This window comes from Zeugodacus cucurbitae, chromosome 6, assembly GCF_028554725.1.
Source record: "Zeugodacus cucurbitae isolate PBARC_wt_2022May chromosome 6, idZeuCucr1.2, whole genome shotgun sequence".
Lineage (NCBI taxonomy): Eukaryota > Metazoa > Arthropoda > Insecta > Diptera > Tephritidae > Zeugodacus > Zeugodacus cucurbitae.
The window spans coordinates 34298569-34571367 of NC_071671.1; the positions used below are offsets into that span (position 1 = coordinate 34298569).

Sequence of the window (272799 nt, forward strand, 5' to 3'; positions counted from 1 at the left end):
TAAAAAAACCGGATAGATAAACTGATAACAGGTCAATCAAAAGAAATAAAAAATGAAAAATAAGACCAGATTCGGAGCATGGAATATTTGCGCATTTATGCACATTTCACCCTTTATTGCATATGTGTGTATGTAGTGGTGTTATTGAATGTGTTGGAGTTTCAGTACCCCTGACTTGCTAGACACTTGCATTAGGAATGTGCATATGTAATAACAGTTTTAACATATAACAAAACTATAAAGCCAAATAATTTTATATGTTTATTTAGCACTAGCAGATCCGGCCACACGTTTTTGTGGCTAAGGTATACATTAAATTAAGTTGGTCCAATCTTGGCTTCGGCGACGATATTGATTACTCGAGGTTGGTTCATTTATGGTTATCATATCAGGAAAACTTCTCTTTCGAGTCAATGAAGTGACAGAAATCTGTTGGAAATGTTATTAATCCATCGAGGTGTCAACTGCCAACTATTTCTACAATCGCAATTTGGTATTGTTGCAAAAACACTCATATGTTAGTTGTTAATTGGCGATTCTTTATGTGTCGTCACAAATTAAATGATTTTAGGCATGCGATTAGCCCGTCAGTAACTGTTGATCCAGGAATAATTGGAAGAGTCTGGCGTAAATCACCTACTAACAGAATCCTGGCTCCACCAAAAACGTTCATCGACAATCAAGATCTTTTAAAGTCCTGTGCGGTACCTCCAACAACTTCTTGAATATTTGGAAAATTTTCGTTCATTTGCAATTTAGGAGTAATTTCAAGGCCGAATGTGCCGTATGTTTGCCTACTAACGGGTGCCAAGTCGCCCCTATTCCCGTTAACATTGGTGGTGAAAATGAGTGAAATTGGTTCTGGAATTACATCAGCCCTCATATACTATACATGATGATTTTCTATTGGACTTTATGTCGAATATATAGGTAAAATTGTGTGTTATCTTAATAAAATTACATCAAAAAATTGTGAGAGTATAAAATGTTCGGTTGGACCCGAACTTGGCCTTTCCTTACTTGTTACAAATTGTTTTGGGCTATCGACACAACCTTATACAATTGAACAATAACAAAAATATTTTAACAAAGCAACAATGACAACCTTCAAATTATAATTTTTTGTTTTCTCTTTTATATTTTTCTTGTCAACTCGAATAAAATTCTCTTATTATTATCTTCCTCGAAATTTTTTCATATTTACTCACTTTCTAATCTTTTTCTGGCCTTCCACGAATATTTAAAGACTAAAATTATCGGTTTGGCCGTTCTCGTTTTTTTTGCGGCACAAACGAACAGCAATCCATTTTTATATCATATTATTATCAAGCGACAATTATTTTTAATTCCGCACAGGACCATTCAAAAATTTCAAAATTTTTAACTCGTGATATCTTTTGAATGGTATGTCAGAATCTAATAATTCAAAAAGTTATATAAAGGTTTTGAAGCGATCTTAAATAATAAATCATTTATTTCGATAAGGATTAATATATATATATATATATATATTTGGCGTAGGAACCGCTTTAAGCGATTATAGCCGAATCCACCAGAGCGCGCCACTCATTCCTCCTTTTTGCTTTTTGGCGCCAACTGGAAACACCAAGTGAAGCCAGGTCACTTTGCACTTGGTCTTTCCACCGGAGTGGAGGTCGACAGTGACGTGGGAGCCAAGACGCGAGTGCGCTGACTGTTTGTTTGATGACAGGAGATATTTCGTCTTGCCCTCGTTCACCACCAGACCCATACCCTTCGCTTCCTTATCTAGTTTGGAAAACGCAGAACAAACGGCGCGGTTGTTGCTTCCGATGATATCAATATCATCGACATACGCCAGGAGCTGTACACTCTTGTAAAAGATTGTACCCTCTCTATTTAGCTCTGCTGCTCGTATTATTTTTTCCAGTAATAGATTGAAGAAGTCGCACGATAGTGAGTCACCCTGTCTGAAGCCTCGTTTGGTATCGAACGGCTCGGAGAGGTCCTTCCCGATCCTGACGGAGCTTTTGGTGTTGCTCAACGTCAACTTACATAGCCGTATTAGTTTTGCAGGGATACCAAATTCAGACATCGCGGCATAAAGGCAGCTCCTTTTCGTGCTATCGAAGGCAGCTTTAAAAACGATAAAAATATGGTGAGTATCGATTCTTCTCTCTCGGGTCTTTTCTAAGATTTGGCGCATGGTGAATATCTGGTCCATTGTAGATTTTCCAGGTCTAAAGCGACACTGATAAGGTCCAATCAGTTCGTTGACGGTGGGCTTTAGTCTTTCACACAATACGCTCGACAAAACCTTATATGCGATATTGAGGAGACTTATACCACGGTAGTTGGCGCAGATTGTGGGGTCTCCCTTCTTATGGATTGGGCAGAGCACACTAAGATTCCAATCGTCAGAGATATCGAGATGCTGATGAGTGCTCTCAGAGAGCAGGAGTGCAAGTCGAGTAGAAAATCGTTCGGCTGTCGGTTGTGATTGCAGCCTTTCGACGTCGAACCTTCCTTGTGTTTGTTGACGGGAGTTCTTTGCTGCACAGAGGCGAGTGCGTATCTTTGCTGCTACTAGATAATAGTCCGAGTCAATGTTTGGTCCTCGGAGCGTACGCACGTCTAAAACACTGGAGACATGTCTTCCGCCTATCACAACGTGATCGATTTGATTGCGCGTGTTTCGATCAGGGGACAGCCACGTTGCTTGATGAATTTTTTTATGCTGGAATCTGGTACTACAGACAACCATATTTCGGGCCCCAGCGAAGTTGATCAGCCTCAGGCCGTTTGGCGATGTTTCGTCATGGAGGCTGAATTTTCCGACTGTTATGCCAAAGACACCTTCTTTACCCACCCTGGCGTTAAAATCGCCAAGCACGATTTTGACATCGTGGCGGGGGCAGCGCTCATAGGTGCGTTCTAGGCGCTCATAGAAGGTATCTTTGATCACTTCGTCCTTCTCTTCCGTCGGGGCGTGGGCGCAAATCAGCGATATGTTGAAGAACCTCGCTTTGATGCGGATTGTGGCAAGAAGTTCATCCACCGGAGTGAATGCCAGGACTCGGCGACGTAGTCTCTCTCCCACCACAAATCCAACACCAAATTTGCGCTCCTTTATATGGCCGCTGTAGTAGATGTCACAAGGACCCACCTTCTTCCGTCCATGTCCCGTCCATCGCACTTCTTGGATGGCGGTGATGTCAGCCTTGAGTCGTATGAGGACATCAACCAGCTGGGCAGAGGCACCTTCCCAATTAAGGGTCCGGACATTCCAGGTGCATGCCCTTATATCATTATCCATAAATCGTTTTCAGAGGTCGTCATCAAAAGGGGGGTTTCTCATCCGAGACTCGGTGTTTGTTTTCATTAGGGAGATTTTTTATGTGGTGGGTCCCAAGCCCTACGCACAACCGCAGAAGCGGGCTTCGCCTTCTCACTTTAGCTCGCCTCCAAACGGATGTCTGTTAGCTACCCAGGGGATACTTGGTCTAAAACCGGAAGTCGTGCGCTGCTTGAGTCATATGCAAAAGAATCGTTCCTGGCCACTCCCAAGTGAATGGCAATCAGAAACTTTCCTCACTTGCGTGAACTTCTACATATGACCCCATCCCCCAGTTATAAGTATTAATAATAAGGATTAATACTAAGGTATAAATATAGAGCCTTTTCAAGTAGTAGTATTTTAATTAATTTTTTATATAAAATCGCTTATTGTGACAAAACTATAATAGTTAGAGATATGATGTCGCGACATTTTCTGTAGATAATGATGAGTTCTACAAAATTGTAGTACATCACTTTGTTATATCTTCAATCGTTTTCGCAGCATTCGCGATTAAAGAAAGTTTTTTGGTATTTTTTTTGGTATTATTTTTTTTTACATTATCGGAGTTTTGGTAAGGAACCCTATTTTTTTTTTAAACTCAATATAGCCTATGTCACTCAGGGATAGTATAGCTTTCCAACGGTGAAAGAATTTTTCAAATCGGTTCAGTAGTTTCGGAGCCTATTCGACACAAACAAACAAAAAAATAAACATTTCCTCTTTATAATATTAGTATAGATGAAAATACTTAATCTGAAATAAAATGAATTGTTTTTAATGTTATACTGTGCATTTTTCGTTCTATGTTTTATACGAAATATTTAATTTTCAAATTTTATATTCTGCATGAATTTACTTATTGGGTCGAAAAATTGCCACAATTCACTACTTTTTTATTAGAAGCCTTCTACGCAATTTTATATAATAATAATATATACATATATATATTTGGCGTAGAAACCGCTTTAAGCGATTATATCCGAATATACCAGAGCGTGCCACTCCTTTTTGCTTTTTGGCGCCAATTGGAAACACCAAGTGATGCCAGGTCACTTTCCACTTGGTATTTCAATCGGAGTCATCCTCTCCCGCGGCTTCCTAAAGCGGGCACTGCATCGAACACTTTCAGAGCTGAAGTCTTTTCATCCATTCGTACAACATGACCTACCCAGCGTAGACTCTGTCTTTTTATTCGCTGAACTATGTCAATGTCATAAATCGTACAGATCATCGTTCCATCGTCTACGGTATTCGCCGTTGCCAATGTTCAGAGCACCATAAATCTCTCGAAACCCCCAAGAGTCGTCTCATCGGATGCAGCTTTAAAAATGATTAATAGTTGGTGAGTATCGATTCTTTTCTCTCTGGTCTTTTCCAAGATTTGGCACATGGTGAATAACTAGTCAGATGTAGATTTTCCAGTTCTAAAGCCACACGTCCAATCAGTTTGTTGAAGTTGGGCTTTAGTCTTTCACACAGCACATTCGACAGCACCTTATATGCGATATTGAGGAGACTTATAGCACAGTAATTTGCGCAGGTTATGGAGTCGGGTAATGAAACATCTATTACATCGTCATTGATCCGAGTCAATATTTAGGTCTTCGGAGCGTACGCACGTCTACAACACAGGAGACATGTCTCCCGTCTATCACAACATGATCGATTTGATTGCGCGTGTTTCGATCACGAGACAGCCAAGTAACTTGATGAATTTCCTTGTGCTGGAATCTGATACTACAGACAACCATATTTCGGGCCCCTATGATGTTTCTTCATTGAGGCTGAATTTTCCGACAGTTGTGCCAAAGACACTTTCTTTACCCACTCTAGCGTTAAAATCGCCAAGTACGATTTTGGCTGCGAGGGCAGCGCTCATAGAAAGCATCTTTGGTCACATCGTCCGTTGGGGCGTAGGCGCAAATAAGCGATATAGAAGAACCTCGCTTTGATGCGGATTGTGGCTAGACGTTCATCCGTTGGGGTGTATGCCAGGACTCGGCGACCCATAATTCAACACCACATATGCGCTCCGTTATGGCCGCTGTAGTAGATGTCAGAAGGACCCACATTCTTCCGTCCTTGTCCCGTGCATCTCACTTCTTGGACGGTGGTGATATCAGCCTTTAGATGTATGAGGACATCGACCAGCTGGGCAGAGGCACCTTCCCAATTAAGGGTCCGGACATTCCAGGTGGATGCCCTCAAATCCTGATGATGGTGGGTCCCAAATCCTACGCACAACCGCAAAAGCCTTCTCACTTTATCTCGCCTCCAATCCTCCAGGGGATACTGGGTCTAAAACAGGAACAGGCAGCAGCAAAGTATTGAGATGCAGAAAGGGCTATCAGTGATTGCTTCAAATCAATCATTTAAAGAAGGAATAAAGGTCGATCCACATGAAACAATAAGATTGATTTCAATTCAATTCTAATAACTTAAAAATAATAATTAAAAGCTAAATGTTAGAGAAATTCATTTGCTGCTACAGTTGCCTTGCTAAGTTTTAAGGCTTCTTACGTTTCAGTCGGTTTTCTCGTTCAGCAGTACCGATGAGTCTGGATGCCTCTTCATTTACATGCTGTATAAGCCTCATTTCGTGAGTCTTTGCAAATTTGGTTATTATGTTTACTACTGAATTCACACCAAGATCACGGTGAAGGTAAGCAGATCTAACATACCAAGGAGCATTAACTTTACTTCTTAGTACCTTATTTTGGAAGCGAGGAATACAGGCAATACAGTTTTGAGTTGAGCAACCCCATAGTTGAGCTCCATAGGCCCAAATTGGCTTTAGTACTTGATTATATATAAACAGCTTGTTTGCGATTGAAAGCGTGGATCTCCTATCGACCAGATGGTAAAACTTAGCAAATTTTAAATGATAAAGATTGATTATAAACGACCCAAATGACATCGACCTAGAGTTATTTAAAGCACTCCCACGGTTCGATGGATGCAAAAATGAATATAGATCCTGCAGATGACAAGTATGGACCTTTATGGGTGGAATAAAACAATGCACCAATACGTGTTACTGGACGAAATGAAAAAAAATCAGACAAGGAAGAAAAACACTAGCCGATTTTCACAGTGAAGTGAGCAAAGCACTTAATTTGGCTTTATCAAAGATTGAGATGTCCGAAAATCAAAACAATGCTTCAATAAAGGACTATGCGAATCAGGAAACAGTAAGACCTTCATCCTTGGATGGAATAGCCAATATACAAGTGGGACATTGTGTAGTCCTAACGCTAAGGATTTGGAAACAGCTTACACAGTAGCTTGTACTAATTACCACGACAATATTAATTCGACGTACATTATATATATATTATTATTATTAGTATAAGAATGAGATCCTATTTTCAATAAAATAAATATTTATTAATTAATTGATGTTTAATTAAAAAGAGATATAGAAACTGGTTTAGTATTCTAGAGTAAGTGATTTCAATTAAATTAACTGATATAACAAGATTTCAATCAATTAATAATATATTGGATATGTACACATATACATTATTGAAATAATATTTTTTATTAAATAAATAGCGTTTTCAAGTTATTTCGTCTGGTAATTCCTACATTAGTCATTAGTCATTTACATTTTCACGTAGTTCAATCATAGCGTGATCATTTGAATTTTCTAAATTTTCCGGCAAACTCGTATGATGGTCTTCAGAATGAACCGGATTGCTTCGCAGTATAAAATTATGTAAAACTGCGCAAGCTAATATCACAGCAGCCTTCTATATTTCGCACATCAATATCATTTAATATTTTGAACTTTGCGCTGAAAATTCCAAATGTTTGCTCGATAAATACTCTGGTTGAATTCATATAATAGTATAATTGTTTTTCCTCTCTGGAAAGGTGTCCGTTATCTCTGAAAGGAGTAATTAAGTATCTTGAAACAGGATATATTGAATCGACCAGAATAATTGCATCTTTCGCAAGTTTTATTTGTCCATATGTGATCCCTTTGTAAAGTGGACTACTTTTCCATACATTGGCATCATGCCTACCTGGGTTTATTTGTCCATATGTGATCCCTTTGTAAAGTGGACTACTTTTCCATACATTGGCATCATGCCTACCTGGGTAGCCGATGATTACATCTAAAAACAAGTAAGGAAAGGCTAAGTTCCGCAACCGAACATTTGATACTCTCGCAATTTATTGATGTAATTTTATAAACATAACACAATTCGACCCATAAATTCGGCATAAAATTCAATAGAACAAGTAATGAAGAGCTAAGTTCGGGTGTGCCGAACATTTTATATTCTCGTAATTTATTTATTTAACTTAATTGATATTATATAATACACAATTTGACCCACATAATCGTCACATATATTGTATAAAGGGGGATGGGGTCATATGTAGAAGTTCACGCAAGTGAGGAAAGTTTCTGATTGCCATTCACTTGGGAGTGGCCAGGAACGATTCTTTTGCATATGACTCAAGCAGCTCACGACTTCCGGTTTTAGACCAAGTATCCCCAGGGTAGCTAACAGACATCCGTTTGGAGGCGAGCTAAAGTGAGAAGGCGAAGCCCGCTTGTGCGGTTGTGCGTAGGGCTTGGGACCCACCACATAAAAAAATCTCCCCAATGAAAACAAACACCGAGCCTCGGATGAGAAACCCCCCTTTTGATGACGACCCCTGCAAACGTACTAAGGATCATGATTTGAGGGCATGCACCTGGAATGTCCGGACTCTTAATTGGGAAGGTGCCTCTGCCCAGCTGGTTGATGTCCTTATACAACTAAAGGCTGACATCACCGCCGTCCAAGAAGTGCGATGGACGGGACAAGGACGGAAGAATGTGGGTCCTTCTGACATCTACTACAGCGGCCATAACGGAGCGCATATGTGGTGTTGAATTATGGGTCGCCGAGTCCTGGCATACACCCCAACGGATGAACGTCTAGCCACAATCCGCATCAAAGCGAGGTTCTTCTATATCGCTTATTTGCGCCCACGCCCCAACGGAAGAGAAGGACAATGTGACCAAAGATGCTTTCTATGAGCGCCTAGAACGCACCTATGAGCGCTGCCCCCGCCACGATGTCAAAATCGTGCTTGGCGATTTTAACGCCAGGGTGGGTAAAGAAGGTGTCTTTGGCACAACAGTCGGAAAATTCAGCCTCCATGACGAAACATCGCCAAACGGCCTGAGGCTGATCGACTTCGCTGGGGCCCGAAATATGGTTGTCTGTAGTACCAGATTCCAGCATAAAAAAATTCATCAAGCAACGTGGCTGTCCCCTGATCGAAACACGCGCAATTAAATCAATCACGTTGTGATAGACGGAAGACATGTCTCCAGTGTTTTAGACGTGCGTACGCCCCGAGGACCAAACATTGACTCGGACCATTATCTAGTAGCAGCAAAGATACGCACTCGCCTCTGTACAGCAAAGAACGCCCGTCAACAAACACAAGGAAGGTTCGACGTCGAAAAGCTGCAATCACAACCGACAGCCGAACGATTTACTACTCGACTTGCATTCCTGCTCTCTGAGAGCACTCATCAGCATCTCGATATAAGGGAGCTGTGGAACGGCATCTCAAACTCATTGCATACCGCTGCAGCCGAAACAATTGGTCTCCGGCAACGCCAAAAAACCAGTTGGTACGATGAGAATTGTCGTTCCGCAGTGGAGAGAAAACAGACTGCCTACCTCGCATCGTTGCGATCGACCACAACACGTTCGGGGTGGGATAGATATCGAGAACTGAAGAGGGAAGCGAGACGCATTTGCAGACGTAAAAAGAAAGAGGCCGAAATGCGTGAGTATAAAAAGCTTGAAAAGCTGGCCGACATGGGTAATGCTCGAAAATTTTATGAAAAGATGAGGCGATTAACAGAAGGTTTCAAGACCGGAGCATTATCATGTAGGGACCGAGAAGGTAATCTGGTAACGGATGTCCAGAGCACACTGGGATTGTGGAGGGAACACTTTTCCGACCTGCTCAATGGCAGTGAAAGTACAACACCAGGAGATGGCGAACTCGATTCCCCAATCGATGACGATGGAATAGATGTTCCATTACCCGACCATGAAGAAATTCGAATAGCAATTACCCGCTTGAAGAACAACAAAGCGGCGGGGGCCGATGGATTACCGGCCGAGCTATTCAAATACGGCGGCGAAGAACTGATAAGGTGCATGCATCAGCTTCTCTGTAGAATATGGTCGGAAGAAAGCATGCCTGACGATTGGAATCTTAGTGTGCTCTTCCCAATCCATAAGAAGGGAGACCCCACAATCTGCGCCAACTACCGTGGTATAAGTCTCCTCAATATCGCATATAAGTTTTTGTCGAGCGTATTGTGTGAAAGACTAAAGCCCACCGTCAACGAACTGATTGGACCTTATCAGTGTGGCTTTAGACCTGGAAAATCCACAATGGACCAGATATTCACCATGCGCCAAATCTTGGAAAAGACCCGAGAGAGAAGAATCGATACTCACCATCTTTTTATCGATTTTAAAGCTGCCTTCGATAGCACGAAAAGGAGCTGCCTTTATGCCGCGATGTCTGAATTTGGTATCCCTGCAAAACTAATACGGCTATGTAAGCTGACGTTGAGCAACACCAAAAGCTCCGTCAGGATCGGGAAGGACCTTTCCGAGCCGTTCGATACCAAACGAGGCTTCAGACAGGGTGACTCACTATCGTGCGACTTCTTCAATCTATTGCTGGCAAAAATAATACGAGCTGCAGAACTAAATAGAGAGGGTACAATCTTCTACAAGAGTGTACAGCTCCTGGCGTATGCCGATGATATTGATATCATCGGAAGCAACAACCGCGCCGTTTGTTCTGCGTTTTCCAGACTAGATAAAGAAGCGAAGCGTATGGGTCTGGTGGTGAATGAGGACAAGACGAAATATCTCCTGTCATCAAACAAACAGTCAGCGCACTCGCGTCTTGGCTCCCACGTCACTGTTGACAGTCATAACTTTGAAGTTGTAGATAATTTCGTTTATCTGGGAACCAGCATTAACAACACCAACAATGTCAGCCTTGAAATCCAACGCAGAATCACTCTTGCCAACAGGTGCTACTTTGGACTGAGTAGGCAATTGAAAAGTAAAGTCCTCTCTCGACGAACCAAAATCAAACTCTATAAGTCGCTCATTATTCCCGTCCTGATGTATGGCGCTGAAGCGTGGACGATGACAACATCCGATGAGACGACTCTTGGGGTTTTCGAGAGAAAGGTTTTGCGCAAGATTTATGGTCCTCTAAACATTGGCAACGGCGAATACCGCAGACGATGGAACGATGAGCTGTACGATTTATACGACGACATTGACATAGTTCAGCGAATAAAAAGACAGCGGCTACGCTGGCTAGGTCATGTTGTACGGATGGAAGAAAACACTCCAGCTCTGAAAGTATTCGATGCAGTACCCGCTGGAGGAAGCCGCGGAAGAGGAGTGACCTGGCTTCACTTGGTGTTTCCAGTTGGCGCCAAAAAGCAAAAAGGAGGAATGAGTGGCGCGCTCTGGTGGATTCGGCTATAATCGCTTAAAGCGGTTCCTACGCCAAATATATATATATATATATATATATATTGTATAAAGTCCATTAAAAGTTGGAAACCCTAATATTAGGTTAGAAGCACCGAGGTCCTCATGTTCGATATATGGGGCCTTGAAAACCAATGGTCCGATTTTGGCGATTTTTAGAATGGGACTGCCACACTATAAACATAGTATTTGTGCAATGTTCTGCACCGATATCTTCACTAGTGCTTACTTTATATATTGTAAAGTAAACGATTCAGATCGTCTTCAAAGTTCTGGTATATAAGCGATTTGGCCAATTTTCACAGCATATTATTGAGGGGTAAGGAAACTATTACAAACCAAGTTTCATTGAAATCGGTCAAGTAGTTCCTGAGATATGGTTCTGAGTACAGCTTCCATCTGCCTTTTCTTATGTGATATTTAGTGTTTCTGACGTTTTTCGTTAGTAATTTTCCACCTAACCTTTGTATGGGAGGTGGGCGTGGTTATTATCCGATTTCTTTCGTTTTTGGACTGTACAAGGAATTGGCTAAAAGAAACGACTGAAGAAAGTTTGGTTTGCAAGATATATACAAAAAACATATTTGAGGGCGGGGTCACGCCCACTTAAAAAAAATTACAGCAAAATGTGCCCCCCCCTAATGCGATATTCTGTAACAAATTTTATTTTCTTTACTTTATTTGTGGCTTAGTTATGACACTGTATAGGTTTTCGGTTTTCGCCATTTTGTGGGCGTGGCAGTTTGACGATTTTGTCCATTTTCGAAAGCAACCTTCTCACGGTCCCAAGGAACATGTGTTCCAAATTCCATAAAGATATCTCAATTTTTACTCCAGTTATCGCTTGCACGGACATCCGGATTTCAACTCCACTCGTCATCCTGATTATTTATATACATACATATATATAACCCCATATCTAACTCTTAGATTAGTGTTTGAGAGTTTAAACTGTGGGATAATTCCTTATGTTGTGTAGTGTTTGAATCCTCGGTGTGGATGATGTGGGATGTGTTCCTCCTTCTTTATTTACACTTTAGATTACGTGTTATGGTTTGTGTTTTATTACATTGGGTTTGTGTTGTTTAGTTTGTGTTTATTTTGACTGTATTTCAGCGCGGGGTTTTTGTTCGGGTTCGTGTGCTTTCACTTAGAAGCGCGGGTATTTGTTTTCGTGTTGTTCACTTCACTTCTTTTTCTATTTCTTTCTCTATGTTGTTATCTAAAAGGTGAGTGGTGATAAGTGAAATTGGGGTGGTTGTTCTCCTCTGCATTACCTCTATTACTTTTTGGAGTGTTATTCCCTTTTTTGAGTCATTGGTTGAATAACACAAAAAATAGTATTAGTGCATATAAGTTTTTGAGTCATTGGTTGAGTAACACAAAAAATAGTATTAGTGCATATAAGTCAAAAATCATCAAACACTAATATCCACTAAAACACATTTACGCACAGCACACAAAGCGAGAGTATGAATAATGAGTAAGTTTCTCTTGATACGTATCGTTGAAGTGCTCAATTGTCTCACGAGCCAATAATTCAGTCAAGTTAAACCAAAATGAGCCATACCATCAAAAAACACCAAGAGTATAGCTGAATGAATAAAGTGATACAAATATGATCAAAGTAAAACTTACGAAGTCTGTGTCGCCTCTAGGCAAATGTGACCTGCGGGAAATGACTATCGATGTGTTTTGTTCTTTGATGTCGTGTATTACATTTAATGTTTCAAGTTAATTAAGGACAGTAAAGTTAATTCTTTTAGGTTCTAATATATTTCTTTTAATAGTAATATATTGAAAATAAATCAGCCCTATCACGCAATCCATCATAGCAAAGCTAAGAATACGAATGTTCGCTACGAATACGAATAATTTGCCATCACTGAATCCATGTGAACTCGAAACTTTGTTACCATACTTAAATTTTGGATTTTGACATTTCGAAATCAGCTGGGTTGAGAAAATTATGTATATTTTGATAAAGAAAACTGAAAACTTTTATGATATAGTTGAATTTTTGACCAAAAAATTTATTCGCTGACGTATGTATTTTTGCTGATGGAGGAAGAACGAGAGAGAACCCGCCGCGATCTAAAACTTCAAAGAAAATCACTTAGGGACTTCAGCAACCCTCTGGAGTTAGGCGAAACAACGTACATACTCAGGTTCTATAAAAATAGTTATACTTTATTAAAAGGAGTTTCTCAAAACAGGTTTGTTAAAAATTTTCGCTTAAATAAGGCGGCCTTTACATATGTCCTCGGCGTTCTTGAGAGGAATGCAAGTTCTTCAAGGACTTCATCTATATCTTTACTTCATCGTTTGTCTTTAGTTTTACGTTTTTTTGCTGAGGGAGGCTACCAGCATGGAGTAGGCAAGGACTTCGATATTCCAATGGCTCAGTCTACATTTTATTGCGTCTTAAAAGATGTATTAGCATCGCTTCAGTCCCATCTGTGCCCTCAGTGGATAAATCTTAATTTAAGTAGCGATGAAAAAAGACAAGCCAAGAGGGATTTCTATCAGAAATACGGATTTCCAGGTGCGATTTTGTGTGTAGACGGTACACACATTAAAATCGTTGCTCCAACAAAAGATAAGTTTCTCTATTATAACCGCAAAGGATACTTTAGTATCAATGCCATGATTGTAAGTAAGGTAGCAAATTCACATTTCAAACTTCTTATTCAATGTTTTGCAGATATGCGACAATAATATGAAAATACGTTATGTAAACGCTCAGTATCCTGGGAGCAATCATGACTCCCATATATGGAATGTTAGCAGTGCGCGTTATTTTTTTGAGAAAAAGTACCTGGATGGGGAACGAAACACTTGGCTTTTGGGTATTATACCTACATACATACATATATACATATGTATAAAAATTGTCATAACTCTTTACAAACTTTCAAAATTACAATTTTTAGGAGATGCTGGATATGCCCTAGAACCATGGTTAATGACACCTTTTCGAACACCTTCCTCAGGAAGCCCGGAAGAGAAGTATAATAAAATACATGCAAAGGCGAGAAATATTGTAGAAAGAACAATCGGTGTTTTTAAAAATCGATTTAGATGTCTTATGAGTGCTCGTGAACTTCGCTACGAGCCATGGAAGGCATCTCAAATCGTTAATGTTGCGGCAGCGTTGCACAATGTTTGCATCCAGTTTCGTGTACCTGATGAAGCTTTAGAAAATGTTTCAGAACCAAATAATTTTTCTGAAAATGATGATATCATCTCATCAACTTATAATGATGAAGCTTCACAGATAAGACAGGCTATATGTAGAACACTTACACGAATATAATATACTAAATAAATTTAACACGATATATTTTTGGAGGTTTAATTAAATTTTTATTTATTTAAATATTTTTGATAATGCAAACTTTGTTGCTCTACTTGCAACATTTGCTGCTTAATAGAATTTTTTGCAGCAATTAAATTTTCCATTGCTCTATTATGCCTACCGATTTCTTCCACTTCTGCTTTCTTTAGTTCGCATAATCGGCGCATATCTGAAGAAAGATCGTCTAACTTTTCAAAAACCTTTTTTTGAAAATCTTTTTGAAGTAAAAGTTGTTCTTTTACTAAATCAATTGTATTTGTTTCTGGTGGCTTAGTACTGTGTCTTGGCAGTGCAGGGCTACAACTCATCGAAGGCAGCGATATATCGGCCTCGGCCTCATCAGTGTCAACTGCCATTGATAAACCCACACTCACTGTGTTTTGTATGCCGTTAGTACTCGTCTCTAACGCCGTTAATTTGATTACAGCTTCTTCCAATTCGCTGAAATGGTGCTGTCTATTTCGACCGCCACCAGTAGCTGACTGTTCTTTTTTGTTTTCGGCCAATTTCCTTTTAATATATGCCTTCCAATCTAGCCATACCTTTTAAAAAATAAATTATAGAATATATAAATTATTCTTTTAGTTTCAATAATTAAAAGAACTATAATACGTTACCTTCTTCCAGCTTGAAATGTCTTTAGTGGGGGGGCCTACACTGTTGAGTTCATCGGCTACTTTACTCCAAAATTCCGCTGCTACTTCCTTAGGACACTTTGAAAAACCCTGCGCCATTTCGGGCTTTTGCTGCAAAAGTTCAAGCAGAAGCGCATATTGTTGTTTCGTGGTTATTACTTTAGACCTGTGGAAATCAAATTGAAATATATTTTATCCTTAACAAATGCAATTAACTTAAATAAAGTAAAAACTTACATTTGAACCTTTTTTTTTTTGCTTTATTTCTTCTTTTTTAGTATATTCTTAAATTTTTCCGTTAGCAAAAACGCGTCGTAGAATAATTTAAAAAAACTTCCGAATTTGACGATTCGAATGTATTCTGTGAATGTCACTTTACGAATTTCGAACTTACTTTTTAAGATAATCGAATTGCATGAAAGCAATTACGTAACTTTTCCGAAAAAACAGTGTACGATGAATTGCGTGATAGGGCTGAATAATGTTCATGAACTATTGAAAAATGTAATGTGACAAAGTTCTCACTGGGTATCTTTATTTTCGCGCTCAGCTACGAAGTCACAACAGAGGACGTGTAATATAGAGAAGGTTCATGGTGTGTCGATTGTCACACTGGTCCGCTTTTCGAAGGGGTACTCGTTCCTATAAGCGTGTTTCACCACATGTACTCTTATAGATTCGCTTATATACAATTAGGGATGCAAACGATGTATCGATGTTTTTGAAACATCGATGTTTTCGCCAAAAAGCATCGGTGTAAGCCATCATGTCACTTTCAACGATGTTTTATATAAAAATTTGACTTCACAGTTTTTCGGGTATTAACTCGAAACCCTCTATTTGGATACGCTTTATTACATTGGAATTCGATTTTTGTAAAATACGGAAAATTCGATAAGGGAATGTTCGCTTGGACAATACTGCGGTTACTTTTATGATTTATTTATACAATTTAATTCTGGCGTAGGCTACCGCGTTAGATCAGAGATTCAAATTACTGCATTTTGAAGATGCTATGGCTAAAAGAAATACTTTTTTTCATAAAAAATTCAAAGAATCGCGCTGATACAACGGAATCTTCGGATGAGTGTGAAACAGAATACTCGTTTAATATTTGGAACCAGAATAAACATTTGGTCCACCAAAAGGTGAAATATAAGCTGTCAAATTTAACTACAATTACAGGGACGGAAGGTTGAAGAGAAAGTGTATCTAGACTGTTACCCCTACCAATCAGAAGCCAATAGAGTTTGGATTGACATGAATACTGTGTTTCCGGAGTTTTATAAATAGGCTTATTAATATTTACACATTGTGGCCCCTTCAGTGCCGACAGTGACAGTGAAAAAACTTTCCATATCGTTGTTTTGAAATTCTGTTATTTATTGAGAAAAAACTTTAACAGATATATAATGCTAAGTGAAATAAAAGGTACCAACTTAAGGCGTACTACATTTCATTAATTTATGCTTCTGCTTCTGTATTCCTTAGCTTTTCACACTAAATTTAAAATAAGTTAAAAAAGTTCAAAAATACATCGATGTATCGATGTTTTAATGACCGACGATTTTGATTTCGATGGGTTTTGAAGAAACATCGATACATCGAACCATCGATGTTTCATTTCACGATGTTTGCATCCCTAGTGTTAGTCATTTAACTCCTCCTAAACGGCTGGACCGATTTCACTAATTCTTTTTTGTTTGTATTCCAGGGGGATTGAGGATGGTTCTTACGGAGAGAAAAATTTACAAAAATTACCTGAAAAAGTCTAAAATTCACATTTTTCTAATCTCCCATACAAACAATTTGTATTCTATAGATATAAAAACGAATTGCTGTTCGTTAGTCTTGCAAAATGTCGAGAACTGCCATACCGATCTGGCTAATTTTAATTTTGAAATATTCGAGCGTGGCTAAGAAAGGTTTAGCAAGGTTATTGCAGAAGATTGCAATAACAGAACTTTATATGAGTTGACAACAAAATTAAAAAATAGAAAACAAAAAATAATAATATTTTGAAGGTAGTCATTGTTGCTTTGTTAAAATATTTTTGTCATTGTTACATTGTATAAGGTTGTGTCGATAGCCCAAAACAATTTGTAACAAGTAAGGTAAGGCTAAGTTTGGGTGCAACCGAACATTTTATACTCTCGGAATTAAGTGATGTAATTTTATTAAGATAACACACAATACTGACCCATATATTCATAAAGAATATGTATTGTATATGAGGACCGTGGTAATTCCTGAACCGATTTCACTAATTTTCACCATCAAAGCATAACGGGAATGGGGCAAATTGGCAACCTGTTAGTAAGCACACAAACTGTACATTCGGCATTGAAATTACTCCTAAATTACAAGTCAACGAAACATAGAAGTGCTTTTGCAGCAAGATCAAACTGCGATTGTAGGTAAGTCACAGTTGACACCTCGATGGATTAATAACATTTCAAACAGATTTCTGTCTCTTTCCGGATATAAAACAACAATATAATACCCATAATTGCCTGAGTGAACGACAAATATTGGCCGCAAAAAACAAAGATGTCGTCGATGTCAATGCGACTATTTAGAATTCGTTACAGGAGAGGATACAAATTAGGATGACGTAGCCAACTATCCCAAAGAATTTTTATAATCGTTGGAATTGCCTGGATTATCACCACTTAATTTTACATTTAAAGTATCATCAGTTGTCATCATGATGTATGTATAACATAAATCAACCTCGACTTTCTAATGAATTTTGTATCGTCATCGAAGCCAAGATTGATTGTGTATCTTAGCCACAAAACGTGTGGCCGGGTCTGCTAGTATGTTTATACATATGTAATTTATAGATATTATGTTTATATTTGATATTAAAGGACATGCACACATATGTAATAAATGTCTACCACATTATTTATTCCATTAAAACCTTTGAAATATAAAATAAACTAAAAATATTATATACGTAAAATAATATATATATAATATATATGTATATATTTAATTACTTTGGTCAAGAATAATTTCTATAATATCTCAAAATCATTAACGTCCGCGCATTTGTAATTATGCGTGCATGTAAACAAATATCAAAGAATCATTCCAATTGTGTACATACCCAGCAGATTTAAAAGCGAGATCTCCTGAAAGGAGGAATGAAGGAGACCTCCTATTGACCTCTTTTAGGAGCAGTAAGGGAGTTTTTTTAATTTTGTTCTTATATTGTGTTTTTTTTTTTATATTTCATTTTAGTGTTGACCTCCTTTTGTCATCTTTTAGGAGCAAAAAAGGAGATTTTATACTTCTGATTTCCTTTAGGAGCAATAAAGGAGATTTTTTAATTTTTCGTAGCTTAAAAATCGTACTTTTGATTAAAAAATTACAATTTAACGGGAAATAATAACTGTTAATTTTTGTCTTCAAGCAATTGTTCATTTCAACTATGTTTTTTAAAGCGTGCAGACGTAAGTGTTTTATATCTATTGAGTATTAAATATTTTAAATTGATAATTAAATTTACTCTAAAAGGCATTTAAAACGCCTAGTGAATAAAAAATTAAATAATTTATATAAAAAACAAAATAATAATACACAAAATGAAAATGATGTGGAAAGTGAAAGTGAAAATGAAAATGATGTGGAAAGAAAGAAACATGGAACAAAAAATACGGAAGCTAGAGGAAATATCTGCGCAGAACACTATACTCCTGGAGCGGATTATTGACATATTTCCACCGATGAAGATTGAATTAATGATATTTCCTATTAAAAACATGAATGATTTAGCATCTACAGAATCCTTGCTTTTGAATAAGCCTGATGCAGAAATTGTGATTATGATAAAATACATTTGATAAGATGTTACTCAACAGTTTGAGTTTATTATAGGTGGCGTATCTGAAGCAAAAGATTTCAAAGAGACCCCTATCAAAAATTTTGGATTAAGAGATTCCCTGCTCTTAAAAGTGAATTGGGATGGAGCCAAAAAAAAGTTGCATTGAAGAATTATGCACTTTTCAATAAATTTCTTTACGGTAATACATAATTTCAATTCATGTCATCTATTTTTTTAACAAGTTTAATTTTTAGAGGCCTTAAAAGATGATTACTCATACCCTGATTTTGAGGCAAAGATCAAAAAGGCGTTTCTCAAATGTAAGGCTCAGTTCTACAGGAACACTTATAATATAAAAAATAATAGATTCCATGTACATTCATTTAATTAAAAAACTTTAATAAAAAATAAAATTATAAAAATTTGATTTTGTTAAAATAATTGCAGGCTGAAAATAATATAGGATTTATCATAGAGATCTCCTATAGTAGTAATCATAGAGATCTCCTTTGGGATTAATCTTAGAGATATCCTATAGTAGTAATCATAGAGATCTCCTATATCAGTAGTCATAGAGATCTCCTTTGGGATTAATCATAGAGATCTCCAATAGCAGTAATCATAGAGATCTCCATTAGGAGGTTAAGAGTACTCGCGTTCCAATGACATGCAATGTTAAAAACGAGTATACAATTTTACGTGTATTTACACAAGAGTATTAGGAGTAATAGAGAGTATAGGATATCTCCTAAAGGATTAATCCACGAGGTCTCAAACGATCATCCTAAAATCTGCTGGGTATGTCAATTTGTCATCATTCAATATACATATGTATGTAAAAATGTGAACTCATGGCTTCATGTAAAGCCATTCGTTGCCACGGTCAACCAATGGCCGGAGCCTATGATTTTTTGTTTTATCGGCTTGCCGTAAATATATATGAATATGTATAAGCATGCAAACATATCGACTTAAAAAATATTTGAAAAATATTTTAAATCGACTCAAGGGCTATGTTGCCACTTTTCTCCCTAGGTTTTTGCAGCATTGCAACTTTTCCTTCTGGAGGGAATATTAGAAAAATCTTCAATCTATGATTTTTGTAATCGTCGCGAAAAGGCGTTTGTTGGCAATTCGAATTATTGAAGTCATATCTACATATGTACACAAGTAAGTGCATATGTATATATATATGTATTTTGTTTAAAAGTTCTTACACTCACCATCTTTCAAATATCGATAGAAATAAAATAAGTGGTGTTGTATTTCGCTTCCTTGCTTTCCGTTTTATTTCATTTTATAATTTTACGCAATCCCTTCGAAAGGGATTCACCAACAGGTATTTTGGATTTAAATGTACAATGTTGAATAGATATAATGGGTCTTAAGTTTATGTATTTAAAAAAAGAAAAAAGGATTGGGCCGCCGGGATGCTCGTTGATCGGAAATTATCACGAATAAAAAGAACTTGCGTGTGGATGATCGCTGATGATATCAAAGAAGAAAAAAGTGTCCGTCTGTCGAACCCTTTTGTTTAGATGTTGGCATACACGAGAGTGCTGTTATCGGTTTAGCTTATACGTGTGTGTCGGTATGCAGTGTATATGTGTAACTCTCTCGTGAGTGATGCATGGTGTGGATTGTAGGTGGTGGTGAGTGTGGTGAATGTAGCGTGTTAGTGATGAGTATGTTGAATGCGGGGAATGGTGTGTGTCCAGGGTTTTACAAGTTTTAGCTGGTGGGCATATGAGATTGGGGCTCATTTAGCCATCCCGGCCCCCCTAGGCAAATTTTTAGCCTAGTAAGCGCTGGAGTTGTTGTAGGGTGGCTACCACGTTGCTGAGGCCGGTTGGACGACGGGATTGTGGCCTAGTCTGGTGCCGCCGTACACTCCTGTGTGGTGTGGGTAGGCGCCAGGCAAATCAGGCAATGGTGATGGGCCTGGGCTATCTGCAATCGTTGTTGAGGTTGCATCCTTTTAAATATGCGGCAGTGTGGCAACCTGTGAGTGCGACAACAAAGTGGACATCGGAGACGGGGTGGCTCATTCGGTGGCGACGTCGGAGTTGCTTGGGTTGCACGGCGTTGTTGCTGTGGTTTTTCGGGGCGCTGCTGTTGGGACAGCCTCAGGGCGTGGCACATGGACAGCCGAACGCATGGTTGGTATTGGTGCAGTTGACCCATCGACATCCATTTTGTTTCTATAGAAGAGGTCATGTTAATTATATATTTGTGGAATATATTGATATAAGCATTGTTGCCACTTAGTGTGGCATGAGTGAGTCGTCATGTGGATCGACTCTTTATGTTATTTTGTTGCCTGTATTAATATATTATTTGTGGTTTATTTTGCGGTTTTTTATCGGTTTATTATTTACGGTTTATGTCACGGTGTTATCGGCTGTTGGCAAAAAGCATAGTTTAACGAGCGGCCTAGTTAATGTTCCAGTTTGCGTGCGGAGATCGACCACGCGAATATGACCGTCGGAGCTGTAGTAAAGCTTCTCTATGCGACCAAGGCGCAATTCAGTAGGGGGGTGACAATCATCATTGATTAAGACACAATCTCCAAGCTGAGGCGCCTTCTCTGGTGTTTTCCATCGGTACCTTCTGTGGAGGTCCTTTAAGTAATCTTCCTTCCATCGGCGACTAAATTCATGCTGGAGAATTTTAATTCTTTCCCATCTGTTTAATAAGGAGAGCGTCTCCACGCCTGGCTCAGATGTGAACAGAATGGGCGCTCCTTTCAGAAAATGTCCTGGAGTGAGGGTAGTCAAGTCTGATGGGTCTTGCGAGAGTGCAGCGAGAGACCGTGAGTTGAGAACGGCTTCAATTCTAGTTAACAATGTCGTAAATTCTTCATAATTAAATTTGTATGTACCAGCTAGCGATGTTCGGCATGAAGCATGATTATGTGGATGTAATTAATTAATAATGTGGCAAATGGTGATTTCTCGGGTATTATTATGGGATGGCGTTCGTTATATGTGAGGCTTGAATTCGTAAGCCGGCCATTTGCACGAAGCAGACCTTTCGTGTCTATAAATGGACTAAGTACTAAGAGTGAGCTCCTTTTATCAATCGGCTTCGATTCTCTTAGTAGTGATATGTCGCGGCAGAAGTAGCGCGTTTGGGTTGATGCGATACGAGCGACCTTTGCCTTTTGTAAGTCTTGGTGCGTCAGTGTATCGCAGGGGGGACAATTTGCTCCCTTTACTTTAAGTTTCAGTAGCTCGATGAATTTGAACATATAGGCAACTACTCTGAGTGCTCGAGGGAACGATGGAAATCGTTCAAGGATTTCGGTATCGTCCAGTGTAGTGTGATAAGTGGCGATTTTTCGACTTTCAGGGGCAATTATGTTGTGCATTGGCGATTGTGGCCAAAAATCGTGGGATTCTGTTAACCATCGGGGGCCATTCCACCATAGGGTGGCGGTGGCGAGATGCAGAGGTTTGCATCCTCTTGTACCTAGATCAGCAGGGTTGTCAGCACTGGCTACGTGTCGCCATGTGGCTGCTCCCACTAGGTCAAGTATTTAAGAAGTGCGGTTAGAAATATATGTTTTCCACGCATGTGGTGGTTTTTCCAACCAGGCAAGAACAATTTCGGAATCAGACCATAAATATACCTTACTTGTCGCCAAGTTTAAATGAGCCTGTACCATGGATATTAGTTTCGCTAGTAGCAGCCGCCGCAGAGCTCAAGTCGTGGTAGACTTAACGTCTTTAAAGGAACCACCTTTGCTTTGGCTACTAGTAAGTGGCTTGTGGTTGCGGTAACGTTTTGTGTGCGCACATAGATGGTGGCACAATACGCCTTTTCAGAGGCGTCGCAGAAGCCGTGTAGTTCAACTTTATATTCGGGTGAGTAGTTTACCCACCGTGGAATTTGAATTTGCGAGATGTCATTGAGATTGTTAGCGAACTGGAACCATTTTTCTAAGCGAATAGGTTTCACTTGTTCGTCCCAGTCGGTTCCGTCTAGCCATAATTCTTACATCAGGATTTTAGCTTGTATCATAATTGGCGAAAGCCATCCTGCGGGGTCAAACAGTTTTGCCACAGAGGATAAAATTTTTCTCTTTGTTTTGGCGGATAATGCAGATATTGAATCTCTAGTGTATGAAAACTGATCAGATATCGCATTGTCTAAAATCTTACCAAGGGTGTTTGAAATTTTTTCAACACCTTCTAGTATGATTTGCGGTATAAGGTCGCTGCCTAATAGAATATATATTTGTGATGGAGTATTTCAGTTGGGATCTGCTAGTTTTAGGTGTAAAACTTTATCCCAATGCTTGCTCTGTATTTTGTATCTAGGAAGCATGTTTGTAAGTTGCGGTAAGCTTCTGCTTGAATGCGCTTATCCGCTAGGGGTGAAATTAGGGTAATGGGGCAGATTTTATTAGAGCTTTGGACTACTCTTCCGCCCATTCCTGAAATTTGGAAGTTGGAATGTTTGGTTGGCAATTTTATCCGATTTTGAGCTTTTGCTGATATGAAGGATCTTTGAGAGCCTTGGTCTATTAGTGCTCTTAGTTTGAATATATCACCTTTATGTTCAATGGTGATGACCGCAGTGGGTAAAAGAGTTTTGCTTTCATTTTCCGAATGAAGCGCTTGAATTTTTGCTGCTTTAGAGCAACTTGGTTGTTCCTCCCTTATTTCGGGATTACCTGATGTGGTTGTAGCAACTAACCCCGTGGTTTTATCTAACTGATTTTGCTTCGTATTTTGATAATTGGTAATGTGAAGCAATGAGTGATGTCTTCGTTGGCAATACACACAATTAAATTTGCTTTCACAGTCTTTAGTCGTATGAGCATTCGACAGACAGTTAATACAAAGTTTATGCTGTCTGACGAGATTGTTCCTATCAGAGACGGATAGTTTTTTAAATCTCTCGCAATATCTTATTTTATGATCCCCTTTTCAAATTTCACATACTGATTGCCATTTATTAGTTTGGTTTGACACGAAGGAATGACTTTTATTAACGTGTCTGTTGTATTGAATATTATTGCTGACTTGTTATATTCATATTTTGGCTGCCCATTCGCTCAGCTATCTCGTACTGAGCAGCGAGGAATTTCTTCATTTGCTCCCATGTGGGCATTGCTCTTTTACCGTCTAGTGATTGTTCCCATCGAAGTAACGCAGCCTGAGGGAGTTTTTCTGCACAGATTGTTACTATCATATGGTCCCAATATTCTACGGGGGAATTTTGTGTTTTAACACTGACAGGCAATTAGTCACTGTCGAGTAAAATTTTTGAAATTCCTGGCTGGTTTCTTGTTTAATTTTTGGGTAATGTAATATAGTTTTTATGAGGTTTTCTATCATTACCCTTTTATTTTCATATCTTTGAACTAGTGCTTCCCAAGCCAGCTTAAAACTTTCGCCATTTAAGCCGAATTGCTTGACGATCATGCCTGCTTCCCCTTGTGTTTTATATCTTAGGTGGTATAGCTTTCGTGCATCTGCGAGTTTAGGATGATTTATAAAAAGAGCTGTGAACATGTCCCGGAAGGACGGCCATTGATCATAACATCCGTGAAATATTTCCGTATCGCATGCTGGCACTTGGAGATAAATGTCTGAATTATTTTCTTGGGGTTTTATTTGTGCCAGCTCTACTCCCGATTGGGGAGTAGGCGCGATTGACTTCAAAAGTTTTAATTGATCTGAGATCATAACTTTTGTGTCTACATACTGGTCTAAACAGTTTTCATATTTGGCGTAAGCCGAAGATTTAAAATTTTCTGGTAGATCTGAATCATCAGTTTCTGCTATTAAGTCATACACCGCTTGGAGACGTGTCCAAAAATTTTCAATTGTTTGACCTTTTATTTCAAGTGCCGATTCAGAGTTGTTTTGCATCGGCGAAGATGTAAATCGAGTGCAGTATCTTATTAGACAGTCACTCTCAGAAATGAATTTAGAGTACAACATCTCTTTCCCCCTTTTCGGTTTTGTAGCACCTTGCTTTGAACGTGTAGCTTCTGCCGGTGTACATGGACTCTTATCGTCTGTAATCATTTTAGGAATTTTTAAACTCTGAGTTGATTTAGAGTCTTTTGAATCTATGTTCATTTAGAAAATGTTATTTAATAATATATATATATTTTCTTTCAGTGTAAACTGAGATTTGTCGTGACCGAAAACTCTTTTAAATATAAATAAGAGTTATTTTTCCGTAAGTTATTAAATGCCGCGTTTATCGTATTTGTTTATCGCGTTTTTTTTTGTTACGGAATTATCCGTATGCCCTTGTATATGAGCGCGCTCGTGATTATAAGGGTCAATGCCCTTTGTACATATGTGTGCACGATATGTGCTTATGTATGTGTATATAATAATGCTCTTATATGTTCTTCGTTGTCCTGCTTGTTTTTGTTTGACAAAGAACAAGGGGAACTACGTGAAATTCGCCAATAAGGACTTTGAATTTTTATGTATATAAATGTGTACAAGTGCGCATATATATATATATATATATTTATTTATTTATTTTATTTTATTTTTTTATTATTTTTTTCGAAGTACGTGTATATATTGTTTTTCTGTTGATTTAACCGACAGCTTTGTTTGTTATATGTTTGATATATTCGCTGTTTATTGAATTTTATAATTTGTTAGTAATAATTTCGAAATAATAAATTATTTTTCCAAATTAATATTTTCTTTAATAAATAATTCTTCCCAGTGTACGTGGGGTATAATAACACAGGTGGTTTTACGCCTTATGTATGTATAAAGGATTGGTAAGAGAGAAATGATGAAATATGTAAAAATCTAATTCGTTATATGCAGGTAAATTTCGTCTGCAGTTATGTGCGAATATGTATGTATGTATAAGTGGTTGGTAAGAGAGAAATTAAGGTAAATTTCGTCTGCAGTTATGCGCGAATAAGTTGGTATATTAATCGACTTGTATATTATATCAAATATGTATGCATATATATGTGTATGTAGGAATGAAGTGAGTATGTATATATGTATGTTTTTACGCTTGTATGTTTCGATTTATTTTCCTTTTGTGTGAATTTTATTATTTGCCTTTGCTCACTTTTGGTGCAATCCTGCTTGTGTTTTAAGAAACAAAGGGGTATTGCGTGAGAAATTTGCAAGTAAATACTTGCATTTTTTTATTTATTATTTTTTTTTTTTGTGTGAGTGTGAGTGTTTTTACACGAAGTTGAGCATCTGTAGGCTATTAATACTTGTCAATTTATGTATATGGAAATCTATATATTTAGAAATTGAGTGTAAAAAACTGCTTAATTTTGCTTAATATCGGTACTTGAATTTAACCGTATATTAAGCCTTGTTTTGGTACTGTTTAAACGGATTAAAATTACTGGTTTTATGTAATATAACCGTATAAGCATACATATATACATGAAAATTTAAGTCCAAAAATGAAATGGATACACTCACTTTGAATTTCCTCAGGGGTATTGGGTATTGGCTAGATAGATATGTAAGTCCGTGTGGGTGTTAATTTGGGATGTGGCGAAGATGTTTCTAATTTCCTCTTTTCCTGATGCTCCAATTAGTTGAGTTGATATTGCGTTTTTTGTGGTGTAATCACCACAACAGAATAATTCTGTTTGTATTAGATTTCGCGCCCGTTTTGTTTTCTTTTTTTTTTGTTTGGGTATATGTATTTATATTATATTTTATACTTTTACCTTTTCGCACAGAACTTCACCTTACACTCTCCTCATATGTATGTATTTTATGGGTCACTGACCTTCCCTATTAATTTGCACTCCACTTTATTCTTCTCTTCTTGTACTTAACACTGTACTTATCAAGGTATATTTTGTAATTTCACCACACTGTGTATATACGCACAAAAATTTTGTATTTGGCCTCTTTTTATGTTTCCTCAGAATATGCACATTTGTTTTACTGGAGCTTCACTAAACTTTTTTTTTTAGTTTTGTATTGTGTATTTTGTATATTGCACTTCACTTCATGTGTTGTTTTTATTTATTGGTCACTGAGTTAATGTTTTATTTTTAGTTTTCATTGGTGCCTGTCTTTTAGGCTCGAAGGACCATGTCTAAAATCTTACACTCACCTTTTTACAAATACCGAAGAAATAAAATAAGTTGTGTTGTCTTTTGCTTCTTTGCTTTTCGTTTATTTGAATTTACACTTTAACGCATTCCCTTCGAAAGGGTTTCACCAAAGGATTTTTGGATTTAAAGGTATAACGTTTTGAATAGATAATTATTTTGAATTATAATTTATTAAATTTATGTATAAAAATAGAAAAAAGATTGGGCCGCCGAGATGCTCGTTTATCGGAAATTACGAAAAAAACTTGCGTGTTGATGATCGCTGATGATATCAAAAAAGTGCCAGATGTCCGTCGGTCGATCCCTTTTGTATACTCGTAGATGTTGGCGCACACGAGAGTGCTGTTATCGGTTGAGCTTATGTGTGTGTGTCGGTGTGCAGTGTGTATGTGTAATTCTCTCGTGAGTGATGTATGGTGTGGATTGTAGGTGGTGGTGAATGTGGTGAATGTAGCGTGTTAGTGATGCGTATGTTGAATGTGGGGAATGGTGTGTGTCCATGGTGTTTTTCGTTTTCCGGGATTGATGTTGGTGGAGCATCGGGGATTGAGGCTCATTTAGCCACCATTGTATGCCTAGAGTTTTTGTTGTACTTTCCTTTTCGAATATAAAGAAATTAGTATCCAACAAATTATCTATTGGTATATTTTTTATGATATTTGGGTGATTTGCCGCGATTTTCCTTAAGGGGAACCCTGCAGTTTTGAGAGCTTTTATAACCTGTGATAGTGATTCGTATGCTTGTGGAAGGCTGTGGCTTCCAGACAGAATATCGTCAACATACGTATGATTTTTACTCGGTTGCCAGAGGAAATTCTGACTTTGAGTCTTCTGCCAATTCGTGGAGGGTACGAATGGCCAGATATGGAGCACAGTTGGCGCCGAAGGTAACTGTTTTTAGTTTAAATTCGCGTAGTCGCCCAATAGTCCACGGGAGATTTTCGGAAAATAATTCGTTGAAAATCTTGATCTTTTTCATGTACGACTATTTGTTGATACATTTTTTCAACGTCCCCGTTAAATACGTATCTGAATAAACGCCAATTTAGAACGAGGAGCATTAGATCCGGCTGCAGTGTCGGTCCCGTAAATAAAATGTCATTTAGGGAATTCCCCGAACTAGTGGATCTCGATGCATTGAAGACAACTCCTACCGCATGATGTGGCAAGTAAAATGAATAGTATTTGCCGTTAATTATTTTTTCACATGGGCTTACTTCCTCCATATGATCTAAATGAAGGTATTCTTCTAAAACCTCATCATATTTTGGTTTGATTTCGCCCTTTTTAAGGAGGTTTTTTCCCATACTTAGAAGTAGAGAGTGACCTAAGGCGAGTATGTTGGGGAATTGTTGTTTGAATGGTAGTCGTATGACGTACCGACCATTTCTTGATCTAGTAGTTGTGGCTTTATAGAAGTCTTCACAATACTGATCTTCTGGGGTTTTAAGTGGTATAGGGGGGAGTTCTTTTAACTCCCAAAATTTTCCTAATTGTGAATTAAGGCATTCATTTGAAATTTCTTCAACTTGAGTTGTCATGGTGGAAACTGTTTCCGTAATTAGCCCACTCAGTATCCAACCGAATATTGTGTTTTGAGCTAGGAGGGTGTTTGAAATTTTTTCAACACCTTCTAGTATGATGCGGTATAAGGTCGCTGCCTAATAGAATATCTATTTGTGATGGAGTATTGCAGTTGGGATCTGCTAGTTTTAGGTGCAAAACTTTATCCCAATGCTTGCTCTGTATTTTGTATCTAGGAATCATGTTTGTAAGTTGCGGTAAGACTATAGCTTCTGCTTGAATGCGCTTATCCGCTAGGGGTGAAATTAGGGTAATGGGGCAGATTTAATTAGAGCTTTGGACTACTCTTCCGCCCATTCCTGAAATTTGGTAGTTGGAATGTTTGGTTGGCAATTTTATCCGATTTTGAGCTTTTGCTGATATGAAGGATCTTTGAGAGCCTTGGTCTATTAGTGCTCTTAGTTTGAATATATCACCTTTATGTTCAATGGTGATGACCGCAGTGGGTAAAAGAGTTTTGCTTTCATTTTCCGAATGAAGCGCTTTAATTTTTGCTGCTTTAGAGCAACTTGGTTGTTCCTCCCTTATTTCGGGATTACCTGATGTGGTTGTAGCAACTAACCCCGTGGTTTTATCTAACTGATTTTGCTTCGTATTTTGATAATTGGTAATGTGAAGCAATGAGTGATGTCTTCGTTGGCAATACACACAATTAAATTTGCTTTCACAGTCTTTAGTCGTATGAGCATTCGACAGACAGTTAATACAAAGTTTATGCTGTCTGACGAGATTGTTCCTATCAGAGACGGATAGTTTTTTAAATCTCTCGCAATATCTTATTTTATGACCCCCTTTTCAAATTTCACATACTGATTGCCATTTATTAGTTTGGTTTGACACGAAGGAATGACTTTTATTAACGTGTCTGTTGTATTGAATATTATTGCTGACTTGTTATATTTATATTTTGGCTGCCCATTCGCTCAGCTATCTCGTATTGAGCAGCGAGGAATTTCTTCATTTGCTCCCATGTGGGCATTGCTCTTTTACCGTCTAGTGATTGTTCCCATCGAAGTAACGCAGCCTGAGGGAGTTTTTCTGCACAGATTGTTACTATCATATGGTCCCAATATTCTACGGGGGAATTTTGTGTTTTAACACTGACAGGCAATTAGTCACTGTCGAGTAAAATTTTTGAAATTCCTGGCTGGTTTCTTGTTTAATTTTTGGGTAATGTAATATAGTTTTTATGAGGTTTTCTATCATTACCCTTTTATTTTCATATCTTTGAACTAGTGCTTCCCAAGCCAGCTTATAATTATCGCCATTGCTTGACGATAATGCCTGCTTCCCCTCGTGTTTTGTACCTTAGTTGGAATAGCTTTTGTGCTTCTGCAAGTCTAGGATGGTTTATGTAAAGGGCTGTGAACTTGTCCCGGAAGGACGGCCATTGTTCATAACATCCAGTAAAAACTTCAGTATTACAAGTTGGTACATTTAGATACATGCCTTTATCTAGGTCTTCTTTTGTTGTTGTGACTACTCTGGGAGGGGGAGTAGTGGCGCTATTTGGCCTTAATACATTTAACTGTTCGCTTATCATTCCCTTTATTATTTCTTTCTGATCACGGCAATTATTTAATTTGGCTGGCGCCGAAGCTTTTATGTTTTCTGGTAGTTCAGCGTCGTCAGTATCAATTACTGTATCGTACGCTGGCAGAAGGCGTGTCCATATTTCGTGGACACTTTCGAGTTTTACTTTTAAAACCGATTCCGTGGTGTCAGCAATAGGGGAAGCTTTGAATTGGGTGCAATAGTTTATAAAAGTATCACTTTCAGTGATGAATCTTGATAGTAAAGGATCTTTTGATCTTTTTTGTTTTACACTCTGTTTTGAGCGTGTAGCTTCTGCAGGTGTGGCTTGCTTATCGTCATCAGCCATTTTTGGGATTTTTAAGAATTGAGTAGCTTTGAATTCTTTGGAATCTGTGCTCATTTAGAATATGAAACTTTGATATCTTTTTTCAGTGTTAACTGATAAATGCCGATACCGATACTCTTTTGAGTAAATAAGAGTTATTATTCCCGAAAATTTACTAAAAGACACGTTTATTATTTTTATTTATTGCGTTTGTATTTACTTGCTTTGTTCGTTTCCTAAAGATTATTTTTATTACGGAATTATTCGTCTGCCCTCGTATATGAGCGCGTTCGTAAGTAAAAGTGGGTCAATACCCTTTGTATATAAGTGTGCTTATTTAAGTGCATATAATTATGCTTTGATCTTTTGTACGCAATTCTGCTTATTACTATTGAAAATTAGCTATAGTTGATGTTACTAAGCCAATGGAATACTGGAATGGCGTTATTTTTTGTGACTAGACGAAGACAATGACGTAGCATCATGATGGACCCAGAAAAGTTTGGCGGAAACAGACTTCAGTCCTCCGTTGGCCTATTATAATCATCTATAGCGAATTTGATATATTTTTTAATTTTAATGACAGAAAGCAGTGGCTTTTTCCACGCTACTTGGGACGAGTACTGACTCTTTTCTCACTTCCTCATGGTTACTGTTGTTGCTGTAATACTATTTTTTATTTTTCCCCATCTCTTTCAGTCAAATTTTTGGGGTTTTTATCTACTTATTGTATTATTTTAGAAAAATCCCAAAATGAAAGCTCTGAAAGTTTGAGTCCAGAGTTCTTCCAATGCAGTATATTTTATTGTTTGCACCTGAATAATGTTGTATATAGTCCTTAGCTTAATATTAAAAATTTTGGACACCTATTTTTTATTTTTTTCTTTGAAATAACGAAAATATACCAATTGGTTAAATTTCTCATGAACTCATTTACTTGACGATTCTTATTTTCAAGTAGATCGGTAGTTCCAATTAGATCTGTGCAATTCGAAACATGAATATATGCCAGAATATTCCGAGAAGAACACGTGTTGGCTTTTTTTTTTTTTTTGAAAATGTCCCGTTCATTTCTCATGAATTCGTTCTTCGACATGTGCTTGCATTTTGCAAAGAATTGATTGACAATTGGTTTTTTGTTGTTTTTGCTTATTTGAGTCCTATCTTATGTTTTTGTTTTTACTTTTGTTATTTTTTTAACATATTCTATGACTAGATATATCCTATAATAATACTGTAAAAGAAAAATCATAAAAAACTAAACCTTTGTTAAAGAAATTTAATGTCAAAGTTGATTTTTTGAGTCAATTTTCATTTTGCAAAGAATTTGTTGACAAACTGTATGTGTATCTTGTATATGTGTATGTATTTATGGGGTCACTGATCTTCTCTATTAATTTGCACTCCACTTTATTTTTCTCTTCTTATACATATATATTTTTTCTTTTTGTACTTAACACCGTACTTCTCAAGGTATATTTTGTAATTTCACCACACTTTGTATATACGCACAAAAATTTTGTATTTGGCCTCTTTTTATGTGTTAAGACTAGCTTTATCAAATATTTCTTACCGCTGGTGGGGGAAAATAAGTGATAGTCTAGCCTTATTGAGAAATTATTTCATTCTAGTTTTATTTTCATTTTGTCAACGCTTAAATACAATTTTTAAATATATCTTAAGTAGCTAATTATATATGTATGTGTGTATGTCTATATGTATATTTTATATGTTGCACGATAAGGGGTTATTTCAAATGCACACAAGCAATTGCCCCAATGTATTTTTATAACTAATAGGTTATCTTGTGCATACATATAAATATGTTTATTTATTAGTAGTTGAGTGCATGCGTGTTGCATATAGATGCATGCGTGCCTCATATAAATGTATGTGTGTTGCATGTATGCGTGCAACATATAATGTATGTTTGTTGCATATTAATGCATATATGTTTATGTGTTTATTTATGTATACAGATTTATGTTTTATATGTAGCTCCTCGGATTTGCTAAGGCATAAAAGAATGCATGTTCAATGATATTTGAACATTATGTTTTGTCAGAATATGCACATTGGTTTTACTGGAGCTTCACTAAACTTTTAGTTTTGTATTTCATATTTTGTATATTGCACTTCACTTCATGTGTTGTTTTTGTTTATTGGTCACTGACCTTATGTTTTATCTTTAATTTTCATTGGTGCCTGTCTTTTAGGCTCGAAGGACCATGTTTAAAAGTTCTTACACTCACCTTCTTTCAAATATCGATAGAAATAAAATAAGTGGTGTTGTATTTCGCTTCCTTGCTTTCCGTTTTATTTCACTTTATAATTTTACGCAATCCCTTCGAAAGGGTTTCACCAACAGGTATTTTGGATTTAAATATACAATGTTGAATAGATATAATGGGTCTTAAGTTTATGTATTTAAAAAAAGAAAGAAAGAATGGGCCGCCGGGATGCTCGTTGATCGGAAATTATCACGAATAAAAAGAACTTGCGTGTGGATGATCGCTGATGATATCAAAGAAGAAAGAAGTGTCCGTCTGTCGATCCCTTTTGTATAGATGTTGGCATGCACGAGAGTGCTGTTATCGGTTTAGCTTATACGTGTGTGTCGGTGTGCAGTGTATATGTGTAATTCTCTCGTGAGTGATGTATGGTGTGGATTGTAGGTGGTGGTGAGTGTGGTGAATGTAGCGTGTTAGTGATGAGTATGTTGAATGCGGGGAATGGTGTGTGTCCAGGGTTTTACAAGTTTTAGCTGGTGGGCATATGAGATTGAGGCTCATTTAGCCATATTTAATATAAAAATATAAACATAATTGTTATGAAAGTATGTACATACATGTATGTATGTATGTATGTGATTGGCGTTCAACCGTTTAGCCGGTTATAGACGAATCGATGAGAGCGTGCCACTCCTCTCTTTCCTTCGCAGTTCGGCGCCAGTTGGAGATCCCAAGTGTAACCAGGTCGCTCTCCTCCTGGTCCCTCCAACGGAGTGGAGGCCTTCCCCTTCCTCGGCTTCCTCCGGCGGGTACTGCATCGAACACTTTCAGGGCTGGAGCGTTTTCGTCCATTCGGACAACATGACCTAGCCAGCGTAGCCGCTATCTTTTTATTCGCCGAACTATGTCAATGTCGTCGTATAACTCGTACAGCTCATCGTTCAATCGTCTGCGGTATTCGCCGTTACCAATGTTCTGAGGACCATAAATCTTGCGCAAAATTTTCCTCTCGAAAACTCCTAGTGTCGTCTCATCTGATGTTGACATCGTCCAAGCTTCTGAACCATAAAGCAGGACGGGAATGATAAGCGACTTGTAGAGGTTGATGTTGGTTCGTCGAGAGAGGACTTTACTGTTCAATTGCCTACTCAGTTGTAAGTAGCATCAAAAGGGGGCTGTCTCATCCGAGGCTTTCTTTTTCGATTTTTCATTGGTACTTCGTTTTTATGTGGTGGGTCCCAAGCCCTACGCACAACCGCAGAAGCGGGTTCGCCTTCTCACTTTAGCTCGCTTTAAAACGGATGTTTGTTAGCTACCCAGAGGATACTTGGTCTAAAACCGGAAGTCGTGAGCTGCTTGAATCATGTGGAGAAGAATCGTTTTTGGCCACTCCCAAGTGAATGACATACATACATATGTATATTATTACATACATACATATGTATATTATTATAAAACATATATTTTTTCAACAAATATGACTCTGAAATCGCATAATTCAGTTGAAATGTTTTCAATTGTGGATGCATTCATAAATATCTGCAAAACGAATTTCATATCATTTGTATATAGTAAGCATATAAATGCCTAAACATATAATTATAAAGCCTAACATGCTTCTAGAATAGAAATGTAAACATCTGAGCATATTTTTCAATTAATTCTCAGCTCTGTTAAGAGGCACTGTTAATATTTCTCCTTCCGAACCGACAGTGGTGAAACACGATTATAGGATTTTGTTAGATTTTGACAATTCACACGCTGGTCCCCAATTGAACCTTCTCTATATTATACGTTCTCTGGTCACAATTCCACTCGTGCTGATCAGTGTACCGAACTCATTCAAGTTTAATTTCATCGAGACCAATGAACAAGTGAGTAAAATCAAACTGTTACTATACACTCGTTTGAGTAATAAATTGATGGCAAATATAAGTGTAGAAATACTATGAGTTTTTGTTTTTTTGTTTGGTGGAAATGAGTATTAGTCATTTTTGATTTTAGTATTAGTACACATTTGCACTAATTTGTTTGGCTCATGAATTAGTGCACTAATTTCATTAGTACTCAATGTAGATCTCTGGTGGTGAACATATCACGAAATGGGGCCAAGCAGTGTAATCCCCGTAAAAGATGTCGGTGTCACATGGCGGTAGATTAAATGTGGGACCTAAATCAATTGTAGAGGCTTCTGGGGCTCTTTCCTTAATGGGTTGGGTTGACACCTGCGTTTTACGTCTGTCTACGTATTCATTAATTGAGGATAAAGAGGATAGGTACATATTATAGGATTTCTTGTATCTATCCTTGACTTTATTGAAGTCGATGGTTTCGCGGGTATCACTAGAAATTCTCCGAATTTCATCATATGCTCTTTCTACTTACTAGAAAAGCGAATTTAGTTTAACTCTTTTAATTTCGAGGGTGTAAACTGTTTCTTCTTCAGCTTGGGTATTCTTCCACGAATTCTATTAAATCGCTGGTTGTGAATTTGAAATCCTCCATTTCAGCAATTGGGTGAATGTTTTTAATAAATAATAGCTGTCATCGATTGGCTAACTGCTATAGACAAGCCAATCGAACAAATTTTCCAAATTTCCATACAAACTGGCAGCACTGAAATATACTTGGTCGCACTGAACTCTTCAACCACCGTTTATGTCTAACGTTTTCTGCAACAAATTCAATTTTTATTAAAGTTTTTTATTCAATAAATTCAATACCTTTTCAATTTCAAATTTGTGTATAACAATTTTTATTATTTTGACAGTAATTGTCCTTTGAGCCGTTCACAATAGTAAATTGGTTCTAAAATGAGTAAACCAAAACTTGGTAGCACTCAGCAAGCGACTATTGAAATTTTAAGGAGGTATTCGCATACTCTCCAGCACGAGTTCAACTAGATATCTTTGTTGTTGCTTTCACATGTAAAAATTTTGACAGGCGAGCAGCGCCCAAAGATAGCGAGCAGAGAAGTGACCAATCGATGGCAGCTAATATTATTTGAGTGAGTAAAATTGAAATAATTGGGGTGGAGAATCGCTAGACCGCTAGTTCGTATGTATGTAAATGGGTGCGGGTGTTTGTATATATTTGTTTAAGTATTTATTGTTTTTTGACGAGAAAAGTGCAATAGCCAACGGCAATCAATTATGCGTTTTATTATAACACTTTTTCTCTTGGTTACATATGTATGTAATTAATTAGTGCAAAGCGAAATTGTTTAAACTAGATAGGGTCAAATAAAATGAATTTAAGTACACTTAAACTCACAATTTGAAAACTGATTTTTCACCAATTTGGTTTTGCACTTTAAAAATTTATTCTAAATAAATAATGGGTTTCACATACAGTCGCACACTGTTCGATAATTTTGGGGTATTTTAATAATTTCACTGTCAAACAAATGAAGACTTTTTGAATGGAACAGAATAATTCCCCATAATTCTGAAAGGGTATGTTGAGTAGATAATCGACGTCTGAGTTTTTTTTTTACAGTGGGTTAAAGTATATATATATGAAAAAAATGTTGTAAGTTAATGTCTGAGAGAATTCTTATGGTCAGAGTTGTATTGTGGAATTGTATGAGGATTATTTTTGTGGAAGATCTTAACCCTCTAACTGGTTTCTTTATGGGTCAATTTGACCCTTTTTGCGAGAAAATCAAAAAATATCCGAAAAAATAACCGAACATTTTATACTCCCACAATTTATTTATTTAACTTTATTTATATTATATAATATACAATTTGACTCACATATTCATCATATATATTGTATAAAGTCCATTGAAAGTTGGAAACCATAATATTAGGTTAGAAGCACCGAGGTCCTCATGTTCGATTAATGGGGCCTTGAAAACCTATGGTCCGATTTCGGCGATTTTTAGAATGGGGCTGCCACACTATAAAGGTAGTATTTGTGCAAAGTTCTGCATCGATATCTTCACTAGTGCTTACTTTATATATTGTAAAGTAAACGATTCAGATCGTCTTCAAAGTTCTGGTATATAGGAAGTAGGCGTGGTTGTGAAACGATTTGGCCTATTTTCACAACATACCATTGGGATGTAAGTAAAATACTACAAACCAAGTTTCATTGAAATCGGTCGAGTAGTTCCTGAGATATGGTTTTTGACCCATAAGATGCCACGCCCATTTTCCATTTTATAAAAAAATCTGAGTGCAGCTTTCATCTGCCATTTCTTATGTGTAATTTAGTATTTCTGGCGTTTTTCGTTACTTAACTCAGTAAAATTCACTCACTTTTAGTAATTTTCAACCTAACCTTTGTATGGTAGGTGGGCGTGGTTATTATCCGATTTCAACTTTTTTATGGCGTGTGGTGGCGTACGTAAGAGCATCGACTGCAGAAAGTTTGGTTTATATAGCTTTTTTGGTTTGTGAGATATATACAAAAAACTTAGTAGGGGGCGGTTCCACGCCCACTTTCCCAAAAAAATTACATCCAAATATGCCCCTTCCTAGTGCGATCCTCTGTTCCAAATTTTACTTTTATAACTTTATTTATGGCTTAGTTATGACACTTTTTGTGTTTTCGGTTTTCGCCATTTTGTGGGCGTGGCAGTGGTCCGATTTTGCCCATTTGCAACCCTCTCACGGTCCCAAGGAACGTGTGTTCCAAGTTTCATCAAGATATCTCAATTTTTATTCAAGTTATCCGTTGCACGGACGGACGGACAGACAGACATTCGGATTTTGACTCGTCTCGTCACCCTGATCATTTTGATATATATAACCCTATATCTAACTCGTTTAGTTTTATGACTTACAAACAACCGTTATGTGAACAAAACTATAATACTATCTTAGCAACTTTTGTTGCGAGAGTATAAAAAGAACAATTAAAGCTTAAATAAGCATGGCGGATTCTGTTTGCAAATTAAGAGATTGGTTTTGTTTTATTGGTGGACATTTTACGCACCTTCAAAGCAGAAGAAAGATATTCCCTACAATTGAAGAACCATATTTTCTTTTCATTGGAATACGATTTTTATGTGAAGCTTGGATACCAAAAACTGTATGTACTACTTGCGAAAGTGGTCTTTTGACCTGGTACAAAGGCGATACTAAGGCGCTGCCATTTTCTGCGCCAAAGGCACTACGCGATGATGACATACGAAGCAACAAATAATGTCATTTTACCAGAAGGTGAAGGTGTTGCGGTGCCTCAACCGCCTACACAAAGATTTTCGGCCAATATGACATGCGCCAATACAGAACTAACAGCGGCGATTGAAAACATATCAGATATAAGTTACTTGCCTCCTGGTGGTTTAAAAATATGTCCTAATTTGATAGACCAAGCTTATTTTGAAGATCTTGTAAGAGATTTAGGACTAACAAAAGAGAAAGCTGAAATATTATGTTCCAGATTGAAAAACAGGAATTTGATAAAAGCCGATGTAAAAGTTACATCGCCAAGAAAAAGACACGCCGATTTGGAAAGTTATTTTAAAAATCAGAAGAACTTGTGTACTGTTGCAGTATTGAAGAGGTTCTAAAATATCTAAAGCTTCCACTGGACTCTTCCGCTTGGCGACAATTTATAGATAGTTCAAAACACAGCTTAAAAGTTTTACTGCACAATGGAAATCAGCATCCATCAATACCGGTTGCGTATTCCACAAAAAAAGGATGAAACATACGCAAATATTTTAAATCTCTTAAATAAAATTGAATACAATAAATATAAATGGGGAGTATGCCCAGACTTCAAAATGATTGCAATATTGACTGGAATGCAAACAGGATACACAAAATATATGTGCTTTCTTTGTAAATGGGATTCACGTGCTACCAGCAGCCATTATCAAATTAAATATTTCGAAGAACGTAAAGAAAATATTATTGGGGACTTAAATGTAATCCATGAATCTCTTGTCCCAAAAGATAATGTCATACTTCCACCGCTGCATATTAAGTTGGGCGTGGTGAAAAATTTTATTAAAAGCTTAAATACACAAGGATATGCTTTCAAACGCATTCAAACAATTTTCCATGGTCATCTGTCGGATATGCAAAAGACAGCATTTGACTTTATGCAGCTGGTTATCTCAGAATTCCTTGGAAACTCAAAAGCACAAAACTATGCAGAAAATATTGAAAGCATGCTAATCGGTTGTAACAATATTTGCGTTGAGATGTCACTAAAGCTGCATTTCTGCACTCTCATCTCAATTTTTTTAAAGAAAACCTTGGAGCGGTTTCAGATGAACACGGTGAAAGGTTTCATCAGGTTATAAAGGTATTGGAACATTCACGTCAAGCTAAATACAGGAAAGCATATTAAGTTTAATCTTTAATCCATTGTCCTACTACTGCTGAAGCAAAAAAATAAATATGTACATACTATAATAAACCACTATTAAAGCAAAATTATAATTATCAATCGTAAAGAGCTTTATTTACAACAATGGTGTTTTTGGTGACCCCCACTGAAATTTTCCGCCAAACATTTTCGTAGAATATTTTAATCCTTAAATGTCCTTTTTTAAAGGATATTTTTTGATTTTCTCGAAAAAAGGGTCAAATTGACCCATAAAGAAACCAGTTAGAGGGTTAAGATCTTCGACAAAAATATCCTCATACAATTCCACTATACAACTCTGACCAAATTTCTCAGACATTAACTTACAACATCTTTTTCATATAGTATAATGCTCCCTTCGACCAAGAAACGAAAACTTTGACCCACTGTAAAAAAAAAACTCAGACGTATCTATCCTTGACTTTATTGAAGTCGATGGTTTCGCGGGTATCACTAGAAATTCTCCGAATTTCATCATATGCTCTTTCTACTTACTAGTAAAGCGAATTTAGTTTAACTCTTTTAATTTCTAGGGTGTAAACTGTTTCTTCTTCAGCTTGGGTATTCTTCCACGAATTCTATTAAATCGCTGGTTGTGAATTTGAAATCCTCCATTTCAGCAATTGGGTGAGTGTTTTTAATAAATAATAGCTGTCATCGATTGGCTAACTGCTATAGACAAGCCAATCGAACAAACTTTCCAAATTTCCATACAAACTGGCACTGAAATATACTTGGTCGCACTGAACTCTTCAACCACCGTTTATGTCTAACGTTTTCTGCAACAAATTCAATTTTTATTAAAGTTTTTTTATTCAATAAATTCAATACCTTTTCAATTTCAAATTTGTGTATAACAATTTTTATTATTTTGACAGTAATTGTCCTTTGAGCCGTTCACAATAGTAAATTGGTTCTAAAATGAGTAAACCAAAACTTGGTAGCACTCAGCAAGCGACTATTGAAATTTTAAGGAGGTATTCGCATACTCTCCAGCACGAGTTCAACTAGATATCTTTGTTGTTGCTTTCACATGTAAAAATTTTGACAGGCGAGCAGCGCCCAAAGATAGCGAGCAGAGAAGTGACCAATCGATGGCAGCTAATATTATTTGAGTGAGTAAAATTGAAATAATTGGGGTGGAGAATCGCTAGACCGCTAGTTCGTATGTATGTAAATGGGTGCGGGTGTTTGTATATATTTGTTTAAGTATTTATTGTTTTTTGACGAGAAAAGTGCAATAGCCAACGGCAATCAATTATGCGTTTTATTATAACACTTTTTCTCTTGGTTACATATGTATGTAATTAATTAGTGCAAAGCGAAATTGTTTAAACTAGATAGGGTCAAATAAAATGAATTTAAGTACACTTAAACTCACAATTTGAAAACTGATTTTTCACCAATTTGGTTTTGCACTTTAAAAATTTATTCTAAATAAATAATGGGTTTCACATACAGTCGCACACTGTTCGATAATTTTGGGGTATTTTAAGAATTTCACTGTCCAACAAATGAAGACTTTTTGAATGGAACAGAATAGCGACCCCATAATTCTGAAAGGGTATGTTGAGTAGATAATTTTTGTAGAACAAACTTATGGTCCAGCACGTCTGAGTTTTGTTTTTACAGTGGGTTAAAGTTTTCATTTTTTGGTCGAAGGGAGCATTATACTATATGAAAAAAATGTTGTAAGTTAATGTCTGAGAGAATTCTTATGGTCAGAGTTGTATTGTGGAATTGTATGAGGATTATTTTTGTGGAAGATCTTAACCCTCTAACTGGTTTCTTTATGGGTCAATTTGACCCTTTTTGCGAGAAAATCAAAAAATATCCGAAAAAATAACCGAACATTTTATACTCCCACAATTTATTTATTTAACTTTATTTATATTATATAATATACAATTTGACTCACATATTCATCATATATATTGTATAAAGTCCATTGAAAGTTGGAAACCATAATATTAGGTTAGAAGCACCGAGGTCATCATGTTCGATTAATGGGGCCTTGAAAACCTATGGTCCGATTTCGGCGATTTTTAGAATGGGGCTGCCACACTATAAAGGTAGTATTTGTGCAAAGTTCTGCATCGATATCTTCACTAGTGCTTACTTTATATATTGTAAAGTAAACGATTCAGATCGTCTTCAAAGTTCTGGTATATAGGAGGTAGGCGTGGTTGTGAAACGATTTGGCCTATTTTCACAACATACCATTGGGATGTAAGTAAAATACTACAAACCAAGTTTCATTGAAATCGGTCGAGTAGTTCCTGAGATATGGTTTTTGACCCATAAGATGCCACGCCCATTTTCCATTTTATAAAAAAATCTGAGTGCAGCTTTCATCTGCCATTTCTTATGTGTAATTTAGTATTTCTGGCGTTTTTCGTTACTGAGTTAACTCACTTTTAGTAATTTTCAACCTAACCTTTGTATGGTAGGTGGGCGTGGTTATTATCCGATTTCAACTTTTTTTATGGCGTGTGGTGAGGTACGTAAGAGAATCGACTGCAGAAAGTTTGGTTTATATAGCTTTTTTGGTTTGTGAGATATATACAAAAAACTTAGTAGGGGGCGGTTCCACGCCCACTTTCCCAAAAAAATTACATTCAAATATGCCCCTTCCTAGTGCGATCCTCTGTTCCAAATTTTACTTTTATAACTTTATTTATGGCTTAGTTATGACACTTTTTGTGTTTTCGGTTTTCGCCATTTTGTGGGCATGGCAGTGGTCTGATTTTGCCCATTTGCAACCCTCTCACGGTCCCAAGGAACGTGTGTTCCAAGTTTCATCAAGATATCTCAATTTTTATTCAAGTTATCCGTTGCACGGACGGACGGACAGACAGACATTCGGATTTTGACTCGTCTCGTCACCCTGATCATTTTGATATATATAACCCTATATCTAACTCGTTTAGTTTTATGACTTACAAACAACCGTTATGTGAACAAAACTATAATACTATCTTAGCAACTTTTGTTGCGAGAGTATAAAAAGAACAATTAAAGCTTAAATAAGCATGGCGGATTCTGTTTGCAAATTAAGAGATTGGTTTTGTTTAATTTGTGGACATTTTACGCACCTTCAAAGCAGAAGAAAGATATTCCCTACAATTGAAGAACCATATTTTCTTTTCATTGGAATACGATTTTTATGTGAAGCTTGGATACCAAAAACTGTATGTACTACTTGCGAAAGTGGTCTTTTGACCTGGTACAAAGGCGATACTAAGGCGCTGCCATTTTCTGCGCCAAAGGCACTATGCGATGATGACATACGAAGCAACAAATAATGTCATTTTACCAGAAGTGCTCTGTGAAGGTGTTGCGGTGCCTCAACCGCCTACACATACATTTTCGGCCAATATGACATGCGCCAATACAGAAATTACAGCGGCGATTGAAAACATATGAGATATAAGTTACTTGCCTCCTGGTGGTTTAAACATATGTCCTAATTTGATAGACCAAGCTTATTTTGAAGATCTTGTAAGAGATTTAGGATTAACAAAAGAGAAAGCTGAAATATTATGTTCCAGATTTTAAAAATTAGAAGAACTTGTGTACTGTTGCAGTATTGAAGAGGTTCTAAAATATCTAAAGCTTCCACTGGACTCTTCCGCTTGGCGACAATTTATAGATAGTTCAAAACACAGCTTAAAAGTTTTACTGCACAATGGAAATCAGCATCCATCAATACCGGTTGCGTATTCCACAAAAAAAGGATGAAACATACGCAAATATTTTAAATCTCTTAAATAAAATTGAATACAATAAATATAAATGGGGAGTATGCGCAGACTTCAAAATGATTGCAATATTGACTGGAATGCAAACAGGATACACAAAATATATGTGCTTTCTTTGTAAATGGGATTCACGTGCTACCAGCAGCCATTATCAAATTAAATATTTCGAAGAACGTAAAGAAAATATTATTGGGGACTTAAATGTAATCCATGAATCTCTTGTCCCAAAAGATAAGGTCAGACTTCCACCGCTGCATATTAAGTTGGGCGTGGTGAAAAATTTTATTAAAAGCTTAAATACACAAGGATATGCTTTCAAACGCATTCAAACAATTTTTCATGGTCATCTGTCGGATATGCAAAAACAGCATTTGACTTTATGCAGCTGGTTATCTCAGAATTCCTTGGAAACTCAAAAGCACAAAACTATGCAGAAAATATTGAAAGCATGCTAATCGGTTTTAACAATATTTGCTTTAAGATGTCACTAAAGCTGCATTTCTGCACTCTCATCTCAATTTTTTTAAAGAAAACCTTGGAGCGGTTTCAGATGAACACGGTGAAAGGTTTCATCAGGATATAAAGGTATTGGAAGAAAGATTCAAAGGGAAATCCCAAACTGTAATGCTTGCTGAATACGTATGGAGCTTGTACAGAAACCTTGACACATCGGACAATCACGTCAAGCTAAATACAGGAAAGCATATTAAGTTTAATCTTTAATCCATTGTCCTACTACTGCTGAAGCAAAAAAATAAATATGTACATACTATAATAAACCACTATTAAAACAAAATTATAATTATCAATCGTAAAGAGCTTTATTTACAACAATGGTGTTTTTGGTGACCCCCACTGAAATTTTCCGCCAAACATTTTCGTAGAATATTTTAATCCTTAAATGTCCTTTTTTAAAGGATATTTTTTGATTTTCTCGAAAAAATGGTCAAATTGACCCATAAAGAAACCAGTTAGAGGGTTAAGATCTTCGACAAAAATAATCCTCATACAATTCCACAATACAACTCTGACCTTAAGAATTCTCTCAGACATTAACTTACAACATCTTTTTCATATAGTATAATGCTCCCTTCGACCAAAAAATGAAAACTTTGACCCACTGTAAAAAAAAACTCAGACGTGCTGGACCATAAGTTTGTTCTACAAAAATTATCTACTCAACATACCCTTTCAGAATTATAGGGTCGCTATTCTGTTCCAAAAATGCTGTTGGACAGTGTTTTTAGTGTTCTTGTTGGTGCAGAGAACTCTCCTCCCAGAAATTGAATGAATCTAGTACTAGTGAAATTAATGAAAAAAACAGATCCTACATAAGCTCCTAAAGAAACCAAAAACGTCCTCACATCAAATGCGCCGCCTACACTTCCTGGCCTGAAGACTTAAGAGTCTCCTCTTAGGTGCCTTTTTATTTTAAAAATAAATATAATTTTTATTAAAATAAATAAATAGTATTTTTGTTATTAATAAGAAATAAATGTGACCTTAATTCTAAAAGAAACAAGTAAGGAAAGGCTAAGTTCGGGTGCAACCGAACATTGTATACTCTCGCAATTGAAGATATTTTATTAAGATAACACACAAATTTACCCACATATTCGGCATAAAAATTAATAGAATAACTAAAATCGTCACACAGTATAGTCCGCATATAAGAAACTTTGAAAATGCCACTAACATTTTTCTTATATCCGGTTTTTTCTTTTAGGGTGAGTCCGTATATAAGAAATAGTTTCTTATATGTGGATATCTTACAAATTTCATGCACAAACTTCTTATAACCGTACATCGCGTTATGTTGCACGAAAACAAATTTTTTATTTGAGTTCATTTCTTTCATTCAATATTTTTAATAAAAAAAAAACAATAACCATTAACGAAAATTAACAAAACTTTAAATTCATAGAATATATATAGGAACTTAAAAAGTCGGCACTTTGCGACAGTTGCTTTTTATAATAAATATTGCATATTTTGTTTATGTACATATAAATTTATCATTTTTTTGACGTTGAAAAGAATTCATTTATTTTTTTTTTTGAACAAGAGATTTGTCACGTTCATTAAAGATAATTTTCTCAATATTTACTAAGTTATCATCATCATTTAAATATTGCTTCAATACAAACAAGGCTTGTAGCGTTTCTTCTCTGCTAGGTGGCATTGCACTACAGTTCTCCTTTTCACAATCAGCTATTTTCGAAAAAAGAGTTATTGCCTTCAATCTCGCAAAAATCATCATTTGAGTCACGGCTTTCGGTTTCACAATAAATAATCTCTGAGGTAGTATCATCATTTGAGTCCATTACAGGGATTCCTTCGTAAATTCCGGCTTTTTTAAAACAATTTCGAATTGTTTGAGGAGTCACGAGCCACCAAGTGCGCTTGACAATGTACAAGACTCTCAAAATATTAACGCTTTTTAAGAAATTAGCCATAAATCCACCTTCTGCTGCTAGTATCTGTTCGCGAATTAGACACTTTCTATAATGTGATTTGAAAGACTGAATAATACCTATAACAAATAAAAAGACATGAAACTTAAAAGTGGCAAATGCTGGTATAGCAAACCTTGGTCCAAAGGTTGAATTAGACTTGTAGTACACGGTGGTAAAAATACAATTTCAATGCTTTTTGGTGTGAAATCCAATTTTTCGAAATCGTGCTGCTTGCAATATTATATTTTTTGGAGATTTCGCTTCGGCCTTTGCCGCTTTTTGCTTCTTCCACAATTTTGATTTTTGTTTTAATTGGCAAAGCGTTTCTTTTAAGTTTTTCCATTTTTATTTCTTGCTTTTTTCGATTATTTTCTATTTTTAAAAACAGCTGTGAAGCAAATTTTAGCGTTGCCAGATACAAATTTTAATACATTTATGATATAACATTGCCAGCACAAAGTTTTGAAAATTATTTCGTTTAAGAGGTTTATTTTGTATGGGCAGATAAATTTCGTGAAGAAAAAAAATTTATTTTATCCGGTTTTTTCTGGTAAGCGGTTTTTCTTTTAAGCGGTCTTATTTAGATGAAAATTCTTAAGTGGTCCAAGGTGTTTCAAATTTGTTTCTTATAAACGGACTTTTCTTATAAGCGGGTTTCTTATACGCGGAGCGTACTGTATATAGATATGAGGGCTGAGGTAATTTCTGAACCGATTTCATTCATTTTCACCAGCAAGGTACACTATATCCAAGACTATACGCTCACTTCATATTGCTAAGATATCTCATATATTAACCAATACATAAATGTGGAATAAAGCCCAACGTATTTTTGAAAAACCTATAATTATTATAGGTATATGGGAACTAGGAGATGTTATGGCCAGATTTTAATAATTATCACATTATTAGAAAAAAAACAATTTCTTCTGAATTACATTAAATTATCTGAGAGATTTACCCATATTTTCGGTTAAAATTTACCCTTAGGCGCTGAATTCAATATGTTCGATATGTGGGGCTTTGAAAAGTTATAGTCCGTTTTCGACAGATGGCAGACTTGTGCATTTTGACAGTTGATTGTGACATTTGTTTATTTATTACAAACGAGAAATAAAAATTGATAAGAAAGAGTTATTACTGGCAATTTTGGTATTTTTGGAAAACAAAAAGAAATTTAACGAAAGAATTCAATTGTTATTAAATACATTAAAAGATAATGAAGTGCAATTAAAAGCAATAGTAGATTTTAACGAAATCATACAAGCTGGACTTGTAATCGCTCAGGCGCACCATCGACATATTTGGAAATTCGTAAGCAAATAGTTATTTCAATTTGGGATTGAAATCAATAATTGTGTATTTTAAGGATCGAGGAGGTATATTTTGGGAGCACGATGTCCCAACCATGGATGACTCAAGGTTCAAAGAAAATTTTCGGCTAGATAGAAGGGCATTCAAGAAAGTGTGCGAAAAGGTAAAGGGTATTGAAAAAATGGATAGCAACATGAGGCGCTGTATCCCACTTGAAAAAAGAGTAGTTATAGCACTATTTTCCTTGGGTTCGTCAGCGGAATATTGGACTGTTGCTAGTTTGTTTGGCATTGGGCGTAGCACAGTTGGTGAAATTGTGATCGATTTTTGTCATGAAGTATGTGATACTCTTGCGGATTGCGTTAATGCATACCCGACGCATCCGCAAGAATTAAGAAGAATTGTAGAAGGTTTCAAATTGATGGGGTTCCCACAATGCTTTGGTGCTGTAGATGGCTGCCACATCGAAATCCAGCCCAAAAAAGACTATTACAATTATAAAGGCTGGTATTCAGTCATTTGGTTGGCAAGCTGTGATCACAGGTAAATTTATGACTGTATTGATTATCATACACATGTGTTTACATTTCTTATCAAAGTTCACGTACATAAACATAGGATCCACTGGGAGAAATAATGACTCGTACATATTTGAGAGGAGTTCACTTAAGAAATTACATGAACACGCTCGTATTTTTAAGGAAAATAACGAAATAATTGAAGGCATCAATGTACCTGTGCTTCTTACTGGCGACTCAGCTTTTCGTTTATCACATCACATGATGAAACCATATCCATATGGGGTTAATCAATCGCCTGTTGAAAAGCACTTTAATTATCGACTGTCGCCGAGTGATCAAAATACCTTTGGTCAACTTAAAGCGCGCTTCCGTAAAGTTGGAAGAGGCTTGCAAGTTGCTCCTAAAAATGTTAATATTACTATAATTAGAGCATGTTGCATTTTGCATAATTTTCTAAAGAATGAGAACGATGAAGTTATTCCCGCATGGATACAAGAAGCAGCAGAAGATGAAAGAAGACATCAACCCAATCACACAACAAGATTAGGAGAAAATGACCAAACAGCGACAGCGGTTAGGAATGCCATAGCAATCAGATTTCAAAACGGTGCAAATTACGTTACTTACCACTGTAGCTGTTTTATTTTTCATTTCAAATTTCCTTTTTTAAATTCATTTTTATTATTAATAAATTCAATTATTTACATTACACTTTAATTCATTTCATTTTATTTTAAATATTTAATATTTCCTTTTTAAATTAACATTTACTTCAAATACATTTTTATTATTATGTAAATAACTACTAATATGTATACAAAATAAATATCATATTTACATTTTTTCCAACAAAGTTTTAAAAATACTAATAAACTCTTTTGTAGAACTATTTTGTTCTTCAATACAATTAATAACTCTTTCTTTTACGTCTCTTCCATCTTCCACCACTACCTTAAGCAATTCATGTTGTTGTTTTGCCACCAATTCACCCATATAATTCCTCTTTTTAGAAATACTCATGGATGTGGATGAGGTATCCAATGACGACAACAATGGCGAGCTCCTCGATGGGCCAGTTTTCTTCTTTTCTTCTCTGCAATTTCACAAAGGTTAATAATGTTAAAAATGTTTTATATTAGCATAGTATGCCTGTATATTTGTGTAAGGTTTCTAATTTTAACATGAACTTCCATCGGAGTAAATTTATAACGGCACAGATATATACGCATATATATGTAAATTGCGCTTGGCACGTCTTAAATTTACGGCCCGCTCACGCCACAAGTCAATTAAAACGCTTTCATCATTCGTCGTCCAAAACACTCGCTGCTTATTTTCTGCCATCTTCTGAAATATTAAAATTTGATTTTGTCAGTAAACTTGCACATAATTTAAATAGAAATTTAAAAACTTCTTACCTCTAACGCTTTTCTTTCTATCATTTGTTGACGTTTTCTTCTTCTTTTTTTTCAATTAACATTCACAATAGCAAAAATCGACCATTTTGGTGCAGCTTTGCCAGCTCAAATGTGGTAAATTCAGCTAAATACACGGAATTTTTGTGCATTACTAATTTGCTTTAAAATGAATTAATGCGCGAGTTAAAGCAAATCAACGCCGCTAATGCAAATTAGCGCTGCCATCTGTCTAGGCTATAAGGACTATATGGGTGATTATACGATAAGAGGTTTCAATTGCATAAAGAAAACGGCCAAAGAAAAACTTTGGATCTTTTTGAAGAAACTCTATACATATTATGATTTTTGTCCCTTTTATTTATCTTCTCATGTAAGGACAAGTCACTTAATACATATTTTATTTCTTTTTCGACGACCAGGGTAAATATATCGGGCAGGGGAGAGACGTAAAGTTTATGGTAGATAATTATTTTACCAAAAGCAAAAAATTAATTTTAAATAGTATTACAAATTAAAGGTACTCTCTTTCCTAGATGAATAAACCGTAAAATTGAAATAACAAATCAATAAATTCACTCTTTATCCTAAATAAACGAAACAAATATTAAATACATATAATTTCTTAAGATCTTTCAAAAACATTTCTGACTTTTTAAAGACGTAATATATCTTCTGTCCTTTCAAAAGAAGATTTGGCATGGGTAGAGTCTGGTCAACCTGATCTTATTTATATATACATATATACATATTTGGCGTATGCACTGCTTATGCGATTATAGGCGAATCTAGTTGTGCGCTAGTTTTCTCTCCTTTTTGCTGTCTGGCGCCAATTAGAAATACCAATAGAAACCAGGTCACTTTTTACCTGGTTTTTCCAACGGAGTGGAGGGCTTACCATAAATCTTTCACAAAACCTTTTTTTAGAAAAATCCTAGTGCTGTCTCATCGGATGTTGACATCATCCATGCTTCTGCACCATAAAGCAGAACGGGATGATGAGGGACTTGTAGAGTTTGGTTTTGGTTCATCGAGAAATGACTTTTACATTTAAATGTCCACTCAGCACCTGTTGGTAAGAGCGATTCTGCGTTGGATTTTTGGTTTTGTTGATGCTGGTGATGGCTGGAGGTGGGGAGGGGGTCATGTTCAGATGCTTACGCAAGAAAGTATCAACAATCAAGCAGGTCACGATTTCCGGGCCGTGTGTCATGATGAATAGTAACTCCACTGCTCTCTAACTCTCTGTTTTAATTGACTGAAGTATTTTTTGGGTTAATTATTTATTTCACTTTAATTATCACAGTATTAGTAATTTAGGACAATGAAGGCAAATAAATTAAATTAATAGTATACATTACTAATTAATTACAAAATTAGTTTTCGAATCCAGTACACCGCACGATCGGGCCGCAATAACTGAAAAACTACAGCGCTCAAACGGATTTCGCGATTAGTATTGTTAACTTCAGGCTGAAATGAGCCAATGAGCTCTTTTTTCAATGCGATTGTCCTTGAATTTATGTCGTACGAGCGGAACAAAATTTGGCAGGGTAGATACATAAAAAAATCGGGACAAAAGTTAATTTTAACAAGTACAAGCAATTTATTTATTTAATTTCATTAATATAACACACAATTTGACCCACATATACGTCATTTATATGGTATAAAGTCAATTGAAAGTTGGAAGCCCTAATATTAGGTTAGAACCACCGAGGTCCTCATGTACGATATATGGGGCCTTAAAAACCTATGGTCCGATTTCGGCGATTTTTAGAATGGGGCTGCCACACTATTAACATAGTATTTGTGCAAAGTTCTGCACCGATATCTTCACTAGTGCTTAATTTATATATTGTAAAGTAAACGATTTAATCGACTTCAAAGTTCTGGTATATAGGAAGGAGGATAGGTTGTGAACCGATTTGGACTATTTTCACAACATATCATTGGGATGTAAGGAAAATATTATAAACCAAATTTAATTGATATTGGTCGAGCAGTTTCGGAAGTATGGTTTTTGACCCATAAGTGGGCAGAACCACGCCCATTAAAAATTGTGTTTACCATTTTGAGTGAAGGTCTTCTGGACCTTCTTTATAATGAAATTTAAGGTTTCTGTTGGTTTTCCTTACTGAATTAAAGCATTTTTAGTAGTTTTAAAAGTAACCTTTCGAGATGGTCGTGGTTATAATCCGATTTCATCCATTTTTGGACTATATAAGGAAATTCCTGAAAAAAAACGACTCCTGCGAGTTTCGTTGATATAGCTTTAGTAGTTTTCTCAGAACAATCCTTTGTACCAAATTCACTTTCATAGCTTAATTAATGGCTTAGTTATACCTCATTATGTGTTTTCGGTTATCGCCATTTTGTGGGCGTGGCAGTGGTCCGTTTCCGCCCAACTTCGAACTTAACCTTCTTGTGGTCCGAAGGAAAACGTGTTCCAAGTTACATTTAATTTCGTCAATTTTTACTCAAGTTACAGCTTGCACGGACGGACAGACAGACATCCGGATTTGATCGTCACCCTGATCACTTTTGTATATATAACCTTATATCTAACTCTTTTAGTTTTAGGACTTACAAATAACCGTTATGTAGACAAGCAACTTTAGTTGCGAGAGTATAAAAATTATATGAAATAAACAAAATAATTTTGTTTTTTATTTAACAATACTTAATTTTAATTATTTTACTTCCGATTGAACTTAGATTAGGTTTAGCATATCATACAAAATATATATGTATTGTCCGAAATAAAAAGTAGCAAGGGGACAAATCAGGGGAGAGACTTTTTCAGACTTTGTAAGGAATATCAGAAAAAATTTCGTTAATTATGCAGTAAGTTGTAATGTTATTTAATACACTACATTAATATGATGTGATTTATTTAAAAAATAGCAACATAAAGGATAAAAGTAATACTTTAAGCTGATTGCCCCACAAGTTACCTCTTATCGTAGATTCACCCATATACAATATTATTCAAGGGCAAAAATATGAAATATACTGCATTTGAAGAACTCTTTTTCTTGGCTCCATGGGACAAGTACTGGGGAAAATTCAAACCTATTCTTATTGCCTCATGGTGACTGTTGTTGTTGTAATATTTTTTTATATTTTTTCCCAATTCTTTCAGGCAAATTTTTGGGGCTTTTATCTACTTATTTTTATATTTAAGAAAAATCCCAAAGTGAAAGCTCTGAAAGTTTGCCTTCAAGTGCTGAACACATAGACGACGACAAGCGACAAGCAATATCTGTCAATATTAAAATACACGCGTTCTTATGGGCACAGATTTTTAGACAACATCACGACTTTGCGACGAAAGGGTTGAGGTCTTCGCTGTCGCCAAATTAGAAATGTTTCTAATTTGTCCGACGACAATGGCCGCTGTAGAGCTGCCACTAATATGTGAAATGTAAAATTATTCAAAGTTCTCACAAGTATGACGTTATTTTGCCGGCAGAAACATAAAAAAGCTTTGATACATCAATTGCAATAACAATCGATTATTTAAAACAAATAAATCGACCTTTTTTACATTTTTTGCACAAATAATTTCACTTTAAACTAAATATGTAAATTTTATTGAAGTGAAAGATTTTAGTATGGCAACAATGAAATTGCTGTTTGATATGTCGCTGCCGTCTTTAAAATGTTCAAGACGCTAGCTTCAAAGCGACATTTGTGATCAGCCGTCGCTACGTCGTTTCGTGTCGTCGTTGGGTTTTTTTCGAAGCAAAATGAAATGAAACTGCCGGCATTTTTTTTAAACTGCTTAAAACTTGCGTGTTACGTTACTTTCTTTTAACCCATCGGTAGAGTGATAGTAACTTTTAGAGTTTTCGAGCGCTTACATCAGTTCTCTTGTTGTAGTATATATTCATGTATATATGATGCTTGTAGCTTAGTTTATAACTGTAATTAGTACTTATTACTTGTCTTAATAGCAGAAATATCTCTCAAGCCGAAACATGACAAACGACGAGCCGTCCTGTCTTTGGGTTGCCGGAAATGGTATCTGTTCATAAAACACGAATTAAAGCCCGATAAAACAATAAATGAGCCGACAGTTCTTGAAATATCTGAAAGAAAAGGGTGTTGTGTTCCCAAAGAGGAAGAAAGTTTCTCACTCGACAAAATCTCAACCAGAAAAATTTTAAAAGGCTGTAAGATAAAAAAACCAAATCGCTGCCATTGGTATTATTTCTTCGAACGATCCAAGTTGTGTCATTGACCCACAGCTAGCTTAGGACATTTGTAAACTTTTTTGTTCAGTGACATTTTTGTAGTGAATAAAGTTGTTACAACCAAATTAATCCTTTCCAACTTATTGGGAAATAACTGGCCCGAGCAGGGAACCGATGAAGACCCAGAAAAGGACATTTTTCCACAACATCGTTGGGCATAAGAACCAATGCTGTTAAAAGACAACTGACATCGGTGGTCTGCACGTCCTGTAAGGTAAGCCCGCAGGACACCTTCTATTCAAGAGTAAGCTGCAGGATCCCTAGTAGGGACGGACCAAACGGGAGAGATCCCGGTTACCAAGAAGAGCAGCCACATTAAAAAAATAGCAATGTAAGTTAGACTTAAGTGAAAACATAAGTGTGAAAATTTAAACTTAAAAAAAATCTTGATTAAATCATAAATACAAATTATAAAGAATATACTATTAAACAAGTAAGGAAGGGCTAAGTTCGGGTGTAACCGAACATTTTATACTCTCGCAATTTATTTACTTAACTTTATTTATATTATATAATACACAATTTGACCCACATATTCGTCATATATATTGTATAAAGTCCATTGAAAGTTGGAAACCATAATATTAGGTTAGAGGCACCGAGGTCCTCGTGTTCGATATATGGGGCCTTAAAAACCTATGGTCCGATTTCGGCGATTTTTAGAATGGGGCTGCCACACTATTAACATACTATTTGTGCAAAGTTCTGCACCGATATCTTCACTAGTATTTACTTTATATATTGTAAAGTAAACGATTCAGATTGACTTCAGTTCTGGTATATGGGAAGTAGGCGTGGCTGTGAAGCGATTTGGTCAATTTTCACAACATATTATTGGGAGGTAAGGACACTATTACAAACCAAGCTTCATTGAAATCGGTCGAGTAGTTCCTGAGATATGGTTTTTGACCCATAAGTGGGCGACGCCACGCCCATTTTCCATTTTGTAAAAAAATCTGAAAAAGCCACTTCCTAATACAGTCCAAAAATTAAAGAAATCGGATCATAACCACGCCCACCTCCCATAAAAAAGTTAGGTTGAAAATTACTAAAAGTGGGTTAACTCACTAACGAAAAACGTCAGAAACACTAAATTTTACATAAGAAATGGCAGATGAAAGCTGCACTCAGATTTTTTTACAAAATGGAAAATGGGCGTGGCGTCGCCTACTTAAGGGTCAAAAACCATATCTCAGGAACTACTCAACCGATTTCAATGAAACTTGGTTTGTAATAGTTTCCTTACATCCCAATGATATGTTGTAAAAAGTGGCCAAATCGCTTCACAATCACGCCTACTTCCTATATACCAGAACTTTGAAGTCGATCTGAATCGTTTACTTTACAATATATAAATTAAGCACTAGTGAAGATATCGGTGCAGAACTTTGCACAAATACTATGTTAATAGTGTGGCAGCCCCATTCTAAAAATCGCCAAAATCGGACCATAGCTTTTTAAGGCCCCATATTTCAAACACGAGGACCTCGGTGCTTCTAACCTAATATTATGGTTTCCAACTTTCAATGGACTTTATACAATATATATAACTTTATACAATATATATGACGAATATGTGGGTCAAATTGTGTATTATATAATATAAATGAAGTTAAATAAATAAATTGCGAGAGTATAAAAAGTTCGGTTACATCCGAACTTAGCCCTTCCTTACTTGTTTTTTGATAAATTGAAAAGAAAATTAAATTTAGAAAACGAATGGCCAATCAAAATAGTTTAATTAGGCCACCTATACTTAACATAGAAGAAAACTCACATCCACCAATTGAAGAAAATCAAAGGCATTTACGAAGACAGGTGACGCACCAGAACAACAGAAACATGACACAACCCAACGATTTAAGAAATGCCATTCGGCAAGTTTTAAATGAACAACTTCCAATTTTAGTACAACAATCCCAAAGTCATTCATTTGACTTTACGAATATAGAGTGTCAAGGAATTAACCCAGAGCATCAGGGAAATTTAGGAGAATTAGATAAGGAACCCGATATCGTGAAAAGTCTACGAGAATTTTCCGGTAACCCAGACGAGTTTGGTTTATGGAAGAAAAGTATCGATAGAATATTGAAAACATACGCACACACAATTGGTACTGCAAAGTACTTTGGTATTTTGCATACTATTGATAATAAAATAACTGGCAACGCAGATACGGCGTTAGAATCCTACAATGTTCCTTTAAATTTAAATGTCTTATGCTACACTACGCAGACAAAAGGGATTTAGATTCCTTAGAATACGAAATGACCACAATAGCACAAAGTCCTAACCAATCTGTAGAAGAATTCCATCAGGTTGTTTATAAGCATCTTTCTTTGATACTTAACAAAATAGGTTGTATGGAATTGGCCAGTGAAGTGGTACAGTTAATGACTAAATTATACAGAGATAAAGCTCTCGATACTTTTATTCGCGGAATACGTGGAGATCTTTCACGTATCCTCGGCATGAAGGAACCTACAGACTTACCAACTGCATTACATTTATGCTTGAAGTTAGAGGGTCAATCATTCCATACCAATCATGCTTCAAATAGAGGACAACAAAATACTTTCAGAAAGCAATCCAATAGACCAATGACGGTACCACACCATGTTCTGATCCCTAACAATGTATATCTTCAGACTAAACCTCCTCTTCCACCTAGAATTAGCACAATGCAAAACCCAAATATGTATCACAGACAATCAAATAATTTTTTGGACAGCCACAACAAAGGCAATACTTTACTAATATAGGTAATCAATTACAACAGAATCCTATCATACAAAAACCAACATATCAACCACCTCGCCTTATGGCAGCCAAACTACGACCAGAACCGATGGACATTGACAGAAGTATTCAAACTAAACAGATTAATGATATGAACAGACCAAAATTTGATCTACGTAAAAGGCCCCCCATGCTATCAAATGAAATAGCCAAACGACAAAGAAACTTAAATATTCAGGCAGACATCTACCAACAACCAGATACAGAGGAGCTACCACCAACAATGGGTGATTATCAGCAAACTATTTCAGAACAAGAAGAACAGATGGAATACAACGAAACACTTAACGAATATACCGAAGCCATTGAAAATAGTGACCAAGAACAACACGATTCTATTGGTGTTAATTTTTTAGAATAACTGACACCTCACTTCTATACATCGAATGTAAGTTGGGGAGCGGACAAAAATTTAAAATACTGATTGACAGTGGTTCTAACAGAAATTATATTCAACCAAAACTTGTACGAAATCCACTACCAAATGAAAACCCATTTGATGCAGTATCAGTAGGAGGAAAAATAAAAATAACTCATTACAAAATGGCTACTTTGTTTAATGATCCTAAATCTTTAGTTAATTTTTTTTTATCACCTACACTCACAACATTTGATGGAATACTGGGAAATGACAGCTTGAAGAACTAGGTGCCATAATTGACACCGAAAAAGCAAAATTGTTCTTTAAAAATGGAAAAAATATCCCCATAAAAGAATTGGTATTTGATTCAGTAAATGTTATAATACCTCGAATAGATCATCTAACAAATTTTCAGCGAATAGAGTTAAATCGATTGCTAAAAAAATACCCAAATCTTTTTGCAGAACCCCATGACAAACTAACTTATACCACTAACGTTAAAGCCGAAATACGCACATGACACACCAGTATACTCTTAATTCTATCAGTACCCCATGACTTTGAAAGACGAAGTCAACAAGCAAGTTAAAGAACTTTTAGATAATAATATTATACGTCCATATCGATCACCATACAATTCACCTGTGTGGATTGTATCAAAAAAATTAGACGCCTCAAACATAAAAATATATAGAATGGAAATCGATTACAGGAAACTAAATAGTGTTACAATAGCGGATAGGTACCCAATACCAGATATTAATGGAGTACTTACTCAGTTAGGCAATAACAAATTATTTTCCGTATTAGACCTTAAGAGTGGGTTTTATCAAATTCTTCTGAAAGAAAGTGATATTGAGAAAACAGTCATTTCAATTAATAACGGAAAATATGAATTCACCAGACCTTCATTTAGACTTAAAAACGCTCCTTCTAAATGTCATCAAGGACACGATGACATTCTTAGAGACCACATAGGGAAAATTTGCTACATTTATATCGATGACATCATCGTATTTAGTCAAGACGTTGAATCATACTGTAAAAACCTTGATCTAATTTTCCAAACTTTGAACTTAGCAAATATAAAATGCCAACTAGATAAATGAGAGTTCTTCAAAACCAAAGTAGAATTTGATTTGGTCAGACAAGGGTATCGAAACAAACCCAGCAAAGGTAGAAGCCATAACTAATTATCCATGCCCAAAAACCCTCAAAGAACTCAGATCATTTCTTGGACTGTCCGGTTATTATAGAAGGTTTATAATGGGTTACGCTGCAATAGCCAAACCGCTCACGGCACTACTCAGGGGAGAAGATGGAAGAATATCGGAATGGGCATCGGCTAGGAAAACAATACATCTAGATAATGAGGCCAAGAAAGCATTTGAACAGCTAAAAAATGCGTTAATATCTGATGACATAATACTACAATATTCTGATTTCAATAAAGAATTTACATTAACTGCAGACGCCTCTGACCATGCAAAGGAGCTGTACTCTCTCGAAACTGCAAAAAAAGAAATGTTAGCTATATGTTGGGCAGTAAAGTCTTTCAAAGGTTATCTTTATGGAGGTTCTAAAGTTAAAATTTATACAGATCACGAACCACTATTGTAATTGGAAAGATGGAATAGCGATTAAAAGATGGAAGTCTTACCTTGATGAGTGCAATAAGGAGTTACTCTATAAACCGGGAAAAGAAAATATTGTTGCCGACGCACTGTCTCGAGTACCAAAACAAAATGAAATGCCAATAAATGCTTTTAAAAATCAAATTTTTATTTACAAAGAACAACATCCTGACTATAAGTTTACCATTCCATTCCCTACATTCCATAGACATACCATTTTTTAATTCACATATTCTGATGATAATCTAAAGGAAATATTGAAAAAGTATTTAAATCCTTCAGTAATAAACGGTATCTACACGTCAGAAGACGTAATGGGACAGATTCAAAGATTATATCCAGAAAATATTAGATCCTTCAAAATAAGATTTGCTGAAATGAAAGTAGAAGATATAACAAATGAAACGGACCAGGACGAAATTATTTTACGGACTCACAACAGGGCACATAGGTACGCTTAGGAAAATAAAATGCAATTATCGGAGAAATATTATTTCCCGAAAATGACACAAAGAATAGCTACACTGATAAAACAATGTCAAGTATGCAAAGAAAAATATGACATTTACTACAGCGGCCATATAAATGAGCGCAAATTTGGTGTTGGATTTGGGGTGGGAGAGAGACTCCGTCGCCGAGTCCTGGCATTCACCCCGATTGATGAACATCTAGCCACAATCCGCATAAAATCGAGGTTCTTCAAGGTGTCTTTGGCACAACAGTCGGGGAAATTCAGCCTCCATGACGAAACATCGCCAAACGGGCTGGGGCTAATTGTCTTCGCTGGGGCCCGAAATATGGTCGTCTGTAGTACCAGATTCCAGAATAAGAAGATACATCAAGCTACTTGGCTGTCTCCTGATCGAAATACGCGTAACCAAATCGATCACGTTGTGATAGACGGAAGACATGTCTCCTGTGTTTTAGACGTGCGTACGCTCCGAGGACCAAATATAGACTCGGACCATCATCTAGTAGCAGCGAAGGTACGCACTCGCCTCTGTGCAGCAAAAAACGCCCGTCAACAAACACAAGGAAGGTTCGACGTCGAAAAGCTGCAATCACAAGAGACAGCCACGAAATACTCTACTCGACTTGCACTCCTGCTCTCTGAGATCACTCATTAGCATCTCGGTATAAGGGAACTGTGGAACGGCATCTCAAACTCACTGCGTACAGCTGCAGCCGAAACAATTGGATTTCGGCAACGACAAAAAACAAGCTGGTACGATGAGGATTGCCGTCTCGCAACGGAGAGAAAACAGACTGCCTACCGAGAGCTGAAGAGGGAAGCGAGATGCATCTGCAGACAAAAAAAGAAAGAGGCCGAAATGCGTGAGTACGAAGAGCTTGAGAAGCTGGCAGACAGAGGTAATGCTCGGAAATTTTATGAAGAAATGAAGCGAAATTACGAAGGTTTCAAGACCGGAGCATCCTCATGTAGAGACCAAGGTGGTAATCTGGTAACCGATGTCCAGGGCATACTGGGATTATGAAGGGAACACTTCTCCGACCTGCTGAATGGCAGTGAAAGTACAACACCAGGAGATGGTGAACTCGATTCCCCAAACGATGACGGTGGCACCGCTTTCCATTACCCGAACATGAAGAAATTCGAATAGCTATTACCCGACTGAAGAACAACAAAGCGAAGGGGGCGATAGATTACCGACCGAGCTATTCAAAAACGGCGGCGAAGAACTGATAAGGTGCATGCATCAGCTTCTTTGCAAAATATGGTCGAAGAAAGCATGCCTGACGATTGGAATCTCAGTGTTCTCTGCCCAATCCATAAAAAGGGACATCCCACAATCTGTGCCAATTACCGTGGGATAAGCCTCCTAAATATCGCCCATAAGGTTCTATGGAGCGTACTGTGTGAAAGACCACCGTCAACAAACTGATTGATTCTTAGCAGTGTGGCTTTAGACCTGGAAAATCAACAACAGACCAGATATTCACCATGCGCCAAATTTTGGAGAAGACCAGTGAAAATAGAATCGACACACACCACATTTTTGTCGAGTTTAAAGCTGCTTTCGACAGCACAAAAAGGAGCTGCCTTTACGCCGCGATGTCTGAATTTGGTATCCCGCAAAACTAATACGGCTGTGTAAGTTGACGCTGAGCAACACCAAAAGCTCCGTCATGATTGGGAAGGACCTCTCCGAGCCGTTCGATACCAAACGAGGTTTCAGACAAGGTGACTTACTATCGTGTGACTTCTTTAACTTGATGTTGGAAAAAATAATACGAGCTGCAGAGCTAAATAGAGAAGGTACAATCTTCTACAAGAGTGTACAGCTTCTGGCGTACGCCGATGATATTGATATCATCGGAAGCAACAACCGCGCCGTTTGTTCTGCTTTTTCCCGCATGGATAAGGAGGCGAAGCGAATGAGTCTGGAGGTGAATGAGAACAAGACGAAATATCTCCTGTCATCAAGCAAACAGTCGGCGCATTCGTGTCTTGGCTCCCACGTCACTGTTGACAGTCATAACTTCGAAGTCGTAGATAATTTCGTATACCTGGGAACCAACGTCAACAACACGAACAATGTCAGCCTCGAAATCCATCGCAGAATCACTCTTGCCAGCAGATGCTACTGACTGGACTGAGTAGGCAATTGAAAAGTAAAGTCCTCTCTCGACGAACCAAAATCAAACTCTACAAGTCGCTTATCATTTCCGTCCCGCTTTATGGTGCAGAAGCTTGGACGAGACACTAGGAGTTTTCGAGAGGAAAATTTTGCGCAAGATTTATGGTCCTCAGAACATTAGCAACGTCGAATACCGCAGCCGATGGAACGATGAGCTGTACGAGTTATACGACGACATTGACATAGTTCATCGAATAAAAAGACAGAGTCTACGCTGGGTAGGTCATGTTGTCCGAATGGACGAAAACATTCCAGCTCTGAAAGTGTTCGATGCAGTACCTGACGGAGGAAGCCGAGGAAGAGGAAGGCCTCCACTCCGTTGGAGGGAATAGGTGGAGAGCGACCTGGTTACACTTGGAGGAGTAGCGCGCTCTCATCGATTCGGCTGTAACCGGTTAACGGTTTAACGCCAATTATATACAAACATACACTTCATATAGACATTGTTACGAACGATATGGCAGCATCAGTAACGTAATCCTAATTAGTTACGTTTTTCCTCATAACTTACGTATGTCCTAATTACATACGCGCTTATTGCTATCGTGGCGAATTCTGATTGGTCGATTTGGAGAAACGGGAGCAATCAGAAGATCAGTTAGCAAAGAAGGAATAAATAGGTAAAAGCGGGAGCCAACAGATCGGCATAATCGCATTAGAGGGTAGAGTGTAAAGTAAATTTTTTAATTCTCGGAACTAAGTGTTAATTAATATAAATTAAAATAATAAATTAATATAAATTAATTCAAAACTAGCGTTTTAGTTCGAATTGCAAGAAATTCGTTATATTTTTTTACATCGTAAAAAATTTACTCTACCCTCATCGCGCATTCCATAGAAGTGGAAATTATAATGTTGCGTGCTAACAATCCTGAGTTGTCCGCTGTTCCAGCTAACTTCGCTGGAGCTATCAATCTCACCGCTTCTACAAGCTTTCCAATGGTGAGTAATTTGGAAGAAGGCAGTCCTACTGAAAGACCTGCTGATCAAGGAGTCTCTGTGATGCACGCTGAGAATTTGAATGTGGGGACGACGTATGGAGCTCCACCTCGTGTCGATAGGGTGCATACGGTATCACCCCAACAAATGCATTTTCATGGAAGCCAAACCGCAACACCTGTTCACTCCGCAAATTCTATTGGTCCCCAAGGGCTACTTCGCCGGGCTGAGTTGCTACGTGAGCAGAGTGAAATTCTACGTCAGCGGGAAGCTTTACTGAATGAACAACACAGCTTCCTAGATCGCATAGACGCAATGGGTTTCGAAGATGACATGTATGAATACTCAATGCCTAGAGTCTCAATCGGGATGAGGGATCAGGCGCCTCTCCCATCACAAATATTGCAGTTACCTCCAGAATTTATACCGCCTTTTAATAGCGCCGCTCCAATCCAAACTCTGTAAGTAATAGTGGGCCTACGCAGCACAACAATATCCCAAATGTAACGTCATCTGATCAACGAGGTGAAAGTAACCTACAAGCACCTATCCTTCAATCGTTATTGGACAGGATTCAGTCATTAGAGCAACAGTTGCGGCGGAACTCGACACTATTTCCGGAATGTCCTCCGCCGCAACCAACGCATACAACTTTGACAACAGTTGGACACGCTAACAGCCTGTCCTTTGGAGCCTCATCTTATCGCCGGCTAACCAGGGATCAGGTTGCGTCTCGTAACAGCCTTGCTAAAGAGTTGCCCAAATACGATGGCAAACCCAGTGAGTGGCCGTTGTTTTATAATGCTTATAATCAATCGATAGATGTTTGTGGATTCTCTGACGAAGAGAATCTGTTACGACTGCGGCAGGCATTGGAAGGTCCAGCGCGGAAGGCAGTTAAAAATCTGGCTACGCTTCAAATGAGATTTGGACGACCAGAATTATCCTCAGTGTTTTGCAACGACAAATTTACGAATTGCCTCCTCCATCAGAGAGTCATCTGGAATCTATAGTCGACTTTGCTGTAGAAGTGCAAAACATCTGTGCAACAATGTCAGTACCTGGTCTGATTAGTCATTTGAATAATCCCGAATTTGAACAGCGGTTGGCCTCGAAATTACCTGGACTTCTACCGGCATACTGGGGCATGCATAAGCGAACCCTGACAGTACGCAATTTACAAAACTTCAGTGATTGGCTATTTCAGTTAGCTCAAGGGGCCAACTGCGTTATCGTCCCGAAGGAATCGGTAAGAGAGCGTAAACACGGGTCAGTAAATCATCATTTTAATTCGGTATGATGTATCGTTTGCGATGAAAACTGTGTTGAAGTCTTTAATTGTACATCTTTCAAGGAAATGCCACGACGTCAAAGGTGGCAAGTAGTTCGAAAATCGGAACTATGTCATCGCTGTTTGAGAAAACATGCAATGAATAAATGTATTGCTGTTAAACCTTGCAGCGTTAATGGATGCTCTCACAATCATCATCCGCTACTCCACAACTTAAACCTTAATTAAGCAGTAGCTGAAAAATCATCAAAAAACGTCATCGTGTTATCCAGGGCGCAGTCTGCCAATATAAATGCGCATATTTCAACGGGGAGTAGCACTCTGTTTCGAATACTTCCAGTAGTTTTACACTCGGGCCATTGTAGAGTGTCAACATACGCTTTCATAGATGATGGTTCGTCTCTTACCCTCATTGATGAGGAGCTTTTAAAAAAACTTAAACTTAAAACGCAACCACTTTGCCTACGTTGGACTGGTGACACACATCATTATGAGAACGAGTCGGTCGTAGCCGACCTAAGCATATCAGCTCCAAATGGGCATAAGAAATTCGCTCTTAAGGGTGTTCGCTCCGTCAAGAAGCTTCATTTGCCTATGCAATCGCTTAACGCTTTCAATTTGCAGTCCGATTGCAATCACTTGGAAGGGTTGCTATTGCAATCCTATTCGAACGCCATCCCGCAACTGCTTATTGGCTTAAATAACGCGCCATTAGGATCTCCTATAAAATCATTATATGGAGCAGAAAATGTACCAATTGCTGAAAAATCTAAACTTGGATGGACATGGAAAGGTCTTACGCCTGACCCATACGTCTACCATATTTGTGATTGCTCGGCACAAGCCGAACTGCTTGAAATTACCAAATCGTACATTTGCCTCGACAACTTGGGTGTGTCAACCAAACCTGTTGTCTTAATATATAAGGAGGACGAGGCTGCTATGGAGCAATCACAAAACCATACTATTCGTATCGGAAGTCATTTTGAGACCAGTTTATTGTGGAAGCATCCGGACATCCAGATACCCGATAGCCTTCCAATGGCCTTATTTCGGGCCCGATGTCTACGGAAAAAAATGCAACCCGACCACAAACTGGCTGAAACTCTTAACCAAAAAATTCACGATTATATGCAGAAGGGACGATTATATATCAGACGTTTAGGGCCATCGGACGCTGTCGTCAAAAAATACTGGTATTTGCCGATTTTTGCAGTAACCAACCCCAACAAACCAGGAAAGATTCGATTAGTCTGGGACGTAGCTGCTAAGGTAAATGGCATATCTCTAAACAGCATGCTGCTGAACCTAACAACCCCTTTGCACAAGGTGCTCTTTAAGTTTCGACAAAAGCGAATTGCAATCACCGCCGATATTGCTGAAATGTTTCATCAAGTTCGTGTCCGAAAAGAAGATCAGAACTTCCAACGCTTTCTTTGGTATGAACCAAACGCTAGTGAGCCAACTACGTTTGTCATGACAGTGATGACCTTTGGGGTTACATGTTCACCAAGCTGCGCACAATATGTCAAAAATAAGAATGGTGAAGAATTCCAACAGGAGTACCCTAATGCTTCAAAGTGTATAATCGAAAATCACTACGTCGATGATATGTTGGTGAGTGTGGATACTGAAGAAGAAGCTATAAGATGAGCACAAGATGTTCGGCATGTTCATTCGCTAGGGGGCTTTCATATAAGAAATTTTTTGTCCAATTCTAGTCGGGTATTGACTACCCTAAATGAGCATCCATTAGATGCGCTATCTCTCGATCTTAATAATGAGCTGCCTACTGAGAAGGTTTTAGGCATGTGGTGGATTACATCCAGCGACCATTTCGCCTTTCGTGTATCCGCTAAGTATAAAAATTCTGACATATTTATATGCCAACGGCGACCTACTAAACGTGAGGTCTTGAGCCTGGTCATGACTATATACGACCCTCTTGGGCTAATTGGATTCTACGTAACATATGCCAAAGTCATCTTATAAGGGATATGGAGAGCTGGATGCGACTGGGATGTTCCAATCCCTGATGACCAATTCACCAAGTGGCTAAAATGGATTAAATTTATTCCTAAAATAGAGAGTGTGAGAATCTCACGATGCTACATGGGAACCACGATTGACGGAGTTGCTCAAATAGAATGCTATTTACATTACATTTGTCGATGCAAGCGAAGGCAGCAATGCGGCAGTATGCTATCTTCGATACTCATACGGCGATAAGATTAACTGTACAATGATCGCTAGTAAAACAAGAGCCCCACTTAAGTGAATATCTATACCTCGTTTAGAACTGAAAGCTGCTCTCTTAGGAGTTCGCCTCGCCTAACATATAATTGAATCGCACTCTTTCCACATTGATAAACGCGTTTTTTGGTCAGATTCACGTACGGTATTATCTTAGCTACAATCCGATCATCGCCGTTATAAACAGTTCGTAGCCTTCCGAGTTAGTGAAATTCTAGAGTTGACTGACGTCAAGGAATGGCACTGGGTTCCAACTGGAGAAAATGTTGCTGATGGAGCTACCAAATGGAATGGTGATCCTGACTTTTCGAACGACAGTCGGTGGTTTAAGGGACCACCGTTTTGATACCTCTCGCATGAAAAAAGGTTTATGTCTGATGAAGTACAATGTGTTTCAACTGAAGAGCTGCGTCCGCAGTTTACCGGCATTCATAACTCAAATTTAGAACAGCTTGAAGTAGTACCAGAACCTTCAAGATTTTCAACTTGGAACCGTTTACTTCGTGGAACCGCTATGACTATGTATTGCGTTCGGATTTGGTTAAGTGTTATTCGAGACAATCAATTCATTGGTGATGCACCAAATAGTGAAGATTTTCGAAAAGCGGAACGCTGCCTTTGGAGAAAAGTCCAGCATGACAGCTTCAAAGACTCTATAAAGTCTTTAGAATCCGGAATAGTTATTGACCAATCTAGTAATATTTTCAAATTATCACCTTATCTGGATGACTACGGAGTTTTACGAATAAACGGTAGAGTTTAGATACATGGACGGTCAGACCAAGTATTGCTGCCTTCAGATCATCACGTTACGCATTTAATTATAAATTATTTTCACATAAAGTATCATCATGGCAGCTTGGAAACTGATCAACGAAATAAGGCAATTCTACTGGATTATAAAATTTCGCACACTGCCCAATAAAATTCGACGCAATTGTCAATATTGTAAAAATAAATCATCTCAACCTCGACCATCTATGATGGCCTGTCTACCTTCAGCCCGGATTTCAGCATTTAGTCGACCGTTTTCCTACGTAGTCGTTGACTACTTCGGCCCATTCCTGGTTACGGTTAAAAGGAGTACAGAGAAAAGATACGGAGTGTTGTTTACCTGTTTAACAACTAGAGCAGTTCACATCGAAATTGCATACTCGCTATCAACTGACTCCTGTATACTATATACTCCTGTTAGCTATACGTAACTTCATGGCCCGCCGAGGGAGTCCTTTAGAATTATGGAGTGACTATGGTACAAACTTTAAATGTGCAGAGAGGGAATTGAAATCAGCATTTGAACTATTAGATAAAAATCGTCTAACGAAGACGTTTACCTCTGCTGCAACTAATTGGCGTTTTATACCACCCGCTTCGCCTCACATGGGTGGAGCCTGGGAGCGGCTGGTTCGGTCAGTAAAGCAGATACTAAAACAAATTCTGACAACTAGCCGTCCAAATGACGAACTACTTCGTGCAGTCTTAATGGAGGTCGAAATGACTATTAATTCTCTTCCATTAACTTACATCCCCATCGACCACGAAGAGCAGGAAGCACTCACGCCTAACCATTTCCTGCTAGGTAGCTCAAGTGGTGTTAAGCCAATCGCAGAACCAGTTACTGAGACCACTTTAATGCGTCGTAACTGGCGAACATCACATCACCATAACCAGGCGAACCAAATGGTTTTCGGATGTAAAGCCTATCCAAAGGATGCTTTCGAAAATGAGCAATATCGGACCACTGCCACGCCCACAAAATGGCGAAAACCGAAAACACATAAAGTGCCATAACTAAGCCATAAATAAAGTTATGGAAATAAAATTTGGTATGAAGGATCGCATTATGAAGGGGCATATTTGGATGTAATTTTTTTGGGGAAGTGGGCGTGGCCCCGCCCCCTACTAAGTTTTTTGTACATATCTCGCAAGCCAATAGAACTATATAAACCAAACTTTCTGCAGTAATTTTTTTTAGCCACTTCCTAATACAGTCCAAAAATTAAAGAAATCGGATCATAACCACGCCCACCTCCCATACAAAAGTTAGGTTGAAAATTACTAAAAGTGGGTTAACTCATTAACGAAAATCGTCAGAAACACTAAATTTCACATAAGAAATGGCAGATGGAAGCTGCACACAGATTTTTTTTACAAAATGGAAAATGGGCGTGGCGTCGCCCACTTATGGGTCAAAAACCATACCTCAGGAACTACTCGACCGATTTCGATGAAACTTGGTTTGTAATAGTTTCCTTACATCCCAATGATATGTTGTAAAAAGAGGCCAAATCGCTTCACAACCACGCCTACTTCCTATATACCAGAACTTTGAAAACGATCTGAATCGTTTACTTTACAATATATAAAGTAAGTACTAGTGAAGATATCGGTGCAAAACTTTACACAAATACTACGTTAATAGTGTGGCAGCTCCATTCTAAAAATCGCCGAAATCGGTTTTTAAGGTCCCATATATCGAACACGAGGACCTCAGTGCTTCTAATCTAATATTATGGTTTCCAACTTTCAATGGACTTTATACAATATATATGACGAATATGTGGGTCAAAGTGTTTATTATATAATATAAATAAAGTTAAATAAATAAATTGCGAGAGTATAAAATGTTCGGTTACACCCGAACTTAGCCCTTCCTTACTTGTTTTATCTAACTTTATTCACTGTTACAGGGATTATCTTACTTTTATTATGGCTGCCAATGGCAATGGCAAATCTAGACGTTACTAACTATATGGACGCGCATACCATTATAATTTATAAGGCATAGGGAAATTACAGACATCATCCATAAAATTAATTCACTTAATAGATCTTCAGCCAGAATAAAACAAATAATGCTTCTAGATCCATACAACCACAATTTAATAACATACCATATTTTTAATGCCAGCTTGAGGACAAGCAGGAATTTGCAGAGGGAGAGTTATCTCAAACAATATTTAACATACCAAAATGTATCGAAATGCATTACAGTAATTAATAGCAACAATGTAGCAATCTTCATTTCAACATTATTAAAGTTCAACAACTTGAAGAAATACTAGTTAAACAAACATCCGCTCCAATTCTCGGAATCGATTGACAAAAAGTATTAAATATTAATTCTGCTGACCCTATAATAAATAAAGTTCCACTTGAACTCCAACAATCGATCGATGTTAACAAAATAAACTACAGGTGCTGACCAAGCAATATCAGCAAAACTCTGCCGCCAATAATTACTGCATCGCTGCTATCGACCCATAGCTAGCATAGGGTATTTAAACTTTCCAAAGCGATGGAACGTATCTTAAGTATAATACACTGTTTCCAATTTTTTTCAATTCTTTGGTAGAATGCGTAATATTTCTCCGGTTATTTTTTTTTGAGCCTTGGGTTCCTGATAAGACTTTTAATTTCTTTACTAGTAACTGGAGAAATGCTGACGAGTGGATCCAACCAACTATTTTCACAGTTTAGTTCATGTCCGTCGTTAGGTGTAAATGTGTTTCTCAAATGATTTGCAAATACTGCAGGTTTTGTGCATTCGTGTTGGCCAAATCAGTTTCGTTTAATTTTATTGGTGCTACATGTTTTATTTGTTTATGAATATTCCTTGCAGCTTTCCAGAGGGAATAATCGGTAGTTTTATCAACAGTGAGTTTGGACAAATTCGTTTTGAAGGAATTGTTTTTAAACTGTCTAATTTTTGTTCTTAGTTCCGCTGTACATCAATTAAGCTCTGTTTTGAGAGCAGCCGACCTAGTTTGCTGCCATCTTCCTCGAAGTTTACGTTTTTTATGGATACCATCTAAGATATATTTTGGAAATTTGTTTCCACTTAGGTTCACTCGAATATTCGATATGCGCTTTAGCTTAAAATCGACTTTATTCAGTATAGTCTTAAATTTATACCAATCAGTATGTTTATTTGATAAAGAACACGTGCCGGTCGAAATTACTGGGTTTTCACATAAAGTTAGTAACACTGGTGAATGATCAGAGCTTAAATCTGAGCTATCTTCAATACGTAAATTGATTTTCGATACTTTGTTGATAACAAAAAATTCAAGAAGATCAGGTAATTTCCTACTATCTGCAGGCCAATAAGTGGGTCGCCCTATCGAAATGAATTTGCATCCAATAATTTGTATAGCTTTCACTAGATTTCGACGTGATCCCCAATGAGTGTGTTTTTCATTGAAGTCACATCCCATGATGTACCTTGCGTTATATTTTTTTAATAAACTCAAGATATCTTAATTTTTACTCAACTTATCGAAGTCATCTAGCGGAATGTCCGGGAAACGAGCTTTTTCAACAGTGTCGGACAAAAGGGAAATGGGTGTTTGATGAGTAAGGTTTAGTAGGCATTTACTGAGATGGTTAGTGTCATGCGGTGAATCTTTGGATGCAGGACATCTATTAGGTACATCCGAGGTCGATGAAGATGTTTATAGCTCCTTTGTGAATGACGTTCAGTGCTTGGGGAAAGCCTGTCGCACCCGGAGCCATCAAGATACAACTTGTGGCTATCCAGAGAGCAGTATTTTGTTAAGTCGGAAGCTTCCTTAGCTGTGTCCTACTGCATCAAGGCGATCAGTTTAGACATGCCGGCCGATAGCCTGGTAAGTTGCGAACAACCAGTTAACGACTTGAGGATCTTGTTGCGGCTCTGTACCTTCAAACGGCTTAAGATCTAAAATTTTATGGTTATTCACGGTCGGAATTTTAATGCCATCGACAATTGGTGAATATGAACACTGTAGAGAATGGAGAGTGTTAGGCTCAGAGCAGCAAAGAAGAAAGAAAGGTCGAGGAGGTAGGCGTGCACTTGTCATTGATTTCATTGTCTGACATAATTATCTCACAATAATTTGCGTAATAGGGCACAACCCTGTGAAAGCCCTTGTTGATTCAGCTATATTTTAATGTTTGACCTCGAAACATTAAGGCTGATTGACGACCGCTCAGATAATTCATGGTTCACATCCTCAACCCTGGAGGAACGAAGATTGTTCAATATCCTCTAGTAGCGTTGTATGATTGGTTGTGTCAAAAGATTTTGACAAGTCCAGCCTTTCTGTGATCGTCTTTTTACAGGGAGGTTTTTGATTTAGGTCCGTCCGTTTATTACGCTAAGTCCTGTGGTGGTACCAAGCACTTTACGGAATCCTTATTGGTGCTGAGCTAAGCTCAGATGGGGAGCAAAAAGGCTTCAAGTGCTTTCAATACTGAGGAATGGAGACTTATGGGACGATAAGACTGGCTTAACTGGTTTAAATATTGGGACCGCTCTTCCGGTTTTCCATGTGTCGGTATGTCAAGAGTGGTCATCGACAAATTGGGGACCTGTAATATCGGGCGAGCTATTACAGGAGCCCATTATTCATTCAATGTGCATTCTTGTCGATTCGTTAATCTGTTCTGCCAGTTCAATCCCCCTACGATCGGCTGGTAGGCAAGAATAGATCGTGGTGCGCGTTAAAGTCGCTAAGTGCCAATGGTTTTCGCTACGAAGTAGGGCACTATATTCGAGCGACTCCTGTTGGGCAACAAGTAGCTGAGGGGATATATATGTATATAAAATATGTCGAGTTCAACATCGCCTGACCGGATAGCTACACCCTGACATTCTAGGGTAGTTCGATCAATGGATTGTCAAATAAAAGTCGCAGTTTAATGGCTATACACTAATCTTTATTTCTAATTCCATATAACTTAACACTTTATTACTCAATACTATACTTTACAACTCTAACTTATAACATGTTTACACTTTGCTCGACAACTCTCTCTTTAGAATTGTCCTCACTCGACAACTCTCTTATCAGAACTGTGTCTTGCTGCCGGTCCGGCAGCTCTTATATAGTCGATTATAAGCCATACATCGCCACTCGAACATTCTGACAACTATGAATATCGATGTCTAGATACATCTGACAAGTTATCGATTTCGATTGTCAATTGTAGTTGTTCTGGTGCCATTTTCGTTACACTGCCCTCCACATAAGTCTGATCATCCTGATTAGACATACTTCCAGAACCAAACGCTTAGCATTTCTTCACCTAATCTCGTCTTCTAGGACAATGTTGTCCTCCTTAACATTCCTTTCTCCATTGGCATTAATCCTAAACGTTAAATCATTCAGTAACCAAAAATTATACTCGCAATCGTCTACGACCGTTGATTCGTGCATAGCAGGCCAATAAGCTAGTAACATCGATATATCCTCTGTACCTGTGATGGTACCTATCCACCAGCTTTCAAAATGCTCTTTCAAATTTGGGATGAATCGTTTCACCATGATATCGGATTGTGGATGTGATGCAATTTCAAATGTTTTCCGGACACATAGCTTCTGGCGCATTTCCAAATTTTTCATGCACACATCCGCCATCTCGTTAGTCTCTTTACCACGAATTGGCACACCTCTGTCCTCACCAACAACACACTCCTGTTTCCTGATTTACTGGTCTCTCAATGAGTGACGACAACCAACCGAATAAAATTGATTCTTCAATTTTTCCAAGGCTTTCATAATTCTCAAGAATCCTCGGTTGGGACTTTGTGTATCTCATTGCGAACCTTATGTAATCTTTCATTCTGACCTACCATGAAAGATCGGGAGATTTGTCCTTCTTTACTTTTCCAAACCCGATATAAACACCAACATAAAACTGTTCCACTGTGCCTTTACGACTAGAGCTTATGCAAACATATCGATGTCTAGATACTTCTGGCAAGTTATCGATTTCGATTGTAATTTCTAGTTTGTTCTGGTGCCATATTATTATATTATTATAAACATGGGCGAAATTATAACTTCGATTTTTGAAAATAACTTATTATATTACTTTTCTAACTTCACTAGCCGACGATCGTTCTCAGACTAAGTGGCGTTCTTCTTCTCCAGAATAGATTGGTTATTCGTTTTATTGTTTTGTCAACACTCATATGTCCTGCTACATCGTGGTATTCGTGAAGTATCTGGGATCTCAACTGCTTCGGAACAACCCAGAAACGTCTCAGTTTGATGACGTAGTCAGTGTATTCTGGCCTCGGAGTATTTTGCATTTCGTGAACGATCTTCTTAATTTTCTCATATTTTTGTTGGACACTAAACAGCCAATCAGCCTTGTCGGTAGTCCGTTTTGGAATTTTGAGATCAGCGGTATCTACTTCGTGTGCATTTTCATATGGTTCGTGACTCAGCGCGTTCGCAAGAACCGTATGTGAACCCTCTCGATGTTAAATCTTAACGTTGAATTCTTGAATTCTCAACCACCATTGAGCATTGTTGTTCGTAAAACAAAGATTATCGGTGATAATCTTCATTTTCTTTCCGTAGACGTAGTATTTGAATATTTCCAACGATACCACCACCGCTAACGCTTCAAGCTCATAGCTGTGAAAACGTTTTTCGTTGTTTGTAGTGGAGTGGCTGAAATATGCTATTGGGTGCAGTTGTCCATTCTCGGGTTGCAACAAAACGCTTGCAAGACAAGGGATGCAGACATCGTGAAATGAAACATCGATGGTAACTTATTTTAAGAAGCAGAAGCATAAATAAATTAACACTTAGCATTATATGTCTGTTAAAGTTTTTTAATAATAAATAACAGAATTTCAAAACAACGACATGGAAAGTTTTTTCACTGTCGTTTCTTTTCGATTTTACTTCTGCGTGATAGTTGCCGGTCGTTTACTCGGCAAGTGGCCACAATGTGTAAATATTAATAAGCCTATCTATACAACACAGTATTCATGTCAACCCAACTCTATTGGCTTCTGATTGGTAGGGGTAACAGCCGAGATACACTTTCTCTTCAACCTTCCGTCCCTGTAAGTGTAGATAAATTTGACAGCTTACATTTCACCTTTTGGTGGACCAAATGTTTATTCTGGTTCCAAATATCAAACGAGTATTCTGTTTCACACTCATCCGAAGATTTCGTTGTATCAGTGCGATTCTTTGATTTTTTTATGAAAAAAAAGTATTTCTTTTAGCCATAGCATCTTTAAAATGCAGTAATTTGAATCTCTGATCTAGCGCAGTAGCCTACGCCAGAATTAAATTGTATAAATAAATCATAAAAGTTACCGCAGTATTGTCCAAGCGCACATTCCCGTATTTTACAAAAATCGAATTCCAATGTAATAAAGCGTATCCAATAGAGGGTTACGAGTTAATACCCGAAAAAGTGTGAAGTAAAATTTTTATATAAAACATCGACATAAAACATCGTTGAAAGTGACATCGATGCATCGATGTTTTTAGATTCGAGACATCGATGGCTAACATCGATGCTTTTTGAGGAAAACATCGATGGCTAACATCGATGCTTTTTGAGGAAAACATCGATGTGTTAAAAACAAACTTTCGGAAGTAGCCACTGAAACCTAAAAACTTACGTACGTCAGTGGTATTTCTAGGTTGATAGCGTTGGTTTTGACCATGTCGGGAATAATGCCTTCGGGATTTAACTGATGTTCCAGAAATGTTATCGTTTGCTTAAACATCTCACATTTGCTGTCCTTTAATGTGTGTCCACACGATCATAGTATTTGAAGTATTCGGGAAAGCTTAACATACATTTCGTCGAAGGAGTTGCTGCCAACGTTGATGTCGTCCATATAGTGGAGCATATCGCCTGTTTCTACGCGTCTTTGGATTTCTACCATGAGTCTATTAAATACAACCGATGCGTTCTTCAGCCCAAGCGGCATGCGTTTGAACTCGTATAGGCCGTCCGTTGTGATAAAAGCAGTGTATTTTCGACTATCGGGAGCCATGTCGATTTGGTGGTATCCACTATTCAAATCGAGCGATGAAAAGTATCGAAAACGCTTAGCTTCATGTAATCGGTCTTCGATATTCGGGAGTGGAAATTTTCCCTTATCCATTATCTTATTGATGCACCTGTATTCAATGCATAATCGATCACTTCCGATTTGGTTTTTGACTACAACGACGGGAATTGCGTATTTCGATGTCGATTTAGTATTCCAGTAGTTCCTCAATTATGTGGTTAACGATGTCACGCTTCGGTTCAGGGATGCGATAGGGTGCTTGCGATACTATATGATTACTCTCAAGTTCGATACTAGCTTGGACCACGTCAGTTTTATCAAATCTTCTTGGCACAGAAAACATCGGCGTATATTTCCAGAAGACTGCATTTTATTTCGCTCTACCATGTGATTAAAATTACACAAAAATTTGGAAAAACTGTTCACAGTTGTGACTGTCGTCTGTACTGTGCGTCTGCTTCCGTAGATCGTGTGACCATTTTCAATTTTCAGCGTAATGTTTTTATTGGTTATAACATCTTGGCCTAATAAGAGGTCTGCTTCTAATAATTCGTCATCAGCAATGTAGACTTTCGTATTGATGATGATTCCGTCGATATTGATGCTTACGATAATAGCCTCACTGAACATTCATACTAGGGCTCTTAAAATTATTCGATTAACCTGAAAACCGATTATTCGAATATCCGGTTTGTAACCGTTCATACGAATATTGATCGGTTAGTACTATTCGATTAGTCGCAATGTTACGACTATTCGAATAATCGTTCTTCTACGGTTATTCGAATAGTTGCTCCGCTGGGAGCATTTGAATAAATTAAAAATTAAAATTATTTGAAATCCATCCAGCCTTTTATTTGTGTTTGTTTTTATATGTGAAAATGTCAATTGTTCGCATTTTTTATGAGTTTCATATTTTTCAATAAACATAGAAATTTAATGAACTTTCACTATTCGAATAGTCGACAATGAACGGTTAACCGAATAGTCGAAAATTAGCGGTTAATCGAATAGTCGATGACTGACGATTATCCGAATAGTGCAAACCGAATATTAATATTCGAATAATGCCCTATTCGGTTAATTCGGTTAGTCGAATACCAAGAGCTCTAATTCATACCCCTCCGCAAATGCCCTTTATCGGTAAGCAACATGTTTGTGGTACGGCGTCGATGCGTTTGGCTACTGATGATACTGCATTAACTGCCGGTGTCAATAAATGCGATTTAATGCACTTCTATGTAAAATCGTTTCTTGAAATGTTCGTCTAGATTTGTTACGCCAAGTCGCCGTAACTCTCCTGTCGCCTTTTCGCAATTTCCTCCGTTTGGATGAACGTTACTGTACTTTGTACACCGCCCTGCAAGACGACTAGATTTACTTATCTTATGGAATATTGGCTACCGGTAAAGAAGGCTTGTATTATTTTTTTGGTCTCTTTTGTTCTAGCAGCAGGAAAAAAGTTATCATTTCTCCTCTTTTACGGCATGTCGGTGTGATTATCTTGCTCTCTCTCTCTCTCATTGATTTTGGTGCCAATGCTGCATATGTCTTTCTTTTCTGCAGCTGTTCTTTCTGTGGTTAGCAGAGCCCCCTGTAGTAGTTTTTTTTTTAATCATCCATCTATCAGTGGAGACTGTTCGATTTATCATTTTCAGGGTAACCCTTTAATCACATGTATTGGTCATTTGTTGGGTCACCGTTTCGTTGCTTAAATTTGGTTCATTGGTCTTCATTCTATAGGTCACCTACTTTTCCGTTTAAAAATTAAAAATTGAAATTGTTTTATTTTTATTTATTTATTATAATTGTATGATGTATTTACATTTATAAATTAGTATTGTATAATATTTTAAATTTTTAATAATCAATATAGATTAATTTTAAAATATTAGCATTTCAGTACAAAGTGAACTTTCATTTTTACAAACGTTTTTGCAGCTATCATTTATACATATTTCCTATATGTATAAATTTAGTATTAATTATTAAATTTTTATTTTTTGTAGTTGTTGTTGTACAATACAAATAAAATTAAACTACTATTACGACTGTTATTGGTATTCGAACATTCATTTGTATAATTTAACAATATTTTACATTTAAATTATGAATTAGCAAATGAATACATGTGTACTAAGCGCGAACGATTTCCTTATAACTATCCTGTAAGGAATCCAACGAAATTAATCAACCAATATTGTTTGATGTCAATTCCACACAATTCTATCCCATATGTACATCATAAAAGGGTTCAGCTCGTCGGAAAGAGGTTGTACAACTGCTAATCTAAATGTCCGAGGGGATTTGTTGTTGTCTTGTTCATCATGCCTGAAAATATTTAGAAATAGAAATTGTTATTAACGATTAGAAAATATTAATATATTTGTATTCGTAGTACAAACCTAAGAAAAGTTGTAACTATTGTAATCCTCCATTTGTGCAAAGTATTTGTTTCCAATATCTGAAATGGATAATGAAAATAACGGGTGATTTTTTTGAGGTTAGGATTTTCATGCATTAGTATTTGACAGATCACGTGGGATTTCAGACATGGTGTCAAAGAGAAAGATGCTCAGTATGCTTTGACATTTCATCATGAATAGACTTACTAACGAGCAACGCTTGCAAATCATTGAATTTTATTACCAAAATCAGTGTTCGGTTCGAAATGTGTTTCGCGCTTTACGTCCGATTTATGGTCTACATAATCGACCAAGTGAGCAAACAATTAATGCGATTGTGACCAAGTTTCGCACTCAGTTTACTTTATTGGACATTAAACCAACCACACGAATGCGTACAGTGCGTACAGAAGAGAATATTGCGTCTGTTTCTGAGAGTGTGGCTGAAGACCGTGAAATGTCGATTCGTCGCCGTTCGCAGCAATTGGGTTTGTGTTATTCGACCACATGGAAGATTTTACGCAAAGATCTTGGTGTAAAACCGTATAAAATACAGCTCGTGCAAGAACTGAAGCCGAACGATCTGCCACAACGTCGAATTTTCAGTGAATGGGCCCTAGAAAAGTTGGCAGAAAATCCGCTTTCTTATCGACAAATTTTGTTCAGCGATGAGGCTCATTTCTGGTTGAATGGCTACGTAAATAAGCAAAATTGCCGCATTTGGGGTGAAGAGCAACCAGAAGCCGTTCAAGAACTGCCCATGCATCCCGAAAAATGCACTGTTTGGTGTGGTTTGTACGCTGGTGGAATCATTGGACCGTATTTTTTCAAAGATGCTGTTGGACGCAACGTTACGGTGAATGGCGATCGCTATCGTTCGATGCTAACAAACTTTTTGTTGCCAAAAATGGAAGAACTGAACTTGGTTGACATGTGGTTTCAACAAGATGGCGCTACATGCCACACAGCTCGCGATTCTATGGCCATTTTGAGGGAAAACTTCGGAGAACAATTCATCTCAAGAAATGGACCCGTAAGTTGGCCACCAAGATCATGCGATTTAACGCCTTTAGACTATTTTTTGTGGGGCTACGTCAAGTCTAAAGTCTACAGAAATAAGCCAGCAACTATTCCAGCTTTGGAAGACAACATTTCCGAAGAAATTCGGGCTATTCCGGCCGAAATGCTCGAAAAAGTTGCCCAAAATTGGACTTTCCGAATGGACCACCTAAGACGCAGCCGCGGTCAACATTTAAATGAAATTATCTTCAAAAAGTAAATGTAAAAAAATAAAATTTTATGCGTTTTTTTTTTAAAAGAAGTTATCAAGCTCTTAAAAAATCACCCTTTATAAGTAATGTTAAAATACAAATGTCAAAATACAAATATATATCTACAGAGCTTAATGCTTGTAATAACTAAACAAAAAATAAACAACGTTTTGACATCGAAATAAAAATTATTATTCTATTATAAATAAATAAATTAAAAAATGCAATTCTGGTATTTACAACTAAGGACTAATATGTACATCTTAAAACTAAAATATAAAAAGAGGTTGTGCAACTGCTAATCTAAACGTCCGAGGGGATTTGTTGTTGTCTTGTTCATCATGCCTGAAAAATATTTAGAAATAGAAATTGTTATTAACGATTAGAAAATATTAATATATTTGTATTCGTAGTACAACCCTAAAAAAAGTTGTAACTATTGTAATCCTCCATTTGTGCAAAGTATTTGTTTCCAATATCTGAAATGGATAATGAAAATATGAGTAATGTTAAAAAACAAATGTATATATATATATTTACAGAGCTTAATGCTTGTAATAACTAAACAAAAAATAAACAACGTTTTGACATCAAAATAAAAATTATTATTCTATTATAAATAAATAAATTAAAAAATGCAATTCTGGTATTTACAACTAAGGACTAATACGTACATCTTAAAACTAAAATATTTTCTATTGCTATTTTTATAGAATGTTTCACTGCAAGGTGTCTTGGAGAAATATACCACAAGAAAGAAAAAATTTCTTTACATATCATTAGCAGTACGCAGTAAACAGATTTTGGGAACAATGCACCAGATGCGTACTTATCAGAGAGCTGCAACGGATATATCATTTTCGTGCACACTCGAATGTCCACTCTGATTTTGTTTGATCAAACTTTTCGGTATGAATACACGTATTGATCGCTTGGAGACATGTTCAAAACGAACGAGCCTTTCGCGACACTCGAAACACAAGCATATATGCTTGTTTTAACAGAGTGCCGAGTTGACACTCGTTTGTGAACGAGCTGGCACTCTAACCCGATCGTATTGAATGTGATCGAGTCACACACGAGTGTGCACAAAATTTCAGAATATGTATGTATGTAATTGGCAGTCATGCTATTATTGCGTAGTGATTGTCAACGATTATTGGTTTTGTTTGTTTTGTTTACTTTTTATAATTCATAATGACAACGATAGAAAATTCGGGTTGTGAGAACATTTCCAATGGCACAAACACCTTATCTGGTCTACACCTGAAGACCTGCTGCTTGCACTCGAAGATAGGACCGTCTTGATTGTTCGTTTGCGTTATTTTCGCTTCGGGTTCTAAACTCGATCGAACACGTGTTTGAAGAGTGTTACGACACACTCGTACCAAATTTAAGCTAGTGTGATTGAACACACTCGAACATACCCGAAGGTGCTCTCTGGTACTTATACATACATATGTACATACGCCTTAAGTTTCACTAATCACATACCTAGCAAGGTTGTTTACAAAATAATAACAATCCATTATTTTGGACACAATGCATCTTAAGTTTCACTAATAACGACCTACTGAGGTTATTTACATAAATACTATTATCCATTATTTTGGGTACAATGCAACAGATGCATTCTTGTACATACATATACGAGTATACATACATATTATGTACATCTTAATATATTAAGATACGCACTAACTCAACATGCACATATACGCATTTATATTTTCCATGTTATTTTCCATTAATTTTGAGTTGTTTTTACATATTGCAGCAATGCTAAATCCAAAAACCTGAAATTATTTAAAATTACTAATTTGAATTATGTATTAAAAATATATGAAATATACCTCCACCAATTCCACCGTCACCTCCTTGCTCTTCCTTTGCTGTGCACACGCGTATAACTAGAACGAAATTATTTTAATTATAAAAACAAATAACACAAATAAATGTATTTATAAATTCGGAAAATATCCAAAAACACTTAACAAAATAAAAGAAATATTTAAAACACACTTACATCCATTCACTTAAAATTTTATTTTGAAATGAACAGCGGCCATGGCGGCGATTTTTGAACGGTTCATTGTATCTCTCTCTTACACATACAAAAATTAGGGTTAATGCATTTTGCTACTCTAACTACCGAGATTGCCACTTAACTACAAAATGTTAGCAATGTGTATGTATTGGTAAAAGCTGAAAAAATTTGCATGTGTAGTGGTGTATGAGTTAGCTCCGTCTTGTAGGGCGATGTCGTTTCTGCGGCAATGGACACTTACTGAAAAAATTTCCAGGCGCGTTCCAGTTATAGCATTTCAATTGTGATTTAAATTCATCCTGCTTTATTGATTTGGCAAACTTTACGTTACTTTCGCCTCGTTTGCTTGGTTGAATTGCTTGTGACTCACATAGCCTCCGCGATTTATGAAATAATCTTCGATATCGTCTCGCATTTGTTTCATTTTGTGAACCTCGTTTCAGCAATGCTCTACTGCACCTCCCGGTGCTTAACCCAGCTTTTGCGTATCGTATGATCGCTGATTCGCTCAATTTATGTCGTGCACCCAGCGCTGATACTCGAAAATACTATTCATTTATAGTCTTTGGTCTCCTTGTTGAAGTGGAAATGGATTTCCGCCTCGTCTTGTGTCGTAATTCATTGGGTCTCATGCATAAAACGTGAGCTTGAGTTCGAACTCAATTTTTTGAGTAAAAGGTGCTTGTCGTAGCATAAACGAATTTGACTTATTTGCGTTTACTCACTGTTCACGTTTGATCTCGTCTTGCTCAGTTTGAACTAAGTTAGATAACTTGTGTTCATTTTCATATGCATAAAAACAAGCGTTTGCTTTCTTTCAGCCAAGTGGAGGGAGGTAAGAACACAAATTAGTGTCCGACCAATACCCAATTTTTGGCCGATGCCGATGCCGATTCTTTCATGAACAAGTTTATTTTGTAAACTAGTACAGTAACAAAAGAAAAACAAATAACATAAACACAAATAACAAATATAAGTAAAAATCAGTTCATATGTAAATATAAAGGTGTTTTTTAATTCAATTGATATTCACAACTAAATAACTTATTTTTATAAAATATATATAGAAAAACTAAGTTTTTTTTTCTCAAAACAAGTTGCTTTATTCCTTTAAGAACTGAAAGAAAGCTTTTTTGGGAGGTTCTTTGAAGCAGCTCTCGTCATCGCTGTTTGTTTTCTTCACTCCGAAGGCGACGATGAAATAGTCGGAGAACATTTAAAACTAATTGGCTCCAATAGCTCCTCCGAAAATACATCTTCTAAAATGTTTGAGGTGCAGCGATTTCTGTAAAATGGAAATAAATATTTAATATGTATAAAATATTAAAAAAAGGATTAACTTACGTTCTGGGCTGTATATATAGTTTTAAAAAGTTCATATTATCGAACAATGGTCATGTTTCGGTGTTACTCGCCCCACTTCCAGAAGGTGCCTCCGTCTTCCTTACTTCCCTGCTGAATCTCTCGCTCAGAGTCAGCCACCTCTTTGAACATTGCTCTTCTGTAAAGTAAACACAACATAAACTATATAGAATCAAATAAATAATAATAACAATTACTTACCTGAAGCAACTAGCTCTTTTGCCACGCTTACCCACACAGTCTTCTTTCTGCTCGACACCCGGTAACCTACCCAGGCCTTATTATACAAGATTTCACGCGTCCGCACTTCCTCTATTAATTTTTCATCATTCATTGTGATTATTGCAAATTATTTTATTTCTGGCAAATTAAATTTTGAAAATTAAATGAAATGAAGTGACGCTATGTAAAAAAGCGGGGGAAAGAACCGAGCTGTAACTCTCTGAAATGTCAAAATAAAGGGAGAGAGCAAAGGTGCCACTCTCTGAAATGTAAACGTAACTTGGAATTCTAAATTCAACAGACTTTCAAGTCAAGTCAAGCGTTCGGTAATCAAATACATGCAAGACCCATTAAACAGATCTTTTATGTGACAGTTCTCAAGTCTGACTAGGTCAAGTCAAGCATGGATAACTGGAGCTTTACGTTCGCATCGCATGGCTATGACACTCTTCTAAAGTGCCCTGCGCGAAATGCCTTACTGTTATGAATGTCGTCTGATGTTATGTATTATATTTATGGATTAAGGCTGTTTAAAGACATTAAAGTTAGGGCTTTTATGTTTTAATAAAATAATAACTAAAGTGAATAATTGAGTACGATAACTCATGTTTTATGAAAAAATGGAAACCATTCTTAAAATGGTTACTGGGTATCCTTTCTTTCGTGCTCTCCTACACAGTCACAATTCCTTTCGTGCTACTGTACTAAAGCTACAACAACGAAACTCTCTAGAGTCGTTTTTTTTAGATACTACCTTATACAGTAAAATATGGAGGAAATCGGATTATAACCACGCCTATCTCCCTTGCAAAGAGAATACAGAAAGGCTGCACTCAAATTGGTACACGAAATTTTAAATGGGTGTGGCTCCGCCCACTTATAAGTTAAAACCATATCTCCGAAACTATTCCGACCATATGATTCCTTCACTTACCACTTGGTCCTCTTTTTGCTACACTAAGGAATGTCTTTATTTTCGTTTTAAATATATGTCCGTAGACGCGTGTATTTGCCGATATTATTTACAAGAGTTTTTATTTTACAATAATTTCGAGTTTTACAATAATTGCGATACAGATTTTTGCAATAATTTCGATACAAATTACGTACGGATTATTTAGCACATTATGCTATATGTAAAAAGGTAATAAAAAAACGATGAAGTCTGCGATGATACTGCCTGATTCCGACTCGATAGCAAAAAGCTGTTTTTCTAATTGGTAATCCCTTTTGTTCAAGTGTGTTGATGTGTGAAGTTCTCGTGAAAGATTTATGCGTGTGTGTTAATGTGGATGGTAAGTGATGCTATGGTGATGGTGAAGGGTCAGTGATGCGTATTGGAGCGTGTTAAATGATGTGTGTGGTATGTATTGTTGAATGGTATGTGTCCGGGGTAATTAGTAGTGTGGTGCGTAGGGGACGGGACCGATGCTCATTTATACATCCTGCCCCCCCTAGGCGAATATTTAGCCTAGTAGTCGTTGAAGTTGTTGCAACGTGGCAACTGCATTGCAGAGGCCGGTTGAACGGCGGGAATTAGATCAAGCCTGGCGGCGTCGTAGTAATGATGGCCGCGATTCTGGGGTTGTTGATCGATGTGATCGTGGTGTTTTGTTTGTCCGCGGTTGTTGGCGTGCACTGCGACTGCGTTGGGCAGGTCGTCGCCGATATCGGGATATCATATCCATGTCCATATTGCTGTGTATGGAAAACAATTACATTAGATACAATTTATTGATTATAAATCTATCTGAACATTGCGCCACGTGGGGTGGCAGGAGTGTGTCGTCATTTAGTCGTCCTTAGATAGACAGGTTTTGGGTTTTTTTTTTAGTTTTCTTATTTACGGTTCTTTATCAGTTCTTTGGTAGGTATATATATACGATCGGTTGGTTTATGTTTCGGTATTAACAGAGGTTGGTAAAAAATTTGAATGCCAATTGATGCCTTGGGGACTTCTACTTCGGTACAATTTCAGGTGAGACTTGTTGTATAAATTCCACAAATTGTCTTTCAGTGGGTCTTTGAGCTCCGATAAACATTTTGCCATTATCGGTCATGATTTTTGAGGACAAAGCGAGTAAATGCCGCGAGAAAAGCCTCTGTCGTCAGATTGGTGCATAGCTCAAGGTGTACTGCTTTTGTCGTAAAACAGACAAAAACAGCCACATAGCCTTTCATGAGGGTGAGAGATCTAAACATGGACGGCATTACCTGAAAAGGCCCTGCAAAATCGACACCTGTGATAGTGAAGGGCAGAGCGAAATTGCAGCGTTCCGATGGAAGTGCTGCCATAATCTGTGTTCGCATTTTCTGCTTATGAATGGTGCAGATCTTGCACATGATAATGCATTTCATTATTTTTGACTTTAGTCGGGGAATATAATACTCTTGACGGACAATATGTTGCATGAGACGATGTTCGGCATGTACCATTAGTATGTGGATATAATGAAGGAATAGTGCGGTAAATGGAGACTTCTCTGGTATGATTATCGGGTGGCGTTCATTGTATATTAGGCTTGGGTTTGCAAGCCGACCATTCGCTCTAAGAAGACCTTTCGTATCTAGAAAAGGATTTAGAATTAAGAGTGAACTTTTTCTATCAATGGGATTTAATTCTCTCAGTAGAGTTATTTCGCGGCTGAAGTAGCGCATTTGAGTCGATGCGATAAGAGCGACCTTTGCTTTTTGTAAGTCAAGGTGCGTCAATGTTCCGCATTGAGGGTATGTTGCTCCTTTAATTCTATGTTTGAGCTGTTCTACGAATTTGAACATATAGGCGACTACTGTGAGTGCCCTTGGGAACGATAAGAACCGTTCAAGGATGTCATTATCATACAGTGTGGTATGATAAGTGGCGATTTTTCGACCTTCTGGGGCAATTATGTTGCGCATAGGTGATTGAGGCCAAGAATCGGGAGATTCTGTAAACCATCGGGGGCCATTCCACCAGAGGGTAGTGGTGGTGAGATGCAGAGGTTTGCTTCCTCTTGTACCTAGATCAGCAGGATTGTCAGCACTGGCTACGTGTCGCCAAGTGGCTGATCCTACTAGGCAAAGCATTTGAGACGTTCTGTTAGAAATATACGTTTTCCACGCATGTGGTGGTTTTTCTAACCAAGCTAGAACTATTTTGGAATCTGACCAGAGATATAATTTATTTATCGCCATGTTTAAATGGGTCTGCACCACGGATACTAGTTTGGCCAGAAGCAGTGCGCCACAGAGTTCAAGTCGTGGTAGACTTAGCGTTTTTAGAGGATCAACTTTCGCTTTTGCTACTAGTAGGTGACTTGTAGTTGCTATATCGCTTTGTGTGCGTATATACATAGTGGCACAATATGCCTTTTCAGAGGCGTCGCAAAAGCCGTGTAGTTCGACTTTGTATTCGGGGGAATAGTGTACCCACCGTGGTATTTGTATCACTTGTTCATCCCAATCGGTTCCGTCTAGCCATAATTCTTGAATCAGGATTTTCGCTTGTATCTAGGGATGGCAACGATTAATAATTTGATTAAATTAATCGATTATTTTCATTCAATTTACGATTTAATTGCATCGAAACACCTTTTCTAATTACTCGACTATTACTCGAGTAATTGCAAAATAATCGCAAACAGCATTTTGAAATTTAATACATTTTATGCTCATCTAAGTTAGCGTACAAGGGTGGAAATTGGTCGCATCAGTCATTAATGACTGGAAACGGTGTAAATATAGTTAAATTCTAATATGTCAACGTAGTTTAATATCAACAAATGAATGTCTGGTAACACTGCATTTACAGTTAAGTCAAACGCATTTTACGTTCAGTTGTTTGAAGAGCAGTGACGCCAGTAAAAGCGAAGTGTGGAAATTTTTTGAATAAAATAAGCAATAACTACGTTAAATGTCAACTTTGCTGCAAAAATTTAAAATTTTCTAATAACACATCAAATATGTTGCAGTATTTAAAATTAAAACATGCAACAGTAGCCTGCAAATAGTTGGTAAGTTGGAGCAATCGGTATTACATTTTAAATTTCTTCTAGTTATATATAAATATATGTGTACAAATTATACTCTGAAATCTAGGAGTAAAGACAATGTTTCCCTAAGTGATGATGACACTGACACCATGATTGAAATGCCGAGTTGCAGCAGCAAACCAATTAATGAAAGCCCTTCAGCTTCGAAACACTATTGATGCTTGGGAAGAAATGAAAACCGTACGGACTTTCAAAAAAGTATTGTCATCTACTTGGTACATCAGTACCAGCTGAGCGGCTTTTCTCAAAAGCGGGTACAACTGCGACCGAAAAACGCAATCGTTTGACAACAAAACGTTTATCGAAATTGCTTTTTCTTCAAACTTGGTTGAACAGAGAATAAAATTTCTTGACTTCAATGAATATAATTTCATTTATGCTAAGACAAATGAATTTTTAATACGATATTTTAATTTTATTTCCGTTTTTGTTTTTGTGTATATACCAACATAATTTGAATGTCCGAAATAAGAATATAGTCTCCTATATTTTATTGGTTTTATTTTTACGCAAAGTTGCAAGCATAAGGTCCAGACCCAATGCTGGCTGGCTTTACTTGCTTTGCTGTGAGAACTGTCAACACTGAATAGAACTATACTAGAGCATATGAAAAGAGACCAAATGAAGCTTTGCTTCAAGCGCTTGAAGTTACGATTAGATCTATGCTCTATTTGCCAGCGCTTCCTGGGCTTTTGACATTTGATATTGTAACTAGAGTTACCAGTTTGGGCGAAATGTACCAATTTCAATAATTTTTTTGATGCTACATTGACACGCAAATATTTATCACATATGCGTTTGCCAGTACAAATAGTTAAAATGTAGAATATTTAAAATATTTGATATATGTATGTAGATATTTACAAAGAGTTTATAATAATATAACATTTAACATGAAACTATTACCAAGTTTTGATTGACTTTTTGATTTACATAAAATTAAGTGTGTGGCAACAGTGATTGTGACATTATTTTGAAAGCGTTCAAAGCGCTCATTTGGTCATACAAGCATTCAAAGTACGCAAAGTCAACGAAAGCCAGCATTGGGTCTGAACCTATAGTCTTTCAAGTAAGAGGCAATTCTTTTACTTTAAGATTGCTGTACATATTTTGAAAAATTTAATACCATTGTGCTACTTAACTTCAAATATGGGCCATTTTCTCTTTTAGGATATGGCTGGGACTCTGTGATAGAGCATTATAATACAAAATTCGGCGCTGAAACCTGGTGGTGGTCTTTATGCAATTTAGTATTATTTGAAAACATTGGAATTAATCGATTAATCGATTTTTTTACATTAATAGCAATTAATTGCAATTATTTTTTTATATCTTGCAATTAATCATTTGATTATTTAATCGATTAAAAAAAAATTTTTGCCATCCCTACTTGTATCATAATTGGTGAAAGCCATCATGCGGGGTCGAAAAGTTTTCCCACAGAGGATAAAATTTATCTTTTTGTTATGGCGGAAAATCGGAAATTGACTCTGTAGTGTATGAAGATTTTTTTCCATGCATAGAAGCTGCTGTATGGCAGAGGTGCGGGAGTGACCTAAGGCGAGTGTGTCAGGAAATTGTTGTTTTCGTGGTAGTCGTACGACGTACCGGCCATTTTCTGAACTAGTGGTTGTGGCTTTGTAAATGTATTCACAATACTGATCTTCTGGTGTTGTAATCGATATGGGAGGGAGTTCTTCTAACTCCCAAAATTTCCTTAATTGTGTATTAAGGTATTCATTGGATATTTCCTCAACTTCAGTTGTCAAGGTGTTAACTGTTTCAGTAACTGGTCCACTTAGTATCCAACCGAATATAGTATTTTGAGCTAGAAGGGTGTTTCATATTTTTTCAACACCTTCTAGTATTATTTGTGGTATAAAGTCGCTGTCTAATAGAATATCTATTGGAGCTAGGGTGTTGCAGTTGGGATCTCCTAGATTCAGTTGTGAAACCTTATCCAAATGCTTGCTCTTTATTTGGTAGCTAGGAAGCATGTTTGTCAGTTGTGGTAAGACTATAGCTTCTGCTAGAATGCGCTTATTCGCTTGGGGGGAAATTAGGGTAATGGGGCAGATTTTATTAGAGTTCTGTATAACTCTTCCACCCATTCCCGTAATTTAAAATTTTGCTTGTTTCGTTGGCAGTTTTAGTTTATTTTGTGCCTTAGACGCTATGAAGGATCGTTGCGATCCTTGGTCTATTAAGGCCCTAAGTTTGAACAGTTCTCTTCGGTGTACGATGGAGACGACTATTGTGGGTAGTAATACCATACTTTGAATTTCGCTATGTAGCGCTTGGGTCTTTGGTGCCTTTGAGCAACATGGTGTCTCTTGGTCAATTTCGGGGTTTTGTGTTTCAGGAGTTGCTGTTGCAACTAAACCCGTGGTTCTTTTTGTGCTAATGTAAGCATAGTTTTGGGGTGGCATAAGAGGTTTGTTAAAATGCAGCATTGAGTGGTGTCTTTTTTGACAATAAACGCAGTTGAATTTGCTTTCGCAATTATTTATATTATGTGTGTGGGACAAGCAATTCACATACTGATTGCCATTTATTGGCTTGGTTTGACAAGAATGAGTGACTTTTATTAACTTGTCTATTGTATTGGATATTATTGCTGGCTTGAGGTTTAAACAAGTTTTTACTTGACTAATTTTGATAACTAGTTAGATTTACATTTTTTCTGTCCATTCGCTCAGCTATCTCGTATTGAGCAGCGAGGTATGTTTTCGTTTGCTGCCATAAATTCCTGACTGGTTTCGTGTTTAATTTTCGGGTAATGTTTTTTTATAATCTCGCAACAAAGTTGCTAGTAACAAAGTTGCTAGAGATTATTATAGTTTTGTTCTCATAACGGTTGTTTGTAACACACAAAACTAAACGAGTTTGATATAGGGTTATATAAACCAAAGTGATCAGAATGAAGAGCGGAGTTCAAATCCAAATGCCTGTCTGTCCGTCCGTCCGTCCGTCTGTGCAAGCTGTAACTTGAGCAAAAATTAAGATATCTTGATGAAACTTGGCACCATAGGAAGGTTGCTTTCGAAAATGAGCAAAATCGGACCACTGCCACGCCCACAAAATGCCAATAACCGAAAACATATAAAAAGCTATAACTCAGCCATAAATTAAGCTATTTAAGTAAAATTGATTGACTGAATTAATACAGTCCAAAAATGAAAGAAATCGGATAATAACCACGTCCACCTCCCATACAAAAGTTAGGTTGAAAATTACTAAAAGTGGGTTAACTCGCTAACGAAAAACATCAGAAACACTAAATTTCACATAAGATATGGCAGATCGAAGCAGCACTCAGATTTGGCGTGGCGTCGCCCACGTATGGGTCAAAAACCATATCTTAGGAGCTACTCGACCGATTTCAATGAAACTTGGTTTTTAATAGTTTCCTTACATCCCAATGATATGTTGTGAAAATATGCCAAATCGCTTCACAACCACGCCTACTTCCTATATACCAGAACTTTGAAGACGACCTGAATCGTTTACTTTACAATATATAAAGTAAGCACTAGTGAAGATTTCGGTGCAGAACTTTGCACAAATATCGTACTATGTTTATATTGTGGCAGCCCCATTCTAAAAATCGCCGAAATCGGACAATAGGTTTTTAAGGCTCCATATTTCGAACACGAGAACCTCGGTGCTTCTAACCTAATATTATGGTTTCCAACTTTCAATGGACTTTATACAATATATATAACGAATATGTGGGTCAAATTGTGTATGGTATAATATTATTAAAGTTAAATAAATAAATTTCGAGAGTATAAAATGTTCGATTACAGCCGAACTTAGCCTTTCCTTACTTGTTTTTTTTTTCAATATTTCTTTATTTATTGAATCTGCTTTTTTTAAGCCTAACAATAAGTTATAAAATTTGATATCTATTTAAAAACTAGAAAGCTCAAACAAGTGATTGAGCTTCTTTTTAGGCGTGTTTGATCGCAGGAATGTACTAAAGCATTAGCCAATGGGTTTGGGAGATCACGGAGTTTAGATATATATTTCTATCTGCTGTCCTCTACTGCTTTCTTTACCTTAGGGATACCAAGATCTTTATGGATATTTTCATTGCGAATGTACCGTGGTGAGCACGTGATTAATCTAAGCTTTTTCGATTGGAACCTTTGTATTATATCAATATTAGTTGCACAGGTCGTACCCCACAGTTGAATGCCATACATCCAAATCGGCTTTATGACCGCATTGTCTAAAAGCACTTTGTTGTCTAGGCTAAGTTTAGAGTTTTTATTTAAAAGCCAATTTAAATTTGCAGCTCTTATCTTCATGCACGTTATTTTACTAGATATATGTTTTCTCCACGTAAGCTTTCTATCTAGGTGAATACCAAGATAGGTAACTTCATTCGCTTGAGGCACTAGAATATTGTTCATTTTTACTGCTGGGCACATTTTTGGTATTAGCGAAAAAGTTACGTGCTTACACTTTAGCTCATTCACATTTATACGCCAGTTGCTTAGCCATTATTCGAGAGATCTTAAGTGCTCCGCTAATATTCTTGATGCTATAATGTGACATTTGTTACGGCTCACTAAAGCTGTGTCATCTGCGAAAGTTGATGTCAAAACATAATTAGCTGTTGGAAGATCAGCAGTATATATAATGTACAGAGTTGGGCCTAAAACACTGCCTTGTGGTACACCAGCCCTTATTTGTCGTTCATCAGATATGAAGTCTCCTACTTTAACCATAAATTGTCTATTTTTTAAATAAGACTCCAATATTTTATACAATTCTAAAGAAAGAATCTTTTTAATCTTATATAAAAGGCCTTCATGCCACACTTTATCAAACGCCTGAGCCACGTCTAGAAATATAGCTGAACAGTACTCCTTGTGCTCGAATGCTTTTCTTATTTCGTTAGTTATTCTATTTACTTGCTCTATCATTCTATGTTTTGCACGAAACCCGAATTGGTGCGCTGGTATTAGATTATTTTCGTGGAGGAAAGGAGACATCTTTGAGAGTAGCATATTTTCAAATATTTTAGAAAGGCAGGGTAGAAGACTGATTGGTTTGTATGATGACGGCTGTGTCAAGTCTTTCCCAGGTTTATCCATCAGGATAATCTGCGACTTTTCCCACGAAATTGGATAGTATCCGAAACTTAGAATTGCATTGAAGAGCAAAGAGAGCACCTCTACAGCAATATTTGGTAACTCAATAAGCAATTTTCGTGTGATATTATCATGTCCTGGCGACTTTTTTGGATTAAGTTATTTTATGATGCTAATAATTTCAGAAGGTGAACTCTTAAAGGGCTCGGGCGACTCATTTGCTGTTAGGTAAGATTAACAACTTAAAGTTATTCTTTGGGAAATTTGGTTGAAATACCTTTTCTAGGTGATTTGCAAAACAAGTAGCCTTTTCCTCGTCACTTCGAGCCCAATTTCCACCCAAGTCTCGTATAGGCATGTTGGAGTCGACTGGTGGCTTCATGGACTTATGGGCTTTCTATAGTGAATTTTGCTTGCTTGAGTTTGGACACAGCTTCTTTATATACATATATTTTATTGTTGAATTCTTCCTCGCGTTTAAGCGCTTTTTTTAATTTGCGTACAGCAGCTTTCAATTGAAGCTGAGTGGAAGCGAGCGATTTATCTGCCGTTCTCGTCTAGCACGTCTTTTTTTATTTACAAGCTGTTCTTTTTCTCTATTACTGATTTTTCTGAGACCAAGTGGCTTATAGTTTTTCTTTGGTGTTGCTAAGACAGCAGCGTTAATAATTATATCATTGAGTTCTCTTATACTTTCGTCAATATCTCCTTCTGTATTTATTTTGTATTCAATATTAATGTGGCTACTCACTTATTTTTTTTTTATTTTAGCAAGTTCGTTTTGTGAGATGTTAGACCCACTTTCTTTTCAATAAATATGGGTTGTTCACATAACTTTATTAGTATATGAGAGTGATCAGAAGATAGGTCAGTACATGTATCTACTGTTATGTGCGATTTATCAATATTTTTGATTACAGCAAAATCAATTAAATCTGGTATTTTTTTACGATCACTAGGCCAATATGTCGGCTTACCCGGGGATATTATATCAAGGTTATTCCGCCTATTTATAATAGTATGATACAGCTGTCGTCCTTTCGGATTAATAAGTCGTGAGCCCCAATACATATGTTTTGCATTGTAATCTCCACCTGCTAGAAATCTATGACCTAGCGTTTCAAAAAAGTCTTTAAATTCGCTCTCTGTAATTTTAAAACGAGGTGAACAGTATATAGCCGTCAGGTTTAAGTCCCCGCAACGATTTTTATAGATATTGTTGTAGCTTGTAACTGCGCTGTAGCATGATATTCTAATGCGTGGTGGCTTAGTCGTTTTCTAACTAACACTGCTGTTCCACCATGTGCCTTTCCATCTGAGTGATTTTTAACATAGAGTCTATACTCCGGTATAAAGAAATTGTTTTTATTCGTAAGATGGGTTTCTGACAATAGCATTACATCTACATGATTTTCATTCAGAAATCTAATAAGCTCCAATTTATGTTTGTTAACACCATGCTCATTTTTTACTTAAAAAAGTTTGCAACATTTGGTTTTGTGCTTTGATTACCTCTATACCATATTTTGCATTGTTGACATAAATTGTGTCATACATTGGGTAAGGTTTAAAATTATTGTTTCAATGCTTCCATTTGTTTGGTTTTGTGGCAATTCCATTTGTGTTGCGTTGTCTTTTACTACGTTTGCATAGCTCCCTTGTGTAGCATTATTTTTAAGAATACATTGTTTTGAAATATGGACAGGGTTTTCAATAATTTCGTTGGGAGGAATATTTATCATTTGATTACGGCGTGTTTGGATTCCAACAGTCAATTTCGTTTTTAAGTCTTTGTATACCGGGCAACCCCTATAGTTTGCAGTGTGATTTCCACTACAATTACTACATTTTTTATTTAAATCCTCTTTTTTAAGAGTACATTTTGATGTAGGATGCAGATCACCACACACCACACAGACACTGCGTAGAGTGCAATATGCTTTCGTGTGCCCATACTCTTGGCAGTTGGTGCATTGTACCGGACCATTTCTTTTATGTGGCTCCTTGACGGTAATTCTGCGATGGGGCAAATATTTTAACTTGTAAATTGGATGTGTTTCATTTTTCTTTAGTTGTTCATTATTTGGCATCAATTATATTTTGAACATTGGCTGAGGTACTTTATTTCTCTTAAATATATTTACAACTGATTTAATACTAAAGCCACCTTCTTCCATAGCTTCTTTAACGTCTACCGAAGACTCTATACCTTTTATAACTACCACTAGGCCTTTAGAGCTCTTCAATTGGTACGAGTAGTAATTCTTGTTATTAATTGTTAAGAATTTCACTACATACATGCATTTTTTTCAGTGTACGTTTGAATTTTCCTTGACGATAATGCCTGCTTCCCCTTGTGTTTTGTACCTTAGTTGGTATAGCTTTTGTTCTTCTGCGAGTTTAGGATGGTTTATATAAAGGGCTGTGAACATGTCCGCCGGAAGGACGGCCATAGGTCATAACATCCGGGAAATATTTCTGTATCGCATGCTGGCACTTTGAGATAAATGTCTGAATTATCTTCTTGGGCTTGTATTTGTGCCAGCTCTACTTTCGCTTGGGGAGTAGGAGCGATTGACTTCATAAGTTTTAATTCATAATTTTTAATTCTGATATCATAATTTTTGTGTTTAAATGGTCTAAGCAGTTTTCGTATTTGGCGTAAGCCGAAGATTTAAAGTGGTAGATCTGAATCGTCAGTATCTACTATTGCGTCATATGCAGCTTGAAGACGAGTCCAAAAATGTTCCATAGTTTGGCATTATATTTCTAGTGCCGATTCAGAATTGTCTTTAATCGGCGATGATGCAAATCGAGTGCAGTATCTTATTAGACAGTCACTCTCGGAAATGAATTTAGAGTACAATATGTCCTTCCCCCTTTTCGGTTTTGTAGCACCTTCCTTTGAGAGTGTAGCTTCGGCAGGTGTGCACTCTTATCGTCTGTAATCACCTTAGGAATTTTTAAAATCTGAGTTGATTTATAGTCTTTTGAATCTATGTTCATTTAGACTATTAAAATTGATTAATAGTTTAATATTAATAATTTTGGAGGATGGAGTCATATGTAGAAGTTCACATAAGTGAGGAAAGTTTCTGACTGCCATTTACTTGGGAGTGGCCAGGGATGATTCTTTTGCATGTGGCTCAAGCAGCTCACGACTTCCGGTCTTAGACCAAGTATCCTCTGGGTAGCCAACAGACATCCTTTTGGAGGCGAGATAAAGTCAGTAGGCGAATCCCGCTTATGAGGTTGTGCGTATGGTTTGGGACCCACTACATAAAAATGAATAACCAATGAATAGGAACAACAGCCTCGGACAAGAAACCCGAATTTTGATGACGACCACAGCAAACGTATAAAGGACTATGATTTAAGGGCATACACCTGGAATGTCCGAACCCTTAATTGGGAAGGTGCCTCTGCCCAGCTGGTTGATGTCCTCATACGACTCAAGGCTGACATCACCGCCATCCAAGAAGTGCGATGGACGGGACAAAGACGGAAGAAGGTGGGTCCTTGTGACATCTACTACAGCGGCCATATAAAGGAGCGCAAAGGATTCGTGGTGGGAGAGAGACTCCGTCGTCGAGTCCTGGCATTCACTCCGGTGGATGAACGTCTAGCCACAATCCGAATCAAAGCGAGGTTCTTCAGCATATCGCTGATTTTCGCCCACGCCCCGACGGAAGAGAAGGACGAAGTGATCAAAGATACCTTCTATGAGCGCCTAGAACGCACCTATGAGCGCTGCCCCCGCCACGATGTAAAAGTCGTGCTTGGCGACTTTAACGCAAAGGTGGGTAAAGAAGGTGTCTTTGGCACAACAGTCGGAAAATTCAGCCTCCATGACGAAACATCTCCAAACGGCCTGAGGCTGATCAACTTCGCTGGGGCCCGAAATATGGTCGTCTGTAGTACCAGATTCCAGCATAAGAAAATACATCAAGCTACTTGGCTGTTTCCTGATCGAAACACGCGGAACCAAATCGATCACGTTGTGATAGACGGAAGACATGTCTCCTGTATTTTGACGTGCGTACGCTCCGAGGACCAAATATAGACTCGAACCATTATCTGGTCGCAGCGAAGATACGCACCCGCCTCTGTGCAGCAAAGAACGCCCGTCAATAAACACAAGGAAGGTTCGACGTCGAAAAGCTGCAATCGCAACAGACAGCCACGAAATACTCTACTCGACTTGTACTCCTGCTCTCTGATAGCACTCATCAGCATCTCGGTATAAGGGAACTGTGGAACGGCATCTCAAACTCACTGCGTACCGCTGCAGCCGAAACAATTGGTTTTCAGCAACGACAAAAAACAAGCTGGTACGATGAGGAGTGCCGTTTCGCAGCGGAGAGAAAACAGACTGCCTACCTCGCAACGTTGCAAACGACCACAACACGTGCGGGATGGGATAGATACCGAGAGCTGAAGAGGGAAGCGAGACGCATTTGCAGACAAAAAAAGAAAGAGGCCGAAATGCGTGAGTATGAAGAGCTTGAGAAGCTGGCAGACAGAGGTAATGCTCGAAAATTTTATGAAAAAATGAAGCGACTTAACGAAGGTTTCAAGACCGGAGCATCCTCATGTAGAGACCAAGGTGGTAATCTGGTAACCGATGTCCAGGGCATACTGGGATTATGGAGGGAACACTTCTCCGACCTGCTGAATGGCAGTGAGAGTACAACACCAGGAGATGGCGAACCCGATCCCACAATCGATGACGATGGAACAGATGTTCCATTACCCGACCATGAAGAAATCCGAATAGCAATTACCCGCTTGAAGAACAACAAAGCAGCGGGGGCCGATAGATTACCGGCAGAGCTATTCAAATACGGCGGCGAAGAACTGATAAGGTGCATGCATCAGCTTCTTTGCAGAATATGGTCGGAAGAAGCATGCCTGACGATTGGAATCTCAGTGTGCTCTGCCCAATCCATAAAAAGGGAGATCCCACAATCTGCGCCAATTACCGTGGGATCAGCCTCCTAAATATCGCATACAAGGTTCTATCGAGCGTACTGTGTGAAACACTAAAGCCCACCGTCAACAAACTGATTGGACCCTATCAGTGTGTCTTTATACCTGGAAAATCGACAACTGACCAGATATTCACCATGCGCCAAATCTTGGAGAAGACCCGTGAAAATAGGATCGACACCCACCACCTTTTTGTCGATTTTAAAGCTGCTTTCGGCAGCACGAAAAGGAGCTGCCTTTATGCCGCGATGTCTGAATTTGGTATCCCCGCAAAACTAATACGGCTGTGTAAGTTGACGTTGAGCAACACCAAAAGCTCCGTCATGATTGGGAAGGACCTCTCCGAGCCGTTCGATACCAAACGTGGTTTCAGACAAGGTGACTCACTATCGTGCGACTTCTTTAACCTGATGCTGGAAAAAATTATAAGAGCTGCAGAGCTAAATAGAGGAGGTACAATCTTCTACAAGAGTGTACAGCTCCTGGCGTACGCCGATGATATTGATATCATCGGAAGCAACAACCGCGCCGTTTGTTCTGCTTTTTCCCGCATGGATAAGGAGGCGAAGCGAATGGGTCTGGAGGTGAATGAGGACAAGACGAAATATCTCCTGTCATCAAGCAAACAGTCGGCGCATTCGCGTCTTGGCTCCCACGTCACTGTTGACAGTCATAACTTCGAGGTCGTAGATAATTTCGTATACGTGGGAACCAGGATCAACAACACGAACAATGTCAGCCTCGAAATTCAGCGCAGAATAACTCTTGCCAACAGGTGCTACTTTGGACTGAGTAAGCAATTGAACAGTAAAGTCCTCTCTCGACGAACCAAAATCAAGCTCTACAAGTCGCTTATCATTCCCGTCCTGCTTTACGGTGCAGAAGCTTGGACGATGTCAACATCAGATGAGACGACACTAGAGTTTTCGAGAGGAAAATTTTGCGCAAGATTTATGGTCCTCAGAACATTGGCAACGGCGAATACCGCAGACGATGGAACGATGAGCTGTACGAGTTATACGACGACATTGACATAGTTCAGCGAATAAAAAGACAGCGGCTACGCTGGCTAGGTCATGTTGTCCGAATGGACGAAAACGCTCCAGCCCTGAAAGTGTTCGATGCAGTACCCGCCGGAGGAAGCCGAGGAAGGGGAAGGCCTCCACTCCGTTGGAGGGACCAGGTGGAGAGCGACCTGGTTACACTTGGGATCTCCAACTGGCGCCGAACTGCGAAGGAGAGAGACAGGTGGCGCACTATCGTCGATTCGGCTATAACCGGCTAAACGGTTGCAACGCCAATCACATACATACATATATCTATATATATAGTAATATTAGAAATGGATACACTCACTCTAGTCCGCCTCAAGGGTATTAGGGTAGTACTTAAAAAGTGTGTGTATGTGCCCTTTGTAGTTCCCGATTTAACTTCCAGAAGAGTGTGGGTAGATTCCTGTTGCTATGTTCGTGTCCTCTTATGTATGTTGGTGTAGATTTGTTTTTTTGGTTTCTTTTTTTAACGGTTATAAATTACCGATGTGGTTTTAGTATCGCGCCCGTTTCTGTTTTTTTTTTTAATGCATTTTATATATGGGGCATTCTCTGGAAAAAAAGCCACTTGAAAAAAAGTTCTTTATTTTCTTTGGCAATTATATATCTTATAGTACATGTAAAACCTAAAATAAAACATATGGTTTTAGGTCTGTGTAACGCGGGGTTGCCATATTATAAGGGGCCAAAGTTTTTTGTAAAAAAATTTTCGAACCGCCATAACTTTAAAACTAATGAACAGATTTTAAAACACCATGCGACTTTTTTGTACAGAATTTCTCAAACTTTGAAACTGTATATCGTAGAAATTTTTAAAATTAATATTTCATAGCAAAAAATGGAAAAAAAATTTTTTTTTGGAATTTTTAACAACCTTTGCCCCCTTCGATTTTTTTCGAAAATATCTTAAAATGTTCCTTATTTAATCACCTTTTTACCCCCCAAAAGGAATTTTGGGACAGCAATATTTGTATGAGCTACAAATAAAAAACCAACTTAGAACATGATGAAAAATTATTGATTTATGCACTATTATTATCAGAATTTAGCGTAACCCAGGATTAACGACGTGGAAGTAGCAGACATTTAATCCCTTTTTGTTTTTTTTTATTTTTTAATATTTTTTTAGTTTTTTTGTATTTTTCAAATTTTTAATTTTTTTTTTGTTTTTGTTTTTTTATTTAAAATTATCACGTACTTGAATCTTGAATCTACGTAATAATTAAAAAAAAAGCAAAAAACAAACAAAAAAAATATTAAAAATTTGAAAAATACAAAAAAACTAAAAATATATTAAAAAATAACAAAAAAAAAAAACAAAAAGGGATTAAATGTCTGCTACTTCCACGTCGTTAATCCTGGGTTACGCTAAATTCTGATAATAATAGTGCATAAATCAATGATTTTTCATCATGTTCTGAGTTGGTTTTTTATTTATAGCTCATACAAATATTGCTGTCCCAAAATTCCCTTTGGGGGTTAAAAAGGTGATTAAATAAGGAACATTTTAAGATATTTTCAAAAAAAATCGAAGGGGGCATAAGTTGTTAAAAATTCCAAAAAAAATTTTTTTTTAATTTTTTGCTATGAAATATTAATTTTAAAAATTTTTACGATGTACAGTTTCAAAGTTTGAGAAATTCTGTACAAAATAGTCACATGGTGTTTTAAAATCTGTTCATTAGTTTTAAAGTTATGGCGGTTCGAAATTTTATTAACAAAAAACTTTGGCCCCTTATAATATGGCAACCCCGCGTTACACAGACCTAAAGCCATATGTTTTATTTTAGGTTTTACATGTACTATAAGATATATAATTGCCAAGGAAAGTAAAGAACTTTTTTTTTCAAGTGGCTTTTTTTCCCCATATGCTTACACTGCACATGCACTGTACGCTTTTGCATGTAATTAGAGATATATATATATGTATTACTATAATGGCTAATGGCTCGAAGGACCATATTCACTTACCACTTGGTTCTCTTTTTGGCAACACTAAGGAATGTCTTTATTTTCGTTTTAAATTTTAAATATATGTCCGTAGACGCGTGTAATTGCCGATATTATTTAAAACAGTTTTTATTTTACTATAATTGCGATTTTTGCAATAACTTCGATACAAATTACGTACGGATTATTTAGCAAATTATTCGATATGAAAAAAAGGTAATAAAAAACATATAGCAAAAAGCAAAAAGCTGTTTTTTTCTAATTGTTGATTCCTTTTGTTCAAGTTATTGTGTAAAAAGTCTCCACTGTGATGTCTTCAAGTTGGTGTGCGTTTGTGTGTGTTGATGTGTGAAGGTCTCGTGAGAGATTTATGCGTTTGTGTTAACGCGGATGGTAGGTGATGCTATGGTGATGGTGAAGTGTCAGTGATGCGTATTGGAGCGTGTTAAATGATGTGTGTGGTATGTATTGTTGAATGGTATGTGTCCGGGGTAATTAGTAGTGTGGTGCGTAGTGGACGGGGCCGATGCTCATTTATACAGAACGGGACATTTAAAAAACCAGCCAACACGTGTTCTTCTGGGAATATTCTGACATATATTCATGTTTCGAATTGCGCAGATAATTAGAAATACAGATCTAATTGGAAATAAGAATTGACATGCAAATGAGTTAACGAGAAATTTAACGAATCACCATACTCCACAAAAAGACTTCGAGTTAGAGAGACTTCGAGTTATAGAATTTTCATTAAAACATGTACATTTTTAAAAAGCTCTAAAATAAGATTTCTTCTTCTTCTTGACTGGCGTAGACACCGCTTACGCGGTTATTGCCGAGTCCACAACAGCGCGCCACGTATTCCTCCTTCTGGCAGTTTGGCGCCAATTGGTTATTCCAAGCGAAGCCAGGTCCCTCTCCACCTGGTCTTTCCATCGGAGGGGAGGTCTCCCTCTTCCTCGGCTTCCACCAGCGGGTACTGCATCGAATACTTTCAGAGCTGGAGCATTTTCATCCATTCGAACAACATGACCTAGCCAGCGTAGCCGCTGTCCTTTTATTCGCTGGACTATGTCTATGTCGCCGAATAACACATACAGCTCATTGTTCCATCGTCTGCGGTATTGGCCGTTGCCAATGTTTAAGGGACCATAAATCTTCCGCAAAACCTTTCTCTCGAAAACTCCTAGTGCCGTCTCATCGGATGTTGACATCGTCCAGGCTTCTGCACCGTAAAGTAGGACGGGAATGATGACAGATTTGTAGAGTTTGGTTTTTGTTCGTCGAGAGAGGACTTTACTTTTAAATTTCCTACTTAATTCATAGTAGCACCTGTTGGCAAGATTGAATCTATCCAGTCTGGAAAAAGCAGAACTAAAGGCGCGGGTGTTGTTTCCAATGATATCGATATCATCGGCGTACGCCAGTAGCTGTACACTCTCATAGAAGATTGTACCTTCTCTATTTGGCTCCGCAGTTCGTATTATTTTCTTCGGCATCAGGATCAAAAAAATCACTCGAGAGTGGGTCACCTTGTCTGAAACCTCGTCTGGTATCGAACGGCTCGGGGAGGTCCTTCCCAATCATGACGGAGCTTTTGGTGTTGCTCAACGTCAGCTTACACAACCGTATTAGTTTTGCGGGGATACCAAATTCAGACATCGCGGCATAAAGGCAGCTCCTTTTCGTGCTGTCGAAAGCAGCTTTAAAATCGACAAAAAGGTGGTGGGTGTCGATCCTATTTTCAAGGGTCTTCTCCAAAATTTTTAATGAAAAAAATTATGGACATACGTTAAAAGATGTGATTTTTGCCTTTGTAAAATGATTTATGCAATCTATAACTGCAATATTATATTTTTTGTTCTCCTTCTTAGGATATAGAGGAACTCTTTTAAAATTCTGTCTCGATAGTAAAATTTTAAATTTTGTATTATGCCCTGACCAAAAAGTTCGATTTATGGAATGAAATTTTGTATGAAAGTTGCCTTCTATTGCCACTTCAACAGTTCGAGTTATGGAGAACTTCGAGTAATAGAAATTCGAGTGAGGGAAGGAAATTTGTATGAAATTTGGTTTCTAATATAAATAATAAATATATATATATATATATATATAAGGATTTTCTCTACCAATAACTTCTTCTTTAAAAAGATCTGTAGAGATATCAACTCAGTTTTGTATTTTATTAGGTACTTTTCGCTATGTGTGTTCACGCCCCTCTGAATGCTAAATAATATGAGAACTTAGCCGAATTTGCAGTCGGTGGAGTGGCGAACGCCACTTTACCCCTGCTTCATCGATTTTGAAAAAGCATTTGACACTCTAAAACACGACGCAATTTGGAGAGCCCTTGTTGACAGAGGTATATCCTGGGGTTTGAATGGCCGGTTAGAAGTCCTGGATTATGCTGACGACATATGGATAGGAAACATGGAATCTAACATCATGTGCCCTACAAACATGGCAATCGTTTTTTAATCGCTGTCTCTTCAAGATTATGCGGATATTCTAGCCCAATATCACAAGCAATGCTTATCTCTGAGCTTTGACGAAGCAAATACCCTTAAACATCGAAATCTGTCGCCGTAAATGGAGATGGATCGGGCACACGTTGCGTAAGCCCAATAATGACATCACAAAAACAGCATTAGAGTGGAATCCTCAAGGGAGTCGCAGACGAGGAAGATCAGTTATGATACAATGAGGCGGCAAGTTGAAACAGAAGCGAAAAAATCAGGCCATTCCTGGAGACAAATCAAATTTCTAGCTTTAAATAAACCGAATTACAAATTGCGTATTGAGGCCCTGTGTATCATAGATTCTGAATTTTTAACGTGTTTGCTAAATCTTTCATGACATTTATTTCGTTATTTTTGTAAAAATATTAAATTTGTGTTTTATCTTAACCTAGCAAATGTGAAACGAATTATTGAACTTTTAGGGACATGCGCAATAGATTGCGTGGTAATAGAAAAGTTTTGAAAAATCAATACTAGTGTAATAATGCATGTAAACATCATAATGTTTGTATCTAGTTATTAAGCAATAGAAATGTTTTCAAATAGTGGCATAGAGTATCTTTATTTATTTATAAACAATAAACGGACAGAAGTTATAAGGATATTCTGAAATGGACTCAAGTCATCAGATCAACGTCCCTCTTCGATCAGGAGGCAAAAAAATACGAAAGCGGCGGGAACTTGACGCTCTCATTGCCCACTCTTTTGGAAAAAATAGATCCATTCGACGAACTACTTTAAACAATCACTCACAGGACAAGTTACTATCCGCGTCCACTGATGACGCGGATGATTATACTTGGGTACAAATGAACAGAGTAAGTTTAAATCAAAATATGAGAAATTTATTTGCAGTAATTATCTTGAGTTTTAGCCAAAAAATAATGATACTATCTGCACAAACCGTTGTCACAATCGTAAATATATGCTTTGCAAACTTTTGCTGGTGCTCATTGCAATTGCAGTAATAATAGGACTTATTTACTGGATGTACTTGGATTTACGGCAGGAGATGTATAGTTATAGGCAAAAAATTGAAGAAGGTATGGATAATAATTTAGCTTATTGTATATTTTATTTAAATTCCTGCCATATTATGATAAGATTATGATGTGTAAATTTTTTTCGTGGTTATTTTTTTTTAAATAATCAAACCGTTTTGTGAACCTGTTCTGTAAATCGGGATTGTGGGATATATATATGGGGTTATATATATATAAATGATCAGAATGACGAGTTTATTCGAAATCCGGATGTCTTTCCGGCGGTCAGTGCAAGCGATAACTTGAGTAAAAATTGAGATATCTTAATGAAACTTGGCGCACATATTCCTTGGCACCCTGAAACACTAAATTTTACAGAAGAAATGGCAGAAAGAAGTTGCACTTAGATTTCCTTACAAAATGGAAAACGGCGTGTGGTCGTCAAAAACCATATCTCAGAAACTACTCGACATATGTATGTATGTACTTTCCCGTTTCTTGCGTGGGGTCAAATAAAAAATATGAAATGAGGAAAAGTCAAATATGAAATTTTATTTTTGTTGTAATGAACTAGAACTTGATTACGGCCTCTTGTCTTTAATGTCCGTTGTCTTTCTCTCTGATTATGAAGGTGTTGGAAACGCTCAGACTCCCTAGTGCGAGTTTGTATATTTCTAATACAGTACTTCTCGTTTAATTGACCCTATGGTCAATTGGTTTCCCCGTTTAATTGAACGGTGTTAGCGGGCAAAAAATATTGCATACGAAAGCACTCAACAAGCTGTAACTTGATTAAAAATTGAGATATCTTGATGAAACTTGAAGACGTATTTCTTGGCACCATAAGAAGGTTAAGTTCGAAGATGGGCATAATCGGACCACTGCCACGCCCACAAAATGGCAATAACCATTAAAAAACATATAAAAAGCTATAACTCAGCCATAAATTAAGCTATTGAAGTAAAATTTGGTATGAAGGATCGCACTATGAAGTAAGTGAAGTATATGTAATTTTTGTAAATTTTTTGGGGTAGTTGGCGAGGAAATCGGCTTATAACCACGCCCATCTCCCATACAAAGGTTATGTTGAAAACTACTAAAAATGCTTTAATTCAGTAAGGAAAACCACCAGAAGCCTTAAATTGCATTATAAAGATGGTACAGAAGTGCTGCACTCAAAATGGTATAAAAAATTTTAAATGGGCGTTGTCAAAAACCATATCTCCGAAACTACTCGACCAATTTCAATGAAATTCGGTTCATAATATCTTCCTAGCTTCCCAATGATATGTTGTGAAAATAGTCCAAATCGGTTCGCAAACACACCTACTTCCCATATACCAGAATTTGAAGTCGGTCCGAATAGTTTACTTTACAATATATAAAGTTAGTACTAGTGAAGATATCGGCACAGAACTTTGCAAAAGTACTGTATTTAAAGAGTGACATCGGCCTTCCAAACATCGTCGAAATTGGTCCATAAGTTTTCAATACTCTACATATCGAATAGTGGACCTCAGTACTTCTAGAAATTTTTTACCGAAATTATAGTTAAGTCTCTCAGATATTTAGAAGAAATTTTGAGGGAATATGTTTCTTCTAATAATATATCTCCGTGCAAACAATGAGTGAAATCGGGTCATAACTTCATTTATCTCCTATATACTTAATATTAGGGTTTACCATATATATGCCGAATATGTGAGTCAAATTGTTTGTTATATTAATAAATTTAAATAAATATATTGCAAGAGTATAAAATGTTCGGTGACACCCGAACTTAGCTCTCCCTTACTTGTTTAATAATAAATTTGAATACCAAATATATATGTATATGTACATATGTACATAAATAGATTCATAGATACCTATGTATGTAAGTACATAAAATTGTTATTGGATTTTTTTCTATAATAGTAAAAATATTTGAAAAACTTTAAGTGCACATATGTACATATGTATGCAGTCTCCTTTAAGGGATTAGGTGGGTTTAAGAGGTTGAAATCATGAGTATATTTACATTGTTTTTTAATGTTTCCATCCATATATTTCATTCAGCATATTAAAGATACACAAGATAAGAAAACAGTATTTTGTGAAATTTATATTTACAAATTCTGAAAGCTTAGCTGTTGGTACATCATCTTCCATGAAGTGTCCAAAAAAAGGTTCTTCATCCAAATCAACAAATTTGTTGTTAATGAACGAAGGAAAAATAAATGATTAAAAACTGAATTCTTGATAGATTTTGAACAAAAAAACGAACTTTTGTGGCCAAATGTTCGCCATATACTGACTCGAAAAAATAGTTGTAATAAAGATGTGGGGAAATTTTTCACCAGAATCGCTACATAACTTCAAGAAATCGTGTCCACTGAACTCATTACTTTTTGATAATATTTAAATATTGTACTATTTAATAAGACAAAAAAAATTCAAATTTTGATTCCCACATAATCGCTTAATTCACCAAATGGTCCAAGTAAGCGTGTTTCCTGTAATTGAACAAACTGTTCATTTAAACGGGATTCTATTAATTGAACAAATTCTTCAATTGAGCGAGTATCTGTTAATTGATTTTTTTTTGTGCAATTAAGCGAAAAGTACTGTATTTTGTTCTTCAAGCCGCTGCACACGCTCCTTACTCGTGCGCGTACTTGGAGGGTTTTGAAATTTTGTTCAGAAAGCAGCTGCGAGCGCTCGTTCCTCTACTCTCTGGCACGCGATTCTGATGCGAAGAGAATGACTTGAAGACGATTTCCAGTTTCAGATTAAGATTCTCCTTCACGCAATCTTTTGGATACCCTCTCCTAGTTAAACTGCCTTGGTACTATCATCAATTATTTCCGCAGCGCATGTGGCAAAATACGTATTAGGGCACTTTTTTAGGCTTTGAATTACATCAGTTAAGTGTTTATAAACCTAATCCTTTGTAGCAATAAATATAGTCTATGTTACTCAGGGTGAATGTAGCTTTCCAATGGTGAAAGAATTTTTGAAATTGGCATAGTAGTTTTTGATTTTATTTCTCATTTAAGATAGCGGAAAAAACTTTGCACAAATACTATATATGATCTGTGGCACTACTTGTTACCGAAATGGGACGTTAACTTTTCAAGGCTCGGATATTGAACATGAAGAATTCAGTAGCTAAGGTAATTTTTCACCAAAAATATCGGCAAATCCTTCAGATATTTCAATGTAATACAGAGATATTTTTTTTTCTAAAAGTATGTCTTTGTTCCAAAAATTATTAAGGTATAACTTAACCTAGCTCCCATATACCTAAATACCCTTTCATGCTCAATGTTGCCTATAGGCGACATAAAAATATAAATAATTAATTAGTACAAATCCTGCTTTCGTCTAAAATCTCCATTGCCACGGACAACAAAGTATGGTTACAAATGTACAGTGGCTTACAGCTTACTTCGTGTGCCCATTTATTAAACAGAAAGTGTGTAAAATTTATACTCTCGCATCAAAAGTTTGCTAAGAGAGTATTATAGTGTTTTCACATAATGGTTGTTTGTAAGTCATAAAACTAAACGGGGTTATATATATCAAAATGATCAGGGTGCAACGGATAACTTGAGAAAAATTGAGATATCTTAACGATACGTGGAAAACATATTCCTTGGGACCGAAAATGCTTTCGGTGATAGGCAAAATCGGACCACAGCCACGCCCACAATATGGCGAAAACCGAAAACACATAAAGTGTCATAACTCAAATTTGGAACAAAGGATCGCACCCGGAAGGGGCATAATCGGTTATTTGTATATATCTCGCAAACCAATGAAGTTATATAAACCAAACTTTCTGCAGTCGTTTCTCTTACGTACTTCACCACACACCATGAAAATAGTTGAAATCGGTTAATAACCATGCCCACCTCCCATACAAAGGTTAGGTTGAAAATTACTAAAAGTGGGTTAACTGACTAACGAAAAACGTCAGAAACACTAAATTTTACAGAAGAAATTGCAGAAGGAAGCTGCATTCGGATTTTTTTACAAAATGGAAAATGAGCGTGGCATCGCCCACTTATGGGTCAAAAACCACATCTCAGGAACTACTCGACCGATTTTAATGAAATTCGGTATATAATATTTTCTTGACACCCTGATGACACGTGTGGAAATAGATTTATAATATATATGTACATAAGGAAATAATAAGATAGTGGAATAAAACTTTACACAAATACTGTATATGATCTGTGGCATCTCTTGTGAAAAAATTGTCGAAATCGGACTATAATTTTACAAAGCCCCGAAAATCGAATATGAAGAATTCAGTGCTCCGCGGTAATTTTTCACCGAAAATTTCGTTAAATCTCTCAGGTATCTTAACTTAATTTAGAGGAAATATTTTTCTTCTAATAGTGTGTCTCTGTACCAGAGATGGTTGAAATCGGTCATAACTTCCCCTAGCTCTCATATATCTCATTATAGGATTTTCAAATTGGGGAAAATTGGGTGTCATCTGTTCGGTTGCACCCGAACTTAGCCTTTCCTTACATGTTTTGTATATATTTTATTTAAAAATTAAATTAAATTTACATTTAAAGATACATCATTTTCAATTACAAACGCAAAGAAAAACTTTCAAAATTATTTTTTCTTGAGTTACCAAATATTGCTGTAGAGGTGCTCTCTTTGCTCTTCAATGCAATTCTAAGTTTTGGATACTATCCAATTTCGTGGAAAAAGTCGAAGATTATCCTGATAGATAAACCTGGGAAAGACTTGACACAGCCATCTTCATACAGACCAATCAGTCTTCTACCCTGCCTTTCTAAAATATTTGAAAAGGTGCTCCTATCAAAGATGCCTCCTTTCCTCCACGAAAATAATGTAATACCAACGCACCAATTCGGGTTTCGTGCAAAACATAGTACAATAGAACAAGTAAATAGAATAACTAACGAAAAAAGAAAAGCATTCAAGCACAAAGAGTACTGTTCAGCTATATTTCTAGACGTGGCTCAGGCGTTTGATAAAGTGTGGCATGAAGGCCTTTTATATAAGATTAAAAAGATTCTACCTTTAGTGGAGAAAACATATATCTAGTAAAATAACGTGCATGATGATAAGAGCTGCAAATTTAAATTGGCTTTTAAATAAAAACTCTAAACTTAGCCTAGACAACAAAGTACTTTTATACAATGCGGTCATAAAGCCGATTTGGATGTATGGCATTCAACTGTGGGGTACGACCTGTGCAACTAATATTGATATAATACAAAGGTTCCAATCGAAAATGCTTAGAACAATCACGTGCTCACCATGGTACATTCGCAATGAAAATATCCATAAAGATCTTGGTATCCCTATGGTAAAGAAAGCAGTAGAGGACAGCAGATTGAAATATATATCTAAACTTCGTGATCACCCAAACCCATTGGCTAATGCTTTAGTACATTCCTGCGATCAAACACGCCTCAAAAGAAGGGATATGCCTGCATACTAAAGAGCAACGTTTCAACAATACAGCTCAATCACTCGTTTGAGCTGGTCTAGTTTTTAAATAGATTTAAGATTTTATAACTTATTGTTAGGCTTAAAAACAAGCAGATTCAATAAATAAGGAAATATTGAAAAACAAAAAATATATCTAATTATATAATTTTCAAATTGGGGAAAATTGTGTCTTATCTGTTCGGTTGCACCTGAACTTAGCCTTTCCTTACTTGTTTTGTATATATTTTATTTAAAACTAAAATTAAATTCACATTTAAAGATACATCATTTTGAATTACAAACGCATAGAAAAACTTTCAAAATTATTTTTTCTTGGTCGTAATATTTACAAGAAAAACAAAATATCAAGTAAAACGTTGTCACAGGTTATTTCGTATGTACATTTTTACCGTTATTGGCGCCAGTATAAGAATTAGCAATAAGAAGCAATTTGAATTAAATGATATATTAGGTCCTTTTTTAATGAAATTTTAACATTGAAAGTGGTCGGGCGCTGAGATTAATTTAAATTTCATAGCGGGTCCTCGTGCGTCTAAAGAAAAAAGCGAATTAGTGTTTACTCCTTACATATGTGGAAAATCGCAGAAAAACGCTGCTGATATTGTGGACTTAAGTATTTCTATTGGCCAATACATTATCCAACGCTTTGTTCGGGGAAACAGAGTGGTTGATAAAGGTCGTGTGGCCCCAAACAAAGCTTGTACAGAAGCCGATGAAAGATGGATAATACGAAAAATTAAAAAATACCCAACAATAGGTGCAATGACATTGACAAAAGAGGTTGAAACAATACTTGGGAAGTCATGTCAAGTCAACGAAGCCACAATGAAGAAATCTCGGTTAAAACAAACACTCATCTAAATAATGATCCTTTGCATGAAATAGGGCCAGATTCGGAGCATGGGATATTTGGCGACTCTCAGAAACCTCACGTCTAGACCAAGATCAAAGATTATTGTTATTGTGAAATTGAAGTTAAATTATTAACTATTTTGCAACAAATATTGAAAATCATGTGAAAACTTGCGGAATAGAATAATTTAAAAAAAATATCAATTCAATTCAATATCATTGGACAGAATTCAGCTGCTTCTGTTTACATTATTTTGTTTCCCACATGTGTGGGGAAAAGCTATGCGTACTGAAGCTTTTTATTTTATCACAATTGTCACAGAATACCAAAAAATTTCTTACTTGATAAAAATCTGAAACAATTTTCAAATTTTTTGTTATTTTGTCAAGTGCACAGAATAGGGCTGTAAGACTCTTTATTTATTGAAACATAATTTATTAAAAAGTGCTGAAAAATTGTGCATTCATGACAGTTTTAAGTTTTGTGAGAATAATGATGCGAAGGACAATTCGCAATTAGTGCAACTGTCTCTCTGTCCCTTTGTGGTAGAAACGCCGGTACAATCACCAGATCTTAATGTAATTGAACATTTGTGGAGTGTTTTCGAGAAAAAAAATAAAACATCACAAAAGCAACAGACAAGACCTAAAAACAGCATTACTAATGGCCATTCAATCCCGGCTTAGAACTGTTTTAAAACAAAATGGGTTTAATTAAAACTTGATTGAATTCTCAGCAGCATTCATGTATTTCTAAGTAAAAGTGTACAAACGAAATAAGCTGTGACGTCGTTTTATCTGGTATTTTGTTTTTAATGTAAATATTAATTCAATATTTTATATATTTTTTTTTAACCTGATGCTGGAAAAAATTATAAGAGCTGCAGAGCTTAACCGAGAAGGTACAATCTTCTACAAGAGTGTACAGCTCCTGGCGTACGCCGATGATATTGATATCATCGGAAGCAACAACCGCGCCGTTTGTTCTGCTTTTTCCCGCATGGATAAGGAGGCGAAGCGAATGGGTCTGGAGGTGAATGAGGACAAGACGAAATATCTCCTGTCATCAAGCAAACAGTCGGCGCATTCGCGTCTTGGCTCCCACGTCACTGTTGACAGTCATAACTTCGAGGTCGTAGATAATTTCGTATACCTGGGAACCAGGATCAACAACACGAACAATGTCAGCCTTGAAATCCACCGCAGAATAACTCTTGCCAACAGGTGCTACTTTGGACTGAGTAGGCAATTGAACAGTAAAGTCCTCTCTCGACGAACCAAAATCAAGCTCTACAAGTCGCTTATCATTCCCGTCCTGCTTTACGGTGCAGAAGCTTGGACGATGTCAACATCAGATGAGACAACGCTAGGAGTTTTCGAGAGGAAAATTTTGCGCAAGATTTATGGTCCTCAGAACATTGGCAACGGCGAATACCGCAGACGATGGAACGATGAGCTGTACGAGTTATACGACGACATTGACATAGTTCAGCGAATAAAAAGACAGAGTCTACGCTGGGTAGGTCATGTTGTCCGAATGGACGAAAACACTCCAGCCCTGAAAGTGTTCGATGCAGTACCCGCCGGAGGAAGCCGAGGAAGGGGAAGGCCTCCACTCCGTTGGAGGGACCAGGTGGAGAGCGACCTGGTTACACTTGGGATCTCCAACTGGCGCCGAACTGCGAAGGAGAGAGAGAGGTGGCGAACTATCGTCGATTCGGCTATAACCGGCTAAACGGTTGCAACGCCAATCACATATATACATTATGCCTAAGAAAAAATAATTTTGAATGCTTTTCTTTGTATTTGTAATTGAATATAATGTAAATTTAAATGTGCGTTTAAGTTTATTTAAGTAAAGTTTACACTAACATGTAATGAAAAGCAGTATTTATTTTTTATTTCTTCACTAGTGCTTACTTTACATATTGTAAAGTGAACTATTCAGGTCGACTACAAAGTTCTGGTAGGCGTGGTTGAGAACTGATTTGGCCTACTTTCACAACATATCATTGGGATATAAGGAAAATATTACAAACCTTGTTTCATTGATTTTGGTCGAGTAGTTTCGGAGATATGGTTTTTGAACTATAAGTGGGCGGAGCCACACCCACTTAAAATTTTGTATACCAATTTGGGTGGAGCCCTTCTGTACCGTCTTTAAAATGAAATTTAAGGTTTCTAATGTTTTCCCGTACTGAATTAAAGCATTTTTAGTCGTTGTCAACATAACCTTTGTATGGGAGGTAGGCGTGGTTATTATCCGATTTCCTTCATTTTTTGTACTCTATAAGGTAGTATCTAAAAGAAACGACTCTAGAAAGTTTGGTTGATATAGCTTTAGTAGTTTACCAGATATGTACGAAAAATTTAATAAGAGGCGGGGCCCCGTCCACTTTCCGGAAAAACTTACATCCAAATATACCCCTTCCTAACGAGATCATTTGTGCCAAATTTTGCTTTTATAGCTTTATTTATGACTTAGTTATGGCACTTTATCTGTTTTCTGTTTTCGCCATTTTGTGGGCGAGGCAGTCGACCGATTTCGCCCATTTTCGAAAACACCGTCTTATGGTGCCAAGGAATATGTGTACTAAGTTTCATCAAAACATCTCAATTTTTACTCAAGTTATCGCTTGCAAAGACGAACAGACGGACGGACAGACAGACTTCCGGATTTCAAAAAAATTATACATTTTATTTTTAATAAATGGGCACACGAAATAAGCTGTGAGTCACTGTAGTTTGTTCCCAGGAAAAAAGGCCAGGTCCCAAACTATATAACAGTAGATTAGTAATATTTAGAAGCACTTTTTTCAAAAGCCTTTTCTGTTATTTTTGTTTTTGAGAGTCTACGTTCTGTAAATAATGCAACACCATCGCCCATCCAGAGACCCATCATTTATTTTTGGATAACATTCATCCGAATAGACCACGTCCAGCACACAGTAAAAAAAATTAGCAGCTGTAGCTGAGAGTGTACACGAGCTGAGAGTGTACACGGACTGACGTATTGAAGGACTTGTCACGTTTTACGTTGAGATCTTAAATGGAAAACGTTCAAAATACAGTTTGTACAAGAACTGAAGCCGTTCAACCATCCCAATCAATCAATGGATTTATTGAGAGAACACTTCGGTGAGCAGATAATTTCCCGTTTTTGGCCGGTCGGTTGGCCACCAAAATCATGTGATATCATACCGTTAGAATTTTTTCCGTGGGGATATGTCATTCGCTAGTTACCAGTCGAAATGCTCGAACGAGTAATCGAAAATTAGACTCAACGGATGGACCATAAGAGGCGTAGCCGCGGCCAACATTTAAAAGAGATAATTTGTGGCACCACTCAGAAATACTGTATTTGATCTGTGGCATCAATTGTGGACACTTGTGGAAAAATTGTCGAGATTAGACTATATCTTTTCAAGTTCCCTGATATCGAATATAAAAGACTCAGTCCCTAAGGATAATTTTTCACCACAAAATATCGGTAAATCTCTCAGATATTTTCATTTTATTCAGAGAGAATATTTTTCTCCTAATAATGTGTCTCTGTTCCAAAAATGGTTAAAATCGGGACATTCAAAAATGTGATGGCCTTAATCTATACTTCTATACTAATATTATAAAGAGGAAAGGTTTGTTTTTTTGTTTGTTTGTCTCGAATAGGCTCCGAAACAACTGAACCGATTTGAAAAATTCGTTCACCGTTGGAAAGCTATACTATCTCTGAGTGACATAGGCTATATTTAGTTTAAAAAAATAGGGTTCCTTACCAAAACTCCGATAATGTAAAAAAAATACCAAAAAACTTTCTTTAATCGCGAATGCTGCGAAAACGATTGAAAATATAACAAAGTGATGTACTACAATTTTGTAGAACTTATCATTATCTACAAAAACCGTAGTGACATCATATCTCTAACTATTATAGTTTTGTCACAATAAGCGATTTTATATAAAAAAATTAATTATAATACCACTACTTGAAAAGGCTCTTTATTTATACCTTAGTATTAATCATTATCGAAATAAATGATTTATTATTTAAGATCGCTTCAAAACCTTTATATGACTTTTCGAATTATTAGATTCTGACATTCCATTCAAAAGATATCACGAGTTAAAAATTTTGAAAAATATCCGCTCGGCGGCTAACTATGCGTTGTAGAGTTGTAGGCGTCACTCGGGCACGGTGGTACGGGAATGGTCCTGTGCGGAATTAAAAAAAATTGTCGCTTGATAATAATATAATATAAAAATGAATTGCTGTTCGTTTGTGCCGCAAAAAAACGAGAACGGCCAAACCGATCTGGCTAATTTTAGTCTTGCAATATTCGTGGAAGGCCAGAAAAAGAATAGAAAGTGAGTAAATATGAAAAAATAAGAGGAAGATAATAATAAGAGAATTTTATTCGAATTTACAAGAAAATATAAAAAGAGAAAACAAAAAAATTATATTTTGAAGGTTGTCATTGTTGCTTTATAAAAATATTTTTGTTATAGTTCAATTGTATAAGGTTGTGTCGATAGCCCAAAACAATTTGTAACAAATAAGGAAAGGCTAAGTTCGGGTCCAACCGAACATTTTATACTCTCGCAATTTATTGATGTAATTTTATTAAGATAATACACAATTTAACCTATATATTCGACATAAAGTCCAATAGAAAATCATCATATATAGTATATGAGGGCTGATGTAATTCCAGAACCAATTTCACTCATTTTCACCACCAAGGTTAACGGGAATAGGGGCAACTTGGCAAGAAGTCGATGGAGGTACTACACAGGACTTTAAAAGATCTTGATTGTCGATGAACGTTTTTGGTGGAGCCAGGATTCTGTTAGCAGGTGATTTACGCCAGACTCTTCCAATTATTCCTGGATCAACTGTTACTGACGGGCTAATCGCTTGCCTAAAATCCTTTAATTTGTGGCGACAAATAAAGAATCGCCAATTAACAACTAACATATGCAACAATATTAAATTGCGATTGTAGAAGTAGTTGGCAGTTGACACCTCGATGGATTAATAGCATTTCCAACAGTTTTCTGTCACTTCATTGACTCGAAAGAGAAGTTTTCCTGACATGAAACCTCAATATGATAACCATAAATGACTGATTGAATGACCTATATTGGTAAGAAAAAAATATATCGCTGATCTTAATGCGTCAATTTAGAATTTCGGCCCAAGAGAGTTGACACAGCTACAAACCAGGCTGACGTAGTCAATTATCCCAAACTATTTAAAATTAACCGTACTTTGCAATTAAAAGTAGTGTGAGTTGTAATCATGCTGCGTAACATAAATCAACCTCGAGTAATCAATATCGTCGCCGAAGCCAAGATTGGACCAACTTAATTTAATGTATACCTTAGCCACAAAAACGCGTGGCCGGGTCTGCAGTACCTTATAAATCGTTTAATATGTGAAATATCTTAGCAAAATTAAGAGAGCTTTAAAAAATAAATGCCGAAGAATGATCTACCCCAATAGATTTGAATATTCTGGCTACTGTGCGTAGTTTGCCCAGCTGACGTTATGCAGCTGATGCTTTTTCATGAGCGTTTTCTTTTCTCAAATTAAAAAAATATTACATTCTGCTCTGTACTCAGATTTTCATTGTTTTGTTCTTGTATCATGTAAAAAATGGTACACATTCAAATAGGTAATGCAGGATTTGTATAATGTTGAAATGTAAAGAGGCAGCATTTTCAACGAGAAAAGAATACGCCATACATTTTATTATTTTACACTCTTGTAAGTCTCACAGGTGCGGAAATATTTTAAAATGTTCGCAAAACTTATACTATTTTTAACAAGGAATTCAGAATTTTTTTCTTACATCAATATGACTATAACAATTATATACATGTACGGTTTTACAGCTCTCAATTCACTCTTTTACATTGATTCTTATATGTATGTATATGTTCGCGCCTATCTGGCACCACCGCATTCAAATGTTTGTACAAGCTTGGCTTGGCAGCACTTAAAGTCCTGCTGTCAAACTATGCTTCCGTTTTTCTCTCTCTCTTAATAAAGTTACCAGCAAGAGAGGACGTGCAACATTTTCAATCCGTGCTTTTACTTTCGATCCGCTTTAATTTTATATATTTAACCGCGAATGTTATTAGACATTCACATTTCTGGTCCTTCGAACCGGATATTATCACTATTTTGATAAAATTCGTCAAACCCGCTATTTTTTCGTAACCAACTATACAGTATGTCTTCTGTTAAAATTCGCGACTCCGCATTAAACTCCATCAAACACAATTTGCAATCCAGCAAAGTGGACGCACTTTCGGTCGATACCGAAGTAATTACAACATATTTGCAATTGCTAGAAGAGCAATGGACTCGCATCTGCGTTGCACAACAAGAAGACGAATTATGTGTGGGGACGAGAACGTTTCCTTAGAGGAGCAGTCACGCATACAAGGAGAGAAGTGGTATAGCAACGCTAAAGCTAACAATGAAACGTCTGTGCGCAGCTCAAAGGCAGACACCGCAACAAAGTACAATTCCAGAATCACCTGTTCCTGTACCTCTACCTAAACTGCAATTGCCGTCATTTGGCGGTGGTCCTACGCAATGGCTTCCATTTCATGATGCCTTTTGCTCTCTCATTCATACGAATGTAAATTTGTCGGACGGATAAAAGTTACATTATCTACGTAACTGCATGAACGGTGAAACATTGGACTTGGTGAGTAGCTTAGCGGTATGTGGAAGCAACTACCCTGAAGCATGGGACTTATTGACCGCGAGGTATAAGGTCATGAGAGTCATAGTGGACAGCCACATCAAAGCGCTCAGACGGGATCGCAGCTAAAGACAACGCTAAGGCCATAAAACAAGTGCTAAATTCAATACTTCAGCACGTTGGTGCGTTACGTGCACTCGGGCGACCAGTCGAATTTTGGGACGACTGGCTCATTCACTTAACCGTTTCGAAGTTATCTTACGAAACTCGCAAACAATGGGAGTTATCAATCTTGCTAGATGACTTGCCATCTTTCTCCGCTCTCCGAGAATTTCTCGAAAACCGCGCACGATCATTGGAAATGGTGCCGTCAGTCAGCACTACCGCGAAGACATCAACAAAGAATGTCTTTCATACCGCATTCACGCAACCAGAAATACATGATCCTACATCAACTGCTACCATGGTGTCGACTTGTGTTTATTGCAACGGTGAGCACAAAAAATATTCATGCTCGCAGTTTAGCCAATTGGACCCCAAAGATAGACTATTCGCTATCAAGAAGTTAGAAACCTGTATAAACTGCCTCAGTAAAGGACATATGTCGACAAGATGCCGCAGCTCATCTTCGTGTCGAATATGCCAACGCCGCCGTCATACTTTACTTCACGCAAGCTTCATCAATCAACCCGCAATATTCGAGAGCATCGAAAATGAACATTTCAATGTAACCGCACACCACGCAAACGCTGATCGCTTCATCTTACTGGCAACCGCAGAAATCATGATACAAGATTTCGCTGGTCGATGGCAACCCGCTCGCGAACTCCTCGATAATGGCTCACATGCATCATTCATCACCGAGGCTTGCATCCAACGCCTTCGCCTTCCCAGATCGCCTTCATCCGCTTACGTCACTGGGATTGGCTCACTACAAGGAGGACGTACGAAGGGTGAGGTAACGCTTAATATATCTCCTCGAACCCTTAAGACAGAATTTCAAGTAAGTACGCTTATCTTACCGAAAATCACTAACGATCTTCCAACCGCTTCTCTACCGAGATCTGCATGGCCGCATATTACTGATTTACCGCTAGCCGATTGGAACTACTCCGACCCCGGCCCAATCGACATTCTTATTGGAATGGACGCAATGGACAAATTTCTATGCAGTGGACTCCGCAAGGGTGAACGGGGCACTCCAATGGCACAAAACACTGTATTCGGATGGGTATTATTTGTCAATATAACTAATTCGCAGAACCCACTTTTAAAGGTTTCACATTTACATTGCGAAACTCATTTAAATCAACTTATCAGCAAGTTTTGGGAACTTGAAGAGTTACCCACCCGCAAATTCTATTCACTTGAAGAATCTCTTTGTGAGAAATTATTCGATGAAACAACGCAACGTGCACCGGATGGTCGCTACATCGTTCGTTTACCATTCAAGAAAAACGTATTGATTGGTGAATCACGAATAGCTGCAGTTCGAGCACTCCTCCGCATGGAGAAAAGATTCGCCGCAAACAAACAACTTCTTGAGGAATACACAGAGTTTATGGAAGAAGTGTTTATGGGCACATGGAATTAGCTGAAATGACAACAGACAAATTGTATTGCATGCCTCATCACGCGGTGTTAAAGGACACAAGCCAAACAACGAAACTACGAGTCGTTTTCAACGCATCCATGAAGTCTACGTCTGGGAACTCATTAAACGACGCTCTCATGGTTGGTCCGCAGTTACAACAAGATCTCTTTTCTATTCTCGTTCGCTTTCGTACGCACCGCTTTGGAATCATTGCCGATATTGAAAAAATGAACCGGCAGGTTTACGTCGCTAAAGAAGACACCGATTATCAACGCATAGTCTGGCGTTCAAATCCCGCAGAACCAGTACGTGATTATCGGCTTGTAAGAGTCACGTATGGAATCGCTTCCGCATCGCACCTTGCAGTAAAGTCATACCAACCACGATTGCCTCTCTATATCAGTCAACTATGATGAACTACCAAACGCACTTACAAAACGCACGTTTCTCTCTGACTCAAGCAAGGTATTCGATCCACTGGGTCTGATCGCACCTTGTATAATCCACTCTAAGCTTTGGTTGGAAACATTTTGGCGCTCAAGCGTGGACTGGGACGAACCGATTCCTTCCGAAGTCGCCAAGGACTGGTTAGCACATCGACGTGAATTACTACAACTATATATATATATATATTTGGCGTAGAAACCGCTTAAGCGATTATAGCCGAATCCACCACAGCGCGCCACTCGTTCCTCCTTTTTGCTTTTTGGCGCCAACTGGAAACACCAAGTGAAGCCAGGTCACTTTGCACTTGGTCTTTTCACCGGAGTGGAGGTCGTCCTCTTCCGCGGCTTCCTCCAGCTGACATTGTTATTGCTGTTAATGCTGGTTCCCAGGTAGACGAAGCTATCTACAACCTCAAAGTTATGACTGTCAACAGTGACGTGGGAGCCAAGACGCGAATGCGCTGACTGTTTGTTTGATGACAGGAGATATTTCGTCTTGCCCTCGTTCACCACCAGACCCATTCGCATCGCTTCCTTATCCAGTCTGGAAAAAGCAGAACTAACGGCGCGGGTGTTGTTTCCAATGATATCGATATCATCGGCGTACGCCAGTAGCTGTACGCTCTTATAGAAGATTGTATCTTCTCTATTTAGCTCAGCAGCTCGTATTATTTTCTCCAGCATCAGGTTAAAGAAGTCGCACGATAGTGAGTCAATCTGTCTGAAACCTCGTCTGGTATCGAACGGCTCGGAGAGGTCCTTCCCGATCCTGACGGAGCTTTTGGTGTTGCACAACGTCAGCTTACACAGCCGTATTAGTTTTGCGGGGATACCAAATTCAGACATCGCGGCATAAAGGCAGCTCCTTCTCGTGCTGCCGAAAGCAGCTTTGAAGTCGATAAAGAGATGGTGTGTGTCGATCCTATTTTCACGGGTCTTCTTCAAAATTTGGCGCATTGTGAATATCTGGTCTGTTGTTGATTTTCCAGGTCTAAAGCCACACTGATAAGGTCCAATCAGTTTTTTGACGGTGGGCTTTAGTCTTTCACACAGTACGTTCGACAGAACCTTATACGCGATGTTGAGGAGGCTTATCCCACGGTAATTGGCGCAAATTGTTGGGTCTCCCATTTTGTGTATTGGGCAGAGTACATTGAGACTCCAATCGTCAGGCATGCTATCTTCCGACCATATTCTGCAAAGAAGCTGATGCATGCACCTTATCAGCTCTTCGCCGCCGTATTTGAATAGCTCGGCCGGTAATCCATCAGCCCCCGCCGCCTAATTGTTCTTCAAGCGGGTAATTACTATTCGAATTTCTTCACGGTCGGGCAATGGAACATCTGCTCCATCGTCGTCGATTGGGGAATCGGGTTCGCCATCTCCTGGTGTTGTACTTTCACTGCCATTCAGCAGGTCGGAAAAGTGTTCCCGCCATAATCCCAGAATGCTCTGGACATCCGTTGCCTGATTACCTCCTCGGTCCCTACATGATAATGCTCCGGTCTTGAAACCTTTTGTAAATTGCCTGATCTTTTCATAAAATTTTCGAGCATTATCCATGTCGGCCAGCTTTTCAAGCTTTTCATACTCACGCATTTCGGCTTCTTTCTGTTTTTGTCTGCAAACGCGTCTCGCTTCCCTCTTCAGCTCTCGGTATCTTTCCCATCCCGCTCGTGTTGCGGTCGATCGCAACATTGCGAGGTAGGCAGTCTGTTTTCTCTCCACTGCGAGACGACAATCCTCATCATCACCACCGGTTTTTTTTTACTTTTCCGAAAACCAATGGTTTCGGTTGCAGCTGTACGTAAGGAGTTTGATATGCCGTCCCACAGCTCCCTTATACCGAGATGCTGATGAGTTTTCTCAGAGAGCAGGAGTGCAAGTCGAGTAGAAAATCGTTCAGCTGTCGGTTGTGATTGCAGCTTCTCGATGTCGAACCTTCCTTGTGTTTGTTGACGTGTGTGCTTTTCTTCACAGAGGCGGGTGCGTATCTTAGCTGCTACAATATAGTGGTCCGAGTCGATGTGGGGACCACGAAGCGTACGCACATCGAAAACACTGGAGACATGTCGTCCATCTACATGATCGATCTGGTAGCGAGTGATTTGATCCGGGGACAGCCAAGTAGCTTGATGGATTATCTTATGCTGGAATCTAGTACTACAGACGACCATATTTCGGGTCCCGGCGAAGTCGATCAGCCTCAGACCGTTTGGTGATGTTTCGTCATGGAGGCTGAATTTTCCGACTGTTGTGTCTTTGGCCACCCTTGCGTTGAAATCGCCAAGCACGATTTTCACATCGTGGCGGGGCAGCGCTAATAGGTACGTTCTAGGCGCTCATTGAAGGTATCTTTGATCACTTCGTCCTTCTCTTCCGTCGGGGCGTGGGCGCAAATCAGTGATATGTTGAAGAACCTCGCTTTGACGCGGATTGTGGCTAGACGTTCATCCACCGGAGTGAATGCCAGGACTCGACGACGGAGTCTCTCTCCCACCACGAATCCCACACCGGAATTTGCGCTCCTTTATATGACCGCTGTAGTAGATGTCACAAGGGCCCACCTTCTTCCGTCCTTGTCCCGTCCATCGCATTTCTTGGATTGCGGTGATGTCAGCCTTTAGTTGTATGAGGACATCAACCAGCTGGGCAGCAGCACCTTCCCAATTAAGGGTCCGGACATTCCAGGTGCATTCCCTCAAATCATTATCCTTAAAACGTTTGCAGGGGTCGTCCTCAACCAATTAGTTAGTGCTAAATTTTTCGTTACTAATTGCCTCTTAATTCTTTTCGGTTTTCGGCCTTCGGAAAATTTAAATGAAGTCAAATCAAGCTTTAAACAAACATAATAAAAAAAACGATAAAAAAAGAAACCAAAAATTCAAATATATACCTATGTATATATATATGTACGTAGATACAAGGGCCAACACTCAATTTGCTTTTTTGAATTTATCAACTGATTCTAGTTAATTTGGGTAACTTATGAGCTGAAAAAAATTTAATTATGTCGGGCTGTGTAATCGGCATATAAAGTTCAAGTGTAACTTAAACGATAGTGCAGTGCAGTGTTATCTAGATACATAAAAAGGGAAAAAAGAATAATTTAATAATTATACATATCTATATTATACAAAAACATTATTAAAATGATCCCTAAATAAAAAGAAACATGTTAAAAGTGATTAAGTGTTGAGTACAGTGGCAAATATACATATATAAAAGAAACGAAAAAAGCAGAAATAATTAACAATAGTTATAAAACAAAATATATATATATACATATACTTGACGTAGAGTGTACTAAGTGGAGTGTAAATTTGGTTGAATATACGTACAAACATACGTCCAAATATTGAAAATTTTAACCATTTGGTTAATTGTTTATCTGGTGAGGCTTTGGGAACAGTTAAAGCGTTCCAATTGTCGGATGAAAATTACCCGAAAGCGTTGGCCAGTCTCAAAAAAGTTTATGATAATAAAAGCTTGATATTTTTCAATACAATATCTTAACTTTTTGAGCTGCCAATCATCCCAAAGCCATCCGCGCCTTCATTGCGATTAATGATTGACGAAGTATCAGCGGTATACAATTCATTGCTATCGTTGGGCGATGAAAAACAAATTACAAATGCAATAATTATTCATTTAGTAATGATAAAGGTCGATTCTGCCACCTGATCCAAATGGTAAGAACAGCTGGACTACGACACGCTGCCACTGTGGAAGGACTGCGAAGCCACTTTAAATAGACGATATCAGCAGCTATCAGCGGAAGGAGCCTCACATTCAAGGACGAAGCCCACACTAACAGACAGCGCGAGTCATGGGAAGCAACAACATATGGACAGGACCAAATCGGCGCTAGTTTCAGCAAATACGAGGACCTTTGTCAGCAGTGCAAATCCAAGGACCACTATTTGACTGCCTGCACCACTTTCAAGGCGCAAAAGAGGCTCGAGTTCGGGAAATCGGTGCCCTTTTACATAAATTGCTTACGTAAGGGGCATACTGTATCCAAGCGTAGAGTGAATCGATTTCGCGTGAGCAATCGATCGTATCACACATTGTTGCACCAATACCCGGTTTCCTTCCCCGCTGCACCTCATCCGCAACCATGAACCACACATGCCATGCATACAACACGTATGATGGATCGGGTCATGTTGGCAACAGCAGTAATTTTAGTGAGGACCAGATGTGGAGAATACCTGTCTGAGAGAGCGTTGCTGGACTCAGGATCCCAGGTCAACTTCATGACGGAGGACTTGGCGCAGAAGTTGCGGATTCGACGCCAAAACAAAACATTAAGCGTAATTGGAATCGGCAATTCCAATACGAAAGTGGGGGCTAAATTAAGCGCGTTTGTAAAGTCGCGGGTAAACAATTACGAATTTTCGGCGGAATTCTGAATAATGCGTAGAATTTCGGCTAATCATCCATACCATAACATCAATGTTAATGGCTGGAAAAATCCGCACAATATTGAATTGGCGGATCCAGAATTTCATAAATGTAAAAAAGTTGACATCCTATTGGGTGCAGAAACATTTTTCAATCTTTTAGCTTTTCAATCTTTTTTTAACCAACCAACACTTCAGAAAACCCTTTTGGTGGATTGTATCTTGCAAATACGCCAGCAATTTAAGTCCTCCTCCCAAAATACAAGCACATTATGCAAAGCTGAAGTAGACGTAACGTCAATAGATTCAGTGGTCCAAAAATTTTGGGCTCTAGAAGAATTACCTTCAGAATCAATTGGCATTAAATTCACACCAGAGCAACAAGAGTGTGAAATTTTTTTCGTTAATACAACTCAAGTATTACCTTCAGGACGGCTTCAAGTCAGAATGAATCGCAGTTCGGCGGTTTCAGGCCCTGGAGAGAAGGACATTAAAAGATCCAGAACTTCGTAGAATGTATCTGGACTTTATGAACGAATATAAAGCACTGCGTCACATGAGCCCAACGAACAATAAGATTGCGAGTGAGCACTATTTTTTTCCGCATCAATGTTTTTTAAGGCCTGTAAGCACTACAACCAAATTACGTCTTGTCTTTGACGCTTCGAACCGATCTTCATCTAAAGTGGCATTGAATGAACCCTTGATGGTAGGTCCAACCATCCAAGAAGAGTTATATTCAACTCTTCTACGTTTTCTCTTACACAAGTATACTCTAATGGTGGACAAGAAGGCAGAAATTGTCAGCTCGGTGTTTGCAAATGCTCAGTGATGCGAATTGAATTAAATATCCACTCGGTTCATTGGCCATTAAAAGAAACTTCCATGTTGATGATTTCTTTACAGGATCCGAAAATTTTGATTCTCTAGTTCTGAGGTAATTAAAATATTAGACTCGGCTGGATTCACCTTAACGAAATGGTTTTCGAACCACCCTAAATTTTTCGACAGCGATTACACTGAAAAGTTATTAAACTTCAATGACAACAATTCCACTAAATCGTTAGGAATCCATTGGTTGCCGAAAGAGGACTTGTTTCGATTTGTCTTAGATGACAACTTTAATGATCTTCGAGCCACTAAACGAAATATATTTTCAGTTTCTACTCGCCTTTTTGATTCTCTTGGATTACTAGCTTCACCAGTCACCAAAGCAAAAATCGTATTGCAAGAGCTTTGGTTCCAAAAACTAGATTGGGATGAGTCGATTCCATTGCGCCTTGACACTAGCTGACAGAACTTCAAAGCCAACTTACTGCAGCTCTCATCAATTAGCATTCCTCGTTACGTAAACGTAGAGTCGAGTGCCATCTGCCAAATACATGGCTTCGACGACGCCTCAATAAGGGCGTAAGGATGCTACATTTATATACGAAACCAATCTGCTAGTGGTATGAAATGTATGCAGCTCACAGCAAAGTCTAGAGTGGCTTCGCTGAAGACCAAGTCTCTTCCGCATCTCGAGCTCTCGGCGGCACTTTTTCTTTCGAAATTATGGTCAAGAGTAGCGCCTATGTTGAGTCGACGTTTCGAAAATATTTCATTTTGGACACACTCTGAAATCGTTTTACATTGGATTAAAACGCATCCATCCTCATTACAAACCTTCGTCGCAAATAGATTGTCCAAAATCCAATAGTTGACTGACAAAGTACATTGGCGGCATGTGCCAACAAAACAAAATCCTGCGGATCAGGTGTCTCGGGGTTTTAACGTGGACGAATTGAATAACTCGATATGGTTTGGCGGTCTACAGTTCCTCCTAGAAGACCCTGCGTTATGGCCAATCAATACTCACTTCCAGCTCTCACCAGAAGAAGAAGCATTAGAGAAGAAGGAAAATGCAGTCACACTACTTTCGACCACAGAGAAAAATTCAATATTGGACTTTATTAAAAAAATCTTGATCTAAATGACCACGCTGGAGCTAAAGCGATGGTTGCGCTTCTTCGAGAACGCATATGGGTAATTAATGTCCGAGAAGCTTGCAGTATAACTGTAAAAAACTGTATACATTGAATTGCATTAAAAGATTAGAAATTGAATTAAAACAAGTAAGGAAAGGCTAAGATCGGGTGCAACCGAAATTTTATACTCTCGCAATTTATTGCTATATTTTTTTTAAGAAAACACACTGATACCTGAGAGATTTACCGAAATTTTCGGTGAAAAGTTACCTTGGGGCACTGAGTTCTTCATATTCGATATCCGGGGCATTGAAAAGTTATAGTCCGATTTCGAATTTTTCACTAGTGATGTCACAGATCATATACAGTATTTGTGTAAAGCTTTATTTCGCGATCTTCATTGGTTCTTTATGTATATCTTATAAAGTGAAGGAATCAGATGGACTTCAAAATTGAGTTATATGAAAATTTGACGTGGTTGTGAACCGATTTCATCCATTTTCCACATGTGTCATCAGGGTGTAAAGAAAATATTATACACCGAATTTCATTCGAATCGGTCGAGTAGTTCCTGAGATATGGTTTTTGACCCATAAGTGGCCGATGCCACGCCCATTTTCCATTTTGTAAAAAAATCTGAGTGCAGCTTCCTTATACTATTATTTCTGTGAAATTTAGTGTTTCTGACGTTTTTCGTTGGTGAGTTAACCCACTTTTAGTAATTTTCAACCTAACCTTTGTATGAGAGGTGGGCGTGGTTATTATCAGATTTCAATTATTTTTATGTTGTGTGGTGGGGTACGTAGGAGAACCGACTGCAGAAAGTGTGGTTTATGTAACTTCATTGGTTTGTGAGATATTTATAAATAACCGATTTGGGAGCGGGGCCACGCCCACTTCACCAATAAAATTACATTCAAATATGCCCCTTCCTAGTGCGATCCTTTATTCCAAATTTTACTGTTATAACTTTATTTATGGCTTAGTTATGACACTTCATAGGTTTTTGGTTTTCGACATTTTGTGGGCGTGCCAATGGTCCGATTTTGCCCATTTTCGAAAGTAACCTCCTCAGGGTGCCAAGGAAAACGTGTTTCAAGTTTCGTTAAGATATCTCAATTTTTACTCAAGTTATCCGTTGCACGGACAGACGGACGGACGGACAGACAGACATCCGGATTTCAACTCGTCTCGTCATCCTCATCATATTGGTATATATAACCCTATATCTAACTCGTTTGGTTTTATGACTTACAAACAACCGTTATGTGAACAAAACTATAATACTCTCTTAGCAACTTTTGCTGCGAGAGTATAAAAACATTGAATTATAAAACACAACATACTTACCCTAATAATACATTTATATTACATTAGTCTGTTACTTACCTTAATACCTTACCTTGATCTATTACGTCCTTTAACGAAAATGCTCCAAAATTATACTTACCATTTTTTTGTAATATACATATTTATAATACAGTTATTTTAAGTTTAGGCTACGTGAGACTATTCAACGGAAAAAAGAATCCTCTTGTAATGGAACACTAGAAGCGAACGCACGTGATTTTTGTTTAATCGGAATCTTTATATTTTTCGTAACAGGCAATTAGGTTTTTTTTCGCGCATCCCAAAGTAATAGTTTTTTCGCATCTCAAAAACGCTTGAGATTTTTCAATATACATAATTATTTATAAAATATATATTTATATAATTTATATAATATAATGAAAAAAAGAAAAAGTGAAGTGCATAATTAATTAATACAAATTTAACGAAAAAATTTTGCTTATGAAGTAAAGCAAGGCTTCATTTTAAACACGTCGAAATACGAATTAAAGGACAATGCAGTAATAACCAGCGAATTTATATTCGCAAAAATAATAAGAAAGAAACCCAAAAGGAAACAAAAGAACCACGGACGGACGAAAAGGGCACCTACACCGGATGATCACAAACAACAGCAAATTCACCGCGGTCATAGGTCAGGTTATATACTTATGCCGGTATTCTGCGAGCAGTCTCAAGTCTCTAATAGAGACGAATCTGTGGTGTAATCTCTATAGTGACTTTTTGGTATTCTGGCGAGTTTGTCTCATCTCTATTTGAGCAATATCAGTCTCTAATTTGTGGTGTGCAAGAGCACAATAATGGTTGATGCAATTGGCCTAATATATATTATAACGAAGAGAAAACGAGAAGAAGAGAGATAATGTATTAATATTTGTAATTTTGCAATAATGGATAACAAAGTACCTATGCTTAGCTACACTCGTAGGCGCAATCAGGCTATTTTGCGCAACAAGGAAGATCACTCTTTATATGAAGAAAATACGTTTAGGAAATTCTTTCGATTTCCAAAAACACAAATATGTATGTATATATATATATATATATATCCAAAATCCAAAATATATAATTATCATAAAATAATGAATTTGTATTTTTTACAATTATTTACCTTCGATTGCCATTATGCTCAAATGTAAGGATGAGAACATGTGTTAGTCGATTGTTAGGTTGTTAACATTTTTCATATTTACTTAACAATTGATTCAGATAAAATGCATATATTACGCATTTATTATAAACTATTTCAGTATTATTTTCAATAATAGTATTATCCAATTATTTACAAGAAATTTTTCTGCTGAAATTTGGTTAAAAAAAACTAAATGCGTGCAATCAATTCATAAATTATCATTGTGAACATGCATTCATCTCTAATCAACTAAAATAAACAGCTGATAGCTTGCTTTTCTTTTCACCACACTATTTGGTGAACTTTTTTGAGACTGTATCAGCCAGAATACCAAAATGATAGTTCCTGACTAACAGGGTCGCCAGTTCGCATTGTGGCAAATAGAGACATGAGACAAACGTGACAAGCAGAATACCAGCATTAATATAATTAAAAACGTATTATTGCACATTTAATTATAAGGATATCAACTTAATTTGTATAACCCACTGACTATCATTATTATAATAAAAACTAATAATCTTTTTTATTTGACACACATATATTAATTAATAAATAAAAATTAAATAACCAATAATAAAAAAGTAATATTAATAAAAAATTAAAAAAGAAAATTGTAGGTAAGAGAAAGAATAAAAAATTATATAGTAAATTAAAAAAATAAATAATTTGTAAATAAGAATAAGAGTAAGCGAATTTAAGCTAATTTTTAAGGAGGAAAAAAGGGAGAATATAGAATATAAGAATATAAGGAAATTAATTATAAACACATACATAAAATAAATATATTGTTTTGTATTTAATAAACATTTGATTGTTTTTGTAGTTTTAGGCGTAGAACCATAAGCGTAATGAAGCCTCTAGCGTTTTTTAATTATTCAAATCACTAGCCATTTTGAATTAACGAAATCACTAGCGATTTGGAATTAGTCATCTCACTGGTCACTTTGAATTAACGAAAACGCTAGTGATTCCCTACTAGCCTTTTGGAACTAGTCATACATATATTGTAATGTAAAAATCGTTAGTCAAATAACATTGTGAGTAATCGCGCTGGGACTGGTACTAATGATTAGGAATATCGTCCTCATGTTCGATATATGTGGCCTTGAAAATTTAAGGTCCGATTTCGGCGATTTTTAGAAAGGGGCTGCCACACTATAAATGCAGTATTTATGCAAAGTTCTCTTCCCATATCTTCAATAGTGCTTACTTTATATATTGTAAAGTAAACTATTCAGACCGACTTCAAAGTTCTGGTATATGGGAAGTAGGCGTGGTTGTGATCCGATTTGGCGGAGATACGGTTTTTGGCCCATAAGTGGGCGGAGCCACACCCACATAAAATTGTTTTTACCAATTTGGATGAAACCCTTCTGTACCTTCTTTATAATGAAATTTAATGCTTCTGGTGTTTTCTCTTACTGAATTAAAGCATTTTTAGTAGTTTTCAACATAACCTTTGTATGGGAGGTGGGCGTGGTTATAATTCGAACTGTATAATGTAGTACCTAAAAGAAACGATTCTAGAAAGTTTGGTTTATATATTTTTTTTTTTTTTTAATATAATTCTTTATTTATTGAATCTGCTCTTTGGAGCCTAACAATAAGTTATAAAATCTTAATTCTAATTAAAACTAGACAAGCTCAACCAATTGATTGAGTTGTTTTGGTGAAACGTTGCTCCTCAGTGAGCTGGCATATCTCTTCTTTTTAGACGTGATTGATTACAAGAATGTAATAAAGCATTAGCCAATGGGTTTGGGTGATCGCGGAGTTTGGATAAATATTTGTGTCTGCTGTTCTCCACTTCTTTCTTTACCATGAGAATACCAAGATCTTTATGGATATTTTCATTACGCATGTACCATGGTGAGCACGTGATTGTTCTAAGCATTTTTGATTGGAATCTCTGAATTATATCGATATTGGTTGCACAGGTCGTACCCCACAGTTGGATGCCGTACATCGAAATCGGCTTTATGACCGCGTTGTATAATAGAACTTTGTTGTCTAGGCTAAGTTTTGAATTTTTATTTAAAAGCCAATTTAAATGTGCTGCTCTTATCTTCATGCAGGTTATTTTGCTCGATATGTGTTTTCTCCACGTGAGCCCTCTATCCAAGTGAATACCAAGATATGTTTCTTCAGTCGCTTGGGGTACTAAAATATTGTTCATTTTAACTGTCGGACACGTTTTTGGTCTTAGAGAAAATGTAACATGCTTGCACTTCTGTTCGTTTACATTTATACGCCAGTTTGCTAGCCATTCTTCGACAAAAATCAAATGCGCTCCTAATACTTTTGATGCTATAATTGGGCATTTGTTTCGGCTCACTAAAGCTGTGTCATCCGCAAAAGTTGATGTCAAAATATTACTAGCTGTTGGAAGGTCTGCTGTATATATTATGTATAGAGTTGGCCCTAAAACACTGCCCTGAGGTACACCAGCTCTTATTGGTCGTTCTTCAGATATGAAGTCTCCTACTTTGACAGTAAACTTTCTATTTTTTAAATAAGACTCCAAGGTTTTATGCATTTCGAGAGGTAAGCTTTTTTTAATCTTATATAAAAGCCCGTCATGCCACACTTTATCGAACGCCTGAGCCACATCTAGAAATATAGCAGAACAGTACTCTCTATACTCGAACGCCCTTCTGATTTCGTTAGTAATTCTATTTACTTGTTCTACAGTGCCATGTTTTGCACGAAAACCGAATTGGTGCGTTGGTATTACATTATTTTCAAGGAGGAAAGGAGACATCTTTGATAGTAACACTTTTTCAAATATTTTAGAAAGACAGGGTAGAAGACTGATTGGTCTGTATGAAGACGGCTGTGTCAAGTCTTTACCTGTTTTCTCTATCATGATGATCTGCGACTTTTTCCATGAACTTGGATAGTACCCGAAACTGAGAATAGCGTTAAAGAGCAAGGAGAGTACTGTTAAAGCAATATTTGGTAACTCAATTAGCATTTTTGGAGTAATTTTATCGTGTCCTGCCGACTTTTTAGGATTCAGCTCTTTTATGATTTTAATAATTTCAGAAGATGACGTTTGAATAGACCCAAGCGACTCGTTAGCGCTATTGGAGATGATTGGCAGCTTAAAGCTGTTCTTTGGGCAATTAGGTTGAAATACCTTTTCTAGGTGATATGCGAAACAATTTGCCTTATCCTCGTCACTTCTTGCCCAGTTTCCACCCAAGCCTCTTATAGGCAAGTTGGAGTCGACTGGAGGCTTCATTGACTTTTGGGCTTTCCAAAGAGAATTTCCTTTGTTTGAATTTGGACACAGTTTCCTTATATAATTGTGAGTGTGGTATTCTTCCTCACGTTTAAGCGCTGTTTTTAGTTTTCGTACAGCATATTTTAGTTGCAGCTGAGTAGAAGGGGAGCGATTTAACTGCCATTCACGTCTAGCTCGCCTTTTTTCATTTACAAGCTTTTCTATTTCATTATTAGTGAGTTTTCTGCGGATAATCGGTTTATTGCTTATGTTTGGTGTTGCTATGACAGCTGCATTTGATATTACATCATTAAATTCTCTTATACCTACATCAATATCTCTTTCTGTATCTATTTTTACATCAATATTAATGTGGCTACTCACATATTTTTTGTATTTTAACCAGTTCGTTTTGTGAGATGTTAGACCCACCTTTGGCTCAACGAATATGGGTTCTTCACACAACTTTATTAGTACAGGTGAATGATCTGAAGATAAGTCTGTACATGTATCAACTGTCACAAGTGATCTATCTATATTTTTGGTTACAGCGAAATCAATTAAATCTGGTATTTTGTTACGATCACTGGGCCAGTATGTAGGCTTACCAGGAGATATTATATCAAGGTTATTGTGGTTGGAGGATGGGATCATGTGTAGAAGTTCACGCAAGTGAGGAAAGTTTTTGATTGTCACTCACTTGGGAGTGGCCAGAAACGATTCTTCTCCACATGGTTCAAGCAGCTCACGACTTCCGGTTTTAGACCAAGTATCCTCTGGGTAGCCAACAGACATCCGTTTGAAGGCGAGCTAAAGTGAGAAGGCGAAGCCCGCTTATGCGGTTGTGCGTAGGGTTTGGGACCCACCACATAAAAACACCCCCAAAGAAAAATCTACGAAAGCCTCGGATGAGACACCCCCCTTTTGATGACGACCCCTGCAAACGTTTTAAGGATAATGATATAAGGGCATGCACCTGGAATGTCCGGACCCTTAATTGGGAAGGTGCCTCTGCCCAGCTGGTTGATGTCCTCATACGACTTAAGGCTGACATCACCGCCATCCAAGAAGTGCGATGGACGGGACAAGGACGGAAGAAGGTGGGTTCTTGTGACATCTACTACAGCGGCCATATAAAGGAGCGCAAATTTGGTGTTGGATTTGTGGTGGGAGAGAGACTCCGTCGCAGAGTCCTGGCATTCACCCCGGTGGATGAACGTCTAGCCACAATCCGCATCAAAGCGAGGTTCTTCAACATATCGCTGATTTGCGCCCACGCCCCGACGGAAGCGAAGGACGATGTGACCAAAGATGCTTTCTATGAGCGCCTAGAACGCACCTATGAGCGCTGCCCCCGCCACGATGTAAAAGTCGTGCTTGGTGATTTTAACGCCAGGGTGGGTAAAGAAGGTGTCTTTGGCACAACAGTCGGAAAATTCAGCCTCCATGACGAAACATCGCCAAACGGCCTGAGGCTGATCGACTTCGCTGGGGCCCGAAATATGGTCGTCTGTAGTACCAGATTCCAGCATAAGAAAATACATCAAGCTACTTGGCTGTCTCCTGATCGAAACACGCGGAACCAAATCGATCACGTTGTGATAGACGGAAGACATGTCTCCTGTGTTTTAGACGTGCGTACGCTCCGAGGACCAAATATAGACTCGGACCATTATCTGGTCGCAGCGAAGATACGCACCCGCCTCTGTGCAGCAAAGAATGCCCGTCAACAAACACAAGGAAGGTTCGACGTCGAAAAGCTGCAATCGCAACAGACAGCCACGAAATACTCTACTCGACTTGCGCTCCTGCTCTCTGAGAGCACTCATCAGCATCTCGGTATAAGGGAACTGTGGAACGGCATCTCAAACTCACTGCGTACCGCTGCAGCCGAAACAATTGGTTTTCGGCAACGACAAAAAACAAGCTGGTACGATGAGGAGTGCCGTCTCGCAGCGGAGAGAAAACAGACTGCCTACCTCGCAACATTGCAAACGACCACAACACGTGCGGGATGGGATAGATACCGAGAGCTGAAGAGGGAAGCGAGACGCATTTGCAGACAAAAAAAGAAAGAGGCCGAAATGCGTGAGTACGAAGAGCTTGAGAAGCTGGCAGACAGAGGGAATGCTCGAAAATTTTATGAAAAAATGAAGCGACTTAACGAAGGTTTCAAGACCGGAGCATCCTCATGTAGAGACCAAGGTGGTAATCTGGTAACCGATGTCCAGGGCATACTGGGATTATGGAGGGAACACTTCTCCGACCTGCTGAATGGCAGTGAGAGTACAACACCAGGAGATGGCGAACCCGATCCCCCAATCGATGACGATGGAACAGATGTTCCATTACCGAACCAGGAAGAAATTCGAATAGCAATTACCCTCTTGAAGAACAACAAAGCAGCGGGGGCCGATAGATTACCGGCAGAACTATTCAAATACGGCGGCGAAGAACTGATAAGGTGCATGCATCAGCTTCTTTGCAGAATATGGTCGGAAGAAAGCATGCCTGACGATTGGAATCTCAGTGTGCTCTGCCCAATCCATAAAAAGGGAGATCCCACAATCTGCGCCAATTACCGTGGGATCAGCCTCCTAAATATCGCATACAAGGTTCTATCGAGCGTATTGTGTGAAAGACTAAAGCCCACCGTCAACAAACTGATTGGACCTTATCAGTGTGGCTTTAGACCTGGAAAATCGACAACTGACCAGATATTCACCATGCGCCAAATCTTGGAAAAGACCCGAGAAAAGAGGATCGACACACACCACCTTTTTGTCGATTTTAAAGCTGCTTTCGACAGCACGAAAAGGAGTTGCCTTTACGCCGCGATGTCTGAATTTGGTATCCCCGCAAAACTAATACGGCTGTGTAAATTGACGTTGAGCAACACCAAAAGCTCCGTCATGATTGGGAAGGACCTCTCCGAGCCGTTCGATACCAAACGAGGTTTCAGACAAGGTGACTCACTATCGTGCGACTTCTTTAACCTGATGCTGGAAAAAATTATAAGAGCTGCAGAGCTAAACCGAGAAGGTACAATCTTCTACAAGAGTGTACAGCTCCTGGCGTACGCCGATTATATTGATATCATCGGAAGCAACAACCGCGCCGTTTGTTCTGCTTTTTCCCGCATGGATAAGGAGGCGAAGCGAATGGGTCTGGAGGTGAATGAGGACAAGACGAAATATCTCCTGTCATCAAACAAACAGTCGGCGCATTCGCGTCTTGGCTCCCACGTCACTGTTGACAGTCATAACTTCGAGGTCGTAGATAATTTCGTATACCTGGGAACCAGCATCAACAACACGAACAATGTCAGCCTCGAAATCCAGCGCAGAATAACTCTTGCCAACAGGTGCTACTTTGGACTGAGTAGGCAATTGAACAGTAAAGTCCTCTCTCGACGAACCAAAATCAAGCTCTACAAGTCGCTTATCATTCCCGTCCTGCTTTACGGTGCAGAAGATTGGACGATGTCAACATCAGATGAGACGACACTAGGAGCTTTCGAGAGGAAAATTTTGCGCAAGATTTATGGTCCTCAGAACATTGGCAACGGCGAATACCGCAGACGATGGAACGATGAGCTGTACGAGTTATACGACGACATTGACATAGTTCAGCGAATAAAAAGACAGCGGCTACGCTGGCTAGGTCATGTTGTCCGAATGGACGAAAACACTCCAGCCCTGAAAGTGTTCGATGCAGTACCCGCCGGAGGAAGCCGAGGAAGGGGAAGGCCTCCACTCCGTTGGAGGGACCAGGTGGAGAGCGACCTGGTTACACTTGGGATCTCCAACTGGCGCCGAACTGCGAAGGAGAGAGACAGGTGGCGCACTATCGTCGATTCGGCTATAACCGGCTAAACGGGTACAACGCCAATCACATACATACATATTGTGGTTCATAATGGTTTGGTACAACTGGCGTCCTTTCGGATTATTAAGACGTGACCCCCAGTACATGTGTTTTGCATTATAATCTCCACCTGCTAGAAATCTATGACCTAGCGTTCCAAAGAAGTCTTTAAATTCGCTATCTGTAATTTTAAAACGAGGTGGGCAGTACATTGCCGATAGATTTAAATCACAACCCCGATTTTTTAACGATATTGTTGTAGCTTGTAACTGTGCTGTAGCATGAGAACCCAGAGTAAAGTGGTTTAACCGATTTCTAACCAATACTGCCGTTCCGCCATGTGCTTTTCCATCCGTGTGATTTGTAACATACAGTCTAAATCCCGGTATTTTAAAATTGTTTTTGTTTGTCAGATGAGTTTCTGATATTAACATTACATCTATATTTTTTTCAGACAGAAATCTAATTATCTCTAGTTTATGTTGGTTAACACCGTTAGCGTTCCATATACAAATGTTTAGTATGCTCATTTTTTACTTAATAAGGTTTGCAGCATTTGGTTTTGTGATCTTATTAAATCTTGGATCATGTTTTGCATTGTAGACATAAATTGTGTCATACATTGCGTAAGATTTATGATCATAGTTTCAATACCACTATTTGGAGGATTTTGCGGTGGTTGCATTTGTACATTGTTGCCTTTTACAACATTGGCATAGCTCCCTTGTACAGTATTATTTTTAATATTACTAGATTTCGGAATATGGTCTGTGATATCTATAATGTCAGTACGGGGAGTATGTAACATTTGGTTACGTCGTGCTTGAATTCCCTGTGACAACTTCGATTTCAAATCTTTATAAACAGGACAACCCCTGTAGTTGGCAGTGTGACTTCCTCCACAGTTGCTGCATTTTTTGTTTAAATCCTCTTTCTTGAGGATACATTTTGAAGTGGGATGTAAATCTCCACATACCACACAAACACTGCGTAGAGTGCAATAAGATTTGGTATGCCCATACTCTTGGCAGTTGGTGCATTGTACCGGACCGTTTCTTTTGTGTGGTTCTTCTACGGTTACTCTACGGTGCAGCAAATATTTTAAATTATATATTGGATGCACTTCGTTCTTTTTAAGCTGGTTAGAATTCGGCATCAATTCAATTCTAAACATTGGTTGTGGTACTTTGTTTCTGTTAAAGATGTTTACGACAGTTTTAACTTCAAAGCCACATTCTTCAAGAGCTTCTTTGATTTCACTAGAGTCTACAGATGACTCTATACCTTTAATTACTACAGCTAGGCCCTTTGAGCTCTTCAACTGATAGGAATAATAATTTTTGTTTTTATCCGACAAAAACTTTACAACATCCATAAAACTTTTCTCAGTGTAGGACTGTATTTTAGTTTCATCTATATTGCCTTTTTCAAAGGCACTATATGAAAATTGTTAGTACATACAATTTCACTTAGTTTCGCAACAAGTACATTAGAGCTACGCTTTCGCAAATATATTGGGGGCGGTTTGGCATACGCGACTGTGGTGGTACCCTTCGCATCATCATCAGAACCATTGCTTAGTACGGCAAATCTGTTGCCATTTAAAACGTCAGGTTTATTCTTGGTTGGCGTGCCGCCTAGAAATTTTTTAGGATTGACCGCTGACTTCACAGGACTTAATTTCCTTTTAATATTGACGTAGCGGTCAATGCCAATCTGAACAGATGGACCTTTTTTGATTTGTGCATTCTCACCTTGCGTTTTCTTCGCTGTCTGCTCGCTTGCAGGTACCTGCTTATATGTTGCTGCGTTCGTGTTTGTTGCTGGCCGTTGTTGGCTGCCGTTCTCTGCTACTATTGTTGTTGCTAAGCTCTGCTTAGGGTGCTGCTCCGTTGATCGCTGAGATGTCTCATCCCTCTCGCCTTTGCCTTGTTTGTTGGTAGGAGCTGGTTTTGCAGGCTCGACAAAGCTAAAGTAGGCATTCCGAGAATGCCTACGGCCTTGTTGGTGAGGCTGCGCAGCGCTCATGTTATTGTTTATTGTTTATTTTCTCGCACTTAGAATTTGTTATTTAGTATTTATTATTGTTTGTACACTTTTATTTTTGTGATTTTTTTTGTTTTGCTAACAATTTCGGCGTTATTGACTAACGCTTGGCTTAATGCACTGTTTAAGTTGTTTTGTTTTTTACTTATTTTATTTTAATTTTAGGTTTTAGAGAATAATCACGGAGCGCATAAAATACACGTCCGTATAGGTTGAAAGCTCTCTCTCGAAAAAGGTTTATATAGCTTAAATAGTTTACGAGATATGTACAAAAACTTAGTAGGGGGCGGGGCCCGCCCACTTCTCCAAAAAATTTACATGTTTGTTTTGGAAAAAAAAGACACGAAAAGATGTTTGAGCTAGAAAATGAAAAATTAGCCATAGAAAAAGAGAAGAATAAGGATAAATTACAAATTTTGACTATGGAGCTGGAGATGAAGGAGCGGCTAGCACGTTATGAGCTAGAACTCAAATACAATCAGTAAAACAGAAGTTAAGTTTCTTTCAGAAAACAGAAACCAAAAATTACATATTTTCTTTTATTTATTTATGGAACAACAATATATTCTTATATGAAAGAGTGCCTTATTAAACTTTTTGTTTATTAAATTTATTTTTAACTTCAAAATCTTTTACTGTTACCATTCAGCAGGCTGGAGAAGTGTTCCCTCCACAAACTCAGTATACTCTGGTCATCAATAACTAGATCACCTCTGGGAGTCCTACAGGAGTGTGCTCCGGTCTTGAAACCTTCAGTTAGTCGCCGGATCTTTTCGTAAAATTTTCGAGCTGACCGACAGGGGTAAAGCTTGCCAAGCTCTTCATACTCACGCATTTCGGCCTCTTTCTTTTTTTGTCTGCAAATGCGTCTCGCTTTCCTCTTCAGCTCTCGGTATCTTTCCCATCCCGCTCGTGTTGCGGTCGATCGCAACATTGCGAGGTAGGCAGTCTGTTTTCTCTCCACTGCGAGACGACAATCCTCATCATACCAGCTGTTTTTTTTGGCTTTTCCGAAAACCAATGGTTTCGGTTGCAGCTGTACGTAAGGAGTTTGATATGCCGTCCCACAGCTCCCTTATACCGAGATGCTGATGAGTGCTCTCAGAGAGCAGGAGTTCAAGTTGAGTAGAAAATCGTTCGGCTGTCGGTTGTGATTGGAGCTTCTCGATGTCGAACCTTCCTTGTGTTTGTTGACGTGTGCGCTTTTCTACACAGAGGCGGGTGCGTATCTTAGCTGCTACAAGATAGTGGTCCGAGTCGATGTTGGGACCACGAAGCGTACGCACATCAAAAACACTGGAGACATGTCGTCCATCTATCACAACATGATCGATCTGGCTGCGAGTGATTCGATCCGGGGACAGCCAAGTAGCTTGATGGATTTTCTTATGCTCGAATCTAGTACTACAGACGACCATACTTCGGGCCCCGGCGAAGTCGATCAGCCTCAGACCGTTTGGTGATGTTTCGTCATGGAGGCTGAATTTTCCGACTGTTGTGCCAAAGACACCTTCTTTACCCACCCTAGCGTTGAAATCGCCAAGCACGATTTTGACATCGTGGCGGGGGCAGCGCTCATAGGTACGTTCTAGGCGCTCATAGAAGGTATCTTTGATCACTTCGTCCTTCTCTTCCGTCGGGGCGTGGGCGCAAATCAGCGATATGTTGAAGAACCTCGCTTTGACGCGGATTGTGGCTAAACGTTCATCCAGCGGAGTGAATGCCAGGACTCGACGACGGAGTCTCTCTCCCACCACGAATCCCACACCGAATTTGCGCTCCTTTATATGGCCGCTGTAGTAGATATCACAAGGACCCACCTTCTTCCGTCCTTGTCCTGTCCATCGCATTTCTTGGATTGCGGTAATGTCAGCCTTTACTCTTACGAGGACATCAACCAGCTGGGCAGAGGCACCTTCCCAATTAAGGGTCCGGACATTCCAGGTGCATGCCCTTTGTTCAAGATTTAAGTACGTTGGAATGCAGTCCTGTGCATAACTAGCAAGGACACAAACCGATCACATCAATCAGCTGATTAATCTATGCTGAATTATCCGCATAATTGTGATTTTTATTCATCTCCTTTTTGCATTACCATTCCTAGCGTAGTAGTTTCACTCTAACACATGTAATATTAATCTAAGCTCATTTGCAAGTACCTATTAGCATGCATGTACATACGTTTGGTATGGCGTGATGCTGTATACAGTTAGACAAATATGTATTAAAGGACTAGCACAATAAAGAAACAACGCAGTTGATTTACAAGCGGTGGACGACGAAGACGGTTCTTTTTCTTTGACATATATTGTTGGTTAGACTCTTTAACACCCTTAAATCGTAGTCCTTTAAACGTTTGCAGTGGTCGTCATCAAAATTTGTTGTTTTGTTTTTGTGTGGTGGGTCCCAAACCCTACGCACAACCGCGAAGCGGGTTTCGCCTTCTCACTTTAGCTCGCCTCCAAACGAATGTCTGTTGGCTACCCAGAGGATACTTAGTCTAAGACCGGATGTCGTGAGCTACTTGAGCCACATGTAAAAGAATCGTTCCTGGCCACTCCCAAGTGAATGAGTCAGAAACTTTCCTCACTTACGTGAACATATGACTCCATCCTCCTTTAGACTACCAAATTTCTCTTTTAACAACCCAAACAATTTTCAATTCGTACGCGATACTTACTATGGCGTCGATTAAATTCATTGCGTTTTTCTATGTCCAATTGCTTTGAGTTGCTGCGATATGGTGTTATTACCGTTTTGGAAATCGGATAAGCTGAGTCACCTGCTAGCCACTGAAATCCTGAAAAAAATTTCGACTCTTCAAGAAACAAAGCGAAGGTTTTAGCATCATGAGCGCTACTCACATGACCCACTACAGTATGTCGAATTCTGCATTTGTGGTCACAAACGACTTGAGCTTTTATAGAGTAACGGCGATTTTTAGAAAAATACGTCCTGTGTGTTCCATCTACTTAGCCAATGCAATATGGAAGTTCGTTGAACGTTTGGGAAACTATTAAATTTCTTTCAGCGTAATCTGGCCAAAATATAATTTTTCTCTGCAATCGTTGGAAAGCTTTAAATACTTTTTCTGTTACAACGCCAATTGTACTTCCATCGCCAATTCCAAAAATAGAAGCTATTTTCCTTATGAAAGCATTTTCACCGTAAGCCCCAAGTCTGTATAACACAACTGCTACTTGCAACTCTATAGAAAACTGTTTGCAGGAGTGAAGTCGATTAAAAACCTCATCTGTTTTAATTAACCCAACCAAATGAGTGAATTATAATCGATCCACCCTTAACATTTGCTTCAACCTGGTATCATCCAGTTCACTTAACACATCCAAACGCCAAGTTATACTTTTTGGAATAAATTTCTCAATTCCTCGGTGGCATCTTCCATAGAGCAGTCTAAAATATCATCGACGGCTGCATCATCGGCATCTACAAATACGGAAATCGAATAAATAGCTCTTTATTTATAAGTATTTAAGTTACCCATCGCTCAGATCAGCAATTTGATTTTCACAATTATCAACAATAAAATCTAATATTTTAGTTATTTCGCTTTTTCGCGGCATATTTCTCACTTTTGTTTATTTGTTGTTGCACAAAAATCAGCTGTTCAGCAAATTTTACAACGACATTACAATGGGTGTGTTCGCGATTTTCTTGTGTATTTCTGAATTCGTTGTAAAAAGAGTAAATAATTACTACGAATACAACAGATTCCGAATACCCCTAATATTTTTTTGTATTTAAATTTTTTTTATTACAATTGTACCTAGTATACAATGATTAAATTAGACCTCTTGGTATTCGATTAATCGAATAACCGAATTAATCGAATAGGGCATTATTCAAATAATAATATTCGCTTTGCACTATTCGATTAATCGTAATTCGTAATCGTAATTATTCGATTGACCGCTCATTTTCGACTATTCGGTTAACCGTTCGTTGTCGACTATTCGAATAGTGAAAGTTCATTAAATTTCTATGTTTATTGAAAAATATGAAACTCATGAAAAATGGACACGATTGACATTTTCACAAATAACAAGTAAAGAAAGGCTAAGTTCGGGTGTAACCGAACATTTTATACTCTCGCAATTTATTAAAGAAATTTTAATAATACAACGCTCAAATTTACCCATAAATTCGGTATAAAGTTTAATAGAATAACGAAAGTCATATATAGATATGAGGGCTGAGGTAATTCCTGAACCGATTTCATTCAATTTCACCAGCAAGGTACACTATATCCAATACTATACGCTCACTTAATTTTGCTAAGATATATCACATATTAACCAATACATATATGCGTAATAAAGCCCAACGAATTTTTGAAAAACCTATAATTAGGTATATGGGAGCTAGAGGATGATATTTTTGAAAAACCTATAATTATGTATATGGGAGCTAGGAGATGTTGTGACCCGATTTTAATAATTTTTGGAACAGAGACACACTATTGGAAGAAAACAATTTCTGTGAATTACATTAAATTAGCTGAGATATTTACCCATATTTTCGGTTAAAATTTAACCTTAGGCGCTGAGTTCAACATGTTCGATATCTGGGGCCTTGAAAAGTTATAGTCCGTTTTCACAAGTGATGCCACAGATCATATACTGTATTTGTGTAAAGTTTTATTTCATTGGTTCCTAATGTATATATTATAAAGTGAAGGATTGAGATGGAATTCAATCTCCACTTTCCCAAAAAAATTAAATCCATATATGCCCCTTTCTAGTGCGATCCTTTATTCCAAATTTTACTGTTATAACTTTATTTATGGCTTAGTTATGTCACTTTATTCGTTTTTGGTTTTCGCCATTTTGTGGGCGTGGCAATGGCCCGGTTTAGCCCATTTTCGAAAGCAACCCTCTCACGGTCCCAAGGAACATGTATTCCAAGTTTCATTAAAATATCTGAATTTTTACTCAAGTTATCGCTTGCACGGACAGACGGACGGACAGACATCCGGATTTCAACTCCACTCGTCATCCTGATTCCTTACCCCCCAATAATATGTTGTGAAAATTGGCCAATCGCTTCACAACCACGCCTACTTCCTATATACCAGAACTTTGAAAACGATCTGAATCGTTTATTTTACAATATATAAAGTAAGCATTAGTGAAGATATCGGTGCAGAACTTTGCACAAATGCTACGTTTATAGTGTGGCAGCCCCATTCTAAAAATCGCCAAAATCGGACCATAGGTTTGCAAGGCCCCATGAGGACCTCGGTGCTTCTAACTTAATATTTGAGCTTCCAACTTTCAATGGAATTTATACAATATATATGACGAATATGTGGGTCACATTGTGTATTATATAACATTAATTAAGTTTTGGACTGAGTAGGCAATTGAAAAGTAAAGTCCTCTCTCGACGAACCAAAATCAAGCTCTATAAGTCGCTCATTATTCCCGTCCTGATGTATGGCGCTGAAGCGTGGACGATGACAACATCCGATGAGACGACTCTTGGGGTTTTCGAGAGAAAGGTTTTGCGCAAGATTTATGGTCCTCTAAACATTGGCAACGGCGAATACCGCAGACGATGGAACGATGAGCTGTACGATTTATACGACGACATTGACATAGTTCAGCGAATAAAAAGACAGCGGCTACGCTGGCTAGGTCATGTTGTACGGATGGAAGAAAACACTCCAGCTCTGAAAGTATTCGATGCAGTACCCGCTGGAGGAAGCCGCGGAAGAGGACGACCTCCACTCCGGTGGAAAGACCAAGTGCAAAGTGACCTGGCTTCACTTGGTGTTTCCAGTTGGCGCCAAAAAGCAAAAAGGAGGAATGAGTGGCGCGCTCTGGTGGATTCGGCTATAATCGCTTAAAGCGGTTCCTACGCCAAATATATATATATATATATATAATTAAGTTAAATAAATAAATTGCGAGAGTGTAAAATGTTCGGTTACACCCGAACTTAGCCCTTCCTTACTTGTTATATATATAACCCTATAACTCTTTTATTTCGAGAGAGTATAATAAAACAAGTATGGAAGGGCTAAGTTCGGGTGTAACCGAACATTTTATACTCTCGCAATTTATTAATGTAATTTTATAAAGATAACACAATTCGACCCATATATTCGGTATAAAGTTCAATAGAATAACGAAAATCATCATAAATAGTATATGGGGACTGAGGTAATTCCTAAACCGATTTCACTCGTTTTCACCACCATGATACTATGTATCGAAGACTATACTCTCACTTAATTTACTATTACTTATAATTAGGTGTATTGGATCTGGGGGAAGTTATGACCCGATTTTTACCATTTCAAGTACAGAGAGAAACTGTTATAAGAAAAAAATTCGGAGGGAATTAATAACATTAAAATATCTGAGGGATTTACCTATATTTTCGGTGAAAAATTACCCTTAGCACTGAGTTCTTCATGTTCGATATCAGTGACCCTGAAAAGTCATGGTCCGATTTTGACAATTTTTTCACAAGTGATGTCACAGCTCAAATACAGTATTTGTGTAAAGTTCTATTCCGCTATCTTAATTTGTTCCTAATGTATATATGTATTATACAGTGAACGTATCAAAAGAATTCAAAATTGAGTTTTATGGGAAGTAGACGTAGTTGTGAACCGATTTCGCCCATACCCGTGTCATCAGGGTGTCAAGAAAGTGTTATATACTGAATTTCATTAAAATCGGTCGAATAGTTCTTGAGATATGGTTTTTGACCCATAAGTGCGCGACGCCACGCCCATTTTCCATTTTGTAAAAAAATCTCAGTGCAACTTCCTTCTGCCCTTTTTATACTCTCGCAACAAAGTTGCTACCAACAAAGTTGCTACGAGAGTATTATAGTTTTGTCCACATAACGGTTGGTTGTAAGTCCTAAAACTAAACGAGTTAGATATAGGGTTATATGTATATATCAAAATGATCAGGGTGACGAGAAAAGTTCAAATCCAAAAAAGAGTGCCCTCGCCCCCAATCGGTTATTTGTATATATCTCGCAAACCAATGAAGCTATATAACCCAAACTTTCTGCAGTCGATTCTCTTACGCACCCCACCACACACCATGAAAATAGTTGAAACCGGATAATAACCACGACTACCTCCTATACAAATGTTAGGATGAAAATGACTAAAAGTGCGTTAACTCACTAACGAAGAACGTCAGAGACACTAAATTTTACAGAAGAAGTAGCAGAAGGAATCTGCACTCAGATTTTTTACAAAATGTAAAATGAGCGTGGCGTCGCTCACTTATGGGTCAAAAACCATATCTTAGGAACTACTCGACAGATTTCAAAGAAATTCGGTATATAGTAATTTCTTGACACCCTGATAACACGGGTAAAAAAAGGGAAATCGGTTCACAACCACGACTACTTTCTATATAACTCAATTTTGAATTGCATCTAATTCCTTCACTTTATAATGTATATATAAGGACCCAATGAAGATAACGGAATAAAACTTTACACAAATAGTGCATATCATCTCTGGCTTCACTTGTGGAAAAATTGTCAAAATCGGACCATGACTTTTCAAGACCCCTTATATCGAACATGAAGAACTCAGTGCCTAAGGGTAATTTTTCACCGAAAATATAGGTAAATCTCTAAATAAATTGCGAGAGTATAAAATGTTCGGTCACAACCGAACTTAGTCCTTCCTTACTTGTTTTTTAATAAACTCGTATAAGTATCAGTTTTGATACTATGCCTTGGCGGACTATATAGAGCAATTAAGTATAATGACTGACTGCGCATTTTTACTCAAATTGCTGCAGTTTGAATTTCTTTAGTCTTAATCTGAGCTTCTTCGAAAAGTTTAATAATACTTTTGATTAAAACCGCGCTTCCTCCTCATGCTGAGTTTGCTGGGTGCGGAGTGTGGTATATGTCATAATTTTTTAATTTAAAAAATGAATGGTTCGTAAAATGTGTTTCGGATAACAACCATACATCAATATTTCTGTCGGTTAGAATAACTTCCAATTCATTTTTACTTTTGGAAATACCATTGGCGTTCCATAGCATTATTTTCAAAGAGTTACTGTTCGTCAATAAATTGTATATGGTATTCAAGAGCGGTGAGCCGCTCATTTATGGACTTAAATGATTTTTCTTGTTCGTTTAGTTTATCCAGAATTTGGGATAACGGACTACTTTTTTGAACTGTATTTGTCTAACCTTGCTTGGACATTTGCGCAAATGTAAGTTTAGAAGTTGATGGGAGGGGTCTTACTTCCTTCCTTCCTTTGTCCCGAACGGGGTTTTTCGCCTGAGCATTGACATTCTCCTCAACTGTATTACCATTCCTTTTGTGTCTAATTTTTTGCAGTTCTTTTGCAATGACACAACCACGGTAACTTGCAGGGTGGGAATCGCCACAGTTGCAACATTTGGCAAGATCTTTTTCGGCTTTGGTGCATTCAGTTGTAAGATGTTTGCCTACACATTTCACACATCTCAATGGCTTACCGCGAAAGTTTTTTGTATGTCCAAAAGCTTGACAATATGAAACACCGACGACACGCTAAAAAACTGAGAAAAGTACACGCATACATAGTATAGAACATAGAACATAACTACATAACATCTTGACAGCACAATCCCCATCTTAAAAAAAGTTTAAATTGGACACTAACTAAAATTAGACAAATTGTTTCAACCGTTCTCGAGTTTTAGCGAGACTAACGAACAGCAAATGATTTTTACACTCTCACAACAAAGTTGCTAAGAAAGTATAATAGTGTTATTCACATAACGGTTGTTTGTAAGTCATAAAACTAAATGAGTTAGATATAGGGTTATGTATAACAAAATTATCGAGATGACGAGAGGAGTTGAAATACGAATGTATGGCTTGGGACAATGGCTGGGCCTTTGCTATTGAAAATGGGACCAGTGTCAATCCCACAAAATGGCGAAAACCGAAAGCCTATAAAGTGTAATTAATAACCAATAAATAAAGTGTTAAAAATAAAATTTAGTATATAGCAGCACACCAGGAAGGGACATATTTGGAAGTTATTTTTTAGAAGTGGGCGTGGCTGAGTCCAAAAATATATCTCAAAAACTACTTGCAATGAAAGTCGGTAAATAATATTTTCTTAACACCCTGATGACATGAACGGATTGGTTAACACTCACGCCTACTTCCCACATAATCCAATTCTGAATTCCATCTGATTACTTCACTTTATAATATATACATACATTAGAAACCAGTGATGATAGCGGAATAAAACTGTGAGCTGTGGCATCAAATACAGTACTTGTGTAAAATATGTCACATGTGGAAAAGTTGTCGAAATCGGACAATAACTTTTCAATGCCCCGGATATCAAACATGAAGAAATCAGAGCCTAAGGACAATTTCAACGAAAATATCGGTAAATCTCTCAGATATTTTAATATAATTCAGAGTGAATCTTTTTCTTCTAAAGGGTGATTTTTTAAGAGATTGATAACTTTTTAAAAAAAAAAAAACGCATAAAATTTGCAAAATCTCATCGGTTCTTTATTTGAAACGTTAGATTGGTTCATGACATTTACTTTTTGAAGATAATTTCATTTAAATGTTGACCGCGGCTGCGTCTTAGGTGGTCCATTCGGAAAGTCCAATTTTGGGCAACTTTTTCGAGCATTTCGGCCGGAATAGCCCGAATTTCTTCGGAAATGTTGTCTTCCAAAGCTGGAATAGTTGCTGGCTTATTTCTGTAGACTTTAGACTTGACGTAGCCCCACAAAAAATAGTCTAAAGGCGTTAAATCGCATGATCTTGGTGGCCAACTTACGGGTCCATTTCTTGAGATGAATTGTTCTCCGAAGTTTTCCCTCAAAATGGCCATAGAATCGCGAGCTGTGTGGCATGTAGCGCCATCTTGTTGAAACCACATGTCAACCAAGTTCAGTTCTTCCATTTTTGGCAACAAAAAGTTTGTTAGCATCGAACGATAGCGATCGCCATTCACCGTAACGTTGCGTCCAACAGCATCTTTGAAAAAATACGGTCCAATGATTCCACCAGCGTACAAACCACACCATACAGTGCATTTTTCGGGATGCATGGGCAGTTCTTGAACGGCTTCTGGTTGCTCTTCACCCCAAATGCGGCAATTTTGCTTATTTACGTAGCCATTCAACCAGAAATGAGCCTCATCGCTGAACAAAATTTGTCGATAAAAAAGCGGATTTTCTGCCAACTTTTCTAGGGCCCATTCACTGAAAATTCGACGTTGTGGCAGATCGTTCGGCTTCAGTTCTTGCACGAGCTGTATTTTATACGGTTTTACACCAAGATCTTTGCGTAAAATCTTCCATGTGGTCGAATAACACAAACCCAATTGCTGCGAACGGCGACGAATCGACATTTCACGGTCTTCAGCCACACTCTCAGAAACAGACGCAATATTCTCTTCTGTACGCACTGTACGCATTCGTGTGGTTGGTTTAATGTCCAATAAAGTAAACTGAGTGCGAAACTTGGTCACAATCGCATTAATTGTTTGCTCACTTGGTCGATTATGTAGACCATAAATCGGACGTAAAGCGCGAAACACATTTCGAACCGAACACTGATTTTGGTAATAAAATTCAATGATTTGCAAGCGTTGCTCGTTAGTAAGTCTATTCATGATGAAATGTCAAAGCATACTGAGCATCTTTCTCTTTGACACCATGTCTGAAATCCCACGTGATCTGTCAAATACTAATGCATGAAAATCCTAACCTCAAAAAAATCACCCGTTAATACTTTGTCTCCGTACCATAAATGATTAAAATTGAGTCATGCACCTTATTATAGGTTTTTCAAAAAATTTGCCTATGACCAATGCCATGTTATGGTAGCAGTAGGTAGTTTCCCCTTCCTCGACTTCTTCCGGCGGGTACTGCATCGAAGACTTTCAGAGCTGGAGTGTTTCTGTCCATTCGACATTCTTTTTATTCGTTGAACTATGTCAAAATCGTCGTATAACTCATACAGCTCATCGTTCCATCTCCTTCATTTCATTTTCTTCTCGAAAACTCGCAGTGTCGTCTCATCTGATGTCAATATCGTCATATAACTCGTACAGCTCATCGTTCCATCTCCTTCATTTCATTTTCTTCTCGAAAACTCCCAGTGTCGTCGCATTTGATGTTGACATCGTCCACGCTTCTGCACCATAAAGCAGGACGGGAATGATAAACGACTTGTAGAGTTTGATTTTGGTTCGTCGAGAGAGGAATTTACTTTTCAATTGCCTACTCAGTCCAAAGTAGCACCTGTTGGCAAGAGTGATTCTGCGTTGGATTTCGATGCGATGTTGGTACATTACTTTTCATTTAATTGCACATCAAATTTTCGTTCAAATAACCGGAGAATCAATTAACAGATACTAGCTTAATTGAACAATTTGTTCAATTAAAAGAATCCGGTTTAAATCTAAAGTTTTTTGTCTTATTAAATAGTACAATATTAATATATTATCCAAAAGTATGAAATCGGTATGATTCAAATGTCAGAATCCAAAACATTAAGCTAGTGTATCTCAAAACTCAAATTTTGAAGTCAGTGGACACGATTTCTTGAAAAACTATGAAGCGGTTTTGTTGAAAAATTTCCACTCATCTTTATTCTAACTATTTTTTGAGTCAGTATATGGCGAAAATTTGACCACAAAAGTTCGTTTTTAGTTCAAAATATATCCAAAATTAAATTTGTAATATTTTCTTTTTCCTTCGTTCATTAACAATAAATATTTTTGGTTTATTGATTTGGATGAACTTTTTGCGTTATGAGGTCGCTTTATGGAGGATGAGGTATCAACGGCTAAGCCTTCGGAATTTGTATATATAAATTTCACAAAATACTGTTTAAATATGTATCTTTAATACGCTGAATGAAATATATGATTGTATACATTAAAAAAAATTGTAAATATACTCATGCTTTCAGCCTCTTAAACCCACCTAATTCTTTAAGGAAGCTGCGTACATACATATGTGCACATAAAGTTTTTCAAATATTTGAATATTTTTTACCATTATAGGAAAAAATGCAATAACAATTTTATGTGCTAACATAGGTATCTATGCATATATTTATGTACATATATATATGAATTATTCAAATTTATTATTAAAAATTATACAGTGTTGATTAGAAGATTAGTTTTTTATGTATTGTTGATGCTGGTTCCCAGGTAATCGAAATTATCTACGACTTCTGTTCTGTGACTGTTTGCTTGATAACAGGAGATATTTTGTTTTGTTCCCATTCACCTCCACACCCATTCGCATCGCTTCCTTATCCAGTCTGGAAGAAGCAGAACTTACGGCGCGGTTGTTGCATCCGATGATATCAATATCATCGCCGTACGCCAGCAAGTACACACTCTTATAGAAGATTGTACCTTCTCCACTAAACTCTGCAGCTCGTATTATTCTTTCCAGCATCAAGTTAAAGAAGTCACATGATAGTGAGTCACCTTCTCTGAAACCTCGTTTGGTATCGAACGGCTTGGAGAGGTCCTTCCAAATCATGACGGAGCTTCTGGTGGTGTTCAACGTGAACTTACACAGCCGTATTAGTTTTGCGGGAATACCAAATTCAGACATCGCGGCATAAAGGTAGCTCCTTTTCGGGCTATCGAAAGCAGCTTTAAAATCGATAAAAAGGTGGTGTGTGTCGATCCTCTGTTCTGTTCTCTGTTCACGGGTCTTCTCCAAGATTTGGCGCATGATGAATAGCTGGTCAGCTGTGGATTTTCCAGGTCTAAATCCGCACTGATAAGATCCAATCAGTTTGTTGACGATGGGCTTTAATCTTACACACAGTACGCTCGATAGAACCTTATAGGCGATATTTAGGAGGCTTATCCCACAGTAATTGGCACCGATTGTGTGATCTCCCTTTTTATGAATTGGGCAAAGCACACTGAGATTTTAATCGTCAGGCATGCTTTCTTCCGACCATATTCTGCAAAGAAGCTGATGCATGCACCTTATCAGTTCTTCGCCGCCGTATTTGAATAGCTCGTCCGGTAATCTATCGGCCCCCCGCCGCTCTTCAGGCGGGTAATTGTTATTCGAATTTTTTCTAGGTTGGGTAACGGAACATATGTTTCATCGTCATCGATTGGGGAACCGGGTTCGCCATCTTCTGCTGTTGTATTTTCACTGCCATTCAGCAGGTCGGAGAAGTGTTCCATCCATATTCCCAGTATGCCCTGGATATCGGTTACCAGGTTACCACCTTGGTCTCTACATGAGGATGCTCCGGTCATGAAATCTTCGTTAAGTCGCTTCATTTCTGTCTGTTTTCTCTTCGCTGCCAGACGGCAATCCTCATCGTACCAGCTCGTTTTTGGTCGTTGTCGAAATCCAAATGTTTTGGCTGCCGAGGTGCGCAGTGAGTTTGAGATGCCGTTCCACAGAGTGCTCTCAGAGAGCAGGAGTGCAAGTAGAGTAGAGTATATTTCGGCTGTCTCTTGTGATTGACACACAGTATGTGTTTCGTCATGGAGGCTGAATTTTCCGACTGTTATACCAAAGACACCTTCTTTACCTACCCTATCGTTGAAATCGCCAAGCACGATTTTGAAATCATGGCGGTGGCAGCGCTCGTAAGTGCGTTCTAGGCACTCATAGAAAGTATCTTTGGTCACATCGTCCTTTTCTTCCGTTGGGACGTGGGCGCAAATAAGCGATATGTTGAAGAACCTCGCTTTGATGCGGGTTATGGCACTTTTTGGATGGCGGAGGTTTCAGCCTTTAGTTTTATGAGAACATCAACCAGCTGGGCAGAGGCACTTTCCCAATTAAAGGTCCGGACATTTAAAATGCATGCCCTTAAATCATTATTCTTAAAACGTTTGCAGGGGTCGTCATCAAAAGGGGGTGTCTCATCCGAGGCTCTCTTCGATTTTTCATTGGTGTGGTTCGCTTGGTACGCACAACCGCGGGTTCGCTTTCTCACTTTAGCTCGCCTCCAAACAGCTGATTGTTGGCTACCCAGAGGATACTTGGTCTGAAACCAAAAGTCGCGAGCTGCTTGAACCATGTGGAGAAGAATCGCTTCTGGCCACTCCCAAGTGAATGATAAATAAAAAACTTTCCTAACTTACGTGAACTTCTACTCATGATCCCATCCTATGGAAGTAAAATTTGGAAGGATCACATTTGTGAAGGGCATATTTTGGTGGAACACACCATGGAAATAGTTGAAATCGGATAATAACCACGCCCACCTCTCATACAAAGGTTAGGTGGAAAATTATTAAAAGTGCGCTAAGTCACTAACGAAAAACATCAAAAACACTAAATTTTACTGGAGGAATGGCAGAAAGAAGTTGCACTCAGACAAAAATGTGGAAAATGGGCGTGGTGTCGCCCACTTATGGGTCAAAAACCATATCTCAGGAACTACTTGACCAATTTCAATGAAATTCGGTATATGCTATTTTCTTGACCCACTGATAACACATATCAAAAATAGGCAAAATCACCACAACCACGACTACTTCCCATATAACTTATGTATGTACATAAGGAACCAATGAAGATAGCGGAACAAAACTTTGCACAAATATTATATATGACATGTGAAAAAATTGCCGAAATCGGACTATAACTTTTCAAGACCCCGGATATTGAACATGAAGAACTAAGGTAATTTTTGACCGAAAATATCGGTAAACTTTACAGATATTTTAATTTAATTCAGAGGATATCTTTTTTTCTAATAGTGTGTTTCTGTACCAAAAATTATTAAAATCGGGCAATAACTTCCCCTAGCGCACATATACCTAATATTTAAACTTTCATCGGACTTTTTACCATATATATCGGCAAAATTTAGTGAGCACGTAATCTTGGATAGAATGTATGTTGGTGGTGAAAATTAGTGAAATTGGTTCAGGAATTACCTCAGCCCTCATAAACCTTGTATGATGATTTTCGTTATTCTATTGGGCCTTATGCCGAATATATGGGCCAAATTATGTGATATTTTAATAAAACTATAGCAATAAATAGCGAGAGTATAAAATGTTCGGTTGCACCCGAACTTAGCCTTTCACTGTTCCATCTGTTATTTGCTAATAGTTGGAATTGTATATTGAGCTCTCTCCTGATCGATCCTACTGGGCTTGGTATTAACTCTGCCTCGGATTCCTTAAGAGAAGCTCCTGCCGCTTGGAACTCAGATCAAGTCTAGTGGGAGCTTGTCTTCTAGCGAGCTCAGTGCCTTCTTGCAGTTAAGGACTATGCTGGAATTAGTCATGGGCGACGACAAACCCAGGAAAGCAGCTTGGTAGCCGCTCGTAGTAATTCAATAGAGTTAGACAAGCTTCCCTAAGCCCAGTACTTCCGCTTGAACGATGCTGGCCTAGTTTGGTAGACCGATAGAAAGAAAAAACTCTCTTGCCTACTCCGCAGCCCATTTTGGACCCGTCGGTATAGACTGAAATTGTATCTTTCTCCCCTATGCACCCGCTTTTCCATTCTCGTATAGAGAGTATCACCTGGAAGTTACTATTGAAATCCAACCTTGGGAGAATGTTGTCTGATTTATTGACGTTTACTCTGAGTTGGTTTAAGATGTCACTATGTCCATAGTTCTTCTGAACCACCTAATTCCTTTATTCTTATTGCAGAACATGCTGATATATTGTGAATATAGATATATATGGGTAGTTGATGCAGGATCACATTAAACGTATGTGTCGGACATGACTTGATTGCACCAGTCACTCCTGCACATGCTGCAATTTGTATTCCATTTAATTTTCTGATGTTGTATTGTTTCTTTAGCGCTGGCCACTATACCAATGCTCCATATGTAAGTATTACTCTAATGACAGCCGTATACATCCACATAATTGTACCAGGTTTAAGGCCCCAATTTCTGCTGATAATTCACATGCAAGGAGGCCATATAGGCTTTTTTTGTTTCCAGTTCAGCTTGCTTTGAATATATATGGTTGGCAAATATCTCCCTTCCCCCTTTTTGAATTTCGCGACTATGTATAAATCACTACCGAGCTCGTCTTTGGCAATACTAAACATCTTTAAAAGGTCTTGACATAACCTACAAAACGACACTATGAATGATTAGTTTGGATATTGCGTTCAACATTTATAGACGTGTAAACATGGAGTTCACTAACGCCGAACTTCGAGCTATTTTAAAGTTTTCCTTCGTTAAAGACAAATCCGCTAATGGTGTTTTGGGGGATGGTACTCTATCACTTCGAACTGCGGACGAATAGCTTCGACAATTCATAGCGGGTGAAAACGACACCATGGATAACCCAGCCGGCGGAAGACTTTTGAAAACGAATACCGATGAAATCATGGAAAACATCAAGTTAGACTGGCATGTTACATCTCGTGACATCGCACAAGGAGATGGGAGTTAGTCACCAAACATTTTAAACAATCTACAGAAGGTTGAATATACAAAAAGCTTGATGTTTGGGTGTTGCATGATTTTTATACTCTCGCAACAAATGTTGCTAAAGAGAGTATTATAGTTTTGTTCACATAACGGTTTTTTGTAACACCCAAAACTAAACGAGTTAGATATAGGGTTATATATAACAAAGTGATCAGGGTGAAGAGTGGAGTTCAAATCCGAATATCTGTCTGTCCATCCGTCCGTCCGTCTGTGCAAGCTGTAACTTGAGTAAAAATTAAGATATCTTGATGAAACTTTTTTTTTTTTTTTCAATATTTCTTTATTTATTGAATCTGCTTTGTTTAAAGCCTAACAATAAGTATTAAAATCTTAAATCTATTTACAACTAAGTAAGCTCAAGAATGTGTTTGAGCTCTTTGGCAGAACGTTGCTCTTTAGTAGGCAGGTAGATCTCTTCTTTTTAAACGAGTTTGATTGGAATGTACCAAGGCGTTTGCCAATGGGTTTGGATGTTCACGAAGTTTAGAAATATATTTCTTTCTGCTGTCCTCTATTTCCTTCTTTACCATAGGAATATCAAGATCCTTATGGATATTTTCATTACGCATGTACCATGGTGAACCCGTTATTGTTCTAAGCATTTTAGATTGGAATCTCTGAATTATATCAATGTTGGTTGCACAGGTCGTACCCCACAGTTGAATACCATACATCCAAATCGGTTTTATGATTGCATTGTATAACAGGACTTTGTTGTCTAGGCTAAGTTTAGAATTTTTGTTTAGAAGCCAATTTAAATTTGCTGCTCTTAACTTCATGCAAGTTACTTTACTCGCTATATGTTTCCGCCACGTAAGCCTTCGATCCAGGTGAATCCCAAGATAAGTTACTTCATTCGCTTGGGGTACTAATACATTGTTTATTTTAATTGTCCGACATGTTTCTGGCCTTAGAGAAAATGTAACATGCTTGCATTTTTGCTCATTAATTTTTATACGCCAGTTGGCTAGCCATTCTTCGACACAAGTTAAGTGCTCCTCTAATACTCTTGATGCTCTAATGGGGCATTTGTTTCGGCTTACTATGGCTGTGTCATCCGCAAAAGTGGATGTCAATACGTTGTTAGCTATTGGAAGGTCTGCTGTATATATTATGTACAGAGTGGGGCCTAATACACTGCCCTGAGGTACACCGGCCCTTATTGCTCGTTCTTCTGATATAAAATCTGCTACTTTAACCGTAAATTTCCTATTTCTTAAATATGACTCCAATGTTTTATGCAATTCGTAAGGTAAAACGTTTTTGATTTTCCATAAAAGGCCTTCATGCCAGACCTTATCGAACGCCTGAGCTACATCGAGAAAAATAGCTGAACAGTACTCTCTGTGCTCGAATGCTTTCCTGATTTCGTTTGTAATTCTATTCACTTGCTCTACTGTGCCATGTTTAGCACGAAACCCGAATTGATGGGTTGGTATTATATTATTTTCGTGGAGGAAAGGAGACATTTTTGATAGTAAAACTTTTTCGAATATTTTGGAAAGACATGGTAAGAGACTTATTGGTCTGTAGGAAGATGGTTGTGTTAAGTCTTTTCCAGGTTTATCTATCATGATGATCTGCGACTTTTTCCACGAAATTGGATAGTACCCGAAACCAAGAATTGCATTAAATAGCAAAGAGAGCACTGATATAGCAATATTTGGCAACTCAATTAACATTTTTGGAGTAATATTATCGTGTCCTGAAGACTTTTTCGGATTTAGCTCTTTTAGGATCTTGATAATTTCATAAGTAGACGTCCTAATAGACACGCTTGACTCGTTTGCAATATTGGGCAAAGTTGGCAACTTAAAGTTGTTTTTTGGTACATTGGGTTGAAATACCTTTTCAAGGTGATTTGCAAAGCAATTTGCCTTTTCCTCATTACTGCGCGCCCAATTACCATTCGACTGTCTTATAGGCATCTTGGAATCTACAGGAGGCTTAAAATACTTTTGGGCTTTCCAAAGGGAGTTTTTCTTGCTAGAATTTGGACACAGGTGCTTTATATAATTTTCAGTATTGTATTCTTCATCGCGTTTAAGTGCTTTTTTTAACTTACGTGCAGCCGATTTCAGTTGACGCAGAGTTGAAGGGGAACGACTTAACTGCCATTCACGTCTCGCTTGCCTTTTCTCATTTACAAGCTTTTCTATTTCATTATTAGTCATGTTTCTAAAAACCTTAACTTTTCTTTTAGGTGTTGCCAAGACAGCTGCATTTGTTATTACATCATTGAATTCCATTACGCTTTCATCAATGTCTCTTCCTGTACTTATTTTTAAATCGATATTAATGTGGCTACTGATATATTTTCTATATTTCAACCAGTTAGTTTTAAAAGATGTTAGAGATACTTTTGGCTCAACTATCATGGGCTGTTCGAATAACTTTATTAGTACAGGAGAATGATCTGAAGATAAGTCTGTACATGTATCTGCTGTTATTAGCGATCTATCTATATTTTTGACTACAGCAAAATCTATTAAGTCTGGTATTTTGTTTCTATCACTGGGCCAGTATGTCGGCTTACCAGGAGATATTATATCAAGGTTATTGTGCTTATTTATAATAGTGTAGTACAGCTGTCGTCCTTTCGGATTAATAAGACGTGAGCCCCAGTACATGTGTTTTGCATTATAATCACCACCAGCTAGAAATCTTGGACCTAGCTTTCCAAAAAAATCTTTAAATTCGCAGTCTGTAATTTTAAAACGAGATGGACAGTATATAGCCGTCAGGTTGAGGTCAGAGCCTCGATTTTTCAATGATATTGTTGTAGCTTGTAGCTGCGCTGTAGCATGTGGTTCTAAAGCATGGTGGTTTAGCCGATTTCTAACCAATACTGCTGTTCCACCGTGCGCCTTTCCATCTGGATGATTTGTAACATGAAGTCTATATCCCGCTATAAAGAAATTGTTTTTATTTGTTAAATGAGTTTCTGATATCAGCATAACATCTATGTTTTTTCAGTCAGAAATCGTATTAACTCCAGTTTGTGTTGGTTTACACCGTTGGCATTCCATATACAAATATTTAGTATACTCATTTTTTAGATAATAAAGTTTGTAACATTTGATTTTGAGATTTGATCAAATCTTGGATCATGTTTTGCATCGTAGACATGAATTGTGTCATACATTGAGTCAGATTTAGAATCATATTTTCAATACCTCCACTTGGTGGATTTTGCGGTTGTTGCATTTGCACAGCGTTGCCTTTTACCACATTTGCATAGCTTCCCTGGACAAAGATATCCTTAGAATTACCAGGTTTCGAACTCTGGTCTGTAATTACTACATTTTCGTTACGAGGGATATTCAACATTTGGGTACGACGAGCTTGAATTCCCAGTGACAATTTTGATTTCAAGTCTTTATATACAGGGCAGCCCCTGTAGTTAGCAGTATGATTTCCTCCACAGTTACTGCATTTTTTATTTGTATCCTCTTTTTTAAGAGTGCATTTTGATGTTGGGTGCAAATCACCACATACCACACAAACACTGCGTAGAGTGCAATATGATTTGGTATGCCCATACTCTTGGCAGTTAGTGCATTGTACCGGACCATTTCTTTTATGAGGTTCTTCAACGGTAATTCTACGATGGAGTAAATATTTTAAATTGTATATTGGGTGTGTTTCATTCTTTTTTATTGGATTAGAGTTTGGCAACAATTCAATTTTAAACATTGGTTGTGGTACTTTATTTCTATTGAAGATATTTACCACATTTTTAATTCCAAAGCCGCATTCTTCAAGGGCTTCTTTGATATCATTAGATTCTACCGAAGACTCAATGCCTTTTACAACAACAACTAGGCCTTTAGAGCTCTTCAGTTGATAAGAATAATAATTCTTGTTGTTATTTGACAAAAATTTCACTATATCCATAAAACTTTTCTCAGTGTAGGATTGTATTTTAGTTTCATCAATCTTGCCTTTTTTCAAAGGCACGATATGAAAATTGTTGGTACCTACAATTTCACTGAGTTTATCAACAAGTGCATCTGAGCTACGCTCACGTAAATATATTGGCGGCGGCTTAGCATTCGCGACTGTGGTGGCACCCTTCGCATCGTCGTCCAAACCATTGCTTAGTATGGCAAATCTGTTGCCATTTAAATTTCCAGGCTTATTTGTATTAAGCGTGGCGGGTTGAAACTTTTTGGCATTAACCGCTGTCTTGATAGGACTTGATTTCCTTTTTATGTTGACGTAGCGGTCAATGCCAGTCTGTACAGATTGTACTTTTCTCTTCGGTACATGCTCACCTTGCATTGTTTTTTCCATTGTTGTCCGCTCGTTTGCTGATACCTGCTTGGTTGATGTTGCCTGCTGATTTGTTGTTGCGCACTTGCTGTTTTTTTCAGTTTCTGCTGATCCCTTCTGCTGCTCGGCTGAGCGCTTCGATGACTCATCTTTTTCACCGTTTGATTGTTTATTTGAGAGAGAGCAGATTTTGCAGGCTCAACAAAGCTGAAGTAGAACTTGGCACACTTATTTCTTAGCACCATAGGAAGGTTGCTTTCGAAAATGAGCAAAATCGGACCATTGCCACGCCCACAAATAAAATTTGGTATGAAGGATCGTACTATTCAGGGGCATATTTGGATGTAATTTTTTTGGGGAAGTGGGCGTGGCCCCGCCCCCTACTAAGTTTTTTGTATATATCTCGCAAACCAATAGAGCTATATAAACCAAGCTTTCTGCAGTCGTTTTCTTTAGCCACTTCCTAGTACAGTCCAAAAATGAAAGAAATCGGATTATAACCACGCCCACCTCCCATACAAAAGTTAGGTTAAAAATTACTAAAAGTGGGTTAACTCACTAACGAAAAACGTCAGAAACACTAAATTTCACATAAGAAATGGCAGATGGAAGCTGCACTCAGATTTTTTTTACAAAATGGAAAATGGGCGTGGCGTCGCCCACTTATGGGTCAAAAACCATACCTCAGGAACTACTCGACCGATTTCGATGAAACTTGGTTTGTAATAGTTTCCTTACATCCCAATGATATGTTGTAAAAAGAGGCCAAATCGCTTCACAACCACGCCTACTTCCTATATACCAGAACTTTGAAGACGATCTGAATCGTTTACTTAACAATATATAATGTAAGCACTAGTGAAGATATCGGTGCAGAACTTTGCACAAATACTATGTTAATAGTGTGGCAGCCCCATTCTAAAAATCGCCGAAATCGGACCATAGGTTTTTAAGGCCCCATATATCGAACATGAGGACCTCGGTACTTCTAACCTAATATTAGGGTTTCCAACTTTCAATTGACTTTATACAATATATATGACGAATATGTGGGTCAAATTGTGTATTATATAATATAAATAAAGTTAAATAAATAAATTGCGAGAGTATAAAATGTTCGGTTACACCCGAACTTAGCCCTTCCTTACTTGTTTTAATTTTTTTTATTACAATTGTACATAGTAAACAATGATTAAATACTAACAACAGTTCAATTCTAATAAGTTAAAAATAATAATTAAAAGCTAAATGTTAGAGAAATTCAGCTACCGCTTGCCTTGCTAAGTCTGAAGGCCTCTTACGTTTCAGTCGGTTTTCTAGTTCAGCAGTTCCGATGAGTCTGGATGTCTTTTCATTTACATGCTGTCTAAGCCTCATTTCGTGAGTCTTTGCAAGTTTGGTTATTTCGTTTACAACTGATTTCACTCCAAGATCACGGTGAAGGTCAGCAGATCTAACATACCAAGGAGCAATAACTATACTTCTTAGTAACTTATTTTGGAAGCGCTGAATGCAGGCAATACAGCTTTGACTTGAGCAACCCCATAGTTTATCTCCATGAGCCCAAATTGGCTATAGTACTTGATTATGTATAAACAGCTTGTTTTCGACTAGGTGGTAAACTTAACAAATTTTATATCAAGCTCACCACTTTTTTCTTGGCATGCTCTTTTCAGCAAAGCTTAGCATCTATGGTAATTCGTAGGTACTTAGCATTATTGTGATGTGGTATAGGAGTACCATTTATATAAATGGGATGGTATGGTCATTTTTTTAAAGTGAAGTCTACGTGCATTGATTTGGAATCGTGTTATTTAATGGAAGCTCATTTAGTAATTGCATTGACTGCTGTTTGCACTCGAAGGGTAGATACTGAGGTTGACTCTCCTGCTGCTAACAGGGCTGCGTCAGCCGCAAATGTCGCTGTCACATAACTTGAGTCAGTGGTTTACTAGTAACTGGAGAAATACTGACGAGTGGATCCAACACACTATTTTCACAATTTAGCTCACGTCCATCGTTTGGTTTCTCAAATGATTTGCAAATACTGCAGCTTTTTGTGCATTCGTTTTGTTTTATTTGTTTAGTAATATTCCTTGCAGCTTTCCAGAGCGAATAATCGGTAGTTTTATCAACAGTTAGTTTGGACAAATACGTTTTGAAGAAATAGTTTTTAAACTGTCTTGTTCTTAGTTCCGCTGTACATCTGTTAAGCTCTGTTTTGAGAGCAGCCGACCTAGTTTGCTGCCATCTTCGTCGAAGTTTGCGTTTTTTATGGATAAAATCTAATATGTATTTTGGGAATTTGTTTCCACTTAGATTCATACGAATATTCGGTGTACTGTTCCACGCAGCATTTTGAATTACTTTTGTGAAAGATTCAACTTCACAATCTAAGTCAGCATCTGTCGTTATGCGCTTTAGCTTAAAATCGACTTTATTCAGTTTAGTCTTAAATTTATACCAATCAGTATGTTTATTAGATAAAGAACACGTGACGGACGAAATTACTGGTTTTTCACATAAAGTTAGTAACACTGGTGAATTATCAGAGCTTAAATCTGAGCTATCTTCAATACGTAAATTGATTTTCGATACTTTGTTGATGACAAAAAAGTCAAGAAGATCAGGTAATTTCCTACTATCTGCAGGCCAGAAAAATGAATTTGCATCCAATAACTTGTATAGCTTTCACTAGTTCTTGACCTTTGGTTGTAGTTAAACGTGATCCCCAATGAGTGTGTTTTGCATTGAAGTCACATCCCATGATGTACCTTCCGTCATATTTTTATTATAAACTCGTATAAGTATCAGTTTTGATATTATGCCTGGGCGGACTATATAGAGCAATTAAGTATAATGACTGACTGTGCATTTTTACTGAAATTGCTGCAGTTTGAATTTCTTTAGTCTTAATCTGAGCTTCTTGGAAATGTTTAATAATACTTTTGATTAAAACCGCGCTTCCTCCTCATGCTGAGTTTGCTGGGTGCGGAGTGTGGTATAAGTCATAATTTTTGAATTTTAAAAATGAATGTTCGTAAAATGTGTTTCGGACAACAAACATACATCAATATTTCTGTCGTTTAGAATAACTTCCAATTCATTTTAATTTTTGGAAATGCTAATGGTATTCCAACATTATTTTCAAAGAGTTACTTTTCATCATTAAATTGTATATGGTATTCAAGAGCGGTGAGCCGCTCATTTATGGACTTAAATAATTTTTCTTGTTCGTTTAGTTTATCCAGAATTTAGGAAAAGGAATTCTTTTTATACTCTCGCAACAAATGTTGCTAAAGAGAGTATTATAGTTTTGTTCACATAACGGTTTTTTGTAACACCCAAAACTAAACGAGTTAGATATAGGGTTATATATACCAAAGTGATCAGGCTGAAGAGTGGAGTTCAAATCCGAATGTCTGTCTGTCCGTCCATCCGTCCGTCTGTGCAAGCTGTAACTTGAGTAAAAATTAAGATATCTTGATGAAACTTGGCACACTTATTTCTTGGCACCATAGGAAGGTTGCTTTCGAAAATGAGCAAAATCGGACCACTGCCACGCCCACAAAATGGCGACAACCGAAAACACATAAAGTGCCATAACTAAGCCATAAATAAAGCTATGGAAATAAAATTTGGTATGAAGGATCGTACTATTCAGGGGCATATTTGGATGTAATTTTTTTGGGGAAGTGGGCGTGGCGTTTTTTGTACATATATCGCAAACCAATAGAGCTATATAAACCATACTTTCTGCAGTCAATTTTTTTAGCCACTTCCTAATACAGTCCAAAAATGAAAGAAATCGGATCATAACCACGCCCACCTCCCATACAAAAGTTAGGTTGAAAATTACTAAAAGTGGGTTAACTCACTAACGAAAAACGTCAGAAACACTAAATTTCACATAAGAAATGGCAGATAGAAGCTGCACTCAGATTTTTTTTACAAAATGGAAAATGGGCGTGGCGTCGCCCACTTATGGGTCAAGAACCATATCTCAGGAACTACTCGACCGATTTCAATGAAACTTGGTTTGTAATAATTTCCTTACATCCCAATGTAATGTTGTGAAAATAGGCCAAATCGCTTCACAACCACGCCTACTTCCTATATACCAGAACTTTGAAGACGATCTGAATCGTTTACTTAACAATATATAAAGTAAGCACTAGTGAAGATATCGGTGCAGAACTTTGCACAAATACTATGTTAATAGTGTGGCAGCCCCATTCCGAATTCGGACGATAGGTTTTTAAGGCCCCATATATCGAACACGAGGACCTCGGTGCTTCTAACCTAATAGTATGGTTTCCAACTTTCAACGGACTTTATACAATATATATGACGAATATGTGGGTCAAATTGTGTATAACTAAAGTTAAATAAATAAATTGCGAGAGTATAAAATGTTCGGTTACATCCGAACTTAGCCCTTCCTTACTTGTTTGAATTGTATTTGTCTGAGCTTGCTTAGCCATTGGCGCAAATGTAAGTTTATAAGTTGATGGGAGGGGTCTTACTTCCTTCCTTCCTTTGTCCCGATCGGGGTTTTTCTCCTCCTCAACTGTATTACTAAGTATGTTGCATGATTTGACGCAAAAAAATCTTCTGGACCGAATCAACGCCTGCGATATTCTGCTGAAACGGAACGTACTCGACCCATTTTTGAAGCGGTTGGTGACTGACGACGATAAATGGATCACATACGATAATATCAAGCGAAAACGGTCGTGGTCGTAGGCCGGTGAATCGCCCCAAACAGAGGTCAAGCCGGGATTGACGGCCAGGAAGGTATTGCTGTGTGTTTGGTGGGATTGGAAGGAATCATTCACTATGAGCTGATCCCATATGGCCAGACGCTTAATTGTACCATCTACTGCGAACAACACGTGCGGGATGGAATAGATACCAAGAGCTGAAGAGGGAAGCGAGACGTATTTGCAGAGAGAAAAAAAAAGAGCCCGAAATGCGTGAGTATGAAGAGCTTGAGAAGCTGGTCGACAGAGGTAATGCTGGTAACCGATGTCCAGGGCATACTGGGATTATGGAGGGAAAACTTCTCCGAACTGCTGAATAGTAGAGAAAGTACAACATCAGGAGATGGCGAACCCGATTCCCCAATCGATGACGATGGAAAAAATGTTCCATTACCCGACCATGAAGAAATTGGATTAGCAATTACCCGCTTGAAGAATAACAAAGCGGCGGGGCCGATAGATTACCGGCCGAGCTATTCAAATATAGCGGCGAAGAACTGATAAGGTGCATGTTTCACCTTCCTTGTAGAATATGGTCGGAAGAAAGCATGTATGACGACTTGAATCCAAGAGTGCTCTGCCCAATCCATATAAAAGGGAGATCCCACAATCTGTGCCAACTATCATGGGATAAGCCTCCTAAATATCTCCTATAAGGTTCTATCGAGCGTACTGTGTAAAAGACTAAAGCCCACCGCCAACAAACTGATTGGACCTTATCAGTGTGGCTTTAGACCTAATTATTTTCGAGGGCTAGTTGTTTGAAATCGATTGTGTAGCAATGCTGCAGAAAAATGTTAATAAAAGAATTATTTAAATATAAATTATAACTAAAAATAACATACTTCAATTCTCCTTTTTTTGTTTCGGGAGCGCAAATGCCGTTATTTTCAATAGTTTTTTATTTTCCATTTTTTGATTTTCATTTGGCACAATGTTTTTTCATTCGTTCTCATTCAATAAGAACAGGAAATGATATACATAACAAGTTTTCTTTGGTTGGGGAAATTCAAATTAAGTTTAAGAAATTAACATATACATGTGCGTTAGTGATGGTACTTCGCAAAAAAATTTATAAATGTGTTGAAACTTATGGGGAAAGTGGTTAGGTCTGATTGGCAGGGTATGACAACCTTCAAAATATTATTATTATGTTTTTATATACGTATATGTATATGTTATCAACTTTCTTATTATCTTCTTCGAAATTTTTCCATATTTGTTTGCTTTTTAAACCTTCCCTCTACTTCCATAAATATTTCAAGACTAAAATTAATCAAAACCGTTTAGATATTCTCGACTTTTAGCGGTACTAACGAACAACAATTCATTGATACTACAGTATGTCAACTATTTGATCATGTACATTTCAAAATGCAATATATTTTGTTTTTTTTTCCTGAAATGACAGTTAATGTGCCGTTACTTTTCAGAAAATATTTACAAATGTAGAGGAAGGCATGTGATCAATTAGTTGACTTTGTAGAGAAATTGTAAGACTCATTGGTGCTCCTGTGAGCGTGGTTTCAAAAATAAGACAATCAATGAGTCTTTTATGCATAAAATCATTCCTGGACGATGACCAATTTTATATGCGGCACTAGAAAAAAGCATGGTTAGACTGATAAAGTTTGTTGTGCATGAAAATACTTGTCAATTCAGGTGTGATTTCTTTCATGGAATAAATGTGACAAGTAAAGTTATAAGAAAAAATTTACAGAAAGACTTATTGCACGGATGTATCGAAGTATAAAAATACTATACCAAATACCAAACTACCCTGAAATAAAAACTACAAAAAAGAAATACAAAGTACAAAAATATAAAAACTATTCCAAAATGGCTGGATGCGTGACAAATGGTCCGACGAAACAAAAATAAACCATATTAGAAAAGTTGGGCGGCAATGTATTTGGCGAAAACCTCCTGCTCCTTTGACTAGTCGTATTGTTTAGCCAACAGTGAAGTATGGAGGGAGTAGTGGACGAATGGATTCCAACTAATATGTTGATATTCTTCAACAAAGTTTGGGCAGGAGTCTATAAGTGTGTGGCCAGAATGTGTCGGAATGTGTCTTCCAGTAAGATAATGATCCGAAACATACTTCTCGTTTAGCTAAAGATTGGCTTCAAAACAACAGCTTTGAAGTACTCAACTGGCACTGTCAACAGTCAGACCTCACCCAATCGAAGATGCTTGGGTTGAGGTCAAGCGTGCGATATCTGATAAACCAGGTGAGAGTCAGAATCTTAACGATTTATGGCAAAGGCTCCAAATTCCTGGAAAAAAATAGTTGAGATTTCTTCATAAAGGTGGTCAAGTCTATGCCCAAACGAATTGAGGCAGTAATCGAACCAAAAGAGGGTCATATTAAATATTTAGTAAAAAATCGTCAATGTCAACCAATTAGTCATGAACGATATTTCAGAAACGGATTTTTTCACTGTGATTGAAAAATCGCATATACTGCGATCAATTTTTGTAAATAGCAATGAATTACATTCGCAATGACAGTTCAATAATTTGAGTTCCACAACAGTACCTATAGAGAAGTTCAGTGCTTTTGTTCGATCACAGTATCTATAGGAGTTCAGTAATTCTAATTCGATCACTGTAGCAATAGCAGTTCGGAGAGTAGCAATCACAGTTCGTTAGCAATAACAGTTAGGAGAGTAGCAATCACAGTTCGGTAGCAATCGATCATTTTGGTTACGGTGATTACGAAAGCAGTTAAATCTACCTAAAATTTATTTATTGTGATTACCAAAGCAGATAAATTTCGGATTTTGTTAAAATTAATAAATATGAAAACGTAAAAAATTAAAAAAAGTGTTGAGTACTAATACTCATAAATTCGTTTTTTGTTGCGATCGCAATAGCAAAATAAAATCACAGTGATTCAAAAATAGCAATATCGCTCATCAATGTTTCAATTAGCATAAGGTTGTATTCGCATAAGGTATAATTATATTATATATTTCAATTAGTTAATTATTCTAACCATTGGCATATATCTTTCCACTGCACTAATATGATAAATATAAAAGTGATAACAAGTAATGAAGGGCTAAGTTCGGGTGTAACCGAACATTTTATTAATATAACACACAATTTGACTCACATATTAGGCATAAATATGGTATTTGTCCATTTGAAAACACTAATATTAGGTATATGGGAGCTAGGGGAAGTTATGACCCGATTTCACTCATTTTTTTCACGGAGACATATTATTAGAAGAAATATATTCTCTCTGAATTTCTTCAAAATATCTGAGAGACTTACATATATTTTCGGTAAGCAAGTTATTCGAAGCACTGAGGACCTCATGTTCAATAGGTGGGGACTTAAAAACTTATGATCAGATTTAGGGGATTTTTAAAAGGGCTATGTCACACTATAAATGCAGCATTTGTGTAAAATTCTGTTACGATATCTTTTCTAGTGCTTATTTTATATATTGTAAAGTAAACGATTCTGATCGACTTCATAGTTCTGGTATTTGGGAAGTAGGCGTGGTTGTGAACCGATTTGGTACTTTTTTGATAAAATGTCATTGGGATCCCAGGAAAATATTATGAACCGAATTTCATTGAAATTCATTGAGTAGTTTCGGAGATATGTACAGTTCTGTACCTATATCATGAAATATATCTTTATCATGAAATTTTAGGTATCTGGGGTTTGTATGGGAAGTGGGCGTGGCTATAATCCGATTTCCTACATTTTTAGAATGTATAAGAAAGTGCCTAAAGGAAACGAGCCTAGATAGTTTCGTTTATATGTCTTTATTAATTTATGAGATATGTACAAAAAACTTAATAGGAAGCCCGCTCCCCTTTTCCCAAAAAATTACATCCAAATATGCCTCCCTAGTACTGTATTTATGGCTTATTTGTTCGCCCATCTACGAAAGTAATATTCTTATGGTGCCAATGAGAACGTGTATCAAGTTTCATAAATATATCTCAATTTTTATTCAAGTTATCGCTTGCACGGATGGACGGACATACAGACATCCGGATGAACTCTACTCGTCACCCTGATTATTTTTATATAGATAACCCTATGTCTAACTCGTTTAGTTTTACAACCAATCGTTACGTGAACTAAATTAGTACACTCTCTGAGCAACTTTGTTGCGAGAGTATAATAATCTGATATGAAGCAAATGGATGACATAAACTAATTGAGTCCATGGTTAATGGGACAAGTTGATCTGATACGAATATTTTTGAATCCATTGACAATTTCGTAGAGTAACCAGTATTGAATTCATCATTTTTTTGCAACATTTTTTTATTTTTATATTTAGAATTTTTCAGATTGTTAATGTGGTTAACAACACATTTCAGTGACATTTTTAAATATTGAGTACGATGGAATTAATTAATAGTTACGTCATCACACACATTTTTTGAAAGTTGCTAAAGAGAGTATAATAGTTTTGTTCACATAACGGTTGTTTGTATCACCCAGAAATAAAAGAGTTAGATATGGGGTTATATACATATATATAAATGATCAGGATCACATTTGTCTATCCGTGCAAGCGATATCTTGAGTAAAAATTGAGATATCTTAATAAAACTTGGCGAAATCGGCCCACTACCACGTCTATAAAGTGGCGAAAACCGAAAACTTATAATGTATCATAACTAAGCCATAAATAAAGTTATGAATATAAAATTTGGTACAAACAGTGGCCAGAAACGATTCTTTTCCACATGGTTCAAGCAGCTCACGACTTCCGGTTTTAGACCAAGTATCCTCTGGGTAGCCAACAGACATCCGTTTGAAGGCGAGCTAAAGTGAGAAGGCGAAGCCCGCTTCTGCGGTTGTGCGTAGGGTTTGGGACCCACCACATATAAACAAAGTACCAATTAAAAATCGACGAAAGCCTCGGATGAGACATCCCCCTTTTGATGACGACCCCTGGAAACGTTTTAAGGATAACGATATAAGGGCATGCACTTGGAATGTCCGGACCCTTAATTGGGAAAGTGCCTCTGCCCAGCTGGTTGATGTCCCCATACGACTAAAGGCTGACATCACCGCCATCCAAGAAGTGCTATGGACGGGACAAGGACGGAAGAAGGTGGGTCCTTGTGACATCTACTACAGCGGCCATATAAAGGAGCGCAAAATTTGGTGTTGGTGTTTTGGTGCTTTCTATGAGCGCCTAGAACGTACCTATGAGCGCTGCCCCCGCCACGATGTCAAAATCGTGCTTGGCGATTTTAACGCCAGGGTGGGTAAAGAAGGTGTCTTTGGCACAACAGTCGGAAAATTCAGCCTCCATGACGAAACATCGCCAAACGGCCTGAGGCTGATCGACTTCCCTGGGGCCCGAAATATGGTCGTCTGTAGTACTAGATTCCAGCATAAGAAAATACATCAAGCTACTTGGCTGTCTCCTGATCGAAACACGCGTAACCAAATCGATCACGTTGTAATAGACGGAAGACATGTCTTCTCTGTTTTAGACGTGCGTACGTTCCGAGGACCAAATATACACTCGGACTCTGGTTGCAGCGAAGATACGCCCCCGCCTCTGTGCAGCAAATAACGCCCGTCAAAAAACACAAGGAGGCAGCCACGAAATACTCTACTCGCCTTGCACTCCTGCTCTCTGAGAGCACTCATCAGCATCTCGGTGTAAGGGAACTGTGGAACGGCATCTCAAACTCACTGCGTACCGCTGCAGCCGAAACATTTGGATTTCGGCAACGACAAAAAACAAGCTGGTACGATGAGGATTGCCGTCTCGCAGCGGAGAGAAAACAGACTGCCTACCTCGCAACGTTGCAAACGACCACAACACGTGTGGGATGCGATAGATACCGAGAGCTGAAGAGGAAAGCGCGACGCATCTGCAGACAAAAAAAGAAAGAGTCCGAAATGCGTGAGTACGAAGAGCTTGAGCAGCTGGAAGACCGAGGTAATGCTCGAAAATTTTATGAAAAAATGAAGCGACTTAACGAAGGTTTCAAGACCGGAGCATCCTCATGTAGAGACCAAGATGATAATCTGGTAACCGATGTCCAGCATACTGGGATTATGGAGGGAACACTTCTCCGACTTGCTGAATGGCAGTGAAGTACAACACCAGGAGATGGCGAACCCGATCCCCCAATCGATGACGATGGAACAAATGTTCCATTACCAGACCATGAAGAAATCCGAATAGCAATTATCCGCTTGAAGAACAACAAAGCAGCGGGGGCCGATAGATTACCGGCCGAGCTATTCTAATACGGCGGCGAAGAACTGATAAGGTGCATGCATCAGCTTCTTTGTAGAATATGGTCGGAAGAAAGCATGCCCGACGATTGGAATCTCAGTGTGCTTTGCCCAATCCATAAAAAGGGAGACCTCACAATCTGCGCCAATTATCGTGGGTTAACCCTCCTCAACATTGCATACAAGGTCCTGTCGAGCGTATTGTGTGAAAGAACCACCGTCAACGAACTGATTGGGCCTTATCAGTGTGGCTCTAGACCTGGAAAATCCACCATGGACCAGATATTCAGCATGCGCCAAATCTTGGAAAAGACCCGAAAGAGAAGAATCGACTCTCACTACTTTATCATCGATTTTAAAGCTGCCTTCTACAACATGAAAAGGAGATGCCTCTATGCCGCGATGGCTGAGTTTGGTATCCCCTCAAAACTAATACGGCTATGTAAACTGAGGTTGAACAACACCAAAAGCTCCGTCAGGATCGGGAAGCACCTTTCCGAGTCGTTCGATACCAAACGAAACTTCAGACAGGGTGACTTACTATCGTACGACTGTTTCAATATATTGCTGGAAAAAAATAATAAGAGCTGCAGAGCTAAATGGAGAAGGTAAGATCTTCTATAAGAGTATACAGCTGTTGGCGTACGCCGATGATATTGATGTCATCGGAAGTAACAACCGCGCCGTAAGTTCTGCTTTTTCCGCCTGGATAAGGAAGCGAAGCGAATGGGTCTGGAGGTGAATGAGGACAAGACGAAATATCTCCTGTCATCAAACAAACAGTCAGCGCCGTCGCGTCTTGGCTCCCACGTCACTGTTGACAGCCATAACTTTGAAGTAGTAGATAGTTTCGTATATCTGGGAACCAGCATCAACAACACGAACAATGTTAGCCTCGAAATCCAGCGCAGAATAACTCTTGCCAACAGGAGCTACTTTGGGCTGAGTAGGCAATTGAACAGTAAAGTCCTCTCTCGACGAACCAAAATCAAACTCTACAAGTCGCTTATCATTCCCGTCCTGCTTTATGGTGCAGAAGCTTGGACGATGTCAACATCAGATGAGACGACACTAGGAGTTTTCGAGAGGAAAATTTTGCGCAAGATTTATGGTCCTCAGAACATTGGCAACGGCGAATACCGCAGACTATGGAACGATGAGCTGTACGAGTTATACGACGACATTGACATAGTTCAGCGAATCAAAAGACAGCGGCTACGCTGGCTAGGTCATGTTGTCCGAATGGACGAAAACACTCCAGCCCTGAAAGTGTTCGATGCAGTACCCGCCGGAGGAAGCCGAGGAAGGTCTCTACTCCGTTGGAGCGACCAGGTGGAGAGCAACCTGGTTACACTTGGGATCTCCAACTGGCGCCGAACTGCGAAGGGGAGAGAGAAGTGGCGCACTATCGTCGACTCGGCTATAACCGGCTAAACGGTTGCAACGCCAAACACGTACACAGAGGATCACATTAGGGAGGGGCATATTTGGGTGGTCCAATAAAGCTATATAAACAAAACCTTCTTTAATGGGTTCCCTTACGTACCTCACCACATACCATGAAAATAGTTGAAATCGGATAAGAGCCACGCCCACCTCCCATACAAAGGCTAGGTTGAAAATACTAAAAGTGCGCTATCTCACTAACGGAAAATATCAGACACGCTAAATTTTACAGAAGAAATGGCAGAAAGAAGTTGCACTTAGATTGTTTTACAAAATGGAAAATAGGCGTGGCGTCGCCCAATTATGGGTCAAAAATCATATCTCAGAAATTACTCGACCAATTTTTTATTAATATTATATTTTCTTTACATTTTTATTTTTGATAACACATATCAAAAATAGGCAAAATCGGCTTACAACTGCAGCTACTTTGAATTCCATCTCATTCCTTCACTTTATAATATATACATAAGGAACCAGTGAAGATCGCGGAAAAACATTGCACAAATACTGTATATGATCTGTGGCACTACTTGTGAAAAAGCTATAACTTTTTAAGGCCCCGGATATTGAACATGAAGAACTCAGTGGCTAAGGTAATTTTTCACCGAAAATATCGGCAAATCCCTCAGATGTTTTACACCTCAATTGTGTAAAGCTACTGACGAATAATCGCCATTATAGTAGCCTTGGCTACTGAGTCTAGATTTTTTATTATGATAAGCTATTTAGCTCAGTTGCCAAGAATATGCAAATAACAGTCCTGAGTTTACATTTTTGACAATAATTTTGTAAGTATTTGGCAGCACTGTTAAAATGTAAGTAACAATTTGTGCAGTTAACAATACAAATACGCGAACAGAAATATTTTATTTGAAATAAAATACAAAAAAGAACTATAATGAGTAATTATTAATTATTTTTCATGAGCCGGGAAGAAATCTTGAATGTCGCATTAATTCGACGGCTAAGTAGAGATCGTTCCAGTCCTTTGGATATTTCACTTATGAAGTACGCTAAGGATTCAAATGTTGTTATTTGTTATGTTTACTATATTTTGTATATTTTCAAATAGATCAAACAAAGCATTTTCATACTTGTTGGTCACATTTTAAATCCATCAACCGATCAACTGATGTCTCTCCAATTCTGAAGATTTGAGCAGTGCTACGATTCTTTGCTGAAGGTAGCAATCAGAAAGGTCAAGGGAATGACTTCGGAATTTCATAACTCAAATACAATGCCAGCGATTCTTAAAGAAGTGACCACATTTATGTAACAGAAAATATGCCGAAACATATAAAATTTAGCATAAGTATATGAGAGCAAAATGCAACTATAATAATAAATAATAAGCAATCAAACAGAATTTCCTGATGTGATCTTATGTATGAATGGAATACATGTGCACATTTCAGCACCTAAAAAGAACTGCAACATCTGTATATTAATATATATACCTGTTCAAATATCATTGAACATGCATTCTTTTATGCATTAGCAAATCCGAGGAGTTACATATAAAACATAAATTTGTATACATAAATAAACACATAAACATATATGCATTAATATGCAACAAGCATACATTATATGTTGCACACATACATTTATATGAGGCACGCATGCATCTATATGCAACACGCATGCACTCAACTATTAATAAACAAACATATTTATATGTATGCACAAGATAACCTATTGGTTATAAAAATACATTTGGGCAATTGCTTGTGTGCATTTGAAATAACCCCTTATCGTGCAACATATAAAATATACATATAGACATACACACATACACACATACACATATAATTAGTTTCTTAAGATATATTCAAAAATTGTATTTAAGCAGTGACAAAATGAAAATAAAACTAGAATGAAATAATTTCTCAATAAGGCTAGACTATCACTTATTTTCCCCCACCAGCGGTAAGAAATATTTGACACAGCTAGTCTTAACAATACCTCTGAAGTAAATCAAATTTTAGATATTGCCCAAAAATATAGTATTATTAAAATACTAGCTTCGGTTATTCCTTTCCAGTCCTATGTGGTGACCAGAATCTGTTTATTTCGGCTTCAAAGCCATTCCATAGTTTTGCATTTTGTAAATAATATTTAAAAAGCAACTCATAAAATCATATATTAATGTAAATACATTTTTTATTTGTATTTACAATTTCTTCACCATCTGAATATATTATATAAAGCAGTACAAAACTACAATATATAATGAAGAAACTGGTCTTGATCAGTAGCCTGCTTTTGACATATTTGGATACTATAATGAGGGTTGATAGTAATAGATAATATTCAAAAAAAAATGGCGACTGGCTAGCAGTAGCCTGTCATATTCTCCAGTAGCCTCTCTTAATATATTTTTCGGGCCACGGAAGCCTGAAGGCGACTGAACTCAGGCTATTATAGATACATAATGTGGAGGTTAATGTAATTCAGAGGACTTTTTTTCTTCTAAAAGTATGTCTTTGTTCCAAAAATTATTAAAATCAGGTTACAACTTCCCGTAGCTCCCATTTATCTAATTATAGGATTTTCAAAAATACGGTAAGCTTTACGCCGCATATATCTGCTAATATTATATGTGAAATATCTGAGCTAAATTAAGTGAGCATATAATCTTGGATATAATGTATGTTGGTGGTGAAAATGAGTGAAATTAGTTCAGGAATTATTGGACTTTATACCGAATGTATGGGTCAAATTGTGTGATATCTTAAAAAACTATAGCAATAAATTGCGAGAGTATAAAATGTTCGGTTGCACCCGAACTTAGCCTTTCCTTACTTGTTTTATATTGTAATTAAAATGCGTTTAATTTTACAGTTGCCGTTATGAACAAGGACTTACCCGAAATTCTTCAGAAATGGCATGAAGTATCCACTTTACTGAGAAATAATCAAACTACAACCATTATCCGGCTGAATGAATTAGAACGGATAACAGAAAAATTAAGGATGAATTTTACCACATATAAAAGCACATTAGATGGTCAAAACAATTTTGCGAAAGAAGAGAAAATCGTTGCTGCATTTGGAGCAAAAATCGAAGCAGTAATAACTGATATGGAAAGTTTTAAAGACTATTATTCGGGAGTTGTTAATAAGCAAATAGAAATGCAAACTAATTTAAATGATCTCAGTGTAAGTATAACCAATTACATTATTTTTAAATATGTTAGCCAGTGCCTTCTTCCGAATTAAAAAAGTGACTTAGAATTACATAATTTTAAACAACACCGATTATAATGATATTGGTATCTAAAAGATTATAGTACAGCATATTGCGCCCTGAAACTGACGTCATAACATAATCATTTAAATTATTTAAAGCAAGCAAGGAAAGGCTAAGTTCGGGTGCAACCGAACATTTTATACTCCCGCAATGTATTGATATATGTAGTTGTAACACACAATTTTACCTATATATTCGGTATAAAGTCCAATAGAATAACGAAAATCATCATATATTGTATGAGGGCTGAGGTAATTCCTGAACCGATTTCACTAATTTTCACCACCAAGGTCCCAGACTATACGCTCACCTAATTCCGTTTTGTAAAAAAATCAGAGTGCAGCTTCCTTCTGTCATTCTGTCATTCTTCTGCAAAATTTGGTGTTTCTGACGTTTTCCGTTAATGAGTTAACGCACTTTTTGTAATTTTCAATCTTACCTTTGTATGGGATGTGGACGTGGCTATTATCCCGTTATATCAACTTTTATGATGTGCAATGGGGTACGTAAGAGAAATTACTGCAAAAAGTTTGGTTGATATAGCTTTATTGGTTTGAGAGATATTCACATAAAACTTACTTAGTGGCCCCGCCACGCACACTTTTCAAAAGAAATTACATCCAGATATGCTCCTTCCTAGTGCGATCCTTTATACCAAATTCTATTTTTCTAGCTTTATTCATGGCTTAGTTATAACACTTTATAGGTTTTCATCATTTTGTGGGCGTGGTGATGGTCCTATTTCGCCCATTTTCATTATCAACTTCCTCACGGTCCCAAGGAACATGTGTACCAAGTTTCAAGATATCTTAATTTTTACTCAAGTTATGCGTTGCACGGACAGACGGAACGGCAGACAGACAGAAATCCGGATTTTAACTCGTCTCGTTATCCTGATCATTTTGATATATATCTATACATCTACTCTCTTAGCAACTCGGACCACTGCCACGCTAACAACATGGCGAAAACCGAAAACATATAAAGTGCCATAACTATGCCATACATAAAGCTATGAAAGCAAAATTAGGTAGAAAGTGGGCTTAGCCCGGCCCCTCCAAATTTTTTTGTACATATCTCGTAAACTACTGAAGAGTCGTATTATAACCACGGCTACCTCCCATACAAAGGTTATGTTGAAACAAGGAAAAACACCAGAAACCTTAAACTTAATGGTAAAGATGGTACAGAAAATTTTGAAATGGGCGTGGCTCCGCTCACTTATGGATCACAAACAATAGTTCAAAAACTACTCAACCAATTTCAAATAACAACATTCCTAACATTTATCTAATATTTCATTGGCATCCCAATACTGTAGTTTTAAATTCGGTTCACAACCACGTCTACTTGCCATATACCATAATTTTGAAGCTCATCTAATTTGTTCACTTTGCAATCTATAAATTAAGCACCAGTTAGATATTGGAACAAAAAATCCCGTAAAAAATCACCGAAATCGGACTAAAACTTTTCAAGACTAAATATATATATCTAACATGAGGACCTCGAAGTTTATGATAACTTTTTTTATTGAAAATATCGGTAAATCTCTCGGATATTGTAAAGTATTTCAAAGTAGATGTGGTCCTTCTTATAATGTGCGTCTGTGCATAATCAGGTCAATATTTCCTCTAGCCCCGTATCCTCATATTCGGATTTTCAAACTTCCGGTGGACTTTATACTGTATATGTCGATTAATATGTGAGATTAAAATATCTTTAAGTGAACGTAAAATCTGATATCAAAAATACTTGAAATCGGCCCAGGTAATACTCCAGTCCCTATATACTATATATAATTATTTTTGTTATTCAAGAGGATTTTATTCCTTAACTCGAAGTTCTCCATAATTCGAACTCTTGAATTGGCAATAGAAGTCAAATTTCATACATCGAATTTTTCGACCAAGGCATAATACAAAACTTAAAATTTTACTATCGAGGCAGAATTTCAAAAGAGTCATGTAACAAAGGCATGGGATACAGACGTAAAGAGCAAACTACATCAAACCAAATATTTTATATCTTTTTGAAAAATTGTGCGTTTTAATGAAATCTTCTATAACTTGAAGTCTTTTTAACTCGAAGTTTTATTGTGGATTATGGTGATTCGAGTTAGGTAAGTTCAACTGTATATTAATTTTCCTACCCAGTGTTTATAAACATATTAACAGCCCTATTCTGTGCACTTGACAAAATAACAAAAAAGTTTAAAATTTTTTCAGATTTTTATCAAGTAAGAACTTTTTTGGTATTCTGTGACAATTTTGATAAAATAAAAAGCTTCAGTACGCATGGCTTTTCCCCAGACGTGTGGGAAACAAAATAATGTAAACAGAAACAACTGATTCTGTCCAATTAAATTCGAATTGAATTGAAAAATTGATTTGAATTATTTTTTAACGTAAGTTTTGAAATACATTTCAATATTTGTTGCAAAATAGTTAATAATTTAACTTCAATTTCACAATAAATCCATTGCTTTTGGTCTAGATTAGGGTGCCCAAATGTTCCATGCTCCGAAGCTGGCACTATTTTTCATGCAAAAGGCCGTTATTTGGATGAGTGTTTGTTTTAACCGAGCCTTCTTCAGAGTGGCTTCGTTGATGAGTTTGGTTTATGATTGACCAACGAGTTATCAGCCTATCTATCCGATTCTGATGTCGAGATATCGACTGAAGCTTTTCAGACCTGATTCAAAGTATTTGGTTTGGTTTCACAACTCCATTTACTCTATATAGATGACAGGGTTATACCTAACCAAACAGGGAGTGCCGCGCGTAAATAAAGTTGATTGATAATCAAATGGCAGAGCCTATATATTCACTTTTCCATCCCAGATCCTCCATAGTCTTTTGCTCCCCCGCAAAGCCGTAGAATTCTTCATAATATAATACATATACATATGACCTTTATAATATATTTAAAACTGTTTGGAATGCAATTTTGATTTAGTTGGTTGTTATGTTTAGCTTCAGAAAAGTTCCTTGGGGACTACGAAATCTAAACTTGGTTCTTTGTTGGCAAAAATTTGCTAAGCAGTAATCGCATGCAATATATAGAAAACAATTTCGTCAATGTTACCCTCATTATCCTCATTTTTTTTATACAAAAAACGGAAAAATAAACTTCTTAATATATTATAAAAACGGCTCAATAACGCGAGCCATCCGCATGTTCATATTTTTCCTCTTTGTATAAAACTAACGACAAAAGTAAAATATCTCCATTGCAACAATTTCACTTTCACAACTAACCACAGCGAGATATTTTATTTGTCAAGAGCATTTTACTTCTTAACAACTTATAAAGAAAAGAGCTTTTTATTTTAGACACAGAATACGAAATGCTTGATAAATTTCAATTTTTTACAAATTAGAAATTTGTTGAATTTGTAAAGTGCACAGAATAGGGCTGTAAATTATCGTTTAAATTTCCGAATATTTTGTGTTTGGATTAACTGGAAATAAACTCTCCTTCCACGTTGGTCGCCTTGTCGTGGCGAAGAGACTTAATAATAATGGGTCCATAACAAAATAATGGGTCCATCCTAAATGGGAACCACACTATTCTCACCAAGAGGATACCTGATAATTCACACAATGGGATATGAATGAATAAATCTACGGAGGACACCCCGGGTGATAACGAATAGCTGATCGTGCCCGGGCGAGGTCGGATGTATTAAAACGCCATCTCTACACATACCGTCTCTGCGGACGAGTGACCAACCTTTTCCGGCTTACTCGTAGGACAAAAACATGAACGAACAACTAACAACAACAACAGCAACCAACTTGACGACTAACGCTATAATTACCGGCTAGGAATCCGATGAGGACGATTTACTCACCCCCAGCCAGGAAACGTTAAGAGTACTACCTGATGTACTAGCCACAGTACACCGGTAGTGACAGCAGTGGGTACCAATCAGGGTACTCTCAAACCTGATGTGGAAGCCAAGGATCAGACAGCGCCTAAAGCAAACAGTGGAGGATTACGAAAGCTTCCTGATAAGGCACAGCTGATACCACAGTGGTAAAGGTGGAGCAAAAAGAAAAACATTTATTCCTGGTCTCAACCCACATGTTACATGATGAGGACGCACCACCCGCATCCCTAAGAAAAGTAATCGAGAACAACAAAAGAGAAGATGCCCTAATAGGGTGTACGCCAACGCGAGACACGCTTTATGGGTTAGCACCTGTACAAATACCAGAGGTTAGTCGCTCTTACTCTGAAAAATGCCAGTACTTTTCAACAACATCGAAGCTCTAGAGAAACAGCATGGGATAAATTTACTATAATAGAAACAATGGACCATTAAAGAATAGGTAATAATAATATTAGCAACCCACAAGAACTAGATACAGAGGTAGAGAAGATAGAAAAGATTCTATCAACCTCGTTCAATAAATCCACACCGATAACGGTTGTGAAGTAGAGAAAATATCCTCCTTGATGAAACTGTGATCTTAAGAACCTGAGAACACAACTAAGGAAAGCCTTCAACGAAAGTTTCGGACCAAAGTCTGGCAAACATACAAAGATTGTATGAATAAATAGAAAATACAGTTGATCTCCTTTTTACACGGGTTTTTTTGCACTGGTTTTTTTACACGGTGTTTTTGTACACTTCCCAGTTACCATTTTTACACGGTTTTACTTTTTTACACGGATTTTTTATTTTAATTGTGAACTTTTTTGCAATAAAATCAAAATTTCTTATGTCAATACGTCACAAATACGTTGCTGATAGAATTTAATAAATTCTAAATTAGGTTTAAACTAAAAAATACAAATTTTACATTTGAAAGCCGGTCAAAAGGTTACAACAATTTCAATACGTAAACAAATAAATTAAGCTGTATGAAGAAGTAAGAAAAAAGAAGACACAACGATTAATGACGGAACTTTGAAATTTGTTATATTTTTACCATTCCCAGAATAGTTGTTTGGTCCTTCTAACAGTAATATGTACATATAATACCAGAAAAGTCTATAACAACAACAACAGTATAAATTCTCACTGTACGAATAGATAGATTTTCATGTAAAATTATTATAAAAAATTGTTTATACGTTTTATAATTTTTGCACGATTTTTTTCTTAAATAGGTCCCAATAGTAAGTTCTATAAAAAAATTTGATTTTTTTGCACGAGTAATTTACTGTCCCAATTAACCGTGCAACAAGGAGATCAACTGTACGCCATAAACAGTTTCGCGCCGTTTAAAGGCGAGATGGTATTATACCCATGATGCTACAAAAAAATATGTACAAAGCAAGCATTCAACTATCTTACATTCCAAGAAGTTGGAACAGAATTAAAGTGGTCTACTAAAAACAGACAGAAGAACAAACGATAATGCTAAAGGATTTTGGACCTATAAGCCTAACTTCGTTCATGTTGACTAGAAAGGCTTATGGATATACAAATAAGATCAATCATGGCGGATACATTATCGAAGTCCCAACATGAATATGTACATGAAGGGTCGATCAACCGAAACTGCTAGATAAGCAGACGACATAGCGTTGACGGTGTCAGACATGTTTCCTTCAACAGACAGCGAAATTATGGAAAGAGAAAAGACGTTTGGGATGAATAAAAGAAATAACGCAATAAATTATTCAGTAATTATTTATTTACTTGTACTTAAATATATTATCATTGTCCTTAAAGTCTATTTTGTCAAAAAATGTAATTAAAATTAAAAAAAAAAAAAACAATTATTAAACTAATTAACATAACTCAAATATTCTTTGGATCAAAACAAAAATTAGGAATACAAAACCCTTTCACATATCTTACAGCCGGTTTCACGAAAAGTTTTAATAGAAAATTAAGTTCCATTTAATTTTAATTTTTATTTTTATTTAACTTTGCACTTAAGTTTCCTGCGTTTCACCATTATTGACATTTGGCATCCAAAAAATTAAGAGACAGGGATGTTTGTAAGAATAACAGCTTATTTATGTAAACAAATAATTTGCATTTCTTTGTCAAAATGGTAAACAAATGGGAATTCAGCTGATAGAAAACCGTAACCATGGTTACATATGACAGTATTTAAATAATATTTAAATGGCAAAGCGTGACCATTTATATAAAAATTAAGTCATATGGTGAAACTGAAATTAATTATTTTTCAATTAAATTTGTTTCGTGAAACCGGCTGTTAGACTAGTATACATATGTACCTAGTCTAATAATACAAAATACAAAATAAGAATAAAAATAAATTAACTTTGGTTTAGTTTTCATCAGAATCAGTTTCTTTGTCCATATAACATTGATTGCAAATAAATGTTGTATGACTTCTGCAAATATTTTTCATACATTGCATTTTTGATTGCCTCCTCTTTTTGGCTGGACATATTTTACAGGTTCCTCTGGATGTGCCAGAACTAACTGATCCTGTATCTGCAGCACCAACCTCCATATTCAAATGCTCCCTTATGTTTCTTTTTAGTTTTCTTGAAAGGCCTACTATCGTTGATCTTCTTTGGACGTACTCTTTTGTCAATTCAGTGCCTAATGTCCGTAAATACATTCGCCTTTTCCGTAGAGTCACATTATTTGCCCTTAATATCACCATACTATTTATTCCTGCAATAACCAGAAGATGAAAGAATAGTGTCAATGGCCATCTATGATTCTTCCTTGAAACCGAATACCTTTTTACTTTTTTGTCAACTTCCTCGACACCGCCAATTGTATTCATATGTATCAAGTAATCTGTTATACGATGATTCTTTCTATTGAATAAATTCGTTCGTATGTCTAACAACGTGTTCAATAATATTCTCTGAAATGAATAAACTCCAAGCTTGTGTAAATGTCGTCACACCTACACCATTCCTACGAATACCCGCATCTTCCGTTAGAATATTTTGAACTTGACGCCTCACTCTGTTATTGTTAGATTTTTGCCACTTCGTTACTTTATCGCGCCCTGTAAAGCAGCTATTTATTTCTGAAAGTGGCAAATCATCCTCTTCTGAGTCCGAGGAGTCTGATTCCGACAATGTGGTCGGAAGTTTCAAAGCCTTGGTCGCTAAGCTCCGATTCACTTTCTTCATCGTCTTCATTTAGTAATTGCTCGAGTATTGCACTTTGTGAAAACCGTCCACAACTCGTTTCATATTAAAAAAAATCCAAACTTAATTCAATAATAATGAATGATGGCCGAAGAACTACTATGAGCATGAACGAGGGTATGTCGCATTGAGCGTCGCGCGTAACCTTTTCGACGATAGGCGCGTGTAGCCCTTTTGAAGACTGCACCGGGACTAAAACAATTGCGATCTGTGGAGTGGAGGGAGCACCCCGAGCGACTTTTTATACTTTGTTTTACTCCCAATGACATAGCGACAGGCTACTAGTAGTGACTAATAAATGTAATGGGTAATAATAATAGTAATATTAACGTAAATGTACTAAGCGCGGTCGATTCGACTACGCGTGCCCGCTCGAAGATTAATTTGACTAAAATATTTCACATATTTATTTATAAGCTATAAGCCCATCGTATTTTTGAATGTCCTATAATTAGGTATATGACCCGATTTTAACCATTTCTGGTACAGAGACACACTATTAGAAGAAGCAGATTTTCTCTGAATTATATTGAGATATCTGAGAGATTTACCGATATTTTCGGTGAAAAATTACCATAAGGCACTGAGTTCTTCGTATTCGATATCCGTAGCATTGATTATATATTATGAAGTGAAGGAATAAGATGGAATTTAAAATTGAGTTGTCTGGGAAGTTGTCGTGGTTGTGAACCGATTTCATCCATTTTCTACACGTGTCATCAGGGTGTCAAGGAAAAATTATATACCAAATTTCATTGAAATCTGTCGAGTAGTTTTTGAGATATGGTTTCTGACCCATAGGTGGGCGATGCCACGCCCATTTCCCCATTTTGTAAAAAAATCTGAGTGCAGCTTCTTTCTGCTATTTATTCTGTAAAATTTAGTGTTTCTGACGTTTTTCGTTAGTGAGTTAACGTACTTTTAACAATTTTCATTTGGGAGATGTTCGTGGTTATTACCCAATTTCAACTATTTTCATGGTGTATGGTGGGGTACGTATGTAAGGGAACCGACTTAAATCCACACATGGCCCTTACTATTACGATCCTTTGTACCAAATTTTACTTTTATAACTTCATTATGGCTTAGTTATGTGTTTTCGGTTTTCGCCATTTTCGAAATCAACCCTCTCACGGTCCCTAGAAACATGTGTACCAAGTTTCGTCAAGATATCTCAATTTTTACTCAAGTTATCCGTTGCACGGACGGACGGACGGACAGACAGACATTCGGATTTCGACTCGTCTCGTCACCCTGATCATTTTGATATACGTTTAGTTTTATGAATTACAAACAACCGTTATGTGAACAAAACTATACTACTCTCTTAGCAACTTTTGTTGCGAGAGTATAAAAATGTCATGCTTAATTAACTGGTTAACTTAACTTAAAATATTAAAATCTAAGAGGTTGGTTTTGAAATACACAGTAACCATTTATGTACGGCAAGAACAAGTAGGAAGGCCTAAGTTCGGATTCAACATTTTATACTCTCGCATTTTATTTATTTAATGGTATAAAGATAACGAACAATTTTATTTTAATTTTATTACAATTGTGCCTAGTATACAATGATTAAATACTAACAACAATTCAATTCTAATAAGTTAAAAATAATAATTAAAAGCTAAATATTAGAGAAATTCAGCTACCGCTTGCCTTGCTATGTCTGAAGGCCTCTTACGTTTCAGTCGGTTTTCTCGTTCAGCTGTCTAAGCCTCATTTCATGAGCCTTTGCAAGTTTGGTAATTTTATTTATAACTGAATTCACACCAAGATCACGGTGAAGGTCAATAGATCTAATATACAAAGGAGCCTTAACTATACTTCTTAGTAACTTATTTCGGAAGCGCTGAATGCAAGCAATACAGTTTTTACTTGATCAACTCCATAGTTGAGCTCCATAGGCCCAAATTGGCTTTAGATATCACTTGTAAAAAGCAAGTAAAGCATTGGCCCCAACACGCTTCCCTGGGGAACACCCGCTTCTATCGGTTGCAAGTTTGAGTATGCATCCTCTTGTATTATGCGGAAGCAATTATTTCGCAATATTGTTTGCATTTCAAATTCAAGCAGTATTTTTTATCTCCAATATCCATTAAGCAATTTTATTCAAACCTTCTATACATTATTGAGCATAGTTTTGACTATGTTCTGTAAATTTTTCATGCAAAAATATTAAACCATTAGCCCGTGACAGAGCTTACCCTAGGACGTCTTAAAAAAAACAATTTGCGGTGTTCACGGTAACTCGGCCGGAAATTATCTGAAAATGAAAAACCATAAAAATTTGGTTAAATTTTAAACAAATATTCCTCCCAACGTTCTCTGATTATTTTTTTTTTATTTAAAAATTTTTGGCGGCCACCAAAATGTGAACCGTTATTTTTAACTAAAAGTTCTGCCATTTTCAGGGTGGGAAACACCCTTAATGTTAAAAAAAATGTTTACTAAACGTAGGGGGGAGGTATTTTATATGAAGAATATGTGTACAAAGTTTGAAATGAAACGGTCGAGTAGTTTTCAAATGGTAGTGAACACGGACTTCGAAAAAGTTGTTTTGAGAAAAACGTTTATGAAGCAAAAATGTGAAGAAAACTTTTTTTTAAACTTACACAGAATCATCAATTCCAGCTCCATACAGCACACATCTTTCAGCATTGTCGATGTCTTCACCCTGTTTTTTTTTCAAGTCTCCGTTTTATTCTGGCTTCTTTGTTCTGCTGCTCAGCTGGCGCGCATGCGTTGGTGATCGCAGATGAGCTAGAATTCTCAACCCGCTTATGTGCACTCGCGTATATGGCAAACACTAAATTTGTGAAACAAAAACAGATTTTTTTCGCGATCGGATGATTGAACAAATTATCTCCGATTTTATATAGACATATATATATCTGCGATCGGATCAGATGAAAAAATCATCAATATATATCCGTATGTCCGATTTTGGACTCAGTAAAAAAACATAGCGATTTTTGCTGAGTCCAAAAACCGATATATGTCCGTATTTTCCAGATATATCCAGTGTGCGGCATAAATCTGTTGAGAAGTGTTTGGGCAGAAGTGCACGAGAAAAACCGAAATTTTTTGAAAAAATAAAATTACACGTGCACGGTCGAACGTCTAATCACTAACTGAAGCTCGTTTCTTTTTTTAAAATAATGTAGTATAATAAAATAAATATATATGTATATATATATATATATATATATACCGCCCGTAGCTGTTAGAGTTAGAACGTTAACGGCCCCGAGACTAATTACACAATAACTTCAAGAATATTGCTTAGATCGGATTAAAATTTTGAGGACATATTCTTGAAATGTTAAACAATAAGATGAAACAAAAAAATCGATTTTTCGAAAGTGAGAACCCTTACCCCGCCCTTAAGCTCTGTTTTGAGAGCAGCCGACCTAGTTTGCTGCCATCTTCGTCGAAGTTTGCGTTTTTTATGGATACCATTAAGATGTATTTTGGGAAATTGTTTCCACTTAGATTCATGCGAATATTCGTGTACTGTTCCACGCAGGATTTTGAATTACTTTTGTGAAAGATTCAGCTTCACAATCTAAGTCAGCATCTGTCGATATGCGCTTTAACTTAAAATCGACTTTATTCAGTATAGTCTTAAATTTATATCAATTAGTATGTTTATTAGATAAAGAACACGTGCCGAACGAAATTACTGTTTTTCACATAAAATTAGTAACACTGGTGAATGATCAGAGCTTAAATCTGAGCTATCTTCAATACGTAAATTGATTTGTTGATGACAAAAATGTCAAGAAGATCTGGTAATTTCCTACTATCTGCAGGCCAATAAGTGGATCTCCCTGTCGAAATAACATTGCATCCAATAACTTGTAGAGCTTTCAGAAGTTCTCGACCTTCGGTTGTAGTTAAACGTTATCCCCAATGAATGTGTTTTGCATTAAAGTCACCACCCATGATGTACCTTCCGTCATATTTTTTTAATAAACTCGTATCAGTTTTGATATTATGCCTGGGCGGACTATATAGAGCAATTTAGTATAATGACTGACTGCGCATTTTTACTGAAATTGCTGTAGCTGGAATTTCTTCAGTCTTAATCTGAGCTTCTTTGAAATGTTTAATAATCCTTTTGATTAAAACCGCTCTTCCTCCTCATGCTGAGTTTGCTGGGTGCGGAATGTGGTATAAGTCATCATTTTTTATACTCTCGCAACAAATGTTGCTAAAGAGAGTATTATAGTTTTGTTCACATAACGGTTGTTTGTAACACCCAAAACTAAACGAGTTAGATATAGGGTTATATATACCAATGTGATCAGGGTGAAGAGTGGAGTTCAAATCCGAATGTCTGTCTGTCCGTCCGTCCGTCCGTCTGTGCAAGCTGTAACTTGAGTAAAATTAAGATATCTTGATGAAACTTGGCACACTTATTTCTTGGCACCATAGGAAGGTTGCTTTCGAAAATAAGCAAAATCGGACCACTGCCACAAAATGGTGAAAACCGAAAACACATAAAGTGCCATAACTAAGCCATAAATAAAGCTATGGAAATAAAATTTGGTATGAAGGATCGCACTATGAAGGGGCATATTTGGATGTAATTTTTTTTGGGGAAGTGGGCGTGGCCCCGCCCCCTACTAAGTTTTTTGTACAAATCTCGCAAACCACTAGCCACTTCCTAATGCAGTCCAAAAATGAAAGAAATCGGATCATAACCACGCCCACCTTCCATACAAAAGTTAGGTTGAAAATTACTAAAAGTGGGTTAACTCATTAAAGAAAAACGCCAGAGACACTAAATTTCACATAAGAAATGGCCAATGAAAGCTGCACTCAGATTTTTTTACAAAATGGAAAATGGGCGTGGCGTCGCCCACTTATGAGTCAAAAATATCTCAGGAACTACTCGACCGATTTCAATGAAACTTGGTTTGTAATAGTTTCCTTACATCCTAATAATATGTTGTGAAAATAGGCCAAATAGGCTTCATAACCACGCCTACTTCCTATATACTAGAACTTTGAAGACGATCTGAATCGCTTACTTTACAATATATAAAGTAACTACTAGTGAAGATATCGGTGCATAACTTTGCACAAATACTATGTTAATAGTGTGGCAGCCCCATTCTAAAAATCGCTGAAATCGGACCATAGGTTTTTAAGGCCCCATATATCGAACACGAGGACCTCGGTGCTTCTAACCTAATATTATGGTTTCCAACTTTCAATGGACTTTATACAATATATATGACGAATATGTGGGTCAAATTGTGTATTATATAATATAAATAAAGTTAAATATATAAATTGCGAGAGTATAAAATGTTCGGTTACACCCGAACTTAGCCCTTCCTTACTTGTTAATTTTAAAAATGAATGGTTCGTAAAATGTGTTTCGGATAACAAACATACATCAATATTTCTGTCGTTTAGAATAACTTCCAATTCATTTTTACTTTGGAAGACCATTTCAAAGAGTTACTGTTCATCAATTAATTGTATATGGTATTCAAGAGCACTGATCCGCGAATATATGGACTTAAATAATTTTTCTTGTTCGTTTAGTTTATCCAGAATTTGGGATAACGGACTACTTTTGTGAACTGAATTTGTCTGACCTTGCTTAGCCATTTGCGCAAATGTAAGCTTTGAAGCTGATGGGAGAGGTCTTAATTGTCCGCAACGGGGTTTTTCGCCTGAGCATTGACATTCTCAACTGTATTACCATTATTTTTGTCTCTAATTTTTTGTAGTTCTTTTGCAACGACACAACCACGGTAGCTTGCTCAATGGGAACGAACGATTTGACTCATATAAATTGGTATGAACCCACTCGAATAGCAGAAATCAGTATATATAGTATATGGGCACTGCCTCATCCAAGGCTATATACGTTCACTTATTCTGCTAAGATATACACAATTTTAGCCACATTTATTTATTTATTTATTAAATGAAAAATAATAATACAATTATTATTATACAAAATTTAAGGAGCACTAGCTGCAGAGGCTTTCAGCTCGTGGTTACAATTAAGTTAGACTTAAATAATAAAAGTAGTATTCTATTGTATTAAAGTTATTTACAAGCAATATTTTTTACGCAAAAAAAGTATATGTTATACGAGGGCTGCTATATATATTTCTGGCCTAATAATGAAAATAGGAATATTTATCAACGAAAATGGTTTTATTGTTTTTCAAAATATTCTTCATCAAGATTTATACACTTTTGCATGCGCTCAAACCAATTTTCGAAGCACTTTTTTTGAGCGATTGTCAAATTGTGCAGGATCCAACGAGCACAAACATTTTTTACGGCCAGGTGTTCATGCAATATCGAATGTATGCTGGTGGGAGAAATGACGGTCTTGCATTATCAGTTCAAATATGGCATCGATGCTTTCTGGCACAACGGCTGTTTTTGGACGACCTTCACGGAATTCGTCTTTGAGCGAGCGTCGGCCACGATTGAATTCGTTGTACTAGTTTTTCACAGTGCTATAGGATGGTGCTTCATAGCCATACAAAGATTTTAGTTCATCGATGCACTCTTGTCGCGATAATCCACGTCGAAAGTTGTGAAAAATGATCGCACGAAAATGTTCACGAGTTAATTCCATTTTTTGGCCGAGATTGTAAATAACACAATTCACGATTAAATGACAAAACGTTCTGAGTGATGTTATGTTAAAAAATGTCAAACTTTCCAATGGAAATGTCAGATTGCACCTGGCAACACTTAGTGTTGCCTAGGCCAGAAATATATATAGCAGCCCCTAAATTTAGAAAAGGACGAAATATCTTATATAAACTTTTTTAAATTTGAACGAGATAAAAATTCTCATATCTTAGTAATATATTGAATAGATGTCGATTTTAAAAGATCAAGAGCTTTAGTATTATGAAAAATAATGGTTCTAGTTAAGTTTAAATAGGGACAAACTTCTAATAAGTGAGTTGTGGGAAAGGAAGATGAGTTGCAGTATGGGCAAGATTGTAATCTGTGACCATTCAATAAATGAGAATGTGTTATTGCTGTATAGCCTAGGCGAAGACGTAAAAAAGCTTTGATGTCGTGACAACGTCCTGAGGGTTGATTTTTTCCCATCTTCGTTGCAGAAGGCGTAATGATGTAAATCATTTTTCCAAGCATTATATTTTAAAATTTTTTGCTGTGCAGCTATTAGACGAAGTATATCCTTTTTTTTCGAGATATTCAAACATAATCAATGGCTGTTTTGCAGCGCAGTTAGCAATTTGATCGGCACGTTCATTACCGCTAATGCCAGCGTGTCCTGGGACCCACATAATTTTTATATTTATGTTACCAATAAGTATATCTCAAATTTGCGAAATAAGGTAGGACTTGTTCGACGTATTCTGCAGAGCAGAGATCGCTGATTTGCTATCTGTGCAAATTAATGTTTTTATATTGCAGCCTTGAGCAAGAGTTACTGCATTCTACATGGCTGCTGCCTCAGCAGTATATACTGAACAGTAATTGGGTAACTGCCCAACCTTTAACGTGTTGCCAATGTCGTCAATAATAGCAAAAGACGTGTGGAATTCGTTTTTAGAAGCGTCGGTAAAAATAAGTTTCCACTCTACATAATATTGCACTAAGAGTTGTTTGAATAAACTTTGGTAAACCCGCGAGTTAGTGTTATTTTTTTTATGACGATGGAGATGTAACTCGAACGATGATTCTTTTAGCATCCATGATGGTGTAAATGTATTGGATTTTACTACGGGTGCAGATGCGATGTCTAGATCTTTAGCCAGTTTGATGCATCTAGATATCGTGGAAGAACCATTGGAGTATGTCACATCGGTCCATTTAGTTTTTACTATCTCATGTAAGATCTTATTATTGCACAATAGTAGCTTTGAAATAAGCTTGTGGGTAGTATGTATAACCCTTTCTTCAACAGATGGAAGGCCAGCTTCTGTTAACATGAATTTTATCAATGAAGTTGGAAATGCTCGAATACTTCTTCTTACAGCTGCATGATATGGTGCACAGATTTGTTTATATTGCTTTTCGCACAATAGCCGTAGATGTGAAGACCATAATCTATCTTAGATAAAATTAAAGCTCTTGTGATGTTGATAAGCGATGAGATATGTATTAGACAGTGTTTGGATGATAAATACTCAATTATATTAAGCCTAGCAGCTAGTTGTTTTCGAAGATGTACACAATTATCTTTGAAAGTAAGTCTTTTATCAAATATTAAACCTAAAAATTTAAGGCTAGTAGTATTTACAATATTTACATTATTATATACTAAATTGAGACTATTACATTTGTGTTTCCTACATATATGAAATAATTTGCATTTATTTATAGAGATATTTGCACCTGAACAATTGGACCATTAGACATTTCAGTCAGAATGTTTAAAAAAGTTTGTTTAACATAATTTAAATTTTGTTCTTTGGAAAAAAGCAGGCCATCATCTGCATAAATGACATGCGATAAAGAATTATGTTTAGAAATTACAGAACTAATTTCGTTAAATGCGATTACGAATAGTATAACAGATAATGGCGATCCTTGCGGAATCCCGTTGTATATGTTGTACGCATTCGAAAAAGTGTTGTTAATTTTGGCATTTATTTTACGATTGACTAGGAATGATTTAACAACGCAGCCGTATTCGTTTTGCGGGGATACCAAATTCAGACATCGCGGCATAAAGGCAACTTCTTTTCGTGCTGTCCAAAGCACCTTTAAAGTCGACAAATAAATGTTGTGTGTCGATCCTCTTTTCACGGGTCTTCTCCAAGATTTGGCGCATGGTGAATATCTGGTCAGTTGTTGATTTTCCAGGTCTAAAGCCACACTGATAAGGTCCAATCAGTTTGTTGACGGTAGGCTTTAGTCTTTCACACAGTACGCTCGATAGAACCTTATAAGCGATGTTAAGGAGGCTTATCCCACGATAGTTGGTGCAGATAGTGGGGTCTCCCTTTTTTGTGGATTGGGCAGAGTACACTGAGATTCCAATCGTCGGGCATGCTTTCTTCCGACCATATTCCGCAAAGAAGCTGATGCAAGCACCTTATCAACTCTTCGCCGCCGTATTTGAATAGCTCGGCCGGCAATCCATCAACCCCCGCCGCCTTGTTGTTCTTCAAGCGGATAATTGCTATTCTAATTTCTTCAAGGTTGGGCACTGGAACATCTGTTCCATCGTCGTCGATTGGGGAATCGGGTTCGCCATCTCCTGGTGTTGTACTTTCACTGCCATTCAGCTGGCTGGAGAAGTGTTCCCTCCACAAACGCAATATACTCTGGTCATCAACAACTAGATCACCCCCGTCGGCCAGCTTGTCAAGCTCTTCATACTCACGCATTTCGGCCTCTTTCTTTTTTTGTCTGCAAATGAGGCCCCGGCGAAGTCGATTAGCCTCAGACCTTTTGACGATGTTTCGTCATGGAGGCTGAATTTTCCGACTGTTGTGCCAAAGACACCTTCTTTACCCACTCTAGCGTTGAAATCGCCAAGCACGATTTTGACATCGTGGCGGGGGCAGCGCTCATAGGTACGTTCTAGGCGCTCATAGAAGGTATCTTTGATCACTTCGTCCTTCTCTTCCGTCGGGGCGTGGGCGCAAATAAGCGATATGTTGAAGAACCTCGCATTTATGCGGATTGTGGCTAGACATTCATCCACCGAAATGAAAGCCAGGACTCGACGACGGAGTCTCTCTCCCACCACGAATCCCACACCGAATTTGCGCTCTTTTATATGGCCGCTGTAGTAGATGTCACAAGGACCCACCTTCTTCCGTCCTTAACCCGTCCATCGCACTTATTGGATCGCGGTGATTTCAGCCTTTACTCTTACGAGGACATCAATCAGCTGGGCAGAGGCACCTTCCCAAATAAGGGTCCGGACATTCCAGGTGCATGCCCTTAAATCATAGTCCTTTATACGTTTGCTGTGGTCGTCATCAAAAAGGGGGGTGTCTCATCCGAGGCTGTTGCTTCCTATTCATTGGTTATTCGTTTTTATGTGGTGGGTCCCAAACCCTATGCACAACCGCATAATCGGGATTCGCCTTCTCACTTTAGCTCGCCTCCAAACGGATGTCTGTTGGCAACCCAGAGGATACTTGGTCTAAGACCGGAAGTCGTGAGCTGCTTGAGCCACATGCAAAAGAATCGTTCCTGGCCACTACCAAGTGAATAGCTGTCAGAAACTTTCCTCACTTACGTGAACTTCTTCATATGACTCTTGGCATTGAAATCACCAAGTATAATTACGGGTGTTTGAAAATGTTGGATTATATCACGTAATTCTTTGGTATTGAAATTTTGATGTGGTGGAATATATATCGTTAAGATGGTTAAATAAAATCCAATAAAAATTTCCACTGCTATTGTAGCAATATTAAAATTTGTGGGTATAAGTTTGTGTGAGATATCCTTTTTTATTAAGGTAGCAATTCCTTGTTTGCTTGTGCGGTTTTGTGGTAAGTTCGAAAAATAGGCAGCGTATTGTTTAGGAACAGAAGCTGATATGTTAAAGGGGAGGTGTGTCTCTTGTAATGCTATGACTCTTGGTATTTGCTCTTTAATGAGAACTTCTAGGTCGATGTAGTTGTTGTAGAAACCATTCATATTCCATTGCACTAATTTAAACATAACTTAGTGAGAAAAGAGAAAATATAGGGAAAGAGAAAATGTGGAAGTTATTCATCATCATCTTCAGATGTGATATTTGCGTGAGTAGAAGTATTGGCAGTGTAATTAGGTGGAGAGAGATAATATTTGTCTGTAGTGCGAGAATGACTTTGACTGTTTAGAAAACCGGTTATGGATATGTTTGGATTGAGTGGAGTATTTATTTGTATTGAGTTTGATTCAGGAAGTGTTAAATTTTGAGTGCTTTTATTTGTTTCTTTCTTAATTTCATTTGAAGTGTTTGAGATGGTATTAGTAGTTAGGGTTTTCTTCATTTTTGGATTATTCTTTTGTGATAGGGTAAGAACTTTTGATGGGGATTTTTTAACCAATTTAAAGTGCACAAAATTCTGCTTCTTCTTCTGTTGGATTTTCACATATATCAGCAAACTGTTATTTTATATTTATATTTTTTGTTTTCCTTAAATATCTTATCCCAAGTGTTTAATGATTGATTAAAAATATTTGTTTTTGACTAAATGGAATAAGGTCCTCGACCGCCATATAGTAGAATTTGTAGACCCCTAACAATAAAATTACATATACAAAAATGGCAAGCTAAAACTGATTCTGAAAAAACGCTTCTCAAATGAAACGAAGAACTCAGGATCAATCTAAAGAAACTTTAGAGTTAATAGTTGACCAACCCAAGCATGGCTTTGAAACACAAAGGACGGTAATATAACCAGACGTCCAGTCTGCTGAAATAATCTCAATAAAATTAAACTGGAAAAATCAAATGCACATACTAATAATTGTAGTGCCTAGTGCGTATGAAATCAATAACAAGATATTTCGAGTATTTACACATAAAACAACAACACTTTTTGTTAAGTTATATCCATTCTACAACATGTCCTCACTTTGCATAAATACTTCATATACGAAACCAACTATCAGAGAAAGCTCAAGAAGCACATTATAAAGATTGAAAAGAAATATCAGACAAGAAAGTTTTTTGTAACATGAATTTGATATATGGGAAATCTCACATCTTCGAAAATTTTCCCTCACTGACTATGCGAAATTTTGCGTTGTTGCAATCCTTCTCTTCCCGTTCAAGATTGGAATGCTAGAGAAAATCGAGGAGCCATATTGGCAAGCGCTGATACTTCTGAATAAGGAGTCCTTGGGTCCTCTCAGCGACGTAAAGGGGGTCATCAGCTATGGTTTCGAGAAGGTGGTCCTTCGGGTCCTCCCTACCGATGCCAAAGCCGATGTTCCATTACCTCCAGGATCGGGAGGGGAGGGAATTGAAGCCCAAACGTGCATGGATATTGACTCATCCCACTCGGATACGGAAAGTATTGGAGATGGATACGTCTTCAATCTCGGCCAACTGTTCGAAGAGGATCGAGCTGAATGTAAGGTGAGTGCGGAACTCGCACTGTTGGAGAAAAGTTGGGAGGATGAAGATCCTGCAAATTAATCTCCAACACGCAAAGGCGGCATCTGCCAACTTATTGCTTCGTCTAAGGATGGACGAAGCTGACGTCGAAGGCTCTCTGGGAGGCCAGGCGTAAGAAAGTCAACGCCATCATTGGCGCGGACGCCAACGCAAGACCTACTGTCTGGGGAAGCTCGGACATAAACGTTAGAGGTGAGTCGCTCTCTGATTTTATAAGTAGTGTTGACTTATTTATATGCAAAAGGGGGAACTCCTCTACGTTCATGACTGCGGGTAGGGAGGAAGTCCTCGACCTTATCCTAATACCTAGAGACATCGTACCTTTGATCTCGGAATGGAAGGCGCAACTACAGCGAGCGGCCAAGGTATCATGCAGCTGGCTGGCAACGATCTACGCGAACTGCGTCAGACTGGGTTATATTCCGGAGGCGTCTTTCATCCCAAAAGCTGGTAAAAGCTCTCATGTTACTGCAAAAGATTTCAGGCCTATTAGCCTCTCCTCGTTCCTCTTGAAGACGTTGAAGAGGCTCATGGATATGTACATAAGGGACAAAATCTCTAGAAGTAAGACCGGAAGCGGTCATTGGTACATTAGACGATTTTGGGGTAGAAGCGAACCTTAAGCATCTCATCTACAGTCTGCTCAGCGACAGAACTGTCTTTGCGCAGTGGGGAAGCGCAAACGCGCTCCGGACTGTAAATAGGCTTTCCCTGCAAGGTGGCGTTCCCTCCCCTTTGCTCTGGATCCTGATAGTGAACGACCTACTGGGGGAACTTGAAAATCAAGGGTGTCGAGTGACGGCCTATGCCGATGATGTTGCCCTTTTGGTGAAAGGAAAATTCCTAAACAACGTATATGAGATGACCCACGGTTACCTAGAAGTGGTAACCCGTTGGGCGTATAGAAGTGACTTAGCCATAAACCCGAGTAAAACGGAACTCGTCTTATTCGTTTTTCTCCGTCGTTTGACGAACCGCCTCTAATAATTGCGGTATCCGAAGGGATTACTTCCCATCTCATCCGGCGCTCCCGCATGTAGTGGGACATCGGCCTTGGAATCGGTAGAGAGGATCCGGAGAACCACCCTCTCGAAGCCATAGCTAATGGCTCCCTTAGTATCGCTGAGAGGACACAAAGACTCCTTGTTCAGGAGATTCAGCGCCGATATGGTTCATGGTTCTACTCTAAACTTGTTACTTTCCAATCATGAGTAGGAAGAGACGGATTGCAGTATCGCAAAATCTCCTCGATCTTCTCTGGTGTGGAAGGTTCAGCAGGTAGCCAGACCCGAGCACGTGGGCGTAGTGGAAGGTCCGCTTTCGCTGCCGCCTCAAGCCTAACCCCTGATATCGCCGTCATTTAGCAACTTTCTTTGCTTACTGCTACTGTCGACTGACTTCCGGCGACGCCTGTGAAGAGACTTTTTCACTGCCTGTAGAGGTAGACGATTTCGTCACTACCGTCAGCGATCCACCCGGGACACTGTCCGTTTTCGAAGTCAATTTCGACTCTTTCTCCACCACGTCCATTTTTGTGACGTTGTTGTTTTTGTTCATGCTAAAAGCTTCCCCACTCAGAGCCGCTATCCACCTCCCGAAAAGGTAGTCGCCTTTAGTGGTCCTAAGGTTGTCTCTGTTAGGAGGCCAAAGGCGAGGTTTGACGCAGGCCCTTATGAGGCAATACGTTCAGAGCCGACCAGCGCAAACAGAGAGTCCTCTCAACCTACCCTACCACGTCAAATGATGACGGGAGGGGAACGTACCCTGAGGCCTGCCAAGGTTTTAACGGGAGGGAAACAGTCTCGGCATTAACACATCAGCCATTTCCGTAGGGTTTCACTCCAACATACTAAAGTGGCGGAATACAGGTCCATGTCTGGTCCGGGTCCGCAGGTCATTTAGCACTACCCAGGATGCACTGCGCGGAGGCGACCTACTTACAGTCCATAACTGTACTGTGTAACAAAAATGCATTTTGTGTAGACAAAGGGAATGTAATATTTCAAAAATTGAAACTCAAAACGTTTATAAACGTTTAAATTTTCTTCCTGTTAATTTGTTAACAAGTGGAAACATGAATAGAATTCGAAACTTAATTAACTTATTAAATTTTGAAGAAATCTTCAAAACATATTGTTAAAGATATATATCTGAGGATATCAACGACATTTTGCTTTTAAGCCACTGGTACGTCTTCCATTAAACTTTTTTCACCTTTAAGAAGGATACTTTCATGGTCATTGACCGCTTGCATCGAATTTTCTTCAAGCGCGGTGTCAGAAGGTTAGGTGACAGACGTTAGGCTCATAAATTTCACTAGCGCTTTTTCTTCACTTACATATGTTAAGCAATCACCGCAATACGATTTTTCGTAACTCCCCACTCTATAGTAAATAAGCGAAAGCAAACCCTGAACTGATTATTATATACATATGTATGAGTAAACACAGCATACCTATTAAAAAAATAGCAACTTTTTTTCTGTCCACACTGCATGCATTTTAAACTATGTAACAGAATTATGGCATACCTAAGTAAACTTTAATATAAAGATATCGAATATAAAGATGCTGATATACAATTCTGACGTTCGTACGAAAAGTGTAAAAATTTCACATCCCTCTGTTAGAAAGCTATAAGTTTTTATTTTGAAAATCTTTATAATAATGGCAATTTTTTAAATGACAATGTTGTAGTCAGCGCGTAAATTGTTGGGTATGTATTGTGCGTACTAATCTACACAATTATTCCATTATTCCCATTTAATTGTAAAAAAAACAATTGACAGTTAATGTCAGGACTTGTTAATAATAATTTCTGGCTAAAAGAAAATAAAGAATCATTACATAAGTAGGTATGAAGCTGAATTAGTGATTTATCAAATATTTGTTTAACCATAATTAATTTCAGGCTAAGATATTGGATGCTCAAGAGAGAGATGTGAAATCTAGCGAAGCCTCAAAAAACTTTTCTAAAGAAATTTCTGTTATAAAACTGTACCTGCGGAATGATTCCACCAGAGTTCAAGATTCATGGAATGAATTAAGTCAAAATATCTCACTTAAATTGACTACTCTTCATCAAAACGTTCAACGTAATGAGGTAAGTTACTATAATTATAATTCATGTTATGTTCGTATGTACTGGCGGTGGTGCATAGAAAGGCTTTGCTTTGTAAATATTGACCCGATTTTGCCCATTTTTGGCACAGATGCAAACATTTAGAAGAAACACATCTCCTTTGAATTCTTTTGAATAACTGAAAGATTTACAGATATTTTCGACAAAAAAACTGGGCCCTAAAATTGGGGCAATACTACACTGGAAATACAGTATTTGTGCAAAGTTTTGTTCCGATATCTTCACTGATGCTTAATTTATGTATTGTAAAGTGAACGAATCAGATGGACTCCAAAATTGTGTTATTTCATTTGTTTTCCAACTACATCATAAACAGTCTAAAGAAATAGGCTCCAGAACATTTGAAAAATGGGCAAAATCGGTTCACAAGCACGCCTACTACCCTTATAACTCAGTTTTGATTTCCATCTGATTCGTTGACTTTATAATATATACATTAGGAACCACTGAAGATCGCGGAATAAAACTATACACAAATACTGTATATGATCTGTGGCATTTCTTGTGAAAAAATTGTCGAAATCGGACTATAACTTTTCAATTCCCCGGATATCGGGTATGAGTAATTTTGTACCTTGGAGTAATTTTGTACCGAAAATATGGGTAAATCTCTCAGATATCTTAATATAATTCAGAGGAAATCTTTTTCTTTTAATAGTGTGTCTCTGTACCAAAAATGGTTAAAATCGGGTCATAACTTCCCCCAGCTCCCATATACCTAATTATAGGTTTTTCAAAAATACCATGGGCTTAATACCTCATAAATCGGTTAATATGTGAAATATCTTAGCCAAATTAACCAAATTATAATGTATCTTGGTGGTGAAAATGAGTGAAATCGGTTCAGGAATTATCTCAGCCTATATACTATATATGAGAATCTTCGTTATTCTATTGGACTTCATGCCGAATATATGGGTCAAATTGTGTGTTATCTTAACATCTTTTTTTAACTTTTTGTAAGCATTCAAAGAGTACGGACGTGTTTTAATGCGCTCCGTGATTTAATTGAATTATTAAAAGCAAATAAAATTAAATAACAAAACAACTACAAGTACTGTGGAAAATCAAAAGCTAAACATAAAAAAACAAAAATAATACTAAAACAAAAAAGTTTATAAACAATAAAAATAAATAATAATACAATTCAAGTGAGCAAAACAAACAAAGAAAAACAAACATGAGCGCTACGCAGCCTCAACAGCAAGGTGGTTGGCATTCTCTGAATGCCTACTTCAGCTTTGTTGAGCCTACACAATCTGCTCCAACAAAAAAACAATCCAACGGTGAAAAAGATGAGTCATCGAAGCGCTCTGCCGATCAGCAGAAGGGATCAACAGAAGCAGAACAAAACAGCAAGTGCACAACAACAAAACAGCAGACAATAGCAAGCAAGCAGGTACCAGCAAACGAGCGGACACCAAAGGGAAAAACAATGCAAGGTGAGCATGTACCAAAAAGCAAAACACCATCTGTACAGATTGGTATTGACCGCTACGTCAATATTTAAAGGAAATCAAGTCCTTTAAAGTCAGCGGTCAATTCCAAAAAATTCCAACCCGCCACGCTTGATACAAATAAGCCAGGAACTTTAAATGGCAACAGATTTGCCATACTAAGCAATGGATCGAACGACGATGCGAAGGGTACCACCACAGTCGTAAATGCCAAGCCGCCGCCAATATATTTGCGAGAGCGTAGCTCTAATGTACTTGTTGCGAAACTAAGTGAAATTGTAGGTACTAACAATTTTCATATAGTGCCTTTGAAAAAAGGCAATATAGATGAAACTAAAATACAGTCCTACACTGAGAAAAGTTTTATGGATATAGTGAAATTTTTGTCAAATAACAATAAAAACTATTATTCTTATCAACTGAAGATCTCGAAAGGCCTAACATTGTTGTTGTAAAAGGCATAGAGTCTTCGGTAGAATCTAATGATGTCAAAGAAGCCCTTGAAGAATGCGGCTTTGAAATTAAAAATGTGGTAAATATCTTCAATAGAAATAAGGTACCACAACCAATGTTTAAAGTCGAATTGCTGCCAAACTCTAACCCAATTAAAAGGAATGAAACCCATCCAATATACGACCTAAAAAATTTGTTACATCGTAGAATTACCATTGAAGAACCTCATAAAAGAAATGGTCCGGTACAATGCACTAACTGCCAAGAGTATGGGCATACCAAGTCTTATTGCACTCTACGCAGTGTTTGTGTGGTATGTGGTGATTTACACCCAACATCAAAATGTACTCTTAAAAAAGAGGATACAAATAAAAAATGCAGTAATTGTGGAGGAAATCACACTGCTAACTAAGAGGCTGCCCTGTATATAAAGACTTCAAATCAAAATTATCGCTGGGAATTCAAGCTCGTCGTAACCAAATGATGAATATCCCTCGTAACGAAAATATAGTAATTACAGACCAGAGTTCGAAACCTGGTAATTCTAAGAATAGTCTTATCCAAGGAAGCTATGCAAATGTGCTAAAAGGCAGCGTTGTGCAAATGCAACAACCCCAAAATCCACCTAATGGGGGTATTGAAAATATGATCCTAAACCTTACTCAATGTATGACACAATTTATGTCTATCATGCAAAACATGATCCAAGATTTAATCAAATCACAAAATCAAATGCTACAGACCTTAATATCTAAAAAATGAGTATACTAAATATATGTATATGGAATGCCAATGGTATAAACCAACACAAACTGGAGATAATACAATTTCTGACTGAAAAAAGCATAGATGTTATGCTGCTATCAGAAACTCATTTAACAAATAAGAACAATTTCTTTATACCGGGATATAGACTTCATGCTACAAATCATCCAGATGGAAAGGCGCACGGTGGAACAGCAGTATTTGTTAGAAATCGGTTAAGCCACCACGCTTTAGAACCGCATGCTACAGCCCAATTACAAGCTACAACAATATCTTTGAAAAATCGGGGTGCAGACCTCAATCTAACTGCTATATATTGTCCACCTCGCTTTAAAATTACAGATTGCGAATTTAAAGACTTTTTTGGAACGCTAGGTCCAAGATTTCTAGCAGGTGGGGATTACAATGCAAAACACATGTACTGGGGCGCACGTCTTATTAATCCGAAAGGACGGTAGCTGTACTACACTATTATAAATAAGCACAATAACCTTGATATAATATCTCCTGGTAAGCCGACATACTGGCCCAGTGATAGAAACAAAATACCAGACTTAATAGATTTTGCTGTAGTCAAAAATATAGATAGATCGCTAATAACAGCAGATACATGTACTGACTTATCTTCTGATCATTCTCCTGTACTAATAAAGTTATGCGAACAGCCCATGATAGTTGAGCAGAAAGTTTCTCTAACAACTCATAAAACAAACTGGTTGAAATATAGAAAATATATCAGTAGCCACATTAACATAGATTTAAAAATAAATACAGGAAGAGATATTGATAACAGTATCGAAGAATTTAATGATGTAGTAACTAATGCAGCTGTCTTGGCAACACCAAAAAGAAACATTAAGGTTTTTAGAAACGTGTCTAATATTGAAATAGAAAAGCTTGTAAATGAGAAAAGGCGAGCTAGACGCGAATGGCAGGTACATCGCTCTCCTTCTACTGATTCAACTGAAATCTGCTGTACGTAAGTTAAAAAAAGCGCTTAAACGCGAGGAAGAATACAGCACTGAAAATTATATAAAGAAACTGTGTCCAAATTCTAAAAAGCAAAACTCTCTTTGGAAAGCCCAAAAGTCTTTTAAGCCACCGGTAGATTCCAACATGCCTATAAGACAGTCAAATGGTAATTGGGCACGAAGTAACGAAGATATGGCAAATTGTTTTGCAAATCACCTAGAAAAGGTATTTCAATCAAATTGCCAAAGAACAATTTTAAGCTGCCAATCATCCACAATACCACAAACGAATCACTTGGGTCTATTAAGACTTCAACTACTGAAATTGTTAGTATCATAAAAGAGCTTAATCCAAAAAAATCGTCAGGCCACGATAATATTACTCCAAAAATGCTAATTGAGTTACCAAATATTGCTTTAACAGTGCTCTCCTTGCTCTTTAATGCAATTTTTAGTTTCGGATACTATCCTATTTCATGGAAAAAGTCGCAGATAATCGTGATAGATAAACCGGGAAAAGACCTGACACAGCCGTCTTCATACAGACCAATCAGTCTTCTACCCTGTCTTTCTAAAATATTTGAAAAAGTGTTACTATCAAAGATGTCTCCTTTCCTTCATGAAAATAGTGTAATACCAACGCACCAATTCGGTTTTCGTGCAAAACATGGCACTGTAGAGCAAGTAAATAGAATAACTAACGAAATTAGGAAGGCATTCGAACATAGAGAGTACTGTTCTGCTATATTTCTAGATGTAGCTCAGGCGTTTGATAAAGTGTGGCATGAAGGACTTTTGTATAAGATTAAAAAAAATTTACCTTTCCAATTGCATAAAACCTTGGAGTCCTATTTAAAAAATAGAAAATTTGCTGTAAAAGTAGGTGATTTTATATCTGATGAACGTTCAATTAAGGCTGGAGTACCACAGGGCAGTGTTTTAGGCCCAACTCTATACATCATATATACAGCTGATCTTCCAATTGCTAATTATGTTTTGACATCAACTTTTGCGGATGACACAGCTTTAGTGAGTCGTAATAAATGCCCAATTATAGCATCAAGAATATTAGCGAAGCACTTAAGTTCTGTCGAAGAATGGTTAGCAAACTGGCGTATAAATGTAAATGAACAAAAGTGCAAGCATGTTACATTTTCCCTACGACCAAAAATGTGCCCGGCAGTAAAAATGAACAATATTCTAGTGCCTCAAGCGAAGTTACCTATCTTGGTATTCACCTAGATAGAAGGCTTACGTGGAGAAAACATATATCTAGTAAAATAACGTGCATGAAGATAAGAGCTGCAAATTTAAATTGGCTTTTAAATAAAAACTCTAAACTTAGCTTAGACAACAAAGTACTTTTATACAATGCGGTCATAAAGCCGATTTGGATGTATGGCATTCAACTGTGGGGTACGACCTGTGCAACTAATATTTATATAATACAAAGGTTCCAATCGAAAATGCTTAGATCAATCACGTGCTCACCATGGTACATGCGCAATGAAAATATCCATAAAGATCTTGGTATCCCTATGGTAAAGAAAGAAGTAGAGGACAGCAGATTGAAATATTTATCTAAACTCCGTGATCACCCAAACCCATTGGCTAATGCTTTAGTACATTCCTGCGATCAAACACGCCTAAAAAGAAGGGATATGCCTGCGAACTAAAGAGCAACGTTTCACCAATACAGCTCAATCACTTGGTTGAGCTTGTCTAGCTTTTAAATAGATTTAAGATTTTATAACTTGTTGTTAGGCTTAAAAACAAGCAGATTCAATAAATAAGGAAATATTGAAAAAAAAAAAACTTAACAAAAATATCGTTCTGTTGCCCGAACTTAGCCTTTCCCTATCCTTACTTGTTTTATCTCGTTTTATCGTCATTTGGTGCTTTCAATGAAACTACCTATTTCCGTAATACTTTTTGTGGACATCCATTCCAGATTGGTTGCTTGTTGGATCCGTAAGGTTTTATGCCTAGTTTGTGATAGGGATAGGGATAGGGGCAGTCGCAGAGAAAGTGGAAAACCGTTTCCTTATTCCCTTCTAATTTGCATGAACGAGCAATATCGTTATAGTGCACACCCATTTTCAGTGCATATTCTCCAAATGGCCAATGCCCAGTTATGGTAGCTGTAAGTCTATATATGAGCATTTCCACAGAATCGTCAACCAGGACCAAAAATTAAAATGTTAATAAAGATATATTTTTTTTAAATAAGATTTTTCAAAGCTAACCTCTCTCTGGTATTTTCATGAAAAATTTGACCTGAAACCTGAAAACTTATTTGTTTTTACTTTGAGCTACTCTACAAGTATTATTTCACTTGAGTTGTTTTATATGAATAACTTATGTTATGGTTGTATTTTTCCACAATATCTCTTTATTAATACCAAATAAGAAGAGGAAAATGCAAAGAGGCCAAACAAACGTCGTACGTTCGCGACAAAAAACGTCATTTATTGCTATTACAGTACTTTTCGTTTAATTGACCATATGGTTAATTGGTTTCCCCGTATAATTGAACATTGTTATCGGACAAAAAATATAACATATGAAAGCACACGTAAATTTTCTCGTTAGTTGGTTTTAAATTTTTCTTTAAAAATTCGCCGGTTAATTCCACCAAATAATATTTTTGAAAAAACTAATCTTCTAATCAACACTGTATAATTTTTTAATAATAAATTTGAAAAACAAATATATATACATATGTATGTACATACATTATAAGATACATAGATTACATAGTACATAATATAGTTATTGCATGTTTTCCTTTTAGGATAAAAAATATTGAAATATTTGAAAATCTTTAAGTGCACATACATACATATGCATTATCCTTTAAGGGGTTAGGTGAGTTTCAGAGGTAGAAAACATTAGTATATTTAAAATTTTTTGTTAATGTATACAATCAATTACAAGGAGATACATCCTAATATTTTATTCAGCATATTAAAGATACATATTGTGAAATTTATATTTTCAAATTCCGAAAGCTCAGCCGTTGGTACCTCATCTTCCACGAAGTGGCCAAAAAAATGTTTTTGCTGTGGGCATCATAAATCATTATTGGCTTATCCAAATCAACAAACCAAAAATATTTCTTGTTAATGAACGAAGGGAAAAAGATAATATTAAAAATTGAATTTTTGATAGATTTTGAACAAAAAAAATTAACTTTATCGATCAAATTTGCGCCATGTACTGACTCAAAGCAATAGTTGTGATAAAGATGTTTGGAGATTTTTCAACAGAATCGCTTCATAACTTTTCAAGAAATTATGTCCACTGACATCAAAAAATTGAGTTTGAGATAAACCCGTTAAAAGTTTTACAATCATACTGAAGTGGTCTGAAATTTTAATCGTATCTATTTTATAATTTTGGATAATATTTTAATATTGTACTATTTAATAAGACAAAAAAATTTCAAATTTTGAATCCCTAATCCCATAGTTTACCAGGTGGTCTAAATAAGAGTGATTCCTGTAATTGAACAAACTGTTCATTTATACGGGATCCTTTTAATTGAACAAATCAATTAAGCGAGTATCTGTTATTTGATTCCCCGGTTAACTGAACGAAAATTTGTGCAAATTTGATGTGCAATTAACCGAAAAGTACTGTACTTCACATTGAGTGCAAACAGGTGCCTAAAAAACACGATTAAAGCAAACAAAATTACTTTATGTAAACAGTGCATCAAACGCATCACGTATCCCTCCTTCTGGCAGTTTGACGCCAATTGGTTATACCAAGCGAAGCCAGGTCCCTCTCCACCTGGTCCTTCCATCGGAGTGGAGGTCTCCCTCTTCCTCGGCTTCCACCAGCGGGTACTGCGTCGAATACTTTCAGAGCTGGAGCACTTTCATCCATTCGAACAACATGACCTAGCCAGCGTAGCCGCTGTTTTTTTATTCGCTCATCGTTCCATCGTCTGCGGTATTCGCCGTTGCCAATGTTTAAGGGACCATAAATCTTCCGCAAAACCTTTCTCTCGAAAACTCCTAGTGCCGTTTCATCGGATGTTGACATCGTCCACGCTTCTGCACCGTAAAGTAGGACGGGAATGATGAGGGACTTGTAGAGTTTGGTTTTTGTTCGTCGAGAGAGGACTTTACTTTTCAATTGCCTACTTAGTCCATAGTAGCACCTGTTGGCAAGAGTGATTCTCCGTTGGATTTCCAGGCTGACATTGTTATTGCTGTTAATGCTGGTTCCCAGGTAGACGAAATTATGTACAACTTCAAAGTTATGACTGTCAACAGTGACGTGGGAGCCAAGACGCGAATGCGCTGTCTGTTTGTTTGATTACAGGAGATATTTCGTCTTGTCCTCGTTCACCACCAGACCCATACGCTTCGCTTCTTTATCCAGTCTGGAAAAAGCAGAACTAACGGCGCGGGTGTTGTTTCCAATGATATCGATATCATCGGCGTACGCCAGTAGCTGTACACTCTTGTAGAATATTGTACCTTCTCTATTTAGCTCTGCAGCTCTTATAATTTTCACCAGCATCAAGTTAAAGAAATCGCACGATAGTGAGTCACCTTGTCTGAAACCTCGTCTGGTATCGAACGGCTCGGAGAGGTCCTTCCCGATCCTGACGGAACTTTTGGTGTTGCTCAACGTCAGTTTACACAGCCGTATTAGTTTTGCGGGGATACGAAATTCAGATATCGCGGCATAAAGGCAACTCCTTTTCGTGCTGTCGAAAGCAGCTTTAAAGTCGACAAAGAGATGGTGTGTGTCGATCCTATTTTCACGGGTCTTCTCCAAAATTTGGCGCATGGTGAATATCTAGTCTGTTGTTGATTTTCCAGGTCTAAAGCCACACTGATAAGGTCCAATCAGTTTGTTGACGGTGGGCTTTAGTCTTTCACACAATACGCTCGACAGAACCTTATACGCGATGTTGAGGAGGCTTATCCCACGGTAATTGGCGCAAATTGTGGGGTCTCCCTTTTTGTGTATTGGGCAGAGTACACTGAGATTCCAATCGTCAGGCATGCTTTCTTCCGACCATATTCTGCAAAGAAGCTGATGCAAGCACCTTATCAGCTCTTCGCCGCCGTATTTGAATAGCTCGGCCGGTAATCCATCGGCCCCGCCGCCTTATTGTTCTTCAAGCGGGTAACTGCGGTCGGGCAATGGAACCTCTGCTCCATCGTCGACGATTAGGGAATCGGGTTCGCCATCTCCTGGTGTTGTACTTTCACTGCCATTCAGCAGGCTGGAGAAGTGTTCCCTCCACAAACTCAGTATACTCTGGTCATCAATAACTAGATCACCTCTGGGGGTCCTACAGGAGTGTACTCCGGTCTTGAAACCTTCAGTTAGTCGCCGGATCTTTTCGTAAAATTTTCGAGCATTACCCCTGTCGGCCAGCTTGTCAAGCTCTTCATACTCACGCATTTCGGCCTCTTTCTTTTTTTGTCTGCAAATGCGTCTCGCTTTTCTCTTCAGCTCTCGGTATCTTTCCCATCCCGCTCGTGTTGCGGTCGATCGCAACATTGCGAGGTAGGCAGTCTGTTTTCTCTCCACTGCGAGAGGACAATCCTCATCATACCAGCTGTTTTTTTGGCTTTTCCGAAAACCAATGGTTTCGGTTGCAGCTGTACGTAAGGAGTTTGATATGCCGTCCCACAGCTCTCTTATACCGAGATGCTGATGAGTGCTCACAGAGAGCAGGAGTTCAAGTTGAGTAGAAAATCGTTCGGCTGTCAGTTGTGATTGGAGCTTCTCGATGTCGAACCTTCCTTGTGTTTGTTGACGTGTGCGCTTTTCTACACAGATTCGAGTGATTCGATCCGGGGACAGTCAAGTAGCTTGATGGATTTTCTTATGCTGGAATCTAGTACTACAGACGACCATACTTCGGGCCCCGGCGAAGTCGATCAGCCTCAGACCGTTTGGTGATGTTTCGTCATGGAGGCTGAATTTTCCGACTGTTGTGCCAAAGACACCTTCTTTACCCACCCTAGCGTTGAAATCGCCAAGCACGATTTTGACTTCGTGGCGGGGGCAGCGCTCATAGGTAAGTTCTAGCCGCTCATAGAAGGTATCTTTGATCACTTCGTCCTTCTCTTCCGTCGGGGCGTCGACGCAAATCAGCAATATGTTGAAGAACCTCGCTTTGACGCGGATTGTGGCTAGACGTTCATCCACCGGAGTGAATGCCAGGACTCGACGACGGAGTCTCTCTCCCACGACGAATCCCACACCGAATTTGCGCTCCTTTATATGGCCGCTGTAGTAGATGTCACAAGGACCCACCTTCTTCCGTCCTTGTCCCGTCCATCGCATTTCTTGGATTGCGGTAATGTCAGCCTTTACTCTTACGAGGACATCAACCAGCTGGGCAGAGGCACCTTCCCAATTAAGGGTCCGGACATTCCAGGTGCATGCCCTTAAATCGTAGTCTTAAACGTTTGCAGTGGTTGTCATCAAAATTGGGGTCTCTCATCCGAGGCTGTTTTGTTCTTTTCATTGGGGGGGTGTTTTTATGTGGTGGGTCCCAAACCCTACGCACAACCGCGAAGCGGGTTTCGCCTTCTCACTTTAGCTCGCCTCCAAACGGATGTCTGTTGGCTACCCAGAGGATACTTGGTCTAAGACCGGAAGTCGTGAGCTGCTTGAGCCACATGTAAAAGAATCGTTCCTGGCCACCCCCAAGTGAATGACAGTCAGAAACTTTCCTCACTTACTTGAACTTCTACATATGATTCCATTCTCCATCATTGCTGCACTGCATAAAAAGTATATCGATCCAACAAATTGTAAAGAAAACAAGTAAGGAAGGGCTAAGTTCGGGTGTAACCGAACATTTTATTTAACTTTATTTAAATTAGATAATACACAATTTGACCCACATATTCTATATATTGTATAAAGTCCATTGAAAATTGGAAACCATAATATTAGGTTAGAAGCACCGAGGTCCTCGTGTTTGTGACATGGGGCCTTAAAAACCTATGGTCCGATTTCGGCGATTTCGGTACTGGCATACCATGAATGAAACGTACATTGAAAATGAAACGACGAAAATACATAAAAATTTATTAATCGAATCGATTATCGAAGAAGAAGGTGCAACATATATGAGAAAAAATTGTATGCTGGATTCTCGACCACAATGTGAAAGAATCAAACTGTAACAAGCAAGGGCTAAGTTACCGAACATTTTATACTCTCGCAATTTATGTATTTAATTTTATTAATATAACAAACAATTTGACTCACATAATAGCAATTACCCGCTTGAAGAACAACAAAGCGGCGGGGGCCGATGGATTGCCGGCCGAGCTATTCAAATACGGCGGCGAAGAGCTGATAAGCTGCATGCATCAGCTTCTTTGCGGAATATGGTCGGAAGAAAACATGCCCGACGATTGGAATCTCAGTGTACTCTGCCCAATCCACAAAAAAGGGAGACCCCACTATCTGCACCAACTATCGTGGGATAATCCTCCTTAACATCGCTTATAAGGTTCTATCGAGCGTACAGTGTGAAAGACTAAAGCCCACCGTCAGCAAACTGATTGAACCTTAGTGTGGCTTTAGACCTTGAAAATCAACAACTGACCACTATGCGCCAAATCTTGGAGAAGACCCGTGAAAAGAGGATCGACACACACCATCTATTTGTCGACTTCAAAGCTGCTTTCGACAACACGAAAAGGCCGCGATGTCTGAATTTGGTATCCCCGCAAAACTAATACGGCTATGTAAGCTGACGTTAAGCAACACCAAAAGCTCCGTCAGGATCGGGAAGACCTCTGCGAGCCGTTCGATACCAAACGAGTTTTCAGACAAGGTGACTCGCTATCGTGTGACTTCTTTAACCTGATGCTCTGCAGCTAAACAGAGAAGGTACAATTTTTTATAAAAGTGTACAGCTGCTGGGGTACGCCGATGATATCGATATCATTGGAAACAATACCCGCGCCGTTGGTTCTGCTTTTTCCCGCCTGGATAAGGGAGCGAAGCGAATGGGTCTGGTGGTGAACGAGGACAAGACGAATTATCTCCTGTCATCAAACAAACAGTCACCGCATTCGCGTATTGGCTCCCACGTCACTGTTGACAGTCATAACTTTGAAGTTGTAGATAATTTCGTATACCTAGGAACCAGCATTAACACCGATAATAATGTCAGCCTTGAAATCCAACGCAGAATCACTCTTGCCAACAGGTGCTACTATGGACTGAGTAGGCAATTGAAAAGTAAAGTCCTCTCGACAAACAAAAACTGAACTCTACAAGTCCCTCATCATTCCCATCCTACTTTATGGTGCAGAAGCGTGGACGGTGTCAAAATCCGATGAGACGGCACTAGGAGTTTTCGAGAGAAAGGTTTTGCGGAAGATTTATGGTCCCTTAAACATTGGCAACGGCGATTACCGCAGAAGATGGAATGATGAGCTGTATGGGTTGTTCGACGACATAGACATAGTCCAGCGAATAAAAAGACAACGGCTACGCTGACTAGGTCATGTTGTTCGAATGGACGAAAGTGCCCCAGCTCTGAAAGTTTTCGATGCAGTACCCGCTGGTGGAAGCAGAGGAAGAGGGAGACATCCACTCCGATGGAAGGACCAGGTGGGGAAGGACCTCTCTTCACTTGGTATTACCAATTGGCGCCAACCTGCAAAAGGAGAGATGCGTGGCGCGCTGTTGCGGACTCGGTTATAACCGCGTATGCTTTTTCTACGCCAGTCAAGAAGAAGAGGAATGTGACTCACATATTCGGCAGTAGTTACACTTGGTTTGCAGGTAGCTTATGACCGGGGGCAGGACATAGTATGCTTTTTATGACGAGAACGTGAATAAAAAACGCACTTGACATTCCATATAAAACACAAATTTATTATTCAAAACATCAGAGTAGGCGTTCATTTCATAAAAAAGAAAACAAAACTTAAACACAAAACAAGTATTAATCACAACATCAAATTGATAAAAAATCATGATGAAAATTAAAAAAAGCTGAAATAACAAGAAACTGAATGTTGTCTTTGATCGTATGTCATGATTCAATTATACAAGGTTTCGTAAGTAAACCGATTTCTCATTCTTTTTGTGTGTTAATGTTGTTTTCTAAATTGTATATTCCGAAAACTCTTCAAAAAGATTTATATAGGAGAAGATATTTACCAATACCAGGGGTAGCAATACTGCTCTTCTAATTTTAATTAATAATTGCGTGAATGGAAAATCGTTCGCTGAAATGTTTATGTAAAAACCTTTCAACCGTTTCTTAATTATCTTATTCAGTTGAATACATATTGAGATGCTGATCTCTTTACTTCACGTAATTGATTTCAAACATGAGCGATTGAAGAAAACTAAGCTACAGTCCAAAAGAAATTGCAAGAACGTGTTTCAAAATACCAAATAAAACTGTTGTAGTAGATGATCGGTCCAAGGGAATATATCTTGAACTCTGGCTCCTTTTATAAGAAAGATTATGTAATCAATCGACATTATTTTTCCATTTACCGAACATTCTTTGCCTTTTAATTGAAGCGAAAGCAAAATATTTAGGCCTACTTCTGTCAGACGAATCTGTTTGTAGATGATCGATGATTTATTATAAAATTTTCATACTAATTTCCGAAAATACAATTAAATGTTTGTTTCATGGATTCCTTATGATACACCTTGCGGCAAAATCTACTTTTTTTCTGGGTATTGGTCCAAACTATTTTTCCAGGAGAGTGAACCATAAGTACAAAAAATTATATTATCTGTACTAATATTATAAAGAGGAAATGTTTGTTTTTTTGTTTGTTTGTCTCGAATAGGCTCCGAAACTACTGAAACGATTAGGAAAATTCTTTCACCGTTGGAAAGCTATACTATCCCTGAGTGACATATGCTATATTTAGTTTAAAAAAATAGGGTTCCTTACCAAAACTCCGATAATGTAAAAAAAATACCAAAAAACTTTCTTTAATCGCGAATGCTGCGAAAACGGTTAAAGATATAACAAAGTGATGTACTATAATTTTGTAGAACTTATCATTATCTACAAAAAACTAACTATTATAGTTTTGTCACAATAAGCGATTTTATATAAAAAAAATTAAATAAAATACCACTACTTGAAAAGACTCTTTATTTATACCTTAGTATTAATCCTTATCGAAATAAATGATTTATTATTTAAGATCGCTTCAAAACCTTTATATAACTTTTTGAATTATTAGATTCTGACATTCCATTCAAAAGATATCACGAGCTAAAAATTTTGAAATTTTTCGGCGGCTAACTATGCGTTGTAATGTTGTAGGCGTCACTCAGGCACGGAGGTACGGGTTGTTAATATCACTCGCGCGGTCGATTCCCTAATGAATGGTCCTGTGCGGAATTAAAAAAAATTGTCGCTTGATAATAATATAATATAAAAATGAATTGCTGTTCGTTTGTGCCGCAAAAAAACGAGAACGACCCAACTGATCTGGCTAATTGTAGTCTTGAAATATTCGTGGAAAGCCAGAAAAAGATTAAAAAGTGAGTAAATATGGAAAAATTGCGAGGAAGATAATAATAAGAGAATTTTATTCGAGTTGACTAGAAAAATAGAAAAAGAGAAAACAAAAAAAATATATTTTGAAGGTTGTCATTGTTGCTTTGTTAAAATATTTTTGTTATTGTTCAATTGTATAAGGTTGTGTCGATAGCCCAAAACAATTTGTAACAAATAAGGAAAGGCTATGTTCGGGTCCAACCGAATATTTTATACTCTCGCAATTTATTGATGTAATTTTATTAACATATGAGTGTTTTTGCAACAATACCACATTGCGATTGTAGAAGTAGTTGGCAGTTGACACCTCGATGAATTAAAAGCATTTCCAACAGATTTCTGTCACTTCATTGACTCGAAAGAGAAGTTTTCCTGACATGAAACCTCAATATGATAACCATAAATGACTGATTGAATGACCTATATTGGTGGTAAAAAAAATATCGATGATCTTAATGCGACAATTTATAATTTCGGTCCAAGAGAGTTGACACAGCTACAAACCAGGATGACGTAGTCAATTATCCCAAACTATTTAAAATTGCCTGTACTTTGCAATTAAAAGTAGTTTGAGTTGTAATCATGCTGCGTAACATAAATCAACCTCGAGTAATCAATATCGTCGCCAAAGCCAAGATTGGACCAACTTAATTTAATGAATACCTTAGCCACAAAAACGTGTGGCCGGGTTTGCTAGTTAGTATATATATTAGTTGCATAGTATATATAAGTTGCATTATTTCATTTCCTCCGAACATCTGTAACTTTGAAACATCGAAAAACGAACTCATCAACAGAGTACGCCATAATTCAGAATGAGATCATAGATACACATCATTCATTCAAATCTATTGTCTGTTTTACTACCGCACAATTTACGACAAAAGTTGGATCCGTAGTAATCATGCTTCGACACTTAAACCAGCCAAAACCTAGTGTCCGACCGATACCCAATTTTTGGCCGAAACCGATGCCGATGACGATTAATCGGCCAGTTAGCAAAGTACCGATTCAATTTGCACCACAGGCCTTCTCTATACCTAGTACTTCCGCTTGGAAGATGCTGGATAAGTTCGGTAGACGGAAAGAGAGAGAGGTCAAGATTACCCGACCATGAAGAAATTCCAATAGCAATTACCCGCTTGAAGAACAACAAAGCGGCGGGGGCCGATGGATTGCCGACCGAGCTATTCAAATACGGCGGCGAAGAACTGATAAGGTGCATGTATCACCTTCTTTGTAGAATATTGTCGGAAGAAAGCATGCCTGACGATTAGAATGCCAACTATCGCGGGATAAGTCTCCTAAATATCGCCTATAAGGTTCTATCGAGCGTACTGAGTGAAAGGCTACACACACACCCCGCAAAACTAATACGGTTGTGTAAGTTGACGTTGAGCAACACCGAAAGGGAAGGACCTCTCAGAGCCGTTCGAAACCAAACGAGGTTTCAGACAAGGTGACCCACCATCGTGTGACTTTGATGATATTGATATCATCGGAAGCAACAACCGCGCCGAGGAAAATTTTGCGCAAGATTTATGGTTCTCAGAACATTGGCAACGACTAATACCGCAGACGATGGAACGATGAGCTGTACGAGTTATACGACGACATTGACATAGTTCAGCGAAAAAAAAGACAGCGCCTAGGCTGGCTAGGCCATGTTGTCCGAATGGACGAAAACACTCCAGATTTGAAAGTGTTTGATGTAGTACCCGCCGGAGGAAGCCGAGGAAGGGGAAGGCCTCTACTCCGATGGAGGGACCAGGTGGTGTGCGACCTGGTAACACTTGGGATGTCCAATTGTCGCCGAACTGCGAGGGAAAGAGAGGGGTGGCGCGCTATCATCGATTCGGCTATAACCGGCTAAACGGTTCCTATGCCAATCACATACATATATACATACATTGTTTCCTTAACGCTGGCCACTACACTAGTGCTCCAAATGTGATGATCTCTTGCAGGTATAATAGGCCATATAGCCTTTAATTATTATTTTTTCCAGTTCAGTTAACTATACTCTGTACCCGTAGGTATTTAGCTGTGGAGGATAGCCTGTTCATAGTGTTTTGCCTGGATTGACTCCTAGTCCGTTTTTCTTGGTCCATAGGTGTAGATTACTCAGAGATTGTGGAAGGAAACAGTCCTGATATCATCTGCACTATGTCGTCTGCATATGCTACTGCTTTCACTCATCCTCCCTTGAGTTCACGCCGTATTTCATTCAGCGCTACTACCCATTGGAGTGGGGAAAGAATACCTCCTTAAGCAGTTTCTCTGCTAACGTAGCATGTTCGTAATGCTGTACCGATTGTCTGTTCATGAGCATAGACGGTATCCATCTACGAACAACGTCGTCTTCACCGCCCTGAGATAGTGATTGTGCTCAATTCTATATTGTTGAAAGCCCCCTCTATATAGAGAAAGGCAGCCATTGTATACTGTTTTAGGTGTAATGACTTTTCAATTATACTTATCACCTCGTGAAGGGCTGTTTCTGTTGATCTGCCTTTTATGTATGCCTGTTGGGCTGTAGATAGAGTGTCCGCCATGACTACTTAAGTATATATTCATTAGTCTTTCTAGGCCTTTCAGCTTATAGGTCTGAAATCTTTAGCATTTTAGTGGTTTCGGAAATCTTGGCGTGTTCTTTAGAGAGTATTTTGCTCAGCCTTGCAGTTTCCTTATAACTATTCATCGATGTGCAGAAAGGCTGCCATGAATCCGCTTTCGCTTTCCGAACTGCTGTTTTGTATTTTCTTAAGGTATCTTTATAAGGTTGCCAGATTTTGGTCCTTTAGCTATCATTGAAAGTGTTTAAAAGTTGTGTTCGTATTTTTAAGGTTACTGTTCAACCATGGAGGGGACTTCCTCTTTTTTAGAACCGTTAGTGGTGTGGATTGATTGAAATTGATTGGGCTGCCCGATGAGCTGTAGCACCTTTCGAGTGCTGCAAGTTTATCTGCACGTATCTAACATCGTTAGCCATTATTCTCCTTGAAATATCTTCATTCTGATAGAATCGATCGAATCTCTATCGACTCCTCACAAATGGAAAATAGGTTTGCTCGCATTGCATTTGAGACCAACAAATCTTAGCAACCATACCCGTCAGGAAATCGAAGGAAGCCTGGTCCACGCACTTGATGACCCAGCATGTAGCTTAAAACTAGGCTCCTCAATTTAATGTCGACCACAACCCACTTCTCTTGGATAGTGTTCGGAACTTTGTTTGTTTCCCATTATTTGTCCTGCTGTCACTGCCAGTGTACTATATTTGGTACTTCTGGTAGAGCTCTTTGTCGTCTGCTGACTGGAGGCGAGGAGAGTGGAATCTACGGATTCCATGATAATTTCCGTATTCCTGTATGTCGTTGTTATTGTCCTTGTTGTTGTATCGTTGGTCGTCAAATTGTCGAGAAGGGTGGAGCGTTTTTACTTTTTTTTTTTGCTTCGGTATACCTGTGGAAAGTTGCTGTTTTAGGTAAAAATTAAACACAAGAAAAATAGTAAACTCGTGTTATGTTTAGAGGTGCCCCCATGGACATGAAGTTTTGAAAATTTATGTCAAATACCCATATATTTGCAAACATTTTATAAACGCTATTTGATGTTCTTAGCGATGCTATGTTAGAGTAAGATAGAAATAAATGACCTTAAAACATGCGTGTTACGTAACGCAGCGGGTATTACTTTCTTTGCACCCATCTATAGTGTGACAGTGACTTCTAGGCTTTTACATCGAATTTTACAGCTGAAATCGGGATATTTACCGTTAGTAGTATTTTAATACGACAAACGACAAGCCGTTCCGTATTTGGCACCTGTTACCTGTTTCTCAAATACCTATATGAAATGGTATGTGTTCATAAAATATGAATTAAAGCCCGATAATAAAACAAACGCGACAGTTCTTGAAATATCTGAAAGATTAGGAAGTAAGTTTCTTACTCGACCAAAGTTCAATCAGAAAAATTATGAAGAATAAGAAAAACAAGATATAAAAGAAAAAAGTTTATCGCGTAACACAGAGATACAGTATTTTGGCAAGCCATGTTTTTCTTGTTCTTTAGCTAATGACTTTTCAATTGAAATCAGCAGCTCATGTTAGAGTTTTCTCGTACCATCTAGTCCTAATCAAAAAGACCGAGAACAGGTTGAGGGAAAATTATCACCACCTCTGCAAGAAAGAGATTAAATTTTCCGTCATTAGCCCTTGATCCAAGTTCAGTCATTGATCGTCCAGTTTAGCCCCGTGAAAAAAAATGGTGCGTGGAGTCCCTACGCGCGGAAGAAGTTATACGTCTAAGTGATATTCCAAGAAATGCATATCATTTTGTATGAAAGAAAACTATGGAGAAGGAAAGGATAAAAATATGTTGGAGTGACCAACACTTTCACATTTTATAAATTTATTATGCACATTTTATAAAGCAAAGTCCAAATCAACTATCATCTCTGGGTTCTGACGGATTGATATCTATAATGTTTACAATTGCATTATGATAACTAAAATACGATATGATACTATTATATCTATATTTCTCGCGAATACCGCATCAATAGTCGTACCGCCTTTTGTCGTAGGATAGTTTCTTCCATTTATCATTTCTAATGAAAATTTCTCTCTGAGGAATGCCAGTAATGGTTCAGCTTCAGGCAATGCGAACCTGCAGTTGACAACGGTAACTGTGAAGACTTAACTTTTCAACGGCCAACGCAGAGTATTTCAACCAAAATTCACACAAAATAGTTGAGAATTCGCCGAAATGAAACAGAAACGAAAGAAAAGCAAATAATGCACAATCATACAAACATACATATGCGTACATATGTGAATATGTCACCAACCAAAAATTTAAACATTTTTCTACAAAAACAAGAATTTCTCAAATAGGAATTGCTCAATGAGAGCAAGAATTCAATAGGCAATCACAGTGGTTTATCTGTCAATTGCATTCAATTTAGACGGAAAAACTACATGCTTAATGCTTTTCGGGCGCCACGGAATCTCAATTACAAGTTTGTCTAACAAAGCCGATAGTCGAATTTACCGTCATACCTATATTTTTGATTGTCATTCACTTGGGAGTGGCCAGAAACGATTCTTCTTCACATGGTTCAAGCAGCTCACGACTTCCGGTTTTAGACCAAGTATCCTCTGGGTAGCTAACAGACATCCGTTTGAAGGCGAGCTAAAGTGAGAAGGCGAAGCCCGCTTATGCGGTTGTGCGTAGGGTTTGGGACCCACCACATAAAAACGAAGTACCAATGAAAAATCTACGAAAGCCTCGGATGAGACACCCCCCTTTTGATGACGACCCCTGCAAACGTTTTAAGGATAATGATATAAGGGCATGCACCTGGAATGTCCGGACCCTTAATTGGGAGGGTGCCTCTGCCCAGCTGATTGATGTCCTCATACGACTCAAGGCTGACGGGACAAGGACGGAAGAAGGTGGGTCCTTGTGACATCTACTACAGCGGCCATATAAAGGAGCGCAAATTTGGTGTTGGATTTGTGGTGGGAGAGAGACTCCGTCGCAGAGTCCTGGCATTCACCCCGGTGGATGAACGTCTTGCCACAATCCGCATCAAAGCGAGGTTCTTCAACATATCGCTGATTTGCGCCCACGCTCCAACGGAAGAGAAGGACGATGTAACCAAAGATGCTTTCTATGAGCGCCTAGAACGCACCTATGAGCGCTGCCCCCGCCTTGGCGATTTTAACGCAAGGGTGGGTAAAGAAGGTGTCTTTGGCACAACAGTCGGAAAATTCAGCCTCCATGACGAAACATCGCCAAACGGCCTGAGGCTGATCGACTTCGCTGGGGCCCGAAATATGGTCGTCTGTAGTACCAGATTGCAGCATAAGAAAATACATCAAGCTACTTGGCTATCTCCTGATCGAAACACGCGGAACCAAATCGATCACGTTGTGATAGACGGAAGACATGTCTCCTGTGTTTTAGACGTGCGTACGCTCCGAGGACCAAATATAGACTCGGACCAGACAGCCAAGAAATACTCTACTCGACTTGCCATCCTGCTCTCTGAGAGCACTCATCAGCATCTCGGTATAAGGGAACTGTGGAACGGCATCTCAAACTCACTGCTTACCGCTGCAGCCGAAACAATTGGTTTTCGGCAACGACAAAAAACAAGCTGGTACGATGAGGAGTGCCGTCTCGCAGCGAAGAGAAAACAGACTGCCTACCTCGCAACGTTGCAAACGACCACAACACGTGCGGCATGGGATAGATACCGAGAGCTGAAGAGGGAAGCGAGACGCATCTGCAGACAAAAAAAGAAAGAGGCCGAAATGCGTGAGTATGAAGAGCTTGAGAAGCTGGCAGACAGAGGGAATGCTCGAAAATTTTATGAAAAAATGAAGCGACTTAACGAAGGTTTCAAGACAGGAGCATCCTCATGTAGAGACCAAGGTGGTAATCTGGTAACCGATGTCCAGGGCATACTGGGATTATGGAGGGAACACTTTTCCGACCTGCTGAATGGCAGTGAGAGTACAACACCAGGAGATGGCGAACCCGATCCCCCAATCGATGACGATGGAACAGATGTTCCATTACCCGACCATGAAGAAATTCGAATAGCAATTACCCGCTTGAAGAACAACAAAGCAGCGGGGGCCGATAAATTACCGGCAGAACTATTCAAATACGGTGGCGAAGAACTGCTTCCTAAATATCGCATACAAGGTTCTATCGAGCGTACTGTGTGAAAGACTAAAGCCCACCGTCAACAAACTGATTGGACCTTATCAGTGTGGCTTTAGACCTGGAAAATCGACAACTGACCAGATATTCACTATGCGCCAAATTTTGGAGAAGACCCGTGAAAAGAGGATCGACACACACCACCTTTTTGTCGATTTTAAAGCTACTTTCGACAGCACGAAAAGGAGCTGCCTTTACGCCGCGATGTCTGAATTTGGTATCCCCGCAAAACTAATACGGCTGTGTAAATTGACGTTGAGCAACACCAAAAGCTCCGTCATTATTGGGAAGGGCCTCTCCGAGCCGTTCGATACCAAACGAGGTTTCAGACAAGGTGACTCACTATCGTGCGACTTCTTTAACCTGTTGCTGGAAAAAATTATAAGAGCTGCAGAGCTAAACCGAGAAGGTACAATCTTCTGCAAGAGTGTACAGCTCCTGGCGTACGCCGATGATATTGATATCATCGGAAGCAACAACCGCGCCGTTTGTTCTGCTTTTTCCCGCATGGATAAGGAGGCGAAGCGAATGGGTCTGGAGGTGAATGAGGACAAGACGAAATATCTCCTGTCATCAAACAAACAGTCGGCGCATTCGCGTCTTGGCTCCCACGTCACTGTTGACAGTCATAACTTCGAGGTCGTAGATAATTTCGTATACCTGGGAACCAGGATCAACAACACGAACAGTGTCAGCCTCGAAATCCAGCGCAGAATAACTCTTGCCAACAGGTGCTACTTTGGACTGAGTAGGCAATTGAACAGTAAAGTCCTCTCTCGACGAACCAAAATCAAGCTCTACAAGTCGCTTATCATTCCCGTCCTGCTTTACGGTGCAGAAGCTTGGACGATGTCAACATCAGATGAGACGACACTTGGAGTTTTCGAGAGGAAAATTTTGCGCAAGATTTATGGTCCTCAGAACATTGGCAACGGCGAATACCGCAGACGATGGAACGATGAGCTGTTCGAGTTATACGACGACATTGACATAGTCCAGCGAATAAAAAGACAGCGGCTACGCTGGCTAGGTCATGTTGTCCGAATGGACGAAAACTCCAGCTCTGAAAGTGTTCGATGCAGTACCCGCCGGAGGAAGCCGAGGAAGGGGAAGGCCTCCACTCCGTTGGAGGGACCAGGTGGAGAGCGACATGGTTACACTTGGGATCTCCAACTGGCGCCGAACTGCGAAGGAGAGAGAGAGGTGGCGCACTATCGTCGATTCGGCTATAACCGGCTAAACGGTTGCAACGCCAATCACATACACATACCTATAATACGAGGGCTGCTATATATATTTCTGGCCTAATAATGAAAATAGGAATATTTATCAAAGAAAATGGTTTTATTGTTTTTCAAAATATTCTCCATCAAGATTTATACACTTTTGCATGTGCTCAAACCAATTTTCGAAGCACTTTTTTTGAGCGATTGTCAGATTGTGCGGCATCCAACGAGAACAAACATTTTTTACAGCCAGGTGTTCATGCAATATCGAATGTATGCTGGTGGGAGAAATGCATAGGCATGCCTCTATCTGAAGGTATGTTACATGACGGTCTTGCATTATCAGTTCACGTACGGCATCGATGTTTTCTGGCACAACGGCTGTTTTTGGACGACCTTCACGGAATTCGTCTTTGAGCGAGCGTCGGCCACGATTGAATTCGTTGTACCAGTTTTTCACAGTGCTATAGGATGGTGCTTCATAGCCATACAAAGGTTTTAGTTCATCGATGCACTCTTGTCGCGATAATCCACATCAAAAGTTGTGAAAAATTATCGCACGAAAATGTTCACGAGTTAATTCCACTTAGTGTTGCCTAGGCCAGAAATATATATAGCAGCCCTCGTATTACCTGAAATAACTAGGGAATAGGTTAGTACCGACGACAAGTATTTATACGACATAATGGCCGCTATCAGTACTGGTATATTTTCTTTTGATTTAGCTAATATAGAACCGGAAGCCCTTAACTATTCTAGATGGCTAACAATAGGTAATCGAATTCTAAGATTATATGTCACTAAACTGAAGAAAAGCTCGTTGTATTAGCCACGTACGTTATGAAAGTTTATGGAACAATGTGGTTTACAATAAAATGTAATTCCTCGGGCATTAAGGGAACCAAAAAACTAAGGCAAACCATGAACCTAAGTCGTTATTTAAATTCCTATATGAAAGCAATGTATGTATGTGATTGGCGTTGCAACCGTTTAGCCGGTTATAGCCGAATCGACGATAGTGCGCCACCTGTCTCTCTCCTTCGCAGTTCGGCGCCAGTTGGAGATCCCAAGTGTAACCATGTCGCTCTCCACCTGGTCCCTCCAACGGAGTGGAGGCCTTCCCCTTCCTCGGCTTCCTCCGGCGGGTACTGCATCGAACACTTTCAGGGCTGGAGTGTTTTCGTCCATTCGGACAACATGACCTAGCCAGCGTAGCCGATGTCTTTTTATTCGCTGAACTATGTCAATGTCGTCGTATAACTCGTACAGCTCATCGTTCCATCGTCTGCGGTATTCGCCGTTGCCAATGTTCTGAGGACCATAAATCTTGCGCAAAATTTTCCTCTCGAAAACTCCTAGTGTCGTCTCATCTGATGTTGACATCGTCCAAGCTTCTGCACCGTAAAGCAGGACGGGAATGATAAGCGACTTGTAGAGCTTGATTTTGGTTCGTCGAGAGAGGACTTTACTGTTCAATTGCCTACTCAGTCCAAAGTAGCACCTGTTGGCAAGAGTTATTCTGCGCTGGATTTCGAGGCTGACATTGTTCGTGTTGTTGATGCTGGTTCCCAGGTATACGAAATTATCTACGACCTCGAAGTTATGACTGTCAACAGTGACGTGGGAGTCAAGACGCGAATGCGCCGACTGTTTGGTTGATGACAGGAGATATTTCGTCTTGTCCTCATTCACCTCCAGACCCATTCGCTTCGCCTCCTTATCCATGCGGGAAAAAGCAGAACAAACGGCGCGGTTGTTGCTTCCGATGATATCAATATCATCGGCGTACGCCAGGAGCTGTACACTCTTGTAGAAGATTGTACTTTCTCGGTTTAGCTCTGCAGCTCTTATAATTTTTTCCAGCATCAGGTTAAAGAAGTCGCACGATAGTGAGTCACCTTGTCTGAAACCTCGTTTGGTATCGAACGGCTCGGAGAGGTCCTTCCCAATCATGACGGAGCTTTTGGTGTTGCTCAACGTCAATTTACACAGCCGTATTAGTTTTGTGGGGATACCAAATTCAGACATCGCGGCGTAAAGGCAACTCCTTTTCGTGCTGTCGAAAGCAGCTTTAAAATCGACAAAAAGGTGATGTGTGTCGATCCTCTTTTCTCGGGTCTTTTCCAAGATTTGGCGCATGGTGAATATCTGGTCAGTTGTCGATTTTCCAGGTCTAAAGCCACACTGATAAGGTCCAATCAGTTTGTTGACGGTGGGCTTTAGTCTTTCACACAATACGCTCGATAGAACCTTGTATGCGATATTTAGGAGGCTGATCCCACGGTAATTGGCGCAGATTGTGGGATCTCCCTTTTTATGGATTGGGCAGAGCACACTGAGATTCCAATCGTCAGGCATGCTTTCTTCCGACCATATTCTGCAAAGAAGCTGATGCATGCACCTTATCAGTTCTTCGCCGCCGTATTTGAATAGTTCTGCCGGTAATCTATCGGCCCCCGCTGCTTTGTTGTTCTTCAAGCGGGTAATTGCTATTCGAATTTCTTCATGGTCGGGTAATGGAACATCTGTTCCATCGTCATCGATTGGGGGATCGGGTTCGCCATCTCCTGGTGTTGTACTCTCACTGCCATTCAGCAGGTCGGAGAAGTGTTCCCTCCATAATCCCAGTATGCCCTGGACATCGGTTACCAGATTACCACCTTGGTCTCTACATGAGGATGCTCCGGTCTTGAAACCTTCGTTAAGTCGCTTCAGTTTTTCATAAAATTTTCGAGCATTCCCTCTGTCTGCCAGCTTCTCAAGCTCTTCGTACTCACGCATTTCGGCCTCTTTCTTTTTTTGTCTGCAAATGCGTCTCGCTTCCCTCTTCAGCTCTCGGTATCTATCCCATCCCGCACGTGTTGTGGTCGTTTGCAATGTTGCGAGGTAGGCAGTCTGTTTTCTCTCCGCTGCGAGACGGCACTCCTCATCGTACCAGCTTGCCGTTGTCGTTGCCGAAAACCAATTGTTTCGGCTGCAGCGGTACGCAGTGAGTTTGAGATGCCGTTCCACAGTTCCCTTATACCGAGATGCTGATGAGTGCTCTCAGAGAGCAGGAGTGCAAGTCGAGTAGAGTATTTCGTGGCTGTCTGTTGCGATTGCAGCTTTTCGACGTCGAACCTTCCTTGTGTTTGTTGACGGGCATTCTTTGCTGCACAGAGGCGGGTGCGTATCTTCGCTGCGACCAGATAATGGTCCGAGTCTATATTTGGTCCTCGGAGCGTACGCACGTCTAAAACACAGGAGACATGTCTTCCGTCTATCACAACGTGATCGATTTGGTTCCGCGTGTTTCGATCAGGAGACAGGAGACCGTTTGGCGATGTTTCGTCATGGAGGCTGAATTTTCCGACTGTTGTGCCAAAGACACCTTCTTTACCCACCCTGGCGTTAAAATCACCAAGCACGACTTTTACATCGTGGCGGGGGCAGCGCTCATAGGTGCGTTCTAGGCGCTCATAGAAAGCATCTTTGGTCACATCGTCCTTCTCTTCCGTTGGGGCGTGGGCGCAAATCAGCGATATGTTGAAGAACCTCGCTTTGATGCGGATTGTGGCTAGACGTTCATCCACCGGGGTGAATGCCAGGACTCTGCGACGGAGTCTCTCTCCCACCACAAATCCAACACCAAATTTGCGCTCCTTTATATGGCCGCTGTAGTAGATGTCACAAGGACCCACCTTCTTCCGTCCTTGTCCCGTCCATCGCACTTCTTGGATGGCGGTGATGTCAGCCTTAAGTCGTATGAGGACATCAACCAGCTGGGCAGAGGCACCTTCCCAATTAAGGGTCCGGACATTCCAGGTGCATGCCCTTATATCATTATCCTTAAAACGTTTGCAGGGGTCGTCATCAAAAGGGGGGTGTCTCATCCGAGGCTTTCGTAGATTTTTCATTGGGGGGTGTTTTTATGTGGTGGGTCCCAAACCCTACGCACAACCGCATAAGCGGGCTTCGCCTTCTCACTTTAGCTCGCCTTCAAACGGATGTCTGTTGGCTACCCAGAGGATACTTGGTCTAAAACCGGAAGTCGTGAGCTGCTTGAACCATGTGGAGAAGAATCGTTTCTGGCCACTCCCAAGTGAGTGACAATCAAAAACTTTCCTCACTTGCGTGAACTTCTACACATGATCCCATCCTCCTATGATATGAAAGCAATAGTTGACAAAATATTTCAACGAAATGGAAACACCCTGAAAATATTCTCACTGCCATGTTTGGTGACGACAGATAGGTTATAAGGGATATTGCATATCGATGAATTAAAAGCAAGATCAGAAAATGCTCGAAAAACTGGAACGTTTAAAGTACCTGCGTTCAACTTCGATGCAAAGGCTGAACTGAGCCACCTCTAACTTTAAATATCTCTGATGAAACCTTGAAAGACATTGTCAAAAGCGGTCTTGGTACATGCCACTCCCAAACCGTGGAGCGCTGCATCAAGTTAGTATAGAAGCACAGAGTGTAGTTTGTGGAGAAAATAAACAAAATTGTTTTATTAGGTCAAGGCTGCTATCGCGTCAACGAATGCATTGTTTCAATACAAAGAAACAGTTTGATGTGTAAATAGTATGTGAGCAATGTAAGAGAATTTTTCTAAAAAAATGTTTACAATTTTAATTTTTTTAATATTCGACCATACTTGGCCATTTCAAAACAAAAAGCCAGCTGTATATTTTGGATGTTTATTTTAATTATTAAAAGGCAACTTTTCATAGCTATGCCGTTCAGAAACAAAAACAAAATTTTTTCTCCATACATTATCGCTCCACCTTATTGTCCATTCTTGTTTCATTTTTATTTTTTTTTTTTTATTTTGTTCCATATCTTGGTCCCACGAGTACGCCGGAAAGGGAGTCACTCGTCCGCGGAGCAGGTATGCGGAGAGAAAGCATTTAATAAATCCGACCTCGCCTGGGCATCGGAGGTACCTCGACACCTTGATGTTGTTGCTGCGGGTGTTCTCACAGTTCACACAAGTATTATGGGCGTAAAACCGAGGGTTTATTCAACTATGTCACAATCGTGAGAGTTGTGAGGTATCCCTCTTAGTTCGTAAGAGCAAAGTACGTTCCCATTTGGGTCTCCTTCATTGGTTTAACTTAAGTTCCTTCGCCACGGCAAGGCGAGCAAAGAGGAAGATGTGCGTGTGTAAAAAGTATAATTTTAGAAATTCTAGTATTCTATATAATACATTCATTCTCCTCTTCTAATCGAGACCGATCCCAAATCGACACCGACCAAGTGCTTTTTCTTATAGGAACTATTCGAAAGTAATAAAACCATAATTTTTTTGGGAATGACAGCAAAAAATAAATGATGGTTATGATTTCGAGTTTAATCCAACACTACCTACTTTGCAATTTACATTTTTCACTAAATTTCCATCCTTTATACAATCATATTTCTATATATATTTGGCGTGGGAACCGCTTTAAGCGCTTATAGCCGAATCCACCAGAGCGCCATACGTTTCTCCTTTTTGCTTTTTGGAGCCAACTGGAAACACCAAGTGAAGCCATGTCACTTTCCACTTGATCCTTCCATCGGAGTGGAGGTCAACCTCTTCCGCGGCTTCCTCCAGCAGGTACTGCATCGAACACTTTCAGAGCTGGAGCGTTTTCATCCATCCGTACAATATGACCTAGCCAGCATAGCCGCTGTCTTTTCATTCGATGAACTATGTGAATGTCATCGTATAAATCGTACAGCTTATCGTTCCATCGTTTGCGGTATTCGCCGTTGCCAATTTTTAGAGGAATTTCAATCTTGCGCATAACCTTTCTCTCGATAACCCCAAGAGTCGTCTCATCGGATGTTGTCATCGTCTGTGCTTCAGCGCCATACATCAGCACGGGAATAATGAGCGATTTGTAGAGTCTGATTTTGGTTCGTCGAAAGAAGACTTTAATTTTCAATTGCCTACTAAGTGCAGTAAGGTGCTACACCTGTTGGCAAGAGTCATTCTGACATTGTTGGTGTTGTTGATGCTGGTTCCAAGGTATACGAAACTATCCACTACTTTAAAGTTATGACTGTCAACAGTGACGTGTGAGCCAAGACGAGAGTGCGCTGACTTGTCTTGTCCACCACCAGACCCATACGATTCGCTTCCTTATCAAGTCTGGAAAAAGCAGAATAAACGGCGCGGTTGTTGCTTCCGATGATATTAATATCATCGGCGTACGCCAGCAGCTGTATACTCTTATAGAATATTGTACCTTCTCCATTCAGCTCTGCAGCTCGTATTATTTTTTTCCAGCAATATATTGAAGAAGTCGAACGATAGTAAGTCACCCAGTCTGAAGTTTCATTTGGTATCGAACGGCTCGGAAAGGACGGAGCTTTTGGTGTTGTTCAACGTCAGTTTACATAGCTTGTTGAGGAGGGTTAACCCACGGTAATTAGTGCAGATTGTGGGGTCTCCCATTTTATGGATTGGGCAAAGCACACAGAGATTCCAATCGTCGGGCATGCTTTCTTCCGACCATATTCTACAAAGAAGCTGATGCATGCACCTTATCAGTTCTTCGCCGCCGTATTTGAATAGCTCGGCCGGTAATCCATCGGCCGCCGCCGCTTTGTTGTTCTTCAAGTGGGCAATTGCTATTTGACTTTCTTCATGGTCGGGTAATCGAACATATGTTCCATCGTCATCGATTGGGGAATCGGGTTCGCCATCTCCTGGTGTTGTACTTTCACTGCCTTTCAGCAGGTCAGAGTAGTGTGCCCTCCATAATCCCAGTATGCTCTGGACATCCGTTACCAGATTACTTCCTCGGTCCCTACATGATAATGCTTTGGTCTTGAAACAATCTGTAATTCGCCTCATCTTTTCATAAAATTTTCGAGCGTTACCCATGTCGGCCAGCTTTTCAACCTTTTCATACTCACGCATTTCGGCCTCTTTCTTTTTACTTCTGCAAATGCGTCTCGCTTCCCTCTGCAGTTCTCGATATCTAACCCACCCCGAACGTGTTGTGGTCGATCACAACGTGGCGAGGTAGGCAGTATATTTTCTCTCCACTGCGGAGCAACAATTCTCATCGTACCAACAAGTTTTTGGCGTTGCCGAAGACCAATTGTTTTGGCTGCAGCGGTATGCAATGAGTTTAAGATGCCGTTCCACAGCTCCCTAATATCGAGGTACCGATGAGTGCTCTCAGAGAGCAGGAGTCGAGTCGAGTATTTTTTGGCTGTCTGTTGCGATTGCAGCTTTTCGACGTCGAGCCTTCCTTGTGTTTGTTGGACAGATGCGAGTGCGTATCTTCGCTGCTACCAGATAATGGTCCGAGTCAATGTTTGGTCCTCGGAGTGTACGCACGTCTAAAACACTGGAGACATGTCTTCCGTCTATCACAACGTGATCGATTGCGCGTGTTTCGATCAGGGGACAGCCATGTTGCTTGATGAATTTTCATGTGCTGGAATCTGGTACTACAGACAACCATATTTCGGGCTCCAGGGAAGTCGATCAGCCTCAGGCCGTTTGGCGAAGTTTCGTCATGGAGGCTGAATTTTCCGACTGTTGTGCCAAAGACACCTTTTTTACCCACCCTGGCGTTAAAATCGCCAAGCACGATTTTGATATCGTGGCGGGGACAGCGCTCATAGGTGCGTTCTAGGCGCTCATAGAAAGTATCTTTGGTCACATCGTCCTTCTCTTCCGTTGGGACGTGGGCGCAAATAAGCGATATGTTGAAGAACCTTGCATTTATGCGGATTGTGGCTAGACGTTCATCCACCGGGTTGAATGCCAGGACTCGTCGACGGAGACTCTCCCCCACCACAAATCCAGCACCAAATTTGCGCGCCCTTAATTTTGCCGCTCTAGTAGATGTCACAAGGGCCCACCTTCTTCCGTCTTTGTCACGTCCACCACACTTCTTGGATGGCGGTGATGTCAGCCTTTAGTCGTATGAGGACATCAACCAGCTGGGCAAAGGCAACTTCCCAATTAAGTGACCGGACATTCCAGGTGCATGCCCTTAAATCATTATCCATAAATCGTTTTCAAAGGTCGTCATCAAAAGTGGGGTGTCTCATCCGACGCTTTCGTCGATTTTTCAATGGTACTTCGTTTTCATGTGGTGGTCCCAAACCCTACGCATAAGGGTTCGCCTTCTCTATTTAGCTCGCCTTCAAATGTATGTTTGCTAGCTACCCAGAGGATACTTGGTCTAAAACCGGAAGGAGAAGAATCGTTTCTGGCCACTCCCAAGTGAATTACAATCAAAAACTTTCTTCACTTACGTGAACTTCACATGATCCCATCCTACAGAAATATTGAAAAAATAAAATAGCTTCAGGTAAGTTTATTCAATATCTCGCATATACCATATAAAACCTACCGGTCTCCTTTATTTATTACTACTTTCGATAAAAGTTTTGTAGGTATTGAGGTCTCCCTGTGCTGTTTTTGGGATCTTGAAAGTATTAGATAAAATATTGAATTTTTCGAAAATATTTTAGGTATATATTCGATAAAAAATTCTCCAAGGTCACGGGGGTCCTCAAGTTATGGTAATTTATAAAATGGGCTCAGATTCGTTAAAATATTTTCAATATCAATTTTACAGAAATAACACGTAATTGTTAATTAAACCACATATTGATTATGAATATTATTATCAAGAAGAGACCACACTGTGGTTATCTGTGCAAAACGCAGAGTGTTTTGTATTTAATAATTAATACCAATCGTTAGATAGTCTTGACAATTCATAAAGAATTCATTATATTTTCATATTCAATTTAATATATTTAGTTACAGATTGCGGAACTTATGAGACATATGGAAAATATATCAATGCATATCGCTTTGGTGGAAAACTATTGGAGAAATAACAACATTAAAATTAAAGACTGTCAAGGCCTTACTCATAACATTGAATGTAGTGTAAGTTTATTAATAATTCCCTTAATCCTATGTATGTTTCTAATGCTTATGTAGATAGTGATTTGTTAATATTTTTATCCTCACGCTTTCTTTAAATGTAGGTTACAAATGAAAAAAACGGTTCTAAGATTTTGGAACAATCTATTACAACCAATTGCAACCGTTGCACTCAGATTAATGTAATATTTAATGTACTTCTTTATCAATTATCAAACGTTTATTCTTTATTTATTGTTTCTTTTTAGACGTTACAGGAAAACTCTGATGAAGAATACAAGCAAAATTCAACAATAAGCCAAAAAACTAAAAACGTGATAGAAATACATTAAGAATTACTAGAGTAGTACTCTTACAAATTTTAATATTTACTTTAATTAAATGAATATTAAGTTACCATCGGAATTAAACCTTCTGACATTTTTTGCTGTTTTTATTTTTTAATTTATCCTTATGTCACATTATAATTCCTATATATTAAAAATAATGGACCACAACGTTATTGTTATTAGTCAAATTAAGTTTTGATTTATGTGTATAAAAAGTTTTAAAATATAGGAGCAAGTGAAGAACATTGATGGGGAATTTAGGGTCTTCCTTACATTATCGAAACCCAGCGAGTTATAATAAAGTTAAGTAAGAACATTAATTACCAAGAGGTGTCCTCAATGTAACAGTGCCAGTTACAAAACTCACACATTTATCCAAATTTGTCATTAAAGGGAACTATGTATATATCAACAAAATCGATAGTTTTCCAACCGTCATTTCTTTATCGTATGCCCTATTAATATGTATATATATATATATATATATATATATATATTTGGCGTAGGAACCGCTTTAAGCGATTATAGCCGAATCCACCAGAGCGCGCCACTCATTCCTCCTTTTTGCTTTTTGGCGCCAATTGGAAACACCAAGTGAAGCCAGGTCACTTTGCACTTGGTCTTTCCACCGGAGTGGAGGTCGTCCTCTTCCGCGGCTTCCTCCAGCGGGTACTGCATCGAATACTTTCAGAGCTGGAGTGTTTTCTTCCATCCGTACAACATGACCTAGCCAGCGTAGCCGCTGTCTTTTTATTCGCTGAACTATGTCAATGTCGTCGTATAAATCGTACAGCTCATCGTTCCATCGCCTGCGGTATTCGCCGTTGCCAATGTTTAGAGGACCAAAAATCTTGCGCAAAACCTTTCTCTCGAAAACCCCAAGAGTCGTCTCATCGGATGTTGTCATCGTCCACGCTTCAGCGCCATACATCAGGACGGGAATAATGAGCGACTTATAGAGTTTGATTTTGGTTCGTCGAGAGAGGACTTTACTTTTCAATTGCCTACTCAGTCCAAAGTAGCACCTGTTGGCAAGAGTGATTCTGCGTTGGATTTCAAGGCTGACATTGTTGGTGTTGTTAATGCTGGTTCCCAGATAAACGAAATTATCTACAACTTCAAAGTTATGACTGTCAACAGTGACGTGGGAGCCAAGACGCGAGTGCGCCGACTGTTTGTTTGATGACAGGAGATATTTCGTCTTGTCCTCATTCACCACCAGACCCATACGCTTCGCTTCTTTATCTAGTCTGGAAAACGCAGAACAAACGGCGCGGTTGTTGCTTCCGATGATATCAATATCATCGGCATACGCCAGGAGCTGTACACTCTTGTAGAAGATTGTACCCTCTCTATTTAGTTCTGCAGCTCGTATTATTTTTTCCAGCAATAGATTGAAGAAGTCGCACGATAGTGAGTCACCTTGTCTGAAGCCTCGTTTGGTATCGAACGGCTCGGAGAGGTCCTTCCCGATCCTGACGGAGCTTTTGGTGTTGCTCAACGTCAGCTTACATAGCCGTATTAGTTTTGCAGGGATACCAAATTCAGACATCGCGGCATAAAGGCAGCTCCTTTTCGTGCTATCGAAGGCAGCTTTAAAATCGATAAAAAGATGGTGAGTATCGATTCTTCTCTCTCGGGTCTTTTCCAAGATTTGGCGCATGGTGAATATCTGGTCCATTGTGGATTTTCCAGGTCTAAAGCCACACTGATAAGGTCCAATCAGTTCGTTGACGGTGGGCTTTAGTCTTTCACACAATACGCTCGACAAAACCTTATATGCGATATTGAGGAGACTTATACCACGGTAGTTGGCGCAGATTGTGGGGTCTCCCTTCTTATGGATTGGGCAGAGCACACTAAGATTCCAATCGTCAGGCATGCTTTCTTCCGACCATATTCTACAAAGAAGCTGATGCATGCACCTTATCAGTTCTTCGCCGCCGTATTTGAATAGCTCGGCCGGTAATCCATCGGCCCCCGCCGCTTTGTTGTTCTTCAAGCGGGTAATTGCTATTCGAATTTCTTCATGGTCGGGTAATGGAACATCTATTCCATCGTCATCGATTGGGGAATCGGGTTCGCCATCTCCTGGTGTTGTACTTTCACTGCCATTGAGCAGGTCGGAGAAGTGTTCCCTCCATAATCCCAGTGTGCTCTGGACATCCGCTACCAGATTACCTTCTCGGTCCCTACATGATAATGCTCCGGTCTTGAAACCTTCTGTTAATCGCCTCATCTTTTCATAAAATTTTCGAGCATTACCCATGTCGGCCAGCTTTTCAAGCTTTTCATACTCACGCATTTCGGCCTCTTTCTTTTTACGTCTGCAAATGCGTCTCGCTTCCCTCTTCAGTTCTCGATATCTATCCCACCCCGAACGTGTTGTGGTCGATCGCAACGTTGCGAGGTAGGCAGTCTGTTTTCTCTCCACTGCGGAACGACAATTCTCATCGTACCAACTGGTTTTTTGGCGTTGCCGTAGACCAATTGTTTCGGCTGCAGCGGTATGCAATGAGTTTGAGATGCCGTTCCACAGCTCCCTTATATCGAGATGCTGATGAGTGCTCTCAGAGAGCAGGAGTGCAAGTCGAGTAGAAAATCGTTCGGCTGTCGGTTGTGATTGCAGCTTTTCGACGGCGAACCTTCCTTGTGTTTGTTGACGGGCGTTCTTTGCTGCACAGAGGCGAGTGCGTATCTTTGCTGCTACTAGATAATGGTCCGAGTCAATGTTTGGTCCTCGGAGCGTACGCACGTCTAAAACACTGGAGACATGTCTTCCGTCTATCACAACGTGATCGATTTGGTTGCGCGTGTTTCGATCAGGGGACAGCCACGTTGCTTGATGAATTTTTTTATGCTGGAATCTGGTACTACAGACAACCATATTTCGGGCCCCAGCGAAGTCGATCAGCCTCAGGCCGTTTGGCGATGTTTCGTCATGGAGGCTGAATTTTCCGACTGTTGTGCCAAAGACACCTTCTTTACCCACCCTGGCGTTAAAATCGCCAAGCACGATTTTGACATCGTGGCGGGGGCAGCGCTCATAGGTGCGTTCTAGGCGCTCATAGAAAGCGTCTTTGGTCACATCGTCCTTCTCTTCCGTTGGGGCGTGGGCGCAAATCAGCGATATGTTGAAGAACCTCGCTTTTATGCGGATTGTGGCTAGACGTTCATCCACCGGGGTGAATGCCAGGACTCGGCGACGGAGTCTCTCTCCCACCACAAATCCAACACCAAATTTGCGCTCCTTTATATGGCCGCTGTAGTAGATGTCACAAGGACCCACCTTCTTCCGTCCTTGTCCCGTCCATCGCACTTCTTGGACGGCGGTGATGTCAGCCTTTAGTTGTATGAGGACATCAACCAGCTGGGCAGAGGCACCTTCCCAATTAAGAGTCCGGACATTCCAGGTGCATGCCCTCAAATCATGATCCTTAGTACGTTTGCAGGGGTCGTCATCAAAAGGGGGGTTTCTCATCCGAGGCTCGGTGTTTGTTTTCATTGGGGAGATTTTTTTTTATGTGGTGGGTCCCAAGCCCTACGCACAACCGCACAAGCGGGCTTCGCCTTCTCACTTTAGCTCGCCTCCAAACGGATGTCTGTTAGCTACCCAGGGGATACTTGGTCTAAAACCGGAAGTCGTGAGCTGCTTGAGTCATATGCAAAAGAATCGTTCCTGGCCACTCCCAAGTGAATGGCAATCAGAAACTTTCCTCACTTGCGTGAACTTCTACATATGACCCCATATATATATATATATATATATAGGATGGGATCATGTGTAGAAGTTCACGTAAGTGAGGAAAGTTTTTGATTGTCATTCACTTGGGAGTGGCCAGAAACGACTCTTCTCCACATGATTTAAGCAGCTCACGACTTCCGGTTTTAGACCAAGTATCCTCTGGGTACAACAAACAGCCGTTTGGAGGCGAGTTAAAGTGAGAAGGCGAACCCGCTTCTGCGGTTGTGCGTTTGGGTCCCACCACATAAAAACGAAGTACCAATGAAAAATCGAAGAAGAAAGCCTCGGAAGAGACACCCCCCTTTTGATGACGACCCCTGCAAACGTTTTAAGGATAATGATTTAAGGGCATGCACCTGGAATGTCCGGACCCTTAATTGGGAAGGTGCCTCTGCCCAGCTGGTTGATGTCCTCATACGACTAAAGGCTGATATCACCGCCATCCAAGAAGAGCGGCCATATACAGGAGCGTAAATTTGGTGTTGGATTTGTGGTGGGAGAGAGACTCCGTCGCCGAGTCCTGGCATTCACCCCGGTGGATGAACGTCTACCCGCAATTCGCATAAAAGCGATTTCAACGCTAGGGTGGGTAAAGAATGTGTCTTTGGCACAACAGTCGGAAAATTCAGCCTCCATGACGAAACTTCGCCAAACGGCCTGAGGCTGATCGACTTCCCTGGGGCCCGAAATATGGTTGTCTGTAGTACCAGATTCCAGCACAAGAAAATTCATCTAGCAACATGGCTGTACCCTGATCGATACACGCGCAATCAAATCGATCACGTTGTGATAGACGGAAGACATGTCTAAGATACGCACCCGCCTCTGTGCCGCAAAGAACGCCCATCAACAAACACAAGGAAAGTTCGACTCTACTCGACTTGCACTCCTGCTCTCTGAGAGCACTCATCAGCATCTCGGTATAAGGGAACTGCGGAACGGCATCCCAAAATGCACTGCGTACCGCTGCAGCCGAAACAATTGGATTTCGGCAACGACAAAAAAACAAGCTGGTACGATGAGCAATGCCGTCTGGCAGCGGAGAGAAAACAGACTGCCTACCTCGCACCGTTGCAAACGACCACAACACGTGCCGGATGGGATAGATACCGAGAGCTGAAGAGGGAAGCGAGACGCATCTGCAGACAAAATAAAAAGAGCCCGAAATGCGTGAGAACGAAGAGCTTGAGAAGCTGTTAGACAGAGGTAATGCTCGAAAATTTTGTGAAAAAATGAATCGACTTAATGAAGGTTTCAAGACCGGAGCATCCTCATGTAGAGATCAAGGTGGTAATCTGGAAACCGATGTCCATGGCATACTGGGATTATGGAGGGAAAACTTCTCCGACCTGCTGAATGGCAGTGAAAGTACAACACCAGGAGATGGCGAACCCGATTCCCCTATCGATGACGATGGAACAGATGTTCCATTACCCGACCATGAAGAAATTCGAATAGCAATTACCCGCCTAAAGAACAACAAAGCGGCGGGGCCGATAGATTACCGGTCAAACTATTCAAATACGGCGGCGAAGAACTGATAAGGTGCATGCATCAGCTTCTTTGCAGAATATGGTCGGAAGAAAGCATGCCTCACGATTGGAATCTCTGTGTGCTCTGCCCAATCCATAAAAAGGGAGATCCCACAATCTGCGCCAATTACCGTGGGATAAGCCTCTTAAATATCGCATACAAGGTTCTATCGAGCGTACTATGCGAAAGACTAAAGCCCACCGTCAACAAACTGATTGGACCTTATCAGTGTGGCTTTAGACCTGGAAAATCGACAACTGACCAGATATTCACCATGCGCCAAATTTTGGAGAGACCCGTGAAAATAGGATCGACACACACCATCTATTTGTCGACTTTAAAGCTGCTTTCGACAGCACGGAATGGAGCTGCCTTTATGCCGCGATGTCTGAATTTGGTATCCCCGCCAAACTAATACGGCTGTGCAAGTTGACGCTGAGCAACACTAAAAGCTCGGTCATGATTGGGAAGGACCTCTCCGAGCCGTTCGATACCAAACGAGGTTTCAGACAAGGTGACTGACTATCGTGCGACTTCTTTAATTTGATGCTGGAAAAAATAATACGAGCTGCAGAGCTAAATAGAGAAGGTACAATCTTCTATAAGAGTGTACAGCTGCTGGCAGCAACAACCGCGCCGTTTGTTCTGCTTTTTCCCGCATGGATAAGGAGGCGAAGCGAATGGGTCTGGAGGTGAATGAGGACAAGACGAAATATCTCCTGTCATCAAGCAAACAGTCGGCGCATTCGCGTCTTGGCTCCCACGTCACTGTTGACAGTCATAACTTTGAATTCGTAGATAATTTCGTATACCTGGGAACCAGTATCAACAACACCAACAATGTCGGCCTCGAAATCCAGCGCAAAATCACTCTTCCCAACAGGTGCTACTTTGGACTCAATAGGCAATTGAAAATTAAAGTCTTCTCTCGGCGAACCAAAATCAAACTCTACAAGTCGCTTACCATTCCCGTCCTGGGGCAGAAGCTTGGACGATGTCAACATCAGATGAGACTAGGAGTTTTCGAGAGGAAAATTTTGCGCAAGATTTATGGTCCTCAGAACATTGGCTAAGGCGAATACCGCAGACGATGGAACGATAAGACGATGACCTAGCCAGCGTAGCCGCTGTCTTTTTATTCGCTGAACTATGTCAATGTCGTCGTATAAATCGTACGGCTTATCGTTCCATCGTCTGCGGTATTCGCCGTAGCCAATGTTTAGAGGACCATAAATCTTGCGCTGAACCTTTCTCTCGAAAACCCCAAGAGTCGTCTCATCTGATGTTGTCATCGTCCGAGCTTCAGCGCCATACATCAGGACAGGAATAATAAGCGACTTATAGATTTTGATTTTGGTTCGTCGAGAGAGGACTGTACTTTTCAATTGCCTACAAAGTCCGAAGTAGCACCTGTTGGCTAGAGTGATTCTGCGTTGGATTTCGATGATGACATTGTTGGTGTTGTTAATGCTGGTTCCCAAGTAGACGAAACTATCTACAACTTGAAAGTTATTACTGTCAACAGTGACGTGGGAGCCAAGATGCGAGTGCGCTGTCTGTTTGTTTGATGACAGGAGATATTTCGTCTTGCCCTCATTCACAACCAGACCCATACGCGACGCTCTCTTATCAAGTATGGAAAAAGCAGAACAAACGGCGCGGTTGTTGCTTCCGATGAGATCAATATCATCGGCGTACACCAGCAGCTGTACCTGACGGAGCTTTTGGTATTGCTCAACGTCAGTTTACATAGCCGTATTAGTTTTGAGGGGATACCAAATTCAGACATCGCGGCATAGAGGGAGCGTGTTTTCACACAACACGCTTGACAGGACTTTATGTGCGATATTGAGGAGATTTATACCACGGTAGTTGGCGCAGATTGTGGGGTTTCCCTATTAATGGATTAAGCAGAGCACACTGAGATTTCAATCGTCAGACATGCTTTCTTGAGGACATATTCTGCAAAGAAGCTGATGCATGCACACTATCAGTTCTTCACCGCCGTATTTGAATAGCTCGACCCCCGTCGCTTTGTTGGTCTTCAAGCGGGCAATTGCTATTCGAATTTCTTCATGGTCGGGTAATGGAGCATCTATTCCATCGTCATCGTTTGGGGAATCGGGTTCGCTATCTCCTGGCGTTGTACTTTCACTGCCATTCAGCAGGTCGGAGAAGTTTTCCCTCCATAACCGCCAGTATGCTCTGGACATCCGTTACCAGATTACCTCCTCGGTCCTTACATGATAATGCTACGGTCTTGAAACCTTCTGTAAATCGCCACATCTTTTCATAAATTTTTTAAGCATTACCCATGGCGGCCAGCTTTTCATACTCACTCATTTCGGCCTCTTTCTTTTTTATTTCTGCAAATGCGCCTCGCTTCCCTTTTCAGTTCTCGATATCTATCCCACCCCAAACGTGTTGTGGTCGATCGCAACGGTGCGACGTATGCAGTCTGTTTTCTCTCAACTGCGGAACGACAATTTTCATCGTACCAATTGGTTTTTTTGGCGTTGCCGGAAACCAATTGTTTAGGCTTCAGCGGTATGCAATGAGCTTAAGATGCCGTTCCACAGATCCCTTATATCGAGAAGCTGATGAGTGCTCTCAGAGAGCAGGAGTGCAAGTCGAGTATTTTTTGGCTATCTGTTGTAATTGCAGCTTTTCGACGTCTAATCTTCCTTGTATTGGCGGGGGTTCTTTGCTGCTCCTAGATAATGGTCCGAGTCAATATTTGGTCCATGGATACATGTCTTCCGTCTATTACAACGTGATCGATTTGATTGCGCGTGTTTCGATCAGGGGACAGCCACGTAGCTGATGAATTTTCTTGTGTTGGAATCTGATACTACAGACAACCATATTTCGGGTCCCAGCGAAGTCGATTAGCCCCTGGCCGTTTGGCGATGTTTCATCATGGAGGTTGAATTTTCCGACTGTTGTGCCAAAGGCACCTTCTTTACCCACCCGGTCGTTAAAATCATAGAAAGCATCTTTGGTCACATCGTTCTTCTCTTCCGTTGGGGCGTGGGCGCAAATCAGCGATATGTTGAAGAACCTCGCATTGATGCGGATTGTGGCAAGACGTTCATCCACCGGGGTGAATGCCAGGACTCTGCGACGGAGTCTCTCTCCCACCACAAATCCACCACCAAATTTGCGCGCCCTTAATTTTGCCGCTCTAGTAGATGTCACAAGGACCCACCTTCTTCCGGCCTTGTCCCGTCCATCGCACTTCTTGGATGGCGGTGATGCTAGCCTTTAGTTGTATGAGGATATCAACCAGCTGGCCAGAGGCTCCTTCCCAATTAAGGGTCCGGACATTCCAGGTGCATGCCCTCAATTCGTGATCCTTAAAACGTTTGCAGAGGTCGTCATGTGGGTTTTCTCATCTGAGGCTCTGTTTGGTCCAGCATTGGGGAGGTTTTTTTATGCAACCGCAGAAGCGGACTTCTCACATTAGCTCGCCTTCAAATGGATAGCAGTTGGCTACCCAGAGGATACTTGTCTAAAACATGAAGTCGTGAGCTGCTTGAACCATTAGGAGAAGAATCGTTCCTGGCCTCTCCCAAGTGAATGGCAATCAGAAACTTTGCTCACTTGCGACTGCAATTACAAATGCTAAGCGGCTTAGAAAATACTAAGGGAATCATTGGGATCATGAAGAATTACAATATCATCTTAAAAACGTGGCTTCAAAAATGCTGGTTATTATATTTTATAATTTTATTTCGAAGCTAAATTATACACAAGTTTAGGTTAGGTTGGTTTGGTAAGCCTGCAGGTCACGCATATACCAGTTATGGTCCTTTGCGATACCAGAATGGAGCGCCTTCACATGTTCCCTGGGTAGTAGTCATCGTTTAGGATGCCTGCGCCTGACGTGAATTTTAATAGTTTATGAGGTTTCACTAACGATATCTCCTCTAAGTTATCGTATTGTGGGGCCCCTAAGTACCTAAAACTCTGTCTCGCTAACGTAGGACAAACGCACAAGAGATGCTCCACTGTTTCCTTGGTGCCCCGCTCTTGACATTTTCTGCATTCCTCTCGATCTGACAGCCCCATCTTATAGGCATGTGCCGCTACTAGGCTGTGACCGGCACACTATCGAGCTCCAGTAGGAACCTTGTATATTTTTGATCTACCGCTTTGCACATAACCTATGTAGTTTTACACCCCGGTATATCCTTCCAGCGAAATATGAGTTTTCTTGCCTTGCAAATGTCTATGTCGTCGTACAACTGTACACCACTCTTGGCAATCCCGTCCACGATTTCGATTCCCTCGATGCCTCTATGGCCTGGCACCTATTAGAAGTGTAGCCTCATATTCCTGGCGATCCTCTCCACCGCTGCCCTGCTGCCCAAGACACTTTTGGCCAATATTCGACACGAGGTTACTGCCTTGATTGCTGATTAGCTGTCTACGTAGATGTTAATTTTAGAGTATTGGGCTTGTGCATTGGCCTTTTGCCTTCCCTTTTCCCAACCATACTTTTCCTTGTTTACCGTGAACTCTCTTTCCTAGTTGTAAGTACATAAGTTTGAGTTGGTTAAAATATTTTTTTTTAATTAACTTAAAGATATGAGATTTTAAAATCCACTTTCTTTACATATTTGAAACAAAAATTAATTGAAAATGAATAGAGCAACTTGTTCCAATGCGTCTTTTACCATGATATTGTCATATCATTCTTGGCAAACGTAATGCTTTCTGATACATCAACAGTTTTTTATGGTTGTGGCTTTAACTTTATGCCCAGCTTTAAGGAATTATAAAGCTTTAAGAACATTTATCGATATTGACAACTCTGATGTCAAATTCGCTGTATCGATTTTTAGTAGCATGCGTTGTAATATTGTTCTTCTATAAAAAAAAAATTAACAAGTAAAGAAGGGGTAAGTTCGGGTGTCACCGAACATTTTATACTCTCGCAATTTATTTATTTAAGGGGAAGTTATGACCCGATTTAACTAATTTTTTGGCACGGAGACATATTATTATAAGAAATATATTCCCTCTGAATTTCTTCAAAATATCTGAGAGACTTAACTATATTTTCGGTAAAAAATTTGTTAGAAGCACTGAGGTCCTCATATTCGATATATAGGGCCAAGAAAACTTATGGACCGATTTCGACGATATGTAGAAGGGCGATGCCACTCAAATGCAGTATTTTTGCAATGTTTTGTTCCGATATCTTCACTAGTGCTTACTTTATATATTGTAAATACAACGGTTCAGATCGACTTCAAAGTTCTGGTATATGGGACGAAGGCGCGGTTGTGAACTGATTTGGACTATTTTCCCAACATATCATTGAGAGGGGAGGAAGATATTATAAACCGAATTTCACTGAAATTGGTCGAGTAGTTTCGGAGATATGGTTTTTGATCCATAAGTGAGCGGAATCACGACCATTTAAAATTGTGTATACCATTTTGAGTGCAGCTCTTCTGTACCATCTTTATAATGAAATTTAAGGAAATAATGAAGTTTAAGGTTAAGGTGGTTTTTCTTACTGAATTAATACTACGTTCGGACCGACATTGAAAACATGTTTTCATTGAAAAAATGGGTTTTCGTTCGAAAACTTGTGTTTTCATCCATGCAAAATCTGTCAAACGAAATCACAGTTTTCGCTGAAAACTTACATTCTACTTATTATAATCGATGTCTGCTCCAGTTTAGTTCTTTTAGTTTTGCCAAATTGTCAGTATTTGTTTACATTAAAAAAAAATGGAGAAAAACAAAAGTACAAAAAAAGAAATTCCTAGGATGAGAGGGAGGTAGCGCTCCTAATTGAATTGTGGCAAAATAAGTGTGTACTCTTCGCAGGCCCAGAAAAAATAGCAACATTTTAGAAGAAATGGCAATGGAGTTGCAGCAACAAGGTGTTCTATTCACAGCGATCGAAATTGAAACTAAGGTGCATAATCTGTCGTAAAAATTTAGGTAAGTAATCAAATTTGAAAAAAAATAGAGTATTTTTAATACATAAATATCATGTTTTACAGGAAGGAGAAAACATCAGTCGGTTCAACTGGCGGTTCCCCCTCGCAGTGGCATGTATACCAGAAAATTAGCTCCGTACTATCCCCATATGTTAGCTACAAATGCAAATTTCGGTGGAAACGGTCGCGACACCTTCATTTGTTGCTGAATATCCATTGTCATCACCGGTTTGCATACCTTCGCCCTCAGAGATCATGATGTCGCCAACCGAGCCTTCATCATTCACCATGTCATCATCAGAGCCGAGTGAATCTGTAAATAGAAAAATAAATCATTTTCAGAGCATAATGTTAAAAAAAATTTAAAAACAGCTTGAAAAAGCAAATCAGGATTTCAATGAAAATATATTAAAACAAGTAAGGAAAGGCTAAGTTCGGGTGCAACCGAACATTTTATACTCTCGCAATTTATTGAAGAATCTTACAAGCATACAAAATTTACCCATAAATTCGGCATAACTATATGAGGGCTGAGGTAATTCTTTCATTTTCACCAGCAGGGTACACTATATCCAAGGCTATACGCTCACTTAATTTTGCAAACATATCTCACATATTAACCAATACATATATGTGGAATAAAGCCCACCGTATTTTTGAAAAATCTATAATTAGGTATCTGGGAGCTAGGAGATGTTATGACCCAATTTTAATAATTTTTTTAACAGAACACTATTAGAAGAAAACAATTTCCTCTGAATTACATTAAATTATCTAAGAGATTTACCCAAATATTCGGTTAAAATTTACCCTTAGGCGCTGAGTTCAACATGTTCGATATCTGGGGCCTTGGAAAGTTATTGTCAGTTTTCGATAATTTTTTCACAAGTGAAGTCAGAGATTATATGTACTATTTGTGTAAAGTTTTATTTCATTGGTTCCTTATGTATACATGATAAAGTGAAGGATTGAATGTTAAATTGAGTTATATGGGAAGTAGGTTGTGAACCGATTTCGCCCATATTCCACCCGTGTCATCAGGGTGTCAAGAAAGTGTTATATATCAAATTTCATTAAAATCTGTCGAGTAGTTCCTGAGATATGGTTTTTGACCCATCAGTGGGCGATGCCACGCCAATTTTTCATTTTGTAAAAAAATCTAAGTGAAGATTTCTTCTGCTATTTCTTCTGTAAAATTTAGTGTATCTGACGTTTTTCGTTAGTGAGTTAACCCACTTTTAGTAATTTTCAACCTAACATTTGTATGGGAGGTGGGCGTTGTTATTGTCCGATTTCTACTATTTTCATGGTGTGTGGTGGGGTACGTAAGAGAACCGACTGCGGTTTATATAGATTTAAATATAGGGCCACGCCTACTTACCCAAAAAAACTAGTGCGATCCCTTATTCCAAATTTTACTTTTATAACTTTATTTATGGCTTAGTTATGACACTTTATGTGTTTTTGGTTTTCGCCATTTTGTGGGCGTGGCAATGGTCCGATTTCGAAGGCAACCCTCTCACTGCTCCAAGGAACAGGTGTTCCAAGTTTCATTAAGATATCTTAATTTTTACTCAAGTTACAGCTTGCACAGACGGACGGACAGAAAAATTAATTGAAAACGACAATAAAAAATACAAATGATGGAAGAGAATGTAAAAAACGCAAAAGAAATGAACAAATTACTGCTTGAATTTATCAGCAAATAAAAAATAAATGAATAATTTTTCTTTTTGGAGAAATAATAAAGTATAAAAAAATTATTTTACTTACCTAAATATGTAGAAAGTGCTGCCCGTATCGTTTCACCATTAATTGGGTCGTCAGATTCATATGAAACATGACTCGGATTTTGGCGTCTAGCCTACAACTCTTCCAAAGCGCGCAACCATTTAGCGTTGAGAGTATCGTTGTTTTCATTTAGAAAGTTGTGAAGGACACAACGGGCTTTTATTTTTAAATTGACATTCCTGCGAGAGTTGTCAATTCCTTTTCCAATCGTCGAAAGCGGGCCTTGAGGTGACCAAAAGCATTTTCGACAACTCTACGTGCTTTCGAAAGAGCGTAATTGAATTACTTCTCACGATGAATTTAATTTACGCTAAATCGAAAAGTCGAATCCCCAATAATAAATACAGGCACATTTACGCCTGAAATTTCTCGAGACATCTCTTATCATCATACTCTTAGTAAAGGACAATTCTCAATTTCTCGCTTAAGTGACGACGTCTTATAAATTTGAGACTCATTACATCGCCCGGGTCTTCCGACGTTTATGTAAGTAAAACGGTATCTGAAAATACATTGCACACATTACATATATACTTCTATGTATTATATAATGCGTTTCCATATTTTACTTTGCATCAACTAATGCCATTAAAACGGTGGAATACCACCCTTTGTAATTGTAATAATCCACATCTTGTTCAAATGATGGGTGAACCTCAATGTCGCATCCGTCTGTAAACAATTATTAGGTCAACGTTGTAAATTTAAGAATTTATAACTAATATTTACCAATTGCTCCTAAGCATTCTGGGAATCTCAGTACCTCTAAATCATTCACCAATTCTGTTATACTTTCTCTATTTAGTGGAAACATCTCCAGATTTCAGTGCAGAATTCCAACAAAATTTTACAAACCGTAGATTTTCCTACACCGAACATATTAGCGATACTACGATACTCTGCAGATGAGCCTAAAGCAAATATTGCTATATCCACTCTTTTCGCGAGCGTAATAGCTTTTCGGTAGTTCGTATCCATTTTTTGTAGAAGCCTACACAAAATTTTGTCCAACATGATTTAATCGGCGTCCCAAGTTCCTTTATTATACCTAATAGGATTAAACGTTGTTTGTTCAACTCTTCTATATTTTTTGCAATGTGCTGGGTAGTAATCTCCATCAATTCTCTTGAAGAATCATCGTTGCGCAAGGTATTTATATGGCTTTTCAAACCCAATACCTTCATTATTAAAATTTTCTTGTCGTGATTCTATAAAACACGATCATTAATAATAATTATAAGCAAATATTAAAAATTCTAAAACTTACCATTTTCGTTGCTCAAAATGTAAATATACAAATAAATTTGTGAATTGTCAGTGAAAACACATCGAAAACACAAAATGTCGGTCAGAACGACTTTGATTCCACAATCCAGAAATTGTGCTTTCAAGAGGTTTTCAATGTCAATCCGAACGTAGTTTAAGGTATTTTTAGTAGTTTTCAACATAACCTTTGTATGGGAGGTGTTTATAATCCGATTATAATCGTATAAGGTATTACATATTATAAAGTTCTGCACCGATATCTTCACTATTGCTTACTTTATATATTGTAAAGTAAACGATTCAGATTGTCTTCAAAGTTCTGGTATATAGGAAATAGGCGTGGTTGTGAAGCGATTTGGCCTATTTTCACAACATGTCATTGGGATGTAAGGAAACTATTACAAACCAAGTTTCATTGAAATCGGTCGAGTAGTTCCTGAGATATTTTCCATTTTGTAAAAAAATCTGAGTGCAGCTTTCATCTGCCATTTCTTATGTGAAATTAATGTTTCTGGCGTTTTTCGTTAGTGAGTTAACCCATTTTTAGTAGTTTTCAACATAACCTTTGTATGGGAGGTGGGCGTGGTTACAATCTGATTTCCTCCATTTTTGGACTGTATAAGGTATTACATAAAAAAACGACTCTTGAAAGTCTCCTTGATATAGCTTTAGTAGTTTACGAGATGTGTACCAAAAACTTAGTAAGCGACGGGGCCTCGCCCATTTTCCCAAAAAATTACATCCACATATGCCCCTTCATATTGCGCTCCTTCATACCAAATTTTACTTCCATAGCTTAATTTATGACTTAATTATATCTCTTTATATGTTTTCGGTTATTGCCATTTGTGGGCGTGGAAATGGCCCGTTTACGCCCATTTTCGCCCATTTTCGAACTAAACTTCCTTATGGTACCAAGAAATACGTCTTCCAAGTTTCATCAATATATCTCAATTTTTACTCAAGTTACAGCTTGACGGACGGACGGACAGACAGAAATCCGGATTTCAAATCTACTCGTCACCCTGATATATCTAACTCGTTTGGTTTTAGGTTTTACAACCAATCGTTATGTGAACAAAACTATAATACTATCTTCAGCAACTTTTTTGCGAGAGTATAAAAATAAAATTATGGTTTGATCAAAATGTTTACTAACAGGGGTTGGATTTGTTTATTTAATTGGGAAGTGATGCTGCTTTATCCAAGTACAAAATGATATTAATATTTCGATTTTGAAATCGCATTTTCCTTCTTAACTACTGAAGCCCTACAGTCATGATTGTTAGATTTAAAATCCTCTGGAACTTTATTCAAATCATGCTGTTTAAATAATCGAGGACATACTAATTTAGCTCGACCCAAAGCAGCTCATTTTTCCCAGTCATGTTTAAACAAAATAATATTGTGAGCATTTGCTTGCGTAACTTACTGGCAACGTATTTTTCGATCTTAAGAGGGAGTTTTTTATTAATTAATGCATAAAAAATATTCCACTTTGGGCTGCATTGCAAATGTCTTCCGGTATGTAGTCGCGCAGCAGTGATGGCATCATTGCCTTGAATTGCTCCACATTCATGGGGCTTACATCTGAAGCTTGGATCTTGTACCCGTCAACTTAACTCCACGAAATTATTTACTAAAATAAGAAATAAATCAAAACATTTGATATTGTCAAACTATTCTTTTATAGATAAAAGGCTAAAGTTAGGAATATCTTGAGGTTTAAGACTCTGAGATTTGTCAGGCAATAAAACTATAAAACACAAGCTATAGTGGAAGCTCATACATACAGTCAATCTAAATAAATCAATCGGTTTATCCATAAAAGTTTTAAATTGTATTTAATTTAACCAAAACCTTTTACATTTGTTATATGGTTAAATTTTCGTTTAAAATATTGCAAGAATAAATAACATCCAATGTTTTGGTTTGAATTTGAAATTATCTCATCGTTGAATGCCCCTTGGTTTTTTATTAATATTAGTATATCTAAGACACATTATTCTATATTATGGGTAAACAAAATAAGCTGCACTTTGGGTAAGCTCCAGATTTTATACTAGTTTGAAGCTTTACGAATTCCGTCATTCTGCTATTCCGCATCAACTTCTACAAGTGCTATTTGGGTAAAGGGATTTACATCACACACTTAACTTCGTAAAGACGACTGCTCCTCTTGCTTTGTATAATGCATTTGAAAGAGTTGTTATTTATTTTATCCCAATCGGAAAACTTTCCAAACAGGAGTCAAAGCGCTTATACTTTCTCCATTTTCATTTTCTTACGACGCAATCTGGTACAAATCCGAAGACGAAAATTCAGTTAGCAAATTTCAGATCGATACCACATAATTCCAACATTTTTCTTTTAATTTCGGTTTGGGGAAAGTTTCCATTCTTGTCCAGTTTTAATAACGTTTTGGTTTATTCACATGCTAAGCAAATTAACTTTTGTCATGATCAATAATTATACATACAAACATATATCCCCCGCAATAATATTTATTTATTTAAATATACGTCAGCTCTTACATGAATACATGTGTGTACAAAAATGTGCTTATTTACAAATATGTACTGACAAAACTATATACAGTATGCATTAGTCATATGTTATGAAATGTTATTTAAATTGTGATTCCTTGCTTCTCCGCTTCTTTCTTATATTTTGCTGCATATATACCCTCAGGGTCATACTTAGCTTGAAGTTGTTTCCACTCATCGGGTTTGTTATCAATGACATAACGTATAACTTTGTCAGTATTTAGTTTCTGTTTTTCACTACATTTGCTACATTCGGTTTTTAATGCATCCGGAAGCGTCTTCTTTAACTCCCGTCCCTCTGGTGTACACTTGCCCGTCTCAATCAGACATTTGAAATAATTGTTGAATAAACGATCAGACTTTAATATCTCATCAACGTCAATGTTATCATATTTAGTGGTGTATTTATCTTCGGCAATGGCGAGAGAAACTAAAGATAAAAAGCTAGCAAGTATGAGGAGTTTCATTTTATACTCAATACCTGTAATGAACAAAGAAAAATAAATTAGATGAATAGACAAATTTTTTTTAATTTAATGTACAGATCGTAAAACAAAAAAATATGAAAACTTATTCCCAAGTAAATGTGAAAAACGATTATGTCTTTTCTTAATTTAAATAAAGAAAATTGGAATTCGATAGTTGTATAACTTTGAACAAAATGTACATTTTCATAATGTTGGAAATATAAATTATAAAAACTTATTTACTTATTTTCAGAATTGAGAAAAATCAATAACAATAATGACATATCTAATAATTTCTGATCCGTATGTTAAGACGACATTATTGAGATTCTTAACAAAACGATATGTGAACACTATTGTTATATTTTATACGTATGTATATACTTAAATATTATATTTTCACATACATCTGCCAATGAAGTGCAAATATAACACAATAACAATACTGTACGTTATAGTATATGTGTATGTATATAAATCAATATATTTATAGTCACATACATATTAATTTGTTATGTTTTGTATGTTTAAGATGCAGCTGTCTAGTTTGTAACTGTCGCTAATAGTACGAAGGTTGAACATTGTAATTATATTGACGGCAATCAAGTGGAAACATAATACAGATTTATATAATAATATGCATGCCTTATATATATAATATATATAATCATATGCCGGATAAGTAATTTTCACATTATTCAATTTATTACATGATGAAAATAGTTTTTAAATAATTGATCAAACGCGATAATTACTTTTCTTAAACTATTTCCAACCTTGAATCCAATATGATTTCAATATGCAATAAAAAATATAATTTGAGTTTAACTTACAACGATATTAGAAATAAAACAAAAGATTTAAGCAACGAACGCGCACCGTGTTGTATCGAAAACTTACAGCAACTGCAAAAGCTGTCGAAACTAAGTCGCTTTTATAGCTTACACGAACGTAGCAATCAATACTCACTATTAGTTTCATGGGCTAATTACCTTGCTAAATGCTCTTATGTACATACATATATATTCAATTGAAAAAGCACATACACATATATCCCTTCAATTTCATAAGATATAGGTAGCTATTAACATAGTAAAAAAGTTTAGGTCACTGATGAGTAGTTTTCGACTAAGTTGTCTGACATAATTTTCTCCTAGTTATATCGAAAACTCACATGTTCACCTTTAAATTATTAACTACTTACTATATATTTTAGTTTTCTATACCTTGACTATACGACGCACAGATATTTGTAAGTAAACATATTGTCGTATAAATACATGTAGTTATATCGGGTGGTAAACATAGTGGTTTTTCTCAATACATCAATTTTGCACACGATTATATGAAACTATAACTAAACTTAATAAATATTATGAATATAAGTATACTACAAATAAATAATATTACAGACATGTTGTATAACGTTGCTGCATACATTTATGGTGTACCTTACTGTTGATGTTTTAGCATGTTTTCTTTTTATGGAAAAGCTATTAAAGGATTTTAAGATTTTCATATCGCTATCGCTATTATATGCTTTTAATTATACCATTAGAAAATAGTGTTATTTGAAAGAATAAAGTACTTACTTACCATGGAAATGTACTTACTTTCATACTTATTTAAGATTAGGGTAAAACAAGATAATTTAATATTAAATTAGTGTGTTAAAATTATATATATCAGACATGTGTTGGAATTCGCGCGATTTCACTTTTATACCAAAAATACAAATGACACGAATTAATTTGAGGCGTGATGAAATTAACTCGATTTTACTATGGATAAATCTGCTTAAACAGCTGATAGTCAAACAACTGACATTTTTTTACCATTGTAACTAGTTAATGTAATGCAAACTAACGAACAATTTGTTTTGATTATTTTACCATACAAATAAATTAAGTATGCTCTGCGTGTATATTGCGGAGTGTCTGCCTACTGCATAAGGTGGTGCGGCTTTTTGCGTTTAAGTCTTTCTTTCCATTCGCTTTGAGCGACAAGAGCAGGGGCTTCGGTGTTAACATGGTGAGTAAGTCTTTCCATGTGAGATTTCGCATATTTGTGGATTGATGCGGCAACTGAGTCAATTCTGAGATTGCGTTCAAGATCTTTGCTGCGAATATACCATGGTGCATTGACGGCGCATTTTAGAATTTTGTTTTGAAATCGCTAAATTTGTGCGACAGTGCTGGGACTTGAGCAGCCCCAAAGTTGAATACCATAAGTCCAAACTGGTTTGAGTATTTGCATGTAAATAAGAACATTGTTAAATGTGGATAGAGCAGAGTTTCTGCCCAATAGCCAATACATATTTCTGAATTTTATTTCTAATTCTTCTTTTTTTCTTTTTAACATGTGCTCTCCATCTAAGTTTTGTATCTACTGTCATACCTAGGTATTTCGCAGTATTGTGATATGATATTTGTACACCGTTTATGTACAGTGGCAAGTGACATATCCTAATGTTGCGTTGGAGACTTTTGCCTTTATTCAGCAAAAGCAAGTCTTTCTATTGTCGCATTTATATAATTGTCATTTATATCGTTTATATCATTTAACAAAATAAAAGAAATATATTACATTAAAAATAGAAGTGTGATTTTTATGTTTAAAAAACGAATGTTTAATGAACGAATATCATTAAACAATTTAATAAAAAATAGCATTAAAAACGTTACTGGCGCAGTCGGTTTAGCTCGGGCGATAATGGAAAATGCAAAAATTTCTGCTCTCGGTAATTTTCATAAAAAAAATCTTATTTTTAAACGTACAAAACACACAAAACTTTGAATATTACAAATTCAAAGCAATAAGTGACTTACTTGCACACAAGATTGTTATGAATGTTCTTTGGCAACTCGTAAGGCTGAAGAAAAGTACGGGGACTCCTTTCCACGTGTCTAAAAAAGAATGAGTATTGAAACATGCAGCATCATAAAACCATAAATTGAAAAAAAAAACAAAAAAATATAAAAAAAAACAAGTAAGGAAAGGCTAAGTTCGGGTGCAACCGAACATTTTATACTCTCGCAATTTATTGAAGAAATTTAACCAATACATATGTATATGCGGAATAAAGCTCACCGTATTTTTGAAAAACCTATAATTAGGTATATGGGGGGTAGAAGAAGATACTTTTGAAAAACCTACAATGAGGTATATGGAAATGTTATGACCCGATTTTAATAATTTTTGGAACAGAGACACACTATTAGAAGAAAACAATTTCCTCTGAATTAAATTGAGATATCTGAGAGATTTACCCATATTTTCGGTTAAAATTTATCCTTAGGCGCTGAGTTCAACATGTTCGATATCTGGGGCCTTGAAAAGTTATGGTCCGTTTTCGACAATTTTTTCACAAGTGAAGCCAGAGATGATATGCACTAATTGTGTAAAGTTTTATTCCGTTATCTTCATTGGTTCCTTATGTTTACATTATAAAGTGAAGGAATAAGATGGATTTCAAAATTTAGTTATAAGGAAAGTAGTAGTGGTTGTGAACCGATTTCGCCTATTTTTTGTCTGTGTTATCAGGGTTTCAAGAAAATATTATATACCAAATTTCATTCGAATCGGTCAAGTTGTTCCTGAGATATGGTTTTAGACCCATAAGTGGGCGAAGCCACGCCCATTTTCCATTTTGTAAAAAAAATCTGAGTGCAGCTTCCATCTGCCATTTCTTATGTGAAATTTAGTGTTTCTGACGTTTTTCGTTAGTGAGTTAACTCACTTTTAGTAATTTTCAACCTAACTTTTGTATGGGAGGTGGGCGTGGTTATTATCCGATTTCAACTGTTTTCAAGGTGTGTGGTGGGGTATGTAAGAGAACCGACTGCAGAAAGTTTAGTTTATATAGCTTTATTAGTTTGCGAGTTAAATACAAATAACCGATTTGTGGGCGGGGCCACGCCCACTTCCCCAAAAAAATTACATCCAAATATGCCCCCTCCTAGTGCGATCCTTTATTCCAAATTTAAGAAACTTTATGTGTTTTTAGTTTTCGCGATTTTGTGGGCGTGGCAATGGTTCGAACTTGATCTTCTTATTGTGCCAAGGAATATTTGTGCCAAGTTTCGTCAAGATATCTTAATTTTTACTCAAGTTACATCTTGCACAGATAGACAGACGGACAGACGGACGGACGGACAGACATCCGGATTTCAAATCTACTCGTCACCCTGATCACTTTGGTATATATGACTCTATATCTAACTCTTTTAGTTTTAGGTGTTACAAACAACCGTTATGTGAACAAAACTATAATACTCTCTTAGCAACTTTTGTTGCGAGAGTATAAAAAAAATATAAAATACAAAAAAATATATTAAGAAAAAAAAATTTCAACATCGATAGTGTTTGAAGAACGAAGTTAATAACGTAAAGGTGAAACGTGAAGATGTTTAAAGAACGTAGTTAATAACGTAAAAGTGGAACGTGAAGATGCAGAAATAGAAAAATTATCGTAAAGAACAAAACGGATAGTATAACGACAAGAACGTAAAAGTGGAACGTCGAAGTGAAAGAGTGCATAAATAACGTAAATGAGAAACTTGAAAAGTGAAGAAAAATAAAAATATCGTAAAGAACAAAACGAACAGTTTAACAACAAGAACGTAAAAATGGAACGTCGAAGAAAAAAAAAGAACAATTATCGTAACAAACAAAACGTACAAAGTTACGATGGAACAGTGGAACAAAAATATCACAATACGTTAAAAATAAATAAAATAAAATAAAATAAAATAAGATAAAATAAAATAAAATAAAATAAAATAAAATAAAATAATATAAAATAAAATAAAGTAAAATAAAATAAAATAAAATAAAATAAAATAAAATAAAATAAAATAAAATAAAATAAAATAAAATAAAATAAAATAAAATAAAATAAAATAAAATAAAATAAAATAAAATAAGATAAAATAAAACATAAATAAATAATATATGATAAATTATTCAACAAAACTCTACTCCACAATCCCTAATAACGAAAAAGTTGAAAAGAAAGCGAATGAAGATTGTTGTACATTAAAAACGAAGGTGAATAAAAACAAAGCAGACAGTTTATGGAAGAAGAAGTAAACGAACTAAGCCAATCCATTTTGAAATCCATTAAAATTAAAGAGGTAAACAACAAAATGGAACGAGAAACCAGGGAAATGGCGATACAAAACATCAAACTCATTCAACCGTTCGAAATTACCTGGCACTCTTTATTCAAGGTGTCGATGCGATCATGCCACAGTCTCCAGTTATATCGGAAGAGACGAAAGTATTATATCTACACTGTGTCATAAAAACACTAAGAGGCGCTGCATTAGACGTGGTTAGACGAGAGCAACCACCAGATTATACAACGCTATGGCAGTTACTTAAGGATGAGTTCGGAGAACATACGGCAGTTTCCACACTAATTCTAGAAATAAGTAATATAAGATTTAAACATAATGTTAAATTACTATGTGAAGAGATTAACTTAGAAGTTTGTAGAATCAAAGACGTTATTTAATTAAAAAACGAATGTTTAATGAACGAATATCATTAAACAATTAAATAAAAAATAGCATTAAAAACGTTACTGGCATATATCTGATATTATAGTAAGTGAAATCCATATGTACTGATTTAGTTTCGTTTAATTTTATTCGGATGTCCATACATATATTTTGTTTAAGTGTTGTTGTAATTTGATAATTAATTCAGTCTGTGTTTTACCACCAGCCAAAACAGCAGTATCATCGGTAAATGTTGTTGTAGTACAATTGTCATCGTTAGGTAGAACACTCGTAAAAAGTAAGTAGATAATGGGACCTAACACGCTACCCTGAGGAACACCGGCTTTTATTTCCTTTAAGTCAGAGTACATATCTCCATGTTTAATTCGAAAAAAGTGGTCTGAAAGGTATGATTTTAAAATATTATAATAATTGTTGTTCCTTAATTTTGTTTAGGAGTCCGCCATGGCAAACTTTATCAAATGCTTTGGAAACGTCGAGAAACACGGCCGAACAAACTTTTCTTTCTTCAAAAGCATTTTCATTAACTCGAGTTATTCTATGCCCTTGGTCAATAGTGGAGTGATTTTTCCGAAATCCGAACTAATACACCGGTATCAGCTTCTCACTTCTACTATGTTGTTAAGACGAATAGCAAGCAATTTTTCCGAAAGATTTGAAAATATTGGCAGGAGAGATCATGTGCTGGCTTTCCAGGTTTATTGAGCATAATCACCTCTGCGATTTTCCAGTAAATAGAAACGTATTGTAGATGAAAAGTAGCATTCATTATATCAGTAATTTTACTTATAATATTTTGAGGTAGCTGTTTTCATATGTATGTTATTGGCGTTCAACCGTTTAGCCGGTTATAGCCGAATCGATGAGAGCGCGCCACTCTTCTCCAGGTCGCTCTCCATCTGGTCCCTCCAACGGAGTGGAGGCCTTCCCCTTCCTCGGCTTCCTCCGGCGGGTACTGCATCGAACACTTTCAGGGCTGGAGAGTTTTAGTCCATTCGGACAATATGACCTAGCCAGCGTAGCCGCTGTCTTTTTATTCGCTGAACTATGTCTATGTCGTCGTATAACTCGTACAGCTCATCGTTCCATCGTCTGCGGTATTCGCCGTTGCCAATGTTCTGAGAACCATAAATCTTGCGCAAAATTTTCCTCTCGAAAACTTCTAGTGTCGTCTCATCTGATGTTGACATCGTCCAAGCTTCTGCACCATAAAGCAGGACGGGAATAATAAGTCACTTGTAGAGTTTGATTTTGGTTCGTCGAGAGAGGACTTTACTGTTCAATTGCCTACTCAGTCCAAAGTAGCACCTGTTGGCAAGAGTTATTCTGCGCTGGATTTCGAGGCTGACATTGTTGGTGTTGTTGATACTGGTTCCCAGGTATACGAAATTATCTACGACTTCAAAGTTATGACTGTCAACAGTGACGTGGGAGCCAAGACGCGAGTGCGCCGACTGTTTGCTTGATGACAGGAGATATTTCGTCTTGTCCTCATTCACCTCCAGACCCATTCGCTTCGCCTCCTTATCCATGCGGGAAAAAGCAGAACAAACGGCGCGGTTGTTGCTTCCGATGATATCAATATCATCGGCGTACGCCAGGAGCTGTACACTCTTGTAGAAGATTGTACCTTCTCTATTTAGCTCTACAGCTCGTATTATTTTTTCCAACATCAAGTTAAGGAAGTCGCACGATAGTGAGTCACCTTGTCTGAAACCTCGTTTGGTATCGAACGGCTCGGAGACGTCCTTCCCAATCATGACGGATTTTTTTTTTTTTTGGTGTTGTTGTTGTTTTGTGTTGCTCAACGTCACCTTTACAGCCGTATTAGTTTTGCGGGGATACCAAATTCAGACATCGCAGCATAAAAGCAGCTCCTTTTCGTGGTGTCGAAAGCAGCTTTAAAATCGACAAAAAGGTGGTGTGTGTCGATCCTATTTTCACGGGTCCAAGATTTGGCGCATGGTGAATATCTGGTCCATGGTGGATTTTCCAGGTCTAAAGCCACACTGATAAGGTCAAATCAGTTTCGTGACGGTGGGCTTAAGTCTTTCACACAGTACGCTCGATAGAACCTTATAGGCGATATTTAGGAGGTTTATCCCACGGTTATTTCCACAGTTTGTGGGATCTCCCTTTTTATGGATTGGCAGAGCACACTAAGATTCCAATCGTTGTTCTTTAGGCGGGTAATTGCTATTCGAATTTCTTCATGGTCGGGTAATGGAATATCTATTCCATCGTCATCGATTGGGGAATCGGGTTTGCCGTCTCCTGGTGTTGTACTTTCACTGCCATTCAGCAAGTCGGAGAAGTGTTCCCTCCATAATCCCAGTATGCCTTGGACATCGGTTACCAGATTACCATCTTGGTCTCTACATGTGGATGCTCCGGTCTTGAAATCTTCGTTAAGTCGCTTCGTTTTTCGTAAAATTTTCGAGCATTACCTCTGTCTGCCGGCTTCTCAAGCTCTTCGTACTCACGCATTTCTTTTTTTGTTTGCAGATGCGTCTCGTTTCCCTCTTCAGCTCTCGGTATCTATCCCATCCCGCACGTGTTGTGGTTGTTTGCAACGTTGCGAGATAGGCAGTCTGTTTTCTCTCCACTGCGAGACGGCATTCCTCATCGTACCAGCTTGTTTTTTGTCGCCGCCGAAATCCCATTTTTTCGGCTGCAGCGGTACGCATTGAGTTTGAGATGCCGTTCCACAGTTCCCTTATACCGAGATGCTGATGAGTGCTCTCAGAGAGAAGGAGTGCAAGTCGAGTAGAGTATTTCGTGGCTGTCTGTTGCGATTGCAGCTGTTCGACGTCGAACCTTCCTTGTGTTTGTTGACGGGCGCTATTTCCTGTTCAGAGGCGGTTCCAAGTGCATGCCCTTATATCGTAGTCCTTTAAACGTTTGCAGTGGTCGTCATCAAAATTGGGGTCTCTCATCCGAGGCTGTTTTGTTCTTTTCATTGGGGGGTGTTTTTATGTGGTGGGTCCCAAACCCTACGCACAACCGCATAAGCGGTTTTCGCCTTCTCACTTTAGCTCGCCTCCAAACGGATGTCTGTTGGCTACCCAGAGGATACTTGGTCTAAGACTGGAAGTCGTGAGCTGCTTGAGCCACATGTAAAAGAATCGTTCTGGCCACTCCCAAGTGAATGACAGTCAGAAACTTTCCTCACTTACGTGAACTTCTACATATGACTCCATCCTCCATTGATTTCTGTTTGGTTGGTGTAATTATGAGGTTCCATTTCATCTTCATTGGTTGTATCATGTGGTTTAAAAACACTTTCAAGCTATTCAGAAAAAAACATTTGCTTTCTCTGTATCACTTTGGGCCCATGTATTATTTGTTTTTCTGATTGGATTATACTACATGACTGGTCGGTAAAAGTTTATTGTACACTTCCAGAGTGAATAATCTTTCCTAAGATCGTTTGATAAGCCTTTCAGATAATAGGTAAGTGATATATTTTTAAATGCCTTTATCTTATTGGACAGTTTTTTAGTTATTTTGTTAAGACAACCTTTGTCAGATGGAGATCTTGTTTGTTGCCACTTCCAGCGTAATCTTTTCTGCAAACATTTCTTTAATTTCTTTTGTATGCTAGTGGTCTGCTGTGACGTTTCTTTTAATCGGTGTACTACTCCAGGCTGAATATTGTATTGTGTTTGTCAATTTTAAAATTTCATTATCTAACTCCGAATTACAATTTATTTTGACGTGATTATCAACATCAGACAGCATTGCCAAGTATTCCTTAATAACAACACTTTCGTGAAGTGTTAAATATATAGGCGAATGATCAGAGATCATATCCATACCGTTTTCCATGCACATATAATTTTGTGAGATATGTTCGATGATAAAAAAATCAATAAGATCTGGTGTTTTAAGTAGATCTGTTGGTCAGTAAGTTGGTGTCCCCGTAGACATAGTACTGCAACCAGTCATTTGAAGAGCTTTTAATAATTCTCTGACTTTTGTGGTTATGAGTCTCGATCCCCAATGGGTATGTTTCGCATTAAAGTCACCGCCCATGATAAATCGGTTTTTGTGGCTACTGATCAGTTCTATGTATCGCATTTTATTTGATGTCTTGGAGGACTGTAAACCGCTGTAAGAGACAAGTTGTTGACACTATCTATCGTTATAGTTGTTGCTTGAAATTCATCTGCAGGTATGCAGTTTTCTTGGTGGTGTTTAATATTGCTTCTTATTATAATGGCAGCTCTTCCTCCTGAACAATTATTCGGATGTATTGCATGATATGTTTCAAAATTTCAAAATTTAATATGAGTTTATTTGCGGAAATGGGTTTCCGATATTAAGCATACGTAAATTTTTTCAATATTGAGTATTAGTTCTAGCTCATTTTGGAGTTTAATTAAGCCGTTTCATTCCATAGATAAATTTTTAGAAATTTAGTCATATTTATTTGCTTTTTTTATTGTTTTTTCGAGCTTATGAAGCCTCTTTTCAAGTGAAATGGTAAACTCATTCAGTTTTGTAAGCTTTTCTATAATTTGTTGAATAATTGGATAATTATCTTTCACAACTTGCGAATAACAAATCTCATTTGCTGTTGTAGTTTTATTTGTAGTAATTGATTGACGTGTTGTGTTGTTTGGAAGACTTTTTGCATTTTTGTCAGTCGAGTTTTTAGCAGGAGGGTTGTTTTTCTTTACTCCAGTTCTTTGGTCACGAATCTTTCGCAACTACGCTTCCTCTATTGTTGGCAGGGTGAGCCTCACCACAGTTGCAGCATTTTGGTTGATGTTGAGCAGGTTTTTGACACTCTATGGTCTTATGTTTTCCTGCACATTTCACACATCTTGCTTGCTTGGCACAGTAATTGTGAGTATGCTCATATGATTGGCGCAATTTACATTGCTGTATAAGCTTTGACTGCTTTATTGCCTCAATAACAAAAACAGAATGTAATATTGTTTTTATCTATACTAATATTATAAAGAGGAAAGGTTTGATTTTTTGTTTGTTTGTCTCGAATAGGCTCCGAAACTACTTTACCGAGTTGAAAAATTCTTCACCGTTGGAAAGCTATACTATCCCTGAGTGACATATGCCATATTTAGTTTAAAAAAAATAGGATTCCTTACCAAAACTTCGATAATGTAAAAAAATACCAAAAAACTTTCTTTAATCGCGAATGCTGCGATAAAGATAACAAAGTGATGTTCTACAATTTTGTAGAACTTATCATTATCGACATCATATCTCTATCTATTATAGTTTTGTCACAATAAGCGATTTCATATAATAAAAATAATTAAAATACCTCTACTTGAAAAGGTTCTTTATTTGTACGAGGGCTGCTATATATATTTCTGGCCTAGGCAACACTAAGTGTTGCCAGGTGCAATCTGACATTTCCATTGGAAAGTTTGACATTTTTTAGCATAACATCAATCAGAACGTTTTGTCATTTAATCGTGAATTGTTTTATTTACAGGGAATTAAAAAATTCATCTCGGCCAAAAAATGGAATTAACTCGTGAACATTTTCGTGCGATCATTTTTCACAACTTTCGACGTGGATTATCGCGACAAGAGTGCATCGATGAACTAAAATCTTTGTATGTCTATGAAGCGCCATCCTATAGCACTGTGAAAAACTGGTACAACGACTTCAATCGTGGCCGACGCTCGCTCAAAGACGAATTCCGTGAAGGTCGTCCAAAAACAGCCGTTGTGCCAGAAAACATCGATGCCGTACGTGAACTAATAATGCAAGACCGTCATGTAACATACCTTCAGATAGAGGCATGCCTATGCATTTCTCCCACCAGCATACATTCGATATTGCAAGAACACCTGGCCGTAAAAAAGGTTTGTTCTCGTTGGATCCCGCACAATTTGACAATCGCTCACAAAAAGGCTCAAAAAAAGTGCTTCTAAAATTGGTTTGAGCGCATGCAAAAGTGTATAAATCTTGATGGAGAATATTTTGAAAAACAAGAAAACCATTTTCGTTGATAAATATTCCTATTTTCATTATTAGGCCAGAAATATATATAGCAGCCCTCGTACCCTGTTGTTTCAAATTTTAAATTTTCGTTGTCTGAGGAAATCGAACTATTCCACGTCCACCTCCCATACAAAGGTTATGTTGAAAACTACTAAAAGTGCTTTAAAATTAAGTAAAAGCACCAGAAATCTTAAATTTCATGGTAAAGATGGTATAGAAGGACTGCAAACATTTTGGTATAAAAAATGGAAAATAGACCCCGCCTAATTATGGTTAAAAAACTATGTCTTAGGAACTACACGTCCATTTCATTGAAATTCGGTTTATAACATTTTCTTGGCATCGCAATACCAGCGCTCATAGGCCAAAAAACAAAAAAATCCATCTCACGTTTTTTTGGCAAAATGTATACCGATGTCCTCTAAAGTGTCCAAACTTCTTGTTAGCAATCCCGGTTTTCTTAAAAATCTAACGGTAATTTCTAAAAAAAAAGTTTTATGCGTGAACACCTATACATTTTCGAAGCACATCAGAACATTTTTGAAAATTTTTGCTGGAACAACGCACTTCGAATTGTTGAGGTAATTGTTCAGGTTAACGAATCAAGATTATTTTTATTATATTTTGAAGTTGAAGGTAATTATTTTAACTTGTGAAATTAATTAAGATTGACGTGATTCGGTTTTTTTTGAAATAAGAGTTATATATCAATTATTTTTTTGACAATCGAATATTAAATTTGTTTACATAAAGTTTTAATTGTGTTTACAGTTTCCGTTGAATATGGGGGACGCTCCAACTATGACCATGAGAAGTATTTTGGCGGATCATCGCATTATAAGTGCAATTAATGTGCTATGTGAGCTATAGGACCTAGTAGTCCAATGTGGCCAAATTTTATTATATATTTAAAATATTTAGTGAAAACGGAAAGTGTTTATGACCACGCCTTCATACAAGTCGAACCATTGTGCAATAGTAGTGTGAAAAAAGCTTGTCAACCATCAATACTTTCCTTACAACATAATTTTGTAAGGGCCCAATACCCAACATTTATTACGGTTAATAATTATTATATACTTAACGATTAATATAAATAATAACTATTTAAATCTCCGTTAGCGATAGCGTATCAACTAGAAATCAAGAAGTTTGGTCTACACCAAACGGATTTTTTAAATGTTGCCACTCTTGTAGGGCTCGTAAAATTATTCGATTTACCTGTAAACCGATTATTCGAATATCCGGTTTGTAACCGTTCGTACGAATATTAATCGGTTAGTACTATTCGATTAGTCGCAATGTTTGAAACTATTCAAATAGTCGTTCTACTGCAGTTATTTGAATAGTTATACTGTCACTATTCAACTAAATGAAAATTGTTTGAACTCCAAACAGCCTTACATTTTTTAAAGTTTGCGCATTCCAGCCACTTTATCAGAATCAGAATCAACAAATGTTAACCTTTTAATTTTCTTATATCAAAATAAACAAAATAGAAAATACTGATTTAATACATTCACCCAGTTGAAATGGCTAAAAACTATTTTGTCATTACTTAATGGTTCCCGTGAAATCATTTTTATTTTTCGTATTATATTTTAAAGCAAGTTTTTTGTTAGTTTTAATGTTTCACTTTTATCAATAACAATAAGAAAATTAATGAACTTGCACTATTCGAATAGTTGACAACGAACGGTTAACCGAATAGTCGAAAATAAGCAGTTACTCGAATAATCAATGACTGCCGAATAGTGCAAACTGAATATTATTATTCGAATAATGCCCTATTCGGTTAATTCGGTTAGTCGATTAGTCGATTACCAAGAGCTCTACTTTCTTGGTTTAGATGGCTCGATGTTCAACTTTTTTAACTTATTTTAAACTTAGTGTGAAAAGCTAAGGGATACAGAAGCAGAAGCATAAATTAATGAAATGTAGTACGCCTTAAGTTGATACATTTTATTTCACTTAGCATTATATGTCTGTTAAAGTTTTTTCTCAATAAATAACAGAATTTCAAAACAACGACATGGAAAATCTTTTCACTGTCATTTCTTTTCGATCTTACTTCTGAAGAGGCTACAATATGTAAATATTAATAAGCTTATTTATACAACTCCGGAAACACAGTATTCATGTCAACCCAAACTCTATTGGCTTCTGATTGGTAGGGGTAACAGCCGAGATACACTTTCTCTTCAACCTTCCGCCCCTGTAATTGTAGATAAATTTGACAGCTTACATTTCACCTTTTGGTGGACCAAATGTTTATTCTGGTTCCAAACATCAAACGAGTATTCTGTTTCACACTCATCCGAAGATTCCGTTGTATCAGCGCGATCAATTTTCTATGAAATTTTTGGCGAAAACATCGATGTTTCAAAAACATCGATACTTCGTTTGCATCCCTACCTCGCCTCCGCAATAATCACATATGTATGTATGTACATATATCGTTATTTCGTGTTCGAATCGTTTCAAATATGCTTTGAAGCAGCCATATCCTGTGAAAATTTGAGTTAGGTAATCTATCTCACCGTACATTCTATGTAGTCATGGTTCAATGTTGGGGATCAGTTGGAATGTCTAGCGCCCGTTTCCACTGCCTTCCCAGTGTTTTTGCAAGTGATTTACCATCTCTGCCCTGGCAATTGGAGTTTGTGTCGTGTGCGGCAAACTGTCATTTGTAAAGATGACAGCTATAGTTTTCTTACAAGCTTTTCATTTTGTGCTACATTTTTTTTAAATAAACTGCACTAAGTTTTATCTACATCTACTAGATAACAGTGGAAAGATTTGACCATTACCACCAACCGCAGTGACATCGTGTTGTAAAAGCAAGCAGTCTCCGATATATCGAAATGTCCGGTTTACCGAAATATAGAAAAAACTTGGAAAAAAACTACTAAATAAAAATATGATTTATATTATACTTCAAAAATTTATTTTATATATTTTATGAACATTTTTAATTTTTTCCAAAATAATTTGTTATCTCTTCTTTGCGAAGTTTTGTCTCATTTTTCTATTTGTATGAAATAACTCTTAGGTTTATAAGTTTCAAAATAGCCGCAGCAGGAAACTCCTGCGCTTTCGCGTATTTAATACAAGTGTTAAACGCAGATATAGCTTGAGAATGGTGGGTTTTTGGATCTTGGGTTTCTTGTTCATTTTCATCTTGGCTGGTGCTGCCGAAATCGACTTCATCAATCTGATCAATCATCAATTTCCACTGATCCACTCATCAATTTCATCATCAAAATAAACATCCGGGGATATTTGAACTAATAGATCAGTTATTTCCGTTGAGTTATTGGGACGCAATATAGCAAGAAGGATATCGTCATCTGAGTCCCATTTTTCATTATAAAGAATTTTTTTGAAGCATTTTTAAGGACACCTCCGTCTACGATATCCCAGGCGTTTGATGCAAGAAAAGCCACATCTTTCAATGCAATTTGTTTAATGATTCGGTTAAGGTATTTTCCGAACTGGACAAAAGATGAGATAAACAACTCTTACGATAATTCATTTTTATACTTCGAATAGCATTTTGGTCCATAGGCTGGATCAGAGCCGTGCAGTTTGGAAAACATTACACATATGTCCTCATCAAAATTGGGTAATAACAGTGTTAGCAGGTCGCATTGTCTAGCAATAGGAATGCCTTGCCTGACAAATTATTTTCTTTTAAATATCGAAATAGTTCACTTGTTTGATAAACGATTTTTCTAACCAGTTTTTAAACAAAAGCTGTGTCATCCAAACGTTTTTGGTGTTCGCGTATTCTAACGGTATCTGTTTATGCTCTCCAGTTGCATTGTAGCAAACCAAAATAGTAACCCTTTCGTTACCTCTTTTGCGACCAGGCGCGGATTTTTTATTACACAACGCACGTGTTATTTCTGGCATCTTCCTCCAAAATAGTGTAGTTTCATCCGCATTATAAACTTGGGGATAGGGAAAGCCCATTTCTGCAATTATTGTGCGTAATTTTCAATAAACGGCTGCACAGCAACTGGATCATTCGATAGTTTCTCGCCAGATACTTTCAGAAATTGTATTCCATACAGTGAACGAAAATTATTAAACCAACTGTTACTAGCCATAAATTCAACATTTGGTCCATAAATTAACACTGATTAGTTTAGCCTTTTCTTTCAAGATATCGGACGAAATTGTTGCATTGTTTTGCCGTTTTATTATAAACCAAATGTACAGGCGTTCTTCCATCAGTTGGTATTCCGCTGATTTACCGAAGCCGCTTTCTGTCCTAGCAATGTAACTGGGAAAAATACAAATAAATTTCACAAACTTATTCAAAATGTCCTAATAGTCTAACTTATCGAGCTTTATCCCATGCAACTTTATGTGGGAAATTGTACATTTGCCAACATTGTCCTCATTTGCAAACTGACGAAGTAATTTTCCTTTTTTTAATTTATTCAGGATTTCCTTTTTTAGAAAATTTAGTTTTTTCTTTGTTATTAGTGACATTATTGATGCACAGTTTAATCACAATTTAAGAATACAACAATTACCACCACTTTAAAATCACAAATTAGCACAATTTGCTGAACTTTTTATTCCACTTTTGACGCGTGGAACCTTTGATAAAAGGTTTGCAATTTTTTTGCTCTGGCTGGTGTCTTTTTCAGACGTGTTTCGCCCTACGCACCACACGTGAGTGGAGTGCATCGGATGTTGCCCGATGCTGTAGGAGTCTGCCCCGCAACCAACAACATTGGAGTTGCAACGCAACACCGCAGTGCAACAACTTCCACCTTTACGTCACTTCATCACACACGATTAGACATTCTGCACAATGAACAACGAGGCCCCACCACCCCACTCTCGGTTAAGGAGTATAATGAATTTCACTACAAGCAATTACTGCTTGGTCCACCTATTGCAGACAACGAGCTCGAGTTGCCGCGTGAAACAAGTGTGTCCCCAGCGCAGCTTCGTTCTGGATATTGGGACTAATCATTGGATCCGCAACGTCGTCTTCCTACGAACCAATTAGAATTCTACGAATTATTCCACTATAATTGGTGCTGATTATGGGGTCTCAGTTTTGTGGATTGGGCAGAGTACACTGAGAATACACTCGTCGGGCATGCTTTCTTCCGACCATATACCGCAAAGAAGCTTATGCGTGCACCTTATCAGCTATTCGCCGCCGTATTTGAAAGCTCTGCCGGCAATCCATCGGCCCCCCGCCTTGTTGTTCTTCAAGCGGGTAATTGCTATTCGAATTTCTTCACGGTTGGAGGATGGAGCCATATGTAGTAGTTCAGGTAAGTGAGGAAAGTTTCATTCAGTTGGGAGTGGCCAGGAACGATTCTTTTGCATGTGGCTCAAGCAGCTCACGACTTCCGGGCTTAGATATCCTCTCACGACTTAGATATCCTCTGGGTAGCCAACAGACATTCGTTTGAAGGTGAATCCCGCTTATGCGGTTGTGCGTAGGGTTTGGAATCCACCACATAAAAACGAATTACCAACGAACAGGAAGCAACAGCCTCGGATGAGAAACCCCAATTTTGATGAAGACCAAACGTATAAAGGACTACGATTTGAGGGCATGCACCTGGAATGTCCTGACTTCGTCGTCGAGTCCTGACATTCACTGCGGTGGATGAACGTCTAGCCACAATCCGCATCAAAGTGAGGTTCTTCAACATATTTGCACAAGTTAACAAATTGTTGTTTGTCGCGAGTAAACGAAATAATTTTTGTTTGGGCAGTACACTTATTATCGTGTTGTCTTTTTTATTCATAATTTCTTACTGCCTATTTTTCATAATCTTAGGTTAGGTTTGGTTATGTGGTTGTGAAAACGACGCACCTAGGCCTTTTGGACCCCGGGACCCATTGCAGGTGTATCGTGAAATATGATGTCATTGCTATTAGTAGACGATTTATTGTTCCACACTCACCTTTTAGCTTTACACTCACACTAACCAATTACACTGGTCTACAAAATGTAACTTTTTGTGTGCCTTTCAATTGAATACTTTATTTTTATTTTGCTTTGAGGTTACTGAATAGGAAAACAATAATATGTTTTTTGAATTAGCTCTTATTTTGGAAATATACCTAATATGCAAAATTTGGCTTTTAGTAACACTGTTAGGGGTATCTCTTTACAAATTCCAGCAGTAGTCAGCTAACATTGACGCATCCCATCGGCCCTGGTATCTCTTTTCCATTGTCGAGATTTCTTGGTGGAATCGTTCACCATGTTCGTCACTTACATCACCGCAGTTAGAAGGGAAAAAATCAAGATGAGAGTGAAGAAAATGAATTTTTAGGGACATATTGCAACCCAACTGTTGATACTTTTGAAGGAGATTGTTCACAAGTTCAACATAATTTTCATTTCTCTTATTGCCCAAAAAACCATGAACTACTGCTCTAAAAGATTCTAATGCTTCTTTTTCAAAGCCCTGTAAAACTGAAACCGATAAAGATTCCCTCTTTAATTTTGGCGTCGCTTATACGTGGAAATTTACTTCGCAGGTATTTGAATGCTGGTCCATCCTTGTTGAGAGCCTTCACAAAGTTTTTCATTAGTCCCAATTTGATATGTAAAGGTGGTAGAAGAATTTTTTGGGAATTAACTAGAGGAAGGTGCTGGACGTTCTTTTTTCCGGGATTCAGGCTTAGTCTAGCATTCCAATCTTTTTTTATGTAATGTAAAGATCTAGCCCGACTATCCCACTCGCACAAAAAACAACAGTACTTGGTATAGCCCATTTGTAAACCCAACACCATTGCTATAACTTTTAGATCACCACAAATCTGCCATTCGTGCTCTGAGTATTCATATTTCATATTTTCGTATGTTTCTTTAGTATGCACAGCGTGGCATAACGGAATCGATGGTTGTGTGTTACCATTATGGGGAAGACCAGCTTTTAAACTTAATTTTGAGGAGTCTATGAACAGCCGCCATTCCTGTGGATGGTATTCAATATTCAAAGCGTTCATCAAGCCATTTACGTTATTACAGAATGCAATCTGGTTTTCGGTTTTGAAATAGGGCATCAAGTTCTTCTGACGATATCTGTATAAACTGATTTTGACATCCGGTTGAAGCAAATTCCATTGCTTAAGTCTCGATCCTAGTAATTCCGCTTTATCTTTTGGCAAATTTAAATCTCGTATAAGGTCGCTGAGTTCATCTTGCGAAATTCTATGAGGTTCGTCACAAAAAATATTGTCACCTACAAACTGTGGCGATTGTGAGGTTGTAGGCTCATTGTAGTCAACTTCCATTGAATTAATCGCTTCTTCAGAATCTTGCTGGTATTCTTCGGGAGGTCGAGGAACAGGTAAATCGATTCCATGTAGTACAGGTCGCGATACAGAGGCTACGTCAGGGTATACTACGCTTCGTTTCTTTTTTCGTGATATACCGTGCTGGATGGGTGGAGTCAAGCAAAAGTAACAGTCATTCGCATGATTGGTAGGTTCCCTCCACATCATTGGTACACCAAAAGGCAATGAGCGTTTCTTTTTGTTTAGCCACTTAATCAGATTTGTGGAACAAGTTGTGCAACTAAAATGTGGTACCCACGATTTGTCTTGGTTTTTAATTCCAAAATAATGGAAGTAAGCAGTTCCTAAACGCTGTGTTATTGACCATCTTTGGTTAGTAAGGGTCACCTTACCACAAATGTAGAAAAAATTGTCTGCACTATTAACACATTTACGCGACATAACGAAAACTGTAGATTTTTCAGTAAAAATGACAAAAAAACGGTAACAATTTCACGTTTTAACTGTTGAACAAAACACAGTCAACGTTAAACACAACAAACAAATGTGAAATAATAAAATTTCCGCGGGTAATCACTAAATATTTTCAGTTATCATTTTTAATGTGATAAATCTGTCGCGCTACCCTCTATTATAAATATGAGGTATAAATGCACAATAAGAGCTAATTATGAATTCTAACTTGTATATTTATGTTCTACGAGTGAAATACAATCAATATAGTATATTTTCATGTATAAGGCAATTTTGATGTAGACCAGTGTTATTCAAACAAGTATTCACCTAACCAATTATTCAAACGAGTATTCACTTCCCGATTTGGTTATTTCAAACTTACGATCTTTATTGAACAGATTTTAAATTAATTGGCAATTAGTACAATTATTAGGAGGGGTGAAATAAAATATAAAATTGCGATTTAAAACAGCGTCACGTGACAGCTTGTGCTCGACGGCGTATCGAAAAGAAGGGACGAGATCTCCTGTTGCGATCCCTTTTGTATGAGATTATGTGGCCGGTGTGGTGTCCTCGTGCGTGCTGTTATCGGTTTGATGCATGTGTGTGTATTGGTGTATTGGTGTGTAGTATTGATGTGTAGCGCGCTCTTGAGTGTTGTATGATGTGGATGGTAAGTGGTGATGTGGTGAGTGTGGTGAATGTAGCGTGTTAGTGATGTGTATTTGCATGTGGAAATGGTGTGTGTCCAGGGTGATTAGAGCTTCTCAGGTGTTGGTGTTGGTATGGTGTTTACGTGTAATGTGTTGTGTTGTTAGCCGATTGAGACTCATCTAGCCATCCCGGCCTATCTAGCCATTCAGCCTAGCAATCGCTAGAGTTGCTGCAACGGCGGGATGGTGACCTAGCTCGGTAACGTCGGGTCTGTGACGAGTTGGGACGGTGCCTCGAACGGGGTTTCCCTATATGGGATACTCGGTTTCGCTGCTGCTGTCGCTGCAATCGTACGTTACCCCTCCAGGTACGTGGAGTAGGGTGTCGCCCGGCTTCGTGGTTGGTGGTACGGTGCAGCATCGTGTGATGCGGAAGCATACATACTTGGCACAGATGGCCGGACGTACACTCCTGTGTTGTGTGTGTAGGTGCGATGCAACTCAGGCAATGGCCATGGGCCTGGGCGACCCGCTGACGTTGCGTCAGCATCCCCTTAAAGATGCGACAGTGGGACAAACAGTGCGGGAACAGCAGAGAGGACAGCGTATGCGTGGTGCTTCATTCGGTTGAGCTGCCGTAGTGGGGCGTGTTGTATTTCTTGGAACGATTGGCTGCGGTGTCGCCGTGCTGCTTCGGGGAGCTGGAGTAGGACCAGTGCGTGGCACAGTGATTGCCGAACGAATAGTTGGCATTGGTACTGTAGGCATATCCGCGTCCATATCAATCTGTATGGGAGAGAGTTATTAATATTATAAATTTCTGGCATGTATATGAATGCCTCTCTTATTTATTATTTTGTTATTTATTTATTTTCTTTCAGGTTTTCTTCGGTTTTTTGAGTTTTGTGCGGTTTATTTGTTGCGATTTTACGTTTCGGTGTTATCGGCGGTCGGCAAAAAGCATAGTTTAACGAGCGGTCTCTTTAGTATTCCGGTTTGTGTACGCAGATCGACTACGCGAATATGACCGTCGGAGCCGTAGTGAAGCTTCTCTATGCGACCAAGCCGCCATTATGTGGGGGGAAGACAATCATCATTGATCAAGACACAATCCCCAAGCTAAGGCGCCCTTTGTGGTGTTTTCCACCGGTACCTTCTGTGGAGGTCCTTTAAATAATCTTCTTTCCATCGGCGACTTAATTCATGATGGAGAATATTAATTCTTTCCCATCTGTTTAATAAAGAAAGCGTCTCCACGCCTGGCTCAGGTATGGCCAGGATGGGCGCTCCTTTAAGAAAATGCCCAGGAGTGAGGGCAGTGAAGTCTGAGGGATCTTGCGAGAGTGCAGCGAGAGGTCGTGAGTTGAGAACGGCTTCAATTCTGGTTAACAATGTTGAGAATTCTTCATAATTAAATTTGTAGTTGCCAGCCAGATTCTTAAAATGAGATTTGAAGCTTTTTACAGCTGATTCCCATAGGCCACCCATATGAGGAGCGCTTGGAGGTATAAACTGCCAATCGATACCTTGGGGAGCGTATTTTTGCACAATATCGGGTGAGACTTGTTTCATGAAATCCACAAATTGTCTTTCTGTCGCTCTTTGAGCTCCAATAAACGTTTTGCCATTATCGCTCATGATTTTTGAGGGGAAGCCACGTCGTCCGACGAAGCGAGCAAATGCCACGAGAAAAGCGTCCGTCGTCAGATTAGTACATAGCTCAAGGTGGACTGCTTTTGACGTGAAACAGACAAAGACAGCCACATAGCCTTTCATGAGCGTGGGTGATCGTAGCATGAACGCCTTTATCTGAAAAGGCCCAGCAAAATCCACACCGGTAGTAGTGAAAGGCAGAGCGAAATTGCAGAGTTCAGGTGGAAGTGCTGCCATAACCTGCGTTCGCATCTTCTGGGTATGCATAGTGCAGATCTTGCACATGAAAATGCACTTCTTTATTTGAGGCTTAAGTCGGGGTATGTAGAATTCTTGGCGAACCATATGTTGCATGAGGCGATGTTCAGCATGCAGCATGAGTATATGAATATATGCGATGAATAAGGTGGCAAATGGAGACTTTTCTGGTATAATTATATGATGGCGTTCGTTATAAGTCAGACTTGAATTAGCAAGCCGACCATTCACACGAAGCAGACCTTTCGTATCTAGAAAGGGGTTTAGGACTAAAAGTGTGCTCCTTTTATCAATCGGCTTCGATTCTTTTAGCAAGGATACGTCGCGGCTGAAGTAGCGCGTTTGTGTCAGGTCAAGTATTTGAGACGTTCTGTTAGAAATGTACGTTTTCCACGCATGTGGTGGTTTTTCTAACCATGCTAGAACTATTTCGGAATCGGACCAAAGATATAATTTCTATCTTACCATGTTTATATGGGTGTGCACCATAGATACTAGCTTGGCTAGTAGCAGTGCGCCGCAGAGTTCAAGCCGTGGTAGACTTAGCATTTTTAAAGGAGCAACTTTCGCCTTTGCTACTAGTAGGTGACTTGTTGTTGCTGTATCGCTTTGTGTGCGCACATAGATAGTGGCACAATATGCCTTTTCAGAGGCGTCGCAAAAGCCGTGTAGTTCTACTTTGTATCCGGGGGAATAGTTTACCCACCGAGGAATTTGTATCTGAGAAATGTCGTTCAGATTAGTAGCAAACTGGGACCATTTTTCTAAACGAAGAGGCTTTACTTGTTCGTCCCAGTCAGTTCCGTCTAGCCATAATTCTTGGATCAGGATTTTTGCTTGTATCATAATTGGCGAAAGCCATCCTGCGGGGTCGAAAAGTTTTGCCACAGAAGATAAAATTTGTCTCTTTGTTATGGCTGATAATGCGGAAATTGACTCTGTAGTATATGAAAACGTATCAGATATCGCATTCCATTGGATGCCTAGCGTTTTTGTTGTACTTTCCTTTTCGAATACAAGGAAATTAGTATCCAACAAATGATCTTTTGGAATATTTTTTAAGATATTTGGGTGATTGGCTGTATTCTTTTTTAACGGAAATCCTGCGGTGTTGAGGGCATTTATTACCTGTGATAAGGACTCATATGCTAATGGAGGACTGTGGCTTCCAGACAGGATATCGTCTACATATGTTTGTGTTTTTAACACTTGTGTTGCCAGCGGGAATTCTGACTTTGTGTCTTCTGCCAGTTTGTGGAGAGTACGAATGGCTAAGTATGGAGCACAGTTTACGCCAAAGGTGACTGTTTTTAATTTGAAGACTCGTAGTGCACTATTGTCAGATTTCCGATTGCAAGTAGAATGAGTGATATTTGCCTTTTATGATTTTTTCGCATCGGCTTATTTCCTCCATGTGATCTAAATGGAGGTATTCTTCTAAGACACTATCGTACTCTTGTTTGAGTTCACTTTTTCGGAGTAGGTTTTTTTCCATACTTAGAAACTGTTGTATTGCAGAGGTGCGAGAGTGACCTAAGGCGAGTGTGGCTGGAAATTGTTGTTTTAGTGGTAGTCGTACGACATACCGACCATTATCTGATCGAGTAGTTGTGGCTTTGTAAAGATATTTTGAGCTAGAAGGGTGTTTGAGATTTTTTCAACACCTTCTAGTATAATTTCCGGTATAAGGTCGCTGCCTAGTAGAATGTCTGTTTGAGCTGGGGCGTTGTAGTTGGGATCTGCTTGAGTTATGTGTGAAACCTTATCCCAATGCTTGCTATTTATTTGATAGCTTGGAAGCATGATTGTTATACCTGAGACAGACATGTAGTATGCTTCAGAAACCATATGTGTATCACCGGTTTTCCCAATTTTGTTTGAAAGCAAATGGTGTTCCGAACTACAATAGAGTTCTAGAAACCATTGAAATTTTGTGGTGTTGTGAAATGTACTACAATAAATTGCATTGAACACACCGAAAGCTTTAAGCTCTTCTGCCACAATCATATGTTTTCTGACATTTTGACATACAGAAAATAAATTAATTTTCCTGCCTGTTATTCATAATTACATTTTGCTTGAATTTATTTGTATGTGTGTCATGTGTGTCACTATGCTGGTTCATGGTTTCTAGACCTTTTTTTGTAGTACATATCGTAGTACAGAACCCATATGTCTGTCTTAGGCATTAGTTGCGGTAAGACAATAGCATCTGCTTGAATGCGCTTATCCGCTTGGGGCGAAATTAGGGTAATAGGGCATATTTTATTAGAGCTTTGTATTACTCTTCCGCCCATTCCCGTAATTTCAAATTTAGCTTGCTTAGTTGACAGTTTTAGTTTATTTTGTGCCTTAGACGCTATGAATGATCGTTGTGATCCTTGGTCTATTAAGGCTCTAAGTTTAAACAGTTCTCCTCTGTGTTCGATGGAGACAACTGCTGCTGGTAGTAATACCTTGCTTTGAATTTCGCTGTGTAGCGTTTGTGTCTTTTGCGCCTTTGAGCAACATGGTGTCTCTTGGCTAATTTCAGGTTTTTGTATTTCGGGAGTTGCTGTTGTAACTAAACCCGTGGCTCTTTTTGTATAAGCGCTACTTTGAGGTGTATTGGGGGACATGTTGTAGTGTAACATAGAATGATGTCTTTTATGACAATATACGCAATTGAATTTGCTTTCGCAATTATTAAGATTGTGTGCGTGGGGCAAGCAGTTTGTACAGAGTCTTTTTGACCTGACAAAGTTGCTCCTTTCGTTTATATTTAATTTTTTAAACTTCTCGCAAGTCTTTATTTTATGACCCCCCTTACACATTTCGCATACTGATTGCCATTTATTGGCTTAGTTTAACACAAAGGAGTGACTTTTATTAACGTGTGTATTGTATTGTATATGTTTGCTCGCTTGAGGTTTAAGCAAGTTTTTACTTGACTCATTTTTATGACTTGATAGATTTATATTTTGGTTGTCCATTCGCTCGGCTATCTCGTACTGAGCAGAGAGGAATGTTTTCATTTGCTCCCATGTGGACATTACTCTTCTATCGTCTAGTGACTGTTCCCATCGTAGTAACGCAGCCTCAGGGAGTTTTTCTGCGCAAATAGTTACTATAATATGGCCCCAATATTCTACGGGAGCATTTTGTGTTTGTAATACTGATAGGCAATTAGTCACTGTCGAGTAAAACTTTTGAAATTCATGACTGGTTTCTTGTTTAATTTTAGGGTAATGTAGTATAGTTTTAATCGGATTTTCTATCATTACTCTTTTATTTTCATATCTTTGGACTAGTGCTTGCCAAGCCAGCTTAAAACTTTCGCCATTTAAGCCGAATTGCTTGATGATCATGCCTGCTTCCCCTTGTGTTTTATACCTTAGGTGGTATAGCTTTTGTGCATCTGCGAGTTTAGGATGATTTATAAAAAGGGCTGTGAACATGTCCCGGAAGGACGGCCATTGATCATAACATCCGTGAAATATTTCTGTATCGCATGCTGGGACATGGAGATAAATGTCTGAATTATCTTCTTGGGGTTTTATTTGTGCCAGCTCTATTCTCGATTGGGAAGTAGGCGCGATTGACTTCAAAAGTTTTAATTGATCTGATATCATAATTTTTGTGTCTACATACTGGTCTAAACAGTTTTCAAATTTGGCGTAAGCCGAAGATTTAAAATTTTCTGGTAGATCTGAATCATCAGTTTCTACGATTAAGTCATATACAGCTTGGAGACGTGTCCAAAAATTTTTGGTTGTTTGACCTTTTATTTCTAATGCCTATTCAGAATTATCTTGCATCGGCGAAGAAGTAAATCGAGTGCAGTATCTAATTAGACTGGCACTCTCAGAAATAAATTTAGTGTATAATAAAGGGTGATTTTTTAAGAGCTTGATAACTTAAAAAAAAAAAAAAACGCATAAAATTTGCAAAATCTCATCGGTTCTTTATTTGAAACGTTAGATTGGTTCATGACATTTACTTTTTGAAGATAATTTCATTTAAATGTTGACCGCGGCTGCGTCTTAGGTGGTCCATTCGGAAAGTCCAATTTTGGGCAACTTTTTCGAGCATTTCGGCCGGAATAGCCCGAATTTCTTCGGAAATGTTGTCTTCCAAAGCTGGAATAGTTGCTGGCTTATTTCTGTAGACTTTAGACTTGACGTAGCCCCACAAAAAATAGTCTAAAGGCGTTAAATCGCATGATCTTGGTGGCCAACTTACGGGTCCATTTCTTGAGATGAATTGTTCTCCGAAGTTTTCCCTCAAAATGGCCATAGAATCGCGAGCTGTGTGGCATGTAGCGCCATCTTGTTGAAACCACATGTCAACCAAGTTCAGTTCTTCCATTTTTGGCAACAAAAAGTTTGTTAGCATCGAACGATAGCGATCGCCATTCACCGTAACGTTGCGTCCAACAGCATCTTTGAAAAAATACGGTCCAATGATTCCACCAGCGTACAAACCACACCAAACAGTGCATTTTTCGGGATGCATGGGCAGTTCTTGAACGGCTTCTGGTTGCTCTTCACCCCAAATGCGGCAATTTTGCTTATTTACGTAGCCATTCAACCAGAAATGAGCCTCATCGCTGAACAAAATTTGTCGATAAAAAAGCGGATTTTCTGCCAACTTTTCTAGGGCCCATTCACTGAAAATTCGACGTTGTGGCAGATCGTTCGGCTTCAGTTCTTGCACGAGCTGTATTTTATACGGTTTTACACCAAGATCTTTGCGTAAAATCTTCCATGTGGTCGAATAACACAAACCCAATTGCTGCGAACGGCGACGAATCGACATTTCACGGTCTTCAGCCACACTCTCAGAAACAGACGCAATATTCTCTTCTGTACGCACTGTACGCATTCGTGTGGTTGGTTTAATGTCCAATAAAGTAAACTGAGTGCGAAACTTGGTCACAATCGCATTAATTGTTTGCTCACTTGGTCGATTATGTAGACCATAAATCGGACGTAAAGCGCGAAACACATTTCGAACCGAACACTGATTTTGGTAATAAAATTCAATGATTTGCAAGCGTTGCTCGTTAGTAAGTCTATTCATGATGAAATGTCAAAGCATACTGAGCATCTTTCTCTTTGACACCATGTCTGAAATCCCACGTGATCTGTCAAATACTAATGCATGAAAATCCTAACCTCAAAAAAATCACCCGTTATGTCTTTCCCCCGCTTTTGTTTCGTAGTACCCTGCTTAGTGCGTGTAGCTACTGCAGGTGCACATGGACTCATCGTCTGAAATCATTTCAGAATTTTTAAAAATTGGGTCGCTTTAGATTCCTTTGAATCTAAGTTCATTTAGACAATGTTAGTTAATAAAACATATGTTTATTTTCTTTCAGTGTTAACTGAGAATTGTGGTAACCGAAAACTCTTTTAAATAAATAAGAGTTGGTATTTCCGAAAAATTACTCAAAAGTCGCGTTTGTCGTTTTTATTATCGCGTTAGTAAATACTTGCGATTTTTGTATTGCAATAATTATTTAGTATGGAATTATCCGTATGCCCTTGTATGTGAGCGCACTCGTGATTATAGGGTCAATACCCTTTGTACATATGAGTTTTAGGTTTGTTCGAGCGGAGGAATAAAAATGCCGACGATGTTACTTCTATGACATTATATTTTATTCTCTGCTGTTTCAAGTTATGTTCTGCTTATATAACTACTAAAGTGATTACAATTTTCTTAATCTATTTCTTTGTTTTGTTTATTTTCTTATGAAATACAGTATTTGTAAAATTTAATCTTATTTTCTATTGAATGCAAACAAACATGACTGTGGTTTACCCGATAATGTTTGGGTTATCATTACAGTCAAACATAAGGACCAAAACATGTTTGTATGCATTTGCATTATGAATACAATATTTGTAAAATACATATAATCTTATTTTCTATTGAATGCAAACAAATATGACTGTGTGGTTTACCCGATAATGTTTGGGTTATCATTACAGTCAAACATAAGGACCAAAACATGTTTGTATGCATTTGCATTATGTTCTTTATCTCTACTTGTTATCTTATATTTTTTGTAATGTTTACTTGTTTTTCTTTAATCTTTTATTTTGTCCAATTTACAATATTTTGTTGTGTGGTGTCTGGTTGGGATGATAGTGTACACATAACTCCTCCCTCCCTTAATGGAAAACTCTCCTGAGTTTGAATAGTATTGTTTTTCTTTTTTTTAATTTTACAAGATATTAAAATTATTATTATAATCACTATAAAACTTAAAATTGATATTCCAATATGAGAGATATTTTTGTGATATTTTAATTCATTAATTTCTTTTAAATTTTCTTCGCTTTTAAATACAAGGTCGTTAATTGTAATTTTGTTAGTGAAATTGTGAGTATCATAGTTTGGATAATAAAATCTCTGATTGTATGACATTTTAGTATTTGAGAATGTTTGGTAAAGGGTCTTAATAGTGCAGTTATTATAATGAATCAATGTAGTGTTTTTCAACTTATTTTTTCTGTTGTCGCAGTTCTGGTTTAGTTCTATGCCATTTGCATTTTTTATTAAAATAGTTTCTTCATCAATTTGTAAAATTTCTGTAATGCTATTTTTGATAAGTTCACAATTTAATAAGTAGATGCAATGTTTAGAAATTTGTAGTTCATTGAGTGTTTTAGCTTCTTCGAATTTATAAGTGACATTTTTGTATTCAAAAACATTTTCGATTTTTGCTGTTATTTCTTTACCTGCTGTGTTTGGTATAGGAATAATAGTTTTTAATTGTACCGATTGAAATTCTTTTGGGATTTTGACTACGAACATTAACAAATTTTCCTTATATTCCAAGGCGCATAATTTTATGTATTGAAGTTTGTTGAGGTCTATGTTGTAATTATAAATTTCTTCATTTGTTAAAATGCTTGGGTGAAAAATACCACTTTTTGCTGAAATAATGTTTTCCTGAATCTGGTTTACTGCGTCTTTGAGAATGTTTATCTTTATTGTTTGTTCATGAAGAATCAATATTTTGTCTGTTCTCTCTTGATACTCTAAAGAATTATTTCTTTCGTCTTCAATAATTTGTTTTAATTTTGTGAACGTGTTCGAAAAGAAATTATTAATTTTTATTTGGTGGTCGAGAGCTGTAATTGAATTATGTAAATTTTCATCTACTTTCTTAACGTGATTTTCAATATCTATTCTATCTCCATCATCCATCGTTCCAAATAGAAATTTATGTACAGAACCTATACCGTTAATTAAACCTCTCTTTTTTCTACTAACTTCTTTTCTTGGGATTAATGTTTTGATTTTACCTCTCAAGATTTCAATTTATTAGATAGGGTGTAGTAATGTAAATGTGAATATGCTTGCGAGATTTTTGTTATATTATTTAGTATGTAAAGAATTTCGCGAGGGTCAATTATGTGGATTACGAGGTCAGATGATGTAACAATCTGTTTAATGTTGGTGATAATTTCTGCGTATCCATTGTCGGTATGTATTTCATGTACTTCCAGTTTGGCTGCATTGCGAATTATTACAATTGCTATCATCAATGTTATTTTGAAGATGTATTTGACCTAAAAATTTGTTTGGACGTTTAATATTTGTCGGGTGAATATTATCAAATGGCAATTTTCTATACCTTGGTTCGTATTTGTGCCGAACCGCTTTATAATTTTTTACGTAACCTTCTTTTTGAGTGTTATTAAACTCTTCTCTATTTCTATTTAGTTTTCCTATGTATTTTTCTTTAGTCTTCTGAATAGTGTCTTTAATTAAATTCTTATCAGTTTTTCCATTTATAACCTCAAGAGGTGTGGCTTTAATTGTAGAATGATAAGATTTGTTATACCATTCTAGGCTTTGAAATACTTTTTCCGCTGTCGAAAGGCTTGGTTTTTCAATTTCTAGGGCTCTAATTCTTTCGGATAGAGTATTATGAAATCTTTCGATATCTGAATTCCCAGTATGACTGTTTGGATTTGTAAAATGAACTTCTATTTCTTCTTTCCTAAAAAAATCTTTTATGTTAATTGAGTTGAATTCATTATCTAATATTAATATTCTGGGTCTACCTTTGATAGAAAAGAATAATCTAAGCTTTTCTATAATAGTTATACTGTTTCTATCTTCTAGCTGAAATGCCATAGCAAATTTCGCAAATTTGTCTATAAAAGTAAGGAAGTAACATTTTATATTTGTATATATCCGCGTGAACTATTTCATTTATATCTGATGGTGTTTTCGTTAATTGAAATTTTGGTTTTAAAGGTTTTCTATCATATTTTGCTCTATTGCAAACATCGCAATTATTTATATATTTTAGAATCAAAACTTTCAAATTTTTCCAGTATTTAGTTTTTTCAATTTTTCATAATTTTCGTTAATACCTGCATGGCCTGTTTCATTTTTATGATATTGAGCAATTTGTTTATAAACTTGTTCTTCATTTTTCATATCTTTAGCATGGAATTCACATCTAAAAAACTTTACCTGTCTATTAAATATTTGAATAAGCTTTTGCTGAACTATATTGTACTGATTATCGGTTAAATAAGAAAAAATACCTACTTTTCCACTATTTATGTGCTTACGACAAAGATCTATGAAATTATTATTTTTTATATCTTCTGCGCTAATAAAAATTTTCTTCGTGTTGCCTAGTTCTTCAGATTCCATAATTTTCTTTTTTGTTAAAATGATTTGTGTATTGAAGCGATTTACAATAGTGTGTAAAATTGGAAAATGATCATTTAGTTCCTCCTCTTGAGAGTGGATTGTAGCATTTGTGCTTATGTTGTCTTCTTCCAATGAATGAATCTCGCCTGTGTTACTATCTATTCTACTTAGAAAATCGGCTACGTTATTTTCCTTTCCTTTCACGTAATTTATATTAATATTGTATTCACCTAGTTTAATTAACCATCTTTGCAATCTTGGGTTAATGTCTTTTCCCTTGTTTTTTATTTGGAGCCACTTAAGTGGTTGGTGATCGGTTAAGAGATCAAATGCTCTGCCGTAAATGTATGGTCTATAATATGTCACTGCCCAGACAATAGCTAGTAGTTCTTTTTCTGTAGTGGAATAACTTCTTTCGTGTTTGTTAAGTGTTCGACTAGCATAGCTTATAGGATGACTGTCCTGGGTTAATACTGCGCCAATTGCAAAGTCACTTGCATCAGTTGAAATGCCAAATTTTTTGTTAAAGTCTG

General features: G+C 38.0%; 4 protein-coding genes and 3 long non-coding RNA genes across 11 annotated transcripts; 4 read left to right on the top strand and 3 right to left on the bottom strand.

The window, feature by feature from the left end:
* Window positions 1–12717: 12717 nt before the first annotated feature.
* LOC128922773 (uncharacterized) lies at window positions 12718–15571 on the bottom strand. Of its 2 annotated transcripts, XM_054234524.1 has the most exons (3): window positions 15103–15571; window positions 14848–15031; window positions 12718–14772 (listed from the first exon to the last, which is right to left on the bottom strand). In XM_054234524.1, coding segments are annotated over exons 1-3 (720 nt in total). In that variant the 5' UTR covers window positions 15105–15571; the 3' UTR covers window positions 12718–14238. The 2 variants fall into 2 exon arrangements, with proteins under 2 accessions (XP_054090499.1, XP_054090500.1); XM_054234525.1 differs by having other exon boundaries at window positions 14848–15571.
* Window positions 15572–15697: 126 nt separating this feature from the next.
* On the top strand, window positions 15698–19062 carry LOC128922808 (uncharacterized). Its single transcript, XR_008471993.1, has 3 exons — window positions 15698–17282; window positions 17329–18692; window positions 18751–19062. It is a non-coding gene; the product is annotated as an uncharacterized LOC128922808 (long non-coding RNA).
* Window positions 19063–45385: 26323 nt separating this feature from the next.
* LOC105220005 (uncharacterized) lies at window positions 45386–47553 on the top strand. Its single transcript, XR_008471969.1, has 3 exons — window positions 45386–46326; window positions 46382–46869; window positions 46945–47553. It is a non-coding gene; the product is annotated as an uncharacterized LOC105220005 (long non-coding RNA).
* A 52344-nt stretch (window positions 47554–99897) lies between these two features.
* Window positions 99898–224623, top strand: Nua_1 (Nuclear-pore anchor). 2 transcript variants are annotated; one of them, XM_054233220.1, is made up of 7 exons: window positions 99903–101041; window positions 101098–101266; window positions 170335–170651; window positions 192860–193051; window positions 224016–224147; window positions 224249–224326; window positions 224393–224623. In XM_054233220.1, exons 1-7 carry the CDS (start codon window positions 100835–100837, stop codon window positions 224474–224476), a joined length of 1179 nt encoding a protein of 392 aa, XP_054089195.1. In that variant the 5' UTR covers window positions 99903–100834; the 3' UTR covers window positions 224477–224623. The 2 variants fall into 2 exon arrangements, with proteins under 2 accessions (XP_054089196.1, XP_054089195.1); XM_054233221.1 differs by lacking the exon at window positions 224249–224326 and having other exon boundaries at window positions 99898–101041.
* Window positions 224624–229554: 4931 nt separating this feature from the next.
* On the top strand, window positions 229555–241471 carry LOC128922524 (uncharacterized). The gene is made up of 2 exons (XR_008471742.1): window positions 229555–235712; window positions 235775–241471. It is a non-coding gene; the product is annotated as an uncharacterized LOC128922524 (long non-coding RNA).
* Window positions 241255–242903, bottom strand: LOC105219729 (ejaculatory bulb-specific protein 3). 3 transcript variants are annotated; one of them, XM_011196027.3, is made up of 2 exons: window positions 242615–242903; window positions 241255–241795 (listed from the first exon to the last, which is right to left on the bottom strand). In XM_011196027.3, exon 2 carries the CDS (start codon window positions 241779–241781, stop codon window positions 241398–241400), a length of 384 nt encoding a protein of 127 aa, XP_011194329.1. In that variant the 5' UTR covers window positions 241782–241795; window positions 242615–242903; the 3' UTR covers window positions 241255–241397. The 3 variants fall into 3 exon arrangements, with proteins under 3 accessions (XP_011194329.1, XP_028901113.1, XP_028901112.1); XM_029045280.2 differs by having other exon boundaries at window positions 242558–242668; XM_029045279.2 differs by having other exon boundaries at window positions 242537–242653.
* A 25653-nt stretch (window positions 242904–268556) lies between these two features.
* On the bottom strand, window positions 268557–270799 carry LOC128922737 (uncharacterized). Its single transcript, XM_054234301.1, has one exon. The coding sequence runs from the start codon at window positions 270797–270799 to the stop codon at window positions 269681–269683; it is 1119 nt and encodes a 372-aa protein (XP_054090276.1). The 3' UTR covers window positions 268557–269680.
* Window positions 270800–272799: the final 2000 nt, after the last annotated feature.

What these genes read in the sequence shown, in the direction of transcription:
- LOC105219729 (XM_011196027.3), bottom strand. Translation starts at nt 241,781, where the DNA reads ATGAAACTCCTCATACTTGCTAGCTTTTTATCTTTAGTTTCTCTCGCC.
- LOC128922773 (XM_054234524.1), bottom strand. An exon ending in ACATTTCAAGCTGGAAGAAG is followed by an intron (nt 14,773 to 14,847) that starts GTAACGTATTAT and finishes ATTTTTTAAAAG; the next exon opens with GTATGGCTAGATTGGAAGGC.
- LOC128922737 (XM_054234301.1), bottom strand. Translation starts at nt 270,799, where the DNA reads ATGGATGATGGAGATAGAATAGATATTGAAAATCACGTTAAGAAAGTA.
- Nua_1 (XM_054233220.1), top strand. Translation starts at nt 100,835, where the DNA reads ATGGACTCAAGTCATCAGATCAACGTCCCTCTTCGATCAGGAGGCAAA. An exon ending in TAGGCAAAAAATTGAAGAAG is followed by an intron (nt 101,267 to 170,334) that starts GTATGGATAATA and finishes TTAATTTTACAG; the next exon opens with TTGCCGTTATGAACAAGGAC. An exon ending in ACCGTTGCACTCAGATTAAT is followed by an intron (nt 224,327 to 224,392) that starts GTAATATTTAAT and finishes GTTTCTTTTTAG; the next exon opens with ACGTTACAGGAAAACTCTGA.